The 241852-nt window shown below is 42.4% G+C and overlaps 1 protein-coding gene and 1 long non-coding RNA gene across 9 annotated transcripts; one reads left to right on the plus strand and one right to left on the minus strand.

The window, feature by feature from the left end:
* Nucleotides 1-6771: 6771 nt before the first annotated feature.
* On the minus strand, nucleotides 6772-69981 carry LOC132480777 (uncharacterized). The gene is made up of 3 exons (XR_009530686.1): nucleotides 69743-69981; nucleotides 40459-40536; nucleotides 6772-6834 (listed from the first exon to the last, which is right to left on the minus strand). It is a non-coding gene; the product is annotated as an uncharacterized LOC132480777 (long non-coding RNA).
* Nucleotides 69982-70165: 184 nt separating this feature from the next.
* LRRC8D (leucine rich repeat containing 8 VRAC subunit D) lies at nucleotides 70166-182623 on the plus strand. Of its 8 annotated transcripts, XM_060090083.1 has the most exons (4): nucleotides 70250-70404; nucleotides 91838-91980; nucleotides 148577-148761; nucleotides 179691-182623. In XM_060090083.1, exon 4 carries the CDS (start codon nucleotides 179693-179695, stop codon nucleotides 182267-182269), a length of 2577 nt encoding a protein of 858 aa, XP_059946066.1. In that variant the 5' UTR covers nucleotides 70250-70404; nucleotides 91838-91980; nucleotides 148577-148761; nucleotides 179691-179692; the 3' UTR covers nucleotides 182270-182623. The 8 variants fall into 8 exon arrangements, with proteins under 8 accessions (XP_059946068.1, XP_059946066.1, XP_059946061.1 ...); XM_060090078.1 differs by lacking the exon at nucleotides 148577-148761; XM_060090080.1 differs by lacking the exons at nucleotides 70250-70404; nucleotides 148577-148761 and adding an exon at nucleotides 70502-70850.
* The last annotated feature ends 59229 nt before the right edge of the window (nucleotides 182624-241852 follow it).

Here is a 241852-nt window from a genome sequence, read left to right on the forward strand (position 1 = left end):
TCTTTTTTGTGCGTGATGAGAACGCTTAACATCAGATCTAGTGTGTATTGAACAGCACAGCTCCAGAAGAAATCTGCTGCTACATCAGGTATGTTGCTTTTCTTTAGTGAATTTCATTTTCATCCTGAAGGTGAAAAGGAGTCACTGTAAAATTTCAAAACAGAATAATTATATGAGTAGACTTAGGAGAAACATTACTTGCAAATTTGGAAGCAAAGTAATCTGGTGGGTTTTTAACATGCATACACTTCCCATAACCTTCTTAGAGAAGGTGACAAAAAAGAAGTGTATAAAACAAACATTGCCATAAAATTTATTTTTGGAAATGATCTGACAGTGGAAACTATGTAACAATTAGCTCACCTACAAACCAATAAGTAAAAGATAGCCATCACATTAGGAAATTGAGTAGATGGCATTAATGAACCATTCCCTAAGGCTCGCATACAAATGGCCAATTAAACATGTAAAACAGTGTTCAGCCTCACTAGTATTGGTACATTCTTTCTGGAGACAAATTTGGCAGTATTTTAGCAAAAGACTTGAAAATGTTTAAGCCCTGTCAGCCAACTCTTCCATTTCTGGGAATTTGCCATAAGGAAGTAATTGGGATTTCTTCCAAAGATTTATGTACAAGGCTGTCTACGTCTCTATTGCATACAACAGTGAAAAAAAAAAAAAAAGACAACAACCTAATTGTGGTTCCCAATAGATTTATTAACTAAATCATGATACATCTACACAACTGGACACTACATAGCCATTAAACGTCACATTGTGTATGAATACTTACCTGCATGGAACAAATATCTGTGATATATTTTTTAGTGGAAAAATAACAAATCCCTATTAAAATGTAAGATTTAAGTTGAATATAAAAAATTGTGTAAATAAAAAAAATACTTGAGGGATATTCACCAAAATGTTAATGTTTATCACTTAGTAGTGTGATTAAGGGTGATCTTTGTGCTTTTCTTTATGTTTCTCTGTATTTTATAATTTTCTACAATGAAAATATATGGAATTTAAAACAGAAAAGCATTTTTTTAAAAGTTGAGGTTGTTAATTATGTGGGTAGAGTTCAAGTGTGGCAGAAGCAATTGAAACTATGTAATTGCCACAATTCTGCTATGCTAGATAAAATATTAAAGTGGTGGCAGACATGTGCTTGTCTAGACTTGTGGACAGTAGAGGTTTTAAAGAGGCTAAGTGACTTTGTAGTCCTTTCTAGAGACTCTTCCCTGCTGTTGGTAGCAGCAGAAGTGCTTTAATTAATCAAGATAAAATGTTTTCAACTAGAGGTAATTATGAACATGAGGATGATCTTGCAGACGAATATGTGGATGGTTTATAAAGAGCAGGCCTTTTCCTTTGTTAGGTTCTTCCTAATATTTTAACCCAGATGTATCAGGAAAAGACGAGAAGAAAGTGGCAAAGAAAGCTTTAACCAGAGACCAAATAACCAGAAACTTCAGTTAATCAGAAATTCTTCTGCCTTTGATTTTTAGGAGAAAATGGGAAATCACAAAAAAAAGTGACTCTAAATTGAGGATTGCTCATCACCAACTTTCAGGACATTTCTCAAGGGTTTATCAATTCAGACTAGTCTATAGACTTCATACATGAATATTCATCATTCTATCTAATGAAAATACTTCCTAATGGTGAATCTGAATTTCCAGAAGGATTTTCATTATCAACTAAAACAGATTAAATTATGTTCTATATACTCTACTTACTACTCAGAAGGGAGGAAAGGAGGGAAGGAAGGAAGGAAGGAAGGAAAGGGGGAAGGGAGGGAGGGAGGGAGGAAGGAAGGAAGGAAGGAAGGAGGAAGGGAGGGAGGGAGGGAAGACCATACAGATTGGGAAGACTGGATCTCATCCAAAGACTCACATGCTCTTGGTTTGGTCAGATACTTAGAGGGGAAAGAAGAAAAAATAATCTATTTCTAAAGTGACTTGGGTGGGTAATGGGGTTTGGGCTTAGAAGCAGAAATAGGGGTTAGTTAATGGACAGATGATGGCAACTATGGGTCTCAGCATATTATTCTGTTGACTTACTATTATGTGACGAAGCCTAGGTGGGGCAGGACTGAGTTATACGTGAGTCTCAGTATATAAGAGAAAAACAAGGACAGTATAAGAAGCCTGTGAAGAAAAATACCTGTTTGTATTATTTTTAAGTACATTTTCGATCATTTCAATCAGTAGATGCTATGGCAATGTAAAACGAACGAGCAATTTCACATTTTTGAGAGGTCAACACAATAATCTAACCCTGCCTCAGGAGGCAACAGGGTTCATCCAGAAACTGCTAGATTCCTGGCTCCTGTAAATACCTGGAACCCAGTTCCCTGTGCCCCAGTTGATGTTCACACACACACACACACACACACACACACACACACACACACCAGCACATGGCAAAAACAAGTCAGGAGCAGACAGCTCCCTCTGTAGGACTGGTGTTCACCTCGCTTGGGTCCAGGTCTCCAGGGCCGTGGTTTCTGACTCCCTGCTTCCGGAACTGCGTGTGTCCAGATCGTTGGTGCCCGCCTGAAAGAGACTGGCTGATCTGAGATTCCTGTTCTGTACATCCCAGGATTTTGACCCCAGCTAGGTTTGCTCCTTGAAACTTGACTTCCATTTGCTGAACTTTCCTGCCCAGCAGACCTCTCATTCCATGTTCTACTGGCTGCTGTGCCCAGTTGCTGAGTGTGTCTGGGGCAGGCAATCACACTTCAGGTGTGGCACCCATAGTGATGCTGCATGTATCTCAACCAGAGGTATGCACGTACCTTTACATTTGCGCTTCATGGGGTGGTGAGGAGGATCAAGTGACAATGCATATCAGGCTGCTGGCAGGTAGTAGGTGACAAGGCTTCTCACAATTTAATGGTTTTCTCCCTCCCCTTTTTCCCAACTTATCTGTAGCTATAAATAGATGCCTTGGAGAATGTACAGGGTATAATATTTATGAAAGTTCCATGAATGTCAGAACTTGTAACCCCCAAGGCCTGGTGCTTAGCCCATAGCTGAGGTTCAATAAATCTTTGTTGAATGAATGAATGTGAATACTGTACGTGATCACTCTTACCTTATATGGCTTCCTCAACACTGATCACCTGACATGAATTTCCAAATCCTGCCCCTGTGGATCTCTGCCTTTGCCTGAGGAGATGACTAGCATCTGCTCTTGGATGAATTATGTACTTAGCGTAAGGGCAGTTCACCGGACGTCAGTCCTCTTAAGCAAGCCTGTTGCCTGGTGGACCACTCTGCTTCTGCTCAGTGCCCTGTCTGCACAAGAAGACAGGCTGCATTCTGTGCGGTCTCATAGCCCAGTTCCCGGCAGAGCATCTCAGTCAGGCAAAGTGAGGGTGGGGAGCTGATGGTGCCCTGTGTGTTTTGCTCCAGCCCCAGGTTCCTTTCTGAAGATGAGGAGACCCCTGACCTCAGGGCTAATTTACCCATTAGGCAGAGGGAGACTAAGGCCCATGAAACTTTTTAGAGACCCACGAGAATGTTTTCATTTTCTTTTAAAATCAGAAGAAAATGAATATAATACTGCATATGTAATAATGAGTCCAGTCTGGATTCTATTCATCTCTATACCAACACAGTCATAAAAGAAAATTCTTAATTTTTTTTCATGGAGGAAGGGGCTTATGAAAATCATAGCGTGGCCTTGGGTGTTCCCGAGCAGAACAGCAGAACTCTCCAACACTGTGCTGCCCCAGAGGGCTGCTTCCTCAGGCACCTACCCAGAGAGAAGCAAGCTCTTCCCTGTGAAGGCACAGCAGCTTCCTAACCTCTCCAGCCTCTTAAAGAAGGCAAATCCTAGCACAGTGTACCCTGTCTCCTCACTCCAGGACCCAAAATATGGGAAACAGCAGCATGACCTCACTCTTCTAAAGAAGACAAACCCAGATGTGACCTCATCCCTTGACTCTCAAGTAGAGAAAGCTCATCAATGACTTCACCTCCTTTTCCCTCAAAAGTCAAGCTTAAGCATGACCTCCCCTCCAATCTGGCAGGAAAGATCAGGCATGATGTCATCCCCAACCCCAGCCCACGCACCTCTCCCACCCGCCTGGCTGATGACACATTTTCACCCCGAGGATGGAGGATGGCTTCTCAGAAGTGCCTCTGCCTGAAGGTGTGGTTATCCGGCTGCCCGCTGCTTCCTCTCAGCCCTAGGCCAAGCCCCCCAGCCCAAAAGGCAGCCAGGAGTCAGTGAGGAGTCCCGGGTGACTCAGCACGTGGCAGCAGACAGGAATTTACTCATGGCTCAGCATCCAGTATGGAGTTTTTAGGCAAGTCTGGAGGGCAAGATGAGCTGACTCACAAGGAGAAACTGAAAAGCAAAAGGGGAAACCCAGGGCTGAGAAATTCCTAGAAAATTGCATAACCTTGGCCAGGAGGAGAAGGTTGGTTGAATTGACAGGGCTACAAGGCAGGGATGGCCTCAGACCTGCAGCAGCTCGTGGCCCCGCAAGCACTCAGGAACGCAGTCATCTGTCCGTCCGTGTTTCCTGCACGTCCTTCTGACCTCCTCTGCCCGCGGTGCATCCTCCTTGCAAAGAGAGAGAACAGCCGGCCCCTGATGGATGGGGCAGCCCAGGTGTGAATCGGGGCCTCAGCACCCAGTGAGTGATAGTATTGGAATCTGCAGCCCAGATTTAATACATGAGAAAGGAACAGGACAGGGAAGAAGTTACCCTTGTAAATAAAAGACTAGCCAGATGTCAATAGTGGGGGAGGCTGGCAGGGTGGGAATGGGAGTGTGTGTGTGGGAACTCTCCGTACTTTCCGCTCAGTTTTGCTGCAAACCTAAAACTGCTCTAAATAATAAAGTCTATTTTTTAAAATTGGCTGAGGTTTTTTTTGTTTTTGAAGTCTTAGTTCTATGGCCATAGAACCCTGCCGAGCATCATGCAGAGGTCTGTTCTATCTCAAGAGGGAGACAAGGTAAGCAAGCCAGCTAAACCATCGTGATTGTAGGAGCCACAAGAAACAGAACATCTCTTTCTCACACTTTTGGCATAGCCACTGCTGATATAATTCCTCAACCGTGTACAATTGCTTTGCATTCTACAACTAGGAAGGAAGTTATAGCAAATGCTTCTGGGAGAGACAGACTCTGGCTGAAGAAGAGCAGGTAGATCTATTCTTGAGAAAAAGTTTTTATATTCTAAGCCTCAGTGTCGTCTGTGAAATGAGGATAGCAGTACTATCTGTCTTACAGAGCTGTCACGCGGATCAGCTTTCAGTGTTGCCATCCACCCTACTTAAAATAGCCACACTGTCTGCTCCCCTACGCTCACCGGCACTTCCCAGCACCCTTCCTCATTTTATTTTTCTACAATGTATTTATCATCATCTTTATCATATAGTTTCCTCTTTAAATACTCTTTATCTCCCTTTGGAATGTAAATTCCATACAGAAGGGATATTTTTATTTTATTTTATTTTTTTTGCGGTTCGCGGGCCTCTCACTGTTGTGACCTCTCCTGTTGCGGAGCACAGGCTCCGGACGCACAGGCTCAGTGGCCACGGCTCACGGGCCCAGCCGCTCCGCGGCATGTGGGATCTTCCCGGACCGGGGTACGAACCCGTGTCCCCCGCATCGGCAGGCAGACTCTCAACCACTGCGCCACCAGGGAAGCCCCAGAAGGGATTTTTGTCTGCTTTATTCCATATCCCCAGCACCTGGAACGTCTTCTAATATATAATAAGTCCTATATAAATATTTATTGGATAATAGCATTCAATTTATGTAAAGTGCTCAGCACAATGCCTTGTACATGCCAAGTATGTAATACACATTAACTAACTATGATTATTTGTATTTTTCCATGTTGCAAAAAAGAGTAAAGAATTATGAAGTTCCAGAGAGGACAGAAAGGGATGCAGAGCAAAGAATTAGTTAAGGTCCAGGAACATAAGAACAGACTTCCTAAATGGCATAGTTTTACTTGGGGTTGGGTCTGCAGATGTGGGTATGTGAATGGCTCCAGGCCTGGACCCCTAAATAGCACAAAGTGCCCACCACATAATGATGATTCATTGTGTCTACATCAGAAAGCCTCGAAAACAATGCATGTCTGCTCTTTAGCCAACTACTTCATCTCTTTTTGATTCTTAGAGCAGAATCTGGTGTGGGCCAGTTGTACTCTCCACCACAATTTTAATCACAAGCATTACATACTTTCAGTATTTCATTTGATGCTTAAAAGGAAATATGAAGAATTGTCCAAAACCAGCTCCAGTTAGCCATCCCATAATAGCACCACCAGGAGTGTGCCAGGCTATAAGGGCCAAAGCAAAAGCTCAGAGGGACATCAGAGCAAAAGGCTGGAAGTGCTGAAGCAGGTGGTTCTGAGCCATGACAGGCAGCAGGAAAGAAAGAAGCATCCTCAGTAGATACTAAGCTATCAGGGCATCCTGATAAGGCACATTCCTATTCTATGAGCTCACAGACTGTATGTAGCCAAAATCAGTCAACAGTCTGCCTCTCATCTTGATGGGAAGTTGGTTCTTTGAAAATGTGCTTCTATCGCCTCACTTCCTACAACACACACACACACCCCAAATCCTCCTCTCTCAAGCTCAGTTTCTGATTGAAATGCTCTGCTGATCCTCAAAAAGAAAAGGAGAAACTTCAAAATCACAATGAAGGTATCATTGTACCGATGCTTTGGGAGGACTTTCCTCCTCTCAACTCTTACCTTCCTCACCTGGAGGTGCACTCAGGCTCCAGACAGGAAGGCCAGGAGCTGAGCTCATCTGAGGTCAATCTGTGAAGTCCAGGCACACCACACTGGCTCGGCTTTCCCAAAAGAAAAGAAAAGAAAAAAAAAAAAAAAAGTGAGACAGCTACAGGCACGTGACTCAAGGGGCACAGCTACACATCCAGTGCCTTTGTGCAAACTGTAAAAATGTGCCTCCTTTAGGGCCTTGGATCGGAAACATTTTTTATTCCTCAAGGCTGAAGCACTTGTGAGCCCAATGAGAGAAGTAGGGCTATATTCCTCCTTGGCTGGACATCTTTGTGCAGGACAGAAACTGCCTAAGTGCACCTGGTAGCTGGCTATGTGAGAAGGAGGTACTGGAGGGCTAGGGGTAATGAAAAACAAAATGCCTGACCCCTACTCTATACACCCCAAGGATGAGACCCTTTTCCTTTGCAGCTGGAGTTTCATCTGTGGTTGGATCTCCCCGAGAAGACACTAACCTCCGAGTCTTTCTCCTCCATGCTGCCCCCAGCACTAACCCTGCTCGAGGCCTGTGGTATCAATACTTAAACTAGGCTGAACTAGGAAGAATGAACAAATAACTTAGAAGGCCATTTGGAGAGGGGCAATGTGGTGTCATGGAAAGTCTGCAGGATATGGAAGCAGCTGGCCTGGCAGGCTGGCTTGATAAGTGTCCACTTGGTGAGGCAGAACTGCATTTCCCAGAGTTCCCTTCCCTGCACGTGTCCCATCAGAGTGGCCACAGGAGATAGTCTTGTGGGAGATCTGAAGGGGAGAAGCAAAGCAATGGTCCTCCTGTAGCTCACACCTGTTGCCACTAATCTTCTGACTCACCTTATTGGCCCCAAACAGGTGTCTTTCTTTGCTGCTCTTGCCGCCCCAGAGCTCTCCAGTGTGAAAGCAATTGCAGCTGCCACCTCCCAGCCCCCATTCCAAACTCTCTAGCTACAATCTCTTGAATTCTTAGCTGACAGCCAAAGAAACCGACCCCATTCCAGTCAGCTGACCTCCCTCCCCTCCCAGGTAAAATGCCAGCATTTTCACAGGGGCTTGGAGAGACGGGGCTTTTGAGCAAAGAAAGGATGAGAGCAGAGCTTGTAGGCACCAGACCAGGCTGGTCGGGGAGGTGTTTTGGGGTGTTTTCCTCCAAACCCCACCATGACTGGCATCACATACTCTATTTAGTTTCACGATAAAGGTGATTACTTATGACCTTATTAGCAAAGACTATAGATACCTCAGAGAAGGCCTCCACTGTTTAAGTTCTTTTCCAGTTTTAGGGACATGCCGGAACATGGAGCAGTTCAGACGAGGAGGTCGCTCAGCCCTCCCTGCTGTTTTACCCTCTGCCCCGTCTGCACCCTCCACTGCCGACATCCATGTCTACTCCCTTCATCCCGCCACTCTCTCCCTTTCATCCTGCTGTGTTACTGCCCTGTCCTCCATCTGTCTTGCCAAAAATGAACAAAGGAGTATAAGCTACCCTAGGATGGCTTGACACAGAAAAGATGTCTTTTCAAAATCCCAGAATGTCACGGTAAACTCGCTGAGAAACAGTATGATGACTGTATCAGCTTTTCCAAACTCAGGCTCTGTGAAAAAAAATGTTGAACACTTGACTCATTTGCTGACAATTTGGGACAGTTAAACAGGGGAGTAAGAAGAGAGAAAGAAGAAAGGAATAAATAAATGGTTTCTTTTTATCCATAGGTAAGTGATTCAGGTGCCAAGGCTCACGAATCTTGGAATACAGTCAGCTACAATCATGGCTGATTCTCCAGATGAAGAGACCAAATACTGGCAAAACAAGAAGCAGATTTGGACCATCACATTCCTACTCTACTGGATGCTGAGAAATGGACGCAGGACAACCACCCCCAAGTTTCCTGGTACTGCTGCTGTCATTACAAAATCCTCGCTCCTTCAAGGTATCATCTCTTGCCCCTGCCAGAGAAAACCAGTCTTTAAAAGAAACTAAATCCAAGGTCACTTACTTCCACATAAAGAGAATATTTTGTTGGCTGCCAAAATTCATTTTTCTAATGTACTCTTATCCAATAACTTAAGCCTGGTGCACTGGGCACAGTCCAACTTGGGTAATTCCATCCTGCCAACCAAATTCCCCCAAGGAGTTTGAACTGGACATGATAGTCAATATTATTCTTCACTTCTTCAGCTATCCCCTCATTAATTAAACTAATGCTTTTCATTTCCAAAGCATGATGCGGATATGGGGATGGAATTTCTAAAAAGGGATTATTCTTAAGAATTTAGTGATGAGAGGTTCCATTACATGAATTCAGTCAAGTTATTTGGAAGTCAAATCTGGATTCATTTATTTAACAGATAGTTATTAAAGTATATGCCAAGTACTGTTCTCAACATTGTCGATGCAACAGGCCACAAGAAAAGGTTTCTACCCTCAAGAAATAAATATTAGAACAAGTATATGAGATGAAGTTGGAGTGAGGGGCAAGAATCAGACCATTTAAGCCATGATCTAGAGTTTGGATATTATTATAAAGACAGTTGGAGAGTATTGGTGGAATGATGTGGTCAGATTTGGGTTTTTTTTTTTAATAAGATCACCATGGAGGAATATCTGTGGGCCAGGGTCCTAGTCTTCTGCTATTTTCCACTGGAATTGAATTATTTGGGGGTCAACACAACTGTGGCCCTCTTCTCCTCCCTGCAAGCCCTCAAACAGCATTGAATCTTGGTTCACTCAGAGGGCCAAAGAGGCCAAAGCCACGGTTTGGCCACATGGGCCATCAGCACTGCATCATTACATGATGAATGCTGCTTCCCTCTTCCTCTCTATATCTGGCTGTATACTTCACAGGCTCCCTTTGGTCATATGAGACACCAGACAAAAGAAGGTAAATGAAGAAGCATTAGTTCATCTCCACTGCTCCAAGAGCTGCCCATGCTCTGCTGAAGGTAGTTCAGGGACAAAATCAAGGAGCAGAAACATCAATACATACATGTGGCTTATTGAATGGTGGCATTCTTAGATGAGCATTACCATTGAAAAGAATCATTTAAAACTTTCTAGTTATTGCCCATCCTGTGAACAGTGACATATATAAATGAGACAGTCATAGAATCTGGACATAGAAGGGGATATTAGTGGTCATCAAGTCCAACCTTTCACCTAGGTATAAGATTTTATATTGAATCCTCCTAAATATCTTTTTGTTAGTTTAGATTTATCCTTCTACCCAGTTGAGATATTTTTGAATATTAATTCTCCTATCAGGCATATTAACTAACCATCCATGTTTTATGACAGATATAAACTCAATAACACACTGTGGCAAAGACAGTTCTCACCAACTATGCCATGTACTCCCCTGCTTTTCCCAGACTCTTTTGTAATTGGGTTGGGGCCATGTGACTTCCTGTGGCCAATGGACTGTGAATGAAGGTGATGTCACTTCTGGGCCAAGTCATTTAAGAGCCAGTATGATTCTTTTATTCTTACATTCCCCTGACACAGAGACCTTGTAGGCCACAAGTTCTAGATGCCATACCTACAGGGGGAGCTTACATGAATTCCATTAAAGACTCTACATTGAGCTACAAATTGAATGTATCACCCAAAGACTTAAAAAGAGTAAATTAAATGTCATTAAAATCCATGTACACTAAAGTCCCAAGGACCATGGTAGTTAATCCACTGAAGGTTTTTAAGCGTGGCTGTGATATAATCAGATTTGAATTTTAGAGATGTATCTGATGGGGAGCAAACTGGAGGGAACTAAGACGGGAAGCAGGAAGAACAGCTAAGAGGCTGGCTCAACGGCATCTGGAAAAGGGGTGATGATTGTGGGAGCCACTACGAGCTGATGAAAAGCACAGTTCTGTCATAATCACTTCATTTCTACATTTGCCAGTGTTGCTAGGCTTGTGTCAGGGAAATGACCAAATGCATAGCCCTGAACCTGCTCTTGCCCACCACTCAGGCTGGTTCTGTCCATTCTCTCTCATCTGTCCTCTGGCCACTTGTACCCCTTTTGGTTTCCTTCACTGCCTTGAGGACTCTTTCCAAAGCTGAGCTTTTGCACAAGCTCCTTCTTATGTTTAGAATGTTTTCCTACTTTGTCCCCTTTTCCAGGCTAATTCCTCAAATTTTAAATCTCAATTTTCTCAGGGAGGCCTCCCCGACCCCATAAACCAAGTTAGATCCCCTCACTTAAACCATTTGCCCTTTGCTCTTCCCCTTTCGGGACATTCAATACCCCTGCAATCACTGCTTACAAAAGCACTTTCTCTCTTTTTGAGACTAAAAAAATTCCTTGAGGGCAAAAACCATGCCTGTTGTGTTTATGCCTAAGAACTTAGAACAGTGCAAAGTAGGTGTTCAAATAACATTTGTCGAATAGGATTATCTAATAATTTGTTCTGAAAATGTGTCAGAAGTAAGTATGACGCTAAGTGGATTGCAGGTTTTAAATCTCCCCTTAACCCTCTTACACTGTTGGTGTGGGAATGTAAGTTGGTGCAGCCACTATGAAAAACAGTATGGGGGTTCCTCAAAAAACCTAAAAATAGAATTACCATATGATTCAGCAATCCCACTCCTGGGCATATATCCAGACAGAACTCTAATTCAAAAAGATAGTGTGTCCGGAGCCTGTGCTCCGCAACGGGAGAGGCCACAGCAGTGAGAGGCCCGCGTACAGCAAAAAAAAAAAAAAAAAAAAAAAAAAAAAGATACATGCACCCCTGTGTTCACAGAAGTGTTATTCACAATAGCCAAGACATGGAAATAACCCAAATGTCCATCAACAGATGAATGGATAAAGAAGATGTGGTACATATATACAATGGAATATTACTCAGCCATAAAAAAAGAAAGAAAGAATGCCATTTGCAGCAACATGGATGGGACTAGAGATTATCATACTAAGTGAAGTAAGTCAGAAAGAGAAAGATAAATACCATATGATATCACATATATGTGGAATCTAAAATATGACACAAGTGAAGCTACCTGTGAAACAGAAAAAGACTCACAGACATAGAGAACAGACATGTGGTGGCCAAGGGGGAGTGCAGGTGGGGGAGGGATGGACTGGGAGTTTGGGATCAGCAGATGCAGACTATTATATACAGAATGGACAAACAACAAGGTCCTACTGTACAGCAGAGGGAACTATATTCAATATCCTGTGATAAACCATAATGGAAAAGAGTATTAAAAAGAGAGTGTGTGTGTGTGTGTGTGTGTGTGTATCACTGAATCACTTTTCTGTACAGCAGAAATGAACACAACATTATAAATCAACTATACTTCAATTAAAAAGAAAAATAATCTCCCCTTTTTGTTTTCCACCCTTCTCCAGATTCTGGATGATTCCTCTTTCCTTAAGCTTCCTCAGAGATGACCTACAATGATTCTTTTCATTTTCTGGGGTTGTCATTGCTTCAGTGCAGGGATCTACAGACTACAGCCCAGCCCAATTCTGGCTAGCTGCCTGTTTTTATAAATAAAGTCTCATTAGAACACAGCCACACCTATTCATTTCCAAATTATCGGTGGCTGCTTTCACACTACAAAAGCAGACTTGAGTAATTGCAACCTAGACCACATGGCCCACGAAGCCTAAAATATCACGTTTACAGAAAAAAATTTGCCAACCCCTAGTCTAGGGTAAATTTTTGAACTCATTTAAGACAGCTATGTGATTTCTTTCTGTCAGCTCATCTATATTTGGATGTTTCCTCTTTGCCCATCTTTGAACTGCCTTTACAATTTGAGATGTATTCTTTCTATTAAAGAATTCAGAACAAAATAGACACCTGCCTATTATCATCTGCTGACATATATCCTCTGCCCCATGCAGTGTCTCTTCCACATTTGTTACTTTTTATGATAAAGTTCATTTATTTAAAACAAAAATCACTTTCTCATTTTTGAAGTTACTCGATTAACATTTTCTTTTCTTTTCCAGTTTTATTGATACACATGACAGAACATTATATAAGTTTAAAGTACACAGCACAATAATTGGATATATGTATATATATGTAGTGAAATGATCACAGTAAGTTTAGTTACCATACATCACCTCTGCCTCATTTGTTCTCCTTGCTCTAAACCTGTGTAACAAAGTCCATTTTATCACCCTAAGTATTTTTGCAAGATGCATTTCACTCTCAGTTTCCTTTTGCGGGTTATATTCGTTCTTGAGTATGTGCTCCTCTGCCCGTGACCCTTTATGATAAGAACTCACCAAACAGCTCTCTTTGCAGACACAATCATTCCTTCTTTCAGGATCACCTCCACTTGTGTTATCAGAATTTTTTTGAAAGTTACTTATCTCTCAAGATTGGATCTCTTGATATACCTGTGAGTTTTTCTTTCTTTTTTTCAAAAATTTTCAAGTGTTATTTTGAGTTTTGAAAGCATGTCAGAAGGAGCCAAGATGTCCTTCCTGAGCAATTTTGGGCTCTCAGATGATTCCCACTCACCTTCTACTATCCTCCCTCCAGTTCCCACCTGGTCAGTATCATGGGTTGAATTCTTTCTCCCCCCAAAAAGATGTGCTGAAGCCCTAAGCCCCCGTACCTAAGAATGTAATATTTTTTGGAAATAAGGTCTTTATAGAGACAATCAAGTTAAAATGAGGTCATATGGGACTTCCCTGGAGGTCCAGTGGTTGGGACTCCATGCTCCCAATGCAGGGGTCAAGGGTTCCCCTGGTCGGGGAGCTAAGATCCCACATACCGCATGGTGCAGCCAAAAAAAAAAAAAGGAGGTGATAATCTATAATGAGGGCATCTGTATCTCCAATAAAGAGGAGAAATTTGGACCCAGAGACAGACACACCACAGAGAGAACACTACATGAACATGAAAGCAGAGATGGGGCAATATATCACAAGCCCATGAACACCAAAGATTGGGAGCAAAGCACCAGGATCAAGGACAGAGGCATGAGACAGAGTCTCCTCCCAGGCCTCAGGAGGAACCAAGCCTGTCCACACCTTGATCGTAGACTTCTAGCCTCCAGAACCCTTAGACAACAAACTTCTACTGTGTTAAGTCACCCAGTTGGTGGGAATTTGTTACAGCAGCCCTGGCAAACGAATACAGTCAGAATCAGTCCAGAGATGTGAGAGTTTGCAGGCTGATTCCAACGTGAGCTCCACCTCATTTCCCCTGGGTCTGCTGACTCTAGCTCCTGCCGTCAGAGCCTGTGGTCATCCCAGTAAAGATCTTCAGACTGAAGGTTAACCTCCAGGTATGTTCATCTCAGTAACTCCAAGATGGGGCCTCAGATCTGACTTTCATGAGGCCATAGATGTAATCCTGAGGCATGAGAAGCAGTGAGGGCCTAACTCACTTCGTGTAGTTTAGTCTCCTTCCTGGCCCCAGGGCCTTAGCACAACACTCGAGAACTGACATCTGACCCACATCTGCTGCTAACCCCAGCCAGGATCCAGGGCCCCCAGTGGGCTCCTGTGCTGCCTGGTGTCCCCAGGTGCCCCTTCCCTGAACAGATCTAGGTGGGTGCCTGCCACCCACCTCAAACCTTTGCCAGTCCTTCTCCACTCCAGGCCCTAGTCCAGTGACAGATCTCCCAAATAACTCTCCCAAATTATTATTCTTGGTTCATATGGGGGGAAACTGAGGCAGATAAAGGTTACGACCCTTGTCCAGGATCACAAAGCTAAGTGGCGCCCCTGGGACTTGAACTCAGGCAGTCTGCCTCCAGAGCTACTCTTTTCTCCCACCCTTTCTCACAAGGATAAGCAGTTTGCCCACCATGCTGGGCAGCTTTGAAACAGGTTCCCTATCATCCATCACCTTACCTACCTGCTTCAAGCAGATGGTCACCAGTAAGCCCCTCTTATAGAGAAATCCTAGAATACCCTTGGGGATGAGTCAAACAAAGGGAGGGAGTGTTAAGGGTGGGCAGGGGTCAAGGGCTCCAGCCCTGATCCTGTCCCACTAAGAGAGTCTTTCTCAGAAAAGCAGAAAGACCAACAGATTACTAATGTCAGTCATTTAAGGACACATCCCCTGTCCAGTGAAGCATCCCAAGGTGCGCTTAAGGGAAAAGTCTGGGTGGATGAGATTCAGTTGACCCTCAGCCCATCTGTCCTTCACTCAGTGTGACTATCTGCCCTCACCTGCTCTCTTCAGCGCCCCAGCTTCTCTTCCGCTTGACTCAGCCAGCTTCACGAGCCACAAAAATAATCTCCTCGCTATTGGCCTACAGCTTTTCAGACTTTATCAGGCAGCCTATAACCAGGTATAGCTCAACTCTTAGGGACAGAACACCTTGACGCAGCTCCACCACCCTTCCCCCACCTCTAAGGATTCAGGATGGTCCTGACAGGCAGCCTGCAAGGAAAATGATTCCTGGCTGGAATTAAATAATAGAAAGCTTCTAGAAATCTAAATTTGACACTGATAACTGAAAGATTTAAGGCATTAGCCATAAGACTGGGCAGGAAAGACTCTACTCCATTCCTAGGCATTTGAACCTGCCTGTGATGTAAGTCTGGCTTAGCTCTGGACAAATGTGCCCTTGAACTGGCAGGTTGTACCTTCATACTTAAGGGACTATTAATCAGCACAAAGCCTCAACAGGCAGCTGGATTTTATAAGGAAGAGGGGAATTAGAGAGGGCACAGGAGGTGCTGAGCAGAGACAGTGCTTGGCAAAGAGGAATGGTGGCAGCTCTGTCCTGCCAAGATTACAAAAGCAGGAAGGGAGTTATAGGAAGTGCTCCGTAGATGGAGCCTACTTGAAAGGGCAGCACCCCAGCTCCCACTCTCCAAGCCCCACCTGCGTAGTGAGCCTGAAGGGGTTAAACAGTCAAATCCATATCCGGCAGCAGCTAGGAGGGCTGTTTGTTATTGCAACACAGGAAGTATCAAGGATCTCGGTTCAGAGGGGAAAACCTGTTTTCGCTTATACTCAATCTGAAAGCATCTCACTTCCTACCCAAAAGCCAAGGACATAAAAACCACTCTCGGGGCTTCCCTGGTGGCGCAGTGGTTGAGAGTCCGCCTGCCGATGCAGGGGACACGGGTTCGTGCCCCGGTCCGGGAAGATCCCACATGCCGCAGAGCAGCTGGGCCCACGAGCCATGGCCGCTGAGCCTGCGCATCCGGAGCCTGTGCTCCGCAATGGTAGAGGCCACAACAGTGAGAGGCCCGCGTACCGCAAAACAAAACAAAACAAAACAAACAAAAAAACCCCACTGTCATCCCTGTAGCCTACAGGGACAGAGTCCATGCAGACCTCAGCGGGAGATACCATCCCCCAAATAGCAGCTGGGCCAGTTTCTGCAGAGAGCAGAACTGAAAGAAGCAGCCTCTGCAAACTGAGAACTCTCTGCAATCAGCAGAAGGAGCTTGGGGCAAGGAAGGACAGAGTAGTGTCACTAGAAACTCAGGACCCTCTGTGCATCCCAACAGAGACCCCCCTCTTCCTCGGGCAAGTAAGGAGAGAGAGTGGTGAGCCTAGGAAGAGGTGACTGATTGGGCAGAAATGGTGGGGGAAGAGGATGACTGTGGTTTTTGCTCTGGTGATGGAAGTGAACGTAGCAAAGAAGAGAAGTGATGGCTTAGTCCCATGGGTGTTATTGTTTCCATAGCCCCAGGCCCTGGCCCACAAACTTGTAATCCCAAGCAAGGCAGCTGTGTGCTCTCATGGTCCAAGGAGAGAAAATAGAGAGGACATAGATGCTTGGTTAGCTCAGCAACACTCCACCCTTGTCTCCTTTGGGTTCCAGCCCTCAGGCCCTGGACATGCTTGTCACCATGAGTGAGCTCTTGGGGGACAATGGACCCAATGACCACATCAGCTACAGTTTGCATCCAAAAAGAACCATTCCAATGGAACATGGCAGAGGACATACGAGAGGATGGGTAAGCAATATAGAATAAGGATAATGGGGGAAGGAGTGGGGAAAGAGGTCTTTGAGCTCAGATAAAGTCATTTCTTTAGCCAGATCTAAAGCTGTCATTAATTCCCTAAGATAGAGACATTTTAAGTTACAACGTACCTGATGCCACTTGAAGCTTATTGTGTTGATACCACATTTAAATATTAACTGATATAATTAACTGTATAGTTAACTGGATACAGTTCTCATTTCACATGTAAGGTTAGTCATTCTCAACAAATCTTTTGATTGCCTCTATAAAATTCAGAGTTAAAGAACCCCTTAAAGCATCTGCGGATGCCCCCAAACTGTCATCCATAGTCACTCCCGCAATCTGAGGGCAAATTTTGAATAAGTAGTCATTCTTATCAAATGCTTCCCTAGCAATGCTTGCAGCTGTGTGATGTGGTGCCCATCACAGAGCCAGTATAAATCATATCACTAAAGGAGCACACATTGCTTAGCCCAGCCCAGGAAGACTTCAGAGATTTTGTTGAACTAGTTTGGGGCCAACTTTTGGATGAGGACAGAAGGGGAACTGAGGTCGCTTCATCTGGTGTTAACTAAAATGAAGGTTAACATGCCAAGTATGTGGGTCACTGACTAAAAATAAGACAACAGATTGGAGAACTAAAGTTGTGCCTAGGAAGATGTGTTAACACTGAAGAAAAGGGTGTAAAGACAGGAGGATCTGATACTGAGAGCTGGTTCCCTCATGGATAAGAAGTATGAAGCAAACACAAGAGGAGACAAGAGCGGTGAGGGGAAGTTGGAAGGCCTTCAACAAAGCTTCCCTTTCGTGCACCACCACGACTTCTTCCCCTGCCCTCAGAACAGTTCCTGATGGTGCTGCTGGGAGGCTTATTTCCAATAATCCCTCAAGTCCACTCAATCTTCCTTCTCTGGCAAAGTAGAGAGGAGGATCCATTTTGCTGAAGGAAACACTTGGTTCTCACAGACTCAAGAAGTATAACCCACTTCTCTTCAGACATCTCTATTCTGTTTTCCTAAGACAATGTATGAATTAAGCTACAATGGGCCCCGAAGAAGCCAATTGAAAGCATTGAGTCTGCTTAGGAGGAAGAAATCTTCCCTCTACCCTTCTAGGTTCTTCTGGCTGGTCTAAGAATTAAAGTGACATGAGACAGATTAACAATAGAAAAACTTAATTTCATATGTATGAGAACCCCACATACATGGCAGGGTCAGAAACCTCACGTACTTTAAGAGGTTCAAAGACAGAAAGATAAAATGAGGTATGTATGTCATCCTGAGCTAAGGAATGGGATAGGGGCCTGGTGCTTCCAAGGACAGGAAGGTCATTCAAAAGACAATAAGAAGAAGAGCAGATGTTTGGTAATTAGATATTTGCTCTGCCATACAGATGGCGCCATGTCAATAAAATTTATCTCTGGTAATGACTCTTTTCTGGGGAACATCCCCAATTTAAATTCTTCTAGGTAGCTAAGGGAGGGGTAGTGGTTTCTCTTGAACTACCAGGGTCTCAATTGCCTTTAGCTCAAAATAATTCTCACATAAAGTGACACATTTCGGGGAAGCTCATTCTGAAGACTTACTAGTCTGCTTAGGTTCCAGGATTCTAGGATGGAACACCATTTACTAGCAAATCTTATACCACTACAGCCCCCCAAATTTTCCACATAGAGTTTCTTCTCTGGGCCCTCACAAGCCCTTGTGAACATGTCTCAGGGGATACCAGGCCCCTTGAGCAGGACTATGAGAAATTTTTCCAAATCTCTCCATACACAGCAAGTTATCCTCACACTTGAGTGTGTGTGTGGTGGTGGGGAAGGGGTGACTGGGAGGGTATACATCATCATTTCATTCACACCCTAATAAATCTAGAGAGTGCTCGCTTCTTCTTAGAAATTATTCATAACACCTCCTGTTTGTTGTTTGTCTTCAAATATTCCCTGTTCTTTGTTTGGCCTCTTCAGGGCACAAGTGGCCAGTCCCAGTAGGTTTTCTTTCTAATGTGATTCTTCCTTTATAGTTTGCTAGAATGAACAGCAGTGGGAATTCTCAAATTATAGTAAGAAAAAGAAAAAATCTCCTGAAGAGATTGTTTTCAATGCAGATTTCTCAGGCCCTGTCCAAATCTATAGAATCAGGCTCAGGAATTTGCACTTTACTAAGCTCTCGCCTGTCACTCCCCACCCCAAGATCCAAAGTCAGGTGGTCCACAGAACATACGCTGTAAAACATGGTGCTGGGGCTTCCCTGGTGGCGCAGTGGTTAAGAATCTGCCTGTCAATGCAGGGGACACGGGTTCGAGCCCTGGTCCAGGAAGATCCCACACGCTGCAGAGCAACTAAGCCCATGCGCCACAACTACTGAGCCTGCACTCTAGAGCCCGCGAGCCACAACTACTGAGCCTGCAAGCCACAACTATGAGCCCGCGAGCCACAACTACTAAGCCCGTGAGCCACAGCTAGTGAGCCCACCTGCCACAGCTACTGAAGCCCGCGCGCCTAGAGCCTGTGCTCCACAAGAAGAGAAACCACCACAGTGAGAAGCCCGCGCACCGCAATGAAGAGTAGTCCCTGCTCACCGCAACTAGAGAAAGCCCACGCGCAGCAGTGAAGATCCAACTCAGCCAAAAATAAATAAATTAATTAATTAAAACAAAACAAAACAACAACAACAACAAAACATGGTGCTGAAGGATGTACTTTTTTTAAATGTTGAGTTTTGAGAGTTCTATATATATTCTAGGCCCAAAGCCTTTGTCAGATATGTTTTTTCCCAGGCCGTAATTTGTCTTTTCATTCTTTTTACAGGATCTTTCACAGAGCAAAACTTAAAATTTTTATTAAGTCCAATTTATACATTTTTCCTATTATGGATCATGCTTTGGTGTCAAGTCTAAAAATTCTGCCTAGTCCTAGGTCAAGAAGATATTCTCCTATGTTCTTTTCTACAAGTTTTATAGTTTTGTGTTTATATTTAAGACCATGATCCATTTTGAGTTAATTTTGTATAAGGTGTGAGGTTTAAGCCCAATCGCTCCTGCACCACTTACTGAAAAGGCTATTTCTCCTCCAATGGATTGCTTTTACTCCTTTGTCAAAAATTAATGGGGGATATTTGTGTGGATCTATATCTGGATTCTCTATTCTGTTCCACTGATGTATGTGCCTCTTCCTTCCACTAGCAATACATTGTCTCAATACTGCAGTTATATATTAGATCCTAACATTGAGAAGAGTGATTCTCCCACTTTATTCTTGTTTTTCAAAATTGCTTTGGCTATTCTAGGGCCTTTCTCTTTTTCTTTCCTATATAAATTTTAGAAGAAACTCATCTAGGCCTATAAGGAAACTTGCTGAGATTTAGATAGGAATTGCATTAATATGGATCAGTTGTGCGGTTTTTTGTTTTTTTGTTTGTTTGGGGTTTTTTTGGTACGCGGGTCTCTCACCGCTTCGGCCTCTCCCTCTGCGGAGCACAGCCTCCGGATGCGCAGGCCGAGCAGCCATGGCTCACGGGCCCAGCCGCTCTGCTGCATGTGGGATCCTCCCGGACCGGGGCACGAACCCACGTCCCCTGCATCGGCAGGTGGACTCTCAACCACTGCGCCACCAGGGAAGCCCTGGATCAGTTTTAAAATAGGACTATTTTTTTTCTTGCAGCAGAAGATTTTTAAAAAGCAGCTCTAAAGTCTTACCTGGTTAAAGTTATATTTTTACGTCCAGGCAGTACAATCTATTTTTTTGGTTACAGAGAGACCTTGTTCTCTGAAGGCAGGGCAGGCACTTTGGCAACTTGGGGGACACTCATCCCCCAGCTGAACCCGTGTCTTTGAAGCCCATGGGAGTTGGGCCTGTGGGAAACCCACGGACAGGGCCCCCAGCTATTGCTGATGAATGAAGACTTGCCTGTGGGGTGGGGGTCTGACGTCACCTTCTACCACCGTTTTTCCCACCCACTTGCACATAAGCACATGCGCAGGTCTAGAAATTAAGGAGCAATCGACTTCTCAGCAATCGACTAAATAGTCTGTGCTTCTGCCTTTACCATTCTGCTTCCAACCCTCCACAGGGAGCCTAAGGACAAAACAACATGGCTAGGTGCAGACACAGGTCAAAGCCAGGGCCATCTAAGCAGCTGGTGAGTAAGAGGGCTGTGACCACATCTCTGGGAAATGTGGACAGGGGCCAGCTTGACAAAGAGAAGGAGAAAACCGCCCAGGGGAGGGTGACGTGGGTAACTGTCAGCCCATCAGAAAGTGAAGTGGCACTTAGTAAGATCAAGACCAGCCCGAAGAGATGCTGGGGTCACGCACTTATCTGCACCAAAGGGCAGGAAGGATCCACCCGCCTGACCCAGGCACCTGGCCTTCTGAGACGGCCTTGCCTGCCCAAGGAGACTGCTAGGTGGCCTCCCAGCCCCCTGTACAACCCTGGTCGCTGGGTTTTCCATCCTTTGCTCATTTGTGACTATTGTCTGCCCTCTTTGTCAAAACTGATAGCAGCTAATTAGTGCTGAAGCCCAGACTGGAGCTTACTTCCATTCACCTCATTATTTGTTTCTCTTTTGGGCTAAAGCCAAGCAACGAACATTAACATTCCGCCTGCAGGGCAGGCACACATGCAAGCACGCTCACAGGCACCCACTCTCACAAGCATACACACATGTACACTCACATATCTGCACCCACATGTGTACACACATGCACACACGTACTCACTTATATACACACACTCATGCATATGCATCCACACGTGTACACACTCACATACACTTCAAACCTGGGATAGGAGAGGAACATAACAACTGCTGGCCCAGTTGAGAGACCACGGCAAGCAGGGATTCAGAATCTCTGGAGCCTCGGGCCCCTGGGGCCAGGACAAGCCAAGGGCTGCGGCCTAGCCGGGGTTTTGTAGGCAGCTGTTTCCTCCTCCCCGCCTCCTGGTCCCCAAGAGCCTGCGCTCTGTAATTCATCGCTACGTCTTAGGCCCAGTTTCCAGCCATTGTCAATCGAGTGGGAGACCTTCCAAGTTTCTGTGTCAATGGAGATCAACTGTTCTAAACCCCAGCTCCCCCGAAGCATTCTGGGGCCAGCCTAGCTTGGATTTTAAACAGCAGAGCTGCCCTCCCTGGGTGCAAGCAGACGAGGCCGGGTAGCCCTCTAGTGGCCATGGCCGATGTGGCAATAGTCTTTGAGGGCCCAGGGACGCTGTGCCGAGGCTAGTCAGCTCTCCTGGAAGACACAGGAAGGAAGCACAGTAACAAAATGTTTAGAGCCTACCTCCTCCCTCTCCATCACCCTCAAATCCCCCTGGGCACCAAGTCCTATCAGTCTGCCCTTCCCAACAGCTCTCCCGTGCCTCCAGCCTAGCTGTGGCCTCATCACCCAGGCTGAGTCATGCTGCAGTAGTCTCTTCCCTGGACTCTCTGCCTCCGTCGCTTGTGTCTAATTCTTTACACACCTTGCTGCCAAATTCTTTTTCCAGATGTTCACTGTTACCATCTATGTTCTATGTTTAAGAGTCTTCCTCACCTCCCCATTGTCTAAAGCGCTGATCCTCAAAAGGGAGATGCCCTTCCTGGAGAGGCATATCACCATCTCAGGACAGGTGAGTAGCATGTCCACACGGAGGCTGGCGACGTGGATGCTCTTCCCCCAAACCGTGCTCATACTGAACCACTTACTGAGGAGCAGTTCCTCCAGGTGTCCTAGCCCTCAAACGTAGAGAAGTGGCAAAAAGGTGGAGAATCACAAGTCCTCCGGGTATAAAGTTCCAACATCTCAGCCCTCCATAATCTGGCCTCGACTTCCCTTTCTAGCCTTAAGCTACAGCATAATGTCGAGGTGAAGAATTAGAATCAGACTATCTGGGTTAGAGCCTCAAGTCTACAACTTATTAGCTTTGTAACTGTATAGAAGGTTCTAAATTCTTTGTTTCTTTGCGAAGCTGTTGAGGAGATATTTAAGTGAGATAGCCCGTGTATGAGATTTAGCCTAGTGCTTGGCACATAGTGACTGTTCAATTACCACTCACCTGTTAACAAGCCAACTGGTTCATTCACAAGTCCCGCACATGCCTTGCACTTTATAACTCTGCACTTTGGTTCTTGACATTTGATTTGTCTGGAATGTTCTCTCCCTCCTCTCTAATACCAAGACTCCACTGTTCTCCCAAACCCAGCTCAAATCTCCTCACCTGCTTAGGTACGGATATAATAATATTGGACCTGTCAACCTCACACAATATGTATTGTAAGAGGAAACTTATATACTTTGCAACAGTTCACCATATAAATATATATACATATGGATGTTTAATAGATAAGTATGATATTTTTATTGTCTGTACAACCATTTTGAAAAGTTAAATAAATCCTTGTAATGCATACTCTTGTGTTACTGGAATCAGTTATTTAAAATTATTTTACATTTTACTTGTCTCCTTAAGCAGAGTATAAATGCCATGAGGATAAGACCTCTGTTTTATACTTACATTCTCCATAGACCACTTCTAACATAATACCTTCACTATATTAGCTACTTAGTAAACATTGCCTTCATTTAATTAATAAGTGACAGCATCTTTAATAATAATATTAATGTATGTTCTTATATCTTGAGGCAATTTTCCATTCATCATCTCATGATGATTGTCTAAATTCTACAACATCCCTGAAAGAAAAGCAAAGCTTAGGCCTCTTTCATAAGGAATTCCTTGTTGGCCACAAAATCCTGCAAGCAAGTTTTGTTATTTATATTTAAGTTACATCACAATAACACAGTCTCCAAAAGGAAAGATATCTGGGTTTAGAAGGTCAGGGGGTAAATTTTTTAAAGTATGCTTATGCCGTGTTTATTCACAACTAAAATGCTGGTACAGCCACTTTAGAAAACAGTTTGGCGGCTTCTTATAAAGTTAAACACAATAAGCATATGAACCAACAAACCCAGCTTAGGTTTTTTTATTATTATTATTATTGTTTTATTTTTATTTATTTTTTTTGCGGTATGCTGGCCCCTCACTGTTGTGGCCTCTCCCGTTGCGGAGCACAGGCTCCGGACACGCAGGCTCAGCGGCCATGGCTCACGGGCCCAGCCGCTCCGCAGCATGTGGGACCCTCCCGGACCAGGGCACGAACCCGCGTCCCCTGCATCGGCAGGCGGACTCTCAACCACTGCGCCACCAGGGAAGCCCCAGCCTAGGTTTTTACCCTAGAAAAATGCAAAATGCACACTAACACTCATACAAAAACCTGTGCCCTAATGTTTATAGTCTATAAAAACAAAGAAGAGATCAGTGTTTGCCAGGAATTAGGGGTGAGGGTAGGGTCCGACTAAGATGCAGCATAAGAGAATTTACGGAGAGGGGTGATGAAAATATCCTGATTGTGGTAGTAGTTGTACAAATGTGTGTGAAAACTCATAGAACTATATACCAAAACATACTGTACATAAATACAAAGTAAAACAACATTTTTTTAAAAACCTCAGAAGCAAACATATAGTTTAATCTCAGCAAGTACAGGAAAAAGTGAATGGTGTCATTAATTAATTCAATATAAAGATACTGATCACCTATTATGTATAAGGCACTGAGTGGGCTAGGCAGAAAGGAAACCAGAAACAGGTGATCAAGCAGTTTTAAGAGCTTTGAAATTTGCTAGAGCTAAGACTGAACCCCTGGACTATCTCTTATGAAATGTGTGTTCTTAGGGATGTTGCTTAATGTCTTCGAGCTTTAGTTTATGAGGATAATAAAACAGAGAATAGGGACATAGTAAGAGGCTGAAAATGATTATTATTATTATCATAGCATTGCTAATACTAAAGCTGGTGATGCCAAGAATAACAATGGCTCTACCTTCAAAATATATCCAGAATGTGACCAGTTTTGACATGTCTTTGTCACCATCTCGTCCAGGCCACTGTCAACTCCTGCAACAGCTTACTGCTCCCACCCTACAGTCTCTCCTCAACCCAGCAGTCAGAACAATCTCTTGAAAATGTAAGTCAGTTATGTCACTCATCTGCTCAAAACCCTGTTGTGACTCCCCATTTCACTCAGAGTAAAAGCCCAAGTCCTCCCTATTCCTACAAGACCCTGCCGGCTCTGGCTCTATCCGCCTCGCTTATATTACCTTCTACTGCTTTCCCCCTCACTCACTTGGCTTCTTCCACATTGACCTGTTGCTTTGACTTGAAGGCACTGGGCATTTATTCACAGCCTTTGCACTTGCTCTTCCCTCTGTCCAGGACATTTTCCATATGCCTGCATTGATCACTCCCTTACCTCCTTTGTGACTTTTCTCGACCATCACCTTCTCAAAAAGGAAAGAAAAAGAAAAAAGAAAGCTTATCCTGACCACTGTATTTAAAATTTCAAACTGCCCCACTTCCCGCAGTGCTAACAATCCCCTTTATCTTGCCCAACTTTTCCTCTTACCACCTTCTATATAACAAAACCAAACAAACACTGGCAGATGGTTCTCTCATCAGTTGCTGTGGGAGTATAACCTGGTACAACCACTTTGGAAATCTTTTAAAGATTTAAAGAGTATCTACTAAAGCTAAAAATACCCTGTGCTACTCCTGGATATAAATCCAACAGAACGGAGGGCTTCTGTCCACCAAAAGACACATTAAGAACGTTAATAGCAACTTTATTCAGAATATCTCCAAACTAGAAACAACCCAAATATCTATCTACAGTACAATGGGTAAATAAATTGTGATATTTTCAAATAATGGAATAATACACAGTAATTAAAAAATGAATTACTGATACCCTTTCCAACATGAATGAGTTGCAAGCCTAATATTGAGCAGGAGAAGTCAGAAACAAAAGAGAACATTTGATATGATTTAATTCGTTTGAAGTTCAAGAAAGGCAAGGACTTCAATGATAGAGGTCAAATACAGCTACTTATTTCCCCAATGGGGAGGTAATCTAATCTCTCTGAAAATAATAATAAAAATATTCGTCTTGCAGGGCTGGGCTAGTTGCAAATAACATACATCTAACAGCTAGCGCCCATTCCTGGCACAGAGTATTGACTAAATAACTGATAGTTTGTATTCATGTTATGTTCTCAATTCATGTTAGTTTAATAATTATTAAGCAAAGGATAGTGTTATGATATTCAACACAAAAGTTCCAACTGCATGTAACATTAATTTTCTCCAAATAGAAATTCCCGTTTTCTTCCTAATAGAATCCATATTTTTGTTCAGGGAAATCATATGTTCAGCCCAGAAAGATGAAGCATGACTAAGCCAAACATGGAACTCCCATGACCCTTTGCCAGACACCAACTTTCCCAATTCCCTCTTCTCCTAGAGGTGCCCATGTGCCCAGTTTTGGCCAATGAGACCTAAAGAGGAATTCTGATGGGAAACTGTTTAAAAAGATTTTTCCTCCTTGCTAAAAGGAGAAAGGCACACACTCTCTCTCGCTGTCCCCTGTTTTCTGCCTTTGGATGAATGATTCATGGAGCTGTGACAACCATATTTTGACCATGAGAATCACAGAGACAATGACCCAGAGTCCCAAAATAGCAGAATTATAAGGTCACCTATCTTCAGATTTTTTATTCTAAGAGTTTATTAAGCATCTTGATTATTTAAGCCGCTGTTAGTTGAGTATTCTGTTACTTCCAGCTGAAATTATTCCTGACTATTCCCTTATAAAGGGTACAAAAGAGAGTCCTTAAACTGATCATTAAGGCATCTTCCCAAGCTCTCTTTAATTTTCCCAATGTCTGAGCACAACCCACCCCTTTCATGGTCCTTCCATGAGCCTCCTTCTTGCTAGTTTACCAAAATTCAATACCTTCATTTTCTAAGTCAAACACCTTTCAATGGTATATGATCACCATAACGAGGTCAGTAACTTTCCTCAGCCCTTGAGGCTAGGAAATAAAGACTTAGGAAAAGTCTACTCAATTGCTGACTCTTGTCGGAGGTTAGCCAACTGTAAACATAACTAACCTGCATTTGCCGACCAACACCCTGGAGCAGAAACCTTATAAATTTAAGTGTGCTGTGAATAGAAGGCTCATCCAAAAAGGGTTCCTTCCTGGTTGGCAAGGCAGACTGACCTTGAAGTTAATGACATCTATGCCCCTCATGTGCTCAGGCCCCTTTCTAGGCCCTGTTTGGGGCCCAAGCAATGTGTTCACATGATCACATGCTTTTGTAAAATGTGAAAGTTATTTTAGCCACAGTCATTTAGGACCTCAGTCTCTTTCCTCTCCAACTTACGCTCTGTTACACTCGCTCTTTTGTAGGTTGGTGTTAGAGAGACCACGGGCTGCTTGGGATTCAGCTAAGGGGAAGCTGAGTTGAAGACACATAGGGTTTATATTAAGAAGGTTATATTTATGCGGTTCACTTTCACATCTAGTTAAGTTATTGCTAGCTATTCTGGTGCAGGGATGGCTTCAGGCAATATCCCCACTGCCTACTTTGGCAATGCCAGAGGCCATACTGGGACATGCATGTGATCTATTCACCAGGCATTGGAAGTATGTGGGTAATGAAGGAGAAACGAGTTTTCAAACGTGTGAAGCAGAAGCTAGTCTGAGAAAGTTCTGCCAATATTCAGATATGTACAGTTATAAGCAGAGTATTTGATTCTCACAGATGCCTAGGCAAAAGTTCTGTCCTGCCATGAATATACTTGATGAGCAATGTATGCAATTCTAAACCCACAATATATTTTTTCTTTTTCGGTGTAAATCTTATAAAATAGAAGTTATCAGAATTCCTGGGTTTGTACGGTACAAACCAGTGCGAATCCCATGGTGACCATGTCTATTTGTTTGGTTACATATTTTATACATCCAACATATTGGATCACATCACATCCTGAAGAGAATCAGCAGTTTTAGACAAAAAGAGGTGAAAAATTATCCATTGATGGAGCAAAAGAACTTAAAGAGACAACCCAGGGACAAAATCACTATACATATTTATAAACAAATCAATGTATGTAATATAAAAATAATGTGATTATATAATCAAGTAGCATAATGCAATGTAGAAGTGTTTTGACACATTTTAATTATTCCTGTGCATGCCTTAATTTCAGATAATTTTCTATATTTATTCAGAATTCTTGAATCATATCAAAATTCAAAAGAAATTCTAGAAGTATGTGTATAAGATAATTTATTCACAAAGCATCATGTAATTTTTCTGGATTTTTTTGTTTCTGGTATCAGTCAGCATTTTAAAATTTGTAATTTGTTGTAAATTTTTTTCTCATTCTAAGTAAATATTTGCTTTCATATCCAATTTTGTATTCCTAATTTTTCATTCTCTTTCTTAAAGAGTGCCCCTCAAATTGTGAAATCTTCTACACAACCCAGAGCTGTCTCTGAAGGTCAGGCAATGGTTGCAATCAATAGAGATTGCATTTAAAATTTGGATGTATGTTAATAAATTACCTTCCAAAATTTTGCATTAGTGTTTACTTCCACTAACAGTTTGTGAAAGTTTTTTTCACATCATTACTAAGTTTTACCATACTTTAAAATATTTATTAACCTATTAGGTGAAAAGTAGCAGCCCACTCTGCTTTTAATTTTTATGTTTAATAAATTAATGAATTACGAATGAAAAAAGATTGCAGATATCATTTGCCAGTTTGAGTACTTTGGAAGTTCTTTCAACTTCAGACTTTGAAAGGACAAGAATATTAAGTGAGTGGAATTAAAGCTGCTGTATAGAATGCCCTACTTAAAGTGAATGTAACTTGATATTAAATAGAACACTTCTCACCTCAATTTCTCTAGAGGGACTGATGTTATAGCTCTCAGGTACCAAGGTATATATGACACAGACTGCCACAAGAAGACTCTTAAAAGAAATCTGAGGTTTGCTTTAAAAATTCAGAATATTTATGCAGGGGCTTCTTTTGCATTTCCAAAGTATAAAAGGTTTTGGAAGAATGGGCGGCAAGAGGAAAGATCTAGAGGGAAGGATTTCTTTGGAGAAATTTGTCCTAAGAACCTCAAAACCTCTCATCCCCTGAGGAAATAAAGGAGGTCAAGCCTTGGAGGTGTTCAACATGGCCACTTTGAGAGTCTGGCAGGTGCTGTCTGAAGTTTGGGAGACACAGTGAGCTGAGGGCTAACTTCTGCCCCAGAAAATATGAAGGGTAGGAGAGAAAGTGTGTTGGGGATGATGGCGTCAAGGCAACTAGCCACTTTGTCTGGGAAATTACTTCACCCCCTCCATCAGTAGTACACGTGTTTTCCCAATGCAGAGCCCCCAGGATCAAGAGTCTGCCATCCTAAGGCTGTTAGGATCCCCCTAAAGGACCACCTAGAAAGGGCAATGGGACCCCAGCAGTGTGTGGGTGGGTTCTCAGAGGAGAGGGTGGGCATCCAGCTGAAAAAGGGGCATCAACAAACACATCTCCAGAGAATCCGAAAGTGCCCTCAAGAGAATGTCAGCTTTAAACATGAGCCTAACTCAGCACAAAGCCAAGGAACGGCAGATACAGCAGAAGTAAGATCATTTCCTGCGCCCGTCTTCCCTTTCTCTGTGTTCCAACCCTAGGAGTATGCCTAATGAGGAAGGAGAAGAAAGAAAAGAGAAATAAAGGGGAAATGTGGGCTGCCAGACAAATGTGGGCCAGGGAAAGCAAGATTTGACATTAAATAGAATTCAGGGTTTTAATTATTCCCAGAGCTGTGTGTTCTAATGTGTCTTAGGTCGTGTTTGTGACTTAAAATGACCACAGGACTGACAGTCTATTACCTATAGGTGAATCGTGTTTATCCAGGACAGGAAAAGAGTGCCACACAAAATAAATGTCATCAGTAAAAACAAAAGTAGAGCTGCATTTTATCACCTCCACAAGTCAGATCTGTTTTAACACCTTTGTTACATTTGTTACATTAACCTAAGAATAAGCAGATAGAAAGCTACAAATAACCTAAAACTATAATTATGGTATTGATTGGATATTATTTTCTAATCCTTTTTTCTAAATCCTTTATTAAAATCCATATTCAGAAGTAGCCAAATTCATGTCTCTGTCTTGCCCTTAATCTGAATCATTCATTCATTCAACAAATATTTATTCAGCTTCCTAAATGCTACTTTGGTCCTGCCACTCGCCTACTCAAGAATCTTCTGTGACTCCCCATTGCTTACAGCAGTGATTTTCCAAGGGAAGAACACTCCTCTGGGGAGGAATATCAGTAAGGCAGGGCTTCAATCTACCCTCACCTCCCTCTCTTTTCAGACACTCAGAGACTGGCCTTTGGGGAGGGGGTGTGACCTTCCTTCCCTCTCCAACCCACCCTCCTCACCACCCTAAAAGCCACTGTGATGTATCCCAGGACTCATTTAATTTGCTCTCAGCAGAGCCCCTATTTTCTGTCCACCGAAATCACTTGGATAAAAAGCAGATAGAATTATATTTCATTTGGATTCAACTTACATTTTCTTTTTTGTATTATCATTAAGCCGGGAATACAATATTCTCTGTTGGCAGTAGCCCAGCGATAATCGTTTTAGTTGAGATCACTTCTCTAATGCCATATCCTGGGGAAGGAAAGCTTATGGGGTTTTCATGACAGTTTATCTCTAGAGATTCCCCGGTCTTGGGGGGCTTTCGGGGGGTCAATCGGTTTGGGTGGGAGAGGGAGGATTGGGACAGTAGGTATAAATGTCTGACGTGCGTCCAGCCGGTAGGGTATCTTTGTTGTTCACACACTTAAATGAATATTTAAATATGAAATTTAAAGATTCTAAGACAATATGCCTCTCTACTCTCCCCTGTGGTCTCCAGTACACTCTATTGGAGACGGCATGAGATGAATTTTTTTGAATTCAGTATGATTATCCTGTTGCAGCTTCTTGTAGATCACATTGGGAATGCCAAAAATAACTAATGATGGGAAACACATTCAAAATACAAGTATTGGGGAATAAGATTAACACTTGTATAACTACGTTTTCTTTTTTTTTTTTTTTTTGCAGTACGCGGGCCTCTCACTGCCGTGGCCTCTCCCGTTGCGGAGCACAGGCTCCGGACACACAGGCTCCGCGGCCATGGCTCGCGGGCCCAGCCGCTCCGCGGCATGTGGGATCTTCCGGGATAGGGGCACGAACCCGTGTCCCCTGCATCGGCAGGCGGACTCTCAACCACTGCGCCACCATGGAAGCCCTGTTTTCTTTTTTTAAAATTACTTCTTTATTCTCAGTGTTTAAGCTCAATGCAACAATTATTTACTATATGCTAAACATTGGGGATTTAAGAAATCAACAAGAAAAAGACTTGTGGGGGGGCTTCCCTGGTGGCACAGTGGTTAAGAATCTGCTTGGCAATGCAGGGGACACGGGTTCGAGCCCTGGTCCAGGAAGATCCCACATGCTACGGAGCAACTAAGCCTGTGTGCCACACTACTGAGCCTGTGCTCTAGAGCCCGCGAGCCACAATTACTGAAGCCTGGGCACCTAGAGCCCATGCTCTGCAACAAGAGAAGCCACCACAATGAGAAGCCCACGCACCGCAATGAAGAGTAGCCCCCGCTCGCCACAACTAGAGAAAACCCGCGTGCAGCAACGAAGACCCAACAGAGCTAACAATAAATAAATAAATAAATAAATAAAATTACATGTAGGGGGCCGCAGGAGTTGGCCTGACCATAATCTTCAGCAGCCACCTCAAAGCTACCCAATCACGTGATGATGATGATAGTTAAAAAAAGTGTGAAATCTAATGGAAAGAGTGAAAATGCTATTTTTATTCATGTAAAACCTGTAATCTCAAAATACATGCTTATTATGAAAATACAGCTTCAAGACAAGATTTGACCCCTTCTTCCTGTCAGACTTTTTAGGTTGCCCCAAGAGAAGTTTATGGTCTATTGGAGTGAGAGACTGATGTGTGCACAATTAAATAAATTACTAGAAGGTAAATGCTATAATTGGGTATTGTGTTTTCCTAATGAACCCTTCCCAGGGTGGGCCAAGAGTGTTCATTTTCTTCTGATAAATAGCAATCTGGTCCCAAGAGATAATCCTTACCCAAACATCCAATCTGCCAGCATCAATGTCTTGATAATTCCAGGAGGTGTCCTCCTATGGTTTGACCTCCTGTATGAGGCTGTGAAGAAAGTTCTCCATGCATCCCTGAACGTATTGTACTTTTTACTAGGTGCCTTCCCAGAAGGTCCTGCCTAAAGCCATCAAAGTCTGCCATGTATGGAAAGGTGTCTGGAAATCACTCAAGACTGCTGGATTTTCTTCTACCTAGGACAAAAGAAAGAACTGGTCTTATAAACGTATGTTTTCAGGGTCAGTTGGTTTTTCCATCAACTGTTACTTTTTTTTGGAGCATTTTCTGTATGCCAGCATGCTGTTGTACACTGGACACACTGTGATAAACAAGATGGATATCCCTTACTCTCTGAGTTCCTCACAAGATGAATTGCCCTGGCATTTTAAGTTTTCATTTTCCTCCTTTACCAGGAAAACTAACCTAAGCTTTTTCCTCTAGGAGCTGCCACAAAAAGGCTGGTTCAGTGTTATTCACACACTTACAGTCAACTCTCCATTTACACACATTTCAGTACATAAGAAAGAACACACTTTCCCCACATGATTCTCTATCACAGCACCGTCTTTACTGCCTTCCTAATACCTATAATCTGAGGATATTTCATTAATTAATCAGTTCCCTTGTTCATGACCCTACCCTCTCACTAGTACATTAAAATCATGAAAGCAAAGACCATTGTCTTATTCCCAGCTGAATCTTCAGTTCCTAATCAGCCCCTTGCACATTGTAGGTACTCAATAATAGTTGTTGAATTAATAAATACATGGAAGCAAGGAGATAGAAGAAAAAGAGAAAGTGACATAAAAGGTTATGCCAGACCTAAACAAAGATGGGGCATCTGATTTCCTGAGGACTTCACACATCCTTGAATACATTCCAGTTTTAAGGGGATCATGAGTCTGGGGTGGCATCTTGGCCGTGTCTAGAGATTCACAAGCAACTCTCCCAAACATCCTCTCATGGGTAAACAGTGAAATACTTAGGGCCTTGCAGACCTTGAGCCACACAGATGAAACAGGTTATTATTATTCCTTGACGTCATTGAGTAGAGGAGAGAAAGGGCACAAACTCCTGGGCCCTGGGCAGCCAGCTTCATCTGGTGGTTCAGATGTGCCCTTGGAGGTAGGACACAAGCAAGGCTGCAGAGGTCCAACAATGTTTTCCTTTAACCAAGGCAAAGATGCTAATGAAAATATTTCTTGTTTTTATAAGACAAACTTTAAATACATTTTTTTCTAATATCCTTAAATGTGATTTTCTAATTAGAGTTCACACAGACTGGCAACAAGTCTGTTAAACGGACTAAACAACAATGTGTGTAGACATGAGGTCATTGAAAGGAAATGGGCGTGATCACAGAGGTGTGATCCTTCAGAACCACAACCTAGATCTGGGTTAAGAATTTTAGGTACTTGAAGTCACTTGCTTATTCCCATTTCATGCATTTATTAAACATTTATTGAGCACATATTATGCCTCCGGTGGATTAATTTATTCCCTGACAAACATGGAGGACAAAACCGAAGCACACTGGTTGGGAAGGGATCCTGTAGTGGCCACTGCTCTATATGCCTGGATGTTTAGTAGAGTTGTTCTGTGATGCTGTGTCTTGGGGGCACAGAATGTGTCACTTTTGCACCTGGAGAGAAGTGTTTCCCAGCCCACCTCCCTGTGAGTTTAAAGTGCTTTTTGGGTGCTACTGTGAGGATACAAAGATGTCATTTTTAAGAAAAATCTTACATCAAAAGATACGGTGGGTCTTGCTGACTTCTATTAGCAGCCATTTATATGAAAATGCTGGTGAGGTCACTTCTTGGCTAATCCAGAGCAAACGCAAACACTGGTATGCAACTCAAATTGTAGCCACACTGTGTGTAAGAGAATCACAGGGCCAGGCTGCCATTTACTTCTAGGTCTCTCATATTGATTTTTTTTTTTGAGATATAAAAGCATTTGGTTAGATTGGCCCACCTAACCTAGCCATATATTTTTTTAATTGAAGTATAGATTTACAGTGTTGTGTTAATTTCTGCTGTACAGAAAAGTGATTCAGTTATACATATATATATACATTTTTATAAAATTCTTTTCCATTATGATTTATCACAGGATATTGAATATAGTTCCCTGTGCTATATAGTAGGACCTTGTTATTCATCCATTCTGTTTGCATCTGCATAGTTTGCATCTGCTAATCCCAAACTCCCACTCCATCCCTCCCTCACCCTCTCCCCCTTGGCAACCACAGGTCTGTTCTCTATGTCTGTCTCACACTTACTTTTGATGCTAGTGCCAGAATTCACATTTCTCTGAGCTTCTGGTTTACCAGCAGGTACCGTGGGCAAGAGTCATTTGTGGATCACACTGAGACTTAATGGTCCCGGCAGCCTTGCTTGTCAAGCAGCAGCAACACAGCTGTCCTGTCCCCCAGCTGACCCACCTGAATCCTGCTGCTGGGTAGCCACTGTGGATCACTCTCTGGCATTGACTGATCAGCTGCTTTCTTATGATCATGCCTGGCCATTAGATGTGGAATGTAGCTCACATATGCCACGAAGCTGTGAGAACCCCAAAGCCCTTGACATAGAGGGCACCCTGGTATTATTTCTATATAATCTCTAAGAAGAGTTTATAGATTCTCTTTCTCAGCTGGAATAATCTTTCTCACCCTAAAAATAATTTTTCTCACCTTGAATTCAGAGTACTTCAGCTGCACCATTCATGACTTATTTTATTGTTGTATCTTCCCTGCTAATCTTTGAAGTCAGGAAGGTATGTGCGGTGAGCAGAATAATGACCCCCCAAAGATGACAACCCCAGTCCCAATCCCTGTAATCTATGAATATGATAGGCTACATGGAAAGGGAGAATTAAAGTTGCACATGGAACTAAGGTTGCTAATCAGCTGTAGAGATGGGGAGATTATCTGGATCACCTAGATGGGCCCAATGTAATCACAAGGATCCACATAAATGAAAGAGGGAGGCAGGACAGTCAGAGACAGAGAAGGTGTGATAACAAAAGCAGGGTTAAAGTGATGTAACTGCTTTTCATTGAAGCTGGAGGGGGAGCTGTAAGCCAAGGAACATAGGCAGCCTCCAAAAGTTGGAAACAGCAAGGAAACTGGTTCACTAGAGCCTTCAGAAGGAACACAGCTCTGCTGTACCTTGATTTTTTTTCCCGTTGAGACTCATTTTGAATTTCTGACCTACAGAACTGTAGGATAATAAATGTATGTTGCTTTAAGCCACTAAGTTTGTGGCAATTTGTTACAACAGCAATAGGAAGCTAATACATTATGTCTGATTCATCTTTCTTTCTGCAAGTACCTAACACTAATACTCTCTAATATTCAATAAGAATGTCTCGAATGATTGAATACCAAAGAAATACTGTTTATACTTACAGTTGATTTATTTATTGTGGTAAAATATACATAATGTATTATTTATCATTTTAACAATTTGTAAGTATACAGTTGGGTGGAGTTAAATTCATTCACAATGTTGTATAACCATCCACTATCTACACCCAAGAGTTTTTAATCATCCCTCCTCCAAAAACATCTCTCTACTCATTAAACAATAACTTCTCCTTTCTGCCTAACCTATTAGAGGTTATTAGTAACCTCTAATAATACTTTCTGTCTCTGTGAATTTGCCCGTTCTAAGTACCTCATAAGTGGAATCATACAATACATGTCCTTCTGTGTCTGACTTATTTCATTAATCATAATGTTTTCAAGTTTCATCCATGTTGTAGTATATATCAAAATTCAATTCTTTTTACGGCTGAGCAATATTCCATTTTATGTATATACCATATGTGTTTAGCCATTCATCTGTTGATGGACACTTTGTTTTCACCTTTTGTCTATTGTCAATAACACTCTTATGAACATTGTTGTACAAATATCTGTTCAAGTCTCTGCTTTAAATTCTTTGGGGGTATTTTACCTAGGACTGAAATTGCTGGGTCATATGATAGTTCTATATTCATCCTTTTAAGAAACTGCCAAAGTGTTTGCCACAGCAGCTGCATCATTTTTACATTTGTACCAGTAGTGCATGAGGTTTCCAAGTTCTCCAATTTATTTTCCTTTTTTTCCTTTTCTTTTTAAATAAAATTATAGCTATCCAAGTAGTTGTGAAATGGTATCTCAACGGGGTTTTGATTTGCATTTCTCTGATGTCTAATGATGTTGAGCATTTTCTCATGGGCTTATTGGCCATTTGTGTATCTTCTTTGGAAAAATGTCTATCCAAATATTTTTGCTCATTTTTTGAATTGAGTTATTTATTTGTTGTTGAGATTTTGGTATTCTTTATATATTCTAGATATTAATCTCATCAGATAAATGATTTGCAAATATTTTACTCCCATTCAGTAGGTTGCATTTTTGCTTTCTTGATAGTATCTTTTGGTGCACAAATGTCCATGAAGCTGATAAAGTCCAATTTATCTTTTTTTTTCCTTTTGTTGCCTGCGCTCTTACAGTTGATTTCAACCTGAATGACACATAGATTTTCAGTGTCTTACAAAAAGCATCCTAGGGTTCTTGATCTGGTTTTCTACTCAGTGTCTATCATCACATAAAGGATTGTCCAAATACTAGAATTTGTGTGTGGCTAAGTGTTCTTTTACAGGTAAAAATCTCTGATTAAGCAGCTTTATTCACAATCATCCAAAGCTGTAAACAATCCAAATGTCCATCAGTAGTAGAATGGACAAACTGTGGAAAATTGATACAGCAGAATAAGACACAGCAATAGGAAAAAAAAAAAAAAAAAGAAAGAAAAATGCAGTCCCACTGCAGATATGAACATGAATGATCTCACTGACATACTGATGAGGAAGAAGCCAGACACTAAAGCACACATACTGTGTGGCTCCATTTATTATGCAGTTAGAGAACAGACAAAACTAATTTATGGTGATGGAAGTCAGATGCATGGTTACCTGGAGTGGGGTATTAACTGGGAAGAGGGAGGGCTGAAGAAGACAAGAAAACCTTCTGGGATGTTGGAAAAAATCTATGTCTTGATCTAGGCAGTGGCTACATCAGGTGTGAGCGTGTATAATTCATCAACTTTATACAAGATTCTTGCACTTTACTGTTTGTATGTTACACCTCAATTAAAAAAATTCAATCTCTGGCTAATAGTGAGGTTCATGTTAGTACATGATCTTGGTGGTGTTTCCCACCAGGACATGGTCTGAATTAACTCTCAGAAATGCTCTGCCTTCTTTGGGAAGCTTAAAAACAATAGCTGATAGAGTATCAGCAGCAAATAGAAGCTCCTTAAGACTGTCACAGAGTCTTAGAAATGTGCTTATGGTAGGAAGTGTCATGTTGAAGGTAGAAGGGCAATAAATCATTAGCTCTGGATTCCTGTTATATTCCTAAAATAAAAAGAGGTTGCCTGGAAAAAATCAGCACACAACCAAGTAGGATGCTTTGAATGCTATAGTTTTGGGAAACTATGCCCTTGAGTATTGCTTGAAGATGTTGCTGAGACACTTTAGATACCAAGAAGCAGGAATGAAAAGGATGATACAGAATTTTTTAAAAATACAAGTGGAAGTTCAAGCATGCATCACGTTAACGTGGACTCAGGGGTGAACTTGAGAAGGCAGGAAGGGAGAGCACTTGACTGCAACTTGTTCACTGACTATTCCTTTCAGCAAAGTATCTGAAGATGTGGACACAGCCCTATAATACATGACATTTGAAGAAACTAGATTTAAAAAATCATTTAGATGTGGACTCAGATGGCTAGAAATATCAATCATCAGTCCATGTCAACAGAGCAGGGACATAGTGAGCCATGACTACGAGGGTGAAGTGTGACAGGCAGGTGGGATGGGCAGGCAGCCCTGGACAGGACCATCACACCTTAGAAGATAAGGCTTTCATTCAAAATTAGGTTACTAATGTGGCCTACCAAAACCAAGATGAAATACATACAGTAAGAATGGAGGTATGAGGTTGCATATTTGGTCCAATTCATCTTGTCCTGAGATAAGATGGAAAATAAATCACTAAATAAAAGTGCAATGAAAAAAGAACTATAACTTTCTAAGTGAAAACCTTACCTCAACAATGTGCGTTATTTCAAAAGTTTTCAAGACACAAGGATGTGAGACAGAGCTCATAATTCCCATCAACAGAAATACAACAAAGATGTATGTTATTCAAGGGCTAAAAGGAATCCTCTATTGTCTATATCATGTTTTGCCCTTTGAATATTTAGAAGAGATATTTAAAGATGGGTTAATTTTTAAAGGAATTAGGAATTCAACTTTTAATAAGCAAGCACTGTGTGATAGGTGTGGAAATCCTGAGGCACTTTGACATGATTTGAACATGATACAAATTTCAGGAAAGCTCCCCCATCCCATCTCTTTAAAAAACTATTAAAGAATTAGGAATTAACCTTATTTTGGAAAAAAATTATAGGAGTTCCTTCATATATATCTCAAGCATGCAATTTCCAGGGTTAGCAACTGATTAGGTGCTAACATGATCAACAGGGATCAAAATAGCATTTAAATGAGCTTCAACACTATTAAGACATTCCAAGACATTGTCTAATTTGAGATTGAATCAGCAACAAAAGTTATAGTGTCTATCGCACAAGATCTTTAAAATAGGACAAATCCCCTCCTGTCCCTGACAGTTTAGGCATTATCTATATTTTGGAGTCAAGGACTCAATGATTTTCAGTACCTCATACACAAGAGCTTTTCTTCGAAATGCTCAGACAACCAACAGATGGCAGAATTAGCTATGTTGTTCTTCTGTAGTTTAATACAAATCTATATATGAAGCAGAATAGATATTTTTTAAAGATGAGGGTGTATTTCCCTAGGATTCAGGATATCTTACAAATTTACATGCATATACTCTGGCTCCTTCCCATCTCAAAGTACATTTCTGAGCCTCTTTCCCCAAAACCTATGAAAAGAAAGGACCTCACCTTTGGCTAGTACCTTGGGCCGACAGCACACAGTTCAAGAAAGGATAAGGCTCATGAAAAAGGATATGAGGGCTTCCCTGGTGGCGCAGTGGTTGAGAGTCCGCCTGCCAATGCAGGGGACGCGGGTTCGTGCCCTGGTCTGGGACGATCCCACATGCCGCGGAGCGGCTGGGCCCATGAGCCATGGCCGCTGAGGCTGCGCATCCGGAGCCTGTGCTCTGCAACGGAAGAGGCCACAACAGTGAGAGGCCCGCATACCAAAAAAAAAAAAAAAAAAAAAAAAAGGATATGAAATTGACCTTTGGACTCTTTCTTCACAGAAATCTCATTAAAACAGGGCAGTCCTTCCAATTAATAGTTTAGAATCAGTATAAACTGCCATCAGCCTTCCTGTCTCAGTATAACTGCTGAACTTTCACCATTTCTCAAAGAGGTCTTGGGATGGATCAGGCCTGACCTCAAGCCAGATCAGACTTCTCCTGACCTCTGTTCCCTGGGCCCAAATTGTGGTTCCAAAAAGAACTCCAGCCCACACCTTCTTCTCGTGTCCTTGGTCACTTCCTCCGTCCATGTGAGAGACTCAGACTTTTGCTTTCAAGTCTATTCTAAAGAGAATACAGCTCATCCCGGGGTTAGATCACACACATAAAAGCAAGGAAATGAAGGTCCTGATCAACATGTGTATGTGATTCATCTTCCTCTTCCTGCAGGATCATAGGATCAAATACCAGTATAAGTCGTCTCTGAAATGCCAGGAATCTCATGACCCCTTCTCTACCAGCAAAAAGTAATAGCTAATACTTATTAAGCATTTACTATGTGCCAGACACTGTTCTAAATACTGTACCTGCATTTATTCATTTATTCATCAAACAGATTTTTATGAGTGACCGCTATTTGCCAGCCACAGTCCTGAGCACTGGGGATATAGCAGTAAATAAACAAAATACTCGTCTTCATAGATGGTATAGTCTAGCAGGAGGACAAAAACAATTAACAAAAATAAATAAATTATGTTAGAAAGTTCTAGGGCCCATAGAGAAAATAATGCAGGTAAGAGGGATAGGGAGTACCAGTGTAGGATGAAGGGCAATTGCTATTTTAAATAGAGTGATCAGGGACCCCACTGGAAAGGTGGCATTGAGCAGAGAAAAGAGTTAATGCAGAAGTCCTAGGGCAGGAGTTTGCCCAGCAGGTTCAAAAAGAGCAAGGATGCCTGTGTGACTGGAGTGGAGTGAACAAGGGGGAGAGTCATGGGAGATGAGGCAGAGGAGGAATTGGCAGGGTGGTTGGGAAGATTATGAAAGGACCTTTCAGTTACTTTAAGGGATCTGACCTCTACTCCGAGTGAAAAGGAAAGCCATGGAGTGTCTTGATCTAATTTATGGGGTTTTTTTTTGTTTGTTTGTTTGTTTGTTTTTGCAGTACACAGGCCTCTCACTGTTGTGGCCTCTCCCGTTGCGAAGCACAGGCTCCGGACACGCACGCTCAGCGGCCATGGCTCACAGGCCCAGCCGCTCTGCGGCATGTGGGATCCTCCCGGACCGGGGCACGAACCCGTGTCCCCTGCATCGGCAGGTGCACTCTCAACCACTGCGCCACCAGGGAAGCCCTAATTTATGTTTTCACAGAGTCATTGTGTCTACTATGTTGAGAAGAGCCTGCAGCAGAGAGTTAAAGGTATAAGCATGGAGACCATGCAGGGGGCATGACAACAATTCATGTGAGAGACTGTCTTACCTTGGGTTCCTTGGAAACAAACTTGAGATGGAGAATTGCATGCAGAAGGTTTTTGGGGTGTGTGCCTGGGAAATACACCTGTAAAGACACAAAGAAGGCAGATAAGGGCAGAGGGAGAAGCCAGTCTGCAAGATGGTGGCAACTGAGGCTTCAGCCACTCTTAGGGGAAGCTCTTGGAGCTGGGATGGCCCTTCAGAGTTGTCCAAAATCACATGAACTTCCTGTGCCTGCTGTAACATAGTACTACAAACACAGTGACTTAAGACAAGACAAATTTATTATCTCACAGCGTGCCACCCTTCTGGAGGCTCTAGGGAAGAATCCAGTTCCAGCAATCCCATCACTCCTACCTCTATTCCCGTTGTCCAATCTCCTTCACTGACTGACTTCTGCCCCCTCTTTCATTTATAGGGACCCTTGTGATTACACTGGGCCCACCTGAATGATCAGGGTAACCTCCCCATCTGAAGGTCAGTTGATTAGTGACTCGGCTTCCCCCTTGCCACGTAACACTAATGTATTCACAGTGCTGCCCCTTGGAAGAGTGTGTACGTTTTGAGTGAAGCAGGTTATGCTTTCAACAACCAATAACCAGCGGGTGGAGGATGGGCACATTAGTCCTAAAGAGGACATCTGGGAAGAACGGGCACCAAGTAACCACTGCAGAGATGAAGGTGGCCACGACCAGGTGATAGCAGTGAACGTGCTACAAAGCAGTGGGATTCTGGAGATATTTTGAAGTTAAAGCCAATAGAATTTGCTGACACAAGAAGAGGAGTCAGGGATGCTCCATGACTGGGGGACTGAACAATGGGAAGCTAGGACAGCCTTTAGACAGGGAGCACTGAGTCAGTCCTGCCTCATGCAATCCTCATAATTAAGCAAAGTGGCAAGTACTTTTATTAGATGCATAATGCAGCTGAGGAAACTGAGGCACAGAGATGTCAAGTGACAAAGCCAGGATTTGAACTCAGCCAGTCCCACTCAAAACACTCCATGTTTTATCATTTTAAGAAGGAATAATGGTAACGCATATATGTGGAACCTAGAAAATGGTACAGATGAACGGGTTGGCAGAGCAGAAATTGAGACACAGATGTAGAGAACAAATGTACGGACACCAAGGGGGGAAAGCGGCGGGGGGTGGGGGGGCGGTGTGCTGGTGGTGTGATGAATTGGGTGATTGGAATTGACATGTATACACTGATGTGTATAAAATGGATGACTAATAAGAAAAAAATAAATTAATTAATTAAAACAAAAAAAGAAAAAGAAGGAATAATGGGACCCCTTTTCTAAAATATTTGTTTAGGGACCCAGAAATTGAACTTATATCATCTTACAGAATCTTGATCTCTCACTCTGGGCTTAGAACAGTGACTGGCACATAGTAGAATGCTCAAAACTATTTGTGGATTGACTGTGTGAAGATCCAATAGCATTTATAGAACACCTGTATGCAGGCTCTTTAATATCATATCCTTGCCCCAAACTCTTTGATGCTTCCCACCTCTGTATTCATAAGGTCCAAAATCTTAGCTCCAAATCCATGATGTGGCCCAATGCTCATCTCTCACTGAGTCTCAGCCCCTTCCACGCTATTTCATACATCAGCTCCTTTACCGTTCTTGCTCTTCTTCAGGTGCTACAGAGATGTGTTAGCCATGCTCTTCCCAGACCTGCTGGTTTCCCACCTTCCCCTGAACACACTGTGCTGGTTCTGCTTCCTTGTCATTGGGCAGGACACACTCCACACCTAGTACGCTTCTTTTTTTCCCCAACCTAGCTGAATATTCCTGACCTTCAAAGTTTAAATGGATACTCTATTCCTGAAGTTTTCTGTATAAGTTAGGATTTCGTTCAATTGCTTGTAACAGAAACTCGACTACATTGCTTTAACCATATAAGGGTTTATTTTTTTCTCACACATCAAGAAGTCCAGGAGTGCTACAGCTGCTTAAAGAAATCATCAAGGACCAAGCTGCTTCTAATTTCCTTGTCTGCCATCCTTAGCACTTGGCTTTAGTCCTCATGGTTGTAGGATAGCTGCTCCACTCCAGGTATTGTATCTGGGTCCCAGGGAAAAAGAAAGGGCAAGGACAAGGGCAAAAAGTCAAAGGTGCATGTCAACTGAATCTGAACCTTTGTATCAGGAAAATAATAGCTTTCCAGGAAGCCCCACCCAGCAGACTTCCTCTGTCAACTCATTGGCCAGAACTTGATTGCACAGCCACCTCTTACTGGGCACATTGTTATCCTAAACAAAACTGGCATTTGGTTAGAAAGGAAGAGGAAGAGCCTGAAGATAACATAGACAATCAGCAGCGTCTGCCATACATTCAGAGCCTGCTCTAGCGGGCCGGAACTTTACCCTTCTCTGAACAACTATTTATTATTGTAATTTGTGTGCAACTGAAGGGTAAAGTCTTTGTCTATATCTCCCTAATTGAGTGCTGAGCATATGAGAAGTATTCCATTGACTGTTATCGCAAATATAGAGGCAATGTGGCATAATGGTTACTAGCCAGGTGGCCTGGCTAGAATCCCAGCTCTACCATTTACTATTTATTAGTTCTGCAACCTCGCTTAAGTTGCTTAACCTCTCTGTTCTTCAATTGCCTCATGTATAAAATGGAGGTGACATGGTAATACACAGCTTATACAGTTGTGATAAGGATTAAGTTAATTTTAATAGAGTGTTTAGACTAGTAAGCACAATGTAAGTGTCTGTTCAATAAACACGTGGTTGCCACCTATGTTAAAATTTTACCAGAATATGGAACACAGTTCGACAAGTTGGAGCATCATCATGAACTAAAGAGACAGAATAGTTGAAGCCGGGACTTCTGAAGACACTTTGGATTCATGGTGATCACTGTGGCTAAGACATCAATTAGGAGACTGGGTAGTGTGCTGGTCAGAGTTCAGGCTTTAAGGTCAGGCTGCCCAGATTTGGCTACTAACTTTCTCCCACTTATTAACTGTGTGCCCTTGGACAAATCACTGAATCTGACTAATTTTGCCTGTGGTGTTGCCATTACATTACTGAAAGAACAAAATAAAATTCTAAATTGTTTATTTTAAAATTTGGCTACATACTAAGTTGATTCTGTGTAAGCAAATGTCCCTCAATGAGAATAATAGAGAAAACTAGGTTAAAATCACTAATATCTATTTGTAGAATGAAAGCACAAAATGTGGGAAATATTTTTGTGAAGTGTTTTTAATCCTTTTAGGTAAAATATGCATAATTAGCATCAACATAATGTAATAAATTAAATGAGACTAATTAAATGACAAAAGCTATAGTTCAAAATAGTAGTGTGTCAGAACCATACAAGTCTTTGAATATAACACTGGTGGCGCAGTGGTTGAGGGTCCGTCTGCTAATGCAGGGGACACGGGTTCGTGCCCCGGTCCGGAAGATCCCACATGCCGCGGAGTGGCTGGGCCCGTGAGCCATGGGCGCTGAGCCTGCGCGTCCGGAGCCTGTGCTCCGCAACGGGAGAGGCCACAAGAGTGAGAGGCCCGGGTACCGAAAAAAAAAAAAAAAAAGGAATTGCTGATTCCCAAAATAGACTGCATATTGAGAAACATAAGTTTTTTTATCCCTTGCTTTGAAAATAAAAGAATGCTATGAATTTAGCAAGTAAGTCTTTGAAAACACTGAGAAGAAATAATCTCAAAATTTTAAATTCAGTAAAATGTATTTGAACTATCATAGAAATTCAAGAAGTGTTTACCAAGCATCTACTACTATTGGTGTAACATATATATGATAGCCCATTCACTCCTAACTCTCCTATAAGTTGTATATATAACACACACACTTCCAAGAAACCAGAGGCTAAATATCTTAGCCAATAGGATGTAGTGGGGTTTGAACCCCAGTGTTCTAACTTTAAATTTGTGGTTTGTTACATTTCAGAACAATCTCCTGTATTATAAACGCAAAGTCAGAACAGTCTGAATTAATGTCCATTTCCCATGTTCTCTACCTAAAATCCTCCTCTTAAATAACATGACATATTGTTGTAAACAAAAACAGATGACCTGGAGAGAAGATCAGAACACTTCGATCTCATCCTCCGCTTGTTGCTAACCCTGTGAGAAGTTCTGGAGGCCGACATGTACATGGCTTGGAAACTCGGGCTTTGTACTCCGCTAGTAGGCTGGGCGGAGCCAGGTCAAGTGGCCCAGAGCCTAGAAATAAAACTGGTCCCACAGCCTATTTGACCCTCCTAGTCTAGGCACCACCCGAGCCTCAGCCCCTTCATCCCAGAACTGGGTGGTAGGGCAAAACCAAGCCACGACAATCAGGAATGAGGGCCAAGAAGAAGAAAGCTGTGAGCCTGCGTGGGTACCAATGCCCGGAACAGAGCCGTTCTAGGCAGCCAGCCCCAGCCCTCAGATGAACTCAGCCCTGCCCTTCTGACTTACCCAGACAGAGGAGAAAGACAGAGAGGGAAGAAACAACAGAGAATGATATGAAGCAGCCACAGCGCCTCCTTCTTCCTTCCCCCTCCGGAGGAAAACCATCCCTAAAGACGGAAGTCTTACTTAAGCTCCGCCTCCCATGCCCTGAGCCTTGGAAAGCGTGGCTCAAGAATATCTCTGCAAGTTGGACAGGAACGTGACCAATCTATAGAAACATCCCTCCTCCTGGGACTGATCTCAGATGGATGAGGGGAGCACCAGAAGCTTCTTTACCCTACCAGCAACATATTTTGTTTCATATTTTTGATTAAAAATTTTAGAACTTAATAACTTTATACAGCATAAAATAATAAAGGTTGGGGGGTTTGTGAAGAGCCTTGGAAATCCCCACCCCCCTTCTGGGGATGTGCCACATTGTCTCCTAATTTTACCCTCACAAGCATACATAATCCGTGTTCCTGAATGAATTTATAATGCAAAACCTTCAAAGGGTAGAGTGTAAGTTCCACCTACTTCATTTATACAAAAGGGGAAGATTATTTCCAGTAAGGGATTTTGAAGATATGAATACTAAGAGGGCAGTGCCATTATATGTATGTGAAACAGAAAGTCTCCCAGTATTTAGGAAATGATGCAGTGGACCAGAGCCGGTTTTAATTATGTAGGGGTGATTGGTTACAGTAAAACTCAAACTTGTAAATTGCCTCAGAGTTAAAGTAAAGAATTCATAAGATTTTAGAGTGGGCAGAGACCAAATTGATCATCTTATTCAGTGGTGCCCTACATTTGATTTAATCCAGTCAAACAAATATTTAGCGAACATCTACTATGTGCCAGGAACTTCAGTACAAAAATTCTTTTTTAATGTTAAAAAATGTCACAGTCTCCCGTATGACAGTAATTCTAGACTTTAGGAAAGAGAAGTACCTAGTGGGCTAAAACTATCTACAAATATAATAAAACTGTAAGTATTACATTTTAATCATTACAAAGGGCCTCCAGTCAGTAGCCAGCTGGCAACTGAGGTGAGCATGCAAATAAATCCTCCAGCCTCAATTAGACCTCCAGGTAACTGCAGCCCTGGTAGACATCAGGTCTGCCTCATAAGACATGACATGTGCCAGAACCCCCTTTGTAAGTCACTCCCAGTTTGCGACCTATGGAAACTGAGATAATAAATGCTCGTTGTTTTGAGACACTAAATTTTGGGTTTGCAGCACAAATAGCTGATACAAATAGCTGGATACGATAGGTATGTTACCTTATACAGGGCTTGGTAGGTGTTACAGTATGCTAGAATAGTCGGCCAATCTCCCCTGGTGAGTAGGTTAATTCCATGAAAATTAGTTAATGCTCCCTAGTTTTTTACAGGGTTAGAGGTGGTGATGCCTATAAACACATCTCTTCTTAATGAATTTTGGATGTGTGATTTCTGGGGGCGAGGGGGGAAATAGGTAATCTCACCAAGCATTCATTATCTCAGACCCCAGACAAAAGAGGCAAATTGGCATCAAGTCATACAATTGACTTTTAGATTTTTCCTGATATTTTGGTGAAATAAATTTATAAGTGTAGAAGCCAGTTCTTTCATTAATCATTTCAAAAGCCATCCAATGCATTGGGACTAATACCTGGTACAGTTTACAAAATAATTATAATAGTCATGGACTCCGCCCCCTCTTTCACTCAACACCCATTCAGCCACTGTGTCCAGTAGAGACCAACTTCTGAATGTCCCCAGAGCCCCTCCTGCTGTCTAAGGCCCAGGGCTTCCTGGGCCACACTGCTTTTCAGGGGGGTGGAGTGGTACCTTCATATGAGGGCTCAAAGAGCATCCAAGCTGAACATGTCCCTTCCTGAAATAGTCACCATAATTTCCAAATCCCAAATTTGGACATATTTTAATTAGGAACTGCTCTAAAAAATCCAGGACCCAGGAAGGACCATCATCACAGAGAAATGGGTTGACCTGGCCACCAACATTCCTAGTGACCAGTCATTCATTCTCCAGATATTCCATGAGCACCAGTATGTGCCAGACAGGGCACTGGCACCATGAAAGGGACAGGTGAGTCCCTGCCCTTGGGGCTCTTATAGTCTAACTTTCAGAGATGCTGCCCACTCCCCCCCGGGCTCCCTCAGCTTCTCCCAAGCTGGGAAGTGAGTGGAGTGACCCAGTCAAGCTATGTCAAATAGCTTGGAGAAGAACTTGAACAGATATTTTTCAAACACCTAAGGAGCTTAGGGAGCAAGGGCTGCATTTTATTCTGTCAAAAACAATGCTTTGGGGTCCCAAACCCTCCTTCCATGACTGTTACAGTATCAAAGGCCACAGTCGCAGAGAGTCCTGGGCTGTCCTTTGAGGACACAGGAGAGTAGGTGGCAAGTGCTCCCCTTTTCCAGAGTGCGTTGCTAGCTGGACTGTGCAGGACTTGCAAAGAAGGAGCTAAGAACTGGTTTGAGACCTTAGCTGACTACCCAGCCTCAGCCTGAGAGAGGCTGGGGGGTCTGAGAGTGAAGCTGGGAAGTGCAGGAGGAGGATTTGGTCAGTGGATGGTGTGTGGTTCACCCCAAATCCCCACAATGCAGAAGAGATGGCGGGCTTCAGGGAGACCTTCTGAAGCAATTGAAATGTGTCCCTGGAGGTGGGGCGTTGACGGGTATCTTTTGAGAAATCTAAAGGGAAGGACAGGCGTCTGATGGAAGCTGCCTGTGGCAACAGTGCAGAGGGTGCCGTCTGGGCAGCAAGTTCACTCCACGGACAACAGGGCAAAGGTGCGTGTTTACCGTGAAAGAGAAGTGCAGTTTGGGAGTGTGCATTGTGAGCTGACCTGGAACCTCCTTAAAGAGACTTTGCCCCAAAGGGCCATTCCTAAAGGAATTCCAACAGAGTTCAACCCCCAAGAGCAGAGGCTAAAAGGGGAGTTTCAAGCAGCCAATCTGTGAGTAGGTCATGGAATTCAGAAAGTGCAAGTGAGAGACCCCAGGAACTGGGTCTCCAAAGAGTCTCAGAGCAGTCCATATGAGAAAGAGTCCATGGGCAAGAGAACACCTGCCCATGACAGAGGGCACCGGCGCCACTGAGCTGGAGGAGAGGAAGCACCACGTTTTATTGGGGTTGAATTCAAGAGGGTAGGCTTACAACTGTGGGTCAACCGCAGCAAACAGGGTTGTGAGGCAGAGATGATTCTGCCCTTGATAGCCTTCTACGGCCTCGACAGTCCAAGTCTGCTCTGAGGACTACCAGCATCAGCACCCTATGAGGGCGGATTGGCAGTTCCCCCTCCAGACCGTCTGGATCAGATTCACATCGTGCAAGCTCCCCAGGTGGTTCCGTGCACATTTGAGCAGCTCTACTCTAGTTCGGTAAACGTAACCCAGCTGTGGCCTAGAAGGGACCCAGTGAGGTGATTATATGCACCTGGATATTCTTTTCCTTTAAGTCTATAGGAGGCTGTTGCGCTGGCCTCCCAGTATATGAAAATAGATGTTGGGTGGCATTACAAATGAGCCATCAGGCACATGGTCAGTCATATGTGGATGGGCCCAGGCTGCTGCGATGGGATTGGAGAATCAGGTCCACTGTGTACCCTTTGTGGATAGCTGTTTGGTGGGGATAGTACGGCTGAAGGGAGTTGAAGCCATTTTCATGTGTGGACAGACTAAATAAAGGACTGAAGGGAGTAAGCCAAGACAAAGCCCCAAATATCTCCCCCCATCAGTTTTTCTTGCTTCATACCTGACATCCCACATATCTCCCTCTAGCAGCCAATTCCATAGATATTTGAATGAGTATGAACCAGGGGCCAGGCAGGCACACCTAAATATCCCTTCCAGTTGCCAGATCCTTTGTGTAAACCTTATCACGTTTTTTTTTTTTTGTTTTTTTGTTTTTTTTGGTTTTTTTGCGGGTCTCTCACTGTTGTGGCCTCTCCCATTGCGGAGCACAGGCTCCAGACGCGCAGGCTCAGCGGCCATGGCTCACGGGCCTAGCCGCTCCGCGGCATGTGGAATCCTCCCGGACCGGGGCACGAACCCGTGTTCCCTGCATCAGCAGGCGGACTCTCAACCACTGCGCCACCAGGGAAGTCCTCACGTTTAAATTTTCATTCTTATAACCACTCTCTGAGCTCAAAAGGGAGGATAGGATATATTTTCTTTATTTATAGCCCTTGAGGATTTGCCCCAGCTTGCACAGCTAATAAGTGACTGAGGTGGGCTTTAATCTAGGTTTTCTGATTTCAGTCTGTCTCTGCAGAAAAGATGGACTCTTTAATGAAGGGGCTTCTTTCTTATTTTTGAGACATAAGACTTTGGCAGGCCCTGAATTGTTATAAAGTGTTTGATTTCCTAATCATATGAGCAAGGGACTTAGAAATGCAGAACGAGGGCCCTTTCAGTGACAATCTCCTTTCCCCATTCTCTCCAACCCATCTCCTGGGATACTGCAAACAAAGCGAGGAGCGCTGCAGAAAGCAGATGTGCCCACTTCAATTGACTTATCTGGGGCAGTGTGCAAAGAAGCCCTGATTTCCTTTGTAAAGGGAGGGCACTGGGGGAAAGCCTAGCCATGGCTTTTCCGCTTCCTCACCCCACGGGGTGTCAACTCTACAGCTGCGTAGCTATGCACATCATGCTAAATATATTGCTGGCAGGAGTCTCAATTTTTAAAACAAGAGCAATGTGGGAGGAATGAGCCAGCTCCCTCAGCACTGGCAGACTCTCCGCACCTGTCTGCCCACGTGCTCCCCGCTGCCTTCCTTGGACTCCTCGGTAGCCAGGGCGATGGTGCCCCAAAGGAAGTGGAGGGAGGCACCGAGCCTCTCTTATCAGATTTGTTTTATGACCTGGCTTCTCCCTTTCAGTCACACAGCCTGAAGACAGAAGCTGTTTTTCAAAATTCAGGGAAATAATGCTGAGGTGAAGCTGCCTCGTTGATGTGGAAGGCGCCTATCCCTTCAGGCCTCTGAATACTGTTGACAAATAAGGCCAGCTAGCTCCCACGTGGCATTTTCCTAGGTGGTTTACATAAATCTTCTCCACCCAAGATGGCTGGAGAAATCAGAGAACAAGCCTATTTAAAGCATCATCCTTTGTTATAAAGCAGAAACGAACACACCATTGTAAAGCAATTATACTCTGATAAAGATGTTAAAAAAAATAAAAATAAAGCATCATCACTTGGCCCCAGAAGTACCTGCCAGAGCCCACAGCTTTTTGTTCTGGCGGTGGGCTTATAGTCTTTCACTGGGATTCCAGTTTTGTCTTTGTTTTTACTTTTTTAAAGGACACAGTACGGTGACCACAGTCTGGGCCAAGGATCCCATGATAAGGAGTATCTGTCCTGCCACTAGTCCTAACATTTTGCTTTTCAGTGCTGGGCGAACTGGTGCCAGCTCTGGGAGCAACAGGGTTCAGTGGGGTAAAGAGGTCCAGACAGGTTAAATGGTTGGCCCAGGTCCCAGAGCTGGTAAGTCCTGGAACAGGGATAAGAATGTAGGTCTCTGACTCCTGCCCTGCGTGATATCCACTACCTGCACAGCCTCTCTATATAGGCAAAGAGCCACATGCTAGGAGAGCCCTGAGGGATAGTGGAGTCTACATCTCTCATTTTACATTTGCAGAAGCTAAGATCCAGAGAAGGAGAGTTGCTTAGCCAAGCTCACCCAGTTAGCCAATAACAGAATCGGCATGACAAGTCAGACTGCTGATGTCCCCAAGTTAGTGATATTTCCACTCTTTCAAAAAAGGAAACTTCTTAAGTAAAATAATCAGTAGAAGACATATTTGAAGGCAAGGTTTTTCCGTTGCTTTGGAAGCATGAAGGGGAACCCTCAGGATGAAGAAATTTTGTATCTTTGGTTCTATCTTCAACTTGGCAGTATTTGTTAAGATATTTTGTTTTGAGCAGAAAATCCTTAATCGGTCGTTGATATTACAGCCATAAGATTACAAAGTAATTTTACTTTGGCGTCAGTGCGAAGCATCCTACTAAAGATGTATGTTTATGTAGGTTATATTAGCTTTAAGGAACAATTTCTTGTAAGATTAGAAGACTATCCTGTTCTAAGACTGAGTCATTACAGAATCCAGCACTAGAGGGCGCACCACGAGAAGGCTAGCTATATGGATTCCCAGAAAGCCCTGAGCAGCTAGAGACAAGCATACAACACACAAGAAGAGAGGAAATAAAGTGAACAGGTACAGTAATTATCATGGGATCAGACATCATAAGCGACAACAATGGATTAATAAAAGTTGTGTGTGTTTGGTTTTAATTTTTGTTATTGTTTCAATATAGCCTTGGTCCAGAATAGGATTGATTTTTCACATACATACCATTCAATCCTCACAACCCTGAAAAGTAGGTATTACTATCTCTACTTTATAGATGAAGAAATCGAGTTTCAGTGAAAGTAAGTGAGATGTCCAAAGTCATAAATGCAAAAGTATTTTACTATTAACCATCCTTGCAGTAGCATTTCCACCACAGTGGGGAGTTACCTGCTGAAGACCATTTAATAATAATGTCCTATTGTCTAATTAAATGTCTTTCATTTGCAGAATTCCTTAGAAATTGTTTAGCTAAATCTTTGTTATTCTACAATCGTGCCCTTCCATTCCAGCCAGTCCGGTATTTTTGCTGTCCCATACACACATCTTTTTGGACTCCCTAGTGACTTTATTCCAACCTCATCTACTGGAAACATCCTCCCTTTTCTTTATCCACCTCTGAGACCACCATGCCTTCATGCCCCAGGGTCTGTGTGGCCATCTCCTCTGGGCCTTAGACCACTCCTCTCTGATCCTGAATGTTGGCGCTTGTTGAGGCCTAGGAAGTACTCAGCAGATACTGGTTCACAGTCATTCTCAAACCTTAATAGGCACCGTGGTGCTTGTTGAACTTGCAGAGACTCGGCCCCTACCTCAGACATTGTGATTCCTGAGGTCTGAGATAATGTCCTTGCATAGTTAACTAGCATCCCAAGTAACCCTGATGCAGGTAGTCTGTGAATTTCACTTTGACACAATACCTCTTACTGCATTCTTCTGGATGAATTCACACTCATATATTCATCAGCTGATGTGATTTTCCATTTGTTGCTATTACTTTAAACATTTTCCCAGGTTGCCCCATTTCTGCACATTTTGTTTCTCAAGAGTAAAAGCTCTATTCCCCCCTTTCATACCCACTAGGTCCCTATTGGGTTAGCAGGTTCCTAGCCCTTCTCTCTGCTGAAAACACAACTTCCCCCTATTTCCCTTACCTGTGTAGCACCCATTCCCCTTCAAGACTCAGTTCCCACTGATGCCTGTGAACTGATCCCATGAGTCAATGTGAGGCACTCCTACCACACTCTCCCATGGCAGCCCACAGCTCTCCCACCAGAGCATGGGACACGGGACACACATCTTTCTCTTTCATGTACACGACATTCTGTACTTCCTTACTGACTTTATTCCAACCTCACCTACTAAATACTTGCTGGATCCCTTTGTGAGGGGAGGAACTTTGGTTTTCTTGCTCATTATTATATCTCAGCACCAAGCACAGAGCCTGATACATACTAGGCACTTAATGATTACTTGTAGAACAAGTGAATGAATAAACTGAGAAGAATGACTAAGAAGAAAGAAACATAGGAGAAGAAACTTTAAAAAAAAAAAAAGAAAAGTCCCTTAATTCACAATCGGCTGGCAAGTATGGCAACAACGATGTTTGGGGCCCAATGGGGCACCCAGGGGATGGCCAAGGGGCAATGTGAATCCCTAGTTACCTCACCAGCTTCATTTTCCCTCTGGATCCAAGTCAGTTCAACTCGATACATATGTAATCAGTGTCTTCGATGTGACAGGCACTCTGCTAGACACTGGGGAAACAAAAATGTGTGAGACACAGCCCCTGAACCTGCAAGTGTGATTTTTAAAGTGAAGCCATCTTGTGATCTATATGTCAGTGTGTTTAACTATTTAATAGGAAATGAGAAATGACACTATTCCACTCTCAGGAGAGTTCAAATGATTCTGAGTCTTATAATTGCCACATCATTTAAGAGAAGCCTTGGGTCTCCCTGGTGGTGCAGTGGTTAAGAATCCACCTGCCAGTGCAGGGGACACAGGTTCGAGCCCTGGTCCGGGAAGATCCCGCATGCCGTGGAGCAACTAAGCCTGTGCTCCACAACTACTGAGCCCACATGCCACAACTACTGAAGCCCATGTGCCTAGAGTCCATGCTCCGAACAAGAGAAGCCACCACAATGAGAAGCTCGCACACCGCAACGAAGAGTAGTCCCCGCTTGCCACAACTAGAGAAAATCCACACACAGCAATGAAGACCCAACGTAGCCAAAAATTAATTAATTAATTAATTAACTTACAAAAAAGAGAGAAGCCTTAAAAAGCAATGAGGCATAATGGGGAAAAAAACAAGCTTTAAAGTCCAGTGAACCCAGGTTGGAGAGCATTGGCTGCATGTATAAAATAGATCTGATAATAATAATGACGCTCCTGGGATATAATAGCAATGGTTAACATTACTAAGCACTGTGCCAGGCACTCTGCTAACCTCCTTTCATGCATTAACTTATTTAACCCTCTTTTCATGCATTAATTTATTTAAGTAATTTGCCTAAAGTGACACCTGATAACACATGGCACAGCTGGGAGTTGAACCTGGGACTGGCTGATGAGTAAATGAGATAATCATGTAGGAACAAGCCTGGTGTGGTTCTTGGCAGATGATAAGCCTTCAGCAAAAGGCTTCCAATGTCCTTATTACACTCAAGAAGGCTGGGCCCACAGAATTATCGCCTCTGGGGTGAGTTACTATGTGGACGGTTCAGCAGATAGGGAGGAGGCCTGGGTTCCTGAGTCCGTGGCACAAACTGGAGGAAGGAAAGGAGACAACTGGCCACCAGGGCTGCTACAACTCCAGACTTAGGAGCCATCCCCCAACCCCATTCCTCGGGAACCATAGCATCTTAGGGTTACAGGGGCCTCACGGGTCACCCAGTCAGAGTCCCAATCTGGCACATGCCCCCCCTACCATGCACCTGCCAAGTGGCTGTCTCTGCTTCCATCTGTCTCAGCCTTACCCACCTTCTTCTTTTTTATTTTTTATTTTTTTGCGGTTCGCAGGCCTCTCACTGTTGTGGCCTCTCCCGTTGCGGAGCACAGGCTCCGGACGCGCAGGCTCAGCGGCCATGGCTCACGGGCCCAGCCGCTCCGCGGCATGTGGGATCTTCCCAGACCAGGGTACGAACCTGTGTCCCCTGAATCGGCAGGCAGACTCTCAACCACTGCGCCACCACCAGGGAAGCCCCTTATCCACCTTCTGAATGCCATCTTTTCATTGTTCTCCAGCAGAGACAACAGGGCACAGAGCTCAAGCCCCAGAAGTCATCACCGGACAACACCTTCAAGATCTTCTAAGTCAACCCTATGTGTTTCGCCTGTGGCCTGCTGAAAGTGGGGACTAGCAGTGACCTAACCTTAAGAGAGGCTAGAGCTCTTCCCTCCCTCCTACAGAATGACTCATTCTTTGCCATCCCCCCTTTTCCCTCCTTGTCCCTCCAGGAGGCAATGAGAAGCAGGAAAGTCTCTTGTGTTCATGAATCCGTATTAACGTTGGGACAGGTCAACGACAGGTCCTACTGTACAGCACAGGGAACTATATTCAAAATCCTGTGATAAGCCATAATGGAAAAGAATATAAAAAAGAATATATATATATATATATGTGTAACTGAATCACTTTGCTGTACAGCAGAAATTAACACAACATTGTAAATCAACTATACTTCAATCAAAAAATATTATTAAAAAAAATTGGTACAGGCTAGAGAGGTCCTCAGTCCTGGGGAACCAGGTGGTGGGCACCACGGCCGAGAGCTGGGAGGCATGATCAGAAGAGAGCATCTCAGGTTCAGGTGCTCAGAAGGCCAGGGATCCGCAACCCTGCAAGTGCTGGGTCCAGAAGCCGGCACACACAAGCCCTTGTTAAAGCTCGTGGGCTATAGAGTGCTCACTGATGACTAATTTTCATCTGCAAAGCTCTCCTTGCCTTTGCTTTCACCAACAGTAGAACCTGGGGAGGGAGATGTCAGAATAGAATGTGCTGCCCCTGGAAGCCTCCTCACTTAGCTATCAGCACCGGGGCTCATTAGTGAGGGGCAGTGACTAAAACCCCACTTCCGGCTATATTTCTTTCTCTCAGCACACAGCAGGCAAGGCTAGGCCTTGTCAGCCCTTGATGAGTCAGGACAGCTGTCTTCTTCAAAGGGCCAGTTCCTCACAATGGGGCAGGCCTTCAGATTTTCCAGTCCCAACTCTCTCTTGAAACTGTACCAGGATCCTGACCTCCTAGGCAGGCATGAGTCAGGAACTTTTGTTATTACCATTTGGTAGCTTGTATGTTAATAGGTGCTTGAAAAAGCAAAACTGAGTTGAATCTGAGTGTGAGTCTATTCTTGGAACCGGTGCCCTGCCCCCGAGGCCTCTCTCACTCAGCTCCAGCCTTCCCCTCCTGGGTGGGTCCCACAGCCGCTGCAGACATTTGAATTCCAAGTGTGAACCCCCTCCCTGGACCTCATCACCAGTTCCTCCTAACGACCAAAGATTTCATTGCCCCTAAGACTTGTTCGTAGGCTATTTTTAACCTGTCCTTTCTTTTTTTAAAAAAAATGACACCAAGAGGAGCTTAATGAGCCCCATTTAGCTTTTTGTCGAAAAAGAAAATGTGCAGACATTAACCAATAAGGACTGCTGAACACCGTGGCGGGCTGGCATGCCTCTTGAAACCAGCCTCTCCTCTCCTCAATACAAGAGCTTATTTTTGGACAGCGGCCTCTGCACGACAGCACAAACATGCCACACAGGGTTTATCGTGAACTTAAAAGAAGGTGGAGGTTTAGGTGGGGGGTTCAGGAAAAGAACTCAGGGCTGCAGAGGGCAGCCTCGGGGAAGGAAGGCAGAGTTCCTGAGGGATGGAAGTCCTGCTGCCTTAAGCTGCTTTGAGCACCTCTTGCCTGCGTGACCCTGTGCTTCTAACGGGCCAGCAGGATGAAGGATAGGAAACACAGTGAGATTTCAGATATCTGTTCATTAACATGTAGAACTAATTACACACACACACACACACACACACACTCCACATCACCACCAACAACAACAACTAAAACAACAAAAAACAACCAAAAAAGAGCCTGAGTGTTCTCGCAGAGCATAAGATACTATGGCAATAAACATCTTAGCTGTCCATCCACCTAAACCCAAGAGTCCATCTGGGTCAAAGCTGATTCCAGAAAAAGGTTCTCAGCTGTTCTGCAGGGCAAGATTACAACTTACTCACAAATTACAGTACTACGCACAGCAGGATCAAAGCAGTCAGAGCATGGCCATTTGCTCCCTGGACTTTTGAGTTCAAGTATCATGGAGAGCTTTCCAGGCATGAAAGGACAGCTCCCACCTCTTGGATGCTCACACCTAGCCATGCGGTTGTTCCGAAGTCCACGGATGACCTTCCCAGTCACGGCACTGACATTCTTAATTGGGGCTCAGCCATGGCTTTACCTAGTGGACTCACAGTAAATGCTCCCTGGCCAGAAGTTTCCACATGCTGTTAGAGGCACATAAATTGAGTCCGTAACTGCTACTGGTGTGTTGAAGGCTTGGGGATAAGAGAGGGAAATACTTGACTTCAGCAGAGAAAAAAAACTTCCTCTTTGGATAAAAAGTCCACCCTCTCTGAACTGTGTTAGTGTTACAATGTACCAGTCTTTAGAATCCATGTTATTTCAAGCATTCTGTAATATCTCAGAAGATAAAAGTGCTCACTCAGAGCTGGATAAAGGACTGTTGGACCACGTTAGCGAAATGAAAAGATTTTTAGGTTGCTGAGGAATAAAGGAGAAATTTGTAGATAACAGGAATCACTTTAAAATTTATTATTGCAAAAAGGAATTTTTTGTGGTCAAAGTGAATGTGGAGTATTTATTCATGCTGTACACAACATCAGTTAATTAATCAAAAGCAGACAAGATGAGAAGAGTAGTTCTTCTGAGTTGCCACTCAAGTCTAGTGCTCATAATGAAAAGGGCAAAGAATCTTGTGTTTAGACTCTCGATGAGCAATTTTCAAAACTCAACAGCCCCATCAAAAAAGCAATTGGTTGAGGGTTTTACTTGCATGTTTGCTAGTGAGATCAAAGAACAAAGCCACAGTATTCACTTCATGCATAGTATAAAAAGAAATTGTGTATTTGTTCGTATTCAAGACTTGAATTTAGGTGTAGAAGAGGCCTTATCCCTTGTTCTGTGGCTACAGGATAGAGTGGAGATGAAGAATCAACCTCTGTGTCTGTGCTCATACTGTTCCCTCTGCCCATGGAAGTCTCCCTGCCCTGTCTACCAGGAGAACTCTTATCCATCCTTTGGGACCCAGCAAAATGATCACCTCTACTATGAAGTCTCCCTTGATATACTAGACAGGGTAAAATCTTTCTGTTTTTATTTCTGTCTCTCCCCCACCAGACTGTGAGCTCTTCAGGGATCCGGAAAATGTTTCATTGATGTATGTGTATGAGCACAATGTTTGACTCACAGCTAATAAGTACTCAGTAAATGTTGTTATTATTTATAATGTATAAAAATAAATTCTTTTTGAATGAATGCATGTTTGACAATGGCAAGAAGAACACAGAATAAAAAGGATGGATGGTGGGCATTAATTCATAAGTTAGTAACAGTTGCGCAAGACAAGGGGAGAGACTGAAGAATCAGAAGACAGAGTCTAGATCCTGGTTGGGAGAGTCAGAGAAACACACGTGAAACAGCAGGGGAAACATGAAACAATCTATGATTACATCTTACAGTCAATGGTTCAGAGCAGTAGGAGGCGGGTGTCAGAGCTTTATATTCAAGTTCTACTCCCCGCCCAGGAGAATTATCCCAAACCAATGCTTAAAAGTCAAATAGCTGTCAGAATCCCTTTTCTGGGTTGTTCCTGACCCCACTTTGCACTCAGACCTTGTTCTACTTTGCTTATTTTCTGAACAGTCCAGCCCCTTTCTCATCTCCCCAGCCTCCACCCTACTTCCTGCTTTTGCCCTTGAATTCTCTGCAAATCCAACCCCAATCCCCTCTCACCAACTCCTAGCCTGTGACTTCTCTCCTCCTTCCTGGCTGCCCTTGCTCAGACTGACACCCAGCAGGTGTCCTCCTTGGGAGGACCTCAGAACCCTCACTCATAAGCCAGGGCAGACCTGGAGGGTTTGGTCCAGTGGCCAGTGTTCACCCTTTTCTTGGCATTAGAGGGTTTTCTATGAGGACCAAAGTGGTTATGGAAGATCCTTGAAGGAGGAACTACCTCACCTGCCACACCCTCTGGGCTCCACACAAAGAGAGGTTCTGCCTCAAACCCAGTATTTGCAGAACTGGTGTCTCAGTTGCTAATCCTCACTTCATACTTGCTCTCACCTTTCTTTTATCCTTTTCTGGCCAATGATTCTGCTGCTGTCTACAGCTTAATGCCACTGTTGGCTTTCTGATGCCCAATTCTGTGTCCCTGGCTTCTGATCCTAAGTTGCTTCTGAAAACTTCTGAAGATCCCCTTGCCTCCTTGGTGCAGCCTGTGGCTAGAGCACTCGTGAGACAGTTACTTTAGCGTTTAACCAGGCCCCTGGCACCACATTGCTATATTATGTCTCCCTGGGCCCTTTCTCAACATCTATCCAGGTATCCTGAAAAGTGAGAGGCTTCATGAGGAAGGCGTGACTGGGTCTGGTTCAGAAGGGTGAATAAGAAAGGTTGGCAGGGGCTTCCCTGGTGGTGTAGTGGTTAAGAATCCACCTGCCAATGCAGGGGACACAGGTTCGAGCCCTGGTCCAGGAAGATCCCACATGCCACAGAGCAAATAAGCCCGTGTGCCACAACTACCGAGCCTGCGCTCTAGAGCCCACAAGCCACAGTTACTGAAGCCCTCACGCCTACAGCCCATGCTCCGCAACAAGAGAAGCCACTGCAATGAGAAGCCCGCACACTGCAACGAAGAGTAGCCCCCGCTCACTGCAACTAGAAAAAGCCTGCGCGCAACAAAGACACAACTCAGCCAAAAATAAATAAGTAAATAGATAAATAAATGAATTTATTTTTTAAAAAAAAGGAAGGTTGGCAGGTGGTGAGAATAACAAAAAATGGGTCTGAAGAGAATAGTTCTTCATGAGATGGGGAACTTTGGATCAGTCTTCTGGTAATTTCATCCTAGAACTGGGTCATATTTCAGGGCAGCCACTGACAATGCTGCTATCCAAATTAAGAACACCATAGTGTGCAAAAAACAGCCACCAAGGCAGCAGCTAGAGTTCAAGAAATCACAGAAACCATCTAACTTTGAGCAAATCGTTGGTTACTTTATTTATATATCTCTAAGAAAGAAGTTGTGGATTCTGAAGCTTGCAACCTCATGTGTTATCTTGAATGGCTGGACATTTAAGAGCTTTGTTTGATTAGTGCATCAACCATTTGGTATTAAGGGTCAGATTGTATGATCATTCTATTGTGCATACTAACAGAATATCTACAAGGTTCTGATTTCCTATTGCCCTACTCTAGAGAACTTGGGCAGAGCCAGCAATCTCTATCTTAAGCACATCTTTTGGGACTAAGTTGATACCAAGGAAAATGATAGGTTCAAGTTAAGTGGCTCTAATTCACTGACGACTAGAAAAGCTATGGACAACAGATACCCCAGTAAGAGCCCAGGGAAAGGAGCACAGTGTGTGGAGTAAAGGAAACAGATTGCTATGGAGGCTGTACCGTATTCTTTCTCTGGCTACCCTATGATAAACAACTTAAGACTCTCAGTGGCTACAATAGCAGAGGTTGATTTCTTGATCGTGTTATGTGAACATGTTATATGAACAGGAGTCGTCCTATAAGTCTGCATTGAATTGCATAGCATAGGCTCAGCCCTCATGCTGGCTGTAACTCTGTACCACGTTTTCTTTAGTCCAAGATCCAGGCTGAAGGAGCAACTCTAATCTGGCACATTAATATTCCCCAGGAAGGGACTGGTGGCACAGTGGTTAAGAATCTGCCTGTCGGACTTCCCTGGTGGCGCAGTGGTTGAGAATCTGCCTGCCAATGCAGGGGACACGGGTTTGAGCCCTGGTCTGGGAAGATCCCACATGCCACGGAGCAACTGGGCCCGTGAGCCACAGCTACTGAGCCTGCACGTCTGGAGCCTGTGCTCCGCAACAGGAGAGGCCGCGATAGTGAGAGGCCCGCGCACCGCGATGAAGAGTGGCCCCCGCTCACTGCAACTAGAGAAAGCCCTCTCACAGAAACGAAGACCCAACACAGCCAAATAAATAAATAAATAAATTTATTAAAAAAGAATCTGCCTGCCAATGCAGGGAGCACGGGTTCGAGCCCTGCTCTCGGAAGATCCCACATGTCACGGAGCAACTAAGCCCGTGCGCCACAACTACTAAGCCCAGCTCTAGAGCCCGCGAGCCACAACTACTGAAGCCCAGGTGCCTAGAGCCCGTGCTCCACAACAAGAGAAGACACCGTGATGAGAAGCCCGCAACCGCAACAAAGAGTAGTCCCTGCTCGCCGCAACTATAGAAAGCCCGTGTGCAGCAACGGAGACCCAAACGCAGCCAAAATAAATAAATAAAATAAAGTAAGAGTAGTAATTTAAAAAAAATTCCCCATGAAGAGGGAAAAGAGAGGTGGTGAGAAGCCATAACAGCTCTTAGAGCTCTTCCTTTAAAGAGAAATGGTCCATGTCACTTTCACTCACATTTCATTGGCAAAGCAAGTCATGTGGCCAAGACTGAGGTTGCTGTTTGGGAAAGTATAAATCTCCCGCAGAGGAGAACAGTAGACATTGGAAACAATATCACAGCTGCCATAGGATGGACCTTGAACATCAGATCCAGTGGTTTATAGCTAATGCATAGGAAACCACTGTAAGTTTCTGAGGCAAGCAATGGCACCAGAAAGCTGTATCACAAAGCCATCTACTTTGCTTGTAAATATAGATTGGGGTTTGGGGGGGAGAAGAGCATGCTGGATAAGGGCCTCAGCTGGAGACCATTACATTAATTCAAGAATGAGTCAATGGATTTGGGTTGGGGATTACGCAGAGGGAATGGAGAGAAACATTTGGGTAGAATAGTTATTTTAAAAGCAAAATAGACAGGACCATTTACCTGGATAGATATGGGAGCTGGAGGGGTGTGAGTCAAAGATGACTCCAAGATTTCTCCTCACTAGCTGAGCTGTGAGGCATTGAAACATGTTATTGAGTTGATGGTAAAGAGCATTCTAAAGATTTCTCAGAATCACAGCACACTGACTTTCAAGGTCAATGTGCAGCAGCTATGATGCAGTAGCTATAAAGAGCACTGAACTTGGCCTCAAAAATCTGGGCTGGGTTCCTGCGTCCAGCGTTTATGAGCTGTGTGGTTATGGGAAAATCCCCTTACTTTTCTGTGTCTCGGTTTTTGCATTTGTACAAAGGGAGACAGTGATCCATACCTCACAGAATTGCTTGAGAACCACGTTTCCTGTGAAAATTCTTTATAGTGATTTATAAGGTATGAATATCAGAGCCCTGGTTGGAAGTGTGTCCTCAGTCTCGCCACCCGATGATTATATACTGTCTTGGATTGTTTGGGGCTTAAGGCGTCCCACCGCCACCACCGCCTCATTCTTGAATTCTATTTTGAGGTTTCCTTGTTGAAACCCTGGGCGTATAGCCAGATAATGTAAACCATGGATCACAGCCTCAAGAGACTAGAGGAGTCAGATAGGTAGTTTAAAGGTAGGTCATGTATAGGGAACGTGAAGCACTTTTGGAGGAAACGTTAAGACGTGGTACAGAGAACGTTCCCTGTTACAGATAAAACAACATGCACAAAATAATAAAGGGCAGCAGGCACCCCTACCCGCTCCCGCTCCAGACCATCAGGAGTGGCCTGGGTGCTTGTGAACTGCAGAGTGAGAAGCAGCTGAAAGGGGGCAGCAGCCGCTCAGCCCCAGCACGAGCTTGCTGTGCAGGAATTACTCAAGGTTTGCCAGATGTTCTGGTTGTTAAAAGTGCTGGAAATCTGGATACTTCTGTGACATTTCCTGATTATTAAATATTGGCAGCTAATTGAAAAAGATGTTTAGAAAACACTCTGCAGTTAAAACACATCTGCAGGCCGTGGGTGCACAGGTTGTCACCCAGGTATCACCAAAAGAGAAGAGGGACAAACATGGTTACTCACAGAACTCTTACTGAGTGAGAAAGAGAGAAAAGAGTAGAGATTTTAGGAGATGAGGCAAAAATCAGGGAGGGAAGTGGCAAGAGGAACTATCCATTAGCACGCTGGAGATATAAACTTCCAGGGGATGTCAGGGAATGGGAGGCCTCTGGTCACCTGGTCTCAGGAACTCAGATTTAGATTGCGACTTAGCTGCCCTTTGGCTCCGGTGCCCTGCCTGGGCTGGGAGAGTGATGAGAAAGAGGAGCCAGGATGGTTACCTCCTCCTCTGTGTCCCCACTGCCTATGCCAGGGAGCCGCTCACCCTAGGACATAGCAGACTTTTAGTTCCATGACTACTCTCCACCCTCAACTTTATTTTCAAGTCATCTCCAGGCCACACTGCTTTTTTGTTTGTTTGTTTTGTTTTTTGGTGTTTTGTTCTGGGTTTTTTTTTTTTTTTTTTTTTTTTTTTGGCAGTGCTGTGTGGCTTGTGGGATCTTAGTTCCCCAACCAGGGACTGAACCCGGTCCCTTGGCAGTGAAAGCTGGGAGTCCTAACCACTGGGCCACCAGGGAACTCCCACGGGCCACACTGTTTTAAAGAGCTATCAGATAAAGTTTCAGACAGTAATTAGACATAATACTCTTTCAAATCCAGAATGCTAGCATTTCACCCTTGAGTAAGAAAACCCTCCAGGCTGGCTTTTCTCTTCCTGTGTTCACATTCCTCTCTCCAGCCCAAGCCCTGCTCAGCCTCATCTCGACAGGTCAGGTTTCCGGCTGTGCTCATCTTCCCTTCCCACAGACAAAGCTCTAAGGAGACATCCCAAACGGGGGCGGTGGCGTGGGTTCCGTGTGGATTTTTAAACATTCATCTCACCATTTGGAAACGGCAATCACTCTTCCTTCCTCTTTTCAAACGACCATATAAATCAGTTTGCTCTGGGAGCTGGCTCTGTTTTGTTTTAAAGTCTAGCCCAATGCCTTTTCACAGTGCTTTTTCTTAGGATTTCTGTGTCATTTCAACTTTCAACTACCAAAACTGTAATTAAGGTCCCCACTTGCTATTTTATGTCACATCTATGTTCTTTTATTTCATTTAAACCTTTTCTTTTAGCCAGATTAGACTACATAGCCACTTTACTACACAACATGACAGTTTTAAAGTGGTACGTTACGAGGAAGTGAATGTTTAATCTTCTCTAACTTACTCTTTTCACTACTGTGTTACTTTGCTTAAATATTTTCCTTGGTAAGAATATACTTTAGGACTTTTGGAATTATTATTTTGCAATTTTTTTGTTAACTCAGATCAGCTTGTTTTCCTGTTTGCTAGAGAACTAACAAAAAGATAATATTTTCTACTAAGTTTCTTCTTTTACCACACAAACTACCAGGTACTGTTTTAATAAAAGACTTGGAGACTGAATATGAATGCCTTTTCTCAATTAACAACTACTTAGAGAACAGCATGATACGAAAAAATCTCTTCCTAGGAAAAAATTTCCTTATCTGTATTTATTAGAAATCTGTAATAAATCCATTCATTTATTAAAATGTAATTATTGAGTGCCTACTATGTGTCAGACACTATTCTAAATACCTGGGATACATTAATGAGCAAGACAGATAAAATTTCCTGTCTTTAAAGGGCTTATATTCTAGGGACTTCCCTGGCGGTCCAGTGGTTAGGACTCCAAGCTTCCACTGCAGGGAGCACCAGTTCGATCCCTTGTCGGGGAACTAAGATCCTGCATGCTGTGCAGCGCAGCCAAATAAAAATTTTAAAATAAAAAAGTTTATTATTTAAAAAAGGGCTTATTTTCTACCAGGGAGAGATAGATATTAAACTGTATATATATATAAACTAAGTAAATGATGAGTGCTCAGAGGAAAATAATAAAGCAAGGTAAGAGGAATGGGAGTAGGAAGGGAGTTTCAATTTTAGATATGGTTGTGCTTAGGGGATGCAGATCAGGTAAGAACCTTGCAAACCAATGTAAGGATTTGGGCTTTAGTCCGAGTAAAATGGGGAGCTATCACAGGGTTTGGACAAAGGAATGAGATGAATGGACTTACATGTTAAAAGGATTACTTTGGCTGCTGTTGAGAATACACTGTAAGGGAGGGATGGGACAAAAGCGTGAAATGGAAGCACATAGACTAGTGAAGTGGCTCGTGAGTTAGCCCAGGGGAGAGATGACAGTGGATGGAACCTAGGCATAGCACTGGAGGGTGTGTGTTTGGAAGGTAGAGCCAATAGGATTTATTACAGTTTTGACGTAGGTTCTGAGAGAAGAGCCAAGGATGATTCCAAGGCTTTTAGCCCAAGCAAGTGGAAAGATGGACTTGCCATTTACTAAGAGTGGGAAATCTGTGTGGGTTGCACAGGTTTCTGGGGGAAATTAGTTTGGTTTTGAACTCAATTTTGAGGTATCTATTAGAGGTCTAATGGGAAAAACAAGTAAGCAGTTAGAAATGCAATTTGGTGCTCAGGAGAGAGAACTATACTGGAGATGTAAATGTGGAGTTGTTGGCATAGAGAGGGAATCCAAAGCTCTAAGACTGGATGAGCTCCTTGGAGGGAGGGAGTGCGGTGTCTTGGAAGGGAGGAGAAGACAGCTTACCAAAGAGGAGGGAGTAGTCAATGTGTTCAGTGCCACTGAGAGGTCAATTAAGGGCCAAGAATTGATCACTGTATTTAGCAAAAAAAGAGATGACAGTGTCCTTCGCAAGATCAATTTCAGGGACTTCCCTGGTGGTCCAGTGGTTAAGAATCCGCCTGCCAATGCAGGGGACACGGGTTTGAGCCCTGGTCCGGGAAGATCCCACATGCCTCGGAGCAAGTAAGCCCGTGCGCCACCACTACTGAGCCTGCGCTCTAAAGCCCGCGCGAGCCACAACTCCTGAAGCCCGGGCTCCTAGAGCCCGTGCTCCGCAACAAGAGAAGCCACCGCAATGAGAAACCCGCACACTGCAACGAAGAGTAGCCCCCACTCGCCACAACTAGAGGAAGCCCACGCACAGCAATGAAGTCCCAATGCAGCCAAAAATAAATACATTAATTTTTTAAAAAATCAATTTCAGTGATGCAGTGGGAGTAAAATCCCGATTAGATAGAGTTGAAGAGAAAATGGGAAGAACTGAATTGGAGACAATAAGTATAAACAATTCTTTTGAGATGTTTAGATGCAAGGGAAAGAGAAGAAGTGGACTGGGGAAAGCAGGGTCAAGAAAAATTTTATTCCTAATGATGGGAGAATAACATTTAAAAAAATGGTGATGGCAGTCATCCAGTAGAGAGGGGAAAGTCAATGCTATAGGGGACAGGGGTCAATTGCTAGAGTTATCATTTGAGATTGAATGAGATCTGGCGCAAAAGTGAAGGGACTGGCTTTCGATAAGAAAATGGATAAGTTCATCCTTAGTAGTAGCAGGCAGGAAGGCAGAGGATATGGGTACAGCCTCTCAAGTAGTTGGCTTTGGAATTTCTTTATGCTTTTTAAAAAAAATTTCCCCAGTGAAGGGAATACTTAGACCAGGGTTACCAATTAAGAAGCTCTGGCTTACCAGTCAGGCAACCCTGATCTGATCTCCCTGTGAGTCCATTTTAGAAGGTATAGGTCCATTTCTTTCTTCTCATTGTGGTTGATTAACACATTTACCCTTAGTTTTTCTAGTTTCAATTTCACCACATTATTCCTAACTATAGCAGTCTGGCAATTCTCCTTTCCCTTTGGACCTTATGTTACGTCAGGACGCATCGAGAGTTACTTTACATACCCTGCTCAGTTCCTTTTCTCCACACTGTTCTCCACCCTCCACCTGTTCATTTCTAGTCTGGTCTCCAGCATTTCGGTCTCCTTAGCTGTGAAGAAGGCAGACAATTTGCTTCCTACCTCCAAGGCTGAGAGTTTAAATAGGTCCAAGAAGTGAAATGGTTTTAACCCATGTAAAGAGATAGAAGAGAACAGTGGGAGGTAGCACAGGAGAAGAAAGATAAGAGTACTGCTTACCATGTGCTTAGGTTGAACCGCGACTATGTAGTTTCTAAGCCTTATATGTATGTGAGCCCCCAGGTGTTGCATGTTATGTAAGCTGCAGTATTTACAGAATAACCATAGACTAAGAAATCTGTCACACTTATAATATGTGGATACACTTACAGTAGGTAGCATTTACTTAACAATAGCTATGTTCTAGGCACTTGGCTAAGACCTTTCCATATGTAATTGAATACTTGGTCTCACAATATCTGGAGATAGGTGCTATTATCTCCATTTCAATAACCAAGAGAGGTGAGAGAAAGAGAGAGAGGCTCATATAACTTGAAATCCTGTAGCTCTTCAGCTCATCGGCGTTACTGCCACACATTTATTTGTGTATGGTTATACAGGTGCAACCAGGGTTAGCTCTGTCCCCCCAGGGCTATTCTTCACTCTATGAGGAATTCATCATATTATTCATAAGCTACCCTTTTGGATATTTGGGATGTATTTGGGATCAACTTATAAAGCTTGATTTCTGCACAACTTTTCAAAAATATGTTTACAGATTACTGAAATTCATATCACTTACCATAAGTTGGGCACGCTACTGGGTGACAAACACAGGAACAATGCAAAAACACTCCTCCAAGGAGCTCAGATTCTTCTCTAGTAGGAGAGTCAATTATTCATTCACTCATTCATTAAGTATTACTGGGACTTCCCTGGTGGCGCAGTGGTTAAGAATCCTCCTGCCAATGCAGGGGACACGGGTTTGAGCGCTGGTCCGCGGAGCAACTAAGCCCGTGCACCACAACTACTGAGCCTGCATTCTAGAGCCCTCGAGCCACAACTACTGATGCCTGCGTGCCACAACTACTGAAGCCCGCGTGCCTAGAGCCTGTGCTCCGCAACAAGAGAAGCCACCACAATGAGAAGCCCGTGCACCGCAACGAAGAGTAGCCCCCGCTCGCCGCAACTAGAGAAACCCCGCGTCAGCAACGAAGACCCGACGCAGCCAAAAATAAATAAATTTATTTTTTTAAAGTGTTATTGAGTGCCTTAGGGCATGCCAAGTGCTATGGTTTAGGTAAACACAAATCAACTTAGAATCACAATAATTGGTAGAAAGAGATGCATGTATAAAGGCCTTTATCTTACATGGTCCTCAGTATTGTGAGCGTTTGGACCTCTAGAGCCAGGCTACCGGGCTTAAAAGTCTAGCTCTGCCATTTAAAGGCTGTGTGATCTTGCACTGCTTATATAACCTCTCCAGGCATCTCTAAAAAATGAGGATAGTAGTAGTATTTCTCTCATAGGGTTGCCGCAAGGACTAAAAGTAGACACATGTACAGTACTTAGAGCAGTGCCTGGCCTATCACAAGCACTGTGTTAGCTGTTGTCACTATTAGTGTGATACAGATTTAACAAGTGCTGTAATAGTTGCCGATTTGTGACCATAACTCAACAAAGGACAGTAAATATTCTTAAGTCTCTGCTGACTAGAACTTCCTTGAAGCCTTATTGTGTTTCCCCCACCGGATCCCTGTAGACTGGCCTAGAGTATCCTCAGATGCCTCTTCTATCTTATTTCTTCATTTTGAATCCAATGTCAAATCAGTTATCATTCTTTACTGCCTGTTTGTTTTCCTTGGGGAATAGGGGAAGCTGACCTTTTTTTTTGCTTCCTAGACCCTCAGAGTGATCTTCATTATTTGTCATTGGTACAGCTCTTAGCAATTTTATCTTAAATTTTTTTTTGTTTACTACTTTTCTTATTATTAAAGTAATAGGTGCTCAACATAAAAGCAATTCAAACATACAGAAATCTGTAATGGAAAGCAAACAACCCTAGTAATCCCACATCCAGAGATAACCACTGTTAACTGCTTGTTACATATGCTTCCAGATTTCCTCTAAGCATACATTTTATAACATGTGTAGTTTTGACAAAACATGCAAATAAAATGGGATCATACTATTCATATTCTGCAACTTGCTTTTTTCATTTGCAGATTTTGGACATTCTTTCATGTTAGTACAAATAGGTCTCTTATTTTTATAAAACAAGTTAAATTTGCTTAACCAGTTCCCTACTGGGATTTTGTTATTAGACTTATACACTGTTATGTTTCCTCTGTTGTAAACAATGTTGTAATAAACATACCTGTACTTATATTTTTCTACATGTGTGTAAATATTTCTGAAATACATAATTTTCGCACACATATGTCCAAAGTATAAATTCCTAGATGTGGAATTGCCTGGTCAAAAGAACCTCACATATTAATTTCATCCCAAATTGTTAAATTGTCCTCCAAAGGGATTTACCCAATTTGCACTCATTTATAAGAATATGTAACTCTTTCTCTACATTTGACTGTTTTCTGAGTACTGCTTTTTTCTTTTCTCAAGTTACCCCACTCCGGAAATCACATTTCTCTCAAATCTAGAATCATAGTTTAAAACTCAGGGAAGATCAAAACACAGAACAGTGTTTTTACAAACAGCAAAACATTCCAAATTAATTATAGTAGTGAGGTGTTTTCAATCCAAACATCACACCACTAGACGTTAACAGTTTTAAAACAGCTCTAACCTCCCAGATCAGCGAATCTGGTACTGTAATTAGATCACCTGCTGCAGCTCCTGCCTACACACCTCCTTCTTGGCTGCATGTGTGGAATAGGAGAGGCTGCTGGCATGAGGGACAGGGCAGGGAAAGTGAGAAAGCAAGAGGACGTCAAAAGGGCTCAAAATCTAGTGTCATCTTGTGAGTAGTCTAGTACTGTCCCTTGAGTGTGTTCTGGACTTCTGTTCATACTCCTCCTCAGGGCTGCTCTACTTTACTTCCAGTGCCTGAGGAACAAGTGCTCACTCTCCAAGGGTCAGTTCTACCCCTTTCTCTCTGAAGTCTTTCCTGAAACCCTAGAAAACCACTCTCTTTACTGCCTCATTATATCTGAACTCACACTTTCCTGAGTACCTGTAACATTTTGTGCAGCATGCTTATGAGCAACATTTAGATGCTTAGTAAATGCTGATTGAACATTCACTGACATGGAGAGATCTTGGTAGAAGAGAGATGAGATTTCCCACTGTTCACAGAAACGGGTGGATTCAGATAAAAGGAGATATTGAAGTACTGGGCTGGAACCATTTGTCATGTTAAAAACCAATAATTCCAAACATCCCTCCTGACGTTATTTCTTGACCCCTACGTCTCCCCACCCACGAAAAAGACTGCAAATATACTTTGATCTTACAACAAAAACAAGAGGGAAAACTATCAGGTTGGGAAACACTTCTTAGCGGAGGACAACCTTTCGTCTGCCTGCTTCAGATACAAGACATTTTTTGGCATAAAAGAATGGGGGGGGGGGAAGAGTAGACGCAGATTAAAACAAGAACGGACTCTCTCGTGTATGTTTAATAGCAGACACTGAACAAATGAGGGTGGGAAGCTATTCGTGCCAAGATAAAGTTGTGTGTGCCCCAAATCCCAGGAAAGTGCATTCTCCGTAGGGTTGGAAGCCGCCGAAATGACTTTTACGCAAACTTCCCCCCACCATTTCATCGCATCCCCCACCCAACCCCCGTCTTACTATCAGAGCTTGAGTTGACAGGATAGCCCAGGGGGGATGAAGGTTCCTGAGGTGGCCCCGCGCCCTGTCCAGGGGGGCGTTTTACAGCTGAGCGATGGGGCGACTGAGAGCTACGGCGGCAACCCCTCCCCGCCGGCTGCACCTGTGCGCAGTCCAGCAGCCTCCCGCCGCCAGCGTCAGACCCCGGGCCACCGAACTCGCCACGCCACCCCTCCGGCCAGCACGCCCGGCGGCGGAAGCGCCCCGACCTCCGGCAGACGCGGGAGAGCCGGCGGGAGAGAGAGCTCACCATCACATGGAGGCCCGAGCCCGCCCCATTGGCTGCGGCCGAGCCAGTCGCGGCGCTCGCTGGCTGCGGTTGGTCCCGGAGCTGCAGCGCCTGCACGGGCCCGGAGTCCATGTTACGCTTTGTTTAATTCCCCCCGCTACAGAGTCATGTGCTGCTGCTCTCGTCGCCGCCGCTGCCGCCGCCCGTGGTGCCCCGGCTCCTCCGCCGCGCTTCGAGGTGGCAGCCGCGGGCGGGGCCGCGAAAGCAGGGTCCTGGGCGCCGCGCGCCTCCGCCGCCCCGGCACGTCCGGGAGCAGCCACCGCACGCCGCAGGTGATGCCGCCACCTCCCGCCTCCGCCTAAGCCGGGGCTAGGCGGCCAAGCTGCCCCCCAAGGTTGGTGCGCGCCTCTCCGGGACAGGGGCCGGGGGCTGCGCCGGTGGGAGCCACGCCGGAGCCGACGCGCGCCACCCCGGCGCCGGCGACCTGCCCCGCGGCACCGCGGCCCGAGAGGAGGCTGCGGCTGGGACCTCGCTGCCGGGGGGCCAGGAGCCCGGGGACGGGGGAGGCGAGCGGGGCCGGGTCGGGAGCCCGCCTCGGCCCGCTGGGGCCCGAAGATCGTTCCGCTTTCGGCAGTTTGAGCGGCGGGCGCCGCGACAGCCGAGTGGGCCCCGCGAGAGGACGGTGCCTGCGACCGCCTCCCTTCAGCTCCCCCCACGCGCGCTCCCTTCTCTCGCCTCCCTCCGCCCCATCGGAAGGGCGGGGAGACCGGTTACGGCTCCATTGATTCTTCCCGGAGGTGGGTGTTTGGTGTCTGGCCTCGCTGGCCCGCTGCCCAGAAGGTGAGCCCTTCAACTTCTCCAGAAACGCTTCCCCTCCGCCTCCTTCCCGCGCCGGGTGGGCTGGGCTGGGAAGTGAGGGCCCGCCCCGCCCTCAGTGCGAGAGGGAGGGAGCCGGGGGCCCGCAGGTGCACCGAGCCCGCCCCGGGCCATCTCCGGGTTGGGTACCGGTATAATCCGCTTCTAGCTTGTTTGGAAGCGTGGGCACTTGGGAGCCGGACTTCTGCTCGAATCCCGTTCAGTGGCTTGGAAAGGAGGAGGCTTGGGGGTGGTTGCTCAGGGAATCATCACCTCCGCTTACTGGAGGGTTGATAGGGGCCTTCCTCTTTCTCTCCCCCTTCATTTGGGGTATCCCTTATGGGTAAAGAGATGAGTTGTTTTGGTTTCTTACAAAGCCAGCCGCGGTAAAGAAGAGCTGCCGCAGGTCGAGGGGAGGAGAGGTAGGTCCCTGCTGGAGAGGGAGAGGAGGGGTATGCGGCCCCATTTGGATACGCAATTGGGGGTGTATGTGGCGGAAGGTGGGGACGTAGGGTTTCAGGAAAGAAATAGTGCAAAGGTGAGAGTGTGGGAGCACCCAGGAGGCGCAGGGGACGAGGAATGGGTATCGGGGAGTCCTAGCCGACTGTGGGGCCCAACTTGAGCCAGTTGGACTCCTATGTGGCTCCTTCTGTTTTGCAGATTTCCTCCTTTCCTTCTCCTTGACTTTGAAAAAATATTTCTTGTTGGGCAAAGGAAGCTTTGAGGACATATTTTGAGAGATTCAGGAGTAAAGAGAGAGCTGACTTATGGAAACTTTCCTTAGCAGTTTTGATAATAAAATTCTAGTCAGGCTGCGTTTATTGAGCACCTATTATGTGTTCTGTGCCAGACGTTGGAAGAGTCTGGGCAGGCAGGGAATTCCCGTCTGCAGTACTGGTGAGGGCTGTTTACTTCATAAACAACCGAAGGGCGCTTCCAAGTGCCAAGAATGACAGTGATTCAGACCTTCCCCACCAGAGCTCCTGGGGCCTCTGCATGGTACAGACCTGTGGGAGGAACCCTGCACCATGCCCAGTAAATGGGGTCTTCAGGCAGCATTTATTTTTACAGCCCATTAATACTGACCAGACACCTCCCATCAGCTAGGACACGGTGAGAGTTGTCTCTTTTCCTGTATTCTACATCAAGTGACTAAAACCCTGTTAAAATACAAGAACAAGATAGGAAAGATCCTGAGATGAAAATTAGGTAAAATAGGGTTCCGGCGAAGTCGTTGGTCTCTATAGGTTAGTAAGGGAGCCTCCCATGAAATGATTAGGTACTCCATAGACCTGGGGAAAAAGCAATCCAGAATCTTAAATTGGCATGGTTTATTTATATATTTGAACATTTTATCTTAGATTTGTCTCATTTTTATTGAGGGCGTGTGAGTGTGTACTTTGTTGATTAAAACCTAACACATTAGAAGGTTGGAGAGGAAACTGTCCTTACACGACCCAGTCCTCCAGTCTCTTCATGACCATGTGGAATGGTGTATGATGCAACAGTTAAAGTATTGAGCCATATTTGTATCCTTTTCTTTCTGCCAAGGTTTACAGAATTCTAAAAACTTGGTCAAAGCTTGACCTTTTTTTTCTTAATTTTTATATTGAACAGAACTTTTTTGATTAATTTTTTAAAAGTGTGCTGTGTTTGTAAGGTCCCAATAGCTAAATTATTTTGGTAGCTGTATTTTGGAAATCAGACTTGGTTCAGTCTCAGTACTGTAGGTAAATTGGCACTAGCTATGAAAAAGTCAAAGTTTTGTCAGAACTGTGCTCATGATTACATATGTTCTTGAAATGGCAGTTGGTAAGGGATTTCACATATTTTTCATGTATCATTGGAGCTGATTTTGACATTCTGAGAAATGCCAGCCAATATTTATTAAGTACCATCAAGAAGCAGAGAACCAGAGTGGGTGCTGTGATGCCTTAACCAGGAAGGAGAGGATTCTTGTGCGTACGAATAGAGCACAAGTAAGACCGCCCACGTGAGGACACCACCAGAAGCAAGGGATTGCATTTGTCTAGGAGGCCAAGGAATACCGAGACAGAAAGGGTGTTTGGAGCCAGCCGGGAATGCTGTGTGTGTTGGGGAAGAGGGAAGGAGCACGTATTAGGGGAAGCGTTGAGGTGTGTCATGGGTCAAAAATAGGTTTGCCTGGCTGGAGCAGAGAACATGAAGGGAGGTAGAGGGGATCTAGTTAGTGGAAAACTTGAACCACAAGTCAGTGGTGTTAATCATTTGCCTCAAGAGTGGGTCTCCACAGGGGGTGACTTTGCCTCCCAGCAGACATTTGGGAATATCTGGGCACGGTTTTATTTTTGCTTGTCCTAGCTAGGAGGCAGGTGCTACTGGCATCTAGTGAATAGAGGCCATGGAGCCTGCTAAACATCCTGCAATGTGCAGGGTATCCCCCATGGCAAAGAGTTATCCCTTCTGAAACGTCACTAGCGCCATGGTTGAGGAACCCTGCCTAGACAGGGAAGGTAAAGGCCGCTGTGAAGTGAAGTGACATCTCAGAATAGGCCTCGAAGGAGGTGGTTTTGACATGTGAGGAAGGACTTTGAGGTTGGGAAGCCAATCTAGGAGACTTGTGCCATGCTCAGGCCAGAAGTGGTTAGGATCTGGGCAAATTCTAATCAGAGAAAAAGGCATTTTTTGAGAGATCATGGCAGATGAGCTAGCGGGGCAGTATAATATTGGGTAAGTGGAGAGTCACAGAATTAGAATTGGTATTTTAGAGAAGTCTTGGTCTAACTTCTTTACTTTAGTAATTTCTTACACTTGCGAGGCAGCCTCTGTTTAAACACCGCCAGGAACAGGGACCTCTGTACTTATGAAGACATGTAATCATATCTTTGGACTGTGTGTATAATTATTAGTTGAGCTGAAGACTGCCTCCCCGAAACTTTGTTCTGTTGATTTCTTTTCCTCTGGAACTACCCACTTCCCCAGGACAGCCCATCGAACGGGCAAAGACAGAATGACGTCCCCCTTCTGGCCCTCCAGCTGATTAACTTTTCTCAAAGCAAAATAGTCCCAGTTCTTTTCACAGTTCTGCATGGGACATGGTTTCTGTCTTCTCAGTTTGTCCACATCTCTCATGGAAAGTTATGGCGAACTGGAATTGAATATGGTAATTGAGACCTGATCTGGTTCACAAAGAGTACAGTAGGACAGCTATTTCCTGAGACCAAGGCACAAGCATCTACTTTCTGCAGCTTAAGCTTACAAAACTGCCCATCACAGACTCATGTACAGGATTCTGGACAGTCAAAACTCCCAGATATTTGTTGTATGAGCTGCTGCATCCTGTGTTCATCATGCAGGTGTGTGTGTGTGTGTGTGTGTGTGAAGTTGAATGGACGTTTTTTGGTTTGTTTTTGTCCCTGTTGAGTGCTATCCTATTTATTTTGGTCCAGTCTTCGGGCCTTCTGAGATTTTAAAATCTTAGTTCTGCCTTGTAATCACATGAGAGAGGAGTGGAGAATGACTTTGTCAAAAGCTTTGTAGTCACTTACATTAATACTTCATGAAACCCAGTACTTTGTTTGGCCCTGCTGGTCCTATTTGAGAGCTGGGCATGCTGGGTGATGGAGGTGAATTCCGGGGGTTGATTAGCCCCAAGTTTAGGGGCCTCTGAGAAATTTGTGTTCGTGGCCAAGCTACACTGAGTTTGGCTCTTGCTAATGTTTGCACCTGAGGTGCCATTTCGAAATTATTTCAGGCTGTTGCAAGCTTCTGAAATCGGTACTCCTCTGGGGTCTTTGTAATTCTGTTTAGACATCTGGAAGAGCATTGCTAATGTTCTGTGCAAATCTGAAGCTTGCCAAATCCGAGTTGCTTTTGAAATTTGTGAAGAGGTAAACTGTGTAATAACTGGTATTGGCAAAAAACATGGATGAAGTTTGTTCCCACTCAGGCTAAGTGGGGTTTTTTTTCTTCTTTTTTGTTTTTGGCTAGTATGCCTGAAATACTTCATTAGTGACAACTTTACATTTGGGGAAGGTGGGGGGTGTTGGGGATTAGAGATAGGCCTTTCTCCCAGTACTAAGCTTTAGCTTGTTGGTGGTGTAGTATCACACTTATCAGATTTCACATGTCTTCACTGAGAAGACATTAGGAAATTACCATTCTTGGATGTCTTTTGAAGCAGACAGGTCAGAAATCCTAGGTAACTTAGTGACAAGTTCTCCAAATGTTCTAGATCTATCCAGCAAACTAGATTTAAATAAATTACTTGATTCAGGTGGTCGCCATCCAACAGTGTAGAGAGTGCTAGAACAAAATTCCAGATCTCATAGCCAGAATGTGTAATCTCTTTGTTATGAATGTCCATTGTGCCCCAATTCGTTGCAGGTGTGTTGCCTGTCCAGATGGTACAGTCTGCTTGCTCTCACTTCTGTGCTAGCCCACATGGGAAACCTGTCTGTATCCTCTGGAGATGAAGGATATTCCTATGAGAAGAAGGGATTTTTGTGAACTTACGAGATTTCTTGAGGGGGGAAATATTTGAAAACCCTTGGAGACTGTCCTTTTACACTTTCAAAGGCTGTATCAAAGTTGAAGTCACCTTGGGATCGAGGATTCAGTGTATCATTTTTGAGTAGGAGGAGAGAATTTTACAGATGGGAGTGATCAACGTTTGAATTCGATAGATGAGGAAATTGAGGCCCATGGAGCTGATGTAGTGACAGAGCAGGCATTAGAATCCACCTACCTTAAAGACCACAAGTTAAGTCTAAGGCTAAAGACATCTCTGCTTGGAGGTGTGTAAACAGTGGGGTCCCTTAGGTCTTACTTACATAATTGATCCAAAAGAAGGAGTACCCAGTGGGATTTCTAGGTTTACAGATGACAGTAAGCTCTTCTGAATTATGAAATAGCTAGCCAGTGGGGATTTACTACAGGGAAACTGTACTAGGATATGTTAGTCATCAGAAGATTTGCAGGTGAGTTTCTTTGTGGGCAAATGTGAAGTCAGACATTAAGGAGGGAATTATGGAGCTGTCATAGGATGATGTTTTGGTGGGAAAATCCAGGAAAGAGCTTTGAAAATACTTGCACAGTGTTGTTCCAGCTTGTTGTTGCAGATTAAAAAGGACAGGAAATACTAAGCTTCATCAAAAGATTTTGGCAACAAAACAGAAAACACAGTCTTAATTGAGTTTCTACTGTGCTTTGTTCAAAGCACAGGCACCTGACTTTAGGCAAGACACCAGAGCTGGAGTGAGCAACGTAATGGTACCTAGAAAGGGTAGACAGTCCTGCCAGAATGGAAGCTCCATGAGGACAGAGCCTTGCCCATCTGTTTTTCTGATGTAAATATTAGAGTTTCTAGTATCTGGAAGAAGACAGCTGGGAGGAGATGTCTCTGAAGCCCATGAAACCACTAGATTAGGGACAGAGGAAACCTGGGTTGTTTCCCTAATCCTAGCAAACCTGAATGTACTGTTTCAATTGCCTGCTTCCTTGTCTCACTGCTCCAGTACTCTGTCAGTGTGATGAAGGCAGGGATGTATCTGTCTTGTGCTCCACTGATTTCCTAGTGCCCCACACATGGCAGGCCCTGCATTGGTATTTGACACCTGAAGGAATGCATGAAGAGGTGCATTCCTTAAAGCTTTATAAGATATAAATTCAGGATAAATGCAAAAAAAATGGGGTACCAGTTTTTCTTAGCCCTGGCTGGCCTTAGAATCAGCCTGGCGAAGGTTTTAAAGTTGCACGAGCGCAGACCTTTCCCCATACCTATTTAGCCAGAGTTTCTGGGAGTGGAGTTTCATTTTGAAAAGAGCCCTCTTCACTCCCAAGTGATTCTGGTGTGCAGCCGAGACTGAGAACCACCACCTTGTATAGTTGTACAGAAAGGCTGGTATTGACTGGAGAAACCTTCAGGAAGTTTTGAAACATTTGTGGCTGACAGGCCCACAATTGGTAGTTAAGACAAGGAGCTTTAAGGATACATCTGTGTCCTTGGAAGATGATGACCAAGACAGCAGATGTCCACTGTGTGGCTCTTGGTGCCTCCATGAGATGCTGTGTCCTGGATTGGATGGCATGAGGGGATCAACCTGCAGTCCATTCATGAGCAGTTGTTTCCAGAGTGGATCCATAGTGACAGTTACACCAGCCTATGGAAAAATAAGAATAAAGACAGTGCAGCAGGCTTTTCATGTTTAATTTTAGTATTAAGTTTGTTCAATTTAAAGGATTTTTTTTTTTAATCTTGGGATCTCTTATTTTGAGGGGTTAATTTTTTTTTTCTTTTATAAAAGGATGGTGATGGTTTGCTTTTGGTGTCATTTCTTGGTCATCTAAAACCTGGTAGTTTTTTAAAAGTCTTCTTTTGAAATTTTACTAGTCTGTGATATCAAAAGTCTGGGAATTACTACTTCCCTGAGGTGTTCAGGATGTCCATGTCCTCCTCTTGACACCTGCTATTGGGGAAGGATCACACATATCGATGTTAGATTCTATTATGAACTTTTTTAAAATATTTATTTATTTATTTTTGGCTGCGTTGGGTCTTCGTTGCGGTGTGCGGGCTTCTCATTGTGGTGGCTTCTCCTGTTGCGGAGCATGGCCTCTAGGCACGCAGGCTTCAGTAGTTGTGACACGCAGGCTCAGTAGTTGTGGCTCACGGGCTCTAGAGCGCAGGCCCAGTAGTTGTGGCGCACTGGCTTAGTTGCTCTGCGGCATGTGGGATCTTCCTGGACCAGGACTCAAACCCGTGTCCCCCTGCATTGGCAAGAGGATTCTTAACCACTGTGCCACCAGGGAAGTCCCATGAACATTTAATTCCTTAAAAAACCTTTTACTTTCCTTCTCTGCTTGCTGGTAATAGGAACTTTGCCAGAGAAGGTTTCACTTCCCCAGCAACCCATAAATCCCATTGCTAAATCTCAGCATCAAAAGATCACCAGTACTGCAATGAATTCTACAAAGCAGGGAGAAGGAAGGAAGTGCAAGGCAGCCGTTCTCTCTGAAGGGTGTCAACCACCAGGAAGCTGCCTCTGCAGAGCTCACTCAGTGGAGACGGGACAGATTCATGCCCATCACACTGAGTATGAAGTGCCATCTGTCAAATTCTCTTATTCCCAAGACAGTTCTAAGAAATATTTGAATACTAAAATTCTTTGGAAAATGACCCCCATGATTCTTGCAATGGCACCCTACTGAATAAGCTTTTAAAATTAGTTTATTATCAGATATAACTAGTTTTTTTTTTAAACTTAACTGGTCAAGAAGTAATTGGGTGATTTATGGAATACCATAGCTAATAACAATAATCATTTATTAGGCATTTACTGATTGTCCACACCTATGCCCTGGAATTTACATGCATTCTCATTTAATCTGCAAAAGAATCCTGAGTGGAACGTGGACTTATCCCACTTTAGAGATGAGGCAACTGAGGCTTGAGAGGTTATGTGATTTGCAAAAAAAAAAAAATCACAAAGAAGTGGTGGAGGTGGAATTTGAAGCTAGTTTTGTTTATTTCAAAACTCATTCTTTTAATGTACTGCACTCCTCTCGTTTATCTTAGATTTCTTTGTATTCATTTTATAATAATATTTCTTTTAAAGAAAGAGAATCCAATTTTGATGTGTGAAGAGACCTTACAGCTTGTCTAGTTCATGCTCCTCATGTATGGACCAGATCTGAAGTGTGGGTACACAGCTGAGGAGAGCTATAGAGGCACCCAGCTCTGCAGGCTTCCAGGCCAGAGTTCTCATCAGCGCACAGTGGTTTTAGAAAACATCAACCTGTCGGTAAAACCACTTGAGTGAAAGTTGATTCTAGAATTGAGAGGGTAATTTAAAATCACTTGTTTTGGTGCATTCTCTAGCCCTATTCTCTTTTATCATCAATATTGGTGATAGAATACCACTTGCACTGAGTGCCCTCCTCCTAATTAGATCTGACCCTACAACACTACTGTACATAAATATATAAAGATGTAGCTAATATTTGTTAAGGTGTTTTGTCCAAATGTTTGCTGAATAAATGCTATCACAAATATATGCAGTTAAAGACAAGTAATCATTACCTATATCCTCTGAGTTAATGATGATGAATCGATAAATATCCATATATCTATGTGATATGTAGTCTGTTTTATTTATAGATTTATTATGCTCAAATATAATTATTTCAGTGGAGTGAATTCACTCTGTTAGAGTTTTCCATATTAACATTTAGCCAATAACAAAGTACAAATTGGGAAATGGTCTGCAGTGTTACACAGCTTGCACAAATGAATCCCCTTTCTACACACAAGCACACACACGCATGCATGTATGCATGCACACACACGCAGAGGCTTTCTCTTTAACTTAGTTCTTTTCTAGTATTTCTTTAATATGGGACATTTTCCTTTTTGTTTAGTTCTAAGTTCTTTTCTTTATGAATTATTTGTACCTGGAAAACTCTGTACGAAACAGAAACTTTATAATTACATCTGTAATTTCTGCTCTAACCAGAGAGAGAGTTAGTTAGATGCTAGCTGCGGTCTCAGGCATATCCCAAACACTGCCTGAAGTGGGCCTCACATGGGATAATTTATGACAGCTGGTACTCAACCTCAGGGTAGGGTGATCAGGAGGGAGTGGGGGGTGAACCTGGGCTGAACCAGAAACTGCTGGTCCTGTCTAAAAGGGGCCTGTTGAACAGATCTATTCAGCAGCCAACTGTTGCCATATGGGAATGTGGGCCAGTCTTGACAGATCTTCTGATTTTTTCACTGTAAGCCAGAAATCTGGATTACTTAAAAATCTCCTGATTTTAAAAGATTGGCTAACACGACGTTTTAAAAAGAACTTCCTGCAGACCAAACAAAATAGCTTTGTGGGCTGGATACAGCCTGTGAGCTTAGGCCCTTAGAGATAGATAGCCCTTTAGTGGCCAGGTAAGTGGAAGCATATGATTCAAATAAAAGCATACTACACTTTTAAAAAGTTGAAACAAAGCAAAACTTGATGTCATCGTTTTATGTACCACACACACACACACACACACACAACACACACACACACACATACAGAAAGCAGAACAAAACAAACCAAAATCCCCATACTTGTAATGGTAACAATTTCTGCCCTTTAAATTTGGTTTGCTACATCCAGAGTGGTTACATTTGAAGGGGTTGTCCTGCCTGAGGAGTGACAGACTCAGAGAGAAATACGCGGAGTATGGGAATGCAGCAGGTAGGAGAGGAGTAGGAGAAGATATGGGGGCTGGGAGGCAGGTGGGCCCCGTGGTAGAGAACAAAGGGTCAGAGCCGCTTGGAGGGCAAGAAGGATCATCCACCCCAGAAGATAGGCGAAGAGGAATACTCCGTTATATCTTTTTTTTTTTTTTTTTGCAGTACGTGGGCCTCTCACTGTTGTGGCCTCTCCCGTTGCAGATCACAGGCTCCGGACGCGCAGGCTCAGCGGCCATGGCTCACGGGCCCAGCCGCTCCGTGGCATGTGGGATCTTCCCAGACCGCGGCACGAACCCATGTCCCCTGCATCAGCAGGTGGACTGTCAACCACTGCGCCACCAGGGAAGCCCTACTCCGTTATATCTTAACATTGATTTGGGGGTTATAGGGAGGAGAGGGAGATAAAAGAGGAGTCCTTACGTGAGAAGGGAACATTGTGATCTGATAAATATTCAGAAACAGCGCAGAAGCTCTGGGTGGGCAGAGGGCTGTTGTTTTGCCGTTCCTAGTGTGCCCGTTAACTTGTGTGGTGGCTTCTTCAAAAGGAGAATTGGAGTGAAAAGGCAAAGAAAGGATTTAGGTCAGGAGAATATAGAGTGAGGAAAGGAAGAGGCGACGACAGGACAGCTGGCGTCACAAAGTAAACCAGGAAAGCTGAAAACGTTTCCACGGTACAGACCAGCACTCTTCCCCCACCCCCTAAACCACGGCATTGTCTGAGGGGGTGAGCACGATAGCCCCGCCGCTCCCGGATGGCTCTGGACTCCAGCTTGTTTGGCTTGTGGCGGGCTGGTGTGCTCGGTGCCACTGGTGTAGCCCCCATGGGCCCTTCGTGTGAAGTTAGTGGCCGCAGGGCTGCACCTGCCCTGCCAGGCACGCTGCTTGGAGGTCAGTGCAGGCTGAGTTTTAGCCCCTCTTCCTGGCTGGGCGCCCCCAGGCATGCCATGACCCCAGACCTGTGTTGTGACCCTTCCTTCTAGTGCTCCTGTCTTTAGTTTTATCTGCTGTTCTGGGGAAAATCCTTCCATTGTTTAAGTCTAATCTGTTGTGGTACATACGCCCTCTCAGAAGGAGAGGAGAGGTGATACTCTAGCAGCTCTGTTACTAGCTGAGTCTAGACTTTTAGCCTGAGAGGGGATTTTTAAAACCATTTTTCTCTTATCCCAAGGATAGCACATTGTTCTTGGAATTCCAGCATTTTCTGGGAAATAAACCTTTTGATTCATCAGCAGGTTTTATCCCAGTCCTTAGGATTGTCGTCCCTGTGTGACCTGAACCATGTCTTTGTCAGCTGGTGTAACTTTAAATTTTTAACGCTTTGGTTGTTTTCAGAATATAAAGTAAATTTTACAGATGTTCCCCTATGTTAGTTAGTTCAATGCTATAAGTTCTTTGTTTTGTTTTATTTAGTTTCTCAGCGTGGAAGCCCCTTTGTAGTATGGAGAGAATGGGTACAGATTTACTTGCACTGTTGCTGGGAAGGAGGAAGATTCTTCGAATTCCACTGTTTGTTCTTGCAGGGACTCTAGTCCACAGATGGAAATCCTGGAAGATCCTATCAGGAAGTGAAACTTGTAAATAATCTTTGTGCTGGTTTGGGGCATTATGGATTAACAAGTTGTGCAAGAAGTCTTCTTCAACCTTCTAAAATACACTTGAAAAAGAACACAATCGTAGAGAGTAATCTATTCTGGAAATAATAATAGGAAATACTTGCGTAGTACTTACACGTGCCTGGCACTGCTTGGAGCACTTTATATGTATTAGCTCATGTGTTCCTCACAACAGCCCATTTTGTAGCAGAGAACAACAAGGCCCAGTTGCCCTGTCTGGCTGCACTTTCCCATCTCTGTGAGCAGCCAAGGGACTCAAGGCCACAGAGCTGGAAGTGACAGAGCTGTGACTGGAACGTAGGCAGCCATGGCTTCAGAATCTGTGCTTTTAAGGGCTGCGTTATGGCCTCTTGTACTCTTCTCAAGACAAGGATTGCAAATAGGCTTTACAAACTTCTTTTGCTTTCCATATCACCTCAGCTTTAAACTCAGGATCAGGTTTTGATTTTTAAAAAAAGAAAATTATACTCCTTCCCTAATACCTCCTCCCCAAACCAAATGAACAAACAGAATTGTCAGGAGACAGTTTCCCTCTAGGAACAGAAACTAAAGGGTCTTCCTGGAACACTGTCCTAAGATACCGGACTGATCATTCTAAGGGCTGCAGGTGGGGCCTCCTTGCTGTGACACCCCTCACTCTTGGCACCAGATTTGTTTTTAAGAGGACAGAAACTATTTTACCTTTACAACTAGTGGATTTGGTGAGCTTCTGAGAAAGTTTTAAAAATTGCTTTTCACACTTCATAAAAGACAGTGGGAAGGGCCAAGGACTTGGAGCTTAGATGACTTGAGTTTAGTCCTGGCACTCTTCTTCGCTACTGACTGTGTGGCCTTGGACTTCTCGACTTGGGTTTCATCCCCTGTAATTGGTGGAGGGGGTGGGGTGATAACGGCAATAGGATTGGTTTGGTGAGGATGAGAAGCTATTACATAGGATGATATTTTATTGACAGCAATGGCTGTGTGTGTTAGGCAGCTGGGGACCAGCGTGTGCTCTGTGAGCCTCGGGAGTCTTTCCCGTGGGTGAGTGGTGAGCTGGCTGTTTGGGAGTTGGTGGGAAGGTTTGCGTTGATCTGAGCTTCTTTCCTTTCCTGTTATCTCCTTACCTGTGGTACAGTGTGGATGATAACGTGGATGTCCACTCAGTTTCTGGCCCAAACTCCTTTTCCTTGGTGCCCTCTCCTGCTTTGGGCTCGCCTCCAGTTTGCCTACAAAGTGCTGTTTGTTGTGAGGGTGAAGCGGGCAATTCTCTGGGCAGTGCAGTTACTGTAGTTCAAAGCAGAAAGCCAAGCTGGAGGAGGAGGGACAGTCAGGGCTTGTTCGTTAGAATTTGTACATTGATTTTTGAAGGGAATTAAAAGATGACTTCTCAATAGAAATATTATGAAATGCCCTTCATAACAGAACAAAATTGGGCAAGGAGAAAAGGCTTTAAGAAATCACTGCTTATTACTTTGAAAGCAAATGCTTTTGTTTGTTTTGTTTTTGAGTGGAGGCAAATAATTTTGGAACTCTTACTATGTCTGCAATGCATTCTGGTAGGATAGGAAACAAAAATTGATAAATGATATTTACAACAGCTGTCATTTTGGTGCATTCTAGGTGGTCCGCATTGGGCCAAACACTTTTCCTGTTATATCCTCAAATTAGTCATGAAGGTAGGACTCATTTTTTGTGTGTCCCATTTCAAAGATTATAAAATTGAGGCTCATAGTATTTAAATAACCTACCAAGGGTTACAGTGCTAGTAAGTAACTGGAAGAGCTAAACTTTGAACCTAGGCCTGTCTCTCATTCACAGTATGAAAAATGAGTGTGTTACATGCCCCTGCTTTCAGTGGGAGACCACCACGTACGCAGTTTGGTGTAATTCAGCTCAGCACGCGGTATATGCTGTAATTCCTGCATGAGCTAATTTTTTTGATCATTTGTTCAGAGGAAGGAGAGACTGATTTTGATTGGAAAGATCAGAGAAGGTTTCACAGAGAAAAATAACTTGAGCAGCGCTGAGGGAACATTGGGGCAGCAAGTGCCAAAGACATAAAAGAAGCGTGTGATGTGTTCGGGGAATGGTGCTGTGACAGAGTGAGGGATGTGGGAGGGAAGGAGGGCCGAAAAGTAGTTTGGGACAGATCACAGAGGGTCTCGAGTGCCCTGCTAAGGAATTTAGACTTCATTCCATTGCCTTGGAAGGTTATTCCATTATACGTTCTTGAGAAGGGAAATCATTTAGTCTGGTCTCTGATGTGACTGATTCTGGTGGCAGTGTCTAGAAAGGAGTAGAATGTGTGCAGCAAAGGTTCCCCAACCAGACTGCAACATAGGGTCACCTGGGAGTTCTTAAACATACAGATTCTGGGAACACCCCATGCCCACCAGCAACCCCCACCCACCCCCTGCCCCAGACATTCTGTTTAAAAGCCTGCAGGTGATTCTGAGTGCAGTCAGATAAGGGAGTAGGGCCTGTAGACATTCTGAGGCTAATTGTGAGTTTGCCATTGTGTGGATGATTTATAAACCATAGGAGGCAGCCAGTAATCAAACCTTGGGGGAGATCTATTTAGGTTTTATCGTTTGCTTATTATTCCGTATTGATATTAAATAATCTCAGAGCATCATCATTTTCACATAAATTTTCCCATTCATATCCACAATAGAATGCACTATGGCTCTAAACTTTATGCCTTTGTGCTAAGTCCCCTACCCTGCCCCACCCCTTTTTTTGTTTGTTTATTTCGAAGGAAATGGAACATGTAGCATTTCCTTCGTGATGTCCCTTCATCGACAATCTCTCATCAGCTGTGGAGTCCACTGCCTGGGGCATGGTGGCTACAGAGCTAATAGTTCAGCTCTTCAGTCTCTTAGGAGTTGAATGATACGATGCTCACTTGTACATTTCCTGGGACCTAGCATGAAGTTAGGCCATTTTTTTTTTTCCAAATGTTGCAGACCTCTCCTACTTCCGTTTCTTGAGTTCTAAATCAACTACTGACTTTTAAAGTACAGATTTTGCTGGGAGAGCAAACAGTTCTACCAAGGGAGAAGCAATTTCTCAACATTAAAAAAAATTAGAAATTATAATTTATGCTTAAAAAAATAATGTTAGTCCAAGTTTTTGCTCTCTTCTCTCTTCCTTCTCCGCTGTTCTTTATCCTGCCGTATGTTTACAAACCATTCTCATGACCTTCTGCCTGAGCAGCATATTTGTAGTGGGGCCAGATTATACATACACCACTGACTTTTTCATCTGACCTCTAAATTCAGCCTTTGAGCCCCTTCATTTCTTTGAGTTTTGCTAACAAAGTCTTCTTGTTGAAAGTAATATTATTTCCCGTGGAACTTTACTGATGGTGTGTGGAATAATAGGATCATGCTTTTTGAAGTTCAGACCGAAGGTCCTAAAATCTTAAACATATCCAGTTTGCTATTGCTTAATTTACTTTTAGTTCAGTCTTGGCATTTCAGGTCTAGAGGTGGTTACTACCCAATGGGCATCCTCAGCCCCTCCCTGAAAATTAAAGGGAGCACAAAAATGAAACCAAACTTCTTGTTTTTCCTCACCTTTCTGTTAATTTAACTAAGTCAATTGGCTTGCCCTCATTTGCCCTTTTCACCCCTCCCAAATTAATGTTTGTGCAGATTTGATTATAACAGTGTGAATAATTTCTAAGTTACTTTTTTTTTTTTTTGCGGTAAGCGGGCCTCTCACTGCTGTGGCCTCTCCCGTTGCGGAGCACAGGCTCCAGACGCGCAGGCTCAGCGGCCATGGCTCACGGGCCCAGCCTGTGGGATCTTCCCGGACCGGGGCACGAACCCATGTACCCTGCATCGGCAGGCGGACTCTCAACCACTGCGCCACCAGGGAAGCCCTCTAAGTTACTTTTGAACACAGATTGAATACTGTTCCTTGTGGTTCTTTGCTTCATCACACTGGTAGATGTATCCAGTGTTTTTCTTTCCAGCCTGCTTAACTCCTGTGTGGTTCTTGTAGCCACATAAGTTTCAGTTGATTTGACCATCCTGATTGTATGGGACGCTGTTGCTTCATCAAGATCAAAGCACGTGGAGTTCAGTGCATTCCCTTCCCTTGCTAATTCAGTTGTGCTGGAGGCAGGCAATCCTGGAGCCTTGCAATCCAGGATTCTGGTCAAGGTAAGGAAGCAGCCCTTCTTCCTGATTTGGCTGTTCAGCAGCTATCTTTTCCTTTCTTTTAAATATTCATTTATTCAGCAACATGTAGCAGGCACTGCATCCCTGACCGTGTACAACCAGTGGTTACATTCTTGCTGTAGAAAGGAAAACCTCTGACCCTTTCACTTCTCTCCTTCTGCCTTAGCATGGGACTATTCCCCATGAACTTTCATGCTGGAGAAAGCAAGCCCAAGCCAGTGGTACCCCATTGGTATTAAAATGTGTTGGTTAAAAGTAGATTCTGTGGCCAGCCAGGCTGCCCAAGTTCTGGCATTTGCTAGTAGTGTTACTTTAGGCAAATTACTTAATATCTCTGTGTCTGTTTCCTGGTCTGTAATATGGAAGTAATGGTAGTTCTTGCTTCATAGAGTTGTCCGGAATAATTGAGTCAATACATGTAAAGTGGTTGGAATTTGTTTAGCTAGGTTTAGTTTAAAAATTGATGAATAATCTTTCAAAAGTTTATAATAATGTTTCTGGATTTTCCAGGCACTTTGTTTCTCTTTCATGCTATTTGCCTTAGTCACTCTACTGCAGGCAAAGGAAAGGAGATGATGAAGATCAAACTGTCCAGCTTTGCCACCTTAAATTATTTGTAAATTGCTTTTCTTTTTGAAGACTCCATTATAATAGGTAGTTGAGAATTGATATACTCAGTAGACAGTATGACTTATTCCCTATCAACTCTTACATTGCTACTTCCCAGTATGTAATTGTACAGATATTTATATATTTTAAAAATCTTTTTAAGAACATTATTTTCTTAGTAATAAACATTATATTTATTGGACCTGTTAAATCATTTTAAGTTGTTGGGTTTTTAATGTATTATTTTTAAACGGATGCCCAAAGAGAATTTTTAAATTTTTTTTTAATAAGGAGGCAGAAATCCCCACTACAGACAATGAATAGACAAAACATGCCTTCCAAAGAAAAATGTCTTATAGGAAAGTGTTTAGTCTACACAATACACATCATGATCAACAGTCAGTAAATAACCCAAGGATGTTCATGTTAGCAGTCTGTGCCAGGAACAGTTTTGAATACTCTTAACTTATGTACAAGTATTTGCATTTAGTCAAGCCTGTATGGTTTCCTGCTAATCTTTCATATTTATGCTCACTGAATCACAGTACATCAGCTGTCATGGCTCACTTTACGTGTATATTTGCATACTAACTGAAGAATGAGAGGGGAAACTTGGAAAAAATGTATTAAGATTTTGTCCATTGGGACTTCCCTGGTGGTGCAGTGGTTAAGAATCTGCCAATGCAGGGGACACGGGTTCGAGCCCTGGTCCAGGAAGATCCCACATGCCGTGGAGCAACTATAAGTCCATGTGCTACAACTACTGAGCCTGTTTTCTAGAGCCCGCAAGCCACAACTGAGCCTGGGCGCCACAACTGCTGAAGCCCACGCACCCTAGAGCCCGTGCTCCACAGCAAGAGAAGCCACGGCAGTGAGAAGCCCGCTCACCACAAGGAAGAGTAGTCCCTGCTCACCGCAACTAGAGAAAAGCCCGTGTGCAGCAACAAAGACGCAACGCAGACCAAAAAAAAAAACATTTTGTCCATTATAGTTTGATCGACCTGTGGATCTGTCTTATTTATTATTTTATTAAATACTTTTCAGCTGCAACCTAAGATCATGTTTAACCTAATTTATATTGACATATTGCTAAGAATCAGTTGGCCCGTTGGAAAATACATGTTTATAGTTTACTCTTTCAAACAACTTGGGAAGTTGATGAAGTCACGTGATATAGTTGAGAGAGATTCTTCTGAGTAAAAGATGTGTAGCACAGAATAATAAATCCACAGCCAAAATGCACCTACTCATTTCTTCTCAATTCAGAGGAAGAACAGACCCAGGGTGAATTTTAGCTTCATTACCTGCTGCTTTGAGAAAAACACCTATGAGCTCCACTTCTAGCACAGTGGCAATGAGACCTCCTTGCAAAGGCAGTTCTGAGAATCCATTGAGGCAGGGCATGTGTGGGTCCTATGTAAATGTTACTAATTCTGCTCAAGATGTGTGTGCTTTGAAGCACTGAGCTGAGGGACATACCAGCTCACGCCTGTAGCCACCCAGGCCTGCGTTTCTGACGTGTAGCTGGGTCTTCCAAGTAATGCTGCAAGTGTTCTGAGTAGTGCTTTCCTCCTCAATTTGCTTGAAACCAGGAGACTCTTGTGCCTAGGAGGGAGCCTAAACCATCTTGCAGGCAGACTTTTTTAAAAAGGTGATTTGCATCCCCTTGCTACATTTTTGCCATGGGAAATGACACTCTGGCTCCTTGAAAATGGCTAATAACCGTCCGTGGGTAAATGCTAATCAAGCCAGCCAGTTGGCTCTGAAGACATTTTCCTTGAAAGCCACGGCCCAGGTTTTGCAGAGGCCTGGAGATGAGTGTGAGTGCCAGAGACCTCCTTCACAGAAAAGCCTGTTGCATGTGCTACCCTAGAAGTGAAGACAGAGACAGGGATGCCGCTGTGAAGGCTGCTATTACAGAGAGGCAGTCTCTTAGGTAACCAGATGGCTTGTCATTTTTCTTTTTTTGTTTGCAGAAAATCCAGCTGTAATAATGGCCAAGAATCCTCACACAGAGAAATCGTGTCGCAGACATTTTTAATCACCAAAGTAAGGTCTTTCTCTTTTAAGATGAAGAAAGATAAGGAGCATCGTTTTGGGATATGAGTTTATCATCTCTTCCTCCACACCCATTAGTCCTCAGGAAAGCTATCTTTCGTCACTTAATTTGGAGCCTCTAAAATGGCTTTCACACTGTTGCTGTCTTGGTCCACGGACTGTGGTACTTAGGGAGTGGAGACTTGCAAAATTAACCTCCAGTATTCTTCCAAAATCAGTTTTATTTTTTGTGGAGTCATTTGTGCTTACCTGGGAGCATTTGTTTCTCTTTTTATGAGGTTGTTATTTTAATATTTTTTTCTGCCTAACAGTGTCAAGGAAGACACACTTTCCATGAAATACAGAAGGGGCAGGAGAATAGCTGAGCTGTGAGAAAGTACGATATGATGCTTTGGTCTTGTGGTTGTTAGGATACATACTTGTCAGGAATGGGTGCAATCTTAGGATGTTGTATTATCCAAACTATGAACTTTGGGACCCAGACAGCTTAATTTAAGCATGTTTCCTTTGCTTTGTCTCAAGAATTTCATTTTTCTTTAGAGGTTTTCCTTTTAGGCTCTTGGATTTATGAGTAACAGAAATGAAGGCAGGGATACCAAAAAGTATTTTAAAATAGAATTGTATCCAAAACATGGTGATTATTGACTTTTTTTTTTTTTTAAATGAGAGAATTGAGAGAAGTTCTGAGTTAAATGCCCTCCTTCCTCCCTCCCTCCCACCAGGTACTTTGTGGGAAAGCAATGGCAGTGCTTTGGGAAGAAGCATTAGGTTTGTGAAAAGAAATGAAGAGTGGACAGGTCCAGGGTAAGCGAGGGACTGAGAGAAGGAAAATGATGGCAGCAGAGGCAGACCTGGACCCTAAAAGCATGCTAAGATCCCTCAGGAGGTTTTTAGTAATAAGCCCGCATGCCCCTGTGCGAACCTGAAGGATGGGAGTGCACCTGCCCCTGCCCAGCCCCTACCGGCACACTTGAACTGTCCTTGCCCTTCACCTGCACGCCCTACAGCTCCAGAGTCTGTGCTGCTGAGTGAGGTGGTGGGGAAGGGCGAGTGAGACGCAGCTCATCAGGAGACAAGACAAAAGCACTCACTTTCTCCCTCACTCTCCGCTCAAGTATCTGGGGTCTCATCATTGCCAAGATTCTTTTTTTTTTTTTTTTTTTTTTTTTTTTTTGTGGTACGCGGGCCTCTCACTGTTGTGGCCTCTCCCGTTGCGGAGCACAGGCTCCGGACGCGCAGGCTCAGCGGCCATGGCTCACGGGCCCAGCCGCTCCGCGGCATGTGGGATCTTCCCGGACCGGGGCACGAACCCGCGTCCCCTGCATCGGCAGGCGGACTCTCAACCACTGCGCCACCAGGGAAGCCCCATGCCAAGATTCTTAATCACCTTTTAATACATGCTCTGTTTCTTGGCTTGTCAGGAGGCTAATAGCAGCATGCTGTTGACAGGTGAGTGTGAGCTAAGTGCCAAAGCAGAAGGAAATGGAAAGTGAGAGAATTTCAAGTTTCACTAAGAGTGGAGCCCATGCATGTTTTGTTTTGTGTGGTGCGGTTTTTGTTTGTTTGTTTGCCTTCTTCTTAAAACGGCCCAGTTGGAAGAGAATTCAGGGAACAGATACTAGTCAGCAGATTAGGTTCTGAACTGGATAGACTTTGTACCTTGGCATATGAGTGGCTATCCTAGAACCTTTTGAACTTTTGCCACCGAGTAATTCTGAAAAGGCTGACAGAGCCAGTGGTAGATAATGGGAAAGAGCACGGTGTCCTCTGCTCAAGTAATCAAGGTACATATTATTCAGGTGGGTAAGGAGCCTAGCTAGTTCAACAGAGTGATAGCATGGAATTGCAGGCCCATTTGGAGATGAAGGAATGGATCACAGATGGTCGATGGGCTTGATTTTTTTCTCTGAGAATTCACTGTTGTTTTGAGAATAAGCAGAGCTTAGAGGAAATGGCCCAGATTTTACACTTAGGAAAGAACTCTTATTCAGTTCTCCATTTGACCACTTTCTAGCTAAGACATCAGGACAGTTACTTAACTTCTCTGACCCTGCTTCCTCAATTGGGAATATGAGAATAGGACTTTTGCAGATCTGTTGGGAAATATTAAGACTAAAGGGAGATTAAAATGAGATGCTAAGGCTTAGCAGGAGCTTAATGTCCATCAGTTTCTTTCCTTCAGTCAAAATTTAACTTTTTATGTAGAATAATCATCCTTTATATTCTGTTCTCCATGTTGAGTTTTGAAACAGGAATAACTTTTATTTAAGTTATCACCTTGATGATAAAAGGAGCTGTTTATCAGAGACAGTGCTGTAGGTGCCTTGCAACCTGATAGATTCGTGTTCAAGGGCAGGCAGGGCACCGGTGAAGCTGTCCACACCTGGAAGCCCAGAAACTGGGCACTGAACGCATAAGCGGACTCCTAGAGCTGGTACACTCTGCCTATGGCAGATTCTTAAACCACCTGTTTACTATCTTTTAAACACTACCCTGAAGTTCACCCAAGTCAGAGGGTGACAAAATGGACATAAACGCAGAAGTTTGGGACTGCTCTGTGATTCATATGCCCAGAGAAATACTTAATTGTTTTCTGGAAGAATGCACTATATGATGATCTTTTGTGTGGAATTGGTAGATGTAAATATTAGGGCACTGTGCGGGTAAGGATCCCAGTAGACAGCTAGCCTAGGAGCCCGGAATACTATTTTATTTTATTTTATTTTATTGGCAGTTCGTGGCTACTGCATGAACGCTCTCCCTTTTGAGTCAGCCAGGCGCAAGAGAAGTAATTTCCCATCCAGAAGCTCTTTCGGCAGCTGAGCTGTAGTGGATATACTGGGATGTGGCTAAGTTTAAAATTGTGCGTAAATCCAGCTTCCTCTCCCCTGGAAAGGCTCAGCTTGTCTTTATACCTTCCCCTCCGGCCAATTTTTTTTTTTTTTTCCGGGGGCGGAGAGGAGAGGAAAGGAGGAACACTGAGGCAGGCAGACAGCTTGTAGTTGACTTAGGTCCGCGCGGGGAGGGGGAAACCCAGGCGGGGGTTGGAAACGGAAGGGCTGCCAGTGCGCCGCAGGCGAGGCCGCCGGCAGGGGGAGGCCGGGCCGCGGGCAGCCACCTCGCGGGCCGCCGGGGTGGCGGGTCGCCCTCCGCGAGAGCGCCGGGTGCCCCGGACCGTGCGAGGAGGGCGGCGGCGGTTATGCAACCCGCAGCCCCCTCGTCCGCCCTCCCCGCCGGCCTGCGTCCCTCCCTCCGCTTGGCCGGCACTCGGATCTCTCGGTCTTTCTCTCCCCTGTGTGTTTCAAACAGGAAGTGCACGGCTGTCTGTAACGTGCCGCCGGGTCCCAGAATGGAAGAGTGAAGTCGCGCCGGTTCCAGCTCGCGGAGCCCGCCGGAAGCCAGTCCCCGGAGAGGAGAGCGCCCTGAGGGAGCAGGGTGGCCGCCTGGTCCAGGTGCGGGGCTGGGTTGCGAGCCCGCGGGCCGGGCGCTGGGCTGTCACTCAGTCACTCAGCGGATCTGCAGCTCCCGCGCTGCAGCCTCACTCGCCGTGCCTTTTCTAGGTTGCGCCCCCCTGGCTGCTTTCTCTCCAGGAGGATCTCTCCAAACTCTGTGGCTCTGCTACCCGGGTGCGTTGGACCCCGGCGATAAGGCGCGTGGCAGCACGCGGCGCCCGCGGGACCTGCCCCGCTTCCTCACCCACCCCAGGCGGGAGCTTTCGTGGCTGGGCTGCTTGTGCCCGGGAGGCTTCCCGAGTCCTCAGCTGCCCTTTCCACCCTCGCCTCTCCTCCTCCTGCCGCCTGAAGTAGCGGCTCTTTGTTCTTCACTTTGTTCGCCAGGCCAAGGGTTATCTACATAAATGGGTGGCTTGGGTGTTATTAAGAGTAATGTGAGTGGGAGGGGTGGGGACCTGGGGGAGAAAGAGGATGAGTTGAGGGTGATGTGTAAGGTGGAAAGGGGAGCAAGAGGCTTGGTGTCCGGGCTAAGAAATCTCACCAGCTCTTCAGCCGGTGAAACAGAGGAGTCCAGGCTCTTTGCTTTCCATTTTGGAAGAGCCAGGCTGTCAGGAACTGAGGGAGTTCGTGATGCAGACACACACTGGAAAGGTAGTGACCAGGAATGAGGGGCAGCTAGTTCTGAGATGTTTAGTCTGATGTCTGGCTTGTTAATTCCAGTTGTGGATTCTTAGCCAGCCTCTCTTGCTGAGACAGAGGTACTTTTAAAGGTAGAAGCTTGACATCTTTATTCATTAAATGCCATTTTTCATCAGAGTAAAATTGAGAACGACTTTTCTCAAATTCACTGGGTAGGTTACAGTTTCACATGGCTCGTCTTACTCCATCTCAGAAGTGCATAGGTGGAGAACAAAATGCTAGAGGAAAGGTTGGTTTTATGCGCAGAGTTTTTGCTTCTTCATTTCCCTGGCAGCTCCTCTCTCTGCAGACTAAATCAGACGGACTTTTCCCCCAGTGAAAGCCCGGTCTTGTTTCCCCGCCATTATTTGTCTACCTGGTTGAACTCCAGTCTTCAGGAGGGACACTAAAGGAGGTGTGATGGTTGAGAGGAGGTGAGAGGCAGTTTGATGGGAAGATTGTAGCCTCAAATTAAATGTTTGCATGAAGTTAAAGCCAGTAGCATCTTCTTTCTCTTTCTTTTGGAAGAAGGGATCCATGCAAATGACTAGAGGGGAGGAAGGTGAGATTCTGCAAAGAAGGGCCTCTTTCTGTAGCCGGGAGGGAAAGTGCAAAATCACAGTACTATGTGCACTTAGCCCCTTCACCTTATTGGGCGGTCAAGCTTTCTCGGGTAGCAGGGTTGGTTGCAGAATTTAAATTCGTGATGTCCTATGCTGACTATACCACTTTAATGCTGATGTTTTTTGTAGTGAAATAGTATTTACTACATAATTAATTTTGGTTTGAAAGGAAAATCTTTTGTAGTTACTCAGCCTGGTACATTTGTACTTTCCCCTCCCTCCCTTTCTTTTTCTTATTAGCAGCATGGAGGTAATTTAAATTATAAGATCCCATTATTCCAGTAGCCTTCAGAACTTTAATCTCTTTTAAAATGCAGGTGCTTTGAGCATTGTGATATTATCAGTAATTGGCGTAATTGTGTTAGCATTAAGTAGCCAAGATACACTATGAGCGCTGAGCAATTAATTTTATCTTTTTCTAGATAGATGTGGACTTCTTAAATTTGAATTTAATTGTGAGAAGTCTGTTTCTGCCTCTTCTTGCCAAATACATAATGAGATTAAAAGTGAAAACAAGTCATTAAGAGGGACTCTTGAAAGACCTGTACAACCATAGTATTTTGCCTCTATTTTTATACCCAGGTATACTCCCAGCCCTCTGATTCATTAATTTTCCTGAGGACTTTCCTCAGCATCTGTCATTCTGTTTCAAGATAAAATAGAACAGCCTTTGTGACCTCCCAAACTTGTCCCCTATTTAGGAACAGGATTTACCCCCGCCCTAGTGGAATTTGATACTAATTAAATAATAACCCAGGAATCATAATAAATGGCCTTTAGATCCTCATTGCGCATTTTCTATATCTCCTGTATAACTTATTACTCTGTTTAACAGTCTGAAATAGGATTCATTTATTCTGTTTGATGGAGTGAGGAAACGGAGGCTGATAAAATGTGACTTGTCAGTGGTCATACTAGTAAATGGACATGCTGGGACTTGAACAAGAGTCTTATGCTTTATAGTGCTTGGCTCTCTTGTAATCTGGGAAGTGGCCGCTTAAGGAAGAGATGGCAACGCTGATTCAGATGGTCTTGCTTTTCTTTTTTTTTTTTTTTTTTTTTTTGCGGTACGCGGGTCTCTCACTGCTGTGGCCTCTCCCGTTGCGGAGCACAGGCTCCGGACACACAGGCTCCGCGGCCATGGCTCGCGGGCCCAGCCGCTCCGCGGCATGTGGGATCTTCCGGGATCGGGGCACGAACCCGTGTCCCCTGCATCGGCAGGCGGACTCTCAACCACTGCGCCACCAGGGAAGCCCGTCTTGCTTTTCTAAAAGAGAGCTGATAAACACTGACTCTAACTTCACCTGTATCTCCAGATCTTTTCCCATTCCTCTCTACCCAGAGCTTAGGGGGTTCTATTGTTGTTGTTGTTTTTTCCATGTTTGAAATTACACTTCCTCTGTGTTAGTGACTAGATTTAGCTGTGTTTGCATCATTGTGATTTGTTTTCTGCTGCCAACATTCTAATGGCATATTTTAATTTACAGATATCTTATGTCAGGTCTTAATGAACAGTATCTTTTTGAAAGGTCAGATTAGCATATTTTAACTTCTTAGAGTAAAAAACAACATTTCTGGTTTACCCCTAGGACATAGTTTACATCCCAGAAAAGAAATAATAAATTAAAAAATTAATAAATGATGTATATAGCTCTCTTCATACTCCACTACCCTACATACTGTATGACCACTGTACATGGCCCCCCAACTTCCCCACCCCAGTTCAGGATAACTTACTGAAAAGCTTATATTATAAAAGACATGGGCAAATCCATATACACTTTATATATTAAATATTTTTGTAATACTCCCCAGATGGAAATAAGTTTATTTTTCTTATTTTTGGAACATTTAACGTTGAGGCTCTCTTTAGCTAGGATTTATATGTTACACGGAGAAGAGCATAAATTAAAATTTAGAGTATATTTTCAGTGGGATATGCTGGATAAAATATTTATTTTGTCTTCAACAATTGAAGTATCTGTAGTGATCTATAACTTCCCCTTTGTAGAATTGTGTCAAAGCATCAGGAGAAGGGGGAGAAGGTGGGGGAGAGGGAGGGGGAGGAAAGGGAGATAAACTGAGTGATTTTTTTTTTTTTTTTTTTTTTTTTTCCCCGGTACGTGGGCCTCTCACTGTTGTGGCCTCTCCCATTGCAGAGCACAGGCTCCGAATGCGCAGGCCCAGCAGCCATGGCTCACGGGCCCAGCCGCTTCGCGGCATGTGGGATCCTCCTGGACCAGGGCATGAACCCGTGTCCCCTGCATCGGCAGGCGGACTCTCAACCACTGCGCCACCAGGGAAGCCCCTGAGTGGTCTTTTCTTTTATAAGTAAGGAATGGAATGATATATGCATATTTTCTTAATACACAATGCACTGCCACTTCTGTCTGTTTTAAACAGTTGCAGTGGCTTGTGAACTAAGAATGAAAGGGTAACTAGCTTTGATGTTAAATGCCAAGGAAAAGTTTATGGCCAAGAGAGGACTAGGAATGGAGATAAATGTGCATTAGGATTTTCATTTTTTCAAAACGCTCTCTCTTTTCCTTCATGTCTATTATAAAATAAAAACTATCTTCAATTGGAAATTGTGAACTTTAAAGCAGTGGTTCTCAAGCCTTACAAAAATCAGGAAACTTTTATTTACTACTAAAAGATTTCAAAGATTTTGACTTGTTCAGAGTTTTACTTCTCATTTCTGATGATTGGTAATATTTAGTGACAGAGTCACTATTTAATATCACTTAACTGGATATATATTATAAAGAATCACCACAGCATTTTCCCGTATTTGTAAAATAGTAGTACATGTATGAGTGGGACAGGGGTTCAGTCTACCGACTTCTGCCAGGATCCTGAAGTCCACAGGTTGGGACTCAGGACTGAAGTAAAACAACTGCTCCAGGCTGAAAATGCAGCAATGGTGATGTACATTATGTTAGCCATCAGGTTATAAAGATTCCCGAGTGGAATTTTTCATCTTTGTTGTACATTAAATAGGTAATGTGTAAAGTCCTGACTTTGGATCTGATCTTGTTTCTGGGTTAATTGTTTTCATGGTCAGCTTTGAGGTCCTGTAGTTCGTCAGTCACAGATAACTGGAGTTCTCCTAAGAGCGTCCTCCCGACATTCTGCCTACAGTGCTTCCTTACGTTTGTCAAGTCAGGACTCCGACGCCCGGGTCACCACTGTCGTGACTGCTACCATCTGCATGCAGCCTTATATTCATTTCGTAGAAGCTAAAAGAGCCTTCCCAGTCTTAACCTTTACAGTGTTCAATAAGTGTATAGAAAGAGAGAGATTATTTACCCTGTTCTGTAGTGGGAAAAGCTGACATACACGTTCATATTGAATCTGTCTCTCTGATTTCCATGCCCATTGCTGAGGTTTTGGTGTTCTGTTTAAGGCAGATTAGGCAGGGCACCAAAATCTGTTAGGGTTAGTGCATGATGCTCTTTTTTCTGGTTAAAAAAAAAAAACTTTCTATTTATTGAATGTTTTATATGGATTATCTGTAATCTTCCTGGTATTGTGCAGGGTGGGTAATATCCCCCTTTTATAGGTAAAGAAACGGAAGCAAGTGGAGATTGTAATTTATCCAGGTCACATGGACAAGCTGAGGCCTGGCCTCGGATCCAGGTTTGTCAGTCCCCAGGCTAAAACATTTCTGTCATCACATCTGCTTCTTTCTCTGTCCTTAACCTCACCTGTGAAGAGAAATGAGAACATTTTGTTTAGTCTTACCTACCTTTTCAGCAAAGGTTCGGTTAAAATCATACAGAACATGCCGACTTTAGGAATAGGGACGTGAAAGGGTCAACATTTTTATAAGTATTTTTGGCTTCCATGCAGTATGTATGCTCTTTTCCCCCCCAAGGAACGTATACTTATATTCATGAGTGTATTGAATCTGTTGGTAAGAGTTTTTTGAGGTAGTATTGGCCACAAGCAATATTGCTGGATCTTAGGACATAGCATACTAATGTTACGAGGAACTGCACAGATTGTTATCAGTTTTATATCTCCACCAGTTCTACATGATGATTTCTTTTTTTATTAACAAATTTCCTGATTTTTGCTCTCCATTAGATGTTCACTGTGGCTCATGGTTGAATTTTGCCTTGTTTTGATGTATAAGTGAGGTTGAGCGTCTCTTCAGGTACTTAATTTCCCTTTTCTGTGAATTGGGTCTCTTCCCCTTTCCTTGTAAGAAGTTCCTTGAAAGAATTCTTGTGGAGTTCCTTGTATATTCTAGAAGTTAATGCCTTGTTAGCTGTGGATATGGTGAATACTTTCTCCCAGTATGTCACTTGTCTGGTAAGTTTGTGTGTGGTGCCTTTCAGTAACAACAACAACAAAATCTTTAATTTTAATGTAGTTGAACCCACCAGTTTTTAACATTATTGTGGTCTGTGTATTTTGAGTCATTTAAGAAATGCTTCCGTATTCTAGGCTCATATTATAGTCTCTCTTCACTTTCTTAGCTTTATAGGTTTACTCTTGGGTTTTTAAACGATTCGAAGTTTAAGATGTAAGGTGTAAATTCTTTTTTTTAAAAACATCTTTATTGGAGTATAATTGCTTTACAATGGTGTGTTAGTTTCTGCTTTATAACAAAGTGAATCAGTTATGTATATACATACGTTCCCATATCTCCTCCCTCTAGAGTCTCCCTCTCTCCCACCCTCCCTATCCCACCCCTCTAGGTGGTCACAGAGCACCAAGCTGATCTCCCTGTGCTATTCGGCTGCTTCCCACTAGCTATCTATTTTACGTTTGGTAGTGTATATATGTCCACGCCACTCTCTCATTTTGTCACAGCTTACCCTTCCCCCTCCCCATATCCTCAAGTCTATCCTCTAGTAGGTCTGTGTCTTTATTCCTGTCTTACCCCTTCATTTTTATTTTTTAAAAACTGTTCATCTTGTGAGCCAGTTTCTTCAACACTATTTACCAAATAATCCACTCTTTCTCCATAGATTTTTGGTGCCACCTGTAGCATATAAGTGTACATTTATACAGATCTCCTTCTGAGATCTCTGTTTTGTTCAGATGGCTTATTTGTGTGTTCCTGGGTCGTTGATTCACTTTTTTAAATTACTAGGGCTTTGAAATATGCCTTATCTTACCCGTACACTTATATGACTTGATCTTATTATCATGACTGATATAAATTTAAAAGTTCAAAACTATTTGAGATCATTTTGGGTGGCTGTCTTGCCCTTATTTGTATGTGCTAGCCCTTTACATCTGCAAATGTGTTTTCGAGAAATGTGTTTACTCCTTCAGGAATATTATTTATTTAGTAGCATAATTTAACATAACCCTAACTTTCCTGACATTACACTTTCTTCTCGATTTTATTATTATTTCTTTTTTTTTAGCAATCACGGCTCCCTTTCATGCTTGGTCATCTATGTAGGGCAGTGGGTGTTTCACTTCAAAGTCCTCTCTTCTTCAGTGATCTGTGCGTGCTCATAGAGCTGGGATATGCATTCCTGATATGGCTTTTGAATGAATGTTTTATGAGGTGTGATGCCATAATATGTGGCTGAATACTCTTGAAAGCCTGTTAATTATAGATGTTTGCTTATTATTGGGAAAACACTGCCAGTTTCAGCTCGGGTTTTCTCCAAGCTTTACTTTGCTTCACTCTGTTACCAGCTCGGGGGTCTCGTTCTCTCTCCAGTCTCCAGTGTATGTCACACCAAATGCTAGGTTGCTTTATTTGAGAAGCAGGCATTTACATGTCTTTTTTGTCTGCCGTTCTTAAGGTGCTTTATGGATATAGTAGAGGGACGCAGTCCACCTACTGAAAGGTACTAAGCTTGCATAAAGTCTGATAAAATGATAATGTAGAATGTTCTAGAGTCCAAAACCTGCTTATAAGACCAATGTCCTTGGGCTGTTGGAATTGTTCTCCTATTGTGCTTTAAACAGGAGCTATTCACCTGCGTTTAATGACAACAGCCCCAGCCTCTGACCTGACCGACCTCACATCCTCAGCAGGGGACTTCATCAATGTGGACATTTTCCATTTCTCATTCAGGTTCCTCTGTGATCACCTCACCAGCTGTCAGGTGCACCTGTCTTACCAGCTCCTCCTTCTTCAATTATTCTAATGTAATTGACAGCTATACTACTTCATTCATTCAGCAGACATTTGCTGAGTTCCAAACTATTAAATCTTAGTTCCCTTATCTCTCCTCCTCCTATCTGCTGTACACCCGTCGTTGTGCTAAATTCTGAAAATACAATGTGAGTATGACACAGTGCCTGACCTTAGAAGATAGACACAAATCATTAACTGGAACTTAGAATGTGGAACACTTTATAGCAATACCTTGTAATAAATAATAATAGAGAGTGGGGCACAGAGGAGGGAGTGCTTTGTTCTTTCTTGTTTGTGAGGAAAGAATTCATGCCGGAGGTGACTTTAGTGCTAAATATTGGAGGGATAGGCTTATTAGACTGAACAGGGAAAAAAAAAAAAAAGGAAGAAGAAACAGCCCAGGTTCAGAGCCCGGTAAGGAGCACCAGGTATGTGGGCCTGGAGCAGAGGGGCCGTGGTGCAGAGGCGAGGAGAGCAGGAGGTGCATTTTGGTTCAGATTCTTGGTCCAGTCCTGTCTAGGGTCGTACACTGCTATTTCTGGAAGTGTGGACTTTTTCCTGGTAGCATTGTGGAATCATCGAGGGTGAAATAAATGCTTAAGTCACTGTCTTAAGGTATGTGAAAGGAAAGCAGGGAGAAGCCCAGTGGCGGTTGAAATAATCCAAGTAGAAATAATGAGGACCAGACCTAAGGCGATGATGGTGGGAAAGGAAAGGAGAGGATGGATTTGAGAATCACTTAGGAGAAAGAATTGTTTGCTGATTTGGTAGAAAGTGGGAGGGGAGTAAGAGGGAAGAAGGAGAAAGGTGACTCTTGATGTTTCTCCTTGGGAAGATTCACTGTCTGAGGGTGTCATTCATCGGGATGGAAAACAGCAGAGGAGCAAGTTTGGAGAGAGAACAGTGAGTTCAGTTTGAAGTAAAGTTGGGGTGCCTGTGGGCACTCAGCTGATCTTGAGAGACCCAGACCCCAGGAGAGAAGCCAGGGCTGGAGATGTGTATTGTGGAGGGACTGGAACTGGTGGTTCCAGCCATGCACATAGTTGAAATTCCCAGGGATGGCCCAAGGACCGAAGACAACAGACAGAAGAAGGGGAGAGAGAAAGAGGACCAGGGAAATCCACAAATACAGATGGTAATATTAAGCACCAGGGTTTTTGGTGGTGTTTCCGTATATTATGTCAGAGAATTTTTACAATACCCCATGAAATAATTATTGTTATTGTCCTTTACAGATAAACTATCTAAAGCTCAGGTAAGCAACTTGCCAAATCGCCCAAGTGTTACATAGGGAAAACTGTCAGGTGTGTTCAAGGCCACAGGAAGTTCAGGTAAAGATTGAAAATGGGAGATGAATTTGGTGATTAGGTATTTAGTTGGTAGAGAGTTCTAAAGGCTAAATCTAGGTTGTCATGGGTGAACAGAGTAGGAGTTGAGAAGCAGGGGCACTGAGTGTGTGTGTGTGTGTGTGTACACATTTGTCCATGGAGGAATATATTTTGTGTATCATGGTAACTAGAGCTTATATCTTAGTTGAGAGTAGTGGAGAGGAAGTGACTGAAGGTAGAAGAGAGAATAACTAAGGGAGTCAGTTTCCAGAAAAGATAGGGTGGACAGGGCCTGGAGTGCAGGCTTGTCTCGGGAGGGAATAGGGACGTTCATTCCTTTGAGACAGGAGAGGAGGAGGGAAAGACACATGTAGCTGTGGATGAGTACACACGTGGAGGCTGCGAGGAAGTTGAGAAAGTTCCTTCCTGACGGCTTGGGTTTTCTCCGTGAGGTAGGAGCAAATGAAATCTGCCGAGAGCGAGGGGACCTTGAGAAGACAGTCGAAAGTGAGTTCACAGTTAACTTGGGAAAAGGAGCTCGCTGACTGAGGACAAGTAATAGTCCTGTATCATTGAGGGCCCAGCTGGGGTTTTGTCAGTGAGGATTCGATGCTGCTGGTGGTGTTTTTTTGTTTGTTTGTTTTTCTGGTTGATAGAGGAAGATGAATACCATGAATGACCTTTTAAACTAAAACACACAGCCCTTGCCTGAAATGTTAAGTTTAGATGGTGATTTAAGGAAGCTTCAGGATGTTGGGTCCGGGGGTGGGGTGTGGAGGGAACAAAAATTGGGCTTAGGGAACTTGTGTTCTAGTCTTAGTTCTTTCAGTAACAGAGAATGGGTTTAGGGAAGTCAGCTAATCCCTCTGAGCCTCAGTTTCCTCATCTTTCACTGGAGGAAGTTACTCTTCATGTCCCCCAAGTCTCTCGTAACTCTTAGGACTTCTGTGAGACTTGTACATCATTGGACAAAAATGAATGGACAAAAGAATAAGAGTAGTTAGATTCCTGTCATTTATCATTCATGAGTCCTGATAACAGCTCTAATGCCAGTGGGTATTGACAACGTGAGACTAGGACAGCCGTCAGGTGACTGTGTCCAGGTCTCTGCCACTGGGCTGCACCTGGCAATGGGAGAGAGGTAGCAAGGCAGGAAAGGGGGAACAGAGCATGGAGCTATAATGGGAGTTGGGCAAGGGGCGGACAGGGTGGGTTTGCTGCGTGCCACAGCTCCCTGAGACATCACTTCGTAAGGGTGGTCATAGTCTTTGCGTTCATCATCTACATTGTTTCTTTCCCTATATGATTGCGTTTTATTTTCACTGGGTTTATTTCTCCCTCTTAGTTATAAGTGTGCCATGTGGGAGAGAATTCAACAGTTGAAGGAGGTTAAGCATGATTTGTAGCATCTTACCTTAAATGTCCTTTCTCCTTCCCATCTCCTTCATTCCACCTTGCTTTTCTTTGCCCGTAGAGAAATCAGAAACAGTTTGGAGCATTTCATCACTCTTCTCAGCTAGCTATGTTCTTTCCCTGGAAAGTTTATTCTTCAAAGCCATTAACTGTTTCTGTCTCCTATTAAGAGCAGGGATGGCAACTTAAAGCCCAGGAGGGTGTGTGACCCTAGCATTAAAGGGTGAATCCACATCAGGTGAGTGACTCAGAGATTATTGTAGTGATTTAACATGGCTAAGCAGGTGATAGGACACTCTTTTTAAAATTAAACCTTTAATATTTCTCTATGCTGTTACATATTTGAGAGAAACTTGGGCATTTCCTTTTGTCTTCATTAAGCTATTGCACAACTTAATGCTTGGAAAATTCTTCACAGGAAGAAACAGGGTGTAACAGTTCGTGTGAGACATTTTTTGAAAATTCGCCTTTTTAGTTAGCTTAAGTCTGAGAATATTCTCTCCACCCCCCTGCTCTAATTTCTTTCAGAAAGTGTTAATATCTCCACATAACTAAATATTCTTCAAAGAGAGACATACTTAAAAAATTAAAACCATTTAAGCACAAAATTAAAACATAGTCTATAAATGTGTTCTTCCATTTCCGGAGAAACAACAGGAAGGATTTGCTTTCTCAAAATAAACTAAGTAGCCTGACTGTGAACTCAGAGTAGTAGAGATCAAAGATTCCAGCACCATCACACAATGGGAAATTTGCAGTCTTTTTTTCTAACCTCGGAAAATCAAGTCTAATACTTCTTTTTTTGAAACACAAGGAACCAGGATGTGTATATACAATTTAGAAACATACCTTTGACATATGTGAAATTGTGTAACCTAAATATGTCTAGGAGAGTCTGTTTCCAAGATGTATTTAATCAGTATGGGCATGTTAGACATGCAACCATGGAAAGTGTCCTTCAGCATTAAACTTAGAATGGAGAAAAACCAACTGAGTTTCTATATATCCATATAGCGTCTAAACTTGAACTTGCTAGGTTAGTGAATTATTTCATAGCTTGGCTAGTAAGAAAAGTTGAGCAGCTCATGTTGACCATGGAACTACATTGAAGAAGGAATCTGCTAGGATAATCATAGTAATAATAGTATATGAATTCCCAGGCAGGAATAGGGACATTTGTTAATATTTCCCTACTTCCAGAAACGAGGAGTGGGAGCCCATTTTAAAGAAAGGAAATCAGTTGTGTTATGGTTGCCAGATTTTTGTTTCTGAGCTATCAGCAAGATTAGGGAGAAAATATGTGTTATTCATCTGTCATTAATTTATAGGCTCAAAGAATATACAATTTTATATTTCTTAAATATAACATAGGTCAACATTTTGAAATGTTGAACAGTGTTTATATGTATTGGGGAAATTATGTATACATTGAGAACTTGATAGACTTTCTCAGTAGACTTTTTTCTTTGTCTTTCAAGAAAAGGTAGAAAAACAGATCTCAAAGTAGTAGACAGCCCATGATCTCAGTTTCTTTCTCAGTCTCTTTATTTTTAACCTAAGTCTTTTATATTTACAGTGCGTCTATTGTAGATAACAAATACGGGGTCTTTTTTAAATCTCCTCTGACAATCTGTGTCTTTTAATTGGTATATTTAGATGATTCACATGTGATTATTGATATAGTTGGATTAATATCTACCATGTTTGTCCAACTGCTTTCTATTTGTTGCATTTGTTCTTTGTTTCTTTTTTCCCCTTCTTTTTCTGCCTTCTGTGGTTTTAAGTGCACATTTTATATGGCTCTATTTTGTCTCCTCTCTTAGCATTTATTTCCTTTACAGAATTTTTTAGTCCTGGCCCTGGAGGTCACAATTGATCTCTCACTTTCTTAAACAGCAACAACAACAAAAACAAACCAGAAAACAAAACATCTGTGTGTGTATGCATAGAAAAAAATTTGGAACGATATATACCAAGATATTAAGAGTAGTTATGTCTGAGTGTCAGGATTGTAGATGATTTTTACTTTCTTTTTTTATAGTTTTATGTATTATCTAGTTTTTTTTTTTTTTTTCTTTTTGCGGTATGTGGGCCTCTCACTGTTGTGGCCTCTCCCGTTGCGGAGCACAGGCTCCGGACGCGCAGGCCCAGCGGCCATGGCTCACGGGCCCAGCCGCTCCGCGGCATATGGGATCCTCCCAGACCGGGGCACGAACCCGTATCCCCTGCATCGGCAGGCGGACTCTTAACCACTTGCGCCACCAGGGAGGCCCTTATCTGGTTTTTTAAAATAACAAACAAGTATTGCTTTTATAATCAGAAACAACGAGGCTGTTTTCATTTTGAAGAAAAGGAAAAGGAAAATCAGAGCAGAACAAGCTGAAAATCTCCCATGGTTCTGAAATTTATACCCTTTCTCTGCTTCTAGCTTGAGCTAAGCACATTGTCCCACTACACCAGCACTCCACAGGTAGGAAATAGGAAGGGGCTTCGCTGCTTCTCACCTTGCCCTGGGAAGGTTATCAATTCTTGTTCTCTACCATCTGTGTCTGTACAATGAGAATGAACCTTCTGAATGACTTAGCATCAATTCACCCTGTGGTTTGACATAAAGAAGTTTTCCATCTAATACAGAGTAAACCAAAACCCTCTATTTCTGCATAATTAAGTTTTCCTCTACATGGAATGTCTCTATGCCTCTTAACCGTCTTTCAAAAAATAATAAGCAGAATAAGAACACTCGAAAACTAGTTTAAAGTATAGCTTTCCATGTAAAACTTGTAATAGTTCTTATGGTTTGCTGGTATGATACCCGTTCTCTTTTTGGGCAGGGTGGGGAGGGGAGTGTTTAGGGCTGGTACCTATGGTAATAGGTGAAGATACTGTAACTAGTGTGAGGCTGTTGTTCTGTCTGGATTTGGGGGAATTCAGTCCCCCTTGTGAAGTTTTAGAGAAAACTATCACTCCTGTTCTTGCATTGTTAATTATATCCTCTGAATTTACTTGTGCATGTAAACTAAACCCAATTAAGGTTTAGGAAAGTTGCATGGCTCAGTGCAAACAGATGAAATGTAGATTTTTTTTAAAAATGGTTTTTAATACCAAGTCACCTGCCGGGTGTTTTCAAGAAAGTCATAAATTTTGTAAATACTGCAGTTTGTTAGCCTGTATAATTGGGACTATTATCTTTTGCTGCCTAACTGCTGCATTCAAGTAAACAAAAGACAAGTGGAGCTTTTTGTGTCTTCTGAAAGAAGAGAGTCTAAAAAAAGCAAACTCTTTTTTCTCTGCTTCCAAGTGAAAACCTATAGTTCTCCATTTTAATGTATCTTATACGTGTCAGGAAATTTTATTTAAGGTTAGAAACGAAGTAGCAGTCATATTCTGTTTAAAGCTAATAGAATTATACATTTTGATTTATACAAAAAAATTAGAAAAGTTATGAAATAAGTGTAAAAAAGAATTCATTCACAATAATTTATTATTGCAACTATGTTAAAATAGATACAAATTTTGAAGGGAATACAAAAACATAAATATTGCTATTTAAGGAATTATAAGTAAAATTTAACAAGCTTTCTTTATAATATTCTGATGTTAGATATTTTACAAGAAATAGAGAAGTCAGAAATCAAGTCTCTGGGATGCTTACTAAGATAAGTTGGAAAAGGTATTGAATTTTTATATTTGCAGTATAAACCATATTAGTAGACTGTTCAGTAGATGTGGGGAGTAAGGTAAGTAATCTTACTCTTTTTTTAAACCCATTTCTGAATGAGAGACTTGATACATGGAGATAATAGTGGAGAAACAATGATGAAAAGTCCAGGGCTTGTTACCACGTTAGCACATTTATTTAAGCATTATCTCTGTTGGCTTGGTGCCTTTGACCTGCTGCTGCTGGTCCCTTTACTCTGGTTTTAACTTGTCAAAGTCTACATTGTAACATTCTCTCTGCCTTTTTGTTCCTCAGGTATAGCTGTGAAAATTACTTAAGTGAGAAATGGTGTGGGGGTAAGAATTGTGAATGGAGGAAAGATATAATCCTTTCATTATTTAAGTACAGGGAAGAAGGATTATCTGCAGCCCTGAGCTTTCACCCCAAAAGAACTGATAGTATAATAGGTCATCTTTGCTTTTATAAATATAAACCATAATGCTTTAATAACTACTCTTAGGAAAAAGTCAAGAGGCACTAATTTTGAGCTACCTTTTCATCCTTTTATTTCATGATGATTCCTCTATGTGTTTCCTTAATCATTTGCTCTTTGAAAGAAGTATGAGCTTGTGATCAGTCCTGCCACAAAGACCCAGTATGAGATCTAGATATTAGAACAGTGCATTGACAAAGAGGCCAACTCCAATTTTATGCTTTCAGGAAGTGGTTGTAAACAGTGAAGTGAAAATTTAAAAATTGCAGAAATGATTTTGGCAGTAACCTATAAAAATACTGAGCGTTAAAATAATCCTTATATACTTGCCAAATTGATATACATTTTATAAATACATATAATGAATAAAATATAATATATGAAGTATTTTATATATTTGCTAAAATAAAGTTCCCTGCCTTTTTTTTAGTGTTTAATTCTAGATGAGTAATTCTTATGTTTCAGGATGCAGTAACACTTAGACCGAAAAGCAACATTTTTACAACAGTTTTAAAATACACTTTACCAAGTAATATTCCCACTTTACGGATGGAACCTAAAAGCCAAGCAGTAAATTTAAGTAGTAGGTCACACATTAGATGAGCTATTCATTCCTACGTAAGCTTTCATCAGAGTTGGGAAAGAAAGCTTACAAATCTCCTACTTAAGGCAGGCTTTTATCTGAACCATTCTAAGATTAAGGGAGGGTACATTTTCAGCTTTTCTAGAAGAAATAACCTCTGCACTCTGATCTCTTTCAAACTAATCATATTTTAAAGTAAATACTTCATGCTAAAACTTAAGGCAACTGATTTCTTTCTTAATAGAAATAGATGTACATCGTCTTCTGTGAAATAACTAACCAAAGACAAGCCCACGTTCAACCTTCTCTGTAGTAAGTTTACTAATTCCAAAGCTTGTTACCCTTACCTTACAAGTGCTATTTTTAAAAAAAGAAAATTTAGAGGATTTTTTGAGATTAAAAAAAAAATTTTATAGGATATTTTGATTCCTTGAAAACTTTCTTAACATTTTCCATTCCTCCGTTTAGTTGTTATCCATAGGGGCTTTGACAGGAAACGTCATTTGCTGCAGATGTGATGATCTCCTGGGATAAAGGCAGGTGGAAGTTGCTGGGAGACAGACTTCAGCTTAATATGGGGAACAGATCTCCTTTAAAGCCAGGCAGAGCTGGGCTCAACTGCCCGGCACTGTCCAGGTCCCAGCACCGAGGGCACAGAGGCTGTCCATGCTTGACCAAGGGTGTAGAGAGACCTGAAACCTCCCATGGGAGCGGGCCCAGAGATGCCCTCTGAGGTCACAAAGTACATATTCAGTCACAAGCTTTGTGCTGGAAAAAACTTGGTTCAAGTACCAACTCTTCTGTGTATTGGCTGTGCAACCCTAGGAAAGTAATCTAGATTCTCTAAGCCTCAGTTTGCTCATCCTTGAAATGAGGATAAAATGATGTGAGGCCTATCATGTGAATTTAGATCAATAGATCTAAAGATCAGTAGATCTAAAGCACTTGGTGTACTTATTCCTTCTGATTCTGTAGCTTTTTACTCTCTGCCCCTTTTCTGTTCTTCTTCTGCCATCACATCCATTCTTTTACAGTCTTTATTTTCTCTCCGGTTCTCTGCCTGTACCCTACGGCCTAGGGATGCCCTGAGCTCCTTCGGTAGCTTTACCATCAGTGTCTGATTCCTGGGCAAATCAATGAACAGCTGGTGATCCTCTGTGTCCTTTGGATTTGGCACGAGGAACAGCACCAAAGACCTTTAAAAAGCCAAGATACATTGCTGCGTTAGCTTTCCTATGTGCTTTTACTATGGCACTTTCAGCTTCACAGTTGGTGGTCATGAAAGCACTAAATGGAGTTGGATATGGATATAGATGGAGAAAAAAATTTTTATACAACAGGTTATAAAAGTAAAAATCTGTGTTGGTAGCATTTAATTTTTCCTCTATTTAAGTCTCTGTTTTGGGGTCGGGCTCCTAATTGTGAATATTATATTTGAGAGAGAAGAAAAACATCAGGACCACAGGGCCAGAAGCATTCTTTTTAACAGGAACGCTTAACATAACTTTAGGGAATTGGGTACTAAGGGGGCAACATAAAAAAATTTATTTACTACATGCTATTTGAAGACCCACTTGCTTGACAGAGTGATATCCCTTAGAAATGTGATGGAAACTCATTAGTACATCTTGACTAAGAGGATCTGGTTATATCATTAAAGAAGTACAGGTTATTAGAGCTGGAAGGCATCTTTGGGACCACACAATTCAATGATTTTCTTTTATAAATAGTGAAATGGAGAATCAGAGGCATGAAGTTTCTTGTTCCTTGAAACATAACTCTTTGTATTTAAAAAAGGCACAGCAGGGAGATGTGGCCCCTACCACTGTAGCTATTTTCTTACATTCCACTGCAGTACCATGACTCCTGCCTCTGGGCCTGGAGTCATTTCCCTGTGGCTCAAAGGCTCTACTCTGTTAGCCCTGATTGCTGAGTAATGCAGTGATGCGAAACTTCCTGTGTTCTTACTCAGATTTTTTCTTTTGTTCCTGTTCGATGATTTTATGAAATCTTTGGTTTATTGGATTGCTCTGGCCCAGGAATAATCTACATAGGCAAATATTTAGACAGTTTAGTTTTCCTGTGTTTGACAGTTTTATGATCTCTTACTCTGTGCCAGGCACAGTTATGTTTTTAAGTAGTTTACGTGAGTTAACTCGAGGAGACAGGTATAATTATCTATATCCAGTTGTCAGATCAGAAAACTGAAGCTTACAGGGCTTCAGCATTTGTTCCAGATTCTACAATTTGTAAGCTAGAACTAGATGCCAGGACAGTTTTTCGGACCATATGTTCATCATCTCTGCCTTGTCTGCATTTTCTGCTCCCCTTACTGCCTGTGTAATGGGGAACAGGGCGTAGAATTGAAGATCTCATGGCAAATGATCCAAAGAGGATCATCTGGCCTAGCCTCTTGGCTACCAACAAATGAGGTATGATATCATACATGAGGCATTCGAGGCCTTGTTTTTATTTATTTATTTATTTTGGTTTGGTATTTCTAAGTAAAAGTGGTCTTTTAGTTTTTCATTATTATAGAAGTAGTAAATCCTCATTGTAAGAAAGTATGAAAACATAAGAAATAATGGAGAAAATTAAAATATCCTTTATAGCTCTGATGATTAAAAGTGGGTTCAAATCTCAGCTGTATCACTTGCTAGCGCTGTTTGACTTTGGGCAAATTTTATAGCCGAAATTTCCATGCCTCAGTTCCCTGTGCATAAAACAAGAGTAGTCATAGTGCCTGCCTCATGCAGTAGTCAGGATTAAGTGGGTTTTTATTTGTGAGGCATTAGAATAGTGCCTGACACATAATAAGAATGACATGAGTGTTGATTAAATAAATGATCACCCATGTCAGTAGTCTTCCCATCTGTGGCCCCTGGGGAAAGAAGTAGAGGCAGACCCAGAAGGTAGATTGTGCAGTGCCGTGAATGGATAATGGGCCAAGTTGTGTGGAGACAGGCAGTGGAGAGTGGCCCGAGACCCTCTGCTTCTTTTGCTTCCTTAGTAATCCTAATAAAGTGGCACATTAATAAAGGTCTGTCTCTCACTTTCATGATACTAAAAGTGATTCTCCTCTTTCTACTCCTTGCTTTTAGGGAGCCCACAGAAGCCAAGCCTGTTTATTTGAGATTTTTCTCTTGTAGGCTATGCCAGACATGAATTTCCTTTCATGTGATATTTTCTGTGGTCTGTGTTAGTTTAGTTCTTCCTTTGTTTTCTTGTGCTTTGGTGTGAAGAAGATGTCCTGTTTATAGAGCCTTGGTGTCTTTCATGTATAATGCATTCTTAAGCTAACTCTAGTTGCTCTGACCCTTTGAGATTTTTAAATTGCTTTGTTCTGGTTTCTAAGCATTTTTGAAATATTAAAAATGTTCATGACGGTGTGGGTCATGGGAAAACTTTCCCAGAGTTGTTTGTTCTTAGCAAATTGTGAATTTGCATGGAGAGGTTTAATGCTGGGTTCAATTCTGCCAGGTGCATTGGTCACTTGAACTTGAATTCCCAGTTCTGTTGATACTTAAATCCATGTTTCTAAGACATGAAGTGCAGAGTGGGAGCCTCTTAAACCTAAGTACCTATGTTGCCTATTGTCCCATCAAAGAAAGGTCTTAAGTAGTGCTTGGGTTTGCATTGAAGCACCGTGTCAATAGTAAGGATCAAAAGATGTGTCTGTTCTCAGATTTTTGTCTTTGAACCAAGGCTTTCCAAAAAAGAACGCAGGCTTGTTTTGAATATTGCCGCCTCTGGGTGTGAGTGATTATGCAAGTCATTAGTGTTTTTTTAAACTATTCATAATAGGTTCAGAGGTATGAAATTGCAAGAAAAACAAAAAATACTTTTTCAAACAGCTTGTACAAAGCAGCCTTTGAATGCAGGTGGTCCTCAACTTAAAAGGATTTGCGATTCTTCCTCCTGGTGAAAGACACCATCCACCATTCCCACTTGGCCATTTCCCATAATATAGCCTTCTCATTTAACTCCAACCTGCAGTGAGTTGCCAAGTTGTCTCAATTCTATCTTAAACTTAAACATTTTATCCATTATGTCTTAAAACTCTCCAGTGTGCTGCTGCAGTGCAGAACTCCTGTGAGGCCACCATCCTGTCTCGCCTGGCCTGCTGAAGCGGCCTCCAGCTGCCCTCTCTGACCTTGACCTCCAGTGCTCTGTACAAGCTGAAGTTGAGGGGTTTTTGCAAAACAAAGCTCAATGTCACTGACCTGTGTAAAACCCTCCAGTGACTTATTGCCCTCAGAACTCCTGCCTAAGGAGTTAAAAGCCAGACCCCAGAAGGAGTCTTCAAGACCTTGCAAGAGGAAGTCCCTGCCTCTATCTGGAATCTACAGCTGTTGCCCTGCCTCACCCCCCAGCATATTCCAGACTTACACTCGCCTTGCAGCCTCACAGACTTTCTTTCTGTTCCTCTGATCTGCTGTGCTTTCATGAAGACAAGCCTTCAGGGTGTGTCTGATGTCAAGAAGGCTCTTTCCCCCTCTGCTGCTTCACTTTTGTCTAGCTAACTCCTACTTCTTCCCTTTTTTCTTAACTTAAATGTCATATCCTTCAGGGAGTCCTTTTTACCCCCTGAACTAAATGAAGTCCCCTTGCCATTTGTTTCTGTAGTACCTTCTACCTCTCCGGCATTTCACTTGTTACATTCGTGTGCCTTTTCTAATAGATTCTAAGCCCCCTGAAGGCATAGACATGTCTGTCTTGTTCCACACTGTATCCTAGTACCTAGCACACAGTAGGATCTTGAATGTTTTTTGAATGAATGAACATGTTCCACATCACTCCCATATTATTACTTATAGTAGCGTTTGTCAGACAGCCCACACATGCATTTCAGCCAACTCCTTCCGTTGACTTAAATTAGCTTAGCTTAATTGTACTAAATATGTACAAACATGAAGTAAAATATATACTTCTTATGCTTATAGCTTTTTTTTTTTTTTTTTTTTGCGGTACGCGGGGGCCTCTTACTGTTGTGGCCTCTCCCGTTGCGGAGCACAGACTCCGGACGCTCAGGCTCAGCGGCCATGGCTCACGGGCCCAGCCGCTCCGCGGCATGTGGGATCTTCCCAGACCGGGGCACAAACCCGTGTCCCCTGCATCGGCAGGCGGATTCTCAACCACTGCGCCACCAGGGAAGCCCATGCTTATAGCTTTTATACCACTATTAAAACATTTTTAAAATCACCAATAAATGCAAACTATTTTAAACCATTAAAATTTAAATTAAACATGATGAATGCATTTTTTGCTGAGACTAAATCACCTATGTCCATTTTTAAAAATTACTATAAAGTTGTTGCCTCGGGTCCTAATATATACTTAATGCATAAGAGTCTTTTGATTTTGATAATCGTAGTGCAAAAAATACCTGTTGGCAATAAATATGTTATTCAGAAGCACATTATGGACTTGAAGGCCTTGCTTGCTGTCATCTCAGGACCATCAGATAGCAGCTGTGCCAGTGAGCAGTCCTTGAATTACAATTTTAATGATTTTAATGATTTCCAGTTTCCTTGCTAGTACAGTCAGTGTCTTGTACATTCAAAGATAAGGCTAGCATTCCACAGTTACTGAAATCAGCATCAAACATACATCTAATTCAATGATTGCTAGAATCAGAAACAGGAATATAATGTTTGTGAATTTTAGTTCTTACAGATGTGGAAAATTTTTACAGTTTCAGCATATAGCCAAGTGTCAGACTGCTGGAGGAAGTCAGTAGATAGTAGAAATGACTCATTTACATTGTTTTGAACATAACTCGTTTTCTTATCATTGCCTCCTCTTTGTAAATTTTTGAACCACTAAAACAAAACCTTTGTTATAATACCTTCATGCCATTGTGAAGACATTATTATGAATGCCTAATGTCATTTGACCTTCATTTGGTATGACTTCATCAGTTGTGTCCAGCCTGCCTCTGCCCTTTCCTTATTAGCTTGTAGCAATTAATACAGTACAGTACTCCACTGCCTGTCATTCCATGGTATCACGAAATCAGTCTTACTCGATGATCAATAAGTAAGTGTCTTAAATTGACCTTTATCATTGTCATGTGTGTACCTGCCCGCGCTCTGTAAGCGTTGCTAAGGATCACTCAGTGCCACTGTAATCATAAATGCATACCTGGGCACTGTGTTGGTAAAGGGTTGGTTCAGATGATCCAGTGTGAAATTATATCAGTTTCTTTCAGATGAACACGGAAATGAAAACACAGGACTGAAAGATTATTTCGGAGAAGTCACAGATTCTTGAGTGTCTCTGTAGGTCTCTAGAGATCCTGAGACCCCCATTTGAGAATATTTGCTTATAGTGTTAACAGCAGACCATGTACAAACCATAGCCAGATCATTGTGTTTGTGGAGATGTTCTGGTTTATGTGGGTCATTCCCTTGATTCTCTACCTCTCTCTAGCCTGCCAGCCTGTCCCTGCATCTTACCAAGCCCCTTTTTGGTTAGAGGATGGAGAAGCCTTGTTTTCTGGTCTCTCTAAGGCCTTAGAGGCTCTCTGTTGGAGTCTCTTTCTGGCTATTTGTGGTTCCCTAGGTAACTCTGAAGCCCTATCCCTCAGGAGCACGGTGCACCTGTTGAGGAGAGAGTATAGTAAGAACACAGCAGAGGGGGTAGGGAAGGCAATGAGGATTTCAAATATATCAGATCCTTACACTTAAAAGGAAAAATTCGTGCAAATTTTGCTGATAGAGACCCCAAAGTTGTAGTCATTTTATTACATCATGGCTTTAGCCTAGGGACCTAGAAGTCACTTACTTTTTTTGCATGTATAATCTTAATAGCTTTACTGAGATAACATTCATATACATACATTTGGCCCAATGAAAGCGTACTATTCAGTGGTGTTAAGTACATTCACAGAGTTGAGCAGACCATCACCACAATCAATTTTAGAATATTTCATCACCCCAAAAGAAACCCTGTATCCATTACAAGTGATTCCCATTCTCCCCAATCCACCTAGCCCCTGGCAACTACCAGTCTACTTTCTGTCTCTGTAGATTTGCCTGTTCTGGACATTTAAATAGTATCCTAAATATGAGGTCCTTCATGACTGGCTTCTTTCACTAAGCATAATGTTGTAAAGGTCAGCCACGTTGTAATGTGTCAGTATTTCATTTCTTTTTTTTTTTTTTGCCAAATATTCCATTGAATAGATAATGCCAACAAATTTTAAGTGTATTGTTCAGTAGTGTTATACTCACATTGTTGTGAAACAGATACCCAGAACTTTTTCATCTTGCAAAACTGAAACTAGATATACTTCATTTTATTTATCCATTCTCATTTGTTGATGGCCATTTGCATTGTTTTCCACTTTGGAGCTGTTGTATATAATGTTATGAATATTTGTTTACAAGTTTTGTGTGGACATACGTTTTCATTTTTCTTGGTGTATACCTAGGAGCAGAATTGATGGGTCATATGGTAATTCTATATTTAACATTTTGAGGAACTGCCCAACTGTTTTCCAAAGTGGCTGCACCATTTTACATTTCTATCAGCAACATAAGAAGATTCAAGTTCTCCACATTCTGGCCAACACTTACTATTTTCTGTCTTTTTGATTATGGCCATCTTAGTCGGTGTGAAGTGGTATCTCACTGTGATCTTTATTTGCATTTCTCCTACGATTAATGATGTAGAACATCTTTTCATGTGAAGACATTTAGTTAAACAAATTTTTTTTCTTAAAGTTTTCCTAGACTCCTGGGGTTACAATTTAAGAAGGAAGTACACTTTTGGGGATTGGAAGATTGAGAGAAAATAACTGCCCTCATTGTGGACTATTGGCGGATCAGAATTTAAGTAGAAGCAGTTGAACACTCACGTTTTCAGGGACCTACATATGGAGTCCTTGTCCATAATAAGCAAAGGAAGGAAGAAAAGGTGGAAAATGGGCCCAAGTGTAAGAGATTCCCTTTCAAAGTGCTAAGCTACCAACACAACCGAGCCAAAGAATGGCCTTCAAATGGTGGGAAAATACAGTAGTCATCTTTATATTCCCCAGTATCTTGTTTGGTGTTTAGCACAAATTATTTATTACTTGTTTTGGAGAAGATGTATCCTTGAGTGTAGCAGACAAACCAAGAGTTTAAAATCATAAGATATGAGAATTAGAAGCTTTACATTATATAAAATGGGGCTGCAAAGTAAAGCATATGTAGATTAAATTCATAAATGCTACCAGACCTCCTCAGATTGCACAGATTCCTTCAAAAATATGTGCCTAATATCTCCCATGACTACAAACACACACACATGAAAGGCATTTATGAATTCAGTGGTGCCAGTGAGGTTTATTTATGTCAATATATCTCACCTTATTTCCCCCCTTACATAAGGCAAATTAGTTCTTGCAGTAATAAAGAGCTAATTGTTGAGTTTCCAGGATATGCCAGGCACTGTGCTAAAACCACATAATGTCATTGTGCCATTTAATTGACACAGCACTTGAATGAGGTCTGTCCTACTCTTATTCCCATATTATAGAAAAAGAAATTTAGGCTCAGCATCATTAAGGAACTTGCCCAGTATCACACCAGCCCTAAAGAGGCCAAGAGAATTCTAGGCTTCTAGCCAATGCTCTCAACCACTGAACTCAGTACAGAAAAGTCTTCCTTGTCCCACTGAGTCTTTGCAGCAGGAATTGGGAAGGTGTAGAACGCGAATTTTATGTACATATTGATGCCATTTTATTTGGATGGAGATTTTGTCATTGCTCCCCTGGCCTGCTCACTGCAGGTGCAGTTGAGTGTGGCAGGAACCTCACAGGGGGTGTGGCCATGGCTGCACCTGAAGCAGGTATTGCAGTTTCGTGTGCACTTAGGAAGTTTGGACTTGATCCTAGAACCAGCGGGGGATTTTAACCTGGGAGGGTAATGATTAGATGTTCTTTTTCTTTTCTAAAGAAATGTAACTGGTGGCATTGTGGATTATAGGCTGGAGTAGGTGGAGATGGGTGGCAGGGAGTTTGGATTAAAGCTTAGATTTGGCAGTGGGGAAGAGAGGACCAATGTGAAAGATTTCTAAGGTGAAACCATTAGGACTTGGTAACCTTGGGGATGCAAGAGTTGAGAGATAGAGGACTTGAAGATGCTTGAAGAATTCTAGCTTAGAATACATGGGCAAGGTGCCATATTGATGCAGAGTTGTAGGACTGGGTGAGAGATGAGGTGAGGAATATCAAAGCCAGTGGTAGACTTAGGTTCAAGGCCCCACTCTTGATGGTCTGAGAACCTTTGGGGTTCTCTTGATCTTGGGTACTTTAGTCAACTTAATTAGAAGATAAAAGAAGTTCAATTGTGTTTACCTGCCTTTTAGTTTTTCTAGAAAATTGATGAACATTAACAGTTCTCCTGGTATCAGGTAGTCGTTTAAGGCAAGAAAAGCATTTAGTTAACTGTTAGTGCTTTTACTAAAGTTTTCTTGTGCTTTTGCAAAATTTTCTTTTAAGTAGGAGTATTTAGAAGGGAAACTCAAGAAACAGCATTTTTTTTACTGAGCTGGTGAGAGACATTGTAGACTCTGCTCCTCCCCAACGGAATTCAGTCTGATAATGCAGGTGTTTTCCCAGTTGTAGGTCCCAACATCCATCCCTTCCTTAGCTACAGGATTCCTCAAGATACAGCTTTAGTTTAAGGGAAACAGACCCTGTAGGGAGCAGTGACAGGGTGGAACTAGGTACCCCTCCCAATTCGGCCTTATGAATATTTGTTCAGTTAGATCAGTTTTGAGTGAACCAGTGGTAGTCACGGTGTGTTATTCTTGGAACAATTAAATTTAGACTCGTACCTTCAATTTAGGCATAAAATTGAACTTTAATAATTCTACTTCAAAATCTGTTACTGAGATGAGATATTTAGTAATATTGCATTGTAGTGATAGATGATGAAGTTGCTTCCCGTGTTTAGTGCCTCAAGGTTGCAAAGTTATGTAAGCTGTTTACAGACAAAATGCTAGTGAGGAAAAGTTTTGTTTTTGTTTTTTTTTTTTTTTGCTCCTGCAGAAGGTACAGACCCCAAGCATTTAGTATGATGAATATCTTCGGTCTTCTCTTGCAGCTGTTTTATGTTTACAGAGTCAAATTATCTTATGTATATCTAGGGTTAAATGTCAGAGTTTCATGGGTGATACAATGTAACAAAGTTTCTGTTTTGTACTTTGTTAAAGAAAGTGAGTAGATGATTACCTAAGGTTAAATTGGTATTTAGAGCCTCATTAATGATTAATTAAAAACACACAGAAACACACTTTTCTTCTAAGTGCCTGTACCTAACAGTCTTTGGGGACTAAGATATTCAGGAGAGATCCTCTTAAACTATTCCTAAAAAATATGTTACACTTAGACTTACAATATGTATGAATAGAATTCAAAGCTTAGAGTTCTTAGACTATTTGCATTTACATTAATTTACATGGGGCATAATTATCTTTAGGTCTCTGATAGCACTGGAGTTCCAGTTTTTCATTAACACTCATTTCTTCCTGCTACTTACAGGAATACTAACAAGATACTTTAACTATCATCTTGAGAGTTAATGATTTATGTCAGTTGACTTCATTTTAAAACTTTCTGGTGATTTGCAGTTGGAACATGTTGATGACCCATAATATCTGGTTACCTGTGGTTTGGTATGGACGGTGGACAGATTTATTTTGATAACTTCGGTGGCTCTTTTCTGAAGTAAAACTCTGCTGAAAACTATTATGAGGTTTTTGTTATACTTTTTTTTTTTTTGCTTATTGCTTTCAGATGCTATCTCATATTTCTCCAGTTTTGCTTTTGGGCATTTGTAGCTTTTACCTTCTTCTGGCTTTGGGGCCATTATACCTCTCTTTACCTAGTATAGCTCAGTTCCTTGAATGCTCTCTTCCTTAGTACCTGGCAATCTCTTGTAGAATTTAAAATTTTTATTTTATAAGTTAGAATGTGGCTTAGGTCTGTACTTAATCACTTTCCTGAGAATATATTGTCTTCAATTTAAATGAAAGTTGTTTTGTGACAGGTACGCTAGTTGAAATGTAAGTTACCACTGACAGCAACCAGTTTGGTGCTAACTATATGGTACTTTCATGGTAAGCACTGGTTGAATGGAGTTGCCCAGAGTGCACGATGGATGGCTTATTATCTGGAAGCAGAACATAGAGAGCATTCTGTTAGCTGCTTTCAGAGATGTTGCATATCCCTTCCAGGCCAAATCACTCATTGCCAAGACATGAAGTCTGAAACTGCCCAGAGGCAGTTAGTCACCTTTCTCTAATCTTTATGGGGGCCCTTCTACTGTAGTGACCAGAACTTTGTTCAGTTGTTTGTTACAGAAGAGGCAAGACATGAATCAACCCAGTTGTATTCTGTACCAAACTCCCTAGCAGTCTGTTCTCCTTTTCCCAGCTTTGGTTTCTTCATTCCACATTTCCAAGAGAATTTCCGTAAGGATGGCCATATTGTGAGAAATATATCCAATTGATGTTGAAGGACCTCTGTGCTGTCCTTTGGAGAAACTGAACAGTATCTGTATTTAATTTCCACAGGTTGGGAGAGGATTAGTGTAGGGTTGAAATTGGGATAGAATCTTGGGGAATGTTCGGTGGGAATAGTTTGTGACCTGAGATGAATAAAGATGGTTTTTTAAGCCATATTAAGACAAGGCTTCTAGTGCAGAAGATTTACTTATTCTGTCCATGCTGTGAACAGTTGTCTTGTTCTCACTAAAGGCAATTCTGTTGAAACGTTCTTAGAAACAGTGTGTACAGGCTACTGTAATCGCACAGGGGAGAGATCATAGAGACCCAGGGAACATCAAGATACTAATTCAACCTGCTGTCCTCTTTGAAAAATATTTGACCCCTTCCCTCTAACTCAACAACCCCTCAAAGCTGTCAACATAAAGTTGAAAAATAAGAAATGAAAATAAGTTTCTATATTACAGCCTTCTGGGAAGATGATGCTAGGAGAACAAAAATATTTCTGAAAGTGTAATTACATATATACCCTTTTTATTTTCTTCTTATATTTTTAATGACCTAACACCTGGAACATTTTTGATAAGCTTGGTTCTTACAGAACTACCCCTCATAAAAGACAGCTGAAGGCAGTGAAGGACTAGTTGGTATTGAAGCTCATGGCTTCTTTCAATGGCTTTTCCTTTGTGCATCACCCCATGTTCATATCCAGAATGGACTAACAGCATTGTTATGTTCCAAATATGCTGGTTATAGTAGAACGGGGGTGTCACAGGGTCCGCTGTAAGACTGAAACTCATGATTGAAGAATTAAAATAGAAATACATCTTTGTCGTTGTGTAGGATTGAAAACTATTGAATCAAATTTATGGTGTGGTTCTTAAAATTCTAAATTTTATAATCCTCTCTGTTAAGTTTGCTAATAAAGCCCAAATGTTTACCCTTACGTTCCTAAAACCAATTTATAAGGGCAGAGTATCAGCTGTATCATAGCAAACTTAGAGCGCCTTTCAATGCTGAATGACCCAATCAGTTATTAATCTTTTCTATGGGGAATGTTTTTCCTTCATCAGCTGTCTAAAATATCTGGGAAATCATATCTTGTGGGAGTTGCCATTCATCAGGAAATGCTTGTTCATAGATGTAAGCCAGGCCACATGTAGCAGTAAATGTTATTCATCACTATGGAAACCAAAAATCACAAATGGGGTGGCCTTAAGTGTTAAACATTCTGCATCTTGTGGGGATAAGTCATATCCAGATTTGGTTCAGTTCACTCAAATATTTATGGGGCACTTAATGATCAAACAGTCTGGGGGCACTTTGTTTCATGACTAATTTTCCTCTGCTCAAAACCTAAAAGATCATTAAAGGGAAAAACCAGGAGGAAAAAGTCCAATTTGTATGGATTATCAAGCTTGTAATGTAGAACTCTGGACTGGGAGGCAGGAGGCTAGGGTTCTAGCTGTGGCTCTTTCAAAAACTAGCTGTACGGCTTTAGACAAATCTTTTAACTTATTTGGGTCTCAGTTTTCTCATCTGTAACAAGATGGAATTGGACCATCTGCCCCCCAAGCGATAAATCTGTTTTCCTTCATTGTTCCTTCAGAAGTACGAAACTTTTTTTGCTGTTGTTTATTGAGAAGAGGTGTTGTACATGGATGTGCCTCAGGTCAAGAGTAATGAGGGTTGTTGTTATACTGCAATGACTTTATCATCTGGAAAAACATCCTTGCTCAGGACTGGGGCCATATGTCTACATGTTACCATTCGTTTGCAGACCCAGCCTCCTCTCCATTCAGTATGTACTGATGTGGGATGTCAGTATCATCTAGTAGTGACGAAGTATGCAGTAATCTGAATGTAGATGTTTAACATGACTTATAGCCAAAAGGTGGCATTTAGAGTATCTATGCTGTTCATAGATAAACATAAGGATAATGCCTTAAGAAATAGGCTGAAGATGTTCAGAGGTTGGTAGAAGAGGAAGCGGGCTGAATTGGTTAATGAGGGTGTTTATTCATATATCCATTTAGTTCTTGGTTCTACTGAGACTTTGCCATGACTATCATTTCAGTAGTTTCCGTGATAGGGTTATTTCATAAGTGGAATTTGAATCATTTGGTCCTAATGACTCAGGAGAGTCTGTGAGAAGGAAAAGGTGTCTCTGTTTCCAGCTCTGTTGCTGATCTGGGTGTGTGTAACAAGGCAACTTCTCTTGGCTATTTTCCCATTATGAAGTGGGGGAAATATCTATCCCATCTTTATCCCATCAGATCATTATGAAGTTAAACAAAATACCTAAATGAAGCTATAAACCAATGTTACTTTATATGTTAAGTAACCAGATAGAATCTTTTGGATTTGATTCAAAATTCAAATGTCCTTTTGACAGTTAGATATTGCTATTTGATTTGTTTAATGTGGGGGGAGTTTACTAGATTATAAGTTTTAAAATATGCTTGTGATTAAAAGTGAGAGGCTTCAAAACATTTGACTACCTGGCTTTTACAAAAATACCATAATATAATAAGGGTCCATTAAGTGTTCTTCATATTCTTATTATTTCACGTCATAAAGAGTTGCTTTTTTTGTTTTTTATTTTTTTTGCGGTACGCAGGCCTCTCACTGTTGTGGCCTCTCCTGTTGCGGATCACAGGCTCCGGACGCGCAGGCCCAGCGGCCATGGCTCACGGGCCCAGCCGCTCCGCGTCATGTGGGATCCTCCTGGACGGGGGCATGAACCCGCATTCCCTGCGTCGGCAGGTGGACTCTCAACCACTGTGCCACCAGGGAAGCCCCATAAAGAGTTTTTGATCATTTGCTGAACCCCACACCCTGTTTTGGGAGCTGGAGAAAAGTAGTGAGTATAACAAAGTCCTGATCCTCCCCGAGACCATAGAGTAAATGGGACTAATAAGTAAACATTCTATGGAAATCTATTAGCTCTCCTGTAATAAGTGCTAATAAGAGAAATCAGGCATGATAAGAAAACAGAGTAGTGGGAGAAGGTGGTGTTGGTGGTCACAGAGGGCTTTTCTGATTAGGTGACACTTGAGCAGAGACCTGGAGGGTGGGATATCAGGAACATTCTGCTTAGAGGAAACAGACGTAGATGCCACATAGCTGTGTGGTTGGAGAAGGGCACCCTGGCTGAGCCGAGTGAACTATGGGGCAGAGAGAGGACACAGTTCAGAGGAGGTGTGGGCAGGTGGGCAGGTGGCCTGGGGCCTTCTGGGCCACCGGACACACTCTTGACATTTAGGTTTTTGTTGTTATGGTTGGTTGGTTGGTTAGAATAGTAATAAGATTTTTATTTTTCAGGCAGATGACAAATTCTCATTTCTAGGAAGATACTATCATATATCACAAAACATTCCAACCACATAAATTTGCAGTGAAAGCAGCCATTACTAAAGAGTATTTCTGAAATTGTTTTATCCTGGAAGAAAAATGGGAGGCCTCCGATTTTCTGATTGATAATATTTTTATATTGAGATATAGTTGACATATTAGTTTCAGGTATGAAACGTAATGATTCAATATTTGTATATATTCAAAATGATCACCTCAAGTCTAGTTAACATCACCATACGTAGTTAGTCTTCTTTCTTATGATGAGAACTTTTAAGATATTTTCTCAGCAAGTTTCAAACATGCAATAGTGTATTATTAACTATAGTTATAGTTTTCTGTATATATCATATGTCACGATAAATGATATTGTTTTTCATTTTGGGGGAGGGGGTTTGGTGGGTTTTTTTTCACAGTCGCTGGAGGTTTAATAATGCACGATAAACACCATCTCAGATCACTGGCCCAACTCCTCGGTGCATTCCTGGGCTCCGTCCCCAGTGCACGGAATCCAGTCTTCCACTTCGAAATTGGGTCTCCGTTACATCCCCAGTGCATCCCTCCTGCTTCCGTCCAGTCCCAAACTACCGCAGTCAACTTCCTTTCCCCTGTCTCCTCACATCCTCTCCTTAATATTCATTTGTGATGTTTTTACTATTGTGGTAAAAAACACGTAACATGAATGTGCCATCTTAACCAAGGTGCACAGTGCAGTATATGAACTGTATGTACAGCAGTGCGGCAGAGTTGTAGAACTTTATCTTTTAAGTGTGCACAGCACCGTGTGCCGTATAAACATGGCGTCAGACAACGTTTTCACGTCCGTCTCCTCTGAGGTGCTCTTTATTTTTGTATCTTTACATCTGACACTGTATCTGACACATAGGAAGTGATAATATTAAATGTTAAATGGCATTTTTATTTCTTTCACAAGCACTTATAAAGCACTTATTCTGTGCCAAGCAGTGTTCTGATTGCTTTGCAAATGTTAATTCATTGGATTTTCACAAGAACCCTTTGTACGCTTTGTTTCGTTTTGTGAGGAAACTGAGGCACCAAGATGTTGAGGAACTTATGCATGGTCACAGCTAATAGTGGATGAATCCATTTATAAAGGAAGAAAAGATAAAGAAAGATAGGCTCTTGAAGATTCCTTGCGTTGCCTCTGGGCTCCAGGAACACCAGACAGGGTGGGTCTCCACCCGCTGGGAGTGTGGTGGAGCATGTCGGCTCCTGAGGTCCTTTTGAAAAGCTTCTTTGTCCCCTGCCTTCCAAGCCAGGCAGATACCTGTCTTCCCCAGGCCTCCATCTGCCCTGAGCTCTTTCTTGCTGGAGCCATTTGAGGCCTCCTTTGCCCTCTAATCTGCTCAAGTGACTCTTGGACATTTCTGGGAACTGCTGGAGTTAAGTGATGGCTTTCTCTCTGTGGTTTGGGATTACACCTACTAGAGAGGAATTTACCAGCTAACTCTTCACTCTTCATTCCCTTCTCCCACCTAGTGTTTGAAAGGCTAGCAGTGTTTTTCATACTGTGGTCCACAGACCACCAGGATTAAAACAACCATGGAGGCTCATTGAACATGCCAGTTTCTGGTCTCCACCTTAAACCTACTAAGTCAATCTTTGCGGATGGGCCCCCCCCCATCTGATTTTCAGCTTCTTAAGAACTTTTAGGTTGGAGTATGTGCACTTGCACCTTGTGAGGGGAAAGAGATGAAATGAGAGAGTTACGTGGCGCATGTTGCTCTCCACAGAGAGCACAGGGAGAGTCTATAATCCTGCTACAATTCTCTCTTCCACTGGTTAAGGAAGAGAAGTTGCAGATCCAAAACTAGGGGGAAATATACATGGAAACTCTAGTCACCTAGAATGAGGGTTGGTAAACCGTGGCCCGTGGGACAGCTGCCTACTTTTTGGAAACATAGCCATGTTTATGTTTATGTTTTGTCTGTCACTGCTTTGCACTACACTGGTGGAGTTGAGTAATTGCTAAAGACCATACAGCCTGCAAAAACCTAAAATATTTACTGTTTGGCTCTTTATGGAAGAAGTTTGTCAGGCAGCCAAATATCCAGTAGAACTTCCTAGAAAGATAGAAATATTTTATCTGCTCTCCAGTAGGGTCGCCACTGGAACGTGAAGAGTGGGTTGTGCGATCAAGTAATGGAAATTTTCATTTCATTTAGTTTTAATTTAATTTCAAAAATTTAAGTAGCCATGTTTGGCTAATGGCTACTGTAACAGGTTGTGCAGGACCAGTGCAAAGGTTTCAGACTGGAGTTGGCTGTGGGATGTCTTAGATACTGACAAGTGTTTACTTCAGGCCCCTGGCAAGAGGGACCCTGGAGAAAGGAACATGCAGAACGACTGCATTTTAGAAGAACTGTTCATTTTATCCCATTGTGATTTGTAAGCGTTACCTGTGTTCGGATTACCTGTGTTAGGATTCCCCTCTGCCACTTACAGCTTTTTGACCTTGGTCAAGTTACTTAGCTTCTCTCTGCCTCAGTTTCATCATTTGTACATGGAGATTGATAGTACCTACCTTATAAGATTGTTGTGAAGTGCTTAAACAGTGCCTTGTATATAGTCAAAACATTATAAGTGTTTACTGCTATTACCATTATTTCATAAATTATTTATAGCTTAGTCTAGGAATAATTCTTATTATTTACCCCCTCTCCTTTTTTTTTCTTCTTTTAAGGAAAGTGGATTTTGAGTTCCAGGATCACATGACATTAACCTGGCTAGTGTAATCTGTTCCTAACTTGGAGACTAGCTATACTTCATAGCCTTCCATGTAGTTTCACTACAGTTAACCCAGTTGGGTCCAGCATGTGACCGAGCATGTGACATATGAGACATGGTATTGTCTGAGTTTTACTGATGGTCACTGCAAACACTGATAGATGGCCACACTATTTTGCAGAATCTCTTCACCAGTAAACTGGGTATATTTAATTAGAAGCAAGACGTTGCATAGTGTTGGTGCTTGTTCCTAAGCTGAAGAAATCCTAGTAATAGTTGAAAGGAAGTATGGTTCCATTTTATCTTGAGACGTGTCAGAGTCTGCTAACATGAGTAAGCTTGATATCTTCCCTTTTATAGAAGCGTGTGCAGGGCTGGCAGGAACACACTGGGAGGTGGGAATTGCGTTTGTGTAAATGATAACAGTAGCAGAAATCCAAAAGTGAGAAAAGTATTCAGAATGATAGCGCTATAGGGTTTTTTTAACATCTTTATTGGAGTATAGTTGCTTTACAGTGTTGTGTTAGTTTCTGCTGTATAACAAAGTGAATCAGCTATACGTATACATATATCCTCATATCCCCTCCCTCTTGCATCTCCCTCCCACCCTCCCTATCCCACCCCTCTAGGTGGTCACAAAGCACCGAGCTGATCTCCCTGAGCTATGAGGCTGCTTCCCACTAGCTATCTATTTTACATTTGGTAGTGTATGTATGTCCATGACACTCTCTCACTTTGTCCCAGCTTACCCTTCCCCCTCCCCATGTCCTCAAGTCCATTCTCTACATCTGCGTCTTTATTCCTGCCCTGCCCCTAGGTTCATCAGAACCTTTTTTTTTTAGATTCCATGTATATGTGTTGCACTGTAGGTTTTTAAATTGCGTGATCATTTGTTACCTTTCTCATCTTCAGTATTATCTACTTATAATCCAGTGCTATATACTTGCCATGACTAAACAATATCACTTTGTAAAACTTCTCAGAAGCCAATGAATGTGGCCTCTTGAAAATCTACTTTTAGGTTTTATGAGACAGTAATGATGTAACAATCCTTTTTAGTCCTTAGATCTGTTCTCCAAAGATGGAACAACAGAGTGTGCAGCAGATTTTATGTGCTTCAACGGTTGCTCTCCAAGGCTGCCTTTTTGATCTGTGAGACCATGTTGCAACACCCCTCGATAAGCAAATAATATAAGAAGAAAGCTACACCCAGATGGCAGGGGCTGTTTCGTTATGCAAGTAGTGATCCCACCCTTTAGGCCATAGTATTCTGTTTGTTTTTTATTTTCAAATTCTAGGTTGTGTTTGAATGTATCTGAGATGCATTGAACCTGCTGAGAGTTTTCATGGGCTCGTCGGACATAGAGCAGAAAGAATGAGAAAATGCTCAACTATTAATAGCCTCTAGTTTGAAACCAGGTACAGCCTGAAACTGTGGTCATCGTAGGGTGGGAAGATATGGAAGTATCGAAGTCTGATGGGATGTAGCCCATGAGGGGTTAGGTTGTCCAATAAGCACGGCTGTCTGACTGCAGGCCCTGCTTTTATGTGCACTGCTGTGTACCTCACTGCTCTGTACTTGACCACCTCATTTACCTGCTAGACTTTGTCTACTGCTCTTTAGTGCATTGATCTCCAGCTTATTGACACCCATTCTCAGCACTTCAGCTGAAAGAAAATAAGCAATAAAAACGTTTCTCCTGCTATAAATTCAATAGTTTTTCCTCTCCTTTTGTTTGCACTGTAGAGAGAGGATGCAGCTTGCAATCAAGAATACTGTGGTTCCAATTATAGATTTCCTTAGGGTAGAAACCTTATTAATATAAATTGCAGAGCTAGAATTAATGAGTAGAAGTTATAAGAAGACTGACTTAAGCTCAATATAAGGAAACATTTGTTAAGCACTAGAGCTGGCCAGCAGTCTTGCTATTAACAGACCTTGGACATGCTCAGTCTAGACGATTCTGTTAGGATGTGGACATGGATAGGAAACTGGATGAGATGGTATCGTATGTTGTGATGTTGTATACTTCGAAGATATTATAACAAAAACAGATTTCTTCATTAAACCCATGATGTTACTTCATTTATAGTGTTATGTTCAAGGAATTATTTCTTTTCCTAAGTCATAGGTGAATGAGACTGAGTGTGGCACTAATAGATATATTTGTTCTAATTATGTGTGTTGTGTAATCATCTTCCCTGCACATTTATTTTAAAATTAATTAGCGATTGACTAATGAGAGTATACATGAGTGAATTCACCAGTTACTTATTTGGGACTGACTATACCCATCACACTACACTAACCTCATCGAGGACAGAAATATAAATGAAACACCGCCTTCGCATTCTAATTGGAGAAATAGGCATGTGTCCTTTAGCCAGGACATAAATTTCATAAATGAGACTATGAAAAATCTTTAAATCACAAAAAACTGAAGAGGGAGCCATTAACTCTTCCTGGAGCAATCCAGGGAGTTGATGTAGGCTGAACTTTAAAAGACAAATAAGGTTGGAGCAGGCAGGTGTAATTAATGAACATTTATTTGGTACCTGCTATATGTGAGACATTATTCTGTATGCTTTGCATGTCTCTATATGGTTTGGTACTGTTATCCTCATTCTACAGATGAGGAAATTGCTTAGGGGTAAGGAGAGAATTTATTCAGGATGTGTGAAGGAGGAGATGTTGAGTAGCTGAATGTGGGATGTGTGGGGACAGGGAACTGGATAAGAAATGGGAAAGGTATATTGGGTCACATTATCTAATCCAAATGAAATGACTCTCCAGAGTCACGTCTAGGACCATCAGAGGCAGAGCGTTCCCTGCAAACGACATTGGCACTGGAGTGACGAGCTGTAGTTTCCACTTCCAGATTGTAATACACAGAAATCTCATTAGGTTGAACATTTGTCATAAACCAGGAAGAACACTGTAGTTAAGAGACCTGGGTTTGATTTGTCTTTCCTACCACTTACTTGCTGAGTGTCCTGTGGAGACTTAGTCTCTTCATCCATAACATGAGGGGCAAAAGTACTGCCCCTTGAGTATGTGACAGTTCCAGTCTAGGTGTCATATCTGTGTAGGAAGAACTCAGTATCAGTTGAATCTAAATAGAAAATGGTATTTAAAGCAGCAGCTCTTGCCCAGTTAGCCACTTACCCTAAATCTATTTCCTTTCTATCCTCCTCAGCCTCCTGGGTTTAGTACCTTATTTCTCCTTGCATGGACTATTGTAATAGCCTCTGAACTGAGTTCCACACTTGCTATCCAAAATGTAGAAGATCAGATTAATTTTTTCAAGTATAATATATATCATGTTACTTCCCTGTTTGAAGATACTCAGTGACACTCCATGTCCCACAGAATGAAAAGCAGGTTCTTAATACTGGCTCCAGTTCTTCCAATGTTAATCTCACCTTCTCACCTGCCTATCGTAAGCCTCTTCTCATTTCTACCTCCATTTCTATCCCGCGTCCTGCTGGTCAAGTGGGTTTCTTCTTCCTTTATTGCTCTTTATAATCTCTTTTGACATTTTTCATTCAATCGTCTATTGAGCCAACATTTATTGAGCACCTGATAATGGTGACACACTTTGCCAGGTGGTAAGAACACATAGGTAAATAAGATGGAGTTATATCCCGATTTTAGTCACCTAGTGGTGCTGACAGGTGTGCATATCATTATTTACAGACCATAAGCTCCTTGAGGACTAGAACTGTATATTTATACATTTCTATAAAGCACTAGGCACCTTACATTTGAGACATCTAAATATTTGTTGCGTAAATGGTTGAATGTATGTTCGTTTGACAAAATTATTGCAACTTCTTGTATAAAATTCTAGATATACTATGGAATTTTTAGTGAGACAATAACTGCTCACTTTGTCTCTCAGTCTTTGCATTTATAAAATGAGTGTATCATTCCTTAATAATTAAAAACATGATGGGCAATAAAGGAAATAGCTATTTCATTAAAAAGTGATATTGATAGGTATTTGTATATAATTCTGTCTGTTGAAAGAGGTAACATTTTAAGGTGTCTCTTACCTTCTGTGTATATTTTCTGTTGTATATTTTTTAGTTGAACTTTTATAGAAATCTAAACTACTTAGAAATTAAAACAGCACTATCAAGTAGAGAAGATTGTCTGAAACTATTTAACGAGGAAGTTAGGAATGAGTGGGGACTTGGAACAGGATGTGGACTCAAGTCTCAAGACCCAGTAGTTCACAAAATGACATGTGCCATCGAGCTTTTCTGTGTTAATACATGTGTGTCAAAATCATCTATATTTTCTTAATTTTAAAATTTAGGAATATTTAAATTTAAAAAGAAAAATGATAAATTTGGGGAACTTAGAGAAAAGAAAAAAAAATACCTTCACACAATCACTCTTAACATCTCCATGTCTTTCCTTTCAATGTTTCTAAAAAAGTAAAGTTGTGGTATATAGAGCATTTGAGATACCTTTTTTCATATTAATATAGAGCCATCGCTGTTGTATGACTGTATATCACTATGGTTGGAAAATCAGGTTGTTTGCAGTGCTTTACTGTAATGCAAAATGCTATAATCTGTAATGCTGATTATCATGTACCTATAGTTTTTCCTAGGTTTTGGCATATTTCCTTTGGTGAGATTTCCAAAATGGCTCTTCTTGTCTTTCTAATGTTAAAAATAACAGCAGAACCATTTGATGGGATAGTTCTTCAAAGTACAATATGTACTCGCTGTACTTATCCCCTCCCTGGACAATTGATGAAGAAATGATGGCATCTTTTTAACCAAACATTACTTTGAATATATTACACTGACCACAGCTTTGAGTGATTTGGACAAAAGCAGTTTTATGCCTATAAAAATTGTATGCCAAGTAACTTTAGCCTCTGAAGGATTATGAAATAATCTTGAAAACATTGTTGACAAGCATCTGATTGAATCAAGTTTTACGCTCAATACATACTTTTATGTGTATGTAAGTGGCGAGTTTATGTGTAACCCATCCCATCAGGATGTCTGAAGACTTGCAGCGAGTTATAGCTGTTTACCGTGTTGGGATGACACACGTCAGGTGCTTCCTAGCAGCCTTCCCAGGCACCCGTCCGAGAGTTGCAGACACGTTTCCCTGCGGAAAGGAGACTGCTAAAGAGGGCACGTTACGTACTTTGAATTATCAGGCTCTGCATAACCCAAGGAGTGTTCTCTGATCTCAGAATATCCCCAGGTCATAGAGAATAAAAGCCTGCACACACGGTCATATTCAGAACTTAATGAGAAAGCCAGTCAGTGAGAGGGGAGAGAGGTGGGTAACAGCTGAACAAATTTAGAATATGTCATGGGGCAGTAAGGGCTATGGAGAAAAATAAAACCCAGGAGGAGGACTAAGCAGTGTCAAGATGTGTGTGTGAGAGGGCGGAGGTCAGGGAAGCCTGGAGGAAGTGATGCCAGGAGCCGTGTGGCTACAGCTGGGACAGGAGTGAGCCAAGCAGAAGGCCAACGTGGGCCGAGGCTTCAAGGCAGAAGAATGCTTGGCGCGTGAGGACCAGCTCGCGGGGCCGGGGAGCTGGCCTGGCGATTCTGGTGGAGTGGAAGGGGGGATGAAATCCTGATGAGATGGGTTTTACAGAGAGTAGCAATGAGTGTAGACGTCTCTTTTGGGGAGTTTTCCTACAAAGGGGAGCAGAGGAGTAAAACAGAACCCAGAGAAGGATGTGGAGTGAAGTGGGGGGGGGGAGGTTTAAAGGTGGGCAAATCCTAGCGTGCAGCTTGCTGACAGGTAGGACCCAGTGGCGAGGGGAAGTTGGGTGACCAAGGAGAGGAAGAGACAGCTGCTGGAGGAATGACGGTTTGGAAATTAGAGAAGGTGGGGTCTAGGATGCAGATGTAGGAGTTGCTGTAAATAGGGGTAGATAGTTCCTCCACAGAAACAGAGGGACAGAGAGTGGGGGCCTGAATGCAGGAAGGTTGAGGCAAGTGGAAGTGGGAGTGTGTGGAAAGTCTTCTGTCACTTCTGTTTTCTTGGTGAGATACAAAGTGCATGGTTTTGTAGCTGCGAGTGGGGAGGAGATTTCTAAAGAGAAGGCAATGTACGGAATAGTCCTCTAGGACAGGGGAAGAGTGATGGACTAGGGAAATACAGTAGGATTGCCAAGGCTAACCTAAGGACCCACCTGAGATCAGTGGTCATGAATTTAAAATAGATCATGTTGGTCTCCAGGAGTATGTTTTTCTCCAGCCACATTCAGCAGCCCGGGTACAGGTGCAGAATGAGCAGAGATTAAGATTTATAACAAGAGCTGTGGTTTGTCAGATGAGCAGGATGAAGAAAGAGAGAGGGGTGAGGGGAGCAGAGGTGGAAGTGAGGAAGGAAGGAAGGGTTTATAATAGTAGGCATGTGGAGAGAGGACGTGAGGGGCTGAGTGCCAGTGAAAAAGTAGAGGGTCCATGGAATTCAGTCCCAGCGGGATTAACAAATGATTAGAGTGAATATCAGAGGGAATCATTTGGAAAATTCAGAGTTTCAGAAATGTTGAAAAGATAAGTAGAACTTTCTGATTGATTCGATGCGGGGAGTGAGGGAAAGAGTGAAGTCAGGGATGGTGCTCAAGGCTAAGCTTGGGTTGACTCAATAAATATGGTTTCCAAGCTCAGGTGTTCACAAGGCCAGGCAGGTAAAAATATCAAAAAATAAGGAGTGGGTGGTGACTGTGGGAAAGGGCAGGAACGTGGTCCTTCTGAAAGGGGGCAGTTAAGCTCTAGTTGTTATTGCCCCGGGTGTGTGGATCCCAGGCTGCTAGACCTTTCAGTTAAAAAAAATAGTCAGGATTTTGCTATGCAATCTGCCAATTTATAAATTCTGACTACTTCTTGTGTTGTTTTTAACGAAACACGGTGGCAACTTGTATTTAGATCTCCAGACCACCACTTTTTCCCTTGAGGGTATTCCTGTCAGGGAAATAAAATTGATATACACAAAACTGCATCTATACCTCACCTTATTCAAGAAAGAATTTGAAGGCACGTGGGGTGAAGGCAAATGGAGTACCAAGTTGTGTGCTGCAGGCCCCCGGCACTAGGGCAGTTCTGAGAAGGGGCCAGGCGAAGCCACCGGCCTCCTGCTGATTGTGTGCTATCTCCCAGAGCCAGGGGCCTTGCCCTCGGGCCTGAATTCTTTGTGGTTTCCATCCCATTAACCTTGAGCAGTTTTCACTGAACTTTATTTTTAGCTTCTGCTTTTCATTTCCAAATTGATAACTGAGCAAAGTGGTCATTGGCCCAGTGAGCCTTGCCCAGAGCAGCAAGGCCAATCAGAGGGTACCCCCTGGCCGTGAGCTAAATGATGGCATTGGCCTTGGTCACTTTAAGCCTTTCTATGAGCTGTTCATGAGTCTCAGTCCACGCCTTGTCTAGATGGTGGAGTGATGTCTTGGGAGGTTCGGGTACTTAAGTTCTGCCAGGAGGGTGAAGCGAGGCTAAGCCCTCACTCCCATCGGAGTTGGAACCAGGACTTTCGTTTCTTGTCCTAAGCCTGCCCACAGCATTTCCTCCGGCTGTGTGCTGGGAGAGACTAGAAACCTGACAGTTGGTTGAAAGACAAGTTCTTCAGGGACAGTGGCTGTGGTTATCTGCTCAATGTTTGTTATGTTCCCTGGATGTGCCAAACTGGGTCCTGAGCCCCAGGGACACAAAGGTGAGCAAGGCAGACATCCTTGCTGTCATGGTGGTTTGCTTCTTGCTTCCTTCTTTCCCTTCATTCATCTATCCCTCGGACTTACTGAGTGACTGCTGCATGCCAGACACTGGACTGGCTGTTGGGAATGTAAAAAAATTAATGTCAGTCTGCTCAAGGGTAAGGAGACAAATACCCATACATTTACGTTTATCCTGTAATTGAGGTGGCTTGAGAGTTCTGTGCGTCCACACGTGTGGTACTCAGTGATGAGGAAGATGCTGAAGAAAAGGGCTCAGCCCCTGCGCTCAGGCAGTATACAGTCCACTCAGGAGAAGAGAAGCCACAGTATCATACTTCCAGAAGCATATACTGCTATTTAAATGTTTCCCTATTTGATCATTTGTATCTGACTCCAGGTGTCTTTGTATTCCCAGCAGGGTACCTGGTGCCCAAGTGCCGAATAAATGTTGGTTGAATTAATGAACAACGAAGTGTGTGTTGCAAGACAGAAATTAACTTGTTGCCATAATAGCGAGCAGTTCTTTTAGAAAAAAGGGACATTTGCACCAGATCTGGGACAATAGGTGGCAGTTCCACATGAGAAGAGAGGAGGTGGCCCGAGACATTCCAAGCACCAGAAATGGCCTGAGCCACTCATTAAACCCAGGAAACCACAGGGAGTTCTGTTTGTTGATGAGCACAGGGCATGTGGGAAAATGTGGAGACGTGAGAAAGGGTGGAGGGGCTTTGACTGCCAGTCAGGTGAGTTTAGACTTCAGCTGGTAAGCAGCAGAGTTCTTAAAGGGTTGTTCCAGAGGGTACTTCCAGAAATTACCTTTGATGGCAGTGTCATGGGTAGATTGGAGGGGTTACAGGATCAAAATAGGGTTTTTTTTCCTAGTTTCACTGAGATATAAGAGTTTTATTTTTTTTTAATGGGGAGGTGGGGAGACCCAAGCATGACTGAAGTTTAGGGGAAAAGGACCAGTAGGAGAAGGGGAAGGTTTTCTGAGGTGCAGGGTCACTCTGAGATAGTGAGATGAACAGCATGCCCTTTGGGGACCTAGTCAGCGCAGATGCAGGACACCCTCAGCAAAGCCCCTGCTGGAGAGAGGTGCTCCTGGAGGAGCTGGCCGGGTCTGCGGATTCTGGGCCTTTGAGGCCACTGTTAAAATGGCTCACCATGGGGTTTCAGCTGGGCAGGGGGACAGGAGAGGAAAACCAGAAGAGCTCATGCTACCCCCCCCCGCCCCTTGTATGTTCTACAACACCTAACTTGTTGCACCAGTGGTGCAATTGGAATACTGACGATTGGGCAGAAAATGCGGAACACTGAGCATTCATCTCTTGGGGCCTTAATTACCTCCTTTGTCAAATAACCCTTCGGACCCCGTTCAGCACTAGCAGTCTATGAATCTGTCAGTGGAGACGTAAGGGAATTTAGAAAACCTGGATGCTCTCTGAAAGCCCAGCCAGCCACACTCGGCCAGCATCAGGTTCAAGAAGGGCACCCGGGCCTGGTAGAGTGTGGCTACTTTGATCCATTGCTTGCTTACTCATTATTACTACTACTTTGTAGGTAAAGTTTTTAGGAAAACACACCAGCTAGTTTAGAGTGTGTTCATCCTAACCTTTTTTCCCTTGTCATTGTTAAAGAAAGTAGAGCATGCTGTCTGAACAGCAGCTGGTCGTGCTACAGTGTGTACCTAAAATTGCAGGCGGGCCTTTCTGCAAGAATCCCAAACGCGTGAACACAGACTCTTGTCTGTTCTATATATCTTGCTATAAAGGAAAATGACCTCATAGTAAGCCTTAATAAGTTCATCTTTAGAGTGGGCTGTAGACAAGGTAGACTCTGTGTAATGGAACCATTTCTATTTCCTGACATTAGTCACTGAAGGAAAACGCCCACGTAATAATAAAAATAATACCTAACATCTGTTCAGCACATTAGAGCTCCCGAGTGCCATGTATATTCACATCCAAATGTCAGAAATCATATACATGATGTTCTACTGTAAACTAAAGAAAACAAGGATAGGTATTGGGTATATAAGGGACTGTATGAATTTAGGTAAGAATTTATGGTGAAGAGCAGGCTGCTTCTGGTTTTTTTTCAGGCCTTGACAGGGGAAGCAATAGTATGGATAAGAGCCATGGAGTTAGACAAACATGGGTTCAAATCCCAAACTACTGAATGTCACTAAATCCCAGCTTCCTCATGGTAAACCAGAATGATGATTCCTCTCAGAGTTGGTATGACAGTGGAAAGAAATTAGGTTTATAAAACTTGTGGACACAGCCGGAACCAGAGAGGTGCGGAGACTGATAATTAATACCAAAGATTGCTTGTTTAGCTCATATACTGTTAGAGCTTGGCGTCACTGAATGTCCCTCACCTTTGTTCTCTCTATTCAGACTGTCAACAGTTCCCACCTGCGCTTCTCCTTTCAAGACATTCCATGTGCTCTTTCTGCCTCGGTCCTGTTGATACCTTGCTTGACCTCCTCTCCAGCTAAATGATGGCAACAGCCTCCCAGCCAAATCTCTAGTGGCTCTCAGTCTCCCCCACCCCCAGCCATGATGTCCTCACCATGTATCTCATGTATCATGGTGTGACTATGCTTTCTAAAGCTCAGTTTACATGTTAAGTGTGAATCTGTACTGTCTTGTCTCTCTGTCGCCTACTAAATAAAACCAAACTCTGTTTGGAGGTCAGTGTCCTCAGAAATCTAGCTAAACCTTAACGTTTGTCTTTATTCTGTATGACCATGCAATATGAATTCTTTGCTGCAGTCACGCCAGCCAGTTTAACCTTAGACATACAGTGAACTCAGACCTGCCGCTGTGCCTTTGCTCAGGCTGTGCTCCTGCCTAAAAAGCTGCATACGGCATTGTCTATATTTTAAAATATGCCTGTATGTGTACATGTATCATTAGTCATGAAAGACACATGAGGGCCCAGAAACACATCTTTCATCTAAAAAATGGTGAGGAATTTCATGTCTTAACACACATCCCTCAGCTTTCCGTTTTATTTCTGCCTTGATAATTAATTTTCTGACAGTGTTGGGATACAGTGCCTTCCTAATGGCATCACTACATCCTAGTAAGGATAGTACAAGAGTATTAAACTGCAGAGGAAGGTGTTTTTGAGTTAGGGGATTTGGAAACGGCAAAAAGGCACTAAGTTTCTGGTTTATGTGCACTAAGAAACATTTTTCTAAACTCCTCAGAGAATCCTTATCTTGCTGTTGCTGGTATTTACTGTCTCTCTTTAACCCTTTACTTAGGTGGAATAAACACTTAGATGGAATAAACACATCCTGCTTAAGCATCAGTGAAGACCTTGTGTGCAGAGTCCAGTGCAGGGCACTGTCTGCCTCTGCCGGGACTCTCAGCAACTCAAACCATAGCTTCTGACCACAGGCTGTGGAGGCAGAACAGGCAAAGAAGCATGTAAGGTCACTCCCCAGGTTGCTTTCCATCATTTTTCTTTAGGCATAACCAGATGTTTCTTGGACATAGAGACAAATGCTATTTTGCTTAGTCTTCACAATTGAAATTATTCTGGTTTGTTGAGATACTTTACCTCACTGCCTTTATCTCTGTAAGGAGTGGCTGAGAGGGATATTACTGGGAGAATCTGTCCCATGTCACACCTCATCCATGATGAATTTCATTAATCTTTGAAATTCTCTTTTCCCATCTTCTTCTGGAGTCTAGTGCCTCATCCATGGCAGGTGATAGGAACTTAAGTATCCAAATATATTTTCTCTTTTTGCCAATTCATTTAGTCTGTGAAGAGTGAGGGAGATGCCTTAAGACAGGAAGCACCCTTCTCAAGAGGTACAGATCAGGTAGTAATTTGTAACCGCCTAAGAGATAGCAGCCACAGTTAGGATTTTCTTTTTTGTCCAAGTTTCTTCTTACGGGTATAAGTAGTGTGGGAAGGATCTGGTAGCTCTCGTAGTTTTGCTCACTCGGTAAAATTTCTCCTTATCCAATAAGATAAGTGCTCCTTAAATCACAGTAACAATTAAGAGGCTACATTCATTTACAAGGACAAGGACATCTTTTTAGAAACCTTAAAGCAATCACTTGGTAATAAGTGATTTAAAATGGGTCAGAGGAGGAAACATTTTCCTTGGTTTTTATCTCAGAACATATGATATATTCACAGCCCATAAATTGACAGTAACACAGCTCATTTAGTAAAAGGGGAAAATGCTTTATCAGGTTGACCAGGTCAAATACAAATATGCATATGCACTATGATAACTTCAGTGTAAAATGAAAACCACACATGTATTCATAGCAAAAAGTGGAGGGGAACACCACAGACATATACAATGGTCAGAAAATTATCTGATGTGTTTCATTTCTTTTACTTCCCTCTCTCTGTGTCTATATTCTCCAGTTTCTCTTTGTTGAGTGTTATTAACTTTATAATCAAAAAGTCACTTTTAAAAGGCTATGCCAAATAATGACAGGTGTGTACCAATTTGGTGTTTAATTATTTAAATTTTTTTAAAGAAGAAAAATGAGGGGAAACGAGTAAAATATGAGAGAATAAGGGATTAAACACAACCTGTTGAATATGGAGATTGTTCATGTGGGCAGAAATCTGGAAGCCTCAGATACCTGGACAAGTTACCAAGAAGCAAAGTAAGTCATCTGGGTAAATTACTTAATATATAAAAAGCGCTTAGAGCAATGCTTGGGATATGATAAGCTGGTTATTTTCATTGTTATCACCCCTGGATACTAGCACATTTTTATACCACTTTGAATAAATCATGGTACTCACTAAGTGCCTATTGGGTTAGTTTTTCCAGACCCTTTGCAACCCTGGTTCACCTAATAGTTGTGTCAGTTTGACAGGACACAGAATGGCAGATGTGATCTGACAAGTGCAAAGATCAGTGAGACCATCCCCTCCCCTGTTCTGATCATTGTCCTTCTGGTAATGTTTGTTCTGGTAATGTTTGTGGCCAAGTCTCATCTTTGCTCATATTCAGCCCCCTATCTATGAAAACATTGAAGTCTTTCTCATAGATGCAGTAGCTATTAAGCCAGTTCTCTTACCCTGATCCGTGCTCTTGAATTTTTTGAATTAAATTATTTAACTTGATCCCTGCTAAATCTAACCTATTTTGTTTGGGCCTTTCAGATTGTTGGTATGTTTTTATTGCTAGTTCTTTTTCTGTCCCATTTGCTATCCTCTTCAGTTTTGTGCAATCAAAACCTTTTCTGGGGCCTCCCTGGTGGCGCAGTGGTTGAGAGTCCGCCTGCCGATGCAGGGGATACGGGTTCGTGCCCCGGTCTGGGAGGATCCCATATGCCGCGGAGTGGCTGGGCCCGTGAGCCATGGCTGCTGGGCCTGCGCATCCGGAGCCTGTGCTCCGCAACGGGAGAGGCCACAACAGTGAGAGGCCCACATACCGCAAAAAGAAAAAAAAAAAAAAAAAAAAAAAACCTTTTCTGATTTAAAATGTGGGTCAGGACAGGGATAGGACAGAGAGCCCTGTGCACTGGCATTCAAGGCTTCCCCGTAGATTGGCATAGATGAACATCTCAGGCTCTCATTCATTACTGGCTTATTCTTACATTATTTCTAATGCTGATAAAACTCATCTATTTGGTTTTTTGGCTAATGACAGAGTAGGAGCCATAAGTGAAGAGGGAGAGAGAATTCTTAAAGATGAGTGGACTGACCATACCCTGAGATAATGGCCTGATGCCTCAGGAGGAGACAGAAAGAAGAAACCCAAGGGATATGTGACATTTAAGGGGGGAGGGTCTGAGGATGGAATTCGGACTATGACAGAAGAATCCGGCTGTGTTACAAATGTATGAAATGAGGTCTTTGAAGGGAGTAGACGGAAAGGGTACTGACCTACGTCACTTTGGAAATGAGTGGAGACGATAAGACAGAAGGCAAAGGAGCTGCTCGTAAGCACTTTATCAACTCTAGTTGAAGAACATTTCCTATGAGGGTGAGGGTAAAGGTTAATGAAGCTGAAACCACTGTATGTATACTGGAATTAAATCAGTAAATGGAGGGCTTCCCTGGTGGCACAGTGGTTGAGAGTCCGCCTGCCGATGCAGGGAACACGGGTTCGTGCCCCGGTCCGGGAAGATCCCACATGCCGCGGAGCGGCTGGGCCCGTGAGCCATGGCCGCTGAGCCTGCGCGTCCGGAGCCTGTGCTCCGCAATGGGAGAGGCCACAACAGTGAGAGGCCCACGTACCGCAAAAAAGAATAATAATAAGTAAGTGGATAGTGGGTAGTAGTAGCCAGGTTTTCACTGTGGAATGGGAGGTGACAGATAAGCAAGGGAAGGAATGATCCATGTGGAAATGGATTACAGTTGGAGACATCAGTATGGATTCATATAATTATTAAGCTAAACATACATATAAATGTATATATATGGGAATATTTATAGATAAGTATGTATACATGGGTTAGTAAACACACATTTCTTTGTCAGCTGAGATGGCTTGGAAGCAACAACACTCCAGTAGCAATGAGCACACCTAGCACCCAGATCTTGGTTTCTAATATCTGTCTCTAATAAAAGGAGCCAGAACCCCTTGTAAAATGGCTGATTCTAGGGCTGGGGCAGGGAGTCAACAAAATGAACCTGGAGCATTTTATTGTGCTGGAAAGTGAGGGAGTTGCTTACAAAACCCCACAATGATGGAAGTCTGTCAAAGGTGCACAGGAGTTAACTGAAATAGCTCTAACGGTAAAAGCTGAAACAATTTGAGCAACAAAATAAACTAGTAATGAATTATAACCCAAATTATAAATAAATACTCATGAGTCCATGCTGTTATAAGTAAATGATTGAATAAATAAATGAGGGAGAACAGAGAAATCTGCAGAAAATTTACAAATGATTTATGCAGATAACTTCACCCTCAAGGAGGTGGATCATAGTTGCCACTCCCCAAGTATGGGGTTTACATAGTGATTTCCACCAAATAGTACAGTATGGAAAGGGGGGAGAACTGACAAATAGCACCTCAGCCAGCTGGTCACAGTTGATAACAGCACAGTGACAAGTCATGGTAGTATTTCTCCTTGATATGACATGATGAAAATGGCACTTTACCTCTGGGGTGTTCCTCCCCCAAACTCATAATTCCAGTCTAATTATGAGAAAAAGGCGAGACAAATCCCAATTGAGGGATATTCTACAAATCCCTGACCAGTACTCCTCAAAACTGTCAAGGTCATCAAAAACAAGGAAAGTCTAAGCAACAGGTACAACCCAGAGGAGCCTAAGGAGACAGGACTATTTAATGTGGTATCCTGGAACAGAAAAAGGACATTATGTAAAAAGCAGGAAATCTGCAAAAATCATAACCTTTAATGAATAATAACATACTGATGTTGGTTCATTAGTTGTGACAAATGAAATACTAATGTAAGATATTAATAATAGGGGAAACCAAGTGTGAGGTATATTCTAATTCTTGTTAATAACCTCGCAACTTTTCTATAAATCTAAAACTATTTTAAAATAAAGCGTTTACTTAAGGAAAGAGAAGGGTACCAGGACTGCAAAAGCATTGCAAGAGTTCTTGAACGCCACACCCCAGGAGCCTTGGGGCCTCCCCATTACAAACCATGTGTTGATTAATGTTCTTTATGTTGGAGCTGAGTCAACTCTTCCTCACATACCACTTTAATCCAGAGTGGTTCTCACTACACTTTCCTGGTCAGAGCCAACTTTTTGTTATTTCTAGCCCCAGGCTCTGTGTATACTGTATCATCCCGTTCAATCTTCCTGTGACATCATTTGGCCTAAGAGTCCCAATATTCAAAATTCAGGTCTGAGGCAGCCTCTTCTCACCCCTTTAATCTCCTGGCAGAATCTCTGTCTCCTGGCTCAGGTAAATCCACTTTTTCTTAACATTTTATTTTTAAATACTTTTAGACTTAAGCAAAAGTTGCAAAAGTGATACAGAAAGTTCTCAAATACCCTGCACCCAGCTTCCCCTAATAGCATTGTCTTACAGAACATTGAACAATTGTAGAAGCCAGGAAATTAACACTCATACAATACAATTAACCTGCAGAGCTTATTTGAATGTTGCCAGTTTTTCTATTAATTTTCTTTTTCTGTTTCAGCATCTAACACCGGATCCCACATGGCACTCCTCAACCCCATTCTGTGATAGCTTCTCAGTTTTTCTTTGTCTTTCATGACCTTGACACTTTTCAAGCGTATTGGCTAGTTATTTTGTACGCAGTCCTTCAGTTGGGTTTTCGGCTATTTTCTCATGATTGGATTGGGGTTATGCATTGTTGGCCAGAATATCACAGAAGGGGTGTGTTCTTCCCAGTCCGTATCCTACCAGGGGGTACGTGATGTTGATATGTCTCATCACTGAGGATGTTAACTTTTTTTTTTTTTTTTTCGCGGTACGCGGGCCTCTCACTGTTGTAGCCTCTCCCGTTGTGGAGGACAGGCTCCAGACGCGCAGGCTCAGTGGCCATGGCCTACGGGCCCAGTTGCTCTGCGGCACGTGGGATCCTCCCGGACCAGGGCATGAACCCGTGTCCCCTGCATCGGCAGGCGGACTCTCAACCACTGCACCACCAGGGAAGCCCGGGATGTTAACTTTGATCTCTTAGTAAGGGTGGTGTCTACCAGGTTTCTCCACTATAAAGTTACTACTTTCCCCTTTGTGTAATAAGCATCTTATAGATACCTTGAAACCATGCAGATACCCTGTTTCTCATGATACTTTTGCATGCTTTAGTATCTGTCAGTGATTCTCGCCTGCAACAGTTATTATGTAGGGTTAATTGTCATGCCTAGCATTGTTGTTATGACTGCTATGTGCCTGGTGCTGTGCTAAGCTCTTGATTTCACTTTTTCAAAATACCCTCTGAATTAGACAGTTTGTCCCCAAGTGTTGTCTTTTCTGCAGAACCTTCTCCAGCCTGTCTGTGTGGATGGAATAACTCTCTTTGTTCCTGTAACTTAACCATTTGCCCCTCTGCCATCATCCTTCCGACCCTCTGTGCTAATTCTGGGCTTTTCCTCTCCCATGCTAGACCTTTGGTCTCTTATTCCTGGATCCCCAGTTCTGTGTGTAATGCCGGTCACATCATAGGTGCTCAGAAATTTGAATGAAATAATTTGGTTTTAGGGCCTTTATAACCCTGGTTCATCCTCCCTAGCCATGCTACATTGTTCTGTTTCACATCCTTGTAGTGGCTCTTTGTTAGCCAAGCCATGTTGTTGCCCCGTATGAAGCTCACAGTCAATGATTGAAAACTGGACCTTTTTTTATAAGTGCTGCTGCTATTATTAAGTCAGGTGTCCTGAACTCCATCACTCTACTCTTGAATTTTTAAATGAAGTTGAAGGCTTTGGGCTGATCCCTATTAAATATCATCTTGTTTGTTTAGCCTGTCTTTTCAACCATGGAGATCTTTCTGATACCTAATTCTGTTCTCTGCCGCATTTGCTATCTTTTCAGCTTTGTGCAGTCTAAGCACTTTTCTCCTTCCAAATGATTGATAACAGATAAGGTAGGACCAGTTACACAGAGATACCCCCTGACATTCTTTAGCACTCTTTAGGTGCAGTGGAAGACTTTTCTGAAAATAAGGTAGACTGTCTTTGGTGTTCCTTACTACAGCACAAAAAAGTAAGGTTTGATGAGACAAAGCTGATTTAAAATTACATGTCCTTTATAACCTTTCAATGACATCTGTTTAATTTTCTTCTGTCACTTATTCATTAAACATATACTTATTGAACATCTACTGTATGACAGACACTGTTCTAACTGTAGGACTGTAGCGTGAACAAAATATATGAGTTCCTGGTTTATGGATAAAAAAGCAAACAAAAACGTAAACAAGAACATACTTCAAATAGCTATAAAATCTATGAAGATGGTAAAGTAAAATGGGAACTAATCAGGAAAGTCCTCAGTGAAAAGCTGATAGTTGAGCTAAGGTCTAAATGATAAGAAGAAAGGAGCCATGAGAACATCTGGGGGAGGAACAGTCCTTCAGAGGGAAGAGCAAGCACAAAGGTCCTGAGGCATGTGTGACTTTGGCGTACTCAAAGAACAGAAGGGCAGTCAGTAAGCTAGGACAAGGTTATAATTTCCAGTTACTTGACAGGTACATTTACTGCTTTTTTTTTTCTAGAAGTCATCTAATTTTATACTTAAAATTTGACCTTGTTTGCTCAGATAGCTAGAAAAAAAAGTTAGAACAGAATTGCAAGAAGAGAATTTGCACATTTCCCCAGGCACAAAGTATCATCTGAAAACAAAAACACAACAAAATGTTGGAAATTATGGATGCTCGAGTTGGTAGGAATGCTCCTACTTTCCAAGTGTTCATTTCTCCCTAGGGTAGATAAAATGATATTTCCTAAATAGAAAACCCATTGTACTATATAATGAGTTATTGTTTTGGATGCATTAATATCTAGTGTAAAATACTGCCTGGAAACATGCATTTGGTTTTTAGACTGAAGATCTTTTGATGATTGCAGACGTGGTGTAAATCAGATGACATAAGTTGTCTTCTTAAGTCTTTTCAGTAGAGCATAATGGAAAATAAGAATTTTGTTGGATGTATGTCTGGAATACTCTCTTAGTTTGGATTGCTGTGTTTTGGTATTTTCAGATAATTGGCGTTTTGAGGTTTTGATGGATTCCTTCCAAATGGGCTTAAGATTAAAATGTGCTAAACCTTCCCCCATAACTCTCATCGGAGCAGTATATACTGGAAGCAGAGAGCTCCGTATCTCCATGATATCTCTCACTTTTCTGCTCTTTGTCTCAGAGTGAGCCAACTGTAGCATTCTCGGCACCGATGGCACAAGAGTATGAAGGGAAATGCTTAGAAGATGAGTGGAGTGTGCAGTAGAAAATGTCTGGGTCTTGTTTATCTCTGAGTGTTAACTTTCAGAACATAGGAAACTCAGATGTTCCCTTATCTTGAACATTCTTTTAGATAGAAATTTAGAGAGATGTAAGTTAAATGCTTTCAGTAAATTGAACAGAGTCATACTCTTTGGGGTTCAGAGGAAGTTTGTATAATTAAGGATGGTGGCATAAATGGGCTGAAAGTGAATTGCCAACAGGGTAAACCAGGAAGAAAAAGTTCATGTACATCATCGGTACAATATTAAGTAAGCTAAATTATAGAAAAATAATTTGTGCTTAATCATTATTTGGATGTGAGTGACTTAAGTATTTTCATAAAGGCAATCACAAGTAACCACTTAAATATTTGTCTCTTACCTTTCCCCAGGATACCAGGTGTTCCGTGTATTACATTATAGCTGAGGAAGCTCTGGGTTACATGTTAGGGAAGGTTATGTCAAGCTCAGAAAGAACCATGCAGTTGACAAAAGCAGCAGCTATATTCCCTGCTACAGGCTCATGTTCTTTCACTGTCAGCCCAGGACCCGAATGTGTCCTCCCCGCTGCCCACCCGTCCTCAGTGAGCACGCAGGCTGGTGTTTCAGTGAACAGCGTTAACTGATTCCTACACCAGCTTGTCTGAGAACAGATAGGCATGCTGGATAATTAATAGCTGCGTGTGTGGTAATAGAGTAAAAATGTTTGAGAAACCAAATTATTACATATACCTAAAAATAAATACACTGTGAGCACATGTAGAGCTTTTACATTACTACTCCAAAAAGATAAGCCTACTATATTCATAGAATAAACAATGAAATCCGTTAGATGGCATGTACATTTATTTTTTCTTATTTGACAAGAGTTCAAGAGTTCTTATTTGACAAGACAATTCTTTGTCTTCACCCACTCGGCAGACGTGTATGTTTTCTTCAAGTTATCGTTATAAGCAAACAGCTTAGAAAAATTCACAGCTAGGTAATTTTACCCCAAATATCTGCTTAAATTTCAAAGGCAATTTGAGTTAGCCCTGAGCAAGCTCAGAAAACTGTATATAAATATGTGTATTATAAAGAAATTTTTTATATAGTACATTATCTTCTATGTAACATATATGTTGATTTGAAATTTTTATGTAAAGATGTATCTCGTCATTCTCTCTTTCACTTATCTTTAGTTTCCATCTTTTACTTTGATGTGAACAGGTTTGAACTATGTAATCTTAGATCATGTTGTCTAATGCCATCATTGGAAGGGGAAACAGAGATCTAAAAGGTCTATGTGGTCACATGGCTAGTGGCCAAGCAGGACCTAAAATCCAGGTCTCCTGATTCCCCGCTTGCTTTATGCAGGTGCTGATAGGAAGTCCACACCCTGGGGCTTGGAGAGAGAGAGGCTGTGAGGAAGGGCAGGGGTGGGGGAAGCTCCTGTATGAGGATCAGGTTTTACCTCTCCTGGAGGCCAAGGGAGGGCAGGAACTAAGCAGAGAGGTCAGGACCCTCACCAAATAGATTAGCACTCAGGGCAGAGTCCAGTCTAAGAACGGGAAATTACCATACCACGGTAGTGATGATAATAATTACTCTTCAACTTTTTGGGTATCTATTATATACTAGGCAGTGGGCTGTGCATTTTATTGTAACATATCATGTAATTTTCATAACCCCTGCAGAAAGGCACTGTGTTCCTGTTTTCACAGAGGAGGTGCCGATATTCAGAGAATTAAATGGCATGCCCAAGGTCACATAGCTTGTCTGAGAGAGAATGCCATGATTGGAAGCTGTCTGCCTTAGCCAGATCTCTTTGATTTCTGCAGTTTTATGCTGCCAAGCCAGAATCACAGATTTAAAACAAGGGGGGGCAAATGTGACAGAGATCAGAGACGGAGTAGGGAGCAGCATGGTGTGAGCCTGGTCCTGGAGGCTTACAGCAGAGGAACAGCACTGTTCTGGCGTAATAAAAGGAGGCCACCTCTCCGACGGGCACAGTGGACAACAGAAGGAATTCCCACCTAATTCTCATACTTACCCTTGAGGAGCTAATAAAGATGACTCATTGCCTCTGAAATGTGACTGAACCTCTGTATATGGTTTAGTGCCCACAGGCAGTTGTTAATTGGGAGAGAAAATCTTGGGCTCCTAAAACTTGTAAAGCATTTAACATGAGCCAGTAAGCAGTTGATGGTATACCACATACACTGTACCAGAATCCACTGGTGCTATGGAAGCGAGGCCACTGCAAACGCTGTCAAATCTTAAAGAGTTCAGTGGAGGAGGGCTGGGAGGGTGAAGAATGGAAAAACCACACCCTGAGGAGGAATCACTAAGTATCTGTGGATTGCTAAACTTCATGGATGTTCAGCTTAAAAAAAAGAGAACTTTGGGGGAAGACCTGCACCTACTTTTATGGGGAAGGGAAGGAAAGAATTCTTCATTGAGCATCTTACAGTGATCCAGACATTAGATGCTTTCTGATCCTCACCAGTCCCACAAAGGAAATATTCCCACTTCCTGTAGTTCAGGAAGTTGAAGCTTAGAGAGACATCATTTGCTGTGGGTCACTTAGCTAGTAAATGAATTCAAACACTGTTGTCTCTGAATCCAAAGTCAAGTGGAAGAGGAGTCAGACTAAATCTGAGTGGCCCCAGTGGCAAAGCTAGAACCAGTAGATATATGTTGTACCATAAAGCGAGGTTAATTTCCCAGGTTAATCCAAAAGCACTTTCTTGTAACAAGCACTATTCCTTCCCAAAATAAAGTGCCCTAAACACACACACACACACGCAAAACAGCTTTACTGAGATACAAACAGCTTTACTGAGATATAGTTTATAGTTATATAAACTATAACGTTCACATATTCTAAGTATACAATTCCGAACTGCCTTTAAAGGTAGCAAGTTTCCTCCTGTCATTGGAACTGCCTGAGTAGAAGAGGCTAGAAAATCTCTCAGTCAAGGATATAGTAAGAGGAAAGTCCTGCTTCCATCTCTAGAAAAGTTCGTTTTAAGTAACCTAAAAGTGGTTTCACTACCCCCAGAGTACTGAGCAGCTGTTCACTTAAGTGTTTTAAACTTTGATGGATCCATGGCAATGGAAGGGCCCAGAAGATGCTCCAGTTGTGCTTGTCACCGTAACTTGGGCTGCATGCTAGAATTGCAAGGGAGGTTTAAACACTCCAGATGCAGATATGAGGGCCACACCCTAGGGCCAGCTAAGTCAGCACCTCTGGGGTAGGGCCCAGCATCAGATACCTAGAGGCAACAGTGTTGAAAGCTGCTTTCCTCAGCAGAGAGGCTCAGGAGCTGAGAGGGTCATGAAGGGTCGAAGACCCAAAGCAAGCCCATCCTGCCTGTTGTTGCTTCTCTGCGCCCTAATGGTGAATCAGCCACATCTCAGTCGCTTCTAGTTTGGCCACAGCTGCCGCTGTCCCATGTCTAGCTCTTTCGAGACGTCCAAGGCAGTGTTGGCAGTTTAACCAGAGACAGTTTGTTTCATGACTTTTTAACCAGCGGAACCTGTGTTTGTATCTAATGTCGCGTCCACCAGACATTTCTGCAGAGCTTTAGGATGGAAAGGTCCTTGAGAAAAGAATTAGCGTAAACTCCATCTCCAAATCTGATTGGGGGTCCTGCTTTCAGAACAGTGATTTTACCCATATTTGAAACTTTTTGTGACCTATCGTGCAGGTCACTACATATATGCCCACATCAGAACATCAGTGCTTTCTGTTTTATCTCCAATATGGAGCTTGTTAACTGATTATAATGTGGTCAAGTGAAAATCTAGCCTGGAAGCCAGACGGTATCAAAAACGGGTGGCCTTGGGGAGGCTTAAAACCTCTCTGGGCCTCATTGTCTGTAAAATGAGAGTTGATAGTTCCCGCCTAAACGTCCCTTTAAGAATCCACTTTAAAAATGTGTGTGATCGGGGCTTCCCTGGTGGCGCAGTGGTTGAGAGTCTGCCTGCTAATGCAGGGGACACAGGTTCGAGCCCTGGTCTGGGAGGATCCCACATGCCACGGAGCAACTAGGCCCGTGAGCCATAACTACTGAGCCTGCGCGTCTGGAGCCTGTGCTCCGCAACAAGAGAGGCCGCGATAGTGAGAGGCCCGCGCACCGCGATGAAGAGTGGTCCCCGCTTGCCACAACCAGAGAAAGCCCTCGCACAGAAACGAAGACCCAACACAGCAAAAATAAATAAATTAATTAATTTTTAAAAATGTGTGTGATCATGCCTCACAACTTATTATTTGTTGTGCTCCTGCTGTGTGCCAGGTGCTGTACTAGTCCCTGGGGAAACCGACCTGAGTAACTTGGGTTTTTTTTGTTTTCTTTTTGTCTTGTTTTGTTTTTTGCGGTACACGGGCCTCTCACTGTTGCGTCCTCTCCCGTTGCGGAGCACAGGCTCCGGACGCGCAGGCTCAGCGGCCATGGCTCACAGGCCCAGCCGCTCTGCGGCATGTGGGATCTTCCCAGACCGGGGCACGAACCCGTGTCCCCTGCATCGGCAGGCGGACTCTCAACCACTGCGCCACCAGGGAAGCCCCTGAGTAAGTTTTGATTCCTGCCCCGGAGAACCTTATAGCTTAGTGAAGGAGATAGGCTTAAAACCAGGTGACGGTTAAAAGAGTGTGGAGGGGCAGAAATGCTCAGGATACTCTAGGAGCATCAAGGAAGGATTAGAAGGACTGGGTTATTGATACAGGGATTTCAGGAAAGGCCTCCCACAGGTGCTAACGGAGGACAGAGTGGAGGTTAACAAGGTGAATTGGAGAAAGAGGGAACCTCGTGAGCAAAGGCTTGTAGGTGAGAGCACAGAAAAGGGATGTTGTGATGCTAATGTTGATAGGTGTTTTATTCAGTGCTTGCTTCCTTTCCCTTGGGAGAAGTGACTCGTTATTGAGTAGGGTGCATTGGAGAGGATTCAAAGGAAGAAAGGCAAGAGATACAGGTTAAAATGGTCATCATCTGTTTTCCTCTTCATTTGCCTGATTTTGTGTAGGCATTTGGGATATGGAACGGGAATGAGGTTGAGTGATTTATATACATCACCAAACCCCATGATTAAAAAGAACACTTTTGGGCTTCCCTGGTGGCGCAGTGGTTGAGAGTCTGCCTGCCGATGCAGGGGACACAGGTTCGTGCCCCGGTCCGGGAGGATCCCACATGCCGTGGAGCGGCTGGGCCCGTGAGCCGTGGCCGCTGAGCCTGCGCGTCCGGAGCCTGTGCTCCGCAACGGGAGAGGCCACAAGAGTGAGAGGCCCGCGTACCGCAAAAAAAAAAAGAACACTTTGTCCAGGTCAGGTGTAGTATATGTTGAAGCATGAAAGAATGGAGCCAGGCAGGAGCAGGTAGATGGAGAGGGAAGACTGAAGGAGGCAAAGGCGAGGGGCAAAGATGGGGAGAGCTGGAGACCAGGCAGTGACAGAGTAAGGTTAGGTTTTGATTCCTGCCAGCTTAAACCTAGAGAGAACTTCAGAGATGATCTAAACCCAGCCTTCTCCTTTTACAGGGGTGAAACTAGAACCCATGGATGGTGACTTACCAGAGTCAGAAAAGTCTCCCGCAGAGGACTTTCTCTTATAAAGAAAGCCTTTATAGTTCACGAGGTCTGAATTGGGGACCAGAGATGGTCCGCAGACCAGGCATCCGCGAACCACACAGAGCACTGCGCAGGAGCTTCTCTTGAGCCTCACGGTAATTTCCTGTGTCTGCCCTGATTTCCCTGTCAGCAAAACTGCAGCGGCATCCCTTCAAGACTGTTCTCAAAGTAGTTGTCACAGTTAGTTATGTGTCTTATCCTCACCCTGTATGTTCTCCACAGTTGTGCTCTCTTCAGAGTCAAGAAATCGCAGAAATCAAGAAAGCCAGCTGCCCAGTGGTGATTTTCTTTCATGTACCACAGCCCATGGAGGCAGCACGGGGGCAGGGAATGTAAGGGGTGCATACTTCTTGTGCTGTAGGCTTTCATGCCATGAATTGTCAAGCCTGAGCCTGATCCAGCCAGACTTCCTTCTGGCTGAGAAACAGACTGTCCCCATACATTTCTAGTCCAGTGAATCCTATTAGAAGGCCAAATGGCTTCATCAAAAGCAACGTGGTAACCAGGGGCCTAATCTCTCCTGCCTCTTCTGTTGACTCTGTCAACACATGGTGCTGAGGTAGGAGAGCCTGCAAGGGCTTTTTCATGGCTGCCTGAGTTCTGAGCTGTTTGTCTGAGCCCTGATCCCCCATGCCCTGGGAGTGTAAAGCAGAGGTGTGCTGAGTAGAAAGAGCTCTCAGCAGGTACCACGAGACCCAGGTTTCAGTCCTGGCCTCAAACCAGCAGTTGTGGCCTTGAGTGAGTCACCATCCATGGGTTCTAGTTTCACCCCTGTAAAAGGAGAAGGCTGGGTTTAGATCATCTCTGAAGTTCTCTCTAGGTTTAAGCTGGCAGGAATCAAAGGCCCTAACCTTACTCTGTCACTGCCTGGTCTCCAGCTCTCCCCATCTTTGCCCCTCGCCTTTGCCTCCTTCAGTCTTCCCTCTCCACCTACCTGCCCCTGCCTGGCTCCATTCTTTCATGCCAGCCTCTCCGTACCTAGAGGGAATCCTTTGGTGCCCAAGTAGGACTAGATTTCCAGATAGACTAAGCGTGTGTTTAGGGCACCTGCAACGCAAAGTCACCATGAGAAAATGGTTTCAAGAGAATTTGATATTCACTACTTTAAAAAATATCAAAACAATCATGGAAAAAAAAAACCCACAGACTTTTGCTGGACTTCCTTAGTCTTATTTTAGGGTTTGTTATTTTAATTTAATTTCTGTTTGGAGGAACACTAAAATCTGTTCAGTACTTAGGATTGCTGAAGGCTTCATCTTCTACCTCTAAACTTCTTGGACTCAGCCTTTTCACTAAAGCCTCATAAAGGTAGGGGCAAGTGCGTTCCTTTGCTCTGTGCCCTCTTCTCTGTACTAGCCATGTGTGCTTATTTTAGTACAGTGGCATGTATTTCTATAGCCCTGGCTTACTCAAAGTCTTCCATTTTGTTACGTACTTTCTGGTTAAACATTTCCATGGTGGGTGTTAGGCTCTGGGACAGAGATAGGCCAGGAGAAGAGACACCTAACTATAAGACACACTCATGTCCTCCTCCAAAGTTTCCCATCAAATTGAGGCGTAAGTTATTCTCCAGAATAATTAAATGCCACAAGTGCACGTAAATATTTGAAGGAGTGCTGCGGAAATTCAGAGGCAGAGCGGTTTTTGGAAGATAATCCCTGCCAGAGGGTCCTTGAAGGAAAAGTGGTGGAGAGTTTTTATAATAACAGAATATGCCCATCTGAATGGCCTGTTAACTTTATTTCTAAATTCTGAATCCCATGATGGTGGACTGTTGGCTGCTACCCATTCTCAGAACTGCCCCAAACTAGTTTCTCCCAGACTCAGGCTCTCTGTCTCTGTCCCTCCATATCTCTTCTGCCCTGGCTTTGGTCCTTTGGACCTGTCCCTTCAGATAAACTGCTGTAGCCGCTGAGAAGAATAGCCAAGCTGAGTCCCCTGGGCCCACAGAATGATAGGTCTTTTTCCTGGTAGACTCTGTGTGGTTGCTTAGGGGAACATTTGGCTTTTGCACAGACCCTGAGTGGTCCCCAGTCCCTTATTTTCACCACAGTCTGGTTAAGCCCATGTCATCGTTACTGTCATTATCAAGTTAAACGTATTCAGTGATTGTGTGCCAGGCACTGTGCTCAGTGCAGCACATGTGTGGATTCATTAAATCCTCATCACAGCCTCTGAGATGAGTGCTATTTTTTTCTGTCTTACTGATGTGGAAAGGAAGGGATGTTAAGTAACGCACCTGAAGGGCCACATAGCTGATGGCAGAGCCAGGATTCTTACTCTAGCAATGTGATTCCCGAGCCCCTGCTCTAAACCATTACATTGTACTATGTGTTCAGAGGAAGAGGAGCTGGGCGGTGTGGTGGGCTTGGGACAGCGCGGACAAAATAGGGAGAACTCATTCTGAGTTTCTTTCCATCAAGATGCAAGTTGTTTGAATTGTTAAACAAGAAGAAATGCCAGAAAGTGCTGCTTCTTAAATATATTAGATGATATCTTTTATCCGTAATGCCATCTTTTTGATTCTGCTCATCGCTTTTTTTTTCACTCAGTATTTGATCAAAATAAAAGTTGTTTGATATGGATGCCTTTTCAGTGAGGTACACAGTATCACATTGCCGAGTGTAATTTCCACTTGGGTGACACTGTTCTCACCAGTGAGAGAAATGGCATCATTAGCCAAAAAGGGTGGTGTTAGGTGTCTTAACCTCTCTCACTGAACAAGCAAGCACAGTTACGTACATTGAGATGTGTCTTTTCAGGATTCTGGCATTGTTCATTGGTTTGTTTTCAGAAGGAGGGTTTCCTCCAGAAAGTTAAACATTATTTCCTCTGCTTCTTTATCACATTGATTTTGGGGAGTGTTTGCTGATGTTCCTAAGTGTGGTTATACCCGTGCTTCATGAAAAGGTGTCACTTATTTTACTTCCCTTGGATGGAGTTCTTAAGACTAATTTGATGCCTTGAGTTGAGCCCAGAAACTTTATATTTAGCTTTGAATTGATTTCTTCCAAAACATCAGTACGTGTACTTTTAAGATTCTCCTGATAATTCTGGTATCTAACAACCACTTGTCACTTTATTTAATGGTTCTAGTGGTTTGGGGCATCCAATTATTCATTGTTTTCACCCCTAAGAATAATGATCATTATGGAATTCCCAGTTTAGCTTGAGACCACCCAACTTCCCCCTACTCAGGACTCAAGACTTGCTGTTACTCCAGGGACAAACCAGAGAAGGCAGAGTCTAAAGAATTAAAGTGAGGAGGCGGGATGAAAACTTAATAGTAGAGATATCTTTCTGAGCACTCTGGAAAGATCTCTCTACCTTGCACCCCCTTACTTCCATCAAAGCCAAAGGCCTTTCACCCTTAGCTGGGCTCCTTCAGGAGTCCCCATCCTCAGCTGTGCATTGTGGCTGTAAAGGAACATCTGACCACTTGGAAATTCAGGAAAGTTGGACCGTCAGCTTCTCTTTGGAGTTAATGGAGCAGTATAGTTTACCGGATGTGAAACTGTTTTTAGAGATGTCAGCTGCCCCGGGGGCTGGTTCCTGGGCTGTGTCTTTGTGGGTCCGGCCCAGGGGAAGGAAGGAAGGAAGGAAGGAAATAAAAAAGAAATGAATTCACTCACTTTTCCTCCTTAAAAGGACTCTGCAGGGATACAAAAGGGGAATCTGAACTTGGTAAGGTAGCTTGCTCTTCTGTCTGCTCCAGGTTACTTTTTTGTTTTTGCTGGCGTGCTCTGCCTGGATCTGTTTACCACTCCTGCAGCGCCCCCATCCCAGTTCTAATCAAGACTGCATGGAGGGCTTCCCTGGTGGCGCAGTGGTTGAGAGTCCGCCTGCCGATGCAGGGGACACGGGTTCGTGCCCCGGTCCAGGAAGATCCCACATGCCGCGGAGCGGCTGGGCCCGTGAGCCATGGCTGCTGAGCCTGCGCGTCCGGAGCCTGTGCTCCACAACGGGAGAGGCCACAACAGTGAGAGGCCCGCGTGCCGCAAAAAAAAAAAAAAAAAGACTGCATGTAAAGCACTTATATTCTTTCATCACAAGACCTAGGTTTGAGTCCTAGTGCCACCACTGTTAATTGGCCGAGTAATATTGGGCAAGGAGTTGAACCTCTTGAACACAATTTTCTCCCCTATTTGAGGTTGATAATAACACTTATTCACAGGGTAGCCTCAGGATGAATTAAAATGATGACACATGTTAAAGTCACTTTGTTAGCTGTTCGGTATCCTTGCTGTTAATGTTTCCTACCCATGGCTGGCTTTTTCAGATGCAGACAAATGCTAGCTACATGAATTTTTACATGGAAACACTTCATTTTGGAGGTTTAAAATAACCCTTTTATAAAGATTGATAGTGTAAAATATCTGGCTGTAAAAATGGGGAAGAACTTGTGAAGACGTTTCACGGTGCCCTTCAGGTTTGTTTCAGCATATGCAAAGAAATCATCCTAAGGGTTAAGTTTTCACCTGTGTCATTTGGCTTGCAAAACATTTGGAAAAAACTTTCCAGGTGGTTAACGCTTCTCATAGGTCAGAAACCTATTTCCATGTGCTAAGTCATCAGTAATATTTTGGGTGTGATTGTTTCTCTTTTGAATATATTTTAGATGAATTGTTTCCCTCTAAGAATTCACATAGAAATTGGATAGCATGTTTTAGACTGCCCTCCCCAGCATTTGGTAGGATGGGGTGTGGTCACGTACCCCAAACAAATAAGACCCACAAACAAATAAGACCAAACAGATTATTTAGTTTCCTTCCTACCGCATTTTTTGCACGTATAGCTTCAATAAATAGTTGCTAAAAACTGTAAGATATACAAGACAAGGAGATCCACCCACTCTTGAGATTTGAGGAGGCCCATAGATAACCCTTCCTCCAAGCTTGAATCAAAAAGCAGTGGAGAGAGATAAAGGAGTCAGGCGGAGGGACAGCAAAATACCATCTTTATTACTGAAAATGCTTTTGGGAGAACGTGGCTTTGGGTCTGCAGCCAAGCAGGCCTTCTGAAATTTCATCCTTGAATTAGATAGATTTACCCACTCTTTCCCTGGTACGGCAGGACAACAGAAGTTGGCAACCAGCAGGGAAAACAACCTAATCCCCAGTAGGAGAAAAGTCCAGCATTCACCATTTTTGCAGGCAGGCAGATCCCAAAGAGAGGAAGGAGGAGGTGGAGAGAGAGCGGCCAGGTCTGTTATCGAGGGAAATTCTCTGCAGGTGATAGGTGGAGAAAAGTAAATAAAAGTCTTCTCATAACACCTGCAGTGGGGTCTTCAAAGGTTGATTGGTCCTGGCCCTTCTCTCCAGGGACACTCAGTAAGAAGGGGAGGTATGGCATCTGTCCAGCTGTGACTGAACCCGAGATCAATCTGCTTTGCCTTTCTTCACTGCTCTTGCTAAAGCTTTAAATGTGGAGTCGGAGCACTTTTTTTTTTTTCTTTTTTTGCGGTACGCGGGCCTCTCACTGCTGTGGCCTCTCCCGTTGCGGAGCACAGGCTCCAGACGCGCAGGCTCAGCGGCCATTGGCTCACATGCCTAGCCGCTCTGCGGCATGTGGGATCCTCCCGGACCGGGGCATGAACCCGCGTCCCCTGCATCGGCAGGCGGACTCTCAACCACTGCGCCACCAGGGAAGCCCTAGGAACACATTTTATGTGACTGCCACACTTTTCCCTGGCGTTGTAACTGGCCCCCTTCCAACGTCTGAGACTTCTTTCAAGTGCCACTTTAGGCTTTAAAAAAATTAATCCTTATTTGACTAAAAAATGATGAGAGGAACAGTTCCTTTTCGTAAAGTGTCGAACAGTACTGCCTTCCAAACAGCTGGTGGTGTATATAACTTAGCCCAAAGGTGAATTTTACCCTAAATAGAAGCAGGATGAAGAGTATACATTGCATGGTGACACTGGGCTCAAACAGAAGCAAGTGCATTGCAGCTGCTGAAGAACAGAAAAAAGAAGTCACTATCATCACTGAAGGGAATTCATTATTATTATTATTATTATTATTTATTATTATTACCATGATTAATTTCCTAGTTTTGAAATTGAATTTGTAGTACTGAATTGAATAGAACCCCACAATCACACCCAGGTTTTCTTTTCTGCTTTCCCCAACTTCTGTGCCCTTTTTAAAGAACAGAGTTTTACAGAATTTAAGGTAGACCAGGATTTTTTTGCTGGTGTCCTCAGCCAAACCCCGCTGTCAACCAGAACCTGGGGCTGGCTTTCTGCGGAAAAACCTGCCCGTGGATTGCGCCCAGCTGTGGTAGCCACTCCGTGATGTTCTCAGATGGGCTCTGGAGTAAGACCAATCCATGTGTGAGCATTTGTAGTAGCCACTGGATAAGAACCAGAATAATGACTCCAGAAAGCAAGGGTCACGGCTCTAACCTGCTGAGTCATCTCGGCTCAGCCTGGCTGGCAAGGGCTCCGCAGCTTCACTGGTTTGCTTTACTGCTCATTGCATTCCAGCCTGCCAAGGACTCTTTTGCAGATCAGTGGGGGCTCCTGTAGAAAGGGTAGGTCCGGGTGGAGCGGAAGAATCTGAATTTATAATATGTGCTCCAGCTCATCTTGATTCAGGTGTTACTTTAGAAGAAACACAAAAGAGTAGGTAACTCCAGCTCCTCCATATAAACCTGTCAGCATTTACTCATGCAGAGAGGCTACTGTGATTGGTCACATTCAGAACACAAAGGGTCCCAGGGGGCTTCTTGGCCACCATTCAGGTACTAGACTTCCTGTGTTCCACTGAGCCTTTATGCACAAGTGCCAGCAGCCTTCACTCCCATGTGTCCTAATCGTCCAGGATGTGCATGAATAAGAAAAACAAATACCAAAGAACAGACAAGTACTACGTGAAATTTTGTCTGGGAACTTGAAGGCTAAACACTCTCAGGCCAAAAAATACATTATCTTTACTTCTTTTCTTTGCCCTGCCCTGGCCTGATGTAGCCTCACTCTTAACTTACACCACCCCATGAAAAAATTGTATTAACCTTTCCTAAACTTTTTTCTTTTGCTTATCTTCAAGTATTTTAGTCTTTTCCACCTCTGAATCAGTCTTTCCCCTTTTGAGATCCCTTTTTCCCCCAAAGAGCTGAATCATTAAAAATAAGCATGATACAGATTCATACCCCTAACATGGAAGAGGAAAAATGGCAAAGCCCTGCAAAGCAGTCACAAAGTGTTAAAGCATCGAAGATCTTAGACTTCTTAAACTCCAAGAGAATGTTTTTTCCTGTAGAGCTCAAAGTTATGAGTTAAAATACACTAAACTTGTATTATTATTCATCATCACATGCAATTGCCCTGTTTCTAAACTGCAGATGCTTTACGGGAGGGAACTTTGGTGTATCTTCAGGATGTGGTCTAGGTGTAAACAAAGTACCCAATGACAACTTGATAGGGTGGTTCAAAGAATTTATTCTAAAAACATTTGCTACATATCTTTTGTATATCAGGCAATTAGGATCTAACTGTTAAATGACACATATAGAAAGATCAGTAAGACACAGTCTCTCCTCTGGAGTAACTTGCAGTCTGCTGGGTAAACAAATAATGATATCCTAATGATTACCCGAACAACAGCAAATAAGGTAGCATGGGGACTCAGCTACTCTGAGTAGCTTACTCAGCCTTGGCGTACTGGGTGGGAGGCAAATGGCTTTCATTGAAGGATGTAATTGAGTTTGGATTTTTTTTTTTTTTTTTTTTCTTTTTGCGGTATGTGGGCCTCTCACTGTTGTGGCCTCTCCCGTTGCGGAGCACAGGCTCCGGATGCGCAGGCCCAGCGGCCATGGCTCACGGGCCCAGCCGCTCCGCGGCATATGGGATCCTCCCAGACCGGGGCACGAACCCGTATCCCCTGCATCGGCAGGCGGACTCTCAACCACTGCGCCACCAGGGAGGCCCTTGAGTTTGGATTTTAAGTGTGAACTGAATCTTAGAATTTTACATCAGGGAGGAAGAGACAATCTAACGCAGTCTTTCATTTTACCGATAAGGAACTGGAGACCTAGAGATTTTAATTGCCATTGCTAGGATACAATAGCTAGTCAATGTCAGACAAGAGTTCCACTGGAACTTTACTATTTCTTCTAGAAATAGAATTTGAGGTACCCAAAGAAATAATTGTTTGGGGAAAATGGGATCGACTTTGAGTATAATTTCTCCTGGAACAACCTGTTGTTTTTAGTCACATTTATCGTAAAGCTGTCTTAAAAGGATTGATTAACTGTTTGTATGAGACTAAAGTAACAGCTCTCCTGGTACATGGACTAGCTACATTATTTTAATACTTTATTACAAAAACAATAAAAGGCAGGGCAGTCTGGAAACTTGCTAATTGGAATAGTTCGTGGCCCCCAGGTAATCTTGGAGCTATAAATCATTGCACCAGATATCCAGAAACTTAATAAATGGCACAAATTTCTTGAACGTTGAAGCCTATCTTAAAAAAAAAACACTTCTATAAAATTATTAAAGTATCACTATACTTTTTGTTTTTAATTAATTCTAGGATTATAAGGATTCGTTAGATGAGAGAGAGTGGCCTTTTGGCCTTTGGGGTGCCTAAAATTTCTGTTTCTGTAAAGTTTATTTCTAAATTTTTGACCGTATGTCCAGAAAGCACTTATAAGTTTATTTTTCATATCATTTGCATTCCTGATTAGTAGAATTAAATAGACTAATACCCTCATCAAGAATCATTTGAATGCCTTCCTTCCTTATATTTTTCTAAAATGATTACCTGGACAACCTGCGAAACAGTGTGTTTGTGTTTAGTTTTGCCTCCTGGTCTGTCAGTTTTTAACTCTGTGACTTTATGAACTTTATGAGGATGTTACCTAACATTTCTCAACTTTTTTTTTTTTTTTTGCGGTACACGAGCCTCTCACTGTTGTGGCCTCTCCCGTTGTGGAGCACAGGCTCCGGACGCACAGGCTCCGGACGCGCAGGCTCAGCGGCCATGGCCCACGGGCCCAGCCGCTCAGCGGCATGTGGGATCCTCCCAGACCGGGGCACGAATCCGTGTCCCCTGCATCGGCAGGCGGACTCTCAACCACTGCGCCATCAGGGAAGACCCTCGGCTTTGTTTTTTTTAGCCTGTAAAATTAGGGAAATAATTTGCCTCAAGGAGTTGTATTAATTAAATGAAATAGTTTTTGTAAAACCCCTCCCCCAGTGTGCCTGACACATACTTAAATCTCAGTAAAGTATAGCTTGGATTACTTTGCTTCATGTCCTGTGAATATGTTATAACAGAGCAAACCTGTTTTGTATAGAGAAAAACTATCCTATGCTTTTCAGAACATCGTAAGGACATGATAAATATACTGCCTCTCTTTATTCTTTTGGGGTTCTGGTGAACATTTTTTGCAGCAGCCAGTTTTAATGATTAATTTTAAGGCCTGAACCCAAGCATTATTGACTAAGATAAAAACCACAAGCCTCAAGAGTCAGTAAGTATTGATGTTGGTTGAGAGCCAATGGATGAATGATGTTTAATATATTAAATATTAAAGGCAGAATCTTTTGGTTTGGTGAGTGTTGCTCATGCTGCCAATGAAAACATCCAGTTTGATTTACAGAAGTTTAATTTTCCCTGGATAAAATCCATTTCACCTGACAGTTACTATATAATAATTCTAAAATACTGTTAACAACCCAAATAATTTCCTAAAATTCTGTGGGACTTCAATGAGAAAAAAATAACTTTGTTATTTAAATGCTTATATTTTTCAGTGGGTGGCTAAGTTTGCATCTTTAATATTACCTTGATTGCTGAGAATTTTAAAGTACTATAAATTATATTTTAAATATAAAACTAAAACAATAGAAAAAATTTTTGTAGAAACATGGGCTTCCCTCCTCCTTTATTTCTGCTTTTCTGTAATTTCCAAAATATCATTCAAAATCATACTTAGTATGTTGCATTCTCCAGAATTCTGCCTACGTGTGTTTCTGAAGCAGACAACCTACATTTCATCATTGATTCATTGAATTTTCCGTACAGTTCTAAAAAAATGAAAATTGTGGATTGAAATCAAATTGGAAGCTTTCAGGCTTAAGAGAGTATTTTTAGAGGAGCAATTCAAAAATGCTAATTAATACACTTCGGCAAATCACAACAGCAGCTAACTCAAGTAGCCCTTATTTTGTGCCAAGTACTGTTCTAAGTACTTGTGTATATTAACTCATATAATCTTCACAACAGTGAGGAGGCTGGTGACATCATCACTGTTATCATTGCCATCATCAGTGTCGTCACCATCATCAACCATCTTCATCACCACTGTCATCATCACCATCACCACCATCATCACCATCACCACCATCATCACTGTCACCATCACCATCACCATCATCATCACCATCACCGTCACCATCACCATCATCATCACCATCAGCACCACCATCATTACCATCACCATCACCATTACCATCACCATCACCATCATCATCACCATCATCATTATTTTTCTTCTCCCTTTTCCTCCTCCTCCCAGCACACTACTCCTACCACCACTTCCATTTCATCGTTGAGAAAACTGAAGCAAACTGAAATCAAGTAACTTACCTAGTAGCACAGCTAATAACTAGTAAAGTCAAGAGTTTAACCCAGGCAGTCTGGCTCTAGGATCTAGTTTCGTAATTACTACACATAGGGCTAACCATAGACACAGCTCCCACAAGCTTCCACAGACTTATAAGTATGATTTGTGTTTGGGTAATATTCTGAAAAATTTTATTTTTCAGCATTTTCTAGAATACAGTTATTGAGCACTTAAGCCACCTAAATTATTATTATTATTATTTTTTTTCACGGTACGCGGGCCTCTCACTGCTGCGGCCTCTCCCGCCGCGGAGCACAGGCTCCGGACGCGCAGGCTCAGCGGCCATGGCTCACGGGCCCAGCCGCTCCACGGCATGTGGGATCCTCCCGGACTGGGGCACGAACCCGTGTCCCCTGCATCGGCAGGCGGACTCTCAACCACTGCACCACCAGGGAAGCCCCACCTAAATTATTTTCACTGATGTGTGGGCTCTGAGCGGATGTGTAAGAGGAGTTGTGCTGTATATTAATGGTGCTTACAATCTCTCTAAGCCTAGTTTTCTCAGAGTTTTAGCCACAATAGGGACATTGATAAATATGTCGTCTGATTTCCTTCTTTTCCCAATTTACAAATGAGAGGAATTCTTCCATGAGTCCCCCAGACAAAGTTAGTCATTTCCTGCTTTTTGATCCCGAGGCACTTTGTTCATACTCTATATTTTAAGTAAGTACTGTTTTGTAGTTAATCTGTTTATATGTCACTTCTTTCCATCCCCCACCCTTGCCTCCAAGTGGGTTCTTCAGTTGCTGGAACAAGGTCTAATTTGTTTTTGTCTCCCACGAGTCTGGTGACAAATGGATGAATCATGTTGCCTGGAGAGGTTAAGGGACTTGCCCAGAGTAGCCGACCTGAAATGTGAACGGGCTTTCGTGACTCCTCGTCTAGTACTTACCACTCATGTGCTGCCAGAAATGTTTTCAGATGATTTGGATGCTCGCTTATGGAGCTAGGACACAGTTTTCCTATTGTGTTTCTCTAGACTAGCTCTTTTTTTTTTTTTTGCAGTACGCGGGCCTCTCACTGTTGTGGCCTCTCCCGTTGCGGAGCACAGGCTCCGGACGCACAGGCTCAGCGGCCATGGCTCACGGGCCCAGCCACTCAGCGGCATGTGGGATTTTCCCGGACCGGGGTACGAACCCGTGTCCCCTGCATCGGCAAGAGGACTCCCAACCACTGCGCCACCAGGGAAGCCCAAGACTAGCTCATTTTTAAAACAATATTGATAGTGTTGACGAGGATGCCTCCACTGCCGCCTTTATCTCCATGTATCATTTTGAGGATGAAACGAAACTATAACATTTGTGAAAGCTTTCGAACTGGTAGAACCCCTCCTGCAAGGATGTACATTGCTGTTCCTCTAGTCTGTTATTATGTATGTGTGATTTACAAAGTATTTTCACACTCATAGTCTCCCTTACTGTTCATCCCACCCCTGTGAAGTAGGTGGAGTCTCATTGCCATTTCACACGTGAGAGAATGAGGCTGAGAGAGACTAAGTCCTTCAGCTACAATCACAAGTGGCTGGAGGAAGCCCGAACCCAGCCACTATGTTGCTCTTTCCAACATAGCCCCTGGCCCAAGGCTCAGAGCCGCTCAGTGTGGTGGTGTCCCCCCAAAGCCTCTGGGAGTGAGCCTAGGAGAGATGAGAGCTAGGTTCTTCTAGGATCAGGATAGTTATCTATGTGTGTTTACGTTCCAGTCACATTTTTTATCTTCTCAAAATGTAGGGCCTGGGCACAGAAAGCTTTATAAGATACAGTGAGCAGGGCGATTTTGAAGTGGCCAGCCAGCCCTGGAGCAAGCCGCCGCAACGTGGGGACCGTGTGGGTCCAGCAGAAGGAGGCTAACCCCGCCATCGCTTTAGTCTCAAGGGGGAGTTCCTTACTACCACTCTCAGGAAATGAAGGATGATAAATCCAGCTGCTGCTTCCTGTTTCTATAATTCTGAGATTTATTGTTTTTAACGGGTAGAAAGCTTTATTTTTAAACCAGTGGAAAATACCCTCAACCTGTTCCTTGCTAGTATTTCCTTAAAAACTAGATGTACTCACTTGGGCTTTAAAGGGTGTGTGTGTGTGTGTGTGTGTGTGTGTGTTGTGTGTGTATATCTTGTCTGTGTGTGTGTGTGCCTGAAATTCCCATGATGCTGCCTGAGCTGGCTCACTCTCTGTTTTTCAACAACAGAAAGAAAACCAATTAACGCAGATTTTACTGGGCAGGAACCTCTGTGAGATTGATGACAGTCATTTAGAGGAGGCCTGTAATTTATATCAGTGGTATTACTATCATGCTTGTGCAATTCAGGTCTGGTTTTTCTTCTGCTTGTTGTTATATTATTAGTGAATAAAGACCTGAGTCATTTAAGAAACACACTACCTCCTCACATGCCATAGTTCATGGAAAGTCGCCATTAGGTATAGGTTACCAGGCTGAAACTTGGTGGATTTGATTGTGTAACCAATGACTCCGTAACTAAAATTAATAGGTAGAAATATTTTCTCTAATGTCAATTTTTTTATTGCCTAATTTAAGAGAAAGAGAATGTGTATAGGAGCGTCAGTGGGGCATCATTTCAGAAGCACTAAAGGAAATTTATTCAGCAAAGTAGAATTTTAAGAATGTAGGGAATATAGCCAGTCCCCTTACTGAGTAAGAATATTACCTCTGATTTAAGCCCTTGGCCCCCTCCTTTAATAGTCCTGAAATCATAGCTATGGCAGTACTCTGTTCACAATGGGTAATTAGTACATGTTGCATTTAGGAACTGGCTGGCCAAATGACTTCTTTACACTTTTATAATTACAGTTACAGTTTCTATTAAATGAATTCAGAATAAAAAGGAAATCTTCATGACTTAAATTTAAAGACAAGCTTATATGGGATATTTGGTCTGACTTTGTTATCATCTTCTTCTGAAGATAAGTAAAATTGTGAGAAGATAAGTAAAATTGTGAGACTCTAACACTTATTAGAGGCCCATTCTAGTATAATTGGTGCTATGGAAATCTCCAGTTCTAATCTCAGCTATGCCGTTTCCTTGTTGCAATGGTTTCTTGGCCCAAAAAATGAAGTTGACACTATTTCTTTGTCTCTCAGTAGTTTGTAAGGATCAGATTAGTTGGAATCCATGCAAGTGCTTTTAAAAACTGAAGTGATGATAAAGACATTAGGTAATACTCTTATTAAATGGCACTCGGGCTGTAAATTGTAATTTCACATTTCAGACTTTGCTCCTTGGGTCGTGAGGCAGGTTTTGAACACCAGGGTTTTGTCTCCTTCCCTTAAGAGTTCCTTCTAATAACTTGTGAATTGGTGGGGGGTGGGATTTAATTTAATTTGAGCTAATCTCGAATTTAAAATAAGCTGAAGGGGGCAGTTACAGGCTTGGTAGGGGCAGTCAGATCTGGGTTTGAATCCTGGTTGACAGTATTTTAGCTGCATGTTCTTGGTCAAACTCAAACTTCCTAAACCTCAGTTTTTCTCTCAGTAAAACTAGAACAGTAATACTACTGCTCAGGGAGGATGTGACAATTTTTTTTTTTTTTTTCCGGTACGCGGGCCTCTCACTGTTGCCTCCCGTTGCGGAGCACAGGCTCCGGACGCGCAGGCTCAGCGGCCATGGCTCATGGGCCCAGCCGCTCCGCGCCATGTGGGATCCTCCTGGACCGGGGCACGAACCCGTTTCCCCTGCATCGGCAGGCGGACTCTCAACCACTGCGCCACCAGGGAAGCCCGTATGTGACAATTTAATGAGCTTGAGTGTGTGAATGTTTGGTCACTCAGTAGGGGTGGTGTTCTTGTCTCCTCCTGTATGTTTGCAGAAGTCTCAGTGTTGCGTGGTGAGATGCAGCCTGAGTTTGCCACCCAAAGATGGTCTCCCCACCTCGTCTTTTCCCCCGCATACTGCGGCCAGGGAAAGGAGAAGAAAATGAAGCTGCTTTAGGTCACTGACACTCTCCTTAGGAATAGTAAATATTTCTTTTCCCACCTTCTTCCTTTCAGTGTAATCTGACTTGAGTTCTTTCAATGCTTGACCTTCAAAGGGAGTTTCAGTGGGTGAGAAAGCCTGACACTGTTTGGAATCCTTGAACGTATACAGAGCTACTCAGTTATATGTCCATGGGCTGTGTTTTCTTTTCAGAGTTATATGAGTTTTGGAATTATTTTTGTAAGGCACCTTTTTTTTTTTTCCTTTAGACTTTCCCTGAAAAGGACCTTTTAAAGTTTTACGACCGGCTAAATAATATGGTGGTTAGCAAGGTTAATGTTTACCAGCTCGCTGAAGGGAAAAGCAAGCAATATATATCCAGACTTTGTTTAAGAATTTCCATAGAATTATGAATTCTTTAATCTTGATACCTTTATGTAGTCATAACAGCATACCTACTTGGGTGAGAGCTCCCAGTAGAAATGTGTTTACCGTGTATGGTTTAACTTTATGCTCGAAATGAGAAACAGACATATGAAAACATCTCTGTACTTTCTCACTCTGTTATTTTTAACTTCTAACTCCCTGCTCCTTTTCATCCTAAAAAATACACCCTACCATCAAACCTGCCTCCTCTTCTAGCTGTTTTCCCAGCCTTTTGTTTTTCTCCCCAGCCAATTTCCGAGAAGCGAATGTTCCCTTTCCCACTTACTGCTTGCCCACGGTGGGCCTGACTTCTTCATGGAGAGAGCTTGGGCCAAATTCTCAGGGGACTCTCAGCTGCCAGATCCAGCAGTCACTTTCTTTACTTCTTAACTTCCTTGACTAGCTTGTGATAAGTGATACTGCCTTCCAGTCTCTTCTTGAAGTGTTTGCCTCCTTTGGCTTCCAGGACAGAGTTCTCTTCTTCCTTCTCTGACCCTTTCTTCTCCCTCTCCTTTGCTGAATCCTTTTCTTCTACCTGTTCCCTAAATGTTAGTCATCTCCAGGATTCTTTGACCTTTTTCTCTATGTGGACTCTCCTAGGGTAGTCTCACTCTCCATATATACTGATTAGTCATAAAATGTAATTCCATCCCAGGTCCTTCTCAGTAGTCCTGAGATGCAGGTCTGCTGACTACTAGACATCTCTACTTAAACTTATTATACCAATTCTAGTTCTTCACGCTGAAAAATTGCATTTACCTGGAAATCATCTTGACTAGTAAAACTTTCTCATTTCCCTTCCTCCAGTCTTTCCTCCCTCTGGTCCCCCTTGCATACTCTGGATAGATTTCTTTCTAAACTGGAGTGCTGATCTCATTGCTCGCTTTGTTCAGACCCTTCAGGGGTTCCTTATTGTCTCTTTCTAATTTGGATCTGCCAGGGTTGCACATTCCCTGAGCCCTACTCCTGCAGAATCCCCCACCCTTTTGTGTTCTGGGAAACCACAAAGGAGTACTTACGAGTGAGTCTATCCAAACCTTTCTATTTGTAGATGCTTTTGTTGAAGAGGCATTTTTTAGTAATTTGAAATTTATTAATTGTGGTACCTGCTAAATCGCTCTGTCAGAGACCTCTAGTAGAATGGTTTAAATAAGATAGATATTTCCTTCTCATATAACAGCCCAGGTGTGAGCAGCCAAGGGCTGGCAGGACAGCTAAGCCATGAGCACATGTTTTCTGAGGTTGTGCCTGCTTCCCTATTTTCTAGCCAGCAGGAAAAGGGGAAAAGGAAGGCCAAGTCCAGGAGCCTTGTCTATGTGGAGGTTACCAGGAAGTGAACAGTCACTTCTTCTCACAGCCTGTTTGCCCAGCTTAGTCACATGGCCATCGCTGGTTGCAAATGAGGCTCCGAGATGTTATCTCTAGTTGACCACAGTGCACCCAGATAAACTGACTGTCTGTTACCAAAAAGTAGAAAGGGAGGATGGTTTCTGGAAGATACTTAGTTGTCTTTATCACGGAAAGAAAGAACTATGTTGATTAAAAAGTCAAACTGGGGCTTCCCTGGTGGCGCAGTGGTTGAGAGTCTGCCTGCCGATGCAGGGGACACGGGTTCGTGCCCCGGTCCGGGAAGATCCCACATGCCGTGGAGCGGCTGGGCCCGTGAGCCATGGCCGCTGGGCCTGCGCGTCCGGAGCCTGTGCTCCGCAACGGGAGAGGCCACAACAGTGAGATGCCCACGTACCGCAAAAAAAAAAAAAGTCAAACTGGCAGAAAATGAGTGATTTTTTTGAAAAATTCATCTGGACCTACTCTGGAAGGTTTCGGCAGTTGCAATATGTAAGTTATAGGATTCATTCAACACCTTCTACTGTTTTTCCTTCCCCTTCCAAAAAAAACAATGTTATTCAGGGTTAAGAATATATGAACATGGGCTTCCCTGGTGGTGCAGTGGTTGAGAGTCCGCCTGCCGATGCAGGGGACATGGGTTCGTGCCCCGGTCCGGGAAGATCCCACATGCCACGGAGCGGCTGGGCCCGTGAGCCATGGCCGCTGAGCCTGCGCGTCCGGAGCCTGTGCTCCGCAACGGGAGAGGCCACAACAGTGAGAGGCCCGTGTACCAAAAAAAAAAAAAAAAAAAAAAAAAAAATATATATATATATATATATATATATATATATATATATATATATGAACAAAAAGGGCAGTTTGTAGCTCTTATCCTCAACTAATGCATCTGTGGTAAAAATTGGTGGCACCTGATACATGAGCATATATACAGAGTAATGCTCATAGCGTGGAATTTCCCTCTACACTCCCCATTTATATTTTCACATTTAGTACAACTTTCGGTAGCATTTTATCACCATCTTCAGAACATTTTCTGAAAGGTAGTGTTGACATATTCTATCTCAGTGGTTTTATCATTCATCCTGCCATCTTGTATTCTTCACTCTACGATGTGTAAGTAAACGTCACCTATCAATGTGTTGCATATTGGATCAGTTTCTCAGCTGGTGTGGCTTGGCACACAGGTAACAGCATAAGTACCTGTTTGCTGAAATACAAATCCTCTTAGCCCACAATGCAGAGCACTCCATCTGGGAGCAGCTTCAGCATTTTTCCACTTTGTACAGTACAAATACTATCATTTTCTACAATATCCCATTGGGGAAGAGTGTAAGAAATGCTGTTTAGATGGTTTGTGTCTATTTCTTTTCCTTTTTTTTTTCAATTCTAGATTTCTTACTAGAAAGTAGTTGTAATATGTAATATGCTACCATGATAAAAGGTCAGTCTTCATTCGTAAAGTAGTAAATACTATCATGAGACATCAACTACTTTCAATTGACTATAGTGTGAAATAGCAAAGTTAGGATGTATCTACAGATTATTTGTCTAAAAAAGATCTAGACTTGTTTATACATGCCTTACATAATGGCATCAGATATCTAGCCCATGTGGCCCATACTTAGGGTGACAACAACTCCTGGTTTTCCTGCGCGAGTCCTAGTTATACCATAGCCTGGCATCTCACCTTGTTTAGCATTTGTCACTATCAAGAGTTTTCCAGTTCAGAAGGTGAATTATATGTTTACTTATGTTGCATATAGCTGGTCTCAGCTATCACAGTTTTCTTGACAGTCAGATACTTACTTTGATGTCATTTTTAGGGCTGTTTACCCTAAATAATTCTGGGCAGAATGGTGTAGTGGTTCATGCTTCATCTTTTCCAGAATACCTAAGGTAGGCAGGGGCAGATCTTTAAGCTCTGGGAACGCAAGGACTGTATCTATCTTGTTACATTATGTATATTCTCAGCAACTATCACCTCACCTAAAGCAAATATTTGTTGAAACTGTAAATGGTATGAACTTGATGGCTTCATGACAACAAAGGTTTTCTGAAGCCTCTGATGGGCAAGATAAGTTATCTTCAACTACAAATCCCTAATACCTAACACAATGTATAGTGTTTGAGAACAAATCGATGAATGATTGAACAACCACTCTCAGTCTTAACATTGGCAGCCTCTACCTAGTGAGACTGGTCCATCAAGACAGGAAGCAGTATGATTATAGTTCTCATGTGTTGCATGTAAAAATTATACAAATGAGCCAGTTGTTTCTTGGTTATAATGATTTGTTTTTACTGTTTTGGCTCTCATGAGAAAGAAAGGAAGATGAGATTTAATTGCTCCAAAAATGATCATACCTCACAAGGATAAATTCTGTCACTTAGAAGATTTAGACCTTAGTTTACATCCAATATCTGATACTTTAGTCTGGAATTCCCAGTGAGTGTTCTAGGAATGGGTACTAGATGGCTGAAATATCAGTTCATTCATCAGCTGAAAGCCTTGGGCCTGACTATGTTCACCCTCTTAAGTTTACCCAAAGGCATGTAAAAATATGCTCTTCTCTGTGGGCCACGACATGAACTGGGCTGGGAAGCGCCATTAATGATCTCTACAGTTAGAATAGTAGATACTTAAATAAATACATTGGCACCATTGGCACTCAAGCATGTAACACATTTTTTCAAAAATGTTACCTTGGGCCGTTTTTTCAGTTAAATACATGCCACGCTTTAGCAGAAAGTAAATATCCCAAAATCTGCAAAGTCAAAGATCTTCATGTAATCTTCCAAGAAGCAACTCATCTGAAATAACTTATAGCATACTAAATTAGAAATTATGTATTTTTATAATTAAAGTGATTATGTAAAGAAATTATGTACCTTCCCAATTCAAAAGGTTTAGGGATTTTTTACAAACCGTGGACTGCTCAATTGTGATTCCATTTTATAGCTTCACTAATTCTTTATAAATGGGGGAAGTGTTATAAATTATAACATCATGACTGTGGCTCTCTGTTACAGCTCTGTTAGTTTGTTATAATTTGGGGAAAACGAAAAGAGCATGAATTCCATGCACATCTTAGCTAGTTAAAGTCTTCCAGTTAAACATCCTATCAGACCTACTTTTCTAAAGATCATTTGTAATTTTCACAAGAGTTACACAAATAGATGCTAAGTCCTTAGAAACAAGATTAAGCAAATTGAATATGAATAAACATTCCTTTGAAATAGAACAAAAGTGATATTCCACCAAGTTTACCAATTTATCATGATTAATTCTAAAATAAGACTTTGTTTGCATTCCTCTAAAAGGCTAACCCTTTGGGGTCATTTTTAGTCAACTCTAAGATGGTTTCTAATGTTGATAATGAATTGCACTATAATAGAGATTATGTTATCAAAGGTCATTCATGATTTTTAAGAGTTTTGATTGTCCTTTATCTCTGCGGTATTTGATTTACTTATTCTCTTGAAGTCAGCTCCTCCTTATCTTAGTTTTCTTGATTTTCTTTTCTCTCTTTTCTTCATTAATTTTTTTTTCGCCCTCAAAGCCTTCATGGTCCTTTTTCCTCCCTGTTGCCACCACATTTCAATCCTGGGTTTTCCTCGAGGTCTCCCACCTTCCCCAATTTTTTGGACATCTAGGGCCAATTTTGGAGAGTATTTAGTGTGGGAGCATCCTACTATGTGCTTAACGTTATACTGGGTGATTTGGTATCTTGTCACAGTGGTATTTTATCCCCATTTCACGGATAAGGAAAACAAAGGCCCAAGTTTACACAGCAAGTGATGTGAAACATTATTTGTGTTCCTGTTTTACAGTTGAATTGGTAAGAGGTGGAGATGGGATGAAATCTCAGGCAGGCTATCTATCTCCTTAAGCCACGTTCTTATCCATTATGCTACCAACTTGTTAAGAATTGAATTCCATTTTAAATTATTAGCTCAGAAAAAGACTAGATTATTTGCGCATAAATTACACCATTTCCTGATTATCTTTGTACACGTTTAAAATATTTGGTTTTGTTCTCATACTATTACCCCTTATACCTTTGCTCCACCTTTATTGCTACCCTACTGTTTGGCTATTGTTTACTTATAAAATGTAAACTCATCTTAATATTGACCTAAAGAAAGCACAGTGGGGCTTCCCTGGTGGTGCAGTGGTTGAGAGTCCGCCTGCCGATGCAGGGGACACGGGTTCGTGCCCCGGTCCGGGAAGATCCCACATGCCGCGGAGTGGCTAGGCGCGTGAGCCATGGCCACTGAGCCTGCGCGTCCGGAGCCTGTTCTCCGCAATGGGAGAGGCCACAACAGTGGGAGGCCCGCAAACCGCAAAAAAAAAAAAAAAAGCACAGTGAAGAATGAAACTATGCTGCCTTTCCCTGTCTCCCTTAAAAGGTATAATAAAGGGTTTTTATTTTTGTTTTTTTTTACTGTTCTGTATAGTTTGTCCCAGAAACCAGATTTTATTAGCATGAATAATCACAGGCTTTGATCACAGGTAGGATTCTTACGGTATTATATGCTGGCTCCCTTTTGATTATGTTGCACATAATGTTCAGTGAAATACATCGTATGTATGTGTTCTCCAAATATAGACGAAGGCAGACTATTAGGGGTTTTAAAATTGTGCTTCACCCCAGAAGTATTACAAAAAGATAGCTGTCAATCATCTGTATGTTGATAACACTAAAGTAATGTTTTTCAAACTATCTAAGCTTATAGATTTCATGGCCAAGTATGTGAGGGCTTATATTTCTTTTCATTTATTATATATAACCCACCTACTTTTTAAAAGGACTTGAAGAAAAAGAAGAGAATAAAGGATTCTGGAAGATGTATGAGGGGAAAAAAAAAGGATTTCAAGGGCTTATGAAAAAAGATTCAGTTACAATAGAACCATGTAAATGGATGTAAAAGAAGAAGGGTATGGAACAGTAAGTAGAGAATTAAAAGAAATCTGGGAATCAACCTTGATACCTTTCTCTCCTTCATCCTCCCCATCCAATCCACTGAGTCCTGCTGTTATTTCTTTGGCCTGTTAGCTCGCAAATCCACCCAGTTTACTCACTTAGTTCTCCGTCAGTCACAGCCTAGCCTTTCCCTCCATCCTTTGCCCAGAGCAATGCAGTAGCTGCCTTCTTCATCTCACATCTTCCCTCACTGACCTGTACACTAGGCCTACAGTAATCTTTTCAGAGACACAAATCTGACTTAACCCACCTCCCCTCTCCACTAAAAACACATCAGTGGCTTCCCACTGCCCTTAGGTTGATGCCATCAGGAACACTCACACGGCCTCATCTCCTACCGCCCGTTCCTCTCACTCCCCAAGCTCCAGGCCACTGACCTTCTTTCAGTTCCTCAGTGTTTTCTGCTCTCCCTCTCTCTCCATACGGCCTTTGGACGTTCTGGTCCAGCCCATTGTGCACTCTTTCTTCACCCCTCACGTCAGTCCTGACTTCCTCCTCAGTCTTACTGACTGGCGGAAAGTCCCGTGTTATCCGCCTTCATAATCCCAGGCAAGCAGGGAAGGTCTGGGTTTTCTGGAATCTGAAATTGGGGAAAGAGCCCTCTTTAAGAAAAAGAGAGACATAAAAGTAGGTGCAGGGCCTTGAAAGGGGCCTGTGGAAGGAAGGTGTCCTGAAGCTTGAGTTTTCACTGCACAGCAAATCTGCCTCTGCCTGTTCCTCTTCTTGGTAGCTCTTCTCAGTTGACCATTTTCTATATCCAGTTACAGGAACATTTCTCTCTGTGAGAAAGGAAATAGGCCTGAATTTGCTCACCAAGTTTTCTCCAGGAATGTGCATCATGTTAATACTTGAGTATACAGTATATATTTCATGGATGAAGGGATGAGTAAGTGAATAATTAAATGAAGACTCAGGCTAAGAGTTAATGTTTATAATACATATATAAAATTTAGCCAAATTTCTTGAAAGCCAAAGCTAAGTGGAGAACATCTGGATTCCATGGCCCTTCATATCAGTAATCATGAAAGACAAACTTCTTTTCACAACTAGTAGTAAAGACGTATTTGTATAGGGTTCTTTCTATAAAACAGCTTATTCAACACAGTGAATAACAACAGTGACTAATCTTATTAAGCACTTACCGTTCTGGGCACTTGCTCAACACTTTGACACGCTTTTCTGATTTAAGTGTTTACCGACTCTAGTAAACTGTGTGTGTGCACAGTTAGATACAATCAGAACTTCCGCATCCATTGCCCAGGGGGAAGGGCAGCAAACTCCCCGAGGACAAGGAGAAGGAAGGCCTGAGGCTCTGGCAGCTTCATTATCTCAGGGAGTTTGCCTCTCTGGCGCTCCTTCCTCTCTGGCCTTTTACATCACCTGGCTGTGTGTTTAATAGGTGCTCATTTGCCTCTGCCCTAGAGTTCACACTGGCTTGTCACCTGCTGTCCATCAGGAATCAGATCTCAGTCTTCTGTCCTGGTCAAGGTTTTGAAGGTTTTAAAGACAAATTTACCTTTGTCTTTTTGTTTTCCTGTAAAATGTTTAATTATGAGCCAAACTGCATGCAGATGGTCTATCAGAATGCGTTACCTTCAGAATAACCTGTTCCAAAGAATTGTGTACTACTGTCCATCTGGATATTGAAGAACGCCTGTCAGAACTGGTCATTTTGACTTTGGCATAATAAATAGTAATCTTGTGTGTCACTGTAATTAATAGCGACAGCATTTGGCTCCCAGGTTCAGTGCCTTCTGAACCCTCTCCTAGAATGCTGTTACAGGGCTGCGTGATTCATTCAGTTACAGACCTTTATTAAGTGCCTGTCCTGTGCCATGCCCCGGGGACATGCAGATGGAAGAAACTCTCCTCCCTTTAGGTTAGGGATTCAAACCCAGGTGGAGGGAGAAAGGGAACTAGCCAGACTGATGGAGCTCCCAGTTCAGAAGGGTCATGAGCAACCATTGTCGAACTCTGCATACGTTTTTAGTACTGATGGCTAAGGTCCCTAATAAACTGCCAAGTAGCCTTTTTTAACTAAATAAGCTACCAATCCAAGGTACACTGTATCAATGTCTGAGTATCTTTTACTAACTTCAAGAAGTGTTTTGAGAGTTAGTAAGTAGAGCACGGGGGCAAGGTACTCACATGCTTTCTAGCAGTCTTTACCAAGCCAGGAATAAAAACCGCGAGGCTCCCAGCTGTCCATATCCAGAGCAGATATCCATGGGTTTGTCATCAGAGGGGCATTCTGTCCCAAAGACAGCTGGAAGAGAATGTGGCAGACTTCCCAGGACCATGGAAAGCTGCTAGGGTTTCAGGGAGCTCCATCCTAGTTCACTTCCCTTAGCCCAGTTTCAGGCATGTGCCGGACATACTCTAGAGAAACAAGATTGAAGGTGAGTGACCTTAAAAGGAAAATGGTCATTTTGGGTCTAAGTTTCTATCTTACAGATGGAAAGAAGCAGCAGAAATGCAAATAAAGCTCCCCTTAGAAATCCCACTGGCTGCCTAGTAAACTGGGTGAAATTATGATTATAAAGGTTTGACCAGACACTTAGTTCTGATCTTGAGATGGCTTTCTCTGGATCCCTTATTAAGATCCGTTAGCTGCTGGCTTTCTTTTTAGGGGCTATTCAACCATTTGCCCATTATCTCTTTTTTCTGTTTGTATTTACTCCAGGCTGATTTCTCAGTCAGGACAGCTACTTTATTATTATTCTTATTCCCCATTTTATCTCTAGGATCTGTATCCAGCACGCAGAGTATACTCCATAAATTTCTTTTTTTTTTTTTTTTTTTGCGGTACGCGGGCCTCTCACTGTTGTGGCCTCTCCCGTTGCGGAGCACAGGCTCCGGACGCGCAGGCCCAGTGGCCATGGCTCACGGGCCCAGCCGCTCCACGGCATGTGGGATCCTCCTGGACTGGGGCATGAACCTGTGTCCCCTGCATCGGCAGGTGGACTCTCAACCACTGCGCCACCAGGGAAGACCCCATAAATATTTGTTGAATAAAATGAAGTTTCTAGTAGAGGGTATATTAAGAGAGTCCTGTAGATCCTGAAGCATTTCTGAAATTCTGTTGGCCTGAGTTTGTGGTTAAGGGAATGCTAGTGATAACTTGTAGAAGAGACTGATGTTGTGTGGAATAAAATGTGGAAGCCATTGATTTAGAGGCTTTTCCGTATTGTTCCATGAATAATATCTCATTTCTAGCTCTCAAACATGGGGCTTGACTTTTAGAATTAAAAGCTACAAGAAAAAGCAAAAAAGTTCACAACAGTGTGTTAACTCATTTGTTATATTTCCTAAGATATTTTGCCTTAGGTCTACTAAAGTGTATTTAGATTTACATTTCTCAGCTTTGAGCTTTGAAGTAAATTTTCTCTGTGAATAGCAGTACTCTAGAGAAAAAAAACCCAATAGGTACTAAAATATAGGTACTAAAGTATACTTTGTGTAAAGTTCTTTTTATAGTTAGCAAGTTCTGAAATGTTTATAGTCCTCTACTTTCAGGCGTTAAATGGATGGGTTTTGTCCAGTGTGGAATCTGATTTTGACAGGGTTTATATAAGAAGTTTCCTGAAAACTCTGGAATTTTTTTCTTTAAATATTTTTTTCAGTTATTTTTGAGGTATCTAAACCAAAGTAGTGTTAGAAGAACACTACTTTTAAAAGTATAATTTCTTATCATAATCTTTAAGAGGGAGTAACACTAGTAAATTGTTTTATTTGTATACAGAATTATATCAGCTATAGAGTATCTTGTATAATTGTAATCCATAACTGTTAACACTTATCTAATACCAGTAATACAGAGCTCTGTTGGAAAAAACTGAATCATTCCTTCTCATTCTATATGTGAAGCATTTATTTTCTTTAACCATATGAATTTTAGGTACCTGAATTGGGTATGGTGTGTGTGCATCCATGCACTAGTGTATGCTGGGTGTTGAGGAAGGATTATTCATAGTGAGGGTGTAGCTTATTACCTCTTTATGAACTTTAATTTGTTTTCCTTTTACTTATTTCCATGAAAGATTTGAGAATTTGATCCTCACCAGTCTCTTGGGTATTCTCCCATTTTTTCCCAGTTTGACCAAGAAGGCTGATTGTTTTTTCACAGAACACTGTAAAAAGAAAATGAAAGTTGGTATTTGATTGGGTAGGGAACTCATACCTAGGTGGAAGGTGTATGTATTAGATTGATTAATCAAGCTATTTGCTTCTTCTTACATTAAACTCTTCATTAAATGACATTTCAAAGCCGTTTGACTTTCTTCCTTTTAATAGGGATATGAAGACCTAGTGCAGATGGGACAAGTTTTTTAAGTTTTAAATTAGGTGATCATATTTTCCTGTTTTAATGCTAGACTTTTTCTGTATGCTAATAATAATCTCATTAATGTAAGTTTTCCAGCAAACACTACCACGTTTATACTGCTAATAAACAGGAAAAAAGGGCAAGATTTGAATCCTGGTCTCTTTGGCATCAAAGTTGTGCTCTTTCTAGTATAATATGCCACCTCCTAATATAAGAAATTTTAATTGAAATGTTTTTGAATGAATAAATGAAATTGAATGCAAAGTTTTATTGTCAATCATTTATTACAGAATGAATTCTGTGAACATAGTGCTACATGCTAGTTCAAAATTCAAGAAGTTGGCCCAGTCATTTTCAGTTAAAGACTGATTAAGATGGGCTTGCTTTCACCCTAATGATTCTTTTTCTGCATTCAGATTTAGCAGACATCTTTGGGGTCTTACTTTGTGTCAGACCCTGAACTGGTATTTCCAATACATGACCCACATGACCCTGAGAGGTGTTGATATCAAGATTTTATAGGTGACGCATGGATGCTTAGAGAGGATAAGTAAAATGCTAAAGATTTTTCTCCAGAACCAGTTCAATTCAATCATAATAACATAGCAGCCATCTAAAAACATGTTTGAACTTAGAATGTATATAGTCTAGCATGAGTATCTACAATTAGGCTATAATCCTATCTACGTTCACTTTCCTATTTCTGTTGAGAGTCAGTTTAGGCAATAAAATTAACAAAGATAGAGGTCTAGCTTCTAAATTTTTTTTTTTTTTTTTTTTTTTTTTTTTTTTTGCGGTACGCGGGCCTCTCACTGTTGTGGCCTCTCCTGTTTCGGAGCACAGGCTCCAGACGCGCAGGCTCAGCAGAAGCCATGGCTCATGGGCCCAGCCGCTCCGCGGCATGTGGGATCTTTCCGGACCGGGGCACAAACCCGTGTCCCCTGCATCGGCAGGCGGACTCTCAACCACTGCGCCACCAGGGAAGCCCCTAGCTTCTAAATTTTAATAGTTTTATTGGGATATAGTTCATATACCATACAATTCACCCATTTAAGGTGTACAATTCAGTGTTTTTTAGTATATTCACAGGTTGTCAGGTTCAGGGTTGTTCTGAACCAATTGGTTATTGGCTTATTCCATTAATTGGCCGTAAGATAAGAAACAGAATCACATATCATAAAATAATATAGCTCCATTCTTTTATCTGCTGATTCATCTTTGTCCAACCAAAGTCCAATAACATTCCCCTTTCAGTTCTAGTACAAAAAGCTTCCTCAACTTCCATGAGAAATGTTTGCTTACAGGAATATTAAGCTGATTTTCATATGTGCCATGGAGAAGTCTTGAAATGTGAAATCCACTTCCTTATAATGTAATTCTTTTTTTTTTTTTTTTTTCTTTTTGCGGTATGCGGGCCTCTCACTGTTGTGGCCTCTCCCGTTGCGGAGCACAGGCTCCGGATGCGCAGGCCCAGCGGCCATGGCTCACGGGCCCAGCCGCTCCGCGGCATATGGGATCCTCCCAGACCGGGGCACGAACCCGTATCCCCTGCATCGGCAGGCGGACTCTTAACCACTGCGCCACCAGGGAGGCCCTATAATGTAATTCTTTAAGTTCTTTGCAACAGACATATAAAGGAGAGCCCAAATCATGTACACAATTAGTACTTATTAATGTGCCTCCCTCAGGTTAAAAAAAAAAAATCCCCTAATAACCATTTATAGCCATTCTGAGTCCTGACTCACTAAGGAGATCAAGCCTCAAGGTAACTAGATACGATCTCCTCTCTCATTGACTTGACTTTTAGATTAGAAAGTCACCTGAGGATCATAATAGACTTAATACACTGTATTATATGAATATGTATTTAACGTCCTTTGTACACACACACATACACAATATACGAAAAGCAACTTTTATTTTCAAAGTACCACTGCACCTTTAATTCAGTTAGTGGTTGAAGCACTCCCAGTTCTGCACCCAGTTTTTGATAGGTGAAATAGGAGAACAGACACATTAATTGAAGTCCTATGTTCGAGATAAGAGCTAGTCGGTGGCTGACATTGCAGGAAAGGACCGGTTTCCTGCCTTATGGCCTAGGCACTTCCTTATAACTACATTTAAACCATCTATGCCTTGGTTTCCATCTCTTGGCTTACGCATTAAATGTGATACCTATTCAGGGGCATACTAGACTAATAATAGAATGACATTAGAGTTATTTGTAGTTTCTATAACATAATTTCTCCCATGTGTCTGTGTCATTGACTTGCTATTTCTTCTGCCAAAATTATATTCCCTCCCCTCCCCACCACCCCATGGCAGTCCCCATCCTTCCAGTCTCATCTGAAAAACCAGATCTTTGTGAAATCCTCCCACTAACCAAATGCAAATGTGAGTTTTCCCTGTCCTGTGCCTCTCCTATACCTTGCATTAACCAGGTCAGCAATTTTCTTACCATGTTGTAATAGCACACTTATTGCTTGTCATCCCCCATTAGACTGGGAGCTCCTTGACGGGCTATTTCTATCTTCTCCTCCATGGTGCCTGACTTGTGGTTTTCTTGAATTCTGAGTCAGTGTCATAAAAGGTTGTTTTAGGGAAGGTGATGATTACATAATTTCACTCCTCTGTCTCTTCAAAGCCAAGGACAACAGTGAGAAGGTCTTTCCTTCAACAGCCAAGCCTTAGCCAACAACTCAGTCATTGGATGACAGCGTGATAGAGAAAAAGGTTTGAAGATGAAAGATTCTGTTAGCTCTGCCACTTAATTGGCTCGGGAAGGTCATTTAAGATTTTTGTGCCTCAGGTTTCCTCATGTCCTTGGGCAATAGTAATGCCTAGTTCACTGGGTTATTGTGAGAGTCAATTGAGATATTTTATGGAAAAGTAGCTTGCAAACTGTAAAGCACTGCAAACATGAGAAGTAAAGAAAAGAGATGATAGAATTTGGTAGAAAGAACAGGTCGTTTGGCCTTAAATGAGGTTTTAAATCCAGACTCCACCACTAATTATTTGACTTCCACCACTTAACTCCTGTGAGCCTATTTCTTTACTTGTCAAAGGGAGGTAATAACACTTTGGCAACTTAGAGTAATGTTGTGAAGGTTAGATGGAATTCAGGCAGTGTTCCACTTGTGTTCTGTCTGTATACGTTCAACTATTACCAGCCAGAGCTCTTGTACCTTGTATATTCATACCCCTGCACCCTCTTTTCTGTGGCAGATTGTACCCCAGGGAGAGCAGGCCCTTTCTCTCAAGCCGGGAAGATGGACAGCAAGGGGAGGCTGCCGGAGAAGGTTACGGGTTCGCCTGGCCTTTGATCCCAGCCAGCCTGGGTGTGCCTTGGGACAGGGGTGAGGCAAAGCCTCAGTCTCATGTCCCAGCACATTCCTAGGGCAGCTGTTTCTGCTACAGCTTCTTTGACCATTTCTTTTTGAAACTTCATATTGAAGTTGAAGCATGCATACGAAAAAGGCACATAGCCTTAAGTGTACAGATCACATTTTATGAACTGAATATGCCCTTGTAACCAGACCATGCATTCTTGTTGCTGCCTGATGTTCCACTTTGTAAATATACCACATTTCATTTTTCCGTTCTAGTGCTAATGGGCATTTGGATAGCTTCCATTTTGGGACTGTTGCAAAGAGTGCTGCTGTGAATGTTCTTGTTCATGTCTTTTGATGAGTATATGTATTTCTCATGGGTATATAGTTAGCAGTGGGATTGCTGGGCAATAGAGTTTGCATATATTCAGTTTGGGTAGATATTAAAGCAAATATTTCCCAACACAGTTATATGAATTCACACTCCCAGCAGCAGTGTTTAAGTGTTCTAATTGCTCCACATCCTCACATCCTTGGTATTACCTGTCTTTTTAATTTTAGGAGTTCTGGTGGATATTATAAGATTGTGTAGCATTTTGGAAATAGAACCATTCCCTCAGCCCCCAAACCTCAACTTTAATACATTCATTTTCAGGAATGTGCTGTGTACAAAAGCAGGGGATTGTATCAGATGCAAAGCTCCTGATACGGTGCTTGGTATATGGAGGGAAGATGACAAATGATAGCTGCTATCATCATCATCATCATCATCATCATCATCCTCATCATCATCATCATCATTACTCAATGCGTTCTCTGTTCCAAAGGGGAGAGAATAGGGCATGGTAGATACAAAGGTGAATAAGACATAGGCTCTACCCAGGAGGAGCTCAAGAGCTAGTTGAAGAGACTAACACTGGAAATAGATTCCTTTTAGACAGTATGATAGGAGCCTGAGAAAGAGGTAGTGCTTGAACTGGGACTTGAAGAATACATCAGAGTTCAACAGAAAGAAAAAAAAGGAAATGGGCTGGAGGAAACGGCAGGGGCCCAAAACCCTTGTTGGGGAGTGGCAGCATGGACTGCGTGCTGGAAGAGAAAAGCCATCTGAGGCTGGAGTCGTTGCGTGCTGGTGTTGGTTGTTCGGGTGTTATCACCCTTTAAGGGATGTGCTGGGCCAAGCTGGTGACCATTCAGGGTCAGTGTGACATTACAGTACTCTACTGCTGTGTCCTCTGCCCCCCACCTTTTTTACCTTTTCTTCCTCCTCTAGGAAAGTAATCAGCCTCCTCTTCTCTCTCCTGGGATCAAAACCTGTCCCAGGTACAATGTACTTGAAAACTACCATTGACACTATGGCAGCTGCAAAATGTCGCTGGTTACAAGAATCCCACAGATTCTTTGCTCTGTGGTCCTTTAACTTTTTACGTTGAGGACTGGCTTAGAGTTTTTATTCTTGCTTGGGTCCAGGTTGCTTTTGGTGGCAATTAAGTTTAATAAAATGCTCTTCTGCCCAATACAATATATAGACCGTGAATAAATGTTCTTGAGGAATTTTGATGTTGATGATGATGATGGTGATAAAGGTGATGATCAAGAACCTGTACAGTGTTTCATTGATTGAGCATCAGCTGTGTTTCAGGCATTGACTGTATAGCAGTAAGGAAAATGGACATGATCCCTGTCCCCATGGAACTTAATAATCTTGTGGGGGATCAGACAAGTGAACAGTTGGTTCTGCCATTGTGATAAGGGCTGTGATGGATAGAGGTACAGAGTCCCGTGGGAGCACATCAGAGAAGCACCTCACCCAGACTAGGGATCAGGGAGGGCTTCCTGGGAAAGGCAACAGAAACCTGATAGCCTCATGCAGGGATGAGGAGGAAGTATTCCAGGTAGAGTAAACGATGCATAGGAGGAGCAGGACACAAGGGAGAATGGCTGGTTGGAGAAACTGGAAGAAGAAACTAGAAAAAGAAAGTATTTTTTCATTTAATGTTTTCACTTGCATCTGTGTCATAATGTCTTTTGTTTACCTGTTTTCTAGGAATGTTTACCCTTGCGGAAGTTGCTTCACTTAACGACATTCAACCAACTTACCGAATCCTGAAACCATGGTGGGACGTGTTTATGGATTACCTGGCTGTCGTTATGTTGATGGTAGCCATCTTTGCAGGAACCATGCAACTTACCAAAGATCAGGTGGTCTGCTTGCCAGTACTGCCATCTCCTGTAAATTCAAAGGCACACACACCACCAGGAAGTGCCGACGTTACCACCAGCATCCCGAAGATGGAGTCAGCCACAGACCAAGACCGAGACGGGCTGATGACAAATGAGATTTCCTTTGGCGCATCTGCTGTGACACCTGACATACCTCTCAGAGCCACATATCCTCACACAGATTCCACGGTTCCAAATCAGGAGGCAAAGAAAGAGAAGAAAGACCCAACAGGCCGAAAAACAAACTTGGATTTTCAGCAATATGTATTTATTAATCAGATGTGTTACCATCTGGCCCTTCCATGGTATTCTAAGTACTTTCCGTACCTTGCTCTTATACATACTATTATTCTCATGGTCAGTAGCAACTTTTGGTTCAAATATCCCAAAACATGCTCAAAAGTAGAACATTTCGTTTCAATATTAGGAAAGTGCTTTGAATCTCCTTGGACTACTAAAGCGTTGTCTGAGACAGCATGCGAAGACTCGGAGGAAAACAAGCAGAGAATAACAGGTGCCCAGACTCTACCAAAGCACGTATCTACCAGCAGTGATGAAGGGAGCCCCAGCGCCAGCACCCCAATGATCAGCAAAACTGGCTTCAAATTTTCAGCTGAAAAGCCTGTGATTGAAGTCCCCAGCATGACCATCCTGGACAAAAAGGACGGGGAACAGGCCAAAGCCCTGTTTGAGAAAGTGAGGAAGTTCCGTGCTCATGTGGAAGATAGTGACTTGATCTATAAACTCTATGTGGTCCAAACCGTTATCAAAACAGCCAAGTTCATTTTTATTCTCTGCTACACTGCAAACTTTGTCAATGCGATCAGCTTTGAACACGTCTGCAAGCCCAAAGTCGAGCACCTGACTGGTTACGAGGTGTTTGAGTGCACCCACAACATGGCATACATGCTGAAAAAGTTGCTCATCAGTTACATATCCATTATTTGTGTTTATGGTTTTATCTGCCTCTACACTCTCTTCTGGTTATTCAGGATACCTTTAAAGGAATATTCTTTTGAAAAAGTCAGAGAAGAGAGCAGTTTCAGTGACATTCCAGATGTCAAAAATGATTTTGCGTTCCTTCTACACATGGTAGACCAGTACGACCAGCTGTATTCCAAGCGTTTCGGGGTGTTCTTGTCAGAAGTCAGTGAAAATAAACTGAGGGAAATTAGTTTGAACCACGAGTGGACATTTGAAAAACTGAGGCAGCACGTGTCACGCAACGCCCAGGACAAGCAGGAGCTCCATCTGTTTATGCTCTCAGGTGTGCCCGATGCTGTCTTCGACCTCACAGACCTGGATGTGCTAAAACTCGAGCTGATTCCAGAAGCTAAAATTCCTGCTAAGATTTCTCAGATGACTAATCTCCAAGAGCTTCACCTCTGCCACTGCCCTGCAAAAGTGGAACAGACTGCTTTTAGCTTTCTCCGTGACCACTTGAGATGCCTTCACGTGAAGTTCACTGACGTGGCAGAAATACCCGCCTGGGTGTATCTGCTCAAAAACCTTCGCGAGCTGTACTTGATAGGCAACTTGAATTCTGAAAACAATAAGATGATAGGACTTGAATCTCTCCGGGAGTTGCGGCACCTTAAGATTCTCCACGTGAAGAGCAATCTGACCAAAGTCCCCTCCAACATTACAGATGTGGCTCCACATCTCACCAGGTTAGTCGTTCATAATGACGGCACCAAACTCTTGGTACTGAACAGCCTTAAGAAGATGATGAATGTCGCCGAGCTCGAACTCCAGAACTGTGAGCTAGAGAGAATTCCACATGCGATTTTCAGCCTCTCTAATTTGCAGGAACTAGACTTAAAGTCGAATAACATACGCACAATTGAAGAAATCATCAGTTTCCAGCATTTAAAGCGACTGACTTGTTTAAAATTATGGCATAATAAAATCGTTACCATTCCACCCTCCATCACCCACGTCAAAAACTTGGAGTCACTTTATTTCTCTAACAACAAGCTCGAATCCCTACCTGTGGCAGTGTTTAGTTTACAGAAACTCAGATGCTTAGATGTAAGCTACAACAACATTTCCATGATCCCAATAGAAATAGGATTACTTCAGAACCTGCAGCATTTGCATATCACGGGGAACAAAGTGGACGTTCTACCAAAACAGTTGTTTAAATGCATTAAGTTGAGGACTTTGAATCTGGGGCAGAACTGCATCACCTCCCTCCCAGAGAAGATCGGTCAGCTCACCCAGCTCACCCAGCTGGAGCTGAAAGGGAACTGCTTGGACCGCCTCCCAGCCCAGCTGGGCCAGTGTCGCCTGCTCAAGAAAAGCGGGCTTGTTGTGGAAGATCACCTTTTTGACACCCTGCCGCTCGAAGTCAAAGAAGCATTGAATCAAGACATAAATATTCCCTTTGCAAATGGGATTTAAACTGAGGTCATTTGTGCACATCCGTGTGCAGGAACAACTTCCTAGATTGCAAGCGCTCGTGTACCAGTTATTGCAAGATAATGCATTTTAGGAGTAGATACACCTTTAAAAATACAACAGAGAGGATGCATAGAAGGCTGATAGAAGACATAACTGAATGTTCAACGTTTGTAGTGTGTTAAGTCATTCACCTCCAAACCTTTTTTTTTCTTTTGGGGAAAGGGAAGGAAAAATTATAATCACTAATCTTGGTTTCTTTTTAAATTGTTTGTAACTTGGATGCTGCCGCTACTGAATGTTTACAAATTGCTTGCCTGCTAAAGTAAATGATTAAATTGACATTTTCTTACTATACCACCTTTTTTTGAGGTGTCTTGATTTACTTTGCTTAATTGGTGCAATAGTGCTTTAACTCAGACCTCTGAAGGCACATCAGGTCCAATCTTGTAAATTTAGATTTGCTGAAATACTGATTTCTTTTGTGTTTTAATTTCAAGCACCTCAAATAAGCACTTCTTATAATATTTAACTGGTGCTACGCTTCTGAGAATCCCATTTTATAGATTTTACACTCTTAAAGGCCTGGAATGCAGTAAAAGTGTGTAGATCGTTGAGGGAGTTTTGTTTGTTTGTTTGTTTGTTTTCTAAGAATAAATAACAAGAAAAAATAAAAGAATGCTCTCCTTACTCATAGCTGTTTTTCCATAGTCTGGAGTTCTGGTTATATGATACATTTTTCTATCACTACTATAGAGCTGCCAATAAATAGAAAATGTTATTTTAAAATTAATTACAGGCAAAATAAAAATTTTAATGGCTTGATGACTAACATCCTTCCAGTATATCACCATTTGGAAGAGAACACAAATTCAAAGCAAGTATCATTAAATTACTTGCCCTTTCCACTGTTGTGGGGGAAAAAATAGGAGTTGTAGTTCATTGAGTTGGAAAACTGACTATATCTCTATTCATTTTAGTGACAGGCTGTACTTCCTGTGTTTGTCTGCAGCTAGGAGGAGTCATGTCCGGGGAAATGCTGGCAGAATATACTTTTTGGATGATAGTTTTTCCTTCGTTATCTAACTTACAAAGTGGCTAAACCCATCTCAGAAAATCAAAATATTCCCTGCCACCTGTGTGGGTATTGGTTGACAGGTATTTCATAGGCCATTCTATAGGAGTGTTTTTTCAAGAGAAGAGAACTGTCTGGCACTCTGGGTAACAAAGTAGTGTCCTCTCCATATAAGACTGGACTCATTTAGTGAAACAGTGGATAGTCTCTTGTCACACCTTAGCGTGGCTTGAAGGATTTTGCAGAGAATGTGAAAGGATGGACTCAACATTCTTGCTCTTCCTCCCCAAAATTGATCTCGGGCTACTGGCCTGTTGGAAGCGGTGGTGATCTTTGCTTGCCATAGAGCTTCTAAATACCTCGAGAAGTAGTATCGCTAATAGGAAAGGCTGCAGCCACTGTGGCTGAGTTAGCAGCTGACCCCAGCCCCAGCATCCTGGCCACTCCCTCTCCTCCTAAAAGACTTGAGGTAGAAGACTAGCTTATAAAAGCCCAAGTTTAGAAAATCGGAGGACAGTGGCGGATTTTTGGTGTGAGCACGTTCTCTCCGAGGTACACATCTTCCATTTCTCTCAGCATTCACTGATATATTCGCTGGTATTGATTATGTACCTACTTTGTGCCTTGCAAGTTCAAGGAACTGGGGATTAACTGTTGGAATGAGTCACAGCCCCTGGCTACATGGAGGTTTATAACAAAGTGTGGGAGATCATATCAATTAGGCAAATAATACAAATGATTGATTACAGTTGTAATACAGAAGGTATACAGAATCTGTGCATGAATAACGGCTGGGAGGGGGCACATTTGGTTAAAGAGGAGCTTCGGGGAAGCTTTGCACTTAGAAACTCTGCCTGTAAACACTCCTGGACATTTCCTTACCACCAGCCACGTAGGGCGCTGTTCTCCCTGCGTGGTAATGCCACCACCAGAAATTGGTACAGTGTCTTTAGAAGGATGCCACACTGTCTTGCTTGTAAGGTAAACAGGCCAGATCTTACGATCCTTGCTTTATGGACTGGGAAACTTGCCTTCCTCTCTTAAGACAAGTGCCTGTTGTTTTTGAAGGGCACAAGTGGCAGCCTACCCACAACTCACCTTGCTTGTCAGAGGAGAGGCCTGTAGGAGCCAGTCTGACCTTCCCACAGCCTGACCACTGGCAGCTGCCTTTAGGCACCTGTTTCCTCATCGGTACTTGGGGTTCAGTCACTTAGAGCTAGCTGATTGGTATTACATGCCTTCAGATAATATCAAGGGGTATCTTTGCTCTTACCCAAACTTCTATTGATTTTATTAGCCCTTAATGATTTCCTTGAACTCTGAAGAGTTCACGGTCAGTTGATTTAAATGCCGCATTCCTTGCCACTGTTTGCAAATAGCCATATTTTAAAAGAGGCTTCCTAAGAAATGCTGATTCATCTAGCAGACTTTAAATATACTGGGTCTTGGAGTCTCAATAAAACAGCAGATGAGATTATGGGCCCAAATATACTGTCAACCCATATGTCTTCACAAATTTATGTTGGCACCGCACGCTCTAGACATGGGGGAAACAAGTTAAAATGTACAAGTTTGGCTTACTAGTATTTTCATATCTTTCTCTAAAGTCCCTGGAGCACCATTTGAAGAAAATTATTTTAAAGTATCTTTAAATGTTTCATGTCTATGTGAATTCCACAGAGTCTTAGAGAATCTGGCTTGTTTTCAGCTGTTTGCCTTTTTTTCACCAACATTCGGTTGGCTCTGCAGGGAGGATTGGCTTTTTCAGGGGTTCAGAAAGATGAGCTGAGATTGTTACTGGGACCCCATTTTAGTAGTGGAGATCTAGCATATAGTAGTGGGTAGAAAGACATCATTCTCCAAGTCCTGGACAACAGTCCTCCTGATCGTTTGACATTTTTCATATGCAAAGGAAAAGGTGTTATATTTTATTAATATTATCGCTAGTACTGGCTCTGACTGCCCCCCCTGGACTCGACTTCAGCCAGCAACTATACTCAAAGTTGCTGATGGAGCAAACGCCAAAGTGCCCTTGAGACCAACGCCCATTGGTCGTTTCCTTTCACCTGCTGAAGTGAAGCCAGAGGGCTTTCCTCTCGCTGAGACCTCTGGCAGCACTTGAGTCAGTAATTCATTCCAATAAAATGGTCCCTTTATCATCCCTAAACAAAGGCAGTACTAACAAAAAGCCCCTTTCATGAAAAGAAGGGGAAAAAAAAGCCTGGAAAACAGTTTTCAAATGTCCTCTAACTGGTGACTGCGACACAAAGCAGTGGCCCCGTCTGGCCCTGGCCAGCTGTGGCTCTTCTGGGACAAGTGTACCAGGTATTCAGAGGGGTGTCTGCTGCAGGGGAGGGGGCAGAAAACCAGCAGGCCACAAGCCCTCGCCCCTGGGGAGAAGGTCATGCCCATGCCACCAACATCAGGGGAATAAGCCCCTTAATTCACAAGTCTTACAACTCCAAAGAAGAATAGCTGTGCTGTCTTCCTCCTTCTGCCTCTGGAAATACAATGTATAAATTGCCCCTAGTAAGCCACAACTTGCTCGTGGAAATGAGTAAGATGTTTTTACTTGGATCTCTGACTCATGACCCAGCACCCTCCCACTGCTGCAGGACCCCTTTGCTAGTAACTGCCCCTGTCCTGCTTGCTGTCTCTGTAATCAGCTCTTTGTTTGCTCCCAAGATTTCAGGCTCTGGAGTGAGTATCTGGATTTGAATCCTGCCTCAGCCTCAGCTGTACGACCATAGCAAGCGACTTAACCTGTCTAAGCCTCAGTTTCTTTATCTGTAAACGGGAATAATAATAATGCCTACCAATGGCATTTTTTGTGAAGATTGAATGATTTAAGGGACTGTTCCTGGCAGAGAGTAAGTACTCAGTAACATTCTGCTGTCATTAGTTTTATCCCCAACTGTGACGGAGACTGTTAGCCTTCCCTAATATGCATTCTCTCCTTCCGTGGTCATGGAATTTTCAGTGGACACCTGTGAACATAGAATAAAATGTATATAAAATAAAATATTTCCCAACCTTACTTGAAGCTAGATGTGGCCAAGTGACTAAATTCTAGCCAAAAAAGTGGAACAAGGGCCTCCCTGGTGGCGCAGTGGTTGAGAGTCCGCCTGCTGATGCAGGGGACACGGGTTCGTGCCCCGGTCTGGGAGGATCCCACATGCCGCGGAGCAGCTGGGCCCGTGAGCCATGGCCGCTGAACCTGCGCGTCCGGAGCCTGTGCTCCGCAACGGGAGAGGCCACAACAGTGAGAAGCCCGCATGACGCAAAAAAAAAAAAAAAAAAAAGTGGAACAAGGAACGTGCAGTTTCTCGATCAGGCCCTTAAGGAGAAGGGCATGCCCTTCCCTTCCCCAAGCCTGCTGGTTAAACTGCAGATATAGAAACGAGTGCAATGAAGACTACAGACCAGGACAACAAACCCGGCGTGGCCTAGCAAAAGGGCAGAAGAAGCCTGGGCCCTGCAACTTCAAGGAGCAGGGCTACATAAAGAAGGAAAAAAATCTGTCTTGTCTAAGCCTCTGTGGATAGAGGACTCTGACACATGCAGCATGACCTAAAGACCTATTGAATCAAAATGTGTATGTTAACAAGATGATATCCAGGTGATTTACAGGCATGTAAAAATTTGAGAAGCGTTATCCGAAATAACACACCTATCGAGAACGAGTCAGCTGGCCATCATCAGGACCTGGGAAGAGGATAGTGCTGGTGACCAATGTTTCTACCACTGTTGGATTCTGCCTCTCCCATCAGCCTCTTGCCAGACCCTAGTTGGGGAGGAGTTGAGGTTTTTGCTAGTGCTTCTGGTTTATACCAACTTCCATGCCCCCCAGTTGCTCTTGCTGGCAACCATACCATTTGTTCACCATAGCAACCACAGGAAAGAAGGGTGATAGTCTACTGCTTATGATTATAATTAATTATATATCATTCTCCCAGGGGTCTGAGGTTTTGAAGGTCCTACAGCTACTCTAATGACATAGGCACTCGTGCTCAGCCCATGGACACCCTTCACAAGCTCAGGTAGCTAATCAAACCCGTTTCATTTTTTAACCTTCAGGCTGTGTCTGGGTTAGCTGCTTGAAGCTCACTCAACCATGGGATAACATGCTCAGAGCCTTTTCCGAATGTCCCTGGGAAACTGCCAAATAGCCTACCATGAAAATTGGCTAGAGTAGTTTCAGGGGAAGACCTGCCCAAAGGAATCACCCAGGTGTTAAGCCAAACTGTGTAGATACTGTAAAGAAATATATTTTTCACTTTGCCACTGGAAAACTATAAATAGTAGCCACATAATTCAGTACTTTGAAATGAAATGCTGCCTGAATAGAAATCTCTTTAAGATATATCTCGAAGGGTTTAACTCAGATCTTTCCTGCAACTTGGGCCTGCTGGCTCTTTATCTGGCTTTGGTTGTGGTGGAAACAACTGGTCACCAGCCAGATGATAACCCTCTGTCTTCTTGAAGATGGTGATTAAATCACTCATCTCCTCTTCCTCAGGATGTTGTGAAGATTATGTCACCGCTGTGCCTAGAGCTCCCTAGAGATGAACGGTGCCTAAATACAGTTTGCTATTAATTTATCATTACGGTTGGCAGGAAAAGTTGAAGATAGCATTTTCATCTCTGCCTAAGAAGTAGCAGAGGCATAATCAGGCCTACACCTTCCTCACATCAATTCTAAGTAACTGCTGTTCTTTAGGAGATTATGTGTTTCAAGTTTCCATTTCTGAAGGTGGAAGAAGACATTAGGAAGTGGATTGGATTCAGTGCTAGATGAACACAACTTACTCTGACTTACTTGTCACAGCAGACCTGGGAGGTATGAATTATCCCCATTTTAGAGATGAAGAAGCTGTGAAGTTAGGCAGTATGCCCACGGTCACCTAGCTAGCAGGTGACAGGAACACTGTTAAGTCAGACAGTGTGCATATCTGATCTCATTTAATCCTCACAAGACTGCTGAGAGAAAGGCATTATCCCCATTTAAGAGATCAAGAAACTGAGTCAGAGAGGCTAACTTGTCTCTGCTTCCACCTCATAAGTAGCAGAAACTAGTCACAAAACTCAGGCAGGCCTAAAACCAGAGCTCTGTTCTTCCACCAAAGTACACAGCGGATGTCTGGAGCTCTGTCAGCAATTCCAAAAGAGGTTTTGAAATTTGTGTTGACATTCAGTTACGTAAATCTCCCCCAAGCTAGGATTTTCCTCCACTCTTTAGTATTAGGGAAAAGTTTTTTGTTTTTTTTTTTTTTTTGCGGTAGGCGGGCCTCTCACTGCTGTGGCCTCTCCCGTTGCGGAGCACAGGCTCCGGATGCGCAGGCTCAGCGGCCATGGCTCGCGGGCCCAGCCGCTCCACGGCATGTGGGATCTTCCCAGACCGGGACACGAACCCGTGTCCCCTGCATCGGCAGGCGGACTCTCAACCACTGCGCCACCAGGGAAGCCCAGGGAAACGTTTTTGATGTGTCTCAGCATCTGCCCTTAGCGTTACGACTTGTTTCCTCTGTTAGGCTGCCTGACAGTCGTGAAAGGGCAGTCCACCCAAGGTAATGGAATTATTTTCCATCACTAAATGTTCAAGGCATGACCGTCTTTACTCATGGTCATTTACTCAGAAATGAGAAACTCTGTCTCAGCTATGTGATGCATAGTAAATGTGATAGAGAGTGACATTCAGCAGGTTCAGAGAGGTGGGTGCACAAAAACACGGTAACAGTTGCCGGATCCTCTGGGCAGATGTGACTTTCCAGCCTGGCATTTCAGACACAGATTCTCAAGCTGTTACCTACCCAGGCGGCACCTGGTGCCTGCATCATCCTGACCTTTATTTTTACTGGATCTCTTCTTCTGTTGACGGTCACTGTACTCCACCATCTGGGCTAGGACAAGAATCAGATTTTTGTGGTCCGTGGAGAGAAAGAACCCAGTTTTACATGGAAGAAACTGATTAGAAGAAAGAAAAAGTGAAGATAGTTAAGGAAACTAATAACACCCCCCCACCCCACTGCTGGTACCCCTGAATCCACACACACACCCCACCAAATTTGTATTTTGATTTTTTTTTTTTTGGCCTTCCTTCCTTCCTTATCCATTTAAATTTGTTCTAATATCTTACCTAAAGTGAGCTCAGTTTGGCGGAGAAAATTTTCACCAAAACATGATCTGCCATTTGAAAAACACTTATGTGAGTTTTATATCTTTGACCCGCGTAAAAAGTGAGTAGAGCTTTTACGAGCTAACACAACTCAGACAGCCAATACAAGCAGAAGAATCTCGTCATGCACCAGGACTAAATTTCGATTCGGTAGTGACCAAGGAAGTCTGTGGCTGGAGCAGTGAGTCTGTGGGCCTGGGAAAAGGTGGAGATGTTTTAAAATATTGTAAAAAGTTATTCTATTATTTACAGAATAAAATTAGCCCAATGACACATTCTAAGTGTGGCCTCAGTTCTTCCACCAGCCAGAGCTAAAGACATAGTAAATAACACGTGTGCTCAACCGCAGTGAATCAGAGCTGTTGCAGTTGCTTTGGGGAAGCTTACAGAGTCAGTTAACCATAGTCATACTGCGTTCTAAGTTGCTAAAATTTCCTAATGGTGTGAATTTAAATTAATTTTCTTGGCCTCAGGCTTAATTTCCTGTGTATAAACAGAGCCTCATGCCAACAGTTCAAGTACCTTCTCTTTGTCACCAGAACGGAGAAGCTGCAGCCTGGTGGCCAGGGTTCGATCTACTGGAACTGTCTCACAGGCAAGTTACTTAACGTGGGGTGTGCTTTTGCTTCCTCATCTGTGAGATGGGGTTAATGATAGTATTTACCTCATAGCATAGTTTTTTGTGTGGAATCAATGAGTTAACACACATGAAGCACTTAGGCCAACATCTAGCATGTTGAGTACTTAATATGGTTTAGTGGTTTTCATTAATAATGTTTCAAGGGCTTCCCTGGTGGCACAGTGGTTGGGAGTACGCCTGCCGATGCAGGGGACACAGGTTCGTGCCCCGGTCCGGGAAGATCCCACGTGCCGTGGAGTGGCTGGGCCCGTGAGCCATGGCCGCTGAGCCTGCGCGTCCAGAGCCTGTGCTCCGCAACAGGAGAGGCCGCGGAGGTGAGAGGCCCACGTATCGCAAAAAATAAATAAATAAATAAATAAATAAATAATGTTTCTAAAATATTTGGAATATCTGTCCACAAGCAAAAAAACTCTGGAAAACAAAACTTTTCTAATGTAATATTATACTCGAGCTCAGGAAATGGATACTGCCCAAGTAGGAACTAATCGTGCCTTTCCCTCCTTTCAAAAGCCAACAAAGACAAGTCACTGGGGACTTAACGTCTCACAAGCAGCTTTTCATACATTTATTAATCTGTTTGTTTTGCTTAGCAAATCAGAGGAACCAGACTCTGTATTATTAAGAACCCTCTTTTGTTGGTTATGAATGTTCCTAAGTAGTTCTCTAAACTTGGGTCAGACCCAATGACCCATCTGGCCAAAGGCCTGAAGACAGATTTCCAAAAAACAGCTGCAAGGAACTCTGTCTTGGGCTAATTTGTTGGGTCCTCATAAGGCATGTTGACTATTTTAGTTGTACAGGGAATATGGAATTGGCTGCTGGTATAGGGAAGGAAAAAAGTTATTTTCCCTCTACCTATCTTAGGTTCATTGGACAGGCCCTGTAAATCAGACTGAGAAAAGATATTAACAAGAGAAAAAGTCAAACAGAAGTTTATTAATAAGTGCATCATGCATACACCCAGAGATGAGTAACTCAAAGGACTGGTTAGAACCTGGGCTTATATAGCATTTTAACAAAAGAACAATAAATTTTTAGACAGGTTACAAGACAAAGGAAAAAGACTTTGAGCTTCTAAGGGTGGCAAATTGTAGCAAGGCAAATATATGGGGAAACTAATGGTAAATAAGGGCTAGTTTTAGCCAAGTTTGTTGTGTAGATCTTCTGGTGCCATCTCTGAGCTGGTAAGGGTCTAGAGTTGTCTCCAGTGATTAACTTCTGTCTTTGCTGGTAGAGAGGGGAGACAGGAAACCTTTGCAGGTGTAGGTCTTGCTTTTAGGCAAATAGGGATGGGCAGAGAGCTTTTCTTGTATGTGCTTCTTCTCAACTTCCTTTAACTCAAAATAATCCTTAGGCCAAAGTGACATATTTGGGGATGGCATATTCTGCTACCTTTCACTGAGCTGATCAGTATTTTGTATTTCTTTTTGGTTAACTTAAAACTTGTACCTAAGACTGGGGCTGAAAGTATTCAGCCTTTTCTAATATATTCAAGAGGGTGAAAGTCATCTCTCTGATCACAAATAGTTGGTCATTGCTTCCTTTAAAGAACCCATTTCAATATATATGTGTATACCCGATTTTTAGTACCTGATGGCTAAGGGGGTGATCACTCAAAAAACACAAAGAATCTTTCCTTCTGTTCATCAGGGTTAGCTCCTCTGGAACTCAGAAAAAAAGAGGGTTATACACAATGTTTAGGAAATGCATCTGCTGGTTATAGCAAAGCACACTTAACACTTTAAACAGAACACTCATTTAAAAAGCACTTGCTGGGCTTCCCTGGTGGCACAGTGGTTGGGAGTCCGCCTGCCGATTCCGGGGGCACGGGTTCGTGCCCCGGTCCGGGAAGATCCCATATGCCACGGAGTGGCTGGGCCCGTGAGCCATGGCCGCTGAGCCTGCGCGTCCGGAGACTGTGCTCCACAACGGGAGAGGCCACAACAGTGAGAGGCCCGCATATTGCAAAAAAATAAATTAATTAATTAAATTAAATAAAAAGGACTTGCCATCCAGGCTTGCATTGAGCATCTTTGGTTATTCATCTATTGCTTTGCCAACCAAAGAAGAAAAAAAGTTAATTGAGCTTTTGCAAGATAACAGAACTCATACCACCTTTCCACTGCACTTTTATTTTTATTTTTTAGATTTTATTTATTTTTTAACATCTTTATTGGAGTATAATTGCTTTACATTGTTGTGTTAGTTTCTGCTGTATAACAAAGTGAATCAGCTATATGTATACATATATCCCCATATCCCCTTCTTCTTGCATCTCCCTCCCACACTCCCTATCCCACCCCTCTAGGTGTTCACAAAGCACAGAGTTGATCTCCCTGTGCTATGTGGTTGCTTCCCACTAGCTATCTGTTTTATATTCTGTAGTTCCACTGCACTTTTAACACTGCCAGTCCCAATCCACACTTAGATATAAACGATTTGATATAAAGGGTTATCTGAGAACCCATGAGATCTCAACCTTACGTGAAGGTTCAGCTCAATTTATTACATTTTTAAAACTAGAAACAGTCATGAGGTATATAGGACTTAAATACTGTTTTAGTATGTCAAAGATCAGCCCTCCACTACACCCACTCTTTGTTTTAAAGATCCCCTTTAGAATTCAGTTGCACCAACAAAGGAGGGAAGGGGAGAATGGGAAGAGTGGGGTGCAGAATAATTTAGGGCGACTGCTCAGGCCTGTTCATTCTTTTCTTCAAGAAATAATCTAGCTCCTACCCCATATAAGCTGGGCCATATGCTAAGTGCTGGGATAATCAGATGTCCTTGATTCCTCTCAAGAAAAATTCACTCCAGGCTTTGTTTTCTCTTCTTGCCCCATCCTGTCCTTGCCTCCATTTCTTGCCAGGCACCATTCCACAGGGGTACAATTATCAGCGGGAGGACAGTTACAGAACATGACAGGTCCTCAGAGAATCCAAGGGCAGTGGCAGAGCAAGACGTGCACTTTTAATCAGCTGCAGTCTCTGCCCTCTACCCGTTTATTCCTCTCTCTCCCTCCCCTCTTTCCTCTGTCCCCGTATGCTGGCATTAAGGGACACAGCTTGTACTTGCTGCTTATTCTTATGTTAGTCTTCTAGTCTTCCACTTAGTCTTCTAAGTGTTCTGATGTCTTTTTTTCTGATTACAAAAGTGAAACCTGTTCATCATTACATAAAAGTCAAATATTACAGAAATGCATGTCCTTTGGAAACATATCACTCCACCCCTCAAAACTGCACAGACTTTCCATTTAACCTAGAGTAAAAGGCAAAACTTCTAAACGGTCCACTGATTTGCATGCCTTCCCTCTCTGATCTTGTGTCCTCCAATTCTGCCCCTATTTCCTGTGTTCCAGCATCAACACTCCAGCGGACCTGCACGTCAGGGACTTTGCACCAGCTGTTCCTTCTGTAGCCATGCTCTCCCCCAGATAGCTGCATGGTTTCTGTCTTAGCTCAGACTGCCATAACAAAATACCACAGACTGGGTCGCTTTAAACAACAGACATTTATTTTCTCACGGTTCTGGAGGATAGATGTGCACATCAAGGTTCTAGCCAATGCGGTTTCTGGTGAGAACTCTCTTCCTGGCTTGCAGACAACCATCTTCTTGCTATGTCCTCACATAGCCTTTCCTCAGGGCAACCTCACGACCTCATTTAACCTCAGTTACTTCCTCAGAGGCCCCATCTTCTAATACAGCCACATGGGGGCTAGGGCTTCAACATATGAATTTGGGGAGGATACAAACATTCAGGCCCTAACAGCTTCTTCCTTCTTCTCTTCTTATTTACATATCACCTTCTCAGAGAGGTGTTCTCTGGCCTCCTCTTAAAAACACTGATTTATTATTTCTCTCGATTCTGTGGGCCAGCTGGGTTCACTAGGGTCATCCTGAGCTGCACTCATCTGGCAGCTCGACTGGGACCAGAGCATGTACATTGCCTCACCCCCACGGCCGGGCCTTCGTGCTGCTTAGGCAGGGTCTCTCTCTTCGTGGGGTATCTTAGTCGTTTACATTCTAGTCCAGGCTTCCCCACACAATAGCATGAACGTTTCAAAAAGCCAAGAGTGGAAGCTTCAAGGCTCCTCAGGGCTTGGGGCCCCTATGAGCAAGTCGGGAACAGCAGAGTCCATTGCAAGGGGATGTGGACCCGGGATAGCATGATTTGTCAGGGGTCATAACTGTAACAATCTGCCACATGATCCTATTTAAAATTGCAACTCCACTCTTTCTTTTTTGGGTAGTTATTATCCTTGGATAAAAAACTACAAATTCTACACGAAAAGTGTTTGCTCACTGATGTATCTCCATCACCTAGAATGGAACCTAGAATGGTGGGTGCTTAATAAGTATTTGTTAAGTAACTGAAAACATTAATTTGAAGCTGTTTTCTGGAACCCTTCACCTTTAATACTTTTTTTTTTTTTTTGCGGTACACGGGCCTCTCACTGCTGTGACCTCTCCCGTTGCAGAGCACAGGCTCCGGACACGCAGGCTCAGTGGCCATGGCTCACGGGCCCAGCCGCTCCGTGGCATGTGGAATCTTCCGGGACTGGGGCACGAAACCGTGTCCCCTGCATCGGCAGGTGGACTCTCAACCACTGCACCACCAGGGAAGCCCCACCTTTAAAACTTTTATAACTCTGGTCATGCTTTTACTGTTAAAAGCCTTTTCCTATAAAATCATCCCATTTTACTATTCACAACAACCTCATGAAGCAGGCAGGATAAATATCATTTCTCCCACTTTAAAGATGAGGGAACTGAGGCCTAGACTGGAGGAGAGCCTTGCCCAGGGCCACACAATTGAAAAGAAGAGAGCTTCTGACATCATGTCCCAGGCTCTCCACCAGCCATCATGGCACCTTCCATGTGAAATGTACCTTTCACCTCTTGTATTTCCCTCCCCAGGGCTTCATGCTTGGAGAACTCCGTAGAGTAAATAATTTTGGTTACCCAGCGGGCTACAGGCCATGGGGCCAAGAGGAGCAGCACTGTCTCTCTGAAACTTCTCCCACAGAAACCAAAACTTAAAGGTCTCGATGATCCAAAGCCATCAAGACACTAAAAGGGAAGGGTGTCAGGACCTATCTTTATGGACCTTGCCCTGGACTGCATGCACTGTTTGTGTAAAGTTAAACTTTAAAGCCGCATGTCCAACCCGTGGTTGCTAGGCTGTTCTGGTCTGGATAAGCCTTGGTTTGAGCCTGTAGGCAGCAGAAAACAATCTCCTCTCAAGCACTGAGTGGCTGTTCCACTCAGAGAAGGTTTGGTTAATAAGCAAATCTTAACATCACAGGGAAATGATACCAGATGGAGCAAGTACACAACTCTGTACATTCAAAATGTGTTGTGATGCTTTTAGGGGGTGGTAAGGAAGACTTGTCCCCTTTCAGAAAAGCCCCTGGAGAGGCCTCTTGCTGACTGGAGCTAGAAGCAAGTTAGAGGTGAAGGAAGTCATTTTTAAAATAGGAAGGTTTATGCTTTCTGCCTCATTCTTTCTTTCAACTTGTCATGGTGTTTTTTTTTGTTTTTTTTTTTTTGCGGTACGCGGGCCTCACACTGTTGTGGCCTCTCCCGTTGCGGAGCACAGGCTCCGGATGCGCAGGCTCAGTGGCCATGGCTCACGGGCCCAGCCACTCCACGGCATGTGGGATCTTCCCGGACTGGGACACGAACCCGAATCCCCTGCATCGGCAGGCGGACTCTCAACCACTGCGCCACCAGGGAAGCCCCTGTCATGGTGTTTTTAATTTGCTCTTTAGTATCATTCTAAGTGAAGAAAAATGAAAGTTTTAGATTATTAGTATAAATTTTACCACTCATCTTTATATTGTGCAATGTCCATTTTAAATGCAAATATGAGAGCTTTAAATGTGTTTGGAGAACAGTGAAATTATACAATTTGTGTTTCATAGCTCAAACATGTATACAGATTTTGTTCTTACTAAAACAGTGGGAACGCTGGACAAAACTAACTCAACTGTAAACTCTGATGAGTAAGCAAACACTTGAAAGGAAAAGAAACTGTGGGTCACCATCTCGCTTTTTCCTTCTATGTCATCATTTTCAGTGTTAGTGGTTGGCTAATTCAGTGAAGTAACATGAATAAGAAAGGATCTATTAGGGTTCTTCAGTCAGTGTTCAAATAGCATTTACATTTAGAGAAGCGGTCCCCAAACTTTTTGGCACTAGGGACTGGTTTCATGGAAGACCATTTTTCCACGGACCAGGGGTAGGGGGAAGGGGGTTGGATGGTTTCAGGACGATTCAAGTGCATTACATTTATTGTGCACTTTATTTCTATTATTATTTCTATTTATTTCTATTATTATTACATTGTAATATATTGTAATATATAATTGTAATATATAATGTAATATATATATTGTAATTGTAATTATATAATGTAATATATATATAATATATATGTAATATATTACATTGTAATATATAATGAAATAATTATACAACTAACCATAATGCTGACAGGAGGCGGAGCTCAGGAGGTAATGCGAGCGATGCGGAGCGGCTGTAAATACAGATGAAGCTTCGCTCGCCCACTGCTCACCTCCTGCTGTGCGGCCCGGTTCCTAACAGGCCACAGACCAGTTCATGGACCAGGGATTGGGGACCCCTGATTTAGAACACCATTACTTTCTTTCTGCATTCAAATCAAGTTCTGATTCACAAAGCAGGGCCTCTCAAGGCTGTGAGTGCCCTGCCCCTCCCTCCCCTCCAGTAGATAGAACTCACTTATCTTGTTCTTGCCTTGAGTCTTACTGAGCTCCCAGGCATCACAGAATCTCTGGGACTTCTGTGCTCATGGGGCATCCAGAATATTATATGCAAATGGAACAGCAAGAGAGAGTGTAGACACTTATATTATACCTATCTCCTCTGCTCACACACATGTTCCCTTGTCCCATCAGTGTGACTTGTAAAATCCAAGTTCAAAGAGAAAATGATTAAAAATTTCAGAATGGCAACAGCAAAGCATTAAATCAAGTGTGGTGTGACTATACAAGTCTTGTGATAAAGCAGGTCTTGCTCCTTGCTCTATACCCCAGGGGAAGGAGAGTTTGCTTCAAGAGCTGTAATACACATCCTTCCAACTGGGCTCTCCATTGTTCTATCTTAGGCCAGGAGAGTGTTAGTGTTTGTTTATGGAGTTACCTATCCCAAAAGAGAGCAGGACAGGGAACCATTCTTCTCTTAATTCATTCAATGCGCAGGTATCAATTGCCTACTATGTACAAATTCCTGATGTTTATTTGTTCAGTTTGACTCTCAGTGAAAATCAAATAGAATTAGGTGTTAAGGTTCAGGCCTTATAAAATTAGAGGCAACCTATCCCTAGTATGGTTATTGAAAGTTCAGATATTCTTGCAAATACTTGTCCTTTGAATATGTCTTGTCTCTAAGGTATGCCAGGTAGCACTTGACCTGAGCATAATTAATAAATTTCAATGAACATTTTTGTCCTTAACATTTGTCATATATCAGCAATATGTTTCTTTCTGGTTAACTGCCTTTGTATATTAATTTGCTTTGTGTGTGCTTTTTTGTTAACTTTTTGTTATGAAAAATTTTAAGGATATGCCAAAGTAGAAAGAATACTATAATAAACCCTAAAAGCACCTCATCCAACTTAACTAAATGAACTAATGACCAGTGTTTTTTTCATCTATAATATACCTCTACATATTTTCCCTGCTTGTATTTTAATTTTTCCCCAAATTTTATTTGGAAAAATTTCATATCTATAGAAAAGTTGCAAGAATACTATAAGAATACCCATGTATTCTTCATCTAGGTTGCCCAATTTTTAACATTTGCCTCATTTGCTTCCTCCCTCTCTTTCTCTCTCTGTCTCTCTATATATGATAAATATATGTATATATATGTGTAGCTATGTAAATATGTGTGTGTATATATATACACATACATACAGTAATGTGCTGATAAAAGTTTAACAACTGGCTCTTGGGCAATGTGGGGAGGAGGAGTCCTAGATTGTAGTATTTGCTGTCTTCTGTGGTGTGTAAATGCTCCCACTGTGGCTGATTTCTAGCTGCCAACAGTTTAATAATATATAATAATAATAATAATAATATATGTGTGTTAACAATATAAAAATATATATGGTGCTTTAAGTTGGTTTTGTTTGTGGTTATTTTTTTTCTCAATTATCCTTTATTTGTAGTTTACCTTGAATTACTCTGGTAATCTATTGAGGTTTTTTTTTTTTTTTTTTCTCCAATTCGCACTGTCTCGGCACACGTATGTGTCACCGGCTCTTTTTTTTTTTTTTTTTTTTTTTTATGGCTGTGTTGGGTCTTCGTTTCTGTGCGAGGGCTTTCTCTAGTTGTGGCAAGTGGGGGCCACTCCTCATCGCGGTGCGCGGGCCTCTCACTATCGCGGCCTCTGTTGTTGCGGAGCACAGGCTCCAGACGCGCAGGCTCAGTAATTGTGGCTCATGGGGCCAGCCGCTCCGTGGCATGTGGGATCTTCCCATACCAGGGCTCGAACCTGTGTGTCCTGCATTGGCAGGCGGACTCTCAACCACTGCGCCACCAGGGAAGCCCCTGTTTGTGGTTATTTTTGCTCAACCATTTGAGAGTGAATTGCTCACACTTTGACATTTCACCCTAAATACCCTAGCACATTTCTCTTAAGAACAAGGACATTACAGTGATCACATTCAGGAAATTTAAATTAATATAATATGTCATCTAATATAAAATCTGTACCAGCCAGACTCCAAGATGGCACCCAATCTTCACCTCATGGTATTCACACCTTTATGCAGTTCCCTCCCACTTCAAATCAGGGCTGGTTCTTGTAACAAATAGAGTACAACAGGATGGAGGTGATGGTCTGTGATTTCTATGCCTAGGGGCATTACAATTTCCACCTTGGTCTCTTGGATTACACTCTGGGGGAAGTCAGCTGCCATGTAGTGGGGATACCCAAGCAGCCACATGAAGAGGAGCCAATTTGCCAGCACTAACTTAAGAGCCATTTGAGTGACTCACCTTGGAAGTGAATCCTGCAGCCCAAGTTAAACCTTCAGATGGCTGCAATCCCAGCCAACCTCTCAGTAGGACTTCATAATAGATGCTGAGCCAGATCTGCCCAACCTAGCCACTCCCAAATTCCTAAGCAAAGAAACTGTGGGAAACTAAATGATTATTGTTCTTTTAAGCCACCACATTTTGGAATGATTTTTTAAACAGCAATAATGAATATACAATTTGTAATCAAACTTTCCCCAAATGTCCCCCAAATGTTCTTTATTCTTTCGACCCAGGATCCAATCAAGAATCAGGCATTGCATTAAGTTGCCATGTGATTATTTTTCTTCATTGGATGTTGTAAGATAATAGAAAAGACATATATTTGCCTCTGCCTCTGGTCCCTGGCTCAGGTCTCCTAAATCCTTTGTGAATTCTTAAGTGATAAGAGCACTTGTTAGAAGTTTGGAATTTTCAGCCCCACCCCCTATTCTCCAGCAAACAGAGAGGGGGTGGAAATGGAGTTGTTAAATGATCATGTCTACTTGAGGAAGCCTCCATAAAATCCCAATAGCATGGGGTTTGGGGAGCTTCCAGGTTGATTAACAAATCTACCTACAGGGAGCCACCTACAGGGAGGGTAATGCCTCAGGACCCTCCCAGACCTCGTCCTATGTATCTCTTCATCTGGCTATTCATCTGTATCCTTTATCATATCTTTTAATAAACTGGTAAATATACTAAGTATTTCCCTGAGTTCTGTGGGCTATTCTAGCAAATAATTGAATCCAAGGGGGAGGAGGTCATGGGAACCTCCAACTTGTAGCCAAGTCAGAGAGAAGTTTTGGGTAACATAGGAACCTACAACTTGCAACTGGTATTTGAAGTAGGGTCTCATGGGACTGAGCCCTTAACCTGTGGAGTCTGATATGATCTCTAGGTGATAGTGTCAGAATTGAGTTAAAGTGTAGGATACCCAGCTGGTGTCACAGAATTCTTGGGATGGGAAAAGCCAACAAACAAACCTCACACATCTGGTATCAGAAGTGTTGTGAGTATGGCAGTAGTGTGGAGTATAGGAGAAACCAGGACTGAGGTTTTTCAATACACAGATATTGTTAAAATACTTTTCCTTTCTTAACGGCTACTAATTGGTAACGTATTCTAGGCAGAACATTAAGAAATATAGAGCTTCACAATATTCTGTAATAACCTAAATGGGAAAAGAATTTGGAAAAGAATAGATACTTATACATGTATAACTGAATCACTTTGCTATACACCTGAAACTAACATAACATTGTAAATCAACTATACTCCAATATAAAATAAAAATTTAGGCTTCCCTGGTGGCGCAGTGGTTGAGAGTCCGCCTGCCGATGCAGGGGACACGAGTTCGTGCCGCGGTCCGGGAAGATCCCACATGCCGCGGAGCAGCTAGGCCCGTGAGCCATGGCCTAGCCTGCGCGTCCGGAGCCTGTGCTCCGCAACGGGAGAGGCCACAACAGTGAGAGGCCCGCATATCGAAAAAAAAAAAAAAAAATTTTTTTAAGTATTCAAAAAAGAAAGAAAGAAATATAGAGCTTCAATCCTCAGACTTTTACAAGCTCTGGAAAGTGAGAAACTAGCATAATTTATACCATGTTGGGGAGCCAGATGTGATTTTCTTTCCCTTACCTCTGCAAGCCTATCCTATGCGTTCCTTTGCTATGCCATTTCATTCATTACCATGTCATCTTTCAAGGCCAGCCTTCTCTCTTTCCTTCCTTCCTTCCTTCCTTAAATTCAATTAGAGTATCGCAAGTAATATATGCCAAAACAGCTGATTTGACTCATAATTTTTCTGGCTGGTAGTTAGGTCAGAAAAAGCCAGATAAACAGAAATCCAAACCTTGTTCTATTCCACCATCTCTCTGATCACTAAGGTTAAATATGTATTTTAATATTCATTCATCTATCAAATACCTATTTGAAATAAGCTAGGTGGTAAAGCAGAAGTGGGCAATATAAACATGGTTCTGATATGGAACCAAATTTGGGTCCATTCACCTGTGTGCAGTAAAGCCAATCTACTGACACTGGGTCGTGGTAAAGGAAAGTGCAGCACGGTTTCACTCCCCACTTTCATAGAGCTTATACTCCTGTGGGGGAAAAAAACAATAAAGAAATTAGTTAAGAAATAAGGTATTTTCATCTAAAGTTAATTGCCATGAGAAAAATCAAATACATGGTGTAATACAGCGTGATTTGGGGAGCTAATTTAGACTGAGGGTCATCTAAGCCTTTCTAAAGAGGTGGCAATTGAATTGAGATCTAAGCTAGACCTTCTCAAACTATAACTTGCATATGAATTACCTGGGGATCTTGTTTAAATTCAGATTATGGTTTTGTCAGTGAGGTATTGCACCTGAAATTCTGCATTTTTTATAAGGTCTCAAGTGATACTTATGTTGCTCGTCCATGGAGCACTTGTTGGATAGAAAGAATAATGAAAAGTATCTAGAGAAGAGAGTTCCAGGAAAACAGGTTACATAGGTGCTGAGGTGAGAAAAAATTTGACATTTGGGTTAGACACACCATTTTATAGAGGCTGGGAGTAGTGAGCAAGGGATGAGGGTTTACGATAAGAGCAAGGAAGCAGGCCAAATCATGTGGGGCACTTATTTCAGTGCGATGGAAGACATTGGAAGATTTCAAGAGGACAGGGAGTAACGTGATCAAATTTAAGATCTTGAAGGTCAAACTGACAACTATGAGAACATGTTAGAGGAACAAGAGTGGAAGGAGAAGAGGTTTTAGGAGACCAGAGTCTTACTCTTTGTGCAAGACATCAGTGGCTTGGACCAATGGAGATAGAGAGGAGAAGAAGACTGATTATGATTTAATGGGAGAGCCAATGGGACAAATGGATGGATTGGATATAGCAGAGATGGGAAAGAGAAATCAAGGATGTCAACTAGATTTATGTTTTGATCAATAAGTAGCAGGTGATGCCATTTCCTGAGATATAAAACCAAAAACAACAACAAAAAAACAACCCCTCCCCCCACACCAAACTTGTATTTTTCGTAAATGGAAAAGAGAAAATTATCAAGAATGACTCTTCTAAAGCATCTGTTTGTATGTGTGCTGATGCAATTTCATTTAGAAGGTGACATAAGAATGAAGGTAGAAGGGCAAATGCATCTGAGAATTTAGAATCATTTGGTAATTATCATTTAAAAAAAAAGAAGCTACTCTGATAAGTGTGGTAAGTGATAGAAGTCTCTGGCAAACAGTGTAACAGTGTTTTGCATTATGATGCAAGTTAAATAGACTCTTTTGGCCAAGCCTGGAATTTTCCAATGGAAGGAGATGATTTTTTAGAACAGGGGTGGATGGAAATTTAGGGTATTTCTGAAGACCCACTAGCAAAATAGGAGTGTTTCACCCTCAAGATTGCTCCCTTTTGGATTTCCACGAATGATTTCTGTCTTTTGAAAGAGTTTAAGAAAAAGTTACATCTTTTTTCCAGTTGAGCCTGTAACACATTTTTCTGGTACCACTAATATGTTCATATTTCCAGTTGAAAGGATGGTTAGGATTGAATTATTGTTCAAATCCTTTTTTCCCTTTCAAAGTTGTCTTTCCTTGAATTAGTTTCTTTGTCACTGTCAAGGTTAAGTGAAGTCAGTACTGAGGAAAAGAACAGAAGGAATTTGGAATTCTTTTCCATAAACTCTGAACCCCAATGACCTAGCCTATAAGAATTCCCAGTAGGGCTCAGGGTTTTTAGGATAAATCATTTTGGGAAAATGTCTTATTCCTTTGCTGTTAGGTTGACATTGCAAAAGAAATAATACTCTTTGTGTCAACCTTTGTTCTAGCATGATTTCTCAAAGCAAGATTTTAGAAACCATGGGAATTTCTCCCTGGATGATACAGAATTGCATCTTCGCCACCAAGTACTGCACAGAGCAGATGCAGACATTCAGTAGATGTTAATTGAATTACATTCGGATTCCAAGAATCTTCTAGAAATCTTAGATCGGTTTCTTTCATCTCGCAGATAGTGAGCTGGAAGTGGAGGGGATGGAGTTAAGAGTCTAGCTCCTAGGCAAAAAGACACATGTTGGTTAAGAACCTCACTATTTCCTTTGAAATTGAAGCCTTCAGTTTCTCAAGGACACTTTATAGAGCAAGGCCCTGAATCCATAAACATTCCGTTTGCAATTATCTTTTTGATTCTACACGTGAACTTCTAAGTTTCTATTTACTGCTGTGGCAGGATAAGCAGAGATCCTTCCCACCCCCACTGCAACTGGGGAGAGCTTTGGGGATCAGCAAATTCTATCCTAGGAAGCAAACAAACATTCTCCACTAAGGAAGGACCTTTCTAATGAAATAGATTCAGGAAGGAAACAAAAAGTACTTTATCAATGGTTCTGAAGAACCTAGGGGCAGGACAGGAATAAAGACACAGACGTAGAGAATGGACTTGAGGATAAGGGAGGGGGAAGGGTAAGCTGGGATGAAGTGAGAGAGTGGCATGGACATATATATATACACTACCAAATGTAAAATAGGTAGCTAGTTGGAAGCTGCTGCATAGCACAGGGAGATCAGCTCAGTGCTTTGTGACCACCTAGAGGGGTGGGATAAGGAGGGTGGGAGGGAGATGCAAGAGGGAGGGGATATGGGGATATATGTATACATATAGCTGTTTCACTTTGTTATACAGCAGAAACTAACACAACGTTGTAAAGCAATTATACTCCAATAAAGATGTTAAAAAAAAAACTTTATCACACCAATGCCAGAATTTTAATAATACGGTCAGGTGAAAAACATGTTAATACACTGAAAAAAATTTGCTCTCTGTTACTGACCTGCATTGTCTTTGGAAGAAGAGTAATTCTGACCATGGGGAGACACTTGTCTTTAGATAATTCAGGAAGAAACTTGTCCCGGCTGGCAGCCTTCACTGCCTGAGAGTGAAATGCACTTAAGGTACACTGTATGTTCCGCTACAAAACCAGCCCACGTTCCTCCTACTTCAGAGCGAGCTGCAGGCTGGGCACAGGAATCTTCCATTAACATCCAGCTGAAGCCCAAGGCAATCATTTTTGCACTTAACAAGAGACGGCAGCAACTTGGGACCACTTCCTCTTGTGGAGAATAGGGCAGAAAACTGCCCCATTCTGTGGCAAAAGGATGGGGCTGTTACCTAGGAAACCTAGCGGCAGAATATAAGAGGAGGACAGCAGAGACCCGAGGAGAGGAAATTAGAAAGCAAGGTACCAACCGTTTGGGATAGCTCCTCAAGGCCTAAATCGTGAGTCCTTGTCCTGTTTGCTCGTCTCCACCTTTCCCCAGATGCTAGTAAAGAGCAGCTTGCTCAGATAGGGTTATAACTACTAGTCCTCCTACTAGGAATGACTTTGCAATACTTACCTAACTTTTTTGGTTATGTTTCTGACCTGGGTTCTTGGCCTCCTTAATCAATAGAAATTGATAAGAGGCCAGACAAGAAATTCAGGCAAGGCTTTATTAGGGCTCCTGCTATAGCAGGAGGGAGCGCAAACAAGTAACAAGCTCCCTTGCTTGCTCCACAAGGCGGGGGGAGCTGGTCCCTTTTATGGGGTGAGGGTAGGGGTGTGTCCAGGGGTCGGGCCAGAAGGGTGGCTTAGGGGGGTTGCCCACCCCTTTGGTGATGCTGTGTGCAGGGGCCATGCACAGTACCCTGCTTTTGCTCCCGACACCCTGTTTTTGCTCCTGGCTCCTCAGAAGTGGCAGTTGGGATTTTGGTCTTTTTGTATCTTGATCATAATTTGCTCTAACTGGCATGTGTGCAGTTATTTTTAGTCCCTTGTAGTTTCTTTGTATTTTGTTGCTCAGGGAGACGTTTGTCCAGGTGCAAGCACTGCAGCAAAGGGTCCCAGGTCCCAGGTTCCACCCTGTCTCAATTACTCCTTCATCAGTGTTCACGGGGACTCAGGGAAACAGGTGTGGGTGAGTTTGAGAAAGACAGCAACTTCCTGATCACTTGGTGGGCCCTGGTGGAGACAGGTCTAAGAGGGACATAGGGCAGACTCTCTCTCATGGTTAAGATAAAGAGATGTTTACAGGCCAGCAGGTGACTCCCTAAAATGAGGGACAACATGCCTACTTTGCCTTGACCCCCCATCAAGTGCTAGCAATGTTCATGCACATAGCAGGACAGGAAGGGTTCCTGGATTATCTGGGTCACGTAACACTTAATCCTTATTATGACAAAGGCTCTTTTTCCCCCCGAAAGGATTTGTAGATGCTGGGCATAGTACGGCACTGAGTATTCCTTCCACAAATGCTAATTTAATCCCTTTCGATGGCAGACTCTAATCTAGGTTCTGGACAAATCCATTCTTTTTGGTCTCTGACTTTAGTGATCTCATAATCTACTGGGAAGACAACCATGAAAAAATAATTCATTTCAGTTCAATTAGGTTGAAGAAAACACTGTGAAGAGAGTCCAGTTAGTTCACCTAAGAGTTGATAAGAATCTAAACAGAAGCAATGGCAAGAAGGATGAAATAGGAGAGGGAAGCTGAGTCTGAGAGATGTTTCTGACGTTTCAGATAGATTTGATAGGCAATTGGAGACAGTGGGAAAGGGGGCTGTCAAACCCTAGACTATCGAAACCAAAGAGAAGACTCTGCATAGTTAGGGTGCGATAGGGGTCAGGGAGCCACTGCAGTTGTGGCATCAGGGCCTTAAGTATTCCGTGTCATGAACGAGGGTGTTGTTTTGCCTTTTTGGACGACTATTTGTGTGTATTGGAGAGTTTGCAGATTCTGGAAGTCCTAGAAAGGGTGAGGCTGGGAACTCACCTCTGGGAAGGGAAAGGAACAAAGAACAGGGGCTGAGTTATTTGTCCAACACCAACAGCAGATACATCACTTTTCCCTTGGAAAAATGAAACAAATATTAAGGTGAGGAAGATATGTTCAGTAGGACAGTGAAGTGGTTGAGAGTTATGGACTCCCCAGTCAGATTGGCTGAGTTGATCTCTATTAGCCCTGAGGCCCTGGGCTGGTTACCCAAGCTGTCTGAACTCTTAGCAAAAGCCTGGCACATAGTAAGTGCTTAGCAAATATTAGCTTCTGCTATTCTAAGTAATTAGGGGCAGAAAATGGAAATCAGAAGTATTTTTCTAAATGTGAACAGGAAGCTAGGAAAAAATAGCTTTCAAAACCGCACTAGAGGGCCTCCCTGGTGGCGCAGTGGTTGAGAGTCCGCCTGCCGATGCAGGGGATACGGGTTCGTGCCCCGGTCTGGGAGGATCCCATATGCCACGGAGCGGCTGGGCCCGTGAGCCATGGCCGCTGAGCCTGCGCGTCCGGAGCCTGCGCGTCCGGAGCCTGTGCTCCGCAACGGGAGAGGCCACAACAGTGAGAGGCCCGCATACCGAAAAAAAAAAAAAAAAAAAAAAAAAAAAAACGCACTAGAATGTAACTCCAAAAGCACAAGCAGCAAAATAAAAAAATAGGTAAATGGGAAATAATCAAAATTTAAAACTTTGTGCTTTAAAAGGCATGATCAAGAAAGGGAAAAGACAACCCACAGAATGGGAGAGGAATTTTGCAAACCATATATACCTAATAAGAGACTTACATCTAAAAAATAGAAAGAATTTTCATAATGCAATAATAAAATGACATATAACCTAATTTTTTAAATGGTCAAAGACTTGAATGGACATTTTGCCAAAGAGGATATACCAGTGACAAATAAACACATGAAAGATACTCAACATCTTTAGCAATCAAGGAAATGCAACTCAAAATTACAATGAGATACCACTTCACACACACTAGGATGGCTATAATGAAAATGACAAATTACAAGTGTTGGTGAAGATGTGTAGAAATTGAAACACATACTGCTTATAGGAATATAAAATGGTGCAGCCACTTTGGAAAACAGTCTGGCAGTTCCTGAAAAGTTTAGAGTTACCATATGACCCAGCAATTATACTTCTTTGTATATAACCAAGAGAAATGAAAATATATGTCCACAAAAAAAAACACAAAACTGTGCATGGATGTTCATAGCTGCATTATACAAAAAGTCCCAAACATCCCAAATGTCCATCAACTGATGAGTGGATAAAGAGAACGTGGTCTATCCACACAGTGAAATATCATTTGGCAATAAAAAGAAATGAAGCACTGATACATGCTCAACATGGATGAGTCTTGAAAATATTATACTTGGTGAAAGAAGCGAAACATTAAAAATTTTTATATAATTCTATTTATATGAAATATCCAGAACAGGCAAATTCATAGAAACAGAACATAGATTAGTGGTTTCCAGGGGATGGAGATATTTGAGGGGGTATGAAGAGTGAATGATAATGAATATGGAGTTTCCTTTGGGGTGATGGAAATGTTCTAAAGTCGATTGTTGTGATGGTTGCTAATTCTGTGAATATGTCAAAATTCATTGATTTATACACTGTAGATGGGTGGATTGTATGATGTGTGAATTGTATCTCTATCAAACTTTAAAAAAAACAGTATGTTAAGCATTTTCCTGGTTAAGATACATCATATGGACTGCCTGTTTCAGACCAACAGATCGATATCAAATGAAAAATTTCTAGTGGCTGTGAAAAATGGAAATTCATGGTCCTTGGATGGTCTACTTTTCTTGGATGACCCAGAAAAAGACCACTTGTGCTGGATATCTTGCACTTGTTTCTCCAGATCCACTCTCCACCCTCCACCCTGCTCTCGGTAGAGGCTGATTTGTGTGAACACTGCCAATAGACACCTGTGACTTATGGTTGGTTCTGGCCATGGGGAGCTGCAGCAGGAGACCAAGGGGAAGGAGGAGTGAGGAGTTTTTGGAATCTAACTGAAATACCACCAATGCATAAGCAACATAATGCAGGATCTAACCGGACCTGGGCTGAGAAGAACAGTGGAATGATTCTAACAAGTGGATGTTTAATATAAAGTCCAGGTGAAGATGTGGTTACTACAACACAGTGTGAAGTTGTGATTATTGCCAACTCACTGTGAATCAGGAGTTGACATAATGCACCCTCCATAATAAAATTCTAACTTTATAGTGCCCCAAATAAATGAATGCTTACATTCACTTCCTTTGTGATCAGACTACTCTTGGAGTCCTGTGTTCAGTTCTAGGTGCCACATGAAAAAACTCCCTGTGTCAAGCTGCTGCAGATTTTAATGCATCCATTTCATTTCGATCTCCATCTCTTGGGTACTCGGACATGAGCAAACAGGAACTGGGAAATCAGATAATTTGATAGGAAGATGTGAGGCTGTTTTAAAATTGCCTTTCCCTTCCAATTCTTAAGACATTGTTTTTGAACCAAACTCTCACTTCCACTAGAGTAAATTCTTTCCCAGGCGGCTTCTGAAATCTTTATACAAATATACTTAACTCATCCTACAGACCTTAAACCAACCCAGACCCATGTACACATTTTAGCCTCCAACCTGGTGCATATAAAAGAAATATCTAATCAATAAATTTGATTGGAAATAGCTTCAAAGGCCTAGTTTTAAGTGCATGGTGAAATTCAAGTTGAGGTCAAATAGTGTCAGAATGTTCATGTTAGAAGTGCCTTTGATATCATTTAGTCCAAACCTCTGCTCTTATAAGTAGGGAGGTTGAGGTCCAGAGACGTGGAATGATTTGGCCAAGTTCACCAAGCTAATTAGTGGCAGAACCTAGACAACATCTGAGCTCTCCTGATTTTGACCCAGAGTCTACTCACTGGGCTACATTGCTTCTCTGATGAAATCATGCTTCTAAAAGCTGATGCGTTTGAGTCTGCTTCGAGTAGACTTGATGGGTCTTCTTTTCTCAGTGTTTGGTATCGACATTGTGATAAGGCACTGTAGATCACACATGCAAGGCGTTTGTCTGCTTTACTTGAAACTGAAAAAATATAGTGCTTGTAGTGTTTTACCGAGACATAAAAAAAAGTTTTCCTGACATTTTATTATCTGTTCATTACACAAACATTTATTGAGAAAATATTGTGTTAGGTAATATCCAAAGGAGTAAGCACAACAAACAGAAAAAAAAAATCCTTACCTTCGTAGAATTTATCTTGTAATTTTATTTTTATATTTGGGGTGGATTTCAAGTGAATTGAGAGAATGCTTGCCTTACTTCCTGTGGTAGCCAGCCTCCAAGCCTCCAGCAATCCTAGCCTCCTGGTATGCACAACTGTGTATTAACACCCTCTCTGCTGTCCTGTATGCACAACAGAATACTGTGGAAGTGGTAGTGTGTTACTTTGATTTTCAGTCACAAAAAACATTTCAGCCTCTGTCTTCACCTCCCTTGGATCACTTACTCAGAGGAGCCTTGTGGAGAGACCATATGTAGGGAGGAATTGAGGCCTCCTATTAACAGCCAGCACCAACTTTCCAGCCATCTGAGAGAGTCTTGGAAGTAACTTGGAAGTGAGTCTTTGGTGCTGTCTTGGAAGCAGACCTGCCAACCTCTGTCAAGTCTTCAGATGACTGCAACCTCATGAAAGACTTTGAGCCCAAACTGCCAACTAAGCTGCTCCAGAATTTCGGACTCAAGAAATTGCAAAAATAGGAATGTTATTGTTCTCTGACATCACTAAGTGTTGGGGTAATTTGTTATGCAGCAGTAGATAACTGATACACTCCCTGAGTTTTAGGAAGGCTCCCTACAGAAGAAAGATCTGAGAAACACCTGCATATTAAAAATTGGAAAGGAAGAAATGTTTTCCTGCACTTCTGGGTCACAAGAAAAGAGAACGAACTCTTAGTGGGAAAGGCACCTACAAACATTGGCCGTTTTAAACCCATGGTTTCTGACAGAGTGTTCCATGTTTTTGGTGCCATCAGAAATTTGGGGTTTCAAAACGTGATTAAGAAGAATATAAAGTAGGTAAACATTTATTATATGGGAGAGGAGAGAGATGCATGGGTGAAGAAAAGGCAATCTTCTTGACTACAATAAAGAAGACTACAGCTATTAACTTAGGGTGGTTAAATTCAGCATTGGGCATAGCAACAGAAAATTTTGTAAAAAGTGCAACAGCTGGGCGAGACTATTTGCTAGTAATTTATTTTCACCAAGAAAAGAAAAACGTATCTTTGGTAACATGCCAATTTTCAACAAGCTAATTTGTGGCAAGTCTTTCTTTGGGAAAAGAAATAATTAAATCTTTCTGAAGTTTTTGCTCTCTAACTATGGTAGTCATTAGGGCTGTTCACAAATATTCTCCTTCTCTTTCTTTCCTGACAAATGGTGGGTTGTACTTTCCCACCCACTTGAAGGTATCACCATGTGACTTGCTTTGGGCAATGATGTGAGTGGAAGCTTTGAAATACAGGATGCTTCGCCATCTTATCTTTTTTCCTGTCATGGCAACCAGCAATGTTCCTGCTGGTGGCTGCTCTGTTGGCCTGGGGCCTGGAATGAAGATGACAATGGTGTGGAATAGAGCTTCTGGCCTACTATGATAGAATGTAGGATGAATAAGAAATAAATCTTCAAATTTAAGTCACTGAAAATATAGAGTTATTTATAACACAGAGTAATCTAACCTATGCTGACTGAAATGCTAAGTAACTGAAGTTCATGTCCATCAGTCCTGCTTGTCAGATGTTGGCTCAGCTTCCCTCAACGGGTTGAGAAGATCTACTATGTATAAGAGTCTTTTTTTTTTTTTTTTTTTGTGTGTGTGTGGTACACGGGCCTCTCACTGTTGTGGTCTCTCCTGTTGCAGAGCACAGGCTCCAGACACAAAGGCTCAGCGGCCATGGCTCACGGGCCCAGCCACTCGGCGGCATGTGAGATCTTCCCGGACCAGGGCACGAACCCGTGTCCCCTGCATCGGCAGGCAGACTCTCAACCACTGCGCCACCAGGGAAGCCCTATGTATAAGAGTCTTGCTGGGACTCTTACATCTTACATGTCAGTACATTTTCACAATAAATAAGGCAGGTATTATTAACCACATTTTCCCTATAAGAACTGAGAAGGGAGGTGACTTGCCCCAGCTTCCTAGCAAGCAGCAAAGCTGAGACAGGAAGCCAGGTTTTCTTAATATAAAACCCAAGCAGAGTCACTAAGCTTTACTGGGGCCTCCTATTACTGATTATGAACCAAGGTAATTTTAGCTTACTTGATAACTCAACTATGACCTCTTCCTATATTCATCGCTTTTTGCATCCTCCCCCTTGTCTTTGCTTTTCTATTTTCTTCAGGAAACTGAGCTGTGGGAAGCTTTCCTTAATCATGTTCCCCCACTTAGAGGTAATTGTCACCCTCCCACTAAATGGTGAGGAAATAAATCCTTGGCATGCGCCCCTGAAAAGTACGCTAAGCATTTTATATACATTGCAATTTTATGTAGTCCTTATTTGAACCCTCTAGGAGAAGTATTATTAACTCTATGTTAAAAATGGACAAGTGAACACCGGCAGGTTATGGAAATAGTCTAAGGTTTTAGTTAATAATCATTGGTGGATAGATTTCAAATCTGTGCCCCTTTGACTCAAAACTCATTGCTCTTTCCTGTGCCTTTTCCCACAATGATATTCCCTACAACTAAATCCTTAAGGGAAAACAATAAAAACAGAGTTGGAGAGGATTAAGACATCCTGCAGCCTGTTTGGTTGGGCTTTTCTCTACCAGAAGTAGCCTTTTGGTAGGCCAGAGTCTGCAAAGATCCAGAGATACTATCATCATGAAAAAACAAGCCCCTCCAAGCTCCTCAGGTAAATCCAGGAGTGAGAGCAGCTGGAAATGGTTAATTTCCATTTTTTGATTTGCATATAGAAAGTGCCCAATATGTATTTGTTAATAAATTTCAGTTCTCCAGGGGCTTATCAAAGTTAATGGTAGACAAATGAGGCCTGCACAGCTCTGGCTTCAAGGCAGGCTTAGAGATTTGATTGGTCCTCTCGACGGGTATTTCCAGACTCTGCCTTTTCCTAGAAGCCTTTTAACACTTATTTTTTTGCACTACCATGAACTAGGTACCAACTTCTTATCCCTGGCTCCAGCTCTATTCCTGTTTCACTTCTCTGTAAATTAATTGCTCAGATCCCTGTAAGGAAAGAAAAGACGTGTTCCTGGGTATTCGAGACTCAATACGTGAGCAGTTGTTTACCATACCTCTTACACTCAGCTGCCTAGGGGTTGATTTGAGGTGGTCAGGTCTTAACTTGTTCATGCTGTGAAGGGCTCTCCTTCCCTTGCCTTATCTGTGACAAGGGGAGATTCCAGAGGCTAAACCAAAGATCTCACAGGCGGCCTTCTAGTTCTAAGGTCTTTTCAACTAGATCAGTTTCAACCTGTGTTGGTTTATCAGTTACACTGGTCACTCCTTCAGTCAGTATTTACTGAGGGCTTGGCTCTGTGCCTGGCCCTCCTCTAGATGTTGGTGACAGAGCAGTGAGTGAGACAGACAAGGTCCCTGGTCCAACCAAATTTACATTCCAGTGGCAAGAAAGTGACAATAAACAGATAAACAAGTGAAAGTGGTGATTTCAGATTGTGACCATCACTGTGAATGAAATAAACAAGGTCATGTGACAGGGTGCAAGAAGGGACGGGATCTGTTACTGTAGACTGGTGGTGATGAAAGTCTTCTCTGATAAGGGACCTTCTGAGCTAAGACTTGAATGATAAGGAACCAGACTGGGAAAGATCATTCCAGGCAGAGAAGAAAGTCGACAGCTCCCAGAATGGGGTAGGTTTGGAATGTACAAGCACTAGAATAAAGTTAGGATATTACCATTCCTTGATTTGGTTACTATGGGCCTTGTTAGGTATTTCCATATATTATCTCATTTTAATAATTACAATAACCTGCAAGGTAGATATTATCTCCACTGTACATGTAAGTCATCAGTTCTATTAGCACTTGGTGTTCCCTCACCTCTATAATGGTGCCCTAGAGAAGTGGGTCTCCATTAGCACTATTTGGAAATCTGTGACTGGGCTCTACTAGTATTTAGTGGGCAGGGACTAAGGAGGAGAGACATGCTTCAATAAGCGAGATGGCTCACACAACAAAGAATCGTCCCTCATGATGGGTGATTCTCAAATATCCCATGTAGGTGAAAAACTGTTTACAACCTCCAAACCTAATACCTAATTCTATTTATATACACATAGGAAGCTGTGAAATAATAGAAAATATATTGGTCTCAGCTCCCAGTTCCTGGGACAGAGCTCCTATAACCCTTGTAATTTCCTAAGTGATAAAACCACTAGCAGCATCCTTGGTTCTGATATTTGGTCTTTGACCCTGATTCCTGACAGAGAGCTCTCAAATCCCTTGGGATTTCCCAGGTGATAGGAGCGTCTTTTGTTCTAATGAAGTGACTCTTGGTGGGCTTCTGGATTGCTTCAGGATGGCAGCTGGTCACCAGAAAAAAGAAGCCATGATTAGAGGCTTAGAACTTTCACCACATCCCCCATCCTTTGGGAAGGAGAAAGGAGTGGGGATTGAGTTAATGACTGATGAGACACATGTGATGAAACTTCCATAAAAATCCCCAAAGTACAGGGTTTGGAGAACTTTCAGGTTGGTAAACATGTAGAGGGGCCATGTAGAATGGCATACCCCGAGAGTGCATGGAAACTTCCCACTCCTTCCCACATACCTTGCCCTATGTATCTCTTCATCTAGCTGTTCAACAATATCTTTTATCATATCCTTTATTATAAAGTAAACCAGTAAACATAAGTAAGTGTTTCCCTGGGCTCTGTGAACTGTTCTAGCAGATGATCTAATCCAAAGAGCGGGTCCTTAGAACCTCTGATTTGTAGCCAAGTCATACAGAAGTATGGGTAACCTTGGGATCTACTGCTTTCAATTGGCATCTCAAGTCGTGGGCAGGGCAGTGTTGTGAGGTTGAGCCCTTAACCTGTGGGGTCTGTGCTAACTTCCGTTAGTGTCAGAATTGAACCGAATTGCAGGGTACCCAGGTGGTGTCAGAGAATTGGCTGGTGTGGGAGAAGCGATTAGGAATGCAATCACCAACTAAATGGAGGGAATATCATATTCTGTTTTATTTGGAACTTTATCAAGAAATGTTCGCCGTTTCAGAAAATCACAGTACCTACTGCAGTGCTTGCTGCTCATGGTATCTGAGTCACCGGAATGACACAACTGTATCAGTCTGCCTTTGTAGCTGTCATGTGCAAATATATAACAGGAGATTTGACATTGTTTTCAATAGATGTAAGATCCAGCATTTCTAAGCCAGCAGAGATATATAAAATGCATTCTCTTGTTTCTTAACTCATTCACTGTAAGTAAAAGCAACTGACTACTTCAATGCATCTTCTAATGTAACATGGTCTAAGCAAAGTCTTCTAATGCATGTTAATTTATTTTCAATTCCTCACCTTTTATTTTTCCTATATATGATAACCAAGGCTTAGCGCTGAAAATCCAGTGTCCCAGAAAACCACAGTCCCAGATAAACCAGGCCCTTGGTCACCCTAGATAGTGTTATTTTTTTTTCCTGAAATTATGTGTAGGTGGGTTTAGCATGTAAGAATTTAATTGCATGTTCGCAAAGGACATGTTACAAAATATTTGTTGTAGAAAAGGAGTATTGGGTCTGATGGGGTGGAGAATCATCGCCCTAGAGAAGGCCTGACTCATGGAGTAGTTTAAGAATAGGATCTGTTTCCACAGGCTGTCCAAAATGGGGAACGCCCAGGGCCGAGTCCAGCCCTTCCTGCATAGATAAGAGTTGCACCTGTGAACCTGGGCTAGTGTGTCAGGTGGGGAGGTAAGTCACAGAGCATTTGAAATCTATATTCCTAGCCTTGGCGGCCTCCAATACAAAGTCCAAATTGATGCACACAATTATAATTTTTATTTCTGGAAACTTGTAGGGCAGGAGAACTTCATTTTTGCTGTCCTCCCACCACCTCTTCTTGACACTCCTATTCTGATGTTCCCTATGTTCTCATGTTGAAAACTGTCCCCAAACAGTCTAAAGGTAGAAGTGTTGGTTTTGACCTCAGTCAGACTTTGATTCAGATCCCTGTTCTGACCTAACCATTCTATGTCTAAACTTCCTTCACTGTAAAGTGATGATGATAATAATCTATCTGCTTCACAGAGTTAAGGTCAGGAATAAATAGAAGAAATGGGCTAATGTCACTAATTCTTAGCATGACACATGGTAGATGTCTAATAAGTTTTATTTATCACTATTCCTAGGACTACCCAGCTCTGCCTTTTCCACGCAGGTCTGCCCTTCCCTGTAGAGACTTGTGAGCCAAAATTACTTATTTCTCATTTCTGGCACCTCCTCTCTCACCTGTGTCACTGATTTCATATGGTTAGTAGGAAACCATTCCACTTAATGAAGCAATTCATATTAAGGTGTGAATGATCAACAGACCATCCTTTTAGCAGGCTGCCTGTATTTTAAAGCTTATTAACATCTACCAGAGGATTGTACACAAGGTATTTTTTTTTTTTTTTTAAAGGTGACAGTGTTCTAGGCAGAGGGCCCCACAGGAAGGGGAGGCGGATTTTTTTTTTTTTTTTTTAGATGTTGGGGTAGGAGTTTATTAATTAATTAATTAATTTTCGCTGTGTTGGGTCTTCGTTTCTGTGAGAGGGCTTTCTCTAGTTGTGGCAAGCGGGGGCCACTCTTCATCGCAGTGCGTGGGCCTCTCACTATCGCGGCCTCTGTTGTTGCGGAGCACAGGCTCCAGACGCGCAGGCTCAGTAGTTGTGGCTCACGGGCCTAGTTGCTCCGCGGCACGTGGGATCCTCCCAGCCCAGGGCTCGAACCCGTGTCCCCTGCATTAGCAGGCAGAGTCTCAACCACTGCGCCACCAGGGAAGCCCCACAAGGTATTTTTTGAATTGAGAGGAGAGTGGTAGGAGGTTTTCCAATGTCCCCTGTTATGGGCTAATTGTGTCCTCCCAAAATACATGTGTTGAAGCCCAAGCCCCTAGTATCTAAGAATGTGAATGTATTTGTAGATAGGGTCTTCAAAGTGGTAATTAGGGTTAAATGAGGTCATTGGGGTGGGCCCTAATCCAATACAATTGGTGTCCTTATAAGAAGAGGAGGTTAGGTCACAGACATGCAGAGATAGAAGACCATGTGAAGACACAGAGAGAAGAGAGCCATCGACAAGCCAAGGAGAGAAGCCTCAGAAGAAACCAATGCTGCTGACACCTTGATCTTGGAATTCTAACCTCTAGAACCGTGAGAAAATTAATTTCTGCCTTTAAGCCATCCAGTCTGTGGTAGGCAGCCCTAGCAAACTAATACACCTCCTTATTTTTGTCACTGACCTTTTGCAGATTAAAGTTCCTGTGTCCAAATCCCAGATAAGTTCCTTGAATTCCCTGTTCTTTTCATCCTTATGGCAAAACCCAGAGATTCAGTCTATGGGTTCAAAATGGGGAGGAAAGGAATGATTACTTTTGAGTTCTACAGATGCTAGGCATTAAATCATCATGGTAACTTATGGGGGTTATCATTACAGATTAGGAAACTGAGGGTCAGAAAGGTTACATATCTTAACTAAGGTAATCATTCATTCAACAAGTGTTTACTGAACATCCAAACCCATACCTATGTATCAGGCAGAATAAAAGATGCTGGAGATATGTCAGTGAACCAAACTGACTCATGCCCTGCTCTCATAGGGCTAATAGTTTAGTGGGGAAAACAAATTTTAACCAGATAACCACACAAATAACTATATAAATTATAAATATGATAACTTATGAAGGAACATAACATATTTGTAGGAGAGCCAGATCAGTTTAATTCCATTCACTAAAATTTTACTGAGCACTTGTTATATGCCAGACACTGTGCTAAGTGCTTGGGAAATATCAGTAAATATGATGGATATGGACTTTATCCTCTTAGCACTTCCATGTCTAGTGGGAAAAGAAGGCATCAAAAAAGCCTTACAAATGAGAGAGAGAGATATTATGAGAGATAACTTCAAGGTTACCTGGGAGCATTTAGCAAAAGCATATGATTTAATATAAGAAATTAGGGTAAGCCTCTGGAGGAATTGCTATACTTATTGAGGTTTGAAGAATCAGGTAGCAGTCAACTGAGCAGAAGTATGCAAAGCTCTCTTCAGTCAGGCCATCTCCAGTTCGGATAATGCCTTCCTCCCTGTAGATTCTTTCTCTGAAGGCATATTTTCTCTGGTCATAAACAAATTGTTCAGCTAGAACACTGGGCACTAACTGAAGAGCCATTTCCACACTGTCTTGTCTAGAATGGGACATTTACGTCTGAGGGGATAAGCCTGAAAGCTTCCCATCTCAGTGGGTGACTTTAGGGCACTTCCTCTCCCCTGCTACTCTGTCTGTGGCAGACACTGGGAGTTGGCTTACCAAAAGCCTTTTTCCTTATTGCCCTCTACTATACCAGCCAGAAAACCATGAAATGTCTTTACCCAGACTCCCTTGCAGTAATAGTTTGTTGTGTGGCCCAGTTCTCGCCAATAAGCAGACAATACTGGGTGGGCTTCTGGAAGAACTTTTTTTTTTTTTTTTTTCTGGTACGCGGGCCTCTCCCGTTGTGGAGCACAGGCTCCGGATGCACAGGCTCAGCGGCCATGGCTCACGGGCCCAGCCGCTCCACGGCATATGGGATCTTCCCGGACCGGGGCATGAACCCGTGTCCCCTGCATCGGCAGGCAGACTCTCAACCACTGCGCCACCAGGGAAGCCCTGGAAGAACATTTTTAAAGGGATAGATTATTTTTTCCCCTTTCCCCACGCCTGACCTCTTCCTCCTTCTTGCCTTGAATCAAAACTAATGAACTGTAAGCACAGCAGCAATCTCGTGAGCACGGGGAGGAAAGCCACTTGCTAGGGATGCAGAATTGTAAAGAAAGGGCCTGTTCCTCTCACGGCTCATGTCAAGCTGCCGTGTCGGCCCTGCTTGTGCCCTGACTTAACTGTTCTGAGAGGCTAGGGAATCTCTCACACTAAGGTGTTTTAAGTGTTCCCTCCACTCCGTTATATTTATTTGATGCTAACCACATGACTGTGATGTGTTTAAGTTGTGATTCAAGCTGAATCATATTTGTTTAGACTGGTACTTGGGGTTGCAGAGCCAGCTGCCTTTTTAAGTGCCTTGATTTAAACAGCTGGGGCTCTCGTGTTCTAGTGCTTCAGGTTAAAACAGGTAAAAAGTATTCAGGGAGTGGCTCCGCCTCAGTCTGAACACAAGTAAATGATGCAGATTAACTTTAAAAATATTATAGCTGAAGGAAAAACAAACAAACAAAAAACTGAAGAGGAAAAAAAGGCAAGAGTACAAAAATAAGTTTTAGGTAGTGTGTCAGATTATACCCCCTTTTGTAAAATCTTGATGAGTGGGAAACATATCCTCCTGAGGAAAGTCTTTCCTTAAGATAGAAAGTCACTCCAGATATCTCCCTTTGTCCAAACATTATGTCTTTTAGTTACAGGGAGGTATCTACAAAACAGATTCTCTAAGGCGATCACATTCCTCTGCAGTATAATTTCAAAAGTATTTTCTTACTGAAAAAATCTGCCCTTCTATTTGCCCCCTGGAACACAATCCCAGAGTCTGTGAATCAAACGTACATATTGACCTTATCATAGGTTACTTTCTCTGATTTAGAAAGGTTGATCTTTGTAAAGTTGATCTTCAAAGAACCATACTAGTCTGCATTCAGTGGTGTGTTGTGCATGTTGTCTGCTTCACCAGCTGAACTGGAGAGACTGCAATGAACTGAGTTTATTGGCTTGGCCAGATCCTGGACTTGTGAGCAGAGGGGAAAGGAGATCAGCAGAAAACCTGGAAATAAGAACAGCCACCTTCTATAGTGAGATTTGAGAGACCTGCTTGCCCCGCCTCTCCTCCTTTTGGATACATGACAGGGGCCACTGCTTTGGGATAAGTCAGCAAAGATCAGTTCAGGGTGCAAATTGGAAAGGCTCTCTTGGTTTCAAGGAGCAGAGAAACACAGATGCCAACTTGGAAAGAGAGGATTTATCACGTATGTGAAACTGGGACCAGAAAGCTGATCAGGGGTCGAGGCAGCTGCAGGAACTGGCTGTTCTTTTTGTCTCTCTCATGGTCTGTACTATCCCTCTCTCATGGTTTCTCTGCCTTTCTTCCAAAATATGTCTGCTCTATTTTCCTCTCTTTATTAACAGGCCAGTTACTCAATCCAAATGCCAGAAAGAGCTAGTCCCAATGACTTTGCTCATTGACATGGCCCCTTTGGGTAGAGTTCTTTGCCAAAGGCATCATCACGAGCCATTAGGCAGCTCATGGACAGGCTGCCTCAGGCCAGTTGCCTGCCTCAATCCACTCAGTGGTCACTGATGCACAGTCACCAGCCTTATACAGCTTTCCTGATCCAGGAGGCTATGGACAGGGTAGTTTATACTAAAAGCAGTGTTAGGTTACACAGTCTCTGGGATTTGCATTTAGACTGAGTCCAATGCCATCACATTGTACTTTGCTTGACCAGCAGCACTCAGATTTCCTTATCAACAGAAGGATAATAATGAAACTTATCTCACAGGGTTGTGGTGAGGCTTAACTAGGATAATGTATAGGTGAAAGGGCTTTGTAAACTGTTAAATATTATACTAATGATATTATTATGAGAAAGGGATAACCTCAAGCCATTTTGACCCATTTGACTTCTCAGAAAGGCTAGCCGTTCATCTAAAAAGAGAACAGTGACAGGGAACTAGTAACAGGCGGGGAGTGCTGGGGGACAGGAATCTCCGGCTCCCCTGAGTGAAGGGGTGTCCAGTGTGGTTAGCCAGGAGTCCTACCCTCAGGGTCTCCCAAGGCTCTGGGTGCTTGGTGTGTGTGTGTGTGTGTGTGTGTGTGTGTGTGTGTAAAGTGAGTAACAGAGGAACCCTCCTCTTCTATCTGTTCAGAGCCTCTCCTCCCCTCTACTGCTGGCCCCCTATTCACCACTAACCTCTTCACATTTCTTTAAAGACAAAGAGAAAAGTAGACAGGAAATTTTTTTAAAAAGTCAGAGTTGAAAGACAGGTGGCAGTGAGTAGGCAGAAGTCATGAGATATTGGGTATGAGCTCCCTAGAAGGGCTGGGCGGTTCAGCCCACAGAACTAAACTGCTGGGGAATTTCAGCTCATAACTGAACATCCTATAGCTGTGGGTAAATATCAGGCCCTTTGTGTGAAATGTGGCCCCGACCTTGGGCAGAGCTGCATGTGGGCACCCCTGGAACTCCCTGACATGCTTCAGAGGTAGCTGAATGAGGGGGGGCGGGCACTGGGCCAAGGACCGTGATTTGCTGTTGAGCTCACCAGGTGCCCCCTTAGAGCACAGGAGGAGAGAGGAAGAGTGGCTGCAGGAACACCTCTTTCCCAAGCTTTCTGTCCCAGATCAGACATGGGGGGCCCTATTTGAGCAGGTTCAGGTTGCTCACATGTAGGTTGTCAAGAAAAAATGTCCTGAAGCATACTGAAAAAATTTATAAGATATTCATAAAGACAAAGTTTTCCAAAACACACTGCAAAGTGGAATGTCTTGATCCAGCAGAATTCTGTAGTATATGCAAAGCCACATGGGGTAGGAAGATTATGCAGGGGAGCAGGAAAAGTAGAAGCAAAATTTTGATATGTTCTTTCAAGAAGAATACAAGAAAGGCAATCAAGGGGAGGTAGGGAAGAGAAGAAAGAGATGAATCATTCTGCTCTCTATTTGGCTACCTCTCTCATTGGCACAGGGGATGTGACCGGTGAATCGAAGTCCTAGGGTCCTGGCTTTCTTCTTCCAGGGCTTTTCGTTCTCTGTTAATTAGGACATTGGAGAAACTGTCGTGAAAATTATGGTGTCTAGACTTGGGGAGCTATGGGGAGCAGTAAGAGTATATTTAATTGCAGAGCTGAGAAGACGCATGAAGACTGCAGGGTTTTAAAAGTCTCTTCTGAGAACAATGCTACACTGAGCTGTGTTTTTCGGGATTGCCCTGAAATTGTTTTTTATGTAAGCAGAATCTTGGGTGTTTTGTCTGAGCATTTGGGGCTGTCAAAATGTTCATTTCCTCAAGAAGAGTCCAAGGATCTGAAGAGAAAGCTGTGCCGCAGTGCTCTGATCTTTATCAGTTTTACTCTCAGAGCAAGTCATCATGAAGGGTGGCAGAGGCAGATGCTCTCAGTTTGGTGCCCAGACTAAAAGATACTGACTGATTCTTTTGGAGAGATAGGGAAAGTGATTAGGATGGAAACCTCCTACTTTGCCAAGTTTGGTCATCATATTTTCCCTTCCACAAATTCAGTGACATGTATTCTTTAGCTTATTGGTGGAAGAACAAGAGCAGAATGTTTTCCTTCCTAACATATAGTAAACCCATGCTTATTGGTATCCAGTTAACTAGAAATCCCCATTAGCCAGCATTTCCTTACTTGGAGAGGACAAAATGATTGGTGTTCCTAAAGATGCCTGGAAGGTTCCAGACCATCTCCAAATGCCTTTTGCTTTTCCCAGTGGAAGTATCACTATTGTTTCTGCTGATTATACATGTAAGACTAGCTTACTATAAAGCTTCAACATTGAAAAATGGGGAAATGGAAAAGCCCTTTGTAAATGTCTCACCCCACAGTTACCCCCCTACTTAAACACTCAGTAGTCTAGTGTAGATACCTAGGAAATTTTCATGCATATAAATATACACATGTATATAGAATATATTTATGTAAATTAGATCATACTGTGCCTACCGTTAAGTAACCTACCTTTTCACTTTATATGTCATAAACATCCATATCAAAAGTATAGCACTGGGCTTCCCTAGTGGCACAGTGTTTAAGAATCTGCCTGCCAATGCAGGGGACACGGGTTCGAGCCCTGGTCCAGGAAGATCTCACATGCTGTGGAGCAACTAAGCCCATGCGCCACAACTACTGAGCCAGCGTGCTGCAACTACTGAAGCCCGCACACCTAGAGCCCGTGCTCCGCAACAAGAGAAGCCACCGCAATGAGAAGCCCGCACACCACAACGAAGAGCAGGCCCTGCTTGCCGCAACTAGAGAAATCCCGTGCGCAGCAGCGAAGACCCAACACAGCCAAAAATAAATAAAATAAAATAAATAAATTTATAAAAAACATATAGCACCACCTCAACTTTTTTTTTTTTTTTTTGCGGTACACGGGCCTCTCACTGTTGTGGCCTCTCCCGTTGCAGAGCACAGGCTCTGGACATGCAGGCTCAGTGACCATGGCTCACGGGCCCAGCCGCTCCGCGGCATGCGGGATCTTCCCAGACCGGGGCACGAACCCGTGTCCCCTGCATCGGCAGGTGGACTCCCAACCACTGCGCCACCAGGGAAGCCCTACCTCAACTTTTTAAATGGTTGCACAGTGTCTTATAGTATAGTTTCATTATAACTGATTTTACTAAATATCTGTTGATTAATGTTTAGTTTCTTCCTATTCTTTGCAATTATAATTAATTCTGCAATGACATCTTAGCAGTTCTCTGAATATTTTTTAAAGATAAATTGTATTATTGCTTCTTTTTAAAATTAACTTTGAAATATAATTTGTATACGATAAACTGAACTCATTAAAAGTGTACAATTCAATGAATTTTGACAAAAGCATCTACCCATGTAACCAATACCACAATCAATCTATAGAACATTTTCATCACCTCAAAAAACTTTCTCACGTTCCACCCCAACCCTGGCTACAGGCAATTGTCGTTCTGCTTTCTGTTGCTATAGATTAGGTTACATTTTATAGAACTTTATGTAAGTGGAATTATATACTATGTATTTTTTTGAGTCTGGCTTCTTTAATTTATCATAATGTTTTTGAGATTCACCCATGTAGTTGCCTACATCACGAGTTCTTTCTTTATATTGCTGAGTAGTATTTCATTGTGTGGATATACCACATTCTGCTTATCCATTCATTTGTTGATGAATAAGTGCTTCCAATTTTTGGATGTTATGAATAAAGTTACTATGAACATTCATGTAGAAGTCCTAGTGTAGACATATGTTTTCATTTTTCTGGGGTGTGAACTTTATAAGAAACTGAAAAGTGTTTTCCAAAGTCATTATACCATTTTACATTCCTACCAGCAGTATGGTAGAGTTCCAGCTACCTATATTTTTGCCAATACTTTCTAATTTTAGCCATTCTACTGGAGGTGTAATAGTATATCATTGTGGTCTTGATTTGCATTTCCCTGGTGACTAATGGTGTTGAGTGTCTTTTCATGGGCTTTTAGTCATTTGTAGATCTTATTTTATGATGCAACTTTTGAAATATGTTACTCATTTAAAATAATTAGGTTATGTTCTTACTATTACATTGTAAGAGTTATTTATATATTCTAGATACAAGTCCTCTGTCAGACGTGTGCTTTGCAAATGTTTTCTCCCAGTCTGTGGTTTGCCTTTTTATTTTCTTAATGGTGTTTTCCAAAGAGCAAAAGTTTTTAACTATAAATAAAGTTAATGAATTATTTTTTTAAAACATCCAAAGAGAGAGAAAGAGAGAGAGAAGTTAAATGGTGGTTAGTGTAGGTTTTGTATTGAGTGCATACAATATTTCAATTCCTTGGAAATTGTTAACTGTGTATTGATTAGAGTATTGTATTAATCGAAACACCTCATTTTCTTATTGCCTTGGGTAACAGAATTTGCTATATTTATGTACCCTCATGCAGTGACTCTGAAATTTAAATGCCATCTTAAACTCTTTTTTTTTTTTAATGTGACTTGGAAATGCAGGAGAAAAGGAATACATCAGATCTCTGATGAACATTTATATCAGAATGATTTTTTTCCCTAAATGAGTAATCTACAAAAGTCTGTCAAGAGTAATAATAACAACATCTATTGAGCGCTTACTATGTCAGTCACTGTGCTAAATGGCTTATTTCATTTAATCCTCACAACCATTACCCTGTGAATTGGTCACCACTGTTATCCCCACTTTATAGATAAAGAAACGGTACAAATTCATTCAACTTACTCCAGAGCGCAGATCCAAACCCAAGATGATATTTCCTGTATGCTTTGACTACCACCCACACTTCACTCATTCTGTGAGTTTCCTTTGGCACATTAAAAGAGATGTATTGTATGTCATCGATAACATTAACTTAACAGTGCATCTAAATTGTTGCACCCTAAGATTATTTACTGCCCAATCTATGTTCTGATTTCCCAACATGTCCCGCAATACTTTTTTTTTTTTTTTGCGGTACGCGGGCCTCTCACTGTTGTGGCCTCTCCTGTTGTGGAGCACAGGCTCCGGACGCGCAGGCTCAGCGGCCATGGCTCACGGGCCCAGCCACTCCACGGCATGTGGGATCTTCCCGGACCGGGGCACGAACCCGCGTCCCCTGCCTCGGCAGGCAGACTCTCAACCACTGCGCCACCAGGGAAGCCCCGCAATACTTTTAACACCAATATTTAACACATGGAACGTTAATGTTCCATGCTATTTTAATAGGTTTATAATAACCAGCTATTTCATCTCAACCATACAGTCTTTATTTTTAAATAGCTTTTATAAAACTGTCTCACCATCCTTATTTAGGTATTCATTGGTTTTGAGGGTAAACTGCTTTGAGATTTTCAAATATTTCATTTCAGCCTCAAAAATACTTTTTTCAGTGTAGAAACGTACTTTTTGAACTTACATTTGCCAATATTCTTAAGTAAAAAATTAGAAGATTCTAGTATTGAACCTTCTATCTCTCTGTCAAGGTATAGCTCAAAAGACAAGAATCTGGAAGGAAAGAGAGAAATTGACATGGGAGACGAGGGCTGTCCCTCATAAATAAGAAATTTTGCTGAGTCACAGCTGTCCTTCATTTTCAGATAAATTAATGAGAATGAATGGAGGCATACTGAGTGAGGTCTCAGTGCATCGCAGAGCTGGCTCCTACTGAGGGGCGGCGCTTTTTCATTGAGGGATTCAGAGGGATGGTAATAGCATATTAGTCCAAGTTTTTTTTTTTTTTTCTATAACTCCCTCAAATAGTGAATGATCTCTGTGGCATGCTTAGAATAGGGCCTGGCACTAAGTGCTGCTCATTGGTACTGTTTTTGCTGTTATTATTGTCACTAAAGCTGACATAGTACCACTAGACCAAGAACTGGAAACTCAAATACCTACAGGGGCCAGGTGGATCACACAGCTGAAACACTCAAATGTGGCAGTAAACTGGAGTCATTTAAAGGCAGCAACATGTGCCCAGCTCCACCCGAGTGTGCCTGTAGGCTAAGGTTGACAAATCTGCCTGGTTTGCAAGAGGATTAAAGAATAAGAATTTGTGGGCTTCCCTGGTGGCGCAGTGGTTGAGAGTCCGTCTGCCGATGCAGGCGACGCAGGTTCGTGCCCCAGTCTGGGAGGATCCCACATGCCGCGGAGCGGCTGGGCCTATGAGCCATGGCCGCTGGGCCTGCACGTCCGGAGCCTGTGCTCCGCGACGGGAGAGGCCGCAGCAGTGAGAAAAAGAATAAGAATTTGTATGTAGATTTTGACTGTTTAAGGTTGACAATGACTTTGAGTAAGTTTAAAACAGCCCAAAGTTTATTGAAGGTCCAAAGAAACCAATCTCTACAGGTAAATTAGCTTTTGAGTAGCTTGTTTGTGATTCCACTCTAGACCCTCAAACACGATCTGTCACTTAATTTTGAAATGACACTTTTATTATACAAAGAAGATCTTAGTTTTAGTTTCTGCTCTCAATAACAGTGGGAGAATAGGCCCTTCATCTCTCCTGAGAAACGTCATTTGCTTTGCTAATCTCAGCAATCCCCTCTAGCTAAATTACTCTAAAACTTTTGTCAAGTTTCAGTTCTTCATTTCACGGGCCTATTCCCCATAATGTCATGGATCCAAAATAAAGTTCATTTTTCCTCAGATCTGCATCTTTTTTTAAAATTTAATTTAATTTATTTTTAATACATGAGGTTCTTATTAGTTATCTATTTTATACATATTAGTGTATACATGTCAATCCCAAACTCCCAATTCATCACACCACACCCCCACCCTGCTTTCCCCCCTTGGTGTCCATAACGTTTGTTCTCTATATCTGTGTCTCAATTTCTGTCCTGCAAACCGGTTCATCTGTACCATTTTTCTAGGTTCCACATATATGCATTAATATACAATATTTGTTCTTCTCTTTCTGACTTACTTCACTCTGTATGACAGTCTCTAGGTCCATCCATGTCTCTACAAATGACCCAATTTCGTTCCTTTTTATGGCTGAGTAATATTCCATGGTATATGTATACCACATCTTCTTTATCCATTCATCTGTCAATGGGCATTTAGGTTGCTTCCATGACCTGGCTACTGTAAATAGTGCTGCAATGAACATTGGGGTGCATGTGTCTTTTTGAATTATGATTTTCTCTGGGTATATGCCCAGTAGTGAGATTGCTGGGTCATATGGTAATTCTATTTTCAGTTTTTTAAGGAACCTCCATACTGTTCTCCATAGTGGCTGTATGAATTTACATTCCCACCAACTGTGCAAGAGGGTTCCCTTTCCTCCACACCCTCTCCAGCATTTGTTGTTTGTAGATTTTCTGATGATGCCCATTCAAACCGGTGTGAGGTGATACTTCATTATAGTTTTGATTTGCATTTCTCTAATAATTAGTGATGTTGAGCAGCTTTTCATGTGCCTCTTGGCCATCTGTATATCTCCTTTGGAGAAATGTCTATTTAGGTCTTCTGCCCATTTTTTGATTGGGTTGTTTGTTTTTTTTAATATTGAGCTGCATGAACTGTTTATATATTTGGGAGATTAAGCCTTTGTCTGTTGATTCGTTTGCAAATATTTTCTCTCATTCTGACAGAAATGGGAGAAAGTCTTTTCATCTTGTTTATAGTTTCCTTTAGTGCGCAAAGCTTTTAAGTTTCATTAGGTCCCATTTGTTTATTTTTGTTTTTATTTCCATTGCTCTAGGAGGTGAGTCATAAAAGATCTTGGTGTGATTTATGTCAAAGAGTGTTCTTCCTGTGTTTTCCTCTAGGAGTTTTATAGTGTCCAGTTTTACATTTAGGTCTCTAATCCATTTTGAGTTTATTTTTGTGTATGGTGTTAGGGAGTGTTCTAATTTCATTCTTTTACATGTAGCTGTCCAGTTTTCCCAACAACACTTATTGAAGAGACTGTCTTTGCTTCATTGCATATTCTGGCCTCCTTTGTCATAGATTAGTTGACCATAGGTGCCTGGGTTTATCTTTGGGCTTTCTATCCTGTTTCATTGATCTATATTTCTGTTTTTGTGCCAGTACCATGCTGTCTTGATTACTGTAGCTATGTAGTATAGTCTGAAGTCAGGGAGTCTGATTCCTCCAGCTCTGTTTTTTTCCCTCAAGATTGCTTTGGCTATTTGGGGTCTTTTGTGTCTCCATACAGAACTGGAGATTTTTTGTTCTTGTTCTGTAAAAAATGCCATTGGTAATTTGATAGGGATTGCACTGAAAGTGTAGATTGCTCTGGGTGGTATAGTCATTTTCACAATATTGAATCTTCCAATCTCAGTACATGGTATATCGCTCCATCTGTTTGTGTCGTCTTTGATTTCTTTCATCAGTGTCTTATAGTTTTCTGAGTACAGGTCTTTTACCTCCTTAGGTAAGTTTATTCCTAGGTATTTTTATTCTTTTTGTTGCACTGGTGAATGGGAGTGTTTCCTTAATTTCTCTTTCAGATTTTTCGTTGTTAGTGTCTAGTAATGCAAGAGATTTCTGTGCATTAATTTTGTATCCTGCAACTTTACCAAATTCATTGATTAGCTCTAGTAGTTTTCTGGTGGCATCTTTAGGATTATCTTTGTATAGTATCATGTTATCTGCAAACAGTGACAATTTTACTTCTTCTTTTCCAGCTTGTATTCCTTATATTTCTTTTTCTTCTCTGATTGCCGTGGCTAGGACTTTCAAAACTATGTTGGTGAGAGTGGACATCCTTGTCTTGTTCCTGATCTTAGAGGAAATGTTTTCAGTTTTGCACCATTGAGAATGATGTTTGCTGTGGGTTTGTTGTATATGACCTTTATTATGTTGTGGTAGGTTCCCTCTATGCCCTCTTTCTGGAGAGTTTTTATCATAAATGGGTGTTGAATTTTGTCAAAAGCTTTTTCTGCATCTATTGAGATGATCATATGGTTTTTATTCTTCAATTTGTTAATATGGTGTACTACATTGTTTGATTTGCATATATTGAAGAAGCCTTGCATCCCTGGGATAAATCCCACTTGATCATGGTGTGTTGTTGGATTCTGTTGGCTAGTATTTTGTTGAGGATTTTTTTTTTTTTTTTTTTTTTGCAGTACGCGGGCTTCTCACCGCCGCAGCCTCTCCCGTTGCGGAGCACAGGCTCCGGACGTGCAGGCTCAGCGGCCATGGCCCACGGGCCCAGCCGCTCCGCGGCATGTGGGATCTTCCCGGACCGGGTCACGAACCCGCGTCCCCTGCATCGGCAGGCGGACTCCCAACCACTGCGCCACCAGGGAAGCCCTTGTTGAGGATATTTGCATCTATATTCATGTGTGATATTGGTCTGTAATTTTCTTTTTTGTGTGACATCTTTGTCTGGTTTTGCTATCATGGTGATGGTGGCCTCGTAGAATGAGTTTGGGAGTGTTCCTTCCTCTGCAATTTTTTGGAAGAATTTGAAAAGGATAGGTGTTAGCTTTTTTCTAAATGTTTGATAGAATTCACCTCTGAAGCCATCTGGTCCTGGACTTTTGTTTGTTGGAAGATTTTTTTTTTTTTTTTTTTTGTGGTATGTGGGCCTCTCACTGTTGTGGCCTCTCCTGTTGTGGAGCACAGGCTCTGGACACGCAGGCTCAGCAGCCATGGCTCACGGGCCCAGTCGCTCCATGGCATGTGGGATCTTCCCGGACCGGGGCACGAACCCGTGTTCCCTGCATCAGCAGGCAGGCTCTCAACCACTGCGCCACCAGGGAAGCCTCTGTTGGAAGATTTTTAATCACAGTTTCAATTTCATTACTTGTGATTGGTCTGTTCATATTCTCTATTTCTTCCTGGTTCAGTCTTGGAAGGTTATACTTTTCTAAGAATTTGTCCATTTCTTCCAGGTTGTCCATTTTATTGGCATAGAGTTGCTTGTAGTTGTCTCTTATGATGGTCTGTATTTCTGTGGTGTCCTGTTGTAACTTCTCCTTTTTCATTTCTAATTTTATTGATTCGAGTCCTTTCCCTCTTTATCTTGATGAGTCTGGCTAATGGTTTATCAATTTTGTTTATCTTCTCAAAGAGCCATCTTTTAGTTTTATTGATCTTTGCTATTGTCTTCTTTGTTTCTATTTCATTTCTTTTGGCTCTGGTCTTTATGGTTTCTTTCCTCTGCTAACTTTGGGATTTGTTTGTTTTTCTTTCTCTGGTTCCTTTAGGTGTAAGGTTAGATTGTTTATTTGAGATTTTTCTTGTTTCTTGAGGTAGGATTGTATTGCTATAAACTTCCCTCTTAGAACTGCTTTTGCTGCATCCCATATGTTTTGGATCGTCGTGTTTTCATTGTCATATATCTCTAGGTAATTTTTTTATTTCCTCTTTGATTTATTTAGTGATCTCTTGGTTATTGAGTAATGTATTGTTTAGCCTCCATGTGTTTGTGATTTTTACATTTTTCCCCCCTGTAATTTATTTCTAATCTCATAGCGTTGTGATCAGAAAAGTTGCTTGAAATGATTTCAATTTTCTTAAATTTACTGAGGCTTGTTTTGTGACCCAAGATGTGATCTATCCTGGAGAATGTTCTGTGTGCACTTCAGAAGAAAGTGTACTCTGCTGTTTTTGGATGGAATGTCCTATAAATATCAATTAAATCTATCTGGTCTATTATGTCATTTAAAGCTTGTGTTTCCTTATTAATTTTCTGTCTGGATGATCTGTCCATTGATGTAAGTGAGGTGTTAAAGTCCCCCACTATTACTGTGTTGCTGTCGATTTCTTCTTTTATAGCTATTAGCATTTGCCTTATGTATTGAGGTGCTCCTATGTTGGGTGCATATATATTTATAATTGTTATTATCTTCTTCTTGGATTGATCCCTTAATCACTATGTAGTGTCCTTCCCTTAATCATTATGTAAGGACTGATCCCTTAATCATCATATAGTGTCCTTGTAACATTCTTTATTTTAATGTCTATTTTATTTGATATGAGTATTGCTACTCCAACTTTCTTTTGATTTCCATTTGAATGGAATATCTTTCTTCATCCCCTCACTTTCAGTCTGTATGTGCCCCTAGGTCTGAAGTGAATCTCTTGTAGACAGCATATATATGGGTCTTGTTTTTATACCCATTCAGTGAGCCTGTGTCTTTTGGTTGTAGCATTTAATCCATTTATATGCAAGGTGATTATCTTATTACCATTTTTAAAATTGTTTTGTGTTTGTTTTTGTAGGTCGTTTTCTTCTCGTGTTTCCCACTTAGAGAAGTTCCTTTAGCATTTGTTGTAGAGTTCATTTGGTGGTGCTGAATTCTCTTAGCTTTTGCTTTTCTGTAAAGCTTTTGATTTCTCCGTCGATCTGAATGAGATCCTTGCCGGGTAGGGCTATGTTGGTTGTAGGTTCTTCCCTTTCATCACTTTAAATATATCATGCCACTCCCTTCTGGCTTATAGAGTTTCTGCTGAGAAATCAGCTGTTAACCTTATGGGAGTTCCCTTGTATGTTATTTGTTGTTTTTCCCTTGTTGCTTTTAATTATTTTTCTTTGTTTTTAATTTTTGCCAGTTTGATTACTGTGTGTCTCGGCATGTTTCTCCTTGGGTTTATCCTGCTTGGGACTCTCTGCACTTCCTGGACTTGGGTGGCTATTTCCTTTCCCATGTTAGGGAAGTTTTCGACTATAATCTCTTCAAATGTTTTCCTGGCTCCTTTCTCTCTCTCTCTTCCTCTTCTGGGACCCCTATAATGTGAATGTTGGTGCATTTAATATTGTCCCAGAAGTCTCTTAGGCTGTCTTCATTTCTTTTCATTCTTTTTTCTTTATTCTGTTCCACTGCAATGAATTCCACCATTCTGTCTTCCAGGTCACTTATCCATTCTTCTGCCTCAGTTATTCTGCTATTGATTCCTTCTAGTGTATTTTTCATTTCAGTTATTGTATTGTTTGTCTCTGTTTGTTTGTTCTTTAATTCTTCTAGGTGTTTGTTCTTTAATTCTTCTAGGTCTTTGTTAAACATTTCTTGCACCTTCTCGATCTTTGCCTCCATTCTTTTTCCAAGGTCCTGGATCATCTTCACTATCATTATTCTGAATTCTTTTTCTGGAAGGTTGCCTCTCTCCACTTCATTTAGTTGTTTTTCTGGGGTTTTATGTTGTTGCTTCATCTGTTGCATAGTCTTCTGCCTTTTCATTTTGTCTATCTTTCTGTGAATGCAGTTTTCATTCCACAGACTGCAGGATTATAGTTCTTCTTGCTTCTGCTGTCTGCCCTCTGATGGATGAGGCTATGTAAGAAGCTTGTGCAAGCTTCCTGATGAGAGGGACTGGTCAGTGCCATGGTTTTTGATGGTCAAATATGGCTTTGTTAATAGGTGCTCCAGTTCCATCCTCCAGATGTTTTCTAACAGTTGCCCTGAGGGAAAATGTCTGAGTAGAGTTATAGAAGACAATTGTAGGACATGGAGAAAGACCACTTTCTCATCACTTTGTGCTTTAAAAATTAAATAAACAGTCAAATGTACTATGAACATATTTTTCTCCTCTTCAATTTCCTGAATGAAAAAACAACAAAGAAGGGCTTCCCTGGTGGCGCAGTGGTTGAGAGTCCACCTGCCGATGCAGGGGACGCGGGTTCGTGCCCCGTTCCGGGAAGATCCTACATGCCGCGGAGTGGCTGGGCCCGTGAGCCATGGCCACTGAGCCTGCGCGTCCAGAGCCTGTGCTCCACAACGGGAGAGGCCACAACAGGGAGAGTCCCGCGTACCGCAAAAAAAAAAAAAAAAAAAAAAAGAAATTAAAGGGTGTGAAAAAAATTCCTTTTGCCTCATATTAATTACCAAACTAAATGTCATAAAATTATGACCTTTCTTCCCTTAGTCATTCATATTGGCAAGAACATAGATGAAAAGAAAACTTTGAGGAGACTGGTATACTATGTAAATAGGAACATCCACTCCTCTTGTGAAAATGATCATTAATTCCTAGGGCTAGGGCACATATTTTGTTAAAACAACTAGAGCCAGATCATGCCATCTGTATTCTCCTTCTCCCAGGCAGTTTTGGGGTAAGGAATGGAGTAGAGCGGGAAGGATATATCTCCAGATTTAGTAAGTTTTGTTCACTGATCCCAGCCAGGGCAGGTAGATTTCTGGAAAAAAAGCAGGGACAGACCACTTCCCAGCTGTAATCCTCTTCTCCTCCCACTACATCCCTCCCTTCTCTCTGTACCCCGGTTTAGAGTTCCGAAAAAGATGTGGTTGGAGGGGAGGAGATTGTAGAGAAGCCCTTGGAAAACAGCTATTCAAGACTCAGGGTGAGGAGTGTGTCAGAAAGCTCCTTGGATTAGACTTACTCATTTTTTAGTCTTATTGCTTCTGTTTATTAGCTGAGTGAACTTGGATAAGTACCTAAACTTCATTAGGCCTTCTTGTCCTCATCTGAAAAGTCAGGGGGTTGGGTTAGAGCTAGGTGATCTCCAGTGTCTTTCAAGACTTGACAACTATGAGTCTCTTCTGTAATTCTTTGCCTCATCTAAGACAATGCACGGCAGCATGTGCTTTTTGTAGGGGTCTACTAAAAAAGATCCAGGCACCTTTCTTTTAAAATAACTCATTTTCCTACAATCATGTGTTTCTTTAAAAACGAATACAAGAGGATTGGATTGATCATAGTAACGTGCTTCTAGAAATATCTGTGACAAGAAGACTACTTATTTGTCCTTAAGGACTGCATATTGGCCAGACTCCACATGCTTTTTGTTTCTTTGAGCCAGAACTCAGCTAGTATACTCTTAGTAAAGACTGATGAAACTGTATGAAAGGTAAAGTAAGTTTCTCTTTTAAGACAGGAGGGTAAGCCTATAAGAACCTACTTCCCCCCATGACTCCATTGAAATAAAAGTAAACAAGTATCCCCCAAAAACTATGTGATTGGAATGGGTAGAAGCCCATGGAATGGAGATTTCAACTAATTTCTAAAAGATAAAAAGTGAAAGGGGATTAATGGTTGAATTGTCAGAAAATGCCACAGGCTAGAATACACAAGATAAAGTGACAGAATCTTGAGAAAAAACAAATTCAGAACAACAGAAGTCACAGACCACATATGAAGTAAACTACAACTAGGCATGAATATAAGCAGTTAATAGACTGTAAGAAAAAGGGATCCATTTGCCCTTGATGCTAGCAATAGCCACATTTGAGAGACCCGGGGTTATAACATTGGGTCCATGGAAAATGTCATCCTAGCATATAATACTGAACAATGCTTATATCGATCATAATAAAATACATGCAGTATATTGGCTTGCTTCCATTGTTTATTATGTTGTAATAAACTTTAATTTTTAGAACAGTTTTAGAGTTATAGAAAAATTATAAAGACACTACAGAGTTCCCCTATTATTAACACCTTATATAAGTATCATCCATTTGTTACAATTAATGAACGAGTACTGATCCATTATCATTAACTAAAATCCATACTTTATGCAGATTTCTTTAGTTTTTATCTAATGTCTTCTTCTGTTCCAAGATCTCATCCAGGATACCACATTACATTTAGTCATCATGTCTCCTTAGGCTCCTTTTGGCTGTAATAGTTTGTCAGACTTTCCTTATTCTTGATGACCTTGATGAGTTTGAGGAGTACTAGTCAGGTATTTTATACAATGTCCCTTATTTGGGATTTCTGTGGTGTTTTTCTTATGATTAGACTGGTATCACGGGTTTTGTAGAGAAGACCACAAAGGTCAAGTGCCATTTTTGTCACATCAAATCAAGGGTACATACTATCAACGTGACTTGTCACTCTTTCTGACCTTGATAACCTGGTTGAGGTAATGTTTGCCAGGTTTCTCCAATGTAAAATTTCCCCTTGCTCCCACCTTTTCATACTGTCCCCTTGGGAAGGAAGTATATAGGTTATTAACTTCTAAAGTCAACCTATAGATAAAGTAGGAAAGAATTTTTCATGATTGCAGTACTGAATGTAAATATTAACAATTTTGTTAGTGGTTAAATGTTGCTGACAAAAAAAAAAGGGAAAGGAAAAGTGGAGGAACGGGAAGGGGGATCAATACCTTCATTTTATAGAGGAAATGCATAGATACACTATTAAAAAATATATTTTGAGTCCTTGTTCAAAAATGTAAACGTTTAGGACTTCCCTGGTGGCGCAATGGTTAAGAATCCACCTGCCAATGCAGAGGACATGGGTTCGATCTCTGGTCCGGGAAGATGCAACATGCAGCAGAGCAACTAAGCCCATGTGCCACAACTACTAAGCCTGTGCTCTAGAGCCTGAAAGCCACAACTACTGAGCCCACGTGCCACAACTACTGAAGCCCACGCACCTAGAGCCCGTGCTCCGCAACAAGAGAAGCCACTGCAACGAGAAGCCTGCATGCTGCAATAAAGAGTAGCCCCTGCTCGCCGCAACTAGAGAAAGTCCACATGCAGCAATGAAGACCCAACGCAGCCTAAAATAAATAAATTTATTTTTAAAAAATGTACACGTTTAGTTCCAATAGAGGAAATAAAACACTATTACTGCTGTTAAACATTGGGAAGAGAAGAGTAGTATGAGATACATTCTGATTTTCATACTGTGAATTGACTGATATTGACTAAAGTTGGTAATCCAAGAAGAGAGATATAGAATGAACTGGAAGTAAAGACTGAATGATCTCACTCCAGATAAAACCAGTTTTCCTCTGTAGAAGGGATTGGAGCTAACTAAGCAAGGAAAAAAGGAAAGGCTATAGCTTTTCCCTGGAAGTTCTTTTATACTACTTGATTTATTACCATGTGCACAAATCATTTACTTTAAAGCCAAAGATGATGTGGTGCCAGGACTAATACTGGACCACCCAGTATGACCTCTTTTGCCTTCAGTGATCCAAGCAAACCCATCAACTGCCTAAACATCATTCACACCAAACCATACTACTATGTGGTGTTTTGTTGAGGCAGGAACCTTACTTCTGAGAGAATAAAGGGGTAATCTTCTTAGGTCTTTGATTTGTAGGAAAGGCATTTAAAAAAGAGAACTCTGTTTGTAGAAATAAAGATTAGGAAGATTTCAGTTGCAAAGGAGAACCTGGCTGAAAGATGCATCAACTGTCTCTGGTTGAGAAATATTGGCAGTCAGTGAAATCCTTTGTGTGTTTCCTGTGTTTAGCATTATACATGTTTCAGTTTAAAAGCCTTTACTGTCATTAGCTAATTATCTCCCAAGGATGCAGGGTAGTTAGAGGGAATAGTGGAATCAAGCCAGATTTTAGAGCTGAAAGATATATATGTGTCCGTACCAGCCCTGATTCAGGGTGTAGTTGTTATACCATTTCACACACAGGGATCGATCCACTAATGTGTGGTTACTCAATCTATAAAGTTTTTTTTCTAAATTCAACATCTCCTTGAGAAATACAAGTTACTGAAACAGAAGGGAACTTATTCCAATAGCATCTCTTATGAGTGTCTTGAAAATCAACATTGGTGACAGTTTTAGATTCATCATTAAATCAGAATCTCCAAAGTGAGGCCTGGATACTGGAAGTTATTAAAAGTACCCAGATGATTCTAGGGTAGAGTCAGGCTTGAGGACCACTTACTTAAGTGGAAAATAGCTGCTCCTTTCCCTACCCCTAACAGTAACTATATCTACTATGAATATGAATACAACATTTGGCTAAGGAGAAATTTTTATAAACACTAATTATTAATAAATATTACCACTTGTTTTGTATAAACTATATATTTTACATTATAGAAGTGCTCAAGAAATTTGGAGACTATAGGAGAACAAATAGCTATGTCTCTGTGCATATAAAAAGTCATCACACAAAGAATCACTGTTCATGTTTTGGGATTTTTCTTTCCATTTTATTTTCATACTTTGTCTTTTAAAAAAATTATTGACATTGCTCTTGTCAGATTCCATACACAATTTCATATCCTGCTTTTCAAATATACCATTATAATAAGCTTTTTCATCCTTTGATTCATCCTTTAAAAGTCATCTCTAAAAATGAAACCTAGTGAAATGAGGCAAACAGGGAAATTTATATCCACAATTAAACCAGAATAGAAATTCAGGTACCTGTAGAGCACCAGCGCACAGGAATATTCTCTACCCTGTTTCTATTTGGAACACTCAGACCAGCAGTATCTAGAACATGTGCTCAATTTCTGCAGCCGAATTTTGACTATATTTGGTGTGTGGTGCCCTCTACTGGCTTTCCCAGGATTGTGCCTTTTTTCTGTTTGTAAATTATGTGTTTGGGTAAGGACTCTAAAGAAGGGAGTTAAATTGTATGTGTGCAAGTTTGAATTTTGCATGTCTGTATTTTTATTAATATGTGTCACCTTAATGTAGAATTGAATCTATCTTAATACTGGATCTGACTGTGGATTTGTTTCCTTTTTATTTATTCCACAAACATTTTAGAGTCTACCATGTGCCAGGGGTATTGTGCTAGGGGGCTGGAGAAATAAAGATGAAATCTCCACCTTCAAGTGGCTCATTATCTATCCCAGGCAGGATAACCTACTTAACATGCCTTGGATATTCCAGCAGAAGAACCTGACTCCTTATAGATCCTTGTCCTCCTCTATCTAAGAAAATCATCCTCTTCAATGAAGCGTGCAGCTTTGGGACAGACACATGTGGCAGAGCCAGGAAGAAAGAGGACACCTTTCCAGCAGAGCAGATCCACCAAATCAATTCTGGCCATCAGTGGGGTTGACAGATGTCACAGACAGCTTGCTCTCAATTTACTTAGGAAATTAAAATTTATGATGGACTATAACACATTAATAGATAAAACGAGTGGCAATAATTCAGAGGTTTAATTGAGCCCCTATAAGGGAATAAACCTCATTTTCCAGAAGTGTAAACTTTATATAATATGTACCTAAGGAAGGGAGGTAATTATTACGTTTTGAAAGCACTTTTGCATTTAAAATTTTGCCTCCATTTTGGGGGGAGGAAATGCATATGAAACTAATGGAGTTTTTCTAATCTGAGGAAGGCCTAAAACATAGAACAAAGTGCGGAATCTCTAAAGCCCTCTTGATCACTTCTTTTGGTATGCAGTTTCTTTGACCACATTATGTGCAATTACGCAAATGATAGGTTAGCAAACCCCTTCCCACGCCCCCTTTTTAACCTGAGGACCCTGATGATGATGCTGGGTCTACAAGGTTGAATCCATACACCAATAGACCCAAGCATGACTATATAATATTTATCCTGAATATGAAACCAGTTTATATAGTATTGTACATCAACTATACCTCAAAATTTTTTAAAAAAAATATGGAACCAGCAATTACTCGTTATGTGTTCTTGGATGAGTAACTTTCTTTTTAATTTGTCTTATTTGGAAAAGGATATAGCCTATCTTTTTTGTTAGGATTAGAAATAAGGCATGTAAAGTGTCCACCAAATTCCTAGCATATCACTGCTACTCAGTAGGCAACCATAGGCACTTCCGAAGCTTGGGCTCTGGAACCTGGCTGCCTGAGTTTGAAACATCTCTACTCTTCTTTTAGGGGTGTGACCTTGGGCAAGCAACTTCACCTCTCTGGGTCTCAGTTTTCTAACGTAGTGGCCATAATGGTACCTACATCATAGAATTACTGGGCAGATAAACTGAGTTAATACATGTAAAGTGCTTTGGAACATTTATTAATATATAGGGCTTAATTATTGCTTTATTATTTTATTTATTATTATTATTATTATTTATTTATTATTTTAATTGCTATTTCTTTTAGCTTTTAGAGACTCTTGCATCTTTTCAAGGTCGTATATGAAAATCGGGGAGAGATATCTTCCCATATGTATAAAACACGTCCATTTAGTGCTGTCATACCAGTTGCTTTCAGCAGATTTCCACTGTTGTGGTTCTGTAACCAGATCTCCTTGATAAGTCCTCAGAGCCCTCAGTGGGAATTACTTTGTTTATATTGAGTTTAGCTGCTTTGCTATAACATAGTAATTCTTAGTTCTTGACTTTTGCAAGTATTTGTGAATTCCCTAAAGAATAGAGGGAGGGAGAATTATTTGGAGCTAATTAGGAAAACATTGTGAAATTAGGACTCCCTTTTGTAACTCCACTGTCACTTACTCTCCAAAATAATTGTAGGATGCTGTGGTTTTGGATGAAGCTCTGGACATCCAATTTGTCTGAATCTTTTCTTCAGTGGCTAATTGGCTAATGAGCCTCTCCTTTAATATATAGTGACAATGTGCTACACATAGGCCTTATAAAGGGGTGCAAAGAAGGGTCTCCATACCCAAAGAATATGAAAAAGTAGCTAGACAAAGAAGTAACTAACTAACTCTAACAAAAACTCAACTGCGATAACTGCTATTAAGGTAACATAGAGGGAAGGGGATTTTGACTAAGAGTTAGGGAGGGGTTTAGAAAGAGGTAACATCAATATTGAACCTTGAAGAATGGCAGAGGAGGGGAGGAAACATCATAGAAGCAGAGAGAACAAGGTAAGCAAAGGCATAGAAACGTGAAACTACATGACTTGCTCGGGGAGCAGCAGATGGCCCTGTGTTGCTGGGGCAGAAAATATGTAGGTGGAGGGTTAGGAGATGAGGGACAAAGGTCCCTGCATCCTCAGGAAGTCTGCTCACCTAGCTCTTCTCAGGTTCTGGAGAGTGGGATGGTGGGGCTTCTCTGACAGCTCCCTCAGGATCAGGTCTTGGGCGCGACCCCTCACTTTCCTTCCCCCTGCAATCTTTCCTTGGCCTCAGCCCACATATCCTTTAACCTCTGCACTTAGAAAACCCTGTTCTCTTTTCTTTTCCAAGGGACTCTGCCGGTCTGGCGTTTACCAACCTTCTACCTCTTGAGAAATATGTGGAGGATGAAATGATATAAGACTTTGTACAGAACATTGGCCCCTCAGCGTAAAAATCTGAGCCTAGCAATGTACAGACCCTGGGGGGCAGCAAAGAGACAACAGTGAAGAAAAGGATGTTTGGCACATAGTTGGTGCTTATCCAATATTTGTTCCATAAGTTAATTAGGGGATGATGTGATAGTCTCTCAAGTATTACGGGGTGTCTCAAGCACTGCCATCTGCCTCTTCAAGAACACTTCCTATTTGGGAAGGAGGAAGGAAGGAGGGAAGAGACACATGTATTCTGGCTCTCCAGGCGTTTGTGCTGAGGTCAGGTTTCTTCTGGAGTTAGGAGTTCCTTGCCTGGCAGTTTTCTCTTTCAGGGGAGTAAGGTAGGGGTGTGTGTGTGTGTGTGTGTGTGTGTGTGTGTGTGTGTGTGTGTGTGTGTGAGTGCATACATATGCGTGTGTGCACATGATACACAAATACAAATAGTGACCCAATGTTTATTTCCTTTCACTTATGCCAAGACCTGAAGACCTCAGATTACAAAATCATTCCTTTGCCTTGATAACAAGAAGAAAAGTTAAAAACCTCAGGGAGAGCTCAGTTTTAATTGTTAAACTTATGTGCTTGGCACTTAGGATACAAAGAAGACTTAGGTCTAATCTCAAAGGGCTTTTAACGTGGAGAGACATAAAGCCAAACAGTATCTGATGCAAGGAAGATAGTGCTGGAGCAGAGGTTGGTCCAGGGAGCTCAGAGGAGGGGCTTTTAATAGAGCCCAGGGCCCAGGGCCCAGGGCCTTGCTATTCCAAGTCTAGTTTGACTGCCAGCAGCAACATCTCTTGGAAACTTGTGAGAAATGCAGACTCTCCGGCTCCAACCCAGACTGACTGAATGTGAATCATATGCTCATTAATATTTGAGAAGTTCTGGTCTAGGGGGCGGGGGTGGGATGTGGGAGCGTTTTTTCAAAGGAAATAAATTCTGAACTGTGTTTTGAGAATGAGTAGGGTTAACCAGGGGGTGTTCCAAACAGAGAGAAAAACCTAAGCAAAAGTTCAGTGACATGAAAAAGCATTGGGGGCTTCCCTGGTGGCGCAGTGGTTGAGAGTCCGCCTGCCGATGCAGGGGACACAGGTTCGTGCCCCGGTCCGGGAAGATCCCACGTGCCGCGGAGCGGCTGGGCCCGTGAGCCATGGCCGCTGAGTCTGCGCATCCGGAGCCTGTGCTCCGCAACAGCAGAGGCCACAGCAGTGAGAGGCCCGCGTACCGCAAAAAAAAAAAAAAAAAAAAAAAAAGCATTGGGGTATTTTGGAAACTGCAAGCAGCTTAAAATTGCCAATCAAAACGGAAAGAGTAGGGGAGAGAGGAGGAGGGAGAAATGTAGGAAGATGGCAGGTCAGGCAGTGGCTAGACCCTGCTGGATGTGCTCTATGTTAAGGAGATTTGCCTTCACCTAATCCGTGATAGAGACGCATGATATGTTCAGATTTGCCTTTAGATCACCGTGGCCCTGAGGAGCCTGAGAAGGTCAAGGTGGAAAGGCAGAGAAATTATTTAGGAAGCTATGGCAATAGTTTGGGAGAGAGATAATGAGAGTCTAACTCAGGTAGTGCAGTGAGTTGGAGAGCAGGGGGAAAATGTAAGACATTTTAGGAGGTAGCAAGCAGATGAGAGACTTCAGTACGGATTGAGGATGGGAGAAGGGGAGTAGCCTGGATGAGTCGCAGGCTTCTGGCTGGGATTAGTAGTGGGTGGTTGCTCATGACGCCACTAACACAGATGAAAGAATAAAGGAGGATGAACAGGTTTGAGGAAGGAAATCATGAGTTCAGTTTTCAACATGTTCTATTCCGGTGAATAGAAAACGTGTATAGGAGGGAAAAAAAAAAAAAAAAGAAAACAATAAAAGGGTGGAGAATTGGGTGAATCAATCAGGGTGGAGAAGGAAAGTGATGAGGAAGAAACAGTGCCCTGCCCAGATTTGGGGCTACAGTAATGCAACATAGTATACCTGTGAGTTTTTCCTTCAGTCCTGTTTCTAGGCGCTGCTTTCTTGGAACTTGGTTCCCGCAACTGCTTGGTCCCCAAAGAAGGGCAAAGGGCTTGATTCATGATTTCCTATCCTGTGATCATCTCATTGTTGACACCATTTGCGCTATGAAAAAAATGTTTTCTAACCTGGAGTTCAAGCTGCTCCAGGGTTAGAATGACCTAACTAACAGTTGTCTTTTTCCACATTGCCTTGTGGGTGAATGACCTTGCCCACTGTCCCCAACACTATTTCCAAAGTGACAATAATACAATGTTAATAAGTATGTGCGTTCGCCCGTTGTTGTTCTTCAAGTTCTGGATGACTCCTGCCACAAATCTTCCCTGTCTGTTAACTTTTACAACATTTTTATTTTACACCTTGAAACTCAGAACTTGATCATGGCCTGTCTTGGATCATACTCATAATTGTTTCCTATTTAGCAATCTGTTCTCCTCTGCTCACAGAGTTCTAAAAACGTCCTGAACTTCTGCGTCTCCATGACAGAAACTCCATAAGGATTTTAACATTTTCCGATCAGTCATCACC

Source organism: Mesoplodon densirostris, chromosome 2 (assembly GCF_025265405.1).
Source record: "Mesoplodon densirostris isolate mMesDen1 chromosome 2, mMesDen1 primary haplotype, whole genome shotgun sequence".
In the NCBI taxonomy this organism is placed as follows: Eukaryota; Metazoa; Chordata; class Mammalia; order Artiodactyla; family Ziphiidae; genus Mesoplodon; species Mesoplodon densirostris.

Coding starts and splice junctions, on each gene's coding strand:
- LRRC8D (XM_060090085.1), top strand. CDS start 179,693: ATGTTTACCCTTGCGGAAGTTGCTTCACTTAACGACATTCAACCAACT.